The 288,358-nt window shown below is 38.3% G+C and overlaps 2 protein-coding genes across 7 annotated transcripts; both read right to left on the reverse strand.

Annotated features, from left to right (window-relative positions):
- Nucleotides 1-14,764: 14,764 nt before the first annotated feature.
- LOC127449845 (chromobox protein homolog 2-like) lies at nt 14,765-31,291 on the reverse strand. Of its 2 annotated transcripts, XM_051713436.1 has the most exons (5): nt 31,161-31,291; nt 31,033-31,076; nt 26,672-26,737; nt 19,439-19,508; nt 14,765-18,666 (listed from the first exon to the last, which is right to left on the reverse strand). In XM_051713436.1, exons 1-5 carry the CDS (start codon nt 31,230-31,232, stop codon nt 17,293-17,295), a joined length of 1,626 nt encoding a protein of 541 aa, XP_051569396.1. In that variant the 5' UTR covers nt 31,233-31,291; the 3' UTR covers nt 14,765-17,292. The 2 variants fall into 2 exon arrangements, with proteins under 2 accessions (XP_051569396.1, XP_051569397.1); XM_051713437.1 differs by lacking the exons at nt 19,439-19,508; nt 31,161-31,291 and having other exon boundaries at nt 31,033-31,078.
- A 19,525-nt stretch (nt 31,292-50,816) lies between these two features.
- On the reverse strand, nt 50,817-232,385 carry LOC127449876 (RNA binding protein fox-1 homolog 3-like). 5 transcript variants are annotated; one of them, XM_051713491.1, is made up of 13 exons: nt 232,342-232,385; nt 172,905-172,982; nt 99,667-99,903; nt 91,176-91,313; nt 85,438-85,491; nt 81,538-81,630; nt 78,895-78,955; nt 78,679-78,732; nt 72,298-72,430; nt 71,182-71,221; nt 66,812-66,870; nt 64,236-64,314; nt 59,974-60,032 (listed from the first exon to the last, which is right to left on the reverse strand). In XM_051713491.1, the coding sequence occupies exons 3-13, from the start codon at nt 99,868-99,870 to the stop codon at nt 59,988-59,990; spliced, it is 960 nt and encodes a 319-aa protein (XP_051569451.1). In that variant the 5' UTR covers nt 99,871-99,903; nt 172,905-172,982; nt 232,342-232,385; the 3' UTR covers nt 59,974-59,987. The 5 variants fall into 5 exon arrangements, with proteins under 5 accessions (XP_051569448.1, XP_051569451.1, XP_051569449.1 ...); XM_051713488.1 differs by lacking the exons at nt 59,974-60,032; nt 172,905-172,982; nt 232,342-232,385 and adding exons at nt 50,817-51,639; nt 142,805-142,946; XM_051713489.1 differs by lacking the exons at nt 172,905-172,982; nt 232,342-232,385 and adding an exon at nt 162,026-162,149.
- Between the last annotated feature and the right edge of the window lie 55,973 nt (nt 232,386-288,358).

Raw genomic sequence — 288,358 nt, forward strand, 5'->3', positions numbered from 1 at the left:
CCTGAAGTTGACCCTTTTCAGATCAGCAGATTTAAAGCAAAACATGAGTTATGAACTTTTCAAATGGTGAAGATCATTTTAAAACCCAGTTTTCATTATGTTTTACCATATTAATAAGGAAGACCTACTGCATTTGTCAAAATGTGTAGTATACAGTTGTGCATACTGCGTTGAATACTGTATTCCACAATGCAATGTGCTCAACTAAATAATCGTAAAAAAATATAGACAGCTATTTTAATCTCTTTCTTGACTCGTTAGCTGTGTCCCAACAGAGCGCAACAGTCTCGTTCCAGAAGTAAAAATCCCATTCGTTCTCTTCAAAGGGGAATCGATTTTTTAACGATAACCTTTAAAGACTGACCTAACGTAAGCTCCAAGGTTGTTACTTGATGGTAAAGGCTTCTGCTGAAGCCACCAGTCCATGTTATTTCAACTTCATTTTGTGTTTAATGTTTAATAGCTTAATTTCAATCAGAGAATAGCAGCATACAAAGTGCACCAGAAGAGCTCTGCAGCGACCGCCCATGACGCACTGTAAATGACGCAAACAAGTCGCTCTCCCTATACTCTCGAGCTACTTGTATATTTTAAATATCTGAACTTACACTTGTAATGAACAATTTTTATCAATAGTTTACCCTGAAACAGGGGAAATATCTCATTATTAAATCAATATTTTTCTGCAAAACACATTGGCCACCCTTTTATTCAATACTTTGTGCAACCTCACTTTGCCAAGATAACAGCTCTGAGTCTTCTCCTATAATGCCTAATGAGGTTGGAGAACACATGGCAAGGGATCGGAGACCATTCCTCCATACAGAACCTCTACAGATCCTTCAAATTCAGAGGTCCATGTTGGTGGACTCTCCTCTTCATTGGTTCAGGTCAGGCGACTGGGATGGCCATGGCAGAACCTTGATTTTGTGGTCAGTGAACCATTTTTTGTGTTGATTTTGATGTTTGTTTTGGATCATTGTCCTGCTGGAAGATCCAACCAGGGCCCATTTTAAGCTTTCTGGCAGAGGCAGTCAGGTTTTTATTTTTGATCTGTTGGTATTTGATAGAGTCCATGATGCTATGTATCCGAACAAGATGTCCAGGAGCTCTGGCAGAGAAACAGCCCCACAACATTAAAGATCCACCACCATATTTAACTGTGGGCATTGGGCGCTTCTTCATCTCTGTGTGCGCCAAACCCATCTCTGGTGTTTGCTGCCAAAACTCTTTTTTTTGTTTCATCTGACCTTAGAACCCGTTCCATTTGAAGTTCCAATAGTGTCTGGCAAACTGAAGACCTTTGAGTTTGTTGTTGGATGAGAGCAGAGGCTTTTTTTTTAATGAAACCCTCCCAAACAACTTGTGGTGATGTAGGTGATGTCTGATATTTTTTTTTTTTGAGACTTTCTGACCCCAAGACCCAACTAATTTCTGCAATTCTCCAGCTGTGACCCTTGGAGATTCTTTGGGCACTTGAACCATCCTCCTCACTGTGCATGGAGACAATATAGACACACATCCTCTTCCAGGCTGATTTGTAACATCTCCATTTAATTGGAACTTGTTAATTATTGCTCTGATGGTGGAAATTGGCATTTTCAATGCTTTGGCTATTTTCTTATAGCCACTTCCCATTTTGTGAAGCTCAGCAACTTTTTGGCACACTTCAGAACTATATTCTTTAGTCTAACCCACTGTGATGGACGATTAAGGGAATTTGGCCTGTGTGTTACCTCATATTTATACCCCTGTGAAACAGGAAGTCATGGCTGAACAATTTCATGTTCCTAGTCACCCAGGTGCACTAAAAAAAAAAAAAAAAATTTAAAATATGAAGGGGAATATACTTCAGATATATTTTACTCATTAGAATTTCTAGGGGTGCCAATAATTGTGGCCAATGTGTTTTGGAGAAAAATGTTAATTTAATAATGAGATATTTCACCTCTTTCAATTGTTTTACTTCAATTAAATGTTTGATTTTTGTGAATTTTTTTAATGAAAGATCAAAAGGATAAACAATGCAGATTTTTTTTTTCCTTCTTTGCTCTATTTACCAAGGGTGCCAATATTTTTGGCCACCACTGTATGTATGTATATATATATATATATATATATATATATATATATATATATATATATATATATATATATATACCATTTTTGTGTTGATTTTGATGTTTGTTTTGGATCATTGTCCTGCTGGAAGATCCAACCAGGGCCCATTGTAAGCTTTCTGGCAGAGGCAGTCAGGTTTTTTTTTTTTATCTGTTGGTATTTGATAGAGTCCATGATGCTATGTATCCGAACAAGATGTCCAGGAGCTCTGGCAGAGAAACAGCCCCACAACATTAAAGATCCACCACCATATTTAACTGTAGGCATTGGGCGCTTCTTCATCTCTGTGTGCGCCAAACCCATCTCTGATGTTTGCTGCCAAAAAGCATATATAGTATATATATATATATATATATATATATATATATATATATATATATATATATATATATATATATATATATATATATATATATATCTTCTCTGATGAGTCCAATTTTCAGCTTTGCCCAACACCTGGTCATCTAATATTAGACAGAGACCTGGAGAGGCCTACAAGCCAAAGGTTCTCGCACCCATTGTGAAATTTAGTGGAGGATCGGTGATGATCTGGGGGTGCTTCAGCAAGGCTGGAATCGGGCAGATTCGTCTTTGTGAAGGATGCATGAATCAAGCCACGTACAAGGTTATCCTGGAAGAAAACTTGTTTCCTTCTGCTCTGACATTGTTCCCCAACTCTGAGGATTGGTTTTTCCAGCAGGACAATGCTCCATGCCACACATCCAGGTCAATCAATGTGTGGATGGAGGAGCACCAGATCAAGACCCTGTCATGGCTAGCCCAATTTTCAGACCTGAACCCCATTGAAAACCTCTGGAATGTGATCAAGAGGAAGATGGATGGCCACAAGCCATCAAACAAAGCCGAGCTGCTTGAACTTTTGTGCCAGGAGTGGCATAAAGTCACCCAACAGCAATGTGAACTCTTCCGAAGTTACAACATTATTATTGTGTTGTTTAAAAACTTGTTTTCTTTGCATTATCCGAGGTCTGAAAACACTGCATCTTTTTGTTATTTTGACCAGTTGTCATTTTCTTCAAATAAATGCTCTAAATGACAATATTTTAATTTGGAATTTGGAAGAAATGTTGTCAGTACTTTATAGAATAAAACAAAAATGTTCATTTTACTCAAACACATACCTATAAATAGTAAATCCAGAGAAACTGATAATTTTGCAGTGATCTCTTAATTTTTCCCAGAGCTGTATATATATATATATATATATATATATATATAGCCAATTTTATGATGTGCTAGAATGTCCCAATACTGGCGTACTGTGTTACTGCATACTCAGAAGTATGTACAGAAGTTTAATATGTATAAAAATGCTAATTGGGATGTAGAGTGAATTAGATTAGACTGCCAAGAGTTGAGCCATTTTTACACACATTTGGATTTTAAAGATGTAAAATAATTTATTTATAGAGGTGGTAACTTGATTTAATGGCAACAATTTACAAGACTGCTGTGGCGACCCCTAACGGGAGCAGCCGAAAGAAGAAGAAGAATATGCAGTATACAGTACAGGTACATTCTGTACCGCACGCAGTGAGCAGCATGCTATTATTCCATTTTGAACACTGCCAATGAGAGACAGAGAGAGCGTGTCACATTCTGTTTATGCATACCAGGTCAATGTGAGTAGTGGCATGTCTCTGTGGTATTTACACGAGTGTATTCTGGGTGAATTCCTGCTCCATTGCTATAAATTTCCCCGGTCAGTGTAAATGCTGTCAGTTCACACCAGACAGCGTTTACGAAATCACAATGTCGGTGTGTGAATGTTGTGAATGCAGGTAAGCATATAAGAAAAACAAATGAAGATGTGGTCAGACAGGCATATAGGAGAAAAATATTTCGAGAGAGGTTTGTGCTTTACATCTTTAAAGGGATACATTGGGTTACCCAAAAATGTATATTCTGTCATAATTTACTCAGACTTTTGTTGTTCTTCTGGGACATACTTTCTTCGGTGGAACAAAAAGGGAGATGTTAAGCACCACAAAAGTAATCCATACGAATTAAGAAACAATTTTCAAAGTTTTATAAAGTCATACAATAGCTTTTTGTGAGGAACAAATTTTATACAGAAAGTTGAAAATCGTCCTTTTCTCTGTAGCTCTGAAATATCATTCACAGTCATGATGTACATTCATATTTGACACGGTCACAGGTTTGACGTCAATGCCGATCAGTTTGTGAGAACCAATGACATTTAATGACACTGATGTAAGATCTGGCATTACACTCCAAAGAATATTTTTGTCCATTTTTAAAATGTACGCATTTCAGTTTCATAAAATTCCATCAAATTGAATTGTGTAATCTTTAACAAAATTAAATGTATACAAATTTTAATCCGTTAATCTTAGAAAAAGGCTGAAATATATATATATTTTTTTGAGTAATGTGTCATATTTGAATGTGAACAAACGATTTGGAACTATTCTCTTTTTTATTATTATTATCCCCTTTCCTCCCAATTTGGAATGCCCAATTCCCAATTCTTACTAGGTCCTCATGGTGGCGCGGTTACTCACCTCAATCCGGGTGGCAGAGGACAAGTCTCAGTTTCCTCCGCTTCTGAGATGGTCAATCCGCGCATCTTATCACATGGCTCATTGTGCATGACACTGCGGAGACTCACAGCGTGTGGAGGCTCATGCTACTCTCCGAGATCCACGCACAACTTACCACACGCCCCATTGAGAGCGAGAACCACTAATAGGGACCACGAGGAGGATACCCCATGTGACTCTAGCCTCCCTAGCAACCGGGCCAATTTGGTTCCTTAGGAGACCTGGCTGGAGTCACTCAGCACGCCCTGGATTCGAACCCGCGACTCCAGGGGTGATAGTCAGCGTCAATACTCACTGAGATACCCAGACCCCGGTGAAAAATTCTCTTAAACTTTAGAAAGAACTTGATAAATGTTTTATTAATCATGATGCAATAGCTGAATATACGGACATTTTTATTTTGCAAGCAACATATATTTCAGTATGTTAAAGTAAATGATTTGCGAGTACTTTTTTCTAATTTATTTATTTATTTGATTGGCTCATAAAATTGCGAAATAAACGTACATTGAAAACACTAATAAGTTGACTGTACTCAATTGACTGAGTTTACTCATTTCCTCAGTTGAATTGAGTAATGGTGTCTTCAAACTCCAGATCTACTTGTGTAATTAAGTCCACTTCACTAGGTAAAGTAACTAGATGCAAGTAGACTGAACTCAGATTTGCTATTTAAATACTGTTGCTTTTACTTAATAATTTTAGTTGAATCGACTCAAATTTAGATCATACAATAACACAGCTCAAATAATGAAGATTAAAACCGATTCTAGGTCAATCATTGAATATACTAAATTCTCCACAGAAATGCATATGTACCTGTAGTTCAGTTGCATATGAACAAGCAGTACTGAAAAAGGGTTAACAGGGTCCAACTTTTCAACAGGGACCAGAGAGAACGCACATCTCCCTAATGTTGTTATCGCACGAAACAACTATTTGCAACACAACAACATAAATCATTCAAAAAAAAGAGCTAAAACCTCAATGAATTCTTAATAACAACTATTTAAATGCCCCATAAGTTCCCTTTGACAAAGGGAAAATACATTTATAAATAAAGTGCAAGGGATTGTGGGTATACCCCATAGCCTCAACTTTGTACTCAATGGTTTGAGTTGTTGACACTTCATCTTAAGTCTATACAGTATATGTTTACGATTTATATTCAAGGAACTGCACTGCTTGTGAGGTTTGTTGAGCCACGGTGCACTTCAAGCTTGAACTGCTCACATGGTAGGAAAATACATACTTTTATTACCTGATTTGCGTAAACGTCAGGGGGCATGATTAATTGCGTTCCTTTTTTTAATGCATTATTTTTTTGCACTAAATTAACATGTTAAATCTACAGCCCTAATATACTGTATATGTACACGTATATATTGTTGCATTGTTTGATGTCATAGCTCAGAATAGTTGAAAGTGAAGGGTTGGGACTGTTTGCGTTCTTGTGGTGCAGTCAGCCAATCAGTGTCTTCATGGCGTCATTTTCCTGTGTCCAGAGTGATTAGTCACATGATACTTATGGCTTTGGTGACTTAGGCTTAGCCGAAGAGCTAACGATGAATGTGAATGCTAACGGATAGAGAACTCCAGGTATTTTAGACCTCCTTGACGCCAGGGAAACTAGAGTCTCTCTCTGTCTGTCTCTCTGGCGTCTGTAGGTCAAATGTCAGGAGTAGGTTAAGAGGGCCAGCACAGGTTAACAGATCAACTGAGAGATCATGAAAACAGAAAGACTGAGAGACACACTCATTCTGCACACACACTTTATATAAACGTAATACAATCCTCACTCCACACTCTCAAAACATTGAGTGTGTAGCGGATCAGTAGTGTGTAAGGTTTGCTCTGTGTGTCTGAGTAACTAGACTATATCAAGATATAATGAATTATACTGGACAGACACATACAAACTGTGATCAGACTTCAGCCTTTCATGAGTTTCTACAAAATTGTTCAAAGCAATAGCGCAATCTACTGGTTGATGGTTGTAACAACATCCTTAGACTATATATTTTTTGCTCATACCTAGATGTCAACAAACCCCTAATATTTAATACTTAGTATCAAAATCCAGCAGGTTCCTCATCCTGCTTTGGATGTGCAACAGACATGATGTCATTCTGAAATCTCTGACTTTTGATTGCAGACTCTGGTATATTAGTAAATCTGAGCACTTAAGATTTCTTCTGATACTCGAGAGGTGGCACATGAGATTACTGGGGTCTTTTTCTCAGGAGAAACATCTGAGAAGCAGGAGACACACTGGAGAGGAAAAGTCTCAATTTAACCTTACTGCTGTCTAGGAGAAACAGTTGAGATATTAAAGTGATCTCATTTGTGATTTTTCTTTCCTTGTGGGTAGTTTGAACACACTCATGGAATGCAGTCAGTGACCCCATTGTCCTAACTGTGACCCCGTGTTAACAGTGAAAAGCAAACAGTTACTGTCTGCCTTCATGAGGAGATAAAGATTGTACTGTCTGCAGAGAGAGATTACATAAAGAGAAAGAGAGAGATTGACATAGGACTGTTTTAACAAACACTCAAGAATAAAACGGTTACTTCAGTTGCATTCGATAGCTGTGACATTTCGATAAGGCATTTTAAGCAATATTTCAACTTATGAGCCATGAAACAATCCTGAGGGACGGTCCTAAACACTGAATGCACACTAAGTATCAATAAGTACCATTGTAATTCCATTGTTTGGTCATATTTCATGGCAATACCATGGATTTATTGGCATGTACCATGTCCATGGTAATACCATTGCATACTTTGATTTACCTTAAAATACCACATAAATTACAGCTTCATGAATATGGTAATCATTCAGTCCCTTTAAAATAAATACTGTGATGATAGTATGGTACACTGATGGCATGAAATTTAATGTAAAAAGTAATAATGACATATACCATTGTACTGGAATTCATGTACAAGTACCATGATGTGTATATGGTACCCCAAAGGGCTTTCACACTTAAAATTGTGTCATTATTAAATCATGGCCCTGATAGCACATATACATCACCCAGACATCTATTTGATGTGTGTTTACATCTGGAAGATGTATGTTTTGAGGTTATTTGCACATCTGCAATGCATCAATAAGACGTTTCCTCTTGGATGTCAATAAGACATTCAGCAGATGTCTTTGAGATGTTTATGATTCAGAATGTTTGTAAATCTGATCTTGTTAAGATGTTTAGTGGATGTAAATTACATCTTAATGCTTTCCAGATGAAAAGACCTAAAACAGACATCTCGGAGATGTATGTGTGCTATCAAGGTTACCTTGGGTTGGGGGTCTGGGTAGCTCAGCAAGTAAAGACACTGACTACCACACCTGGAGTCACAAGTTCAAATCCAGGGCATGCTGAGTGATTCCAGTCAGGCTTCCTAAGCAACCAAATTGGCCCAGTTGCTAGGGTGGGTAGAGTCATGTTGAGTTAACCTCATTCACATTTACCTTACATTTCCACTGGCACAGAAAAAATCCACTCAACACACTAGACTGCTACCACTTTGGGACATGTTTGTAATATGCAAAGCCAGTGCATTTTTCCTCATTGTTTTCAGTACACAAGCAATAATATAATTTTATATATACATGATTACAGTTGGAAAGATTCCAGCTTCATATCTGAATGCCCACAATGTAAAAACAGTGTTGATTTATTACACGTTTGCATACCCAGCCTCAATGTTGCCACAAAGAATGAGTGCAATCATCATTTGAAGTCTGTTTGAAGTCAGAAATATAAACGATGATATGATTAAAGCACTGAATCCAGCAGAAACTTTATCATTAAAGGCATATTTTAAAGTTGCACTCAGTAATTCTTTCCCCATTAAAACAAGGTTTTACTCCAAAAGAAATGAACTGTAATTTTGAAACATATGTATAAAATCATGACCACTCACACGAGATGAGGACTCTAGTCATATCAGTAACCTTATAAAAGCTGTTTTATTCTACATGGGGCAGGGGTGCCCTCATGGGGGCTGCCATTTTAGAATCACCAAACTTGAACTCCATCTAAAATCCACAAGGGGAAATTCTTCACCACCTGTAGTCCATAGCGAGAAATTCTCAATCGTGTGGATTTCCATTGAGATGACTGTATTTCTGCCATGGAATTTTGCTGCGTAAATGTGACTGTGCCTTTATGTGACCGATCCTGCTCGACTCGCTCCACGCGGGATTTGAACCGGCGTAAGCCAGCATGGGAGGCGGACATGCTAACGAGGAGGCTAAAGGCTACAGCCCCTAGTGTCAGTCGCTAGTGCGCCTCCTGAGTGAGGTTTACACATACCGCACAGCTATCACATATCGGAAGCAAACTACTTTCTTACGTATGCCACGGATTCAGCGTCCTGCTTCAGCGTAAGCCTTCGTTGCTAGCTCGAAACGGAGGATTGCACTGTTTTTATGCACTTATTGGTAGTGTCCCTGATAGCACATGTACGTCACCCAGACATCCATTTGATGTGTGTTTACATCTGGAAGACATAATTTTAATGTTGTTTGCTCATCTGCAATACGTCTATAAGACATTTCCTCTCGGATATCAATAAGACATTCAGCAGATGTGTTTGAGACATTTATGATTTAGAATCAGTACAGCCGCTCCCTATATGCATATTACACACTCTGCGTAGGACACCAACTCCCTAGGGGGGGTATCATTTTACCCTAGGGGTAGTAGTGTAGGCTAGGGCACATGCAGGCATTCGCCGTATGCCCACCTATCTTTCTTAGGATTTTGTGTATGCCCACCGTAAATAAGTGATGAAACGTATGGCCGCCAGAACAAAGAGTAGGCTTTTGACCCGGAACTTTTTCAATCTACTAACGCGATGCCACAGCACTGTTGAGTAAATTGTGTTGTTTTTTTTTGTTTTTTTAAGTGTACAGAGATTCTCTCTAAACGTGCACTGAGCTGCGGGAGGTGGGAGACAACTAATGGCACGGGCAAGACAGACAGTCTGACTAGGATGATCCACCAATCAGAACGTTCATTTAAGACGTGACTGGATATCTGCTAACCAATAATATTTTCTATTTCAGTAAGGAGCGGAAAATATTTAGCATCTTATGCTGATGCACACGCAGCCCGTTAGTAACCATAATTTACGCTGTAAATTTATTATTCCCTGCTAAACGTAAATACATATGTATGCGATATGGCCCTACATCAGCACTGCTGTGATTCGGACGTAGGTTGAGTGCCGTAGGTAATCACAGCTGTGCTGATTTAGGCCCATTCCTCCAGACAGAACTGCTGTAACTGAGTCAGGTTTGTAGGCCTCCTTGCTCACACACACTTTTTCAGTTCTGCCCACAAATTTTCTTTCAGACTGAGGTCAGGGATTTGTGATGGCCACTCCAATACCTTGACTTTGTTGTTCTTAAACCATTTTGCCACAGCTCTGGAGGTATACTTTGTGAAGTGCACCAGTCCCTCCTGCAGCAACGCACCCCCACAACATGATGCTGCCACCCACATGCTTCACGGTTGGGATGGTGTTCTTCGGCTTGCAAGACTAACCCTTTTTCTCCAAACATAACGATGGTCATTATTGCCAAACAGTTCAGTTTTTGTTTCATCAGACCAGAGGACATTTCTCCAAAAAGTAAGATATTTGTCCTCATGTGCACTTGTAAACTGTAGTCTGTTTTTTTTTATGGCGGTTTTGGAGCAGTGGCTTCTTCCTTGCTGAGCAGCTTTTCAGGTTATGTCGATATAGGACTTGTTTTACTGTGGATATAGATACTTGTCTACCTGTATCCTCCAGCATCTTCACAAGGTCCTTTGCTGTTGTTCTGGGATTGATTTGCACTTTTCAACCCAAATTACGTTCATCTCTAGGAGACAGAATGCGTCTCCTTCCTGAGCGGTGATGGCTGCGTGGTCCCATGGTGTTTATATTTGCATACTATTGTTTATACAGATGAACGTGGTACCTTCAGGTGTTTGAAAATTGCTCCCAAGGATGAACCAGACTTGTGGAGGTCCACAGTTTTTTTTTTTGGAACGCAAGTCTTTTGATTTTCCCATGATGTCAAGCAAAGAGGCAATCAGTTTGAAGGTATGCCTTAAAATACATCCACAAGTACACCTCCAATTCAATACACCTACTATCAGAAGTTAATTGGAATTGTGATAAAGTCAATGAATCTGTCTGTAAACAACTGTTGGAAAAATTAGTCATGTCATGCACAAAGTAGATGTCCTAAACGACTTGCCAAAACTATAGTTTGCTAATATGAAATCTGTGGAGTGGTTAAAAATTAGTTTTAATAACTTCAACCCAAGTGTATGTAAACTTCTGACTTCAACTATGTGTGTGTGTGTGTGTGTGTGTGTGTGAGAGAGAGAGAGAGAGAGAGACTGCAATTACCTGCCTCTGTTGCCTCCCAGGCAGAGATGCTGTAGTGTGTTAGTCAGATTTCTGAAGATAATGTAATTTTGGTCAAATGCATCCTATTTTCTCTGTGGAAAAATAGCCGTCCAAGCGGGGGTATTCCACCCTATTTCGAAGTAGTCGGTGCACAAGAGTCATTCACTATAGAGACCGCAAAGCCAGGTCTCCTAAGCAACCAAATTGGCCCGGTTGCTAGGGAGGGTAGAGTCACATGGGGTAACCTCCTCATGGTCACTATAATGTGGTTAGCTCTTGGTGGGGCGCGTGGTGAGTTGTGCGTGGATGCCGCGGTGGATGGTGTGAAGCCTCCACAAGCCACGTGATAAGATGTGCGGACTGACGGTCTCAGACGCGGAGGCAGCTGAGATTCATCCTCCGCCACCCGGAATGAGGTGAGTCGCTACACCACCACGAGGACTTAGAATGAATTGGGCATTCCAAATTGGGGAGAAAATAATAAAAAAATAAAAATAAAAAAAAGAATCTCTGATAAAATGCTTAATGAAATGAATGCTTATCTATGAAAATCTGTGGTTATGTCGTCATGGCGACAAATTTGAAAACTGGTTATAACTTTACACAGAAAAGGTCAGTACGCATACACATTTTGTCAGCCTATTAAGCATAATTGGTGATTAATCTTACATGTTAAATTCCTAAGTGATTGGCATGCATAGATTTTGCCCATTACCCCAATTTCACGTTGCATGTAAACACCTTTACCAGTCCGGTGTTCTTAGAGGTAGAAGGCGTCTAGAAGGTAACGCACCATTAGCCTAATTCTCGCAAGAGTCTCATTCACTGTTACTAAGGTTAGGTTTAATGGTAGGGTTACCCTTAGAAAAAAATTCTAGAGTTGCTGCAAACTAGCCGGAAATTTGCCACTCATTAATTTTCACATGCAAATGAGTTTTGCGGCAAACTCTTCATTGTTGCCAAAGGTTTGCTGCAGGTTCACCACTACCGGTGAAGAGCTGCAAACTTCTGGCAAACATTAGGGTTATGTTTTAGGGGTTGCTGTAGGATTCCAAATAAACACAAGTGCCTGAATGTCGTATGTGGCTCTCGTGAGACTTTAAGTAATCAGGCGGTCACCGCCTAGACACAACCGTGGTTTTACCAGCTAATCCAATGTGCGCAAGTGTTGTGTGCATGCCTGTTTACGTCTTGAGGTCAAAGATGTTTCAAATCTCATGTACAGGTTATCGCTCTTTAACACATTTTTATTTGATTAAGCTGTTTTATATATATATATATATATATATATATATATATTTATCAGCATATTTGGTGTGCAAATACATGTGTTTTTATAAATCTGGGGTATAGGCCTAACTGGCATTTACACACGTCTATTTTATTTCTGCGTACTATAACCAGTTTTATTTATTTCAAACATCTGTACTATGTAGGCCTAAATACTTAAAGGGTTTTGTGATTTGTCATCTTTTACAGTTGTCAGTAAAGCTCAACTTTGAATGAAAACAAACAGTGCTTTCAGTTGCGTTTTTATACTGCTCAAAGCCAAATTTCTTGCATGTTTGCAGCTTGGCTTTTTTTCCCTTCTCCCTTCTCCTTTTTGTTAGGTGCGGGTGGATTGTTGTTGATTGCAGGTTTCCTTCTCCACCCCTTCCACAACTGTTAATTTAAGGCTTAAGTTAAAGATGACTGTACACATGTATGATTTCACATACTGTATTATTCATAGAAAAGACCTGACAACAACATAATGAGGTCAAACCATTGAGTATTAATAACAAGTTAAAGAATAATAACGAGACAGTCTCGACACAGTTAAGTTGGAAAACTTGATAAGCTTGTGTGTCTGGACTGGTGTGTATGTGTGCGTGTCTTACCAGTTTCATTCATCCATGATAAGCCTTAAATCATTCTTTTGGAAGTAAGCAACAAGTGCTTTTAGGGCACTGAATAGGCCATAATGTTAATATGGAGAGTAAACCTGAGGATAAAATGTGTTTATGGTAGGTTAACGTAAAACTGTATTCTAATTCTTGTATAGTTATTAGTGGTGTTTGTTAATGCAAGGATCTCTATTACTTAGGCTTAATAATTTCCCATACAGAAATCTGATAAGGCAATATAAGCAAAATACATATATGAAATATATGTTCATAATATGATTTCATACAAAAATCCACATATTTACAGTACAGTGCAACTGTTTTAGGCACTTGTGAAAAATGTTGCATAGTGAGGATGTCTTTAAAAAATAATGACATAAATAGTTTTCATTTATCAATTAACATCACATTACAAAGTCCAGTAAACATACAAAGCTAAATGAATATTCGGTGTGACCACCTTTACCTTTAAAACAGTCCCAATTCTCCTAGGTACACCTGGACACAGTTTTTCTTAGTTGTTGGCAGATAGGAAGTTTCAAGCTTCTTGGAGAATTCACCACAGTTCTTCTATCTATTTCGGCTGTCTCAGTTACTTCTGTCTCTTTATGTAATCCCAGACTGACTCAATGATGTTGAGATCCGGGCTCTGTGAGGGCCATGACATCTGTTGAGTTCTATTCCTTATATCCTATTTATATAACCTTGTTCTACTTCTATTCAATTCTATTTGCAAAGGGAATACTGAAATCTAAAATTGATATTTCCTACTGATACACTAAAAGCAGAATATATAAAAGAACCATCTTAAGACAAAAAATGTTGTGAAAAATCTAATGTGCCTTAGACTTTTGCACAGTACTGTATATACAACATATATTTAAAAATAAAAAAATAAATAAATAAAAAAAGGCTGTTTAATTTAAGCCTCCCTTAAAATTTTCTGAATGTGAAAGTATCATCTACAGAGTACGGAGCCCCTTAGAGCACAGAGCAGCAATCTTTTTTTCTGAAAAAGTTTTGCGTTCCCTGGCAATAGTTTGCGTTCCCACACGATAAATTTAGCATTCCCTCACAATGGTCTGCGTGCCCTCGCAATAAGTTTTGCATTTACTTGCAATAGTTCCATTCCCTCGTAATACGTTTTGCATTCCATGGAAACAGTTGCCGTTTACTTGCAATAGTTTGCGTTCCCTAGCAATACGTTTTGCATTCCCTTGCAAAACGCTTTGCGTTACTTTGCAGTAGTTTGCGTTCCTTCGCAACAGAACTTGCAATATTTTGCATTCCCTCGCAATAAGTTCCGTGTTCCCTGGCAATAGATTGCATTCCCTTGCAATTAGGTTTGCGTTTCCTCATAATAAGTTTTGCATTCCCTGGCAATAGTTTGCGTACCCTCGCAATAAGAAAATTTTAAGGGATCCTTCGCAACAAAACTCTCATTAGTTTGTTACATCGCAATAAAATATGCGTTCCCTCGCAATAAGTTCCACCTTCCCTGGCAATATTTTGTGTTCCCTCGCAATAGGTTTTGCATTCCCTCTCAATAGTTTGCTTTTCTTGCAATAGTTCCCGTTCCCTTGCAGTAATTTGCGTTCCTTTGCAATAGTTAGCATTTCCTCGCAAAAAGTTATGCGTTCCCTAACAATAAGTTTTGCTTTCCTCACAATAGTTTGTGTTCCGTCGCAATATTTAGCATTTCTTCGCAATACATTTTGCGTTTCCTCGCAACAGTTTCCATTTCCTTGCAATAAGTTTTGAGTTCTTATATTATAACTATGGTTACTGTAGTAAAACCATGGTTCATTTTTTTGTGAGGGAACACATACTATTAAGAGGGAACGCAAAACCATTTCAGAAAAAAAAAAAAATCCTGCCCTGTCCTCTAAGGGGCTCCGTATTAATCTGTGCTCAAAAGCTGCTGGAGATTTTCTCAGCCAAGTGTAGATCAGCACATCAACTATGAACATGTTCCACTAACATTTCACAAACATAAGTATCACAATACTTTCTGTATATCTGTTTTATCATTTCAAACATAAGAATAACCTAACCCTAACTTCATTTTGTCAAATGTTTTGCTTGAAAAATGTGCTTATGTTAGCTTAATAAAATTAATGCCACTTGCATTCAAATTTTGTTATCTAATGCAATGACATTCAGTCATTTTTAAGTGTTGCTTAAGTGTTCAAATACTTTTTTGGGGGCCACTATATGCTACAAACATCAACATGCATTGAGAGTTACATGTGCACATGTTGAAATCCAAACCCTCCTGCGCAGTACATCAGGTCTGCAGTGTCTGGCAGTTGTGAGAGCAGCTTACATAAGTATGCTAAGAGGAACCTGGTGGTGAAATGCTGAGACAGACAGTAACCTCAGCACATGTATTTTCTTATCTCAGCCCTTATGCAGGAGAGAGAAAGATATAGACTATCTCATGCCTTCTGTTCATCTCGCAATTATCTTGCTCCAGTCAGGAATGAGCAAAGGCTGATAACACAAGCCCTGCGGTGACACGCAGACGTTCAAACTGCAGTAACTACAAGCGTGACAGCATGCCGTACATGCTTGGAAAACTCCCTACAGCCTATGAGCAAAAACTGGTGGGATCTTTACCAAGCTGAAACCAAGCATTTTTTTTTAATAATCTTGTCTATTTTACGCAGCATTTATGTCAACTAAGGCTGGGCATCAATACAAATTTCCCGATTTGATTAAACTCAGATACGATTTGATTAAATTCAGATTCATTTGGGTTTATTTCAGCCATAATGTCCATTTTGATCACTTTTGAAAAAGTTGAGAAACCATATGAGGATCGTTTAAATGAAGATCGAAATTAATCAGAAAATAAATATTTGTCAAACCAATTAGAAAGAACATAACTAATGATACTGTATCTCTTTCATTGTGGTTTCTTTTAAAAAGCAATGAGATTAAACGGAGTGCATATAAAGACCTTTGCTGAAACTAGTCTTAATATGAACACGAATAGTTATCAAATTCTTCCAAATTCACATGATCTGAACTATGCTTTCCGCATTAATTTGTAGAGCTCCACACTCTTACTCCAAGTCAGAAATTCACTTATTTGTGTTTCTTATTTCTCTTCAGGGATTTAAGAAGAAACATCTGAGAAAAAACAATCTCTTTAGCAACATACGGCTAAGTAAATGATTGGAACTGAATTTTCATTTTTGGGTAAATGACTCTTTAAAATGAAGAGTTGTGTTTTAGATGGACTCACGCTTCATTATCAGTGCACTTGATGTTAGAGACTAAAACATGACCTGAATCGTTCTGAAGGATAAATTGTGATATATTCACGAGTTCTGATTTAAAACAGATGATGATGAATTTAGTACAAAACAAATCTTTACTGTGTGTTTGAGCATATCACCAAAGAACAAAATCAGTAAGACATAATAAATAAACAGAAAATTGTTTTGTAGTATCAAAAGGACACCCACAATCATATCAGGAGGGAAAAAGACGATAGCTCTAAAAACGAGCATCTTTAAAATTGTGATTTGAGATTCAGCATTAAATGGACAGTTCACTCAGAAACAAATATTCTTGGATGAACTACCCCTTAAAACCACTTTGGATACATTCCTGATCTTGTTACTTTCTTTTTTCCGAATACCGTATTCAGAATTAACTTTAAGAGAACTAGAAACAATCTCTGCCGAGAAAACCAGGAAGAATAGCGAATCCCTCGTTTTAAGATTAATTGCATTCCTAAAGGCTTAAGTTTACTTTGGTTTTCCAAGTGATGGATCGTCTCACGCACAGTGTGCATGATGAAAATGTTGTCATCAGCACAGTATGCGAGGACTGTCCATGTGCAGCCTAGCTTTTCTAGACAGGCGGACAGTCCGCATCTTTGCACATCGTACGAACGCGTCCGATTGTGCTCGTGTTCAAAAGAGTATACTTTGAAAGGCTGAGCGCTCGACAGTGCGCGAGATGTTACGGCATGTGGAAAACCAAGTATACCTCTAAACTTAAGATATAGTACAGCAACTGTAACAGACAAACAGTTCTTCTTTTACTAAACATCAGGAAAGATTATACAAGTCATTAGGCATTGGTCTTCTTTCAAAACTTCAAAAGTAACCAAGACAATTCAGCGTTGAGTAAAAACAAGTGAGAGTAAAATCTATTAAGATCTCGACACCAAAATGCTCCTTTGACTTCTTTAAATCCTCTGAACTTCCATCATTTTCTCTTAGCTGTTCCAACTTTCCCAGAGTAGCTATGTGTCCAGTTGACGACATTCAATAGTTGCGGATGCTAAAGAACCCTACGCTGGTGGGCGACTCCTTTACTGTGACCGTGACAAGGTTTGCGGTGACGTCAGTGACAAACACGTGTTCGATCAAGCTCCGTGTTGGCCTCCAGTCCTGACCTGCATGCACAGAGATGGACAGATCCTGGTTGTTGATCTGGAACGAGGAATCATGGTCGGAATCCGAGCTGCTTCCTTCTTCTCCAGTGCTCAGTTCGCTCAGGGTCTTTCCTTGTTTCAAAACATCTTTAGCCGATGCTCTGTCTTGCACCAGTTGGGAATCTCGGCTCTCTTTCGTTGGAGTCTGGGGTGGAATCTTCTCCGTTTGACCTTGATTCTTCTTCCCGAGTCTCTCTGACAAATCCCTGGCTTCGTCTGCTTTGGATTTGTCTCGTTGTGGATTCTTGAGGACTTGCTGGGTGCTTGTGTACTCACTAGGAGTGTTTGGTGCAGAGCTGTGCTTGTGTCTTGTGTTAAATCCAGTGCTTTTCCTGCCAGGGTTGGTGGAACCCTTCATGTGAATACTATTGTTAGCGGCAGAGGTACCGTTGCCCTGTGTGGTTTTGTTGGCGCTTTGCAGGTTGAGAGCTTGGAGGCTGGAGGGAGTTTTCTGAGATGAAAAGGAGCTTGACGAGGATTTTGGAATAACTGCTCTCAGAGGTGGACTCTGATCTGAAGCCTCCTGTTTCCTCTGTATGTTAGGAGACACAGCTGGAGGTTGCAAACACACCTGTCTGTTGCCATTACTTGTTGAGTTGTGTAAATTCAACGCAGCTACTCCTGGAGATTTGCTTGTCATTGTTTTGGGTTCAGCTCCTCCGCTGGACATGTCCGAAACAGAGAGCTTAAAATCGGAAGCCGTTTTGGATTGCGACAGGCGACTTAGTGGTGAAGGCGAGGTGGATCCGACAGATCGACCAGCGGAACTTAGTGAACTCTTCACAGAGGTGCTCTGGGTAAAAGTTCCTCTGTTGTGTGGTGCGACTTGGTCTCGTCCAGAGGTTCTGTTTAACCCAGTATACATGAAGCTAGCAGGCATTAGCGGTTTCTTTATGCTACCTCGTAGCTCAGAGTCTTTTGGACCTTTGGCTTGACGCAGCGCCTTGAGTTCTGGAGGAAGAGCTTTCCTCCCTCGTTTCTTTGGAGGTTCCGTCTTGGCAACCACAATCTGCGCTTTCTTTTGAGGGACTGGGAGAAGCTCTCGCGGACGAGGGCTGGGATTTGGATTCCTGTTGTTAACGTCTTCATCGTCATCGTCTGAAGACGACGAAGATGACGAGGAAGAGGAGGATGAACCAGAGGATGAAGATGATGAGGACGAGCTGCTGGATTTTGACAATGTTGACATGGCTGGAATGCTTTCCTGTGAATGAAATATGTACAAAACGTTGAAGAACTTGAGTTACATTTGAGATTTTGATTAGGTTTTTCCGGAAAAAAAAGTCCCACCTGACTATAAGTCACATCGGGTCAAAATTGCATTGTTGAGAGAGAAAACAAAAACAGATAAGTCGCACTGATGGAGGTCGCATGTGGCAGGCACTATGACCCGGGAGCAGCCACCCGACCTCCCTTCACGGTTTAGATGTCAACGCGCTCTGTAAAGATTAGAGTACCTCAGAATCTACTCATCATATCACTGTGTTTTTGGGCTTGTTATAAACGGTTAAACAATTTTTAGTCTGTGAGACAACAATATGCATGTTGCATTCTATTAATTCATTAATGTAAGCGACTGTCTATCTGTGGATATTTCTGATATTTGCAACTCTCTTTGCAATGTCTTAATTATCCGGTTCACTGACTGAATGGTTTTACTACGTGTGTGATGAAATGTCATTTTATGGGCATTTGTGGAGTTGCATTTGACAGTGGTTTAGAGTTTGTTAGAACAATAATCTTATGATGGACAAAATATTTAAACCGGTTGCATAAAGAACTTTGTAAAGGCAAAATATTCTGAATTGGCAACGTTAAAACGCATGTGTTTTTGATGCGCGTGTTTGACCAGCCGACATCAGTTACGTATAAATTAAGAATATAAATCTCTTCGGACTATGAGTTGCAGGACCTTTCAGATGATGAAAAAAAAACTTATATTCCGGAAAATATGGTACTTTTTGAGGCATACTCACCAAAATTTTTCTGGGTCGTCCACGAGGCCTCTTACCCTTCTTATGGATCAAGAGTTCTTTCTCTTGCTCCCTAAACATAATTATAACATACACAAATGAAAAAGTCACATATAAATAGTCATCGACATATATGTCAGCCAGGGGATAAATCAGCCAAACAACCTAACCGTTTTTAGTGAATTTTATGTATATTTTGATTTTGGGGAAGCCTTCAAATGCATCTGGGAAGCTCCTACATCCGAGTCGGACATTCTTAATTATGACTTATTACATGTGTCTGTGGAATACTCGATTCTGATTGATCAATGGTGCCATCTAGCGGTGTGACATTTCTGAATAACAACAGCACATCTGGGGATTAAGTCATATCGGACCGGTCATCCGGGTATTGCGAGTCATCTTTCCTACTTCTCTGATCAATTTGCGATCTCTACAAAATGAGCTAATAAAACAATTTTAACTCAAATCAGTGTTTCATGGCCATTCATTTTTTTGGAAAGTAGTCTTGTAATATGCTGGATAATGAGGAGTCAGACAGTCATTTTCTCAAAATAAGCTTTCTTTCTTCTCACATAATTACATAATTTCAATGCAAATTAATAAAAAATAAAAAAATGTCTCCCCTTTTTGGAATGCCCAATTCCCAATGCGCTCTAGGTCCTCGTGGTGGCGTAGTGACTCGCCTCAATCCAGGTGGCGGAGGACGAATCTCAGTTGCCTCCGCGTCTGAGACCGTCAATCCGCGGATCTTATCATGTGGCTTGTTGAGCGCGTTACCGCGGAGACATAGCACGTGTGGAGGCTTCACGCTATTATCCGCGGCATCCACGCACAACTCACCACGCACCCCACCGAGAGCGAACCACATTATAGTGACCACGAGGAGGTTACCCCATGTGTCTCTACCCTCCCTAGCAACTGGGACAATTTGGTTGCTTAGGAGACCTGGCTGGAGTCACTCAGCATGCCCTGGGATTCGAACTCACGACTCCACGTGTGATAGTCAGCGTCAATACTCACTGAGCTACCCAGGCCCCCCGCAAATTAATATTTTATGTTTAATTGTTTATTTGGTTAGTAGCCAAGTAATAAGCAGGATAAGTTCAGTCAAACAGTTGTCATCAAAAAAATCAATCCCGCCAGGGGTTTATCCTGTATACTATGCCTTGCATGTCATGCATTCAAGTCAAACAGTTGTCATCAAAAAAATCAATCCCGCCAGGGGTTTATCCTGTATACTATGCCTTGCATGTCATGCATTCAAGTCTGAAACAAAATACGGAAGCAGCCAAACAACAACAAATGCACAATTATCAACATCAAAACCTCTGATGTACCGGTGATTAAGCATAAGTGAATACAACTGCATCAATTTTACATGACCTATATAATTTATTAATGCATTTTATCAGGCAAATTAGTAATTAATTTGCATAAAACAAATGCAAAGCCATAAGCTTTACATTATAAACTACAGCTCTGGAATAAAAATTAATAGACCACTCCAAATGTTCACTTTCTCTGGATTTACTATTTATAGGTATGTGTCTGATTAAAATTGTGTTTTATTCTATAAAGTACTGACAACATTTAGAGCATTTATTTGCAGAAAATGACAGCTGGTCAAAATAACAAAAAAAGATGCAGTGTTTTCAGGTCTCGAATAATGCAAAGAAAACAATTTTTTAATCAACACAATACTAGTGTTTTAACTCTGGAAGAATTCAGAAATCAATATTTGTTGGAATAACCCATATTTTCAATCACAGCTTTCATGCGTCTTGGCATGTTCTCTACCAGTCTTTCACATTGCTGTTGGGTGATTTCATGCTGCTCCTGGCACAAAAATTCAAGCAGGAATGCAACAGACACTGGAATGGAATAGCTGCCATACATGTAGAGATGTTGATTTAAGAAACATTTAGAGTGGTCTCTTAATGTTTTCCAGAGCTGTATATGATCTGTCATATATTACAAATTAATATTGTTTATGTAAAGCACTAAAATTGAAATAGTTTTGTAAAATCATCACTTTCCATAATTTTTCATGACGACACACCCCTTCTAGTGTCACAGCATCAGATTTCTGAGTTTTCCCATTGGTAAATATGACTTTGCTTGGTCATTCATATGCTTGGAATTCGTAATTACGATATTCCCGACTCCACTTGAAGGCTGTATTACTTACAGTTTTCTCTAAAGGGATAGTTGATCCAAAAACGAAAATTCTGTTATTTACACATCCTCATATTGTTCTGTGTGACTTTCTTTCTTGGAAAACAAAAAATAAATTACACTCAGTCACCAATCAATTTTGTTCCATCTTTTTTTCATAAAGTCTGAATAATATGTGCTTTGTGTTCCATGGAAGAAAGTAAGTCATACTTGGAGGGTGCTTGTGAGTAAATCATGGCAGAATTTTCATTTTGGGGTGAACTATCCCTTAAAGCTGGGATAGGAGAAGACATCATTCAAATTTTAACATCAAACAAATTATCTTATTGTCTTATTATGTCTTATTTTAACAAACAGTCTTGGGTTAAATTATAAGCATTTTAGCAACTTGACAAGCCCTCAGTAAAAAGTATTAAAGGAATATTCCGGGTTCAACACAAGTTAAGCTCAATCGACAGCATTTGTGGCATAATGTTGATTACCACAAAAATCAATTTAGACACATCCCTCTTTTTCTTTAACATCTTGAACCTGGATCATGAAAAAACAAATATTATGGTATTACTCAACAACCACTTGCTTGATCTGCACAAATTAGGTGTTGTTTCAAAGCATAGGCTCTTATCTTTACAATGAATATAGCTAATCTGACCAATTCTAAAATACTACTTTTAAATTTGCTGATAAATTGGAACTGTTCCATTAAAAAAATAACAATTTATAATATTTTTATAATATGTACAGTTAAAGTCAGAAGTTAACATACACTTAGGTTGAAGTCATTAATTTAACCACTCCACAGATTTAATATTAGCAAACTATAGTTTTGGCAAGTCATTTAGGACATCTGCTTTGTGCATGACACGAGTAATTTTTCCAACAATTGTTTACAGACAGATTGTTTCACTTTTAATTGACTATATCACAATTCCAGTGGGTCTGAAGTTTTCATACAGTAAGTTAACTGTGCCTTTAAGCAGCTTGGATAATTCCAGAAAATGATGTCAAGCCTTTAGAAAATTAGCCAATTAGCTTCTGATAGGAGGTGTACTGAATTGGAGGTGTACCTGTGGATGTATTTTAATGCCTACCTTCAAACTCAGTGCCTCTTTGCTTGACATCATGGGAAAATCAAAAGAAATCAGCCAAGACCTCAGAAAAAAACTGTGGACCTCCACAAGTCTGGTTCATCCTTGGGAGCAATTTCCAAATGCCTGAAGGTACCACGTTCATCTGTACAAACAATAGTACGCAAGTATAAACACCATGGGACCACGCAGCCATCACCGCTCAGGAAGGAGATGCATTCTGTCTCCTAGAGATGAACGTAGTTTGGTGCGAAAAGTGCAAATCAATCCCAGAACAACAGCAAAGGACCTTGTGAAGATGCTGGAGGTAACAGGTAGACAAGTATCTATATCCACAGTAAAACGAGTCCTATATCAACATAACCTGAAAGGCTGCTCAGCAAGAAAGAAGCCACTGCTCCAAAACCACCATAAAAAAGCCTGACTACAGTTTGCAAGTGCACATGGGAACAAAGATCTTACTTTTTGGAGAAATGTCCTCTGGTCTGATGAAACATAATTTTAACTGTTTGGCCATAATGACCATCGTTATGTTTGGAGGAAAAAGGGTGAGGCTTGTAAGCCGAAGAACACCATCCCAACCGTGAAGCATGGGGGTGGCAGCATCATGTTGTGGGGGTGCTTTGCAGCTGGAGGGACTGGTGCACTTCACAAAATAGATGGCATCATGAGGAAGGAAAAATTATGTGGATATATTGAAGCAATATCCCAAGACATCAGCCAGGTAGTTAAATCTCGGTCGCAAATGGGTCTTCCAAATGAACAATGACCCCAAGCATACCTCCAGAGTTGTGGCAAAATGGTTTAAGGACAACAAAGTCAAGGTATTGGAGTGACCATCACAAAGCCCTGATCTCAATCCGATAGAACATTTGTGGGCAGAACTGAAAAAGCATGTGTGAGCAAGGAGGCCTACAAACCTGACTCAGTTACACCAGTTCTGTCTGGAGGAATGGGACAAAATTCCAGCAACTTATTGTGAGAAGCTTGTGGAAGGATACCCAAAACATCTGACCCAAATTAAACAATTTAAAGGCAATGCTACTAAATACTAACAAAGTGTATGTAAACTTCTGACCCACTGGGAATGTGATGAAAGAAATAAAAGCTGAAATAAATCATTCTCTCTACTATTATTCTGATATTCACATTCTTAAAATAAACTAGTGATCCTAACTGACCTAAGACAGGGAATGTTTTCTACCATTAAATGTCAGGAATTGTGAAAAACTGAGTTTAAATGTATTTGGCTAAGGTGTATGTAAACTTCTGACTTCAATTGTACATCAATTCTTCTGTCAAAACTCATGTATTATTTGAGCTGTAAAGTTGTTTAAATTGTAATTTTTACAGTCATTTTAGGATTTTGAGGTTTGTTGACATTGTCATGGCAACAAAAGTAGTAAAATTGGCTATGATTTTACACAGAAAATGTTAGTAAGTGATTTTATCACACTAAAATCATGTTAACATGTCTTGTGGCTAAACTTTTGAAAAAGTATTTATTTTATTTTATCCCCTTTTCTCCCCAATTTTGAGTGCCCAATTCCCACTACTTAGTAGGTCCTCATGGTGGCGCGGTTACTCACCTCAATCTGGGTGGCGGAGGACAAGTCTTAGTTGCTTCCGCTTCTGAGACCGTCAATCTGCAGATCTTATCACATGTCTCGTTGTGCACAACACCACGGAGACTCACAGCACGTGGAGGCTCATGCTACTCTCCGCAATCCACGCACAACTTGCCACGCGCCCCATTGAGAGCGAGAACCACATTATAGCGACCACAAGGAGGTTACCCCATGTGACTCTACCCTCCCTAGCAACCGGGCCAATTTGGTTGCTTAGGAGACCTGGCTGGAGTCACTCAGCACGCCTTGGATTCGAACTCACAACTCCAGGGGTGATAGTCAGCGTCAATACTCGCTGAGCTACCCAGGCCCCCCCCCAAACAAGTGAGTATTTTAACGTTCAAAAACTGTCCCACGTTCACTTCCACTGTAAGTGTCTCACTGTAACCTCGATTTTTGCTTTTTTTCTTTTTAAAAGTCGAAATTTATTTTGTGCTAATCAATATAATGCCACAAATGCTGTCGATTGAGCTTAACTTGTATTGAACCCGGAATGCTCCTTTAAGTATTATGGCGGCACGATTATGACAAATCATAATTTTAAAAATATTTCCCTTGATATTTTAATTGCGGTTAATTACGATTAAAAGAATTTATATTAAAATACTTATTTTGGCTGTATCAGCTGCATGCTTTATTTTTTTATGTCGACTGCACATCATAACAACCACTAAATCAAGGTTAGTTGCCTAAATGGTCTCTGGAAGAAGCATAAAAATGAAAGCTGTTCTTCAAAATTTTTAATAAATGATACACAGAAGCAAGCAATGGACAAGCCTCTGATTGGTTAAAATGATTCACACACGTTAAATTGCAAATTTTGATGCAACATGAATAGACCCATATGGCCTGCTTTAATTGACACTTTTCACGATTAGTTAATTGTGGCAGCTGTGATTGTAATCTCAAATATTTGATTTAATTGTGCAGCCCTACTGGGTATGGCACATAACAGTAACCCAGTTGCGAAATCCAGTTCCTGTTTTTATGAATGAACACTCTCGCCTCTTCACTTCCTGTTCTCACTGCTCACTTCCCGTCACAACTCTTGTCAATCTGTTATTCTAATTTAAAAAACAAAACAAAACAAAAAAACATGGATTTTTGTATTTATTTATTTTTGTTCTTTGTTTTTAGTGGATGTGTTATAAGTTGTAAGCATCACTATTACTCAGACTTAAAGGGATAGTTCACCCAAAAATGAAAATTCTCTCATCATTTACTCACTCTCATGCCATCCCAGATGTATATGAATTTCTTTCTTCTGCAGAACACAAATAAAGATTTTTAGAAGAATATCTCAGCTCTGTTAGTCCATACAATGCAAGTGAATGGTGACCACAACTCAGAAGGTCCAAAAAGAACATAAAGGCAGCATAAAAGTAATCGATAAAACTCCAGTGGTTTAATCCATGTCTTCAGAAGTAATATGATAGGTGTGGGTGAGAAACAGATCAATATTTAAGTCTTTTTTACTATAAATCTCCACTATCACTTTCACGTTCTTTTTCTTTTGTTTTTGGCGATTCACATTCTCCAAGCATATCGCCACCTACTGGAAAGCGAGGAGAATTTATAGTAAAAAGGACTTAAATATTGATTTGTTTCTCACCTACACCTTTCATATCACTTAAGAAGACATGGATTTAACCACTGGGGTCATATAGTTTACTTTTATGCTGCCTTTATGTGCTTTTTTGGATTTCAAAGTTCTGGTCACCATTCACTTGCATTATATGGACCTACAGATAAAATTCTTCATTTGTGTTCTGTAAATTATAAAAGATGAAATAATTTTCATTTTTGAGTGAACTATCCCTTTAAGGGTGGACTTTAGCCAGTAAGCAGCCACCCTAAACACTCGCTAGCAACCACTCAGAACACCTTAGCAACCATATAACAATGCCCTGGCAACCATCCGGAATACCCAAAGATTGTAGCTTTCAGTTTTATATTGCCAAAGTTCTGCAGAAAAATCTAGTTGTAACTTAACAGTAGCACATAAGTTAAAGTCAACATGTGGTTTTTGTTACTCAAGTAATCCGAGTGTCATTTTCACATGGATCCTTCATAAACTGTGAAACCAAAAATGCATGGCTGACACGCAAATGTAAAGAAAAAAGAATAGCAGTCTGTGCTGAGGAGCTTAACGATGTTTGATTTTCAGACTACAGGGAGACTCGTGAGCCTGGACACGTCTGCAGCCTCTGAATGGCCCCGTAAATGGAGCCCCATTGACGCCCTCCCAAGCGTTTCAGCCCATATTGTTTGCACATGGGGATGGGAAGGGGGCGTCTGTCTCACAGAAAGGCCTGTTCGTCCAATGGGATGAAAAGTCTTACCTCTTGTTAAATGCAGCCAATAGTCTCGGGTCAAGAAGGTTTTCTTGAGGTTCCCAGCTGTTGTGCCTGAAAAAAAAAACAGACCAGGGCTTCTTTAACATTAGGGTAGTTTACATGTCACATGTTCACAAACTTTTCAACATCAAGACTTAAACGTTACATACACTACAAGTAAAAATTTTGGATACACTTGACTGAATTTATGATTTTTGATCTAAAGGCTTTTGCGTAAATCATTGACATTCGTTTTGTAGACAAACCTAAATTGATTAAAAAATAATTTGAAATGAATGAGTAGGTGTGTCCAAACTTGTAGCACTTGTAGTATATACAGTCTGAATAAAAGAAAGTGAACATCTAAGGTCCGGTAACTGGTCAAAATTTTGCAGCCTGATCTCGTGAAATTTACGTGACCACTGCAACATTTTTGCAAACCAAAATTACGTGCCGTATTACTCAGCTGCAGTTTCCCACTGAAATGTCCAGTGGGTGGCGCCAAAAGTGAGTGAAATTAAGTTGTAATCAAATGTGTTTAAGGTGAATTTTAAATGGAGGTTTCAATGAATAAAACGCACATCCCTAACCTTAAAATTTACCCTAAACCTAACCGAAAGTGTCCTAAAAGATAAACGAACAGGTGAGCAAAGCAGAAATCTTTAACCAACACTTTAACCTAACCGACAGTGTTCTTGTTGCAAATGCAACATAAAAAGCACATTTTATAAAGCACTGATGATGCTTCCGTCTCATGTGTCAGCTTCCGTGTTTGACTGGGTTTGAAACCATGAACGTCCGAGCCTAGAGTCCAACACTCTATCAAGCGAGCTACCGCAGAAGCTAATCACATTGGAATAAGTGCGTAAAAGTAGGTGAGTCTGTCATAGAAGTATTCAAACATGTATGAATGAATGAATGTTGCATTTATATAGCGCTTTTCTGACACTACACTCAAAGCACTTTACACAGTGAACAGGGGACTCTCCTCAACCACCACCAGTGTGCAGCATCAACCTGGATGATGCGACGGCAGCCATAGTGCACCAGTACGCTCACCACACACCAGCTATTGGTGGAGAGGAAAGAGTAGAGTTAAACAGCCAATTAATGAATGGGGATTATTAGGAGGCCATGATTGAGAAGGGCCAATGGGGGGAATTTAGCCAGGACACTGGGGTTACACCCCTAATTTTTACGAGAAGTGCCCTGGGATTTTTAATGACCACAAAGAGTCAGGACCTCGGTTTAACGTCACATCCAAATGACGTAGCTTTTTAAGTGATGCGCTAAAGTAAAAGTGTTTCAATAACATAACATAGCAGTGTGTGAGTAATAGAGTGAAAAATAAGTGTTTAAAGTGAATAAAACGCACAGTTGTTGTAGCGCCTCTAGTGTTCATTTCACCAGGAAACTGCAGCGAAACGTAGAATGTGGCACGAAAAACTCTGTTTGCAAAAATGTAGTTATATTAACGTTCATTCTGAGATAGGTTGCAACTTTGCTTTTCACCTTTTTTATCCTGTGGTAAAACATATGCTATTTAATTTAGTCTCTCAGTTATCATGAGGCCATAAAAACTGAATGCATAACGATAATTGTAGAAGCATAACTAATATTAAAAAGAACTAAAAAAATGTGTTTAAAAACATTACAGCATGTCACACTGCAGGACACTGCTGAAACGGTCTGAAATGTCATGTCAACCTGCCTTGTACAACATCATAATCAAGCATGCAAAACAGTGAAGCCATTTGTGTGCCACCCCTTGAATATCATTTGGATACCAATTTGCGTCAACTACTCTAAATGTAAACCGAAGAGCTGTAGAGTTGAACTGGACTTTAGACACGAGTCACATGACCCTGCTGGCTTTAAGTTGAGCCATATGAGTTTACATTAGTCTTAATTCTTGAACAAGGGGCTTATAGCACAGGGGAAAAAAGGGCGTTTCAAACAGTCTGGACCCTCTGGATTTCATTTAACGCATAAAAACATAGTTATCTATGACAACAGATCCGCTAAACCCAACATTACTTCTTAGAGTCAACATAAAACAGCATTCGCGCAACCCATTTTGCTTCTTCTGTGTGACATACTTCTGATTGTAACTGAAAATCCAATGAGGAAAAAAAACTTGATTTTATCTGTCAGATTTTATGGTGAAAAGTGTCTCTTTAAAAGGAGGATGTAAAGAAATGATGTTGATTTTACTGAAACTTTAGGAAGATACACATTTTTACTTTGGAATAATGCACAGTGACGAATCATTCAAAATAAGACCAGGAATGTGTTTTAAGAAAGTAAATATGAGCTTAATTTTATGTTGACTTTAAGAATATCGCACTCTTTTCACAGTATCTATTCACAGTGTTTAAATCCTGTTTTACTGCAGTATACACTTTAATGATTTAACATGAACTAAATTCAAGGTAATAAGTGCACATCTATAACACAACATCAGTTTAATCGCAATCTTGCAGAGCAGAACTAGAAAATGTTTATCCAGTACAGAAATGTACATGACTTTTAAGATTCCCTTTTTTTGTTTTTGTTTCCATGACTTTTCCAGGCCTTGAAACAATTGAAAAAAACTGCCTGATATTTCCAGGTTTTCCATGACTGTGGGAACCAGTGTGAGAAATTAACAGTGTTGGGTAAGTTATTCTAAAAAAGTAACTAATTACTAACTACTAAGTACATCTGTCTACAGATGTACTGTACTAATTACTCTGTGTGAAAAGTAATTGCATTACTTATTACTAATTACTTTCTAAAATCCTGATCAACCTCGACCAGATGAAAAATACAAGGATAGACATGAAACTGTTCGTTTAATTCTTTCAAATAAATCATATAAAATCAAATTAATTATTCATGAACCAGTAAAAGAATTTAAAGGGGCGGCGTTAAATTAGAAAACATATATTTTAACATTAGACATTCAATTTCGATTTTAAATTCACTTTTGTTTTATATAGAATTGTTCTAGAGTCTACACAGTATTTAACACAATTACATCAGAAGTAACTGAAAAATTAAGAGTAATCCCTTACTTTACTTTTTCAATGAAAAAGTAATTTAAATACAGTAATTAATTACTTAGTAATGCATTACACCCAACACTGGAAATTTACGTATTGTTTTGCTTTTTTACGGCATTATTTGCCCTCTGAAGTTGATCTTTTTTTTATCGACACTTTCTCCTTTATAAAGACGTATTTGTATAACATAGTAAAGCAATCAGCATGTTATCCAATTATGTCAAATACTTAAACTGAATCGGTTTATTGAACCGGTCATCATTACTGTTGCCCTAAACTCAAAACTAGAAATGCCAAACAGAACAATGTGATATAAAAACAATTTATTTATTGTTCGTTAACAGATCAAATAACGTAACGCCCAATTTTTGGAGGTTGAAAGTGCTGTCACCTATTAAAAAGTAAATCAACTGTAATGTATGATTCAGCACTAATATTACTTTATGATAATAGGTTTCAAATGTTTGGAAACCTGTATTAATGCATCATATCTTATAATATATCAGTAACAACGGAGAAATCCACTTTTCCCCTCTTATTTTCGTGCGAGCATTGTAATAAGTACTAATAAAGAGTCAAAACATATGTGGAAATGTAAATAATGAACGGCGCGCGCTGAAGAAGATGGAAGCTCGCGCGGGGGGGGGGTGTGGCGCGCGAGGCGACAGTGTAACAGAGTGTGAGTGGGGGCACTGGGGGGCATTAGTGGGGGCAGCTGGAGTTGTTTTAATGAAAAAATTAAATTCAAACAAATCACTCGCTGTTGTTTTACAGGCGGCGCGACATCAAAGTGTTTTGTTACAAAAAAGAACAAAGTGTTACAAAGTAACAGAACAGTGCAGAAAGTGATACAATGTTTCTCCAGAGCCATTGTAGCAGCTGTGACGATGTTGATCACTGTACAGTTGCATTAAAAACAATGCGCTTATGTTTTTCATTTTCGGTCCTTTCTACCTTTTTTCTTTGATACACCGCGAAGAAAAATACGAATAAAAAAAAAAATAAATAAAAAAAAAACAAGTTTCGACTTAAGATGCAACAGAGAGTATAATGGTTCAAAACTACCTTTGAACAAACCCAAACACATCTGACTCAGTGGGATCAAACAGAAAGCAGTGCATGCATTCATTCACGCGTGGACGTGGAAACACGCCGCTGCTGCTGCTGTTGTTTTCATTGTGTCTCTCGCTCCCTTTCTCAATAATCGCGTTCAAGGAAATGTACTGGCATAATGAAGTAAATATTCCGCATTTCGCCTATATATTCTGCATTTACAGAGAAATGTACACAATGAAGGCAGTGTGCAAATCAGTTCTCACTTACTTGGACGACCATCCTCTCCACTTCACCAGATACTCCAGTTTGCCCTGTGCAAATAAAACACGCGTTTAGAAACACTCACGGAGAGATTTCACGCACGCTAGATATGTGTGTGTGTGTGTGTTTGTTACCTTCTTCAGGCGTTTGTTGAGAATACACTCGGCATCAAAGACCTGTTCACCCACCGCGCTCAACTCCTCCATGACTAAACCCGATCTGTAGGAGCGAGTGTGTGTGTGTGTGAGAGAGAGAGAGAGAGAGAGAGAGAGAGAGAGAGAGAGAGAGAGAGAGAGAGTACAGAACAGATGGAACGGATTGACAAACGCGCAGAGCCCCAGTATGACTCTCGACGGACACCGTACCAGTGACGTCACACATATTTAAGAATGAAAGATAAATAATAAATTATTATATATAAGAGTATATGAGTAATTTTTAACAATATTACGTGAATATATAGGCCTATATATATATATATATATATATATATATAAATGTACAGATTTTGCTCTTATGGAAAGAAATTGGTACTTTTATTCACCAAAGTGGCATTCAACTGATCACAATGTATAGTCAGGACATTAATAACATGAAAAATTACTATTACAGTTTGAAAAAAAAATTATTTTAACTACTTCAAAGAGTTCTCATCAAAAAATCCTCCATGTGCAGATACTACACAGGTGACATTTCACCCCACACTTCCTGTAGCACTTGCCATAGATGTGGCTGTCTTGTCGGGCACTTCTCACGCACCTTACAGTCTAGCTGATCCCACAAAAGCTCAATGGGGTTAAGATCCAGAACACTCTTTTCCAATTATCTGTTGTCCAATGTCTGTGTTTCTTTTCTTTTTGTTTTTCTGTTTCAAAAGTGGCTTTTTCTTTGCAATTCTTCCCATAAGGCCTGCACCCCTGAGTCTTCTCTTTACTGTTGTACATGAAACTGGTGTTGAGCGGGTAGAATTCAATGAAGCTGTCAGCTGAGGACATGTGAGGCGTCTATTTCTCAAACTAGAGACTCTGATGTACTTATCCTCTTGTTTAGTTGTACATCTGGCCTTCCACATCTCGTTCTGTCCTTGTTAGGGCCAGTTGTCCTTTGTCTTTGAAGACTGTAGTGTACACACTTGTATGAAGTCTTCAGTTTTTTGGCAATTTCAAGCATTGTATAGCCTTCATTCCTCAAAACAATGATTGACTGACGAGTTTCTAGAGAAAGCTGTTTCTTTTTTGCCATTTTTGACCAAATATTGACCTTAAGACATGCCAGTCTATTGCATACTGTGGCAACTCAAAAACAAACACAAAGACAATGTTAAGCTTCATTTAATGATCCAAATATCTTTCAACTGTGTTTGATATAATGGCAAGTGATTTTCTAGTGCCAAATGATCAATTTATCATGATTACTCAAGGATAAGATGTTGGAGTGATGGCTGCTGTCTAGATTTGATCAAAAATGACTTTTTTCAAATAGTGATGGTGCTGTTTTTTACATCAGTAATGTCCTGACTATACTTTGTGATCAGTTGAATGCCACTTTGGTGAATTAAAGTACCAATTTCCTTCTGAAACAGCTAAATCTGTACATTATTCCAAACTTTTGGCCATCAGTGTATATGTATATATATATATATATATAGGCCTATATATATTCACATAATATTGTAAAAAAATGACTCAAAAGAGATGAAAAAGATTAAGTTAAAAATAGGCTAAAATCTTTTTTTGAGTGTTTGTCATCTGTTTTGGGATTGTGTCTAGTGTTAAGTGTTTTGGATTGGCTTTTCCAAAATGTTTAAAAGTTAACATCCTTCTTAATAAATACAATGTACACTTGTGAATTTTGAGTCATATTTACATACTCTAAAGATCTCTTTATATCTGATAGCAAGTTATGCTCTCTAATTCTGTTAATTAGACTGGTGTTTATGTGACCCGCTTGGAATATGTTGTGGTGCTTGATGTCTTTTTTTTTTTTTTGTAATTATTTTTATTTTTTATTATTATTATTGTTGATTTTAAAAGAATAATAATAATAAAAAAAATTGTTATCCTCTTTTGAAAGAGCCGGTTTTAACTTCATATGTATACATTTAATATACTGTATCTTTATAGAACTTTCTCTTTGTGTATTACATGAATTATTTAAAATTAAAATGGTAATTGAAATAAAACATAGTTTTATTATTTTGCTCATAGCTTACACACACACACACACACACACACACACACACACACACACACACACCAATCACTTTATTAGGAACACCTGTACACCTACATATTTATGTGATTAAGTACAGTATGTGTACAAGTGTACCTAATAAAGAGGTTGGTGGGTGTGTATGCTGTATATATTTTGTTTGTGTGTGTGTGTGTGTGTGTGTGTGTATGTATATATATATATATATACAGTATATATATATATTTCTTCAGCAGAACATAAATTATGATTTTAGAAGAAGCTCGAGCTCTGTCAGGTCCTTATAATGCAAGTAAACGGGTGCCAGCACTTTGACGGTCCAAAAGTCACATTTAGGCAGCATAAAAGTAATCCACACGACTCAACTAATGTCTTCTGAAATGAATCGATAGGTTTATGTAAGAAACTAATCGATAATTAAAAAGTTTTTCATTTTGAATTGGCGCTTCCGTCCAGTGCTCTGATGCTGGTCGAAATGGACGAACTCTCGCGTGACGTTTGTTCTTCTGTTGTAAATATTAGCGCTGCATCCGAACTCTCTTACGTCACGCGACAGCTACGTGATGCATCAACTGCTGGCAGGAAGCGCATTTTAAAAGTAAATATTTTACACAAACGTATCAGTTTGCTTCAGAAGACATTCATTGATCGACTGGAGTCGTGTGGATTACTTTTATGCTGCCTAAATGTGACTTTTGGACCGTCAAAGTGCTGGCACCCGTTTACTTGCATTATAAGAATCTGACAGAGCTCTATCTTCTAAAAATCTTCATTTGTGCTCTGCTGAAGAAAGACAGTCATACACATCTGGGATGGCATCAGGGTAAGTGAATAATGAGAGAATTTTCATTTTTTGGGTGAACTATCCCGTTATGTGGAAGTTCGGCTCCACTTTATATGCTACACCAGTAGGAAATTGGACAATACCACTTCGGTCTTTAAAGGAGGGGTTTCTCATTTATCTGTTCGTATCTTTGCAATAGTTTTGTTGATTAATGAGTGTATTTGTTTAGTTTTGGTTATTTGTGTTATATGTTAACCATATTGGTATCAAATTGTATTTATTTTGTTATTTAGTGTCATTAGTGCTGAATATTGTAATTTAGCACACATTCCTTTTGTGTTTGTGTTTGTGTGTTTAAACTAGACATGGCAATTATTTGTCCTGAAGTCGGAACAGACTTGAAAGTTGCAATGTGCCGTTTATTAAGAAAGCAGGGGCGGATCTACCGGGGTGGCATAGGGTGGCAAATGCCACCCTAAGAAAAAGCATTGCCACCCTAAAATAAGTATCTAAATGTATTAAATATAAATGTAAGTATATTATTGTTGATGTTGACATTGTGTAGGGGTTTATTCATGTCAAACTGCCTAAACTCTCACCGAACGCATAAATGACTACAGACCCAGCATGATTGATTACAGCAGCAACCAGTCCTGTGATTGTTTACAGCAGCTGCAGCGGCCAATCACATCACCGACCACTTGCCTACCTACTATTGCAGCACGTGTACGGTGTTGGGGCTCTCGTGGGTTGATGAGCTTATTTCCTCAACAACAATGACCACAATGATAGATACTTGGAAAAAAGATGTATTTCTCAGTTGTTTCCAAGTATTCACTGAATGATTATTAGATTCATCGCTGTCAGTTATGGGTTGAGACGGGTGGGACGTGTCCTCACCACTTTTTGAAATATCTTTCGTCAGGTATGTGTATAATCCACAGGAAACATCTCCACTTCTTGACTAGGAGTTTCTGTTTCATCTGTGTGTATTTTGACTAGCGATCCGGCGCTGGAATGTGTTATTTTGAATGTTATGAAAAGTGTTAGTTACGGCTGTTATCAGTGTCGTTTAGTGTCAGCAGTTTTTCTGCAGCTCGCGCTCTTTTCCACGTCTCCCACCGTGATGACCTGCCGTATTGAGTGTGTGTACTGTATGTAGAGTGTGTGTTGTCTTTTTCTCTTTCTCTCCCTTTCTCTTAATTGCCCTCAGGTGTGTGGTAACCAGGTGAGCTGATTGTTGATGGTGCGCACCGGTGCTCAGTGGACAGTAAATAAGTATTTTTACTTCGTTACCGTACTTAAGTAAATTTTTCAGGTATCTGTACTTTATCAGAGTATTTGTATTTTTGGAAACTTTTACTTTATTTCGCTACATTCAAAAGCATAATATCGTACTTTTTACTCCACTCCAATTTGCCGTTCCTCTCTACTTTGAAATTATTAAATGAATAAATAGCGTTAAATTAAAATAGACTAATAGGTCTTGTTCTTCTTGTTTCCGCAGAACAAGGGTTTTCATTCAGATATAGCGTTGCCCAATGCATTTGAGTGCCAAAAGCCATTTTTAAATGTCTTCTGTGCCTGCTTAGCAAAATACACGATGACGGTATCGGCTTTCAAGAACTTGCCATCAAACTTAAAAAACATAACAAGGTAAGTAATTTTTAATATTATATTAATAAAACTGCCACGAATGTTCTTACTTGCTAGCAGTAATTTTATAAATGCACGCTGGCCAATGCAAATTATTAGGGTAATATAGGCTATATATATATATATATATATATATATATATATACAGGTGCATCTCAATAAATTAGAATGTCGTGGAAAAGTTCATTTATTTCAGTAATTCAACTCAAATTGTGAAACTCGTGTATTAAATAAATTCAATGCACACAGACTGAAGTAGTTTAAGTCTTTGGTTCTTTTAATTGTGATGATTTTGGCTCACATTTAACAAAAACCCACCAATTCACTATCTCAAAAAATTAGAATACATCATAAGACCAATAAAAAAAAATATTTTTAGTGAATTGTTGGCCTTCTGGAAAGTATGTTCATTTACTGTATATGTACTCAATACTTGGTAGGGGCTCCTTTTGCTTTAATTACTGCCTCAATTCGGCGTGGCATGGAGGTGATCAGTTTGTGGCACTGCTGAGGTGGTATGGAAGCCCAGGTTTCTTTGACAGTGGCCTTCAGCTCATCTGCATTTTTTGGTCTCTTGTTTCTCATTTTCCTCTTGACAATACCCCATAGATTCTCTATGGGGTTCAGGTCTGGTGAGTTTGCTGGCCAGTCAAGCACACCAACACCATGGTCATTTAACCAACTTTTGGTGCTTTTGGCAGTGTGGGCAGGTGCCAAATCCTGCTGGAAAATGAAATCAGCATCTTTAAAAAGCTGGTCAGCAGAAGGAAGCATGAAGTGCTCCAAAATTTCTTGGTAAACGGGTGCAGTGACTTTGGTTTTCAAAAAACACAATGGACCAACACCAGCAGATGACATTGCACCCCAAATCATCACAGACTGTGGAAACTTAACACTGGACTTCAAGCAACTTGGGCTATGAGCTTCTCCACCCTTCCTCCAGACTCTAGGACCTTGGTTTCCAAATGAAATACAAAACTTGCTCTCATCTGAGAACACTGGGCAACAGTCCAGTTCTTCTTCTCCTTAGCCCAGGTAAGACACCTCTGACGTTGTCTGTGGTTCAGGAGTGGCTTAACAAGAGGAATACGACAACTGTAGCCAAATTCCTTGACATGTCTGTGTGTGGTGGCTCTTGATGCCTTGACCCCAGCCTCAGTCCATTCCTTGTGAAGTTCACCCAAATTCTTGAATCGATTTGCTTGACAATCATAAGGCTGCGGTTCTCTTGGTTGGTTGTGCATCTTTTTCTTCCACGCTTTTTCCTTCCACTCAACTTTCTGTTAACATGCTTGGATACAGCACTCTGTGAACAGCCAGCTTCTTTGGCAATGAATGTTTGTGGCTTACCCTCCTTGTGAAGGGTGTCAATGATTGTCTTCTGGACAACTGTCAGATCAGCAGTCTTCCCCATGATTGTGTAGCCTAGTGAACCAAACTGAGAGACCATTTTGAAGGCTCAGGAAACCTTTGCAGGTGTTTTGAGTTGATTAGCTGATTGGCATGTCACCATATTCTAATTTTTTGAGATAGTGAATTGGTGGGTTTTTGTTAAATGTGAGCCAAAATCATCACAATTAAAAGAACCAAAGACTTAAACTACTTCAGTCTGTGTGCATTGAATTTATTTAATACACGAGTTTCACAATTTGAGTTGAATTACTGAAATAAATGAACTTTTCCACGACATTCTAATTTATTGAGATGCACCTGTATATATAAATGTTTTAGTAATTATCAAATCATAAAATGAATAGCAAGGCTAAAGCATGAAACCAGATTTGTCTAGCTTTATTGCAGTCTACAATCTCATCTGTTTAGCGTCTTCGGTCATTACAATGATTCAGATTGTTAAACACAAGTTGACCTAGCGGGGTATGTTGTCCTACAATTATTTAAACAGTAAAACAATTATGAAGCACAAAATGATTGATAAAATAGCAAAGATGTACTAATTGGCCATTTACAAAGATAAAAACAAAAAATAAAATAAAAAATTTGTTTGGCCAACAGATATTGTAATAAATAATTCGTAAACAATTTAAAACACACAATCTGCACTGACCTGACATTTATGAAGAATACTCATCCCGAGAACACAGGTGAACCTTTTGGTTAATATCTTCATTATTGGTGACCCTTGCTTTAATGTATGGCAGTATGCTTTTATAATATGAATTATCATATAACTCAAATAAGCATACTGTACCAATACATTCACAAAGTTGCATTAGTTTAACCATACTTAACCATACTACTGTTGGATTGTGTAGTACGGTGCTGTCATTTTATAATTTAAATATGGAAAATGCATTCTACGTATGTTTGCAAAAAAGTTTAGTAGCAATTAAAGATCATTCAGTTTCAGGCCAGGACTACTTCATAGACCATCTGCAAGAAGAGATCACGTTCCAGTCACCAGATGATACCTCCAACACTTCTGATGAAAAGGAAGTGTCACACACACACACACACACACACACACATTGTTATTGTGAATGGCAGTTTTTCTTAATAAAAAGCTAAACTATCTGTGTGCCTGTGATATTAGACCACTCTCTCTTTAAATTTATATGAGCAGGAGGATAAAGCATATTGTATTGCAAAAAAAAAAAAAAAAATTACACAAAGGCCTTAAAAGGATAGATTAACCAAAACTGAAAATTATCTCTTCATTAACTCACCCTAATGCCATCCCAGATGTGTATGACTTTCTTTCTTCTACTGAACACAAATGAAGATTTTTAGAAGAATATTTCAGCTCTGTAGGTCCATACAATGCAAGTGAATGGTGGCCAGAACTGTGAAGCTCCAAAAAGCACATAAAGGCAGCTTAAAAGTAATTCATACGATTCCAGTGGTTTAATCCATGTCTTCAGCAGTGATATGATAGGTGTGGTAAGACACAGATCAGTATTCCTCAGTTATAAGTCCTCTTTTACTATAAATTCTCCAGAAGGTGGCAATATGCACAAAAAATGTCAATCGCCAAAAACAAAAGAAAAAGAAAGTGAAAGTGGAGATTTACTTGTCTCCGGCCTGCAGCTATACCTACTTGTATTTGTTGGGGCAGCATGAATTGAGTCAATGGCACTTTTTCACCACTAGATATCAGTAAAGTTCTACACTATTTGTTCATCTACTGACTAACAAAATCCCAAGACTGAAGTTACAGATGTAGAAATGAAATTACCATATAATGTGAAATATTTGGGTGCTTGATTCAGTCATTTAGAATGACTGTTGATCAAAACAGGTAATTTAAAAGAATATTTTACTGTGCATAGCATAATTAAATTTGTGAGTTTTGCAGCACTACAATTTTCTGTACAGTTTATTTTTATTTAGACCTAATTTTGTGTTAATTTTCACTTTCAAATGGCTTATTCCAGCTGTTACAAAGGTGATGGGCCTACAGGATATTATTAGCAGAATAACATGGGATATGCATGCATTTTTCATCCATGTGTACGCTTAACAAAATAAAAATTGGCCTGCATAAGGTGGTGATGTTTAGTCCAGATAGCCAGTTCTATATGTGAAGCTTAGGAACATTTAGAATTTGTAGATGTGTTTAATAGACAATGTCTTGGTGCTCTGTTGATATACATTTTGTTACTTACAATTTAAAAACAAGTTGTTTTCAGCTTTACAGGACGTTGTACAATGAAGCAACATGATCACACTCTTCATTGGATAACATCCTGTAAACCTGAAAACAACTTGCTTCACTACTAGCTTTTGGCGACCTCTCTTGGACATAAATGGAGCACACACATGCCCATATGCCCTACAACACTTACCGCTTTGGCCACTGGGGGCAGTGTTTTGTAATTTCGGTCAATGTATACCGATTTTGACGAAAGAAAAGTCGGTCTACTCTTTCCGATTTCACTGTGAGAGCAGAGTCTTCTGTCAGAAGGAGCTAGTCAGATCAAACGGATAAAAGTAAATGTTGTTTAAACACTGCCCTCTTCTGGACACAGTCAGAAAAGCACAGCAATGCGATGACAAATCATGCATTAATGACTGGAAAACTTCAAGAGGCAACATCCTGCACCTGAGAAACAGAAGGAAGGTGAGCAAATAGTTTTATTCTTCTGTCAGACTGTTGTGACTCAAGCATTCCTAAAGCCTAATTCGCACTGCCCACAAAACACCAACAAACTCCAACATTCTGAAGTTGTCTGTTAGATTAAAATGTTGAGAAGCACAACTGTTAGCATTTACTGGAGCAGTGTGACAAATGACAGTGTTAGCCGCACTCTTGTCCAACAACCGTATTTGTTGAGAAGGGTAATGCTGCAGGCGTTCCTCCAAAAAGGGGCGTTCGCTCCAAACCGCCATTGAAGATATAGGGAGCTTCTTGATCCTTTCCTTAACCTTAACCGTGACTGGAAGTAATGCCCTCTTTTGGAGTTGGCCCAACCCCCTTTTGGAATAACCATGCCCAATTTTGGAGTAAACCCGCCCTCTTTTGGAGACCCTGCCCCCATTTGGAGGTCTCCGGCCTGCAGATATATCTACTTGTATTTCTTGGGGCAGCATGAATTGAGTCAATGGCACTTTTTCACCACTAGATATCAGTAAAGTTCTACACTAAAGTCACAGGTACGCTAAATAAAAATGGTTAAATCACTGTACTGCTGGCTCATTGTTTTTAGCTTGAAGGTGAGTATTATAGGCGAGATTTTTTTTTTTAATTACATAAACAATATGTACATTTATGATAGCTAGTTGTAGTATTATGTTAAGTATTATGTTTATATACATTTATGTTCTTGGTAGATGCCTTCTTTAAGTCACTTTAGCAAGAAAGTGTGCTGAGAACATGAATATGCACAGCCTTCAGTGACTGCATGTTTTGTCCATAATACCCTATCAATGGTTAGCCTGAGATTTTTCCTGGTTTGCCATTATTATTATTTTTTTTTTAAATTATTGTTTTAACATGTTCGTGTCACTGGGACCCTGGTCATAGCTGGTTTTCCAAGCATGCACATGGCTTGAATAGTTAATGAGCTTGCTAGGATTCACAGTTTGCAAGTTTATTTACATAGTTTTTATTGTTAATTGTGCTGTTACATTTGATAATTTCTTGTTTTGTGAAGTCTGAAGTTCATTTTCTGCTTACAATTACCCATTTATGATCAAACAATTATCTATTGTTTGTCACCGCCATTGTGTGTGTTCAGGTCTGTGTGCAGCTCTGGATCTTGTTTCTATCATGATTAGTGCAAGCTGATGTTTAATAGATTACATTGCATTTATTAACCCTTCTGTGGCACTGAAAAATGGCACCTCTCTTTGTTAATCACAGTCATTTTTGCCCTGAAGGGTCAGATGTGTAACCCTTTTTTTTAAGATGATAATGATACCATGTCTTCTTCCCTGAAGTAAGAAAAATACAATAATGAATTTCTTTTGGGATTTTATGCTATATTGATCTAATTTACATGTAAAATTATAAAAGTTATCATTAATTTGCATATACAAAAAAGCACATTGTTGAATAAATAAATAAATAAACATGAAGCATGGAGGAAATATGAGAATGTGACATTAATTGGAGGCACATTGCTGCTCTCTGGTGAACAAAATATAAATAACATTAATTGAAAACCATGTCATGCCAGTAACAGCCAGTAGATGGCTGTAGCCACCTACTGTGTAGTCTGATGGCTTGTTGGAACCTAATTTAATATTTTATCACAAGATATGCCTTTGGATATATATTTAGACATTATCAAACTATTATTTGTCAAATTTTAATAATTTAAAATTGATTTGAAGTGTCAGTTTTTGCAGTTAACGTCATTATGCTTGCAATCAAACCTGACCATGGTGTTACAAAGAGAAGACACAGAATAAGCATTTTTCTACCAATCATTTATTTCAAACATAAAAAATTAATAACTCAAAGTAAATGCATGAAAATGAACATCAATAAACAGAAATGAACTGCAAAATTCTGAAAATTCCATTAGAGTATAAAACAGAAGAATCAGAGTAAACATTTTGCAATTTCAAACTTTCTATAGTAAAAATCTATTTTGAAAATGTACGTGTGTGTGTTTGTGTGAGATAGAGAGAGAGAGCGAGAGAGAGTCAGATTGCTGTCGTCAGCTGGAAAACAACAGATGACTTATAATGCCAACAATGACCAAAAGATGACTGTAGATCTCCACTTACTGATGCCCTGGTTCTGTGTGTGTATGTGTTCTGCATTGTTTGTGTGTTATCGTCTCACCCCTTCATTTCTGAGTGTGTGTTTAGCTTTGTGACTGATTTATTGTTAAAAAAAAAAAAAAAAAAAAAAAACTCTGATTAAAATTGACTGAAACATACACACCCACACAAACATGCTTACACAAACACAAAAATAAACTGGTGAGACTAGTACAACTAGAACCTGTTTGAGTAAGCATGTAAGTGTGGGTGTGCATGTTTTGCACTGAGGATGTTTTAGAGTCTCACCCTGTAATTTCTTTCTGTTTATTTCTGCATTGTGGCTGATTTATTGATTGTATTTAACAGATAAAAAAAATTATCTGTTTTTTGGTCTTTCCCATTCATTTTTAATGGTCGGTCAATTTTGACCGTGAATACCAAAGGTGTCACTTTTTTTTTTTTTTTTTTTTTTTTACGACTAAGCCTTATCGAATCATGTTTTCTTTTCTTTCTTTCTTTTTTTTTTTTTTTTGGATGTTCAGATGGTAAATGGAGACTAAATGTCACCAAGTCATGTACTTCTCAGATAAAAGAAACCATTTTATTAATTGAGGAAAAAAAGTATTCAGTCAAAAATGACCGAATACCATATAGAGGGTTAAGCTTCTCAGTTGAAGGCTTCCGTGTGTCATCTGGTACATGACTAAGAACGTTAAGAAAATATTAAAAGCTAGTGCATTTTTGAAAGCAAGGCTATATTCAGTGTTAAATTGCAATTTTTACTCAAGCAAAATACTGTAAACTTTACTTGTGGTTTTCAAATGAAAGCCAACACGAATTGTGTGTCAAATTTACAAGCAATTTCAGTGTGGAAATTGTTTCCTAGGTATTTATTTTTAGTAATCCTCAGTGATCACACCAGACTTTTTATTGTACTGTATATTATTTATATGTTTTGAATGTTTTGTATATACAACGTATAAATGTGTTGTGCTTTTATTTCTTTAATAAATATATTTCTATCTTTAATATTTCTTTAATTATATATTTTATTTTCAGATTGTCCATTTAAATTTAGCTCCATTTGACTAAATTTCTCTAGATTTGTTAGTTTCAGATTAATTTGCAGTGTAGGTTTATTTAGTTTTAATAAGTAGGAGGGTTTCTAAGGTGACTATAATTGAGATTTTTAATGCATTTCAAACCTTTTCATTCTGTTCTGTATGATAAAGACTAATTGGAAGAGTTCATGTTTAATGAAGGAAGTTTTAAAGGTTTCAGATTGTTTAATGTACTGTAGGCTATCCAAAACTGAAATTACACTGGTCAATTTTAGTTAATATCTGACTCAATTTAATTTGAGCTTAATTCAATTGTTATTTATTTATTTATGGAAAATATTTATATTCAGTTTAAATTTTCATTTAATAATCTCAAAAAAAAAAAAAAAAAAAAATTTCGCCTATTTTTAAGGTTTATGCATTTCAATTTTATAATAAAATTCCACCAAATTGAATTGAGTAATTCAATAATAATAATAAAATAAAATAATAATAATGTAATTTTGTTAAAGATTACTTCATTCAATTTTGGATTGAATTTTGTTATGAAATTGAAATGTGTAAATCTTAATTATTTAAGTGTAACACTAGTTCACCCATGACCCATAACTTGTATTTTTTATATAAGTGGAACTAAATGAATAAATGCATCACATGGTCATCAGGAAAGTGTTTATGTGATTTTTACCGGAGTGGTCATTTGTTCACTTCCAGTATATTTGTGTGTGTGTGTGTGTGTGTGTGTGTTTGTGTTAGATGTTTACAGTCATTGCACGCTGTTGGTTATTGTACATGATGGTCTAAAATTTCCTGTTGAGCAGGGGTGCGTGTAATGGCATGTGTGTATCCGGAGGGCCTAATTCATCGAAATCGATGCCGCTTCCTCCTCTCTAAGGTAAATGGTTACCTAGGAGACGGACAGGCGCTTTCCATCTTGTAATCCTGAGGGGATGCAGGAAGATAAATGTTCTCCTCCGCTGTCCTGTCGCCCTGGCAACGTTACAACCCTGAACCTGTCCTACAGGACGTCCCGCTTGACATCCGACACAGAGAAAGGCTGTGTCCCAATTCACATACTTCTTTTGCACATTAAAAGTAGCCTACATACTTCTGAACAAGTAGTAAAAAACTACCAGGTCTCAACAGTATGGCCTGATGGTGTAAGAGTTTCGGGTCACTACTGTATGTCTTATGTTTGTTGATTATGCAAATGGTTAAATTTCTTGTAAACATTTGTTTGTTTGTATTGAACGTTGTGAATTCTGCTGGTTAACAAAAGGAAGTTTTGTTAATTCCGAGAATGACTTGTGTGTGTGTGTGTTTGTGTGTGTGTGTGTGTGTGTATATATATATATACAACAGTTAGTTCCAGTCCTCGAATCTGATTGGACGAGAGACGTTCCATGAGCACTGATGGTCTGACACTATCAGCACTTGGACGCTTCACTGTATGTATCACTCCGCTTGTGTTCATGCTGTTCTAAACTAAAGTGTAAGAGCAGTGCAGATGTGTTAAGAGCCATCTGTCTTTTTACATTTAATTTTGTGACATTACATATTTTTGCCAGCAGGTGGAGGCAAAAGACCATTTTTGTGTGTAATATGAGCCAGTTAGGTGAAGTGAAGTGAGTCAGTGTCAGTCAGTGTTTTCATTCATCAGCACTACATGATCGTTCGTATTACTACTACACTACTAAAGCTAGGAAATAGCTTTAAACGGCTTTAAACGAACAACGTCAGCGTTAAGGCTCATCATAGCTGAGAGACACATCAGACTGATTAATTACACAAACTCAAAGAGCTCACTTCTTACTGGGGTTTCCACATTGGAGAGGACAAAATGGTTGAGGAGATTGCGGTTTCTATAGTGAAAGACTCTTGCACACTGGCTACCGTGGAATAGGGAGGAATACACCTGTTTGGACGGCTATTTTTCCACAGAGAAAATAGGATGCATTTGACCAAAATTACATTAACACACTACAGCATCATCAACAGGTGATCGCACACGCTCCACCTCTCTCTCTCTCTCATCATTTGGTTTGAACCAGCAATGGCAGATTCTGATCCGTCATGTAAGAAAGTAGTTCCATGCACAAATGCGTTTTTTGTGACTACTTAGATTTTCCTATTTTTTAAAAATTTACTTATTCATTGAACTGTTGTATATAAGCAATATCACATGAGCAAGAGTGCGATATGGCCCTAAATCAGCACTGCTGAGATTACCTACGGCACTCAACCTGCGGCCGAATCACAGCAGTGCTGATGTAGGGCCATATAGCACTCATGTGATATTGCTTATATATATATACATATATATCGTGCATATACTCAAAACTATCTAAGCCTATTTTTTAAGATTTACACATTTAAATTTCATAACAAATTTCAGACCCACTTTATATTAGGTGGCCTTAACTACTATGTATTTAACCATTTGATACAATGTACTTATTATGCACATACATGTTGTTGCATTGTAATTACATTTAAAGTAGTTGCATTTAATTATATTTGTAGTTACACTGTTAACTTTACCCCTAACCCAACCCTTACCCCAAAACCTAACTCTAACCCTAACCCTACCCTTACTCCTAAACCTACCCGCACCTCAACCTCAGTAGCAATAAATGTGGGAATTCTGCAGAACAACATGTAGTTACACAGTAAATACATAGTCTTTAATGTTAGTACATAATAGTTACGTCCACCTAATATAAAGTGTGACCATAAATTATGTTAATATCAACTAACAAAAATAAGTATTGCATGCTAATTTACAGTGTAAGTTAAAATGTATTTTGTATGCCTTCCTGTACAGAAATCTGATAAATGACAATTAACATATATATATTATAATATATATATTAGAGCTCTCCATAAAAATGCCCTGAGTACACCAGTATTCCTAACATGTCATAATATTGCATCTTGATACAGTACCTCTTTATTCATCACTACTCATAAATGTATTAATTTTATGTTCATAATGTTGTGGCAGCTTCCGATTTACAAAGTTAAAAGTGACCAATCACAAACTCAATGGATGAACACATCAAAAACCCGATGGAAATAGTATACCAAAGGGGAACAGTAGTGTACAGTATATGTTCAACCATGAGTAATATGATTTCAGAAATAAATCCTAATCTTGCATACTGTACAATATTTGGGCTGTAGCTGAACATCCTGTGAATGATGATATAATACAAACACCACACACTCAAACAAAACACTGTGCTGAAGTAGACAAGTTTATTTATCGTAGGCCTACTTATAATAATGATGGTCATATCAATGAGTAGTAATAAATATGATGTCGTAATACTCATAATAATGATGGTAATAACTTTAATGTCAGAATAACAGAAGTTTTCTTACAATATGAGGTTTGTAGTGATAGTAAAAGAGCAAACACAAACTGATACGCTTACAGAATGGGAGGGGTTCAGATATCTTTCAATATTTCCACTTTTATATCTTTTTTTAGATATAATATAACTTGAATTCTTACAAAAATGAGAAAGATTTAAATAGATAAAAATCCTTAGAAATGAACCTTATTGTTTTAGAACAAAATACTAGATTTTAGTGGGGTGGAGGAGAGAGGAGAGGGGGCTGATATTTACAGGACAGCCGAGATTGAAAAACAACTGTTTACCACAGTAAAACCAGTTTACTTCTCAAACACACACACATATATTTTTAACTTTCTTCACCTTCGATGACATCTTTTAAGAATAGCACGGGTATGAGGTGCATGTTTGATGTAAATTTGTGTATCATAATAATTATATATTAACTATGAAGAGGCTGTTGAATTGACTCGACACTGCTTATTTCAACAAAACCATTTACAAACATCTGCCATGATTAACACGTTAGAGTCTGAGCTACTGAAATAAAGACAGTTTGCATCTGTACAAAAGACATGATATAAAATTTTGTTACAGAAGAGTGTTTATGTTATATTAAACGCCTTTTACGTTATATCAAATAAATAAAACACCCAGAAGCTCTCAAGATCTGTATCACCTGAAATCTACATTGTGTTCAAAATATTTGAAGGTAGAGTTTACCGCATAATTACAATTTTGTCTTTATTTACTCACCTGACATTTTTTCTTCCATCACATGCAAAAGGAGATGGAAGAGTTTTTAAATATATCTTAAAAGGATTACTTACTAGTTACATTAACATTAAAGATATCTGAAATGTTAATTTCAAACTAGTGAAACATATAGATGGCCAAATTACCTTTTAATATTCCCAGCATTACTCATCATAATTGCATTTTTACAAGTAAGAATTACAATTAAAGAGCTCTATAATATAATTTCTACTAGTAAGAATTTCAATTGCAGATCTCTCTAAATGAATTTTTACTAGTAAGAATTTCAATTACAGATCTCTCTAAATGAATTTTTACTAGTAAGAATTTCAATTGCAGATCTCTCTAAATGAATTTTACTAGTAAGAATTTCAATTACAGATCTCTCTAAATGAATTTTTACTAGTAAGAATTTCAATTGCAGATCTCTCTAAATGAATTTTACTGGTAAGAATTTCAATTGCAGATCTCTCTAAATGAATTTTACTAGTAAGAATTTCAATTACAGATCTCTCTAAATGAATTTTACTAGTAAGAATTTCAATTGCAGATCTCTCTAAATGAATTTTACTGGTAAGAATTTCAATTGCAGATCTCTCTAAATGAATTGTACTAGTAAGAATTTCAATTGCAGATCTCTCTAAATGAATTTTACTGGTAAGAATTTCAATTGCAGATCTCTCTAAATGAATTTTACTGGTAAGAATTTCAATTGCAGATCTCTCTAAATGAATTTTACTGGTAAGAATTTCAATTGCAGATCTCTCTAAATGAATTTTACTGGTAAGAATTTCAATTGCAGATCTCTCTAAATGAATTTTACTGGTAAGAATTTCAATTGCAGATCTCTCTAAATGAATTTTACTAGTAAGAATTTCAATTGCAGATCTCTCTAAATGAATTTTACTAGTAAGAATTTCAATTGCAGATCTCTCTAAATGAATTTTACTAGTAAGAATTTCAATTGCAGATCTCTCTAAATGAATTTTACTAGTAAGAATTTCAATTACAGATCTCTCTAAATGAATTTTACTAGTAAGAATTTCAATTGCAGATCTCTCTAAATGAATTTTACTAGTAAGAATTTCAATTACAGAGCTTACAACTGAATATTTACATGCCATAAGTTTCCACTGACTCCCATTTATTTTTAATAACAGAGGTCTACAACTGATCTTTCCACTAGTAAGAATTCCATTTAAAGAGCTCTATAATATAATTTCTACCAGTAAGAATTCCAATTGCAGATCCCTCTAAATTATTTTTTACTAGTAAGAATTTCAATTGCAGATATCTCTAAATTCATTTTTACTAGTAAGAATTCCAGTTGCAGATTTCTATAATGTAATTTCTAAAAATCACATCAAAGATATGATTAATTGCAGAGCTCTTTGATTGGATTACAGAGCACTGCAATTGCATTCTTACTATAAAAAATCAATTGTAGATCTCTTTATTTGTAGTTTTTACTAGTAAAAATGCAATTGCAGAGCTCTGTATTTGTAATTCTTACAAATAAAAAATCAATTATAGAGCTCTGTAATCGGAATTCTTACAAGAAAAAGCTATTGTAAAGCTCTCTAACTGAAATATTACTAGTAAATATGCAATTAGATGCTGGTAGCATTAAAATCTAAATTGTCTTGCCATAGAAAACCAAATAAAGGTATCAAAAATGAGCATTGTTATTAGTTGTAATTCAATTATTGTTATCAGTAATATATATTTGTACTTGGAACTTTGTTAAATTGAAAATTTATATTTTTTACTAATAAGAAGTAAATAACTGACCTTTGACAACTAACATATCATTCAATAGTGACAATACAGTAAAATATATCGATAAATGTCTTTTAATAGTTGTTTTTTTTTTTTTTATTCCATTTTTTTATTCCATCAAGAATGGGTATTCCTGGGAGAAATTATGTCATTTTTACTAGTGTAAACCTAATTACTGATATAAAACATTCTGGGTCATAAGTCTTTTTTTCATAAGACTCAAATCTGTTTTGTTTCTTGTCAAAGATTTCAACATTTTTTGTAGATTTTTAATTGATCAGTTTTATCTTTCCTAAAGCCCCAATTTTAACCCAATCATAATTTAGCTTAGGGAAGAGGGTGGGTTATCTATAAATCCCACACATTTCTCTGTGACCTGAAGCAACACGGCACAGTTGAAGCTGAAAAAACAACCTAATAAAGGACTTAACAATGTCTTCATTAAAATTTTTTTAAAGTTTTAACGTTTTTTTTTAAGAGTTAAGTGTAGAGGTCAAGTTTAGGTTTAGGAGATAGAAAATTACACTAGCTTAATATAAAAACAATTGAAGTCAATGTAAAAGTGTATAAATGTGCCAGAGTACAAGCTAAATAATAAAGCATGATTTGCTTATGAGTGGAATAAATAGATTAAAAAGCAACACACGTACACACACACACACACACACACACACACACACACACACACACACACACACACACAGCCCCTTCTCTCACAGCCCAAGACCCCAATAATAGATTTGTGTTACGTATGTACAAATACAACTACTGTTACACTCTGATCATACAGTATATGAATACATTCTTGAAAACGTCTTTTTAAAAATTCAAGCCATTACCCCAAATAAAATTCTCTGTTCTTTACATCCCCTCCCCCATCAGATGTACTGTATCAAACCCCATAAATACTTCCTACAGCTGACAAATTTTCCAAAGTACAGGTTAACAGTCACTTTTTGTGTAAAACGTCATTTAAAGGAAGCATTTTATGTATGCGTAGTCAAACTTGTGGATATAGATGTCTTATAGCAATATGATAATTCAATGAACAATACTTTTCTTTTTTTTTCTAAGACTAGATGCATCCGTTTATTTCATTTTGGCTGGAAGTATGTCACCTGGTTTTAGAGTAAACATGTTGTGTTACACTAGAATCGAGAGACACGCCAGTGTAAATCACTGACCAGAGTCTCTCTTAGCACAATATTCAACAGGTGAGGATGTTTGTTCGGGCAAAGTGTAAATGGGCGGAGCTTCAGTTGGGCGGAGTTTGTGTTTCTATGGAAATTCATTTAATAGGAATCAGTGATGTAACTCGAGCAGAATTAATTTCTCTAAATCGTTTGTAAACACTGAAATATACTTACATATGAGTTTACGAATGGTACATACAGAATTGTGTTCAATTTACGTAAGAACGGTTTAGTTAACAATTTACAAAGAAACTCATTCAATTTACATAAGAATGGTTTACAAATTGTACGATTTAATTTACATAAACAATTTACACAAACTCGTTTGATATTGTGCAAAATTGGTTTAACAAACTGTTTACACAGAAACTCATTTAATTTACTTAAGAATGGTTTTACAAACTATTTACATGGTTAAACGAGCAATTTACACAAACATTTATAAAATTTACATATGATTGGTTTTACGAATGGTTTATAAAGAAATTTGTTAAATTTATGTAAGAACAGTTTTGTGAAGATTCACACACACTCGTGTGATTTGAATGGTTTGACGAACATTTATACGGAAATTAATTCAATTTGCATAAGAATTGTTTTACGAATGGTTTATACATAAATCTTTATAAATTATACTTACATTATTATTTTATAATTTGCTAAGTTTATGTAAACGCAGTTTTATACATGATTTACACAAACTCTTTCGATTGTTTACGGAACAATGGTTTTATGAATTATTTGCACAGAAACTTCTGTAACACGAACATAACTAATTTGGTGTAAATCGTCCATAAATAATCTTGCGTAAATCTTGAGATTTTGCTCCGCCCTCACTGAACATTTAGCACCAAACAAACATGCCCACCTTCACCTCTAACTTGACTGCTGAACAACACTGATCAGAAATTGACATCTTTAGTTTAATTATAGAAAAGTTGTAACCAGGAACACCACAGGAAGTTGGTCAATAGCGTGGCCAATCGCAGAGAGTTATGACATCAGCCACTGGAAGTTAACAAGTGGCTCCACCCACATCAGACAGGGATGAATCGGAAGCTGGAAGTGGGCCGATGATGCCTCTCCACAGGAAAGCGATCAAAGAACACCCAATGAGAACGTGAGTTGAAACACAGGAAGTGCCGCCCATGTGGCGTAAGTGACATCCTTTCCAGGAAGTGATGCACAAAGAGAGCACAAAGACTCCACCCACAGGAAACACATTTGTCATGCAGCTTTCAGCTTGTTTGTTTGACTCCTCCCCTTTCATATGTCCGCCTCTCATTGGTGGATAATGTTGTGGGCGGGGCTTTAGAGTATGGATCCCTGCATGTGGTCATATCAGCAATAGTTTACTGTCCATCTCCGAGTAACACATATTCGCATCTCTTCATGTACACAAACCGCTCTGCACCATCCGTAAATGCAAACATATAGAGCAAAAAATGTTTTTCAATGAGTTTTGTTGTTTTTTCTTCATATAGTCCTTAATAGTCGACCCCTAAGAACTCCGATTTGCATCTTACAGCCATAGATTTTCACGCACACAACATAAAAACTTTACTTTTTTTTTTTTTTCTGTCCTCATGATGATCCATGCTGTCCTGAAGTTCTTTCTCCTACAATTTCTTTCGCTGTATTTACTGGGATAAAGAAAAGGAAGCAAAAACAGAGAGGTGAAAATGCAGTTATGCTTGTATTTTCTGATTAAATAATTTCAGTTTTAGAGTGAAATATACAGCGGTCTCAAAACATGTTTAGTCACACTTACAAATGTCTGAATGTCGCTGCATTAGATAACTACAGCAGATATACCAAACTGACTATCTTCTGCAATGTCCTGGTCATATTTAACTCCAAAAAAGAATAAATTACATTTTGCATTAAGAAAATTAAGTCTACATTTAGGACTATTAAGCTTTTTTGCATTGTGACATTATCATTACATTAACACGTCTTCTTTTTACAATTCCCATTGATTTCAATGATTATTCTCATTACCGTAACAGTCATTTTTTTTTTTTTTACCATTTTACAGATAAAAAGATGCTGTTGTACAATCATTTTTAAAAATAAAAATCTGTGAAAATTAAAGGGGAGTATGACTAAAATATATGAATACTTTACAATTTAAAGAATGTGTCATTTTTCACATTGCGGCAAAAAGAATTAGGGGTTAAAATGTGCGTAACTGTAATGAAATTGATGATTTTGAGTAAAAAAATTAACATGACATTTGAATAAATAATAAATAAATAAACTTCAGCACAGTTCTGAAGTGTTTAAATGTCTCAAACATATGTGGTTTATTATCCAATTTTACATTTTCAATCACTTATACATGTGAAAGAAGTGGAACCAATTTTTTAAAACTCATTATTTTATGTAGATATATTCATGAAGTATTACGAACTTGTGTATATAAACATCAAATACTGTTTTCATGGCAAAAAAAAAAAAAAAATACAGTTTACTAGTTGAATGTACAGTATCAAACCAATGTACTTACAACTCTCAAAATATAAACAAAAGGTAAAATGAAACATTACATACAGTTTAAAGAATAAAACAGTTGGATTTCAGACACACAGAGAAAAAAACACTATATAGGTATATTTACGTAAATGCTTAGGAAGAGAATCACATAATGTATATACTGTACATGCAATTACAAATAATGTAACTTTTTTGCTTTTTGTCAAATCTTAGTGTTTATATATATATATATATATATATATATATATATATATATATATATATATATTTCCGCTTAATCAGTGTGGTAAACAAGGCAGTCTGAGCGAATTGAGACCTGAAGAGTTCATAGAAGTCAGTCTACAGGACTTTTCGTGAGTAATATTCATATCAACCCTTTGTGCTGATATGTTGATTTTATGATAGCTGCAGTTACATGATCTCTTGTACATGAAACTAATTACAGTAATAAAGAATTGAATAACATATAAAAACAATAAGCAATTAAGTGTCCATAAGTATAGTTTAAACCCATCTGCTGGTACTTTGTACAACATTGTGAGTCGACGGAGTGCAAATAAAAAAACAATTCAATGAGGACGTAAAGATTTCCACAACCTACAGAGGCTCTTTCTGGTTTTAAATCAGCAGCATTAACGTTTGACAGCAGGATAAGTATGCAGGAAATACTGAGAGATGAAAACAGGTTATAAGAGAGCAGCTGTCTGCTTTGAGAGATACTGCTGTACTGCTATTCAATGAAAAATGTGTTGTATTGGATTCTGAATTAGATTTTTACACCTTGATGCAATTTCCCCTCAGAAAAGATTAAATGGACCAACGGCAGAGCTTGTTATGTATCTACCGAAGTGTTTCACTTATAAAATGGAGTTTATAAGACCAGAACCAGAGCAGTGCGACTTATTTATAAAACTCATATGTTTCAGTCCTCTTTCTGAATCTGTTCACTTTTTTAATAAAGGCTCTTGGAAAGAATATTGGCAAAAATGTGGACCAGACTTTATGTTCACGAAACCTGTCAACAAAATGTCCTGGTCACAACACACACAAATATGAAATTATATTTTGCAAAAAGAAAATTACATTTTTATTGCTTTGTGAAATTATTTTCGAACACTTTAGCACATTTTACCCACCAGTTCTCATTACCGTAACCCATCTAGAAATTTTACCTGTACTATTTCCTTAATTTCAATGATGATTCTCATTACCATTTCCATATTAGAGTAAATAAAAAAGGTGTTAATTTTTTTTTTTTCAGCAAAATGAAAGGCAGCACCAACGTATTACTGCTATGATGTATAAATACTTTACGATTTAAATAACATGTACCTGTGTATATTTTTACATGTTGCAGTAATGGGAATTGGGGGTAAAATGTGCATTACATTTTCAGTCATGAAAGTATTGTCAATGCATAAAAATCTTAAAATATTAATTTTCTATGTGCAAAATGCAATTTATTTTTGTTTCTTTTGATTTTGGAGTAAAATAGGAGCAGTGATTTTAGTGAAGTGCACAGTTTCAGAAACACTCACACAGAATTGCAGACAGAGCATCTGTTCACTTGTTCACACTCTGAGCTTCGGCTGACACAAACAACTACAACTGATAAATGAATGCAACAGTGAGTTTAAGAGATGCCGTTCCTCCATCTGTGAGGGAACAGTGTCCAATAATCTGCTGTAAACGTTTGAAGCACTTGCATCTCTAGTGCCTCTCTCGAGCGTCTTATTTATGTGGATAATTTCACAGGATTTATTTGAAGAGAAACACTGAGTAAATATCTAAAAATAAATAGAAATAGAGTTCAAAGCCTCAGAAAAGGAAATTATTTTGTGGTTAAGTAAATATAGTAGAAAAGATTAAGTACTTTCTACATTGAGTACGTTATTTTAAGTGTGAATGTGAAAATATGAAGTAAATTCCACATTTGTTCTCAACATTAAGGCTCTACCTTCTAAGTAAATATTATTTATGATTGTTTGTTATCTTAACATCACACAATCATGTATCAGTCCTAAAGTAGACAACCATGTCATATTTATTCACTAATTTGACTGAATAAAATATGTTTTACTTTTACTTTTTCGAAGCTAGTGTTCTGAGCATGCATGGGCTTATTTGCAAGTTTATTTACACAGATTTTTATAGTTGATTTTGTTGTTATGTTTGGTAACTTCTTGTTTTGTGAAGTTTGAAGTTAATTTTCTACTCAAAATTACCTGTTCATGATCAAAAATTGATCTGTTGATTGTCACCGTCATCGTGTTTTTTGCACCAAGTGTTCAGGTCTGCACGCGCAGCTCTATATTTTGTTTCGATCACCATTAAAGCAAGGTGATGTTGTCTAATAACATACAGAGGATGCACGCAGCTTCCTGTGGAAGGTTTCTGAATGTCATGTGGTACATGATTAAATGTGTTAGTAAGGAAATTTCAAAATGAGAAATGTCCTAATAAGATATTCATTACATTTTTACTAAGTTTATTTAAGTACTGTGTACATCAGATTTGTAAGTAAAAGTTACTGTATTAACTGAACTGTTTAAGTTAAATTTACTCACACACTTTGACCAATATTATGTCATGAAATAAAGTAGATCTTTCTTAATTTGATATCTGTGACAAGGAGGAGGGCGGGGCTGGGCGTGCGTAGTCAATCGGGCTAATCAGCCGAGGAGAGGTATAAAGCCGAGCTGGATGCGGCAGTTCGACAGAGATAGAGAGAGCCACACGCAGCTGCCGTGTGTGTATTTGTGTTTGTGTAAATTAAATATTATTTTGACTGTTCAGCCAGTTCCCGCCTCCTCCTTTCCCATACTTAACCTTGTTACATTGGTGCCAAAGCCCGGGAGGGAGGAGGGATGCGCTGTCGTGGAGTCCTTGCCACTGCCGTCCGCCCAAAGGAGCAGCCATGGCCATCCCCCGGGGGACAGAGGAGTCGCTGTCAGCCGCCTGGACATGGAGGAACGGCCGCCGTCCGCGAGGAGAGGAGGGGCTCACTGCCGGCCGCCTGGAGCGGTGGAGCCTCTGCCAGGGACGGAGGGGCTCCCTACCGGCTGCCAGAATGCGGAAGGGTGTTCCATCTGCCAGGGGTCAGAAGACTTGCTCTGGTCCGCCCGGAGAGGTGTGGCTGTCGTCCACCAGAGGGTGGAGGAGTGATCGAGGAACAGAGGAGTGACAGCAAGGCGACGGCATCTCTGGGAACCGGCGAGCAAGTTTTTTTTCTCTCTCTTTCCTCTCTCTCTCTCACTGTCGCTCCGCCTTGCCCTTTCCCTCTCCTCTTTTTCTTTGTTTTTGTTTTCCCCTCCCCTTGTCCCCCTCCCCAGCTTTAGAGAGAAGGTGGAAAGCCTGCCGGCAGGCAGGGCCGGAAGGGGGGTGGGGGGGTGGATGGGGATGTAAGTCATGCCGGGGGTACCCCAGCCTGAGGCTAAGGAGTGTGACGAAGAGGAGGATGACATCAAGTGGCATGTAACTACACACGCCCGGCCCCCAATCGGGCTAATCAGCCGAGGAGAGGGATAGTGCAGCAAGATGCGGCAGTTTGAGAGAGAGAGAGCCACACGCAGCTGCCGTGTGTGCGTTAATGTTTTGTGTCTTTTTGTTTAAATTAAATATTATTTTTACTGTTCAGCCGGCACTCTGACCCCAGCTTAGCTGGGATATGTGAAAAAAAGAATTTCACTGTATATGTACAAATGTATAATGTGTGATAAATAAATACAATTATTATAAATGATTCCCGCCTCCTCCTTGCCCATTTTAACCTTGTTACAATATAATTTAAATTTAATTAGAAAAACTGTGTGCAAAAACTTGTGAAATAAAAATTACGTAAATCTTACCAGTAATTTTTTTTTCAGTGCATTTCGATGTATTGGGAAATGGCAAAACCATGAATCTGGGAAGTCGCCAAATATATTAAAGAGTTGGCCAGGGTGTGAAACTACCACCCGCCAAATGCGACAAGACTGATCCAGTTGGCGAGCTCCTCATCCAAATGTATTTCATGCGTGGGAAATTTTGCTCATATACCCGCAACAGGCGGGTGACCTGTAAGACGTCTCGGAGTGACACATGACAAGAAATGCTGTTAGTCACAAAGACATGCGCTTGAAGAAACACACTTTATTATATTTTTAAGAACAGACAAAAGAAAAGCCGTCAATGCCTGTGTCTGATTCGCTGATTGTTCAGAGGCATGCAGCACGAGCCTGTCTCGTGGAACAAGCGCATGTAAAGAGTTTTCACTCAGAGTTTTTTTTTCTCTGTTTCATTCGTCTGAAAACTGTTTGCAAGAATAATGTCATCTATGAGAATGTTGCAAATAATCCCCGATCATCTCGGGAGGTGCTGTGAATTTAGTTCGCTTTATTTCCACACGGTAAGCATGCATTGTGAATGCAACTCTGCAGGTTTAGTAATATGTATCTTTGCATTAAAGAAACAAAGACGAAAGTGATTAAATCATAAAGTAATTCAAGACACGTTCACCTTGAACCTAAAATTTAGTTTTATTTTATTTTCTTCAGGCAGCATTAACCGGATTACCAAAACGCAATACAAACACAAATTCGATAAGAACACACATTTGGCAGCATTATATTGGGAACACAAGGGAATTTATTACGCTTATTTATTATGATTATTATTGTATTTACATTTATAATTGTCTTTAGTTCTTAATCTGTAGGCTATTAGTAATTTTCCACCTGTTGTCGTTGATGGATGTGTGCGTGATTGCAAATGTCGTTGGAGTTGGGAATTGTTTGGATTTGAAGAGGTGGTTAAATAAGATTGTTTGATCACTTCATTATTTTATTGCTTTTTTCATTTAGTTTAAAGTACAGTTTGAATTTAGAAATGTCTTTTGTTTATGTTTTTGTGTTTCAATAAATGAATACAAATTTTATAGCAAAATCAATAAAGCAAAAAAATACACCAACCCTCGTACGGGGGTTGATGATATAATCGTATATTGTGATATTTTTAGGCGATTATCGATCAAATAATTTTTACATATCGGCCATCCCTACTTCTTATGATTGACAATCTGCGTGTGTTAGTTATCTGATGAATAAATAAAACTCTCTTTGTAAACAGCTGCTCTCCTTATACTTCCCTATGTCTATGGCCAGGTCAGGGGGCTGGGGGGGTATTACCCCCTAGATTTTCCTTGTACCTCCCCCTGACACTTCTTATGCCCCCTGGACCAATGCAGAAATACGATCCAGGGGGACCAACCTCAGCAAAATTAATCAAGGAGGAGCATCCCGGGTCTACAAAGAGGTAAACAGGATCAAAATGCCCCACTCCCCTCCCCAAAAATCACATCCTAGTACCACCCCTGCCTGTCTCTTTAAATCTCTCCTTATGCATCCTAGTGTCTCCTAAAATCTTTAAATGTCTCCTCATTGCTCCCCGTGTAGTCAGAAACCTGACTATTTCTCCTCATGTCTCCCTTAACATCTCCATGACTCCTTATTGCTCCTTATGTCTTACATTATCCAATGTCTCCTGATGTATATCTCCTGGGGTCAGCTAATAGGACATAATCTTTAATATATAAGGAATTAATGTTCATGTATACACACACACATACACATAAATAAATACATTACACTTAAAGACAATCTCAAGCAGCCCCATGTTTCTGAGGCAGATGTGTTAGTGTGAGTTAAACCTGTGTGCTGCTTACAGAGGTAAAACTGTTAGTGCAAACCTGAGAGGACCAAACACACAACGAGTCCTCTTACATATTATTCATGGAGACACCCTTAAAATAAAAACACTACAAAAATGCCAGCTTATGCATACACAAAAACCTTTTGCAGACCACTGAGGACTGATATGCTGGCGATATCTGATGAGATACACTACCTGGCCTCACAGAATCACGTTACTTTACCAAACATTTTAGCAAAATGATTTTTACGTGGCTCTTTGTACGTATCACGGCAGTTTCCTGCTGAAATGAGCACTAGAGGTGCTACAACAACTAGGACTTTTATTCACTTTCACACAAATCACGAGCAAAAGATAATCAGTTCATAAACACTTACTTTTTACCCTGTTCCTCACACAATGCTATCTTATGACATCTAATAAACTACATTTACAAGCTTGTTCAAGTGCGATCAAATTGCATGGTAGCTCAACTAATAGAGCGCTGCACTTGTAAAGGAGCGGGATACGAGTCCTGAAGAGCAACCGAGTTAACACGTGAGTCGAAAGTGTCATAGAAGCACCACAAAATGATGCTGTTGCGTTTTTCATCTCACATTTGCTTTCTCTGATGCTATCAGTTAGGTTTAGGTTTAAGGTTTAGGGTAGGAAGTCAGTTTTATTGATTTAAAACTCAACAGAGCATTAACCAAAACCTCATCTGTTTTGGAGAACATTTAACTCGCTTTTAGCGCCACCCAGTGGACATTTCAGCTCGAAATTGCCGCTATATGTGTAATGAACCACATTTTGAAAAAATGCCGCCACTGTCTCATAATTGAGATCAGGTTCAAGATACAATGAATCTGAACGTTTGCTAGGGTGGTTGTATGTTCAGGAAAACGTCGTAGAATGTCCTGAGAAATATTTTAGTCAGAATTTACACTAGCATCTATATACATAACACACCTTGTGAAATAATTACATATCAATAATGACAGTTACCTCAAACACAAAATCAAGTCAAATACAGTCTTGTCCAAAAGTCCACATTGAACATCTAGGACTCAAAATCTAATTTAAACCTGGAAAAAAAAGTGTTATGATTTTGAAAGATGTAAAACAGGACGTAATGGTGTAAAGACTATCCTGTTTCTAGGTCACTAATCAAATAAGCAAACTTCTTTGCTCAGACGGTCAAATTTCCAAGCTTACATTGAAGTGCACATTTGGAACGTTCTCAAATCATGCTGGATAACATGATCATCAGGCTTTGTTCGAGTGCATGCTGTCTTTAAAGCAAATGTATGCAATGTATGTCCATTTTTCAAGTAGACTTTTCACTCAAACTGTTATGCTAATAATATAATTTGTAATGAAAAAAGTATAAAACAATAGCAATTCAAAAGAGAAGCTTTTTCAGTAGTGGTCTCAGACTTCTGGACCCCACTGAGCCATAAAACAGGTTCTAGTCTTTACCTTTTAACAAGCATTTGAATGAACCATCCTTGCTTTTGTAGACATTTTCCCATACAAAATGTTTTTGCCATTTGAAATCGAAAAGTAAACAATCAAACTGCTCCATCTATGACAATTATGAAGTGCTCATCAGATTTTCCCATTGCCAGATGATAGTACGACATCTGCATACATGTTCTTCCAAAAAAGCAACGAATCGTGAAATCGCATTCCACAATTGTCATTGTTGTCGGCTTGAAAGGATCGCGGTCACCTGGAAGCATTTTAGTTTGAAATCGTACTCCATGTTGAACGTCTTTAGTAGTTTTGTTTGTTTGCGTTATTGTTCGTTTGATGGTGTTTAATGTCTTTAGTATGGCGTGAAGCGACTGTAGCCTCCTCTGTACAGGCTAGCCTGCAACATCAAAGATGACAAAGGACCAATCAGAGTGAAGGTGGTGGCAACGGGAACGGCGGTATTCCCATCAAATTTCCTTCCTTCCTTCAAAATTCCACTCAGACAGGGTGAGGTTGGAAACGGCATTGATTTCTTTAAAGGGATTGCTGTGTGTGAGTGTGTTCGCTAATACGCTGATGCAGCATTAAAATTTAGATTTCGAACTCTGAGAACTCAAAAAAACTTTTCCTGAACTTCAGTTTAATAATCGTAAGATCAAGGGGTCATGCCGCACATGCAGGAATCCCATGTATCTGTGTACTTTTTTCTGGCATATCTCATTACGAAGTCGCCAACCAGGACTTTCACTAACACTTCGTTGTGTTGTACAGAAATTGCATCGGCCCCCTTTGAAAGTACAACAGATAGATCAAATGAATGCCAATGCCGTCAGTGGCACTTCAAATTATTCTCTTTAATGTTGAGCAAGCAGAAAGCATCACATTGAGCAGCGGTCTTCGAACACACCCTGCAAAACTTGACATTAGCATGCACACTTTACTCCAGAATCTAAGCCTTGGACCTTCAAAGGATAATTCCTCCTAATTCAGGGGAATTCACTTGCTGGTACAAATCTCGTTTGGGGTGGAAGCCTTCTGCAATTTCATGACGCTGAGAAAACCAGCAAAGTGAATTTCATGCAACCTCAGAGGAACTAATTATTAAAGGATTTTTAAAAGCAAAAAGCTCCTCCATCCCGTTCAAAACATTAATTAGTTATGATTAAAGAGTCGAAAACCAGAGCGCTGTTTCTCTGACATGTGAGGGATGATTTGATCTCTATAATTCTGGAAGAGAACTCAGTTTCTTTTGCATCAGTCGCCTTACGAAACACACACACACACACACACACACACACAAATAGTGTGACATATATAAGTGACATATTGGCTCTGTTCCAAAACCAAGTGAGCTGTCTACGTAGGCCTTTCCCAACCTGAACGCAGTTCAAAAAATTTTTGGCCAATGCCTGAAATATACTCTACATCTTTACACTGTTAAAGAAGAACAAGGAAGGAAATTTTCAGGGAAGAGGGAATTAAAGAAATGCGTAGAGACTTTTTTTCTTTGATTTTCTCCCCTTTTCTCCCCAATTTGGAATGCCCAATTCCCAATGCGCTCTAAGTCCTCGTGGTGGCGTAGTGACACGCCTCAAGCTGGGTGGTGGAGGACGAATCTCAGTTGCCTCTGCATCTGAGACCATCAATCTGCGCATCTTATCATGTGGCTTGTTGATCGCGTTACCGCGGAGACGTAGTGCGTGTGGAGGCTTCACGCTATTCTCCGCGGCATCCATGCACAACTCACCACACGCCCCACCGAGAGCGAGAACCACATTATAGCGACCACGAGGAGGTTACCCCATGTGACTCTACCCACCCTAGCAACCGGGCCAATTTGGTTGCTTAGGAAGCCTGACTGGAGTCACTCAGCACACCCTGGATTTGAACTTGCGACTCCAGGTGTGGTAGTCAGCGTCTTTACTTGCTGAGCTACCCAGGTCCCCGTGTAGAGACAGTCTTAAAGGAATGTTCCGGCTTCAATACAAGTTACACTTTATTCACAACATTTATAGCATAATGTCGATTACAGCAAAAAAAATAAAAAATAAAAATTCAACTCGTCTTTTTAAAAAAAGCAAAAATTGTATTAACAGTAAGACACTTACAATAAAAGTACATGGTGTCATATCTATACATTAAATACACACTGTTTCAAAAGTATAGACTCAGTACGTGTTGGCATAGTATTATGATAAAATCGCTTACTGATCTTGTCTGTGTAAAGTTATAGCCTATACAATCTTTCAACTCCTGTCATGACTACGCAAAGTCAGTATCATTCGAATAATATGTACTTCAACTTCTATAAAGAAAGAAACGTCTCGTTAAAACATTTTTCACACTCACTAGTTTATTTAATTAGTCTATTAACAATGTCCAACAGTGTATGTACATGCATCACAGGAGATTTATGTCATTTTTGTGTTTAATCGAATTCTGTACTAGAAAACACGCAGGTGGAAATGATATTTTTAATGATTTAGAAATAAAATGGCCAACTCATTTGTGTCGCTAAGGCTAATTTCATAGCTAATGTTTCATATATCCTAACTACACACAATTAAATAATATTTTCACATTTAACACACAATTTGGCAAAATTATACAGTAGTTTAATTGGAAATGAAGCAATAAAAGTGTAGAATTTCCCTTTTCTTTGTTTTGTCTCATATTTCATCTCAAGCATGCTCTTCACTGACACTTTTGTCCACTTTGTTAACAAGTACACTGACTTTTGAAAAAGAAAACTTTATTAGGGGCAAAATAGTTTGGTGTGGTGGAAATGACGCCATAACTGTGGGACAGTCGTAATTTTTTGATAGAAATCGTTTTCACACAATACATGTTGAAATGGTTTGTTTATTTCACTCTTTGCTTAGAGTATCATAGTTTTAAACATATAATAATTTGTACTTTTGTAATGGATTTCCATAGTTTAATATTGAAAGTCTGGGTCTGGGACAAGAATAAAAGAGTTAAATCTATACATAAAGGCATTTGAAATGTACCACAAATAAATGACGAAGGCCTGGTTAAAAGTTTCCAATTCAGTTTTCAAGAGAAATCTGTTCATTTTAATATAAACAAACCCCTGGGAAATGAAAGTGCCTGACACTGAGGAAACTATCCATAAAGCACTGTTTGCATGAAGCAAACATCACCCACAGGAAATTAATCCACCTAGAAAAATAATCCCACCGAGAAAAAAACAGCAACCTATTTACACAACTTTAAAGGTCCAGTAATAAATTATTTTGACTGAAGAATTCATGTAAGTGCTTGCACAAAAATACGAGCTTCACATTTGTGCTGACTTCATACACTTTCATTGTGCATTACTGTAACTGTGATTTTTGCTTTCAAAAAACTGAGGGACGAGTCGATGTTCTTTTCTGTAGTAATCGACATTATGCCATAAATACTGCCGACACAGCTTAACTTGAACTGAACCCGAAACATTCCTTTCATTAAGTAAATGAAGAGAGTTTAAAATAAAACGTCTAAATTAATGAAAGCTTTTAGCTAGCAGCTGCACCGGGGAACTGTTTACGTTTGTTTTTTATTTTGTTCACAATTTATTTTGCTGCCGTACTTGTCGTTGAAAAACTGCATGCATGCCGGAGTGCCAAATCAGAGTCATGTTTCTGACTCTTAAGCAGAGGAGGTTGAAAATAACCCACGCCTCTGTTGTCTCCGTCCGTTACTCGAGTCTGTCCCACGGCACACTGCTGCATGCATTACGTGCTCGGAAATTTTTGGGAAATAGAGTTAGGAAACGCCGCAGCGGAGAAGAGAGACAAGCTCTCCTCGCTCTGATGGGCCCATTAGTGCTCTCATCTTTGATTTTAGCTGCAAACGCTAGCTAAAAACAGACATTAACCCACTGACTTCCTCTTGAGTCATCATGCTTGGAAAAACTTCTCATAGAATACACTTTAAACCAGTGGTTCTCAATTGGTTTGCATTATAGGGATAAGTCACAATGGTCGAGTAGTTAATTATTAATCCAACAGTTGATTAGTGTGGTTGCTAAATATATCAAGATGTAATCTTAATGCTTATTTTAGCTGTACTTTAAGTAGCTGTAAGACCGCTTGCACGGTAAAACACTCCGCTAAAGCCAATTCAGACTGACGTCTTTGGCCGTTGCGTCTCTATATGTACCTAACTTATAAATAATTAGGCTATATGCACCTAATTTGACTAGCCTCTACCAAGTGATGTTTGCGTTCTACAAAGAACATTTAACAGTTTAATTAAAAGCACAGCTTTTGACTTCAACAAAAGATACATCAAGAGAAATGATTTGCTCCACCTGTTTAAAAGCTATCCTAACTATACATGCTTATGTTGTTAGTTGCACTTTATTATTTACATTTAGCACTGCTTTTCCCCAGCTGTCTGACTCTATCAGAACAAACCTGCAAATTTTGGGTAACGACCCACCAGTTGAGAACCACTGCATGACTGTACGATACAATGTTTTCTTTCAGAAGCCACAAATTCCATAATCTCAGTTGTAAAGCTTCCAATAGTTCTTAAGAAAACAAACAAAGTTAACAGTAAATGTGTGCCTAACAAAAGAAAGTTATCTCACCATGGTTCCCACACTGTAGGTGGCCGCCGGGCTGATGGTGTGGTGATAGGGGTCAGTGGCTGCATAGAATCTCCCGTAACTACAGAAAGAGAGACACATAGATGCTTTAACACACAACAAGCCTGATCTCATGAAATAAAGTGACTGTGGAGACAATTTTTGCAAAATGATTGAAGAGAGAAAGCAGAAATAGGTGCTGTGAGGTTTGTGTTGTGTGCTGTCTGATGGGTTTACTGCGACTTCTGCTGGTTCCAGGTTAGAAGAAACAACAACATGTCATTTTCTTTCATTTGTATTTACACATATTCCACTCGGTCCTTCCCTCCACAGACTGATGCAAATGAAGTTCTGTATGGAGCAGATAAGACAACGCAAGCCCTCGGCCGCAAGAACACTTTTCTGTAAGAGATATATATGGTGTGTGTGCATATGCAGATTTGAAAATGGACGTTGAGCGAGTAGTGTGCTGACTAGGACTATATTAGCGAAGAGCTTGCTTTGAATTCACTTTTCCATTAAGCATATCTAAATATCCTTACCACAAGATACATTTTACTTCAGAAGCAAAGTTGTGCAAGATATTTAGACTTTAAAGATTATTGCCTGTTGTAAAGATGATTAGATATTTTGTATAATAATCGCGTCTTTATTTATTTGTAATTTTGTTATTTGTTTTCTCCCCAATTTGGAATGGCCAATTCCCAATGCGCTCTAGGTCCTCGTGGTGGCGTAGTGACTCGCCTCAATCCGTGTGGCGGAGGACGAATCTCAGTTGCCTCCGCGTCTGAGACCGTCAATCCGCGCATCTTATCACGTGGCTTGTTGAGCGCGTTACCACGGAGACATAGCGTGTGTGGAGGCTTCACGCTATTCACGTGCCCCACCGAGAGCGAGAACCACATTACGGCGACCACGAGGAGGTTACCCCATGTGACTCTACCCTCCCTAGCAACCGGGCCAATTTGGCTGCTCAGGAAGCCTGGCTGGAGTCACTCAGCACACCCTGGATTCGAACTCGCGACTCCAGGGGTGGAAGAATCACGAGTTGTCTTGATACTATGTTGAAAATACAGTAAGTAAAATCAAGATTCCTTCTAACAACGAGGAATAATTCATACAAGATGGCGAAATCGTAAGATCTCATACGTCTTCGCTTGTACAGTATATAACGATATCTTTGCCATCTCATTCGAATGAGTTGTCATGAAACTGCTGAAAATACAGTGACAAATGTAACAGCGCAATATAATTAATAAAACATGTCAAAATCGTAAGATATTGCATGACTTGGCTGTTACTATAGTTTAGGATTTCACCATCTCGTACAAATTATTAAGAGTTATCATAAAACTATGTTGAAAATACAATGATTAAAATCGAGATTCCTAGTGATGACACGTGAAAAAGTGCGGGGGATGAACTTTGGTTTTATTGAAAGTGAGCGGGACACGTCCCCCGCATCCCCCGCGTATTCTACGCCATGGGCGAAATCGTAAGATATCGTACGACTTGGCTTGCAGAACTATATCTTCACCATCTCACCAAGTTGTTATAAGACTATGTTGAAAATACAGTAATTAATATCCAGATTCCTGGTGAAAACTCGTAATAATTAGTACATGATGCGAAATCGTTATACAATATCGTAGATATTGACTTGGTTCATCCAATATCTTACAATATCTCGTACGAATTATCACGAGATTCCTGGTGATAACATGATAGAATTTATAAAAGATGGTGAAATCGTTAGATATCGTACGACTTGGCAAAATGCGCAGAATCTGATTGCTGATCCGAAAACATGAAGCGTACATTCATAAACAGAAACAAACAGAGAGACAAAAAAAAAAACAGTTCAGTTTGGGAATTTCAAATGATTCTTGCAGGGGGTGCTGGATCTATTTTTAGGTTTTAATTTGTGTCCAACAGGTCTCTTGCTGCTGCAGATTGGCGAGTGGGTAAGAGCCAATAAATCTTTTATCACTGATATGATCAGAGGTGGAGGGCAGGTGTGTGTTATCTGAGAGACATGCTCAATCCTTCACAGATTAGATACTGAAGCCATCAGCAAAAGAGCTGACAGCCACTCTGAGGGGCTTGGATGAATGAGGGTCTCTTCCTTACAAACAAACCACCGTACCAGTAAACACTTGTTTAACTATTCATCACTGTGTCTCTCAGTCCATCATTCATTCTCTGCTTCTCTCTCTGTCTGTCGGCCCTCTGGCCATTCCTAAACACAGAGGAAAGAGAGATTCTGCATGCTTGCTCCCGCTGAATGCGGTTACCGTTCAGTGTTACTCGCCCAGAGGAACATTGTTCTTTTGCTCAGATGTTGCTCAGGAGACTTAATGGAGCTTTAAGTTATGTTTCATTTAACTATCAACTTTTTCTCAGATGTTTCTCCAAAAATAGACAGTTGTTCTACATTACGACAAGACCTTGAAAATAGTTGTGTTCCTGATCCAAATAAGTCAGATTAGGCCTGAATTTGTCGAAGTAGGTCTGTGTTCTGGTTTAAGGTGTTTTTTGCTGTCATAGTGCTGCATGTATGTGCGTGTTTGAACACATACCTGTCGCTGTATGCCGTAGCCGTTGCAGGCTGAGCATATCTGTATGCTGCATAACCTCCCTGCAAACACACAACAACAACATCAACACAAAACAGACAAACAACAAAAAGATTTGTCTCTCTCGCATAATTATTCATCAGCTAGGTCAAAAAGGACACAGAGAGTTGGTTCAAAAACCTAGCGAGCTGACTTAGACTACAAAGGCTGCCAACTTCTGAGGCAACATCCTCAAAAGTGACTAATTTGGAAAGCTCTACAACGGCAGCAACCACAAAAATGTTGCTTTTTACAAAGAGTGTACGGGAGACTCCACTCAAAATTATTTCAATAGAATTTTTAATTAGCATGTTGCTATTCTATCCTCTAATACTAAATAGAGGCCACATTCAGTCTTCATTTGAAAACTCAGTTTTTAGTTTTCTAATGTCATTGTTTTATTGCAAGTATGCGGTGATGGAGAGCAATTTCGAAAGTCTCCATTTTCGGTGGAGAAAAACATTGTTCAGTGAGAAACGTAGGTGTAGGTCTATGAGTATGTCATGTAAGTTATATTCAATAGGAAAGTGTTCATGTTAATTTCCATCTGGTCCTGTGACATCAAATTGTGGAATTTTTCCAGGGTATTTGAGGGTTGTTTTTCTTTGTCTTTTCTGGTCTGAAAAAGAGCCTTGTGACTCGAAACATCACCAAGGTGGGATTACATTAAACTGTGTATTCCTTGGAGCTGTGGTGTACCGACTTTCTTTTTAAAAACTTTTTGTTTTCCCATTTTGATCGCACACCTACACTTTTGTAGGCTTTTGTATTTTTTACAGAACTGAATACGTTTCTCTTGGCACATCCACCATTTTGGGTCAAGTCTTATACTGAGCTTGTTGCAATGCATTAAGATTGTCTTCTCCGCCAAGGATTTGTGTGATGTTGACTAGAAGATGCTTTAGAAAAAGTAGTCTGTCTTTCTTCGGGAGCATGCCAGTGATACCTTCATAAATGCTGTCTACACTGGCAGCTCACTAGGTTTTTGAATAGAGCCGTTCTCGAAAGACATGTCCTTTTGGTGTCTCTTGAAACCGAAGTGTGCTCTCTTCATTAAGTGTTTGTATCGTAATCTGGAGAGAGTTTCAGTCGGGAACATGTAAGGTGGAGTGCAGATCATTTGTCTACAGGCAGACTGCTAATAACAGATATTAATCAGACCGTCAGAGAGAGAACAGACACTGTTTTATGTTCTTAGGCCCAGCAAAGACAGATTGGCCATGCATGGTCAGGACAAACCACTAGGGGGCACTCCATCACACACAAACCCTGATGATGCCTCTATTGACGGGATGCTCGGTGAATAAGGTGTGCATTGATAACGTTTGTGCCACATCTAAATTTGGTGCAAAAAAAAAAAAAAAAAAGTATGCTTAAGTAAAATGTTGCTTTGTCATCACTCAGGTGACTAAAGAAGTACCAAAGCATCAACTTTGTCTCAGATGTTTCTCCTAAAATTTCTTAGAAGAACTAAAAGAGGCACAAACGAGTCAATTCTTGACATTGAGTAAGAGTACAGTGCTATAAAATGAATGTGGATAGCATAGCTCAGATAATTTATACTAGGAAGAATTTGTTTCATGTGTTTCAAAACTGTTTCAAAAGTTCACACTGAGATCTTTTGATTGCAGACTTTAATATTTATGTAAATCTGAGCACAGTTTGAGACCTATTAAACAGATCTCATTTGTATTTTTGTTGCGGGAACACCCACAGAATGAAAGCTGCACACCCTTAATTCATCATATCAGGTTTGGGAGTGTAGCTAAATCACACATTTGATAAGGAAGGTGAATTACAGAAAGTGTGAAATCAGGTTAGAGGTTGAGCGGGGAGTTCTGAGGTCGTGTGACCCCTCCCCTTTGTTCCCATGGGGACAGAAAGTGAGGAGGAGCAGCCGTGGTGAACTTCCTGTGGGACTGTGTCGATTGAAGCCCCCGCCTGCAAACGCATGCTGTAATAAATCAGACTGTCACCTCCTCTGCCCCAAAACACAGCACACGCCTTTATCAGGCCACTGCGAGCAAGAGCGGGGGAGTGTGCTTTATGATCCTAAATATGGTAACAAACTATACAGCTGAGAGTGGAGGAGAGGAGAGGAAAGAATGAGCAGAGAGAGAGGGACGAGTACTGTGATGGATGGAGGAATGCTTTTCTGCCCCTCTGTCGGGTCACTCAGGGTCCGTGTGGTCATTATCAGGTCCTCACACTGTGGTCTCAGGCAAGAGATGGGCCACAGATGTGCCTTTTATGTGCAAATGTGTGTGTGTGTGTGTGTGTGTGTTCATGTGTGTGTAAACAGCGGCACCAGAGGGAAGATTAATCCTTTTATCTAAACTGGCTTTGCCTTATCAGTGACTCACTGGTGGCCGAAAGAACACACAGCAACACGATGATAGAGAGAAGAAACTCCTCCCATCCACCTTATGATGATTACTATTGAGGAACACACTTTAAATCTGACACTTAAACACACACTACTGCTTTAAGCAAGACATTTGGTATTTAGGGACAAGCACCACTGCGTATCTGAAGAAAACAAAAACAATGAAGATTCCGCTTCATACACAAATATCTGTGCTATTCGCCCAGAGCAATTAACATTGTGCTACTACCGCCCGAGGAAAGCAGGCGGTAACCTTCATTTCATACAGTATATCAAGAGATGTTTGTGTACATTTTCTCTTGATCATGGCAGCAGTAATTCATCTGATAATGATCAAATGATGGAGAAGAGTGGGATAACATGGCATATATTCAGATGTACGGTGTGGTCAAGCGCACTTGCGGCATATTTCAGGAATCTGGATCACAGCAGTGATGATGCACAGTTTGTAAGGTTGCAGAGGTCTGCTGCATCCTCCACTATATAGCGCTCAGAACCAGCCTATAAGATTGGGATTGCACTGTGCAAATTGCATTCAGCACAGATTTTGTAGGTGTGTTTGCACCATGGCCTGATTGTTCTTAGTGAATTCACCCCTCAGTATTTTACCAAGACACCAATATTTAAAGTCGGCAGGAAGTTGCAACCGACATTACATCCGTATTGTGACGTATTTCCGAGTGTAACAGCTTATCGAACAAGAAAAAAATGTAGGGCGGGGATTTGAGTTTATCCACTGGTTGTTGATTGGATTGTGATCCCCCGCCTGCAAATATGGGCGCTGCATAGCGGAATGCCAGTTTGCAGCGGACACATACACCCCTACCACCGTGCTGCTAGAGTCAGAGCTGGTTATCGGTGAAACTGAGCAGCGATCTCAACACATTTATGATCAAACTGACAACATAAACGCACGAGCACATGGCGGTCTTTGCTTTGCTTTGCTAGAGGTTGTAGCCGTTGAAAAACGAGTCAGAAAAAGATAACCATATTTTAACATTTTGAATCACAATACAATAAGAAATTAAGAAAAAAAAACACTTACTCATGCTGTGCATCCCAAGATAACTAAATTCAAAAATATGAATAAATGCCAGAGGCATCCGAAGCATTGTGTTCATTAGTGATCACCACAGCAATTCAGGCGCGAAATGTCTCGAACACAACCGTGAATTTGCCGTTACTCCTCCTCATTCGAAATGTAAATTCAAGCCAGCTGACCCATAACCAGGGTTAAGTTTCGGTTCAGGAACGATAGCTTTGAAGGAATACAGATGAAAATACATCTTGCCATCTTCATCAACATGCGAATGATGCTTCGTTCAACTCTACGCAAGGTTGTGGTATTTTTAAGAAAGGGGCGGGTTTAAACTGACTAATTGATTGGGGAAGTCCTGCATACGTCATTTCATACGACGAAATCTGTCATTTCACCGGAAGATCGAGTTATGACAATTTTATTAAAGATTATGAGGTCAGAAATACAAATAAAAAAATAAATAAAACATATGCATGGATGAATCATTCACGATAAGATCAATAACATGCATTTAGAAAATAGATAGAGCGAATTTTCATTTCATGCCGACTGCAAACAGGTAGGCAATACCATTTTTATTGCTTGTTAAATGGCAAAAGAGAGACTGGCATCACATTTGGCACTTGTTTGGCATTTCATGATAATGTGTGTGTGTTCCCTGCAGTGTGACATGGAGATAGCTTTGTGCATTTGCCAAAATGTGAGTTTGTGGTGACTGAGGGGATCTAGAATTGACTCGTCAGGTTTCTTGGCATTACGAAGGCATCGGTTAATTGACGCCTAAAGGGAACAGAGAGGCAGGACTGCAATTACACTCCACTCTCACTGGAATTGCCTCCTCTCTCTCTCTCTCTGATGGTCTGATTTTGTCCACTAAAGTTTCAAACAGCAGAACACAAGGTTACTCACATAGATCTCTGCACCATAGAATCCGTCCTGATACACCACTCTGTGTTAAAGGACGAGAGATGAATAGAGAAGAGAAAATGAATATGTTTGATTATCACACTGCAGAATTTAACAAGCACACAGAGTATATTAGTGTGCCAGCTGCTATGCCTGCAGGTCTATTGTCAAAACAGAGGGGGAGGAGGAATAGTGAAGACATGAGGAGAAAGCGGAGGAGGAAGTAACGAAATAGAGAAGACATGGACGCTGAGGAGGGGGAGGAAGTGAAGGAAAAGAGAAGAAATGAGGAAGAAGAGGAGGAGGAGACATGAAGAAATAGAAAATAGAGAAGAATTGATCACTTGAGCAGAAGAAAGGAAGAAGAGGAGGAGGAAGTGGCACTGGAACAGAGAAGAAAAGGATGAAGTTAATTAATAGAGAAGACACAACGAGGAAGAGGGGGAACTAAAGGAATAGTTAAACATAAAGAGGATGATGAGGAAGTGAAAAAATGGAAAAGACATAATAAAGTAAAAGGAGGAAGTAAAGGAATAAAAAAATACATGAGGAGGAAGAGGAGGAGGAGGAAGTGAAGTAATAGAGAAAACATGAGGAGGAGGAAGAGGAGGAGAGAGTGAAGAAATAGAGAAAGCATAAAGAGGAAGAGGAAAATGAGGAAGCAAAGGAAAAGAGAAACGATGAGGAAAAGGAAGAGGAGGAATTAAAGGAATATAGATGGGAAGAGGAAGAGGAGGCAGAAGTAAAGGAACAGATGAATTGTGTGAGAAAAGGAGGAAGAGGAAGTGAAGAAACAGAGAAGACATGAGGAGGAAAATGAAGAAGTAAAGGAACAGAAGACATGAAGAGGAGGAAGTAAAGAAATAGAGAATGCATGAGGAGGAAGTGGAGAAGGAAGTGAAGGAATAGAGATGACATGTGGAGGAGGAGAAAGAAGAGGAAGAAGTAAAGGGATAGAAAAGACATGAGGAGGAAGTGGAGGAGAAGGAAGTGAAGGAATAGAGAAGAGGAGGAGGAAGAGGAGGAAATAAAGAAATAGAGAAGACATTAGGAGGAAGATGAGGAAGTGACGAAATAGAGAAGACATGAGGACGAGGAATTCTTCTTGGAGAGACTCACGCTCCATAGGCTGGGATGGGTGGGGGAGGAGGGGCCGTACGGAAGGTGTTGTAAACAGCACGACCTCTGCCCCTGAGGTGAGCCCCTCTGTATGCCACCGTCGCACCTGCTGTAGGGTACGGGAAACCTGTGACTGCAGAGACAGAGAGAAAACATTAGTGTGTCAAGCCTTTGTTCATCCTGACCTTGTTCTTTCGAATAATCCCACACTGAATTGGGATTCCATCACACCCCCTCTGGGTTCTTCTCTGTATCTACATCTGTATGCATCCTGTGGCGTGTGATATATGTACTGTAAATGTAAATGCTGCGGGCGATAGGCTACGCTGCCTAAATAAAAACACACGAATGCTCTCTCAATTCAGAGAAAAGATCAAATAAGGCTGTGATTGTGAGGTCAAACAGCAGAAATACAGTCAAACCTTACACTCAAAACCAGCTACCTGTGTTTCACCTGGTTGATCTGTTTTAACACTTCCTGTTGGAATGTGTGAGAATGAGAGTGAGTAATCGTCACACGGGGGAATAGACTGAGATTAATCAAATCAACGACCAGTACTCAATTACCTCCTTTACATGCAGAGCAACAATAAGAGAGCTCATCTACACTCATTAAGGCACTTAAAGACAAGATCTGACCGCTGTTAACACTGTCAGAGTGACTCTAATGGACACTTTCTACAACATGTAGAAAGTGGGAAGACAAGTAAATCATTGCATTCAATTTTCTCAATTTTTACTAGTGATGCACCGAAATGAAAATTCTTGGCTGGGCTAAAAAGTTTAAATCTGAAAATGATTATTTTAATGTGACTTTGCTTGGAATTCAACTAAAACTTACATTATATTGATAGCTCAATTTAGGCTAAATCTTTCCCCATTCTGGCATACTTTTTTTTAAAATTTAATAAATCTTATATTCATTTCAAGTTTCTTCTTAATTTAATATTTAGTAGTACAAAATAATGAAATCTCTCTAATCAGGGTTTTAAACTATTCAGACAGGTCCAATATTTTGGTAAAAGTGTGCATTGTATAAAATAAACAGCAAAATAAATATAGAACAAAACTTGATTGAGCTTAACATCTGCAATGCATCATGGCAGTAGGTGGTCGCTGTTGGGCTTTTCGCCCTCAGAATCATGGGTAGTGGACTTGTTAACCAGGAATTTCCCTATTGTGATATGAAGTTGAAATAATGCCGATTGATGTCTTTAAAGGTTTATAAGTTAAGTTATCTATTTGCTGTTGCACTCTATTGCGTTTCTTATGTAGCTGTCCATGGTGCTGAAACAATTCTCCCCTGTGGTGAGTGTAAATATTCTTTAATAAGAGTAATGTTGGCTGTTATCTGTAAAAGCACTGGCTTTTCATTATTTGTCAAAGTCATTTGAAAAGATATTCAGCATATACAGTTCCATCAACAGTGGCAAAACAAAAACTGATAATGAAAACGGAGTGAATAATGGACGGGAGAGCCGGGCTGATGCTCTCTGAGCACATTACATCAGACTTATCACTAGAGGCTCATGGGAAGGTTTGGGTTGCAAACAACAAAGAAGAGCGAATAATCTGGCGCATCAAAGACTTCCATCAGCACACACACCCACCTTCCAATATCCCTCACATACACTAACAAATACAACACATTTTTGTAATTATTCCTCAACTATTGTTTCTAAAGGTGTAAGAAAAGGTATGCTCTGTAGGAAGGTGATGACTCTGACTCAGAGAGCAGAACGGCAGCCGACTGCTAAACATACAATGAGGTTTAGTCCTGATATACAATAACAGCATCTGGAAAATCAGCAGTCTGTGATGGCGACGAGGGAACACCCCAACCCCCCCCCTCCCCCCTCCACCACTGACTTTTGAGATGATCTGAGAGGACGCCTCTGTGTGTGTGTGTGTGTGTGTGTGTGTGTGTTATTTAAAGGTTTTGAGTGTAATGGGCAGAGAGGAAGCTCTTACGCTGAGATGGGCCGTGAACTTCCTTCAGATGAAACAGTAGCAGCTGCTCTCATCAGAATGCACTGGCTTCATATAACACACTGCAATAAACCACGCAAGAAACCCCCTCGAGTATGAGTCTCAGTGCTCTATTACGCTCACAGCAGCCAGTGGTGTTCTTCACTCAATCTCAGAGATTCTGTTAGCCATGTGAAAGTTAATCTGCTGCTCTCAGAGAATCCATCAAAACCACAGCAGGCTTCACAATCTGATCAATGTGGCTGGACCCTTCTCTCACCACACACACAGTAGTTTACAGTTTACAGACCTACCAGTCAGAAACATGAATAGTATTACATATGTCTCTTGTTTACTTCATTTAAACTGTCCCTATTATCACGTACCATGTTAAAACCATGTTTTTGCAAATGTACCACTAGTACCATATAAATACCATTGCATATGAATCTAAAAATCTATCTATGTGTCCGTCCAGCCATTTATCTATCTATCTATCTATCTATTTATCTATCTATCTATCTATGTTTATCTGTCTGATTATTCATCCATCCATCCATCATCCATCCATCTATCTATCTGATTATCCATCCATCCACCCACCCACCCATCCATCATCCATCCGTCCGTCTATCTATCTATCTATCTATCTATCTATCTATCTATCTATCTATCTATCTCTCTGCCCGCCCGCTCACCCACTCATCCATCCATCCATCCATCCATCCATCCATCTACCTAACAACCCACCTGCCCACCCACCCACACACTCATCCATCCATCCATCCATCTATCTATCTATCTATCTATCTGATTATCCACCCACCCACCCATCCATCCATCCATCCATCCTCTATCTAACATCCCACCTGCCCACCCACACACTCATCTATCTGATTATCCAGCCACCCACCCACCTATCTATCTATCTATCTATCTATCTATCTATCTATCTATCTATCTATCTGTCTGATTATTCATCCATCAATCCATCATCCATCCATCCATCTGATTATCCATCCATAATCATCCATCCATCCGTCCGTTTATCTATCTATCTATCTATCTATCTGCCCACCCGCTCACCCACTCATCCATCCATCCATCCATCTAACAACCCACCTGCCCACCCACCCACACACTCATCCATCCATCCATCCATCCATCCATCTCTCTATCTATCTATCTATCTATCTATCTATCTACCTATCTACCTATCTATCTGATTATCCACCCACCCTCCCACCCATCCTCTATCTAACATCCCACCTGCCCACCCACACACTCATCCATCCATCCATCCATCTATCTATCTGATTATCCAGCCACCCACCCACCTATCTATCTATCTGCCCACCCGCCCACACACTCATCCATCCATCCATCCATATCTATCTATCTATCTATCATCTGCCCACCCGCCCGCCCACCCACTCATCCATCCATCCATCCATCCATCCATCCATCTAACATCCCACCTGCCCACCCACACACTCATCCATCCATCCATCTATCTGATTATCCACCCACCCACCCACCCACTCATCCATCCATCCATCTAACATCCCACCTGCCCACCCACACACTCATCCATTCATCCATCATCCATCTATCTATCTATCTATCAACCCACCCACCCACACACTCATCCATCCATCCATCCATCCGTCCATCCATCTAACAACCCACCCGCTCACCCACACACTCACTCACCCATCCATCCATCCATCCATCCGTCCATCCATCTAACAACCCACCCACCCACCCACCCATTTATTCATCTAGATTGTTTCATCTCTGATGTTATGTGGATCTGTTTCAGGAAACTCTCCTATCCTCATACATGTTTTGTTGAATTAGTTTGTCAGTGTTGTGTGTTTGCGTATGGCTCTGCTGAGTGCTAATGTCATTTCATTTTCCTTATGAAAGACTTTTAGAGTCATTGTGACTTGAGGGCAAATCAGAATGAACTGGAACTCATTTACCCAAACAGAGCTCGCTCAAAATGAACTAAAGCCAATTACTGTATTCTTAATTTACACAACTGAAGAGTTTTAAAGAAAATGTGATCTGTGACTGCTAATGAAACTGAGCCAAGAGCTAACTAGCAGCGCTAATGATACGGACACCATCTGCCTCCAATAAATTAACACACAGGTTATGATGTGTTCAATAGGGTGCATTTTATTGGTAATGGGAACCAACAGGGAATCTAGTCCTGCTAATAATATGTTAGCATGAGTAGTTTTACTGGGGTGATAGCAGCAAACTCATGGTTAAGGATGGCTAACACAGCAGTTTCAGGTTTAGTTCCATGAAATGGAAAATTACTGACATCAGCATTGTGTCTTTGAGCGAAAACACCCCGAACATTAATTGTAATATTTGAGGGTTTTCAAAAGCCTAACACTGTGTCCTAAACAGACGCAACATGATTTTTCAGCCAACACTGGATGGTACACGGCATTTAATGACTAATAAATTCAGAAAGGAGAACAGTCAGGCAGAACAGTCTGTTTATTCAATGTAAATCATCCTTTTCTCACTGAAGCAGCATATGGACATAAGCATTACACTACGGCAAGCTCCAAGGGGATAAATATACAGACACACACATACACAGGGCAAAGTAACTTTATAAATTTGATCCAAATTCCATCTATTACCGTTGTTTATGTTCATGCGGTACTACTGTTGTTATTTTGACGATCTCCAGGGAATCAGAGAGAAAGTCCAAAAGAAGGGAGCCGGTTTGTCTGTCACCTCTCCTTTATTCTGAACCAGTGTGTGCAACAGAGCTTGACTAAAGAGAGCATGTCCTCTACAAAACAGTCGGTGGGTGTGACACCCTCGGCTAAAACCGTGTTGTTTTGAACTGGCTAGCACAAGTTAGCCTGTTTTAATGTTCTGTCATGAAAATTATTTTGGAGCAATGAGAGTTCACAGCAGACGGGGCAACCCGGCGTGAGGCCGCAGAAATAGAAACGACTGGTTAGGACAAAAACTCTAACATGGAAAGACATCTTTTATCGCACGTCACATCTAGTTATGACATGATGCAATGCTTTGTATTAGACTTTGGTGCATAACTTGTCCCACACAGCTTGTGCTACAGGTATGATTGATACTTCAAAACTTGCAGCATGTTGGGGAGAGGTGTCGTAATAAATTTTTTAGGCAACCAGACTTATGATTTTTACCTTTGAGAAGGGACTTAAGCCATATCTAAGGACCAGAACATGGCCATAGACGTTTTGACTTTTGACCACCATGCAACTGTCTTGCAGTGAACCATTCAGAATACCATAGCAAACACATGGCAATGCCCAAGCAACCATCCACAACACCTTAATATGGTAGTGATGAGTTTTTCACAGGCAAGCATTACATAGTACAAAAATCTTCATGGAATCAAAATCACAACCATGACCTCATTAACATACTGTGTGACCGCCCACATTTGCATATTAATGCCTATTTAGAATTCAGCAGCTTGGTACATGTGAAGAGGTGAGCCAGTTCTAACGGAGGTAATTTACATATGGAAGTCCACAGCAGAAAAGGTGCATTAAAGGTACAGATGCACAAACAGCCAACTTAATTGTAACTGACTGAAAGAAAAAAATTACCACCGTTTTTGATGCATAAAAATCCTTGACTGACATTATAAGTGGACTTCAGGGAAAAAAATCAAATTATAAAAATGGTTTAGCATTCAATTTGAAATAATTTCAAATGCTAATTTATAACTATTTTAAATAAAAAAATACATGATTTTCAAGACATTTTCCAATGAAACTGCTCTTTGAAGACTTAAAGACATTTAAAATATTACAAACATTGCAAAATTATTTTCTTTAAAGGGGTCATGATATGAGGAATCAAATTTTCCTTGATCTTTTAACATACAAGAGGTTATTGTACTATAAAAACATACTGTAAGTTTCAGAACTCAAAACTTCCTTCTCACTGCAAAAAGAGCATTTGTTGAAACCAAGCTGCCAAAATGACTCGTCCTCTACTTCCTCCACATTGTGATGTCACACTGCGGTAGACATTTGCATATGACCGCCTCCACAACAACACATCATTGCCTACTTTACCTTATCACCTCCATAGCCCCGCCCAGTAGCGGTTAGCAGCGAAATGGCAATGAGAGAGCAGGTCAGTCAAGAGCAGAGAGCCAATCAGAACAGTGGGCATTTACTGTCAAGTCTTAAAGGAGAAGCAGCACCAAAACCTCAGAATGAGGGTGCAAAAATTATCATGTTTTACAGATATAGGACTGTTTTGATCCCGTGATTTGTTAAAAACACTACACAAATAAAAATGACTTGACTTGAGAAATTCATCTCACTTGGTGTAAAAGATGTTTGTGTGTGCAAAGTGAGGTTTTCCGGCATTCTTCCTCACCTGCGTAGAGTTCTGGTCCGTACAAAGCTCCTACAACTGGATTCATTTTCCAACCTGCACAGAAAAACAGGACAAATATACCCATCAAACACTTCAGCGTATGGTTTATTAGATCCCACTGTGGATAAAATAACATCTGTCAGTGGTAGTTAAAATCATTAACCAGCCTAATGCTGAGGCAGCAGAGAGGATTTACGAGAAGAAACGTGCTCTTACTGTTTGTATACGGGTTTACTACTTTCTTATTCGTCATGACTCTAGCTGTGGCGTTGTTGACCTGTGAGAGAGACAGAGAGATAGATAGATAGATAGATAGATAGAGAGAGAGAGAGAGAGAGAGAGAGAGAGAGAGAGAGAGAGAGAGAGAGAGAGAGATTTGAGAATGCTAGAGAAGTGTACATCGAAACTGCATGCATCAACATGCTCTGTTCATGCACAACATGCATTTGTGTCAGTAATGTCTCTCGGCTAGTACAGCAATAACTTACAAAACATCTTTCCAGACCATTCTGATTCAGAACAAGCACGCAACAACTTACATAATGTAATATAATATTCTGAAATGTCTGTGAATAGACCTTATTCACAGCAGTGCCATCTTTGATTGTTGATGGGAATGACCCACCAGCCCACCCGCCCACACACTCATCCATCCATCCATCTCTCTATCTATCTATCTATCTATCTATCTATCTATCTTCTATCTGTTTTTGTCTCTTCAATGGCATGCACTGTAAAAAGCTATATAAAGCTCCTAGATAACACCTGATTTTCCAGAACAAGTTTTTTTGTCTACTGAAACTTCTCGGAAATATATATACTGTATATATATCATATATATCAGTGGAACGATCCAAAAACACTTTATACAAATGTACAACCCACTGAAGAGACTTTAGAGACCTTGTTGTCAGTCTGGATTCTCCCTTAAAATATGGCCAGTGCTGATTGGATAATTTTGTGCATTATCCAATGAAAGAAGAGGATGATTAATATATTAAAGATTTAACGATTATACTCATCTCAAAGACCAATGAATGTAAAACTAATATTCTGTGCTGTTTTTAAAATTAAGATGTGTGGATAGAAAATTATTTTGACTTGTCCCTCAGTTTGTAAAAATGGCCAATGCGATTAGAGTAATCCACTTACAATGGAAGTATATAAACGTTTAAAATATACAATTATCACACTGTTTCAAAACCACAACCAGAACACATATATAGGGAGCACGTTTACACGCACACCAATACGATGATAACTACCAATATTCAGCGTATTCACATGAGATTTGAAATCATTTGGTTATTCTTTGCTTTTGACATAACAATTTAAACAGTAATACGCACAACACTTGCACACATTGGATAAGCTGGTAAGAATGCAGGTAAAGGTGGTTACATGTAACACGAAATCAGGGTAATGGGTGAAAATCTATGTGTGGATTTTAATCTATGTGCCGACTGATTTTTGCTTAAACCGTTATGACCTTATACTGATAACAGGAATCTGTTGAAGGCATTTACTGTACATGACCACACAAGCTTACGGGTTATTTAAGCATAAAAGGTGTACTATAGTGCATGTAAACACGCTCATTACATGTGTTAGCATGAGACTAGTGTTATAGAATTACTTACCATCTCTCTGTGTACAGAATTATAATCCAATATTTGCCATATCATGACCAGGAAAAAGTAAAACCTGGCTATATATATTTAAGGACCCATAACCAGCTCAAATAACGTGTACTGAAGAATTCATTTATATGCATGAGCTTTATCAAAAACACAAGCACCACATTTCTGCTTTTAAACCCTTTGATTCACTTGCCCCATAGACTTCCATTGTAGAGGTCAACCGATAGTGGATTTTGCCGATATGATAACCAAGCTGGTGGAAAAGTCAGAAAACTGATTAATAAGCCGATAGTTTTTTTAAATCGATTTATTGAATGTTAAAAAAATAAATAAAAAAATCTTAGTTTTTCTTTACAGTGACAAGCAGAGGCTACAAGAGTCCAAAATGAAACCATTCCCAGATGGAGAATTTATTTATTTATTTATTTTTGCAATTAAAATCCCAATAATAACCATAAAACAAAAGATCTGGTCCATAATTCAGGACTTTTCACTGCAAACAAGCCCGAAATACACCAGGGACTCTTTTAATATGTTTTATGTTTTTGCTCCCAGCTCACACAAACACGGAAGAGAAACAAAACATGCACTCTTCCTATCATCTATTATGTATTACAATATAAACACTATCAAGTCAACATTGTCATATAGGCTAATAAATACTGTATAAGCAGTAATTCATCAACAGATCATCATTTATCAGTAGTAAAACAGACCTTTTCCCTTTTCTTCAGGGACACCGCCAGACAAAATCAACATCCACATGAACATAAACGTATGATTACCATATACTATATATACTTAACCACAAAACCTCTTCGGAGAGTTAATCTATAATAGCCTTATAAAAATGAATAATAAAAAAATAAACCATCGTAACAGATTTACCGATAACAGATAGTTCCATAAAAACAACTATTTGCGCCAATATATCTGTAAAACCGATATATCGGCCGACCTCTATTCCATTGTGAGCGTGCTACTCTAGGCCTCTATGTTGATACAAACTGAGGGACAAGTCCACATTATTTCCTGTAGTAATCAACAGTCAGAGCTTCAGTTGTATTTAACCCGACATATTCTTTGAAAATGTCTCACGGTAATACACACAAGCACACACACTCAGGCAGGTAGCGTGCAGATGCGCAGGAATCTCAGTACAGGAATTGGTGTGAGCAGGCATGAATGTGGTGAGGACAGAAGGGGAAAAGGAAAGCACCTCGATTTTCCGTCCCTCTACGATTGTACCATTTAGTTTCTCCCGCGCACGATCTGCATCTGCGCTCGTTTCAAACGTTACAAAGCCAAAGCCCTGGGGAGGAGAGCGTTAGAACCCCACGAAAGGAGGAAGATGATAATGAAGGGTTGCAGAGAGAGAAAAACACAGACAGAACAGTAAAAGGCCAGCAGAGAACAGCAGCAAAAGCAGGAAACAGAACCTGTATGTAAAGATGTTCATTCAGGTTATTTTAGTAACACAGATGAGACAGAAATCAGACACAACTCCTCTGATCCAAAACAAAGTGTGCTTTACAGACATGTAACACTGGACTAGTTAAAGTAAAGAAAATAGTAACCACATTCATTTTCTTCATTGAGGAACTGATTTAACAATAACTTATAAACCTTTAAAAGACAGGCCCACTGTGAGCTCCGAGGTTGTTAATCAATGGTATATTGATTCAGTTAAAAACAAAATAAAAATAAAAATGAAATAAGGTTTAATAGAGTAATTTCTGGTGAAGAACTACACTACCCATGATTCTGAATAGATATCCACCAATCAGAGAATCGAAGTGAACAAAGCGCACCAAAAGAGCTCTGCAGTGACCACCCACTCCCATAATGCACTGTGAATGATACAATTGAGTCGCTCTCCCTACACTCTCAAACTACTTAAACATTTGTACATATCTGAATATTTTTATGCATTGTTTCTATACTTAAAATCAACAACTGAAAATCAGTAGTTGAATTCCTGGTTAAGAACTACACTACCCATAATCCCGAAGAGCGATCGACCAATCAGGGAATTGCAGTGGACAAAATTCACCAAAAGAGCTCTGCAGCGACCAACCACCCCCATAATGCACACTCGATGCAATCGAGTTGCTCTCCCTACACTCTCAAACTTATATGTTTGCATATTTCTAAATATTTTGCAAAACAATTAAAATATATTGTTTTTATACTTATAATCAAGTTTAAATCAACAGATTTATATATTTCCATAATTTTTCATTTGATTACGTCATTCGCAATGCTTCTTGGGATTGTAGTTTATTGCCTCATTAAAGATGTTAAGTGCACAGTCTTGTACCTTTGTCTTTTTGTTCGATTTTCACACACTTTTTTTTTGCTTCAAATCAAAGTTTATAATTTTGTGATTCACCTCGTAGCTGGTTGGATTGGTTCATGCCTTAGAACTCTTTTATAAAGGAATTTCTGAAATTCCTATGGAAACAATTAATGGGAAAAATAATTCCGGAACCAAGACAGCTGTTACCACAAGGATTCTGACTGGCTAGGGTTGCGTCACATAGCTCCTCCCTTCAGGGGGCAGGGCCAGTGAAAGTATAGAGGGGGCGGGGCTGTGGGTGATGGAGTATCATGTCGTTTGGATAATAAAGGTCGAGTTAATACCAACCAGAGGGGTCGGGAAATATAAGACATGAAGGGTTTTACTGCGCTCAAAAACTTCAGGGCTTCCTGCTCTGGAGTCCAATTCTCTTGAGGGAGTCCAAGAGAGAGAAATAGAGATAAAGAAATGAATTCAGGAGAAAACTGAGGGCAAAATTAATCCTTTTGACATTTCACACAGCTGTATCTTTTCTCTTCTCTCCTGTTTTTCATCATGCAATAATTAGCTTGCACTGAGGGGTAAAAGACACCCCATTTTTCAAAAGGGACAAACATATTGAATGCAAATGGGTGCCTCTTAGAAAAGAGATTGTTTATTAATGGGCCGGTCGATTCATTATACATCGACGCAGGTGGTGAGGACAGCAAGGCATCATTTGTAATGGACTTTGTAGGGTGTTGCTTGAGCAGAGCGGGCTGTTGTTTTCATCTTATATCGCTGTGGGGGACAGAGGACTGGTCTGAACACGAGTACTCACTATCAACAGCTGAAATATTCAAGAATAAACAGTGCTGGTGAAGGACCTGATGTGTTTTAAACACTTCCGCAACATGTTGTTTTAACTTTTGGTATTTAATCCTCAAAAAAAAAAAAAAAAAAAAAAATACTATGCCATTCCAAACCTGTACGACTTTCTTCTTGAACACAAAAGGAGAGTACTCATGCTGATATTTTGCATACATTGAATGCATACATTGATAAGGGGCTGTCGAGCTCCATAAACGGGCAAAAAAGCACCATAAAAGTATTGCAAAAGTAGTCTATACCAGGGGTTTGTCAAACTGGGTCCAGTATTTAAAAAAAAAAAAAAAAAAAAAGTAAATAAATAAACTGGTAAAAAGTACAATAAATAAATAAATAAATACATTTTTGACATTATTTTAAATTATTTCCAATTTATTCTTATTACTATTTTTCTCACACAGGCGGATCATCGTATTTGGGGGTCCTTAGCATAACAGAGTCTAAAAAGTCCTGCCCTATACAGCTCATGCTCAATATTTCTTGTCGTCTGAAGTCATACAATAGCTTTGTTTGATGAAGACACCAACATTTTTGACGTTATTTGCAGAAAACCTTGACCTGTGCCGTAGATCTTAAATCTGATTTACATTTGGGCAAATTAAAAAACAGTGCAACAAAAACTGTCGCTTCAGGATTGATGATGCCAAATAGAATTAATTCTTTCTGGTCTCTTAAACATACGATAGCTTTGTATGAAGAACACACAGGAAATTTTAGTCATTATTCGCAGAAACTTTTTGTAGAAAATCTTGCCTTCCGCCGTATCTCTCAAATCTGATTTGCATTTGTGTATATTCCAAAACGGTGATATAAAAAGTGTCGTGGCATGTTTGAAGTCAATGATGGCAAACAGAGGGGCCTGGGTAGCTCAGAGAGTATTGACGCTGACTACCACCCTGGAGTCGCAAGTTTGAAACCAACGTGTGCTGAGTGACTCCAGCCAGGTCTCCTAAGCAACCAAATTGGCCTGGTTGCTAGGGAGGGTAGAGTCACATGGGGTAACCTCCTCGTGGTCGCAATTAGTGGTTCTTGCTCTCAATGGGGTGCGTGGTAAGTTGTGCGTGGATCGCGGAGAGTAGCATGAGCCTTCAAAAGTTTGAATTAACAGAAGCATGGATGATATTTGAGTTACGGAAAATTGTATGGACTGTTTTTATGATACTTATATAATTATTTTTGTAGGTTTTGGAGCTCGACAGCCTTTGTTCACCATCTATTTTCACTGTATGGAAAAAAGAAGCGTGAAAATTCTGCTAAACATGAATAAATGAAGATCTCATGAACATTATGTGACTGTGGCAGCATTTCTGCAAATTGAAATTACGTGCTTCATTACACGTTTGGCTGCAGTTTCCAGTAAAATGTTCAGCAGGGGGCGCCAAAAGCGAGTGATAAAGTGCAGTAATCAGATAAGGTTTTTATGGGGAATATTAGATGGTACAACGTACCTCCCTAACCTAAAACATTTACCTAAACTTGTAATGATCCAAAATGAAATGAGAGGTGAACAAAACAGATATCCTTACTCTAAACCAGCACATAAACCTAACTGATAGTGTCCTAAACAGACACCCTTTTGCTTAACCAACATCTAAACCTGACCGTTAGTGTGGAAAAAGCAAATGTGACATCAAAAGCAAATTTTCTAAAGCAACCACTTCATTTCATTTCACTTTTATGACACGTTCGTCTCACGGTTCAGCATGTGTGTTGGAATGAGCCCCAAATATTACACATCCTGGGAACAGAGTGTAGGGGTTGACTTCTGCTACTGAGCTATCTCAATGCTTATGTACACTTTCATGGCTGTTTTGTTCCTCCACTTTATAGTCTTTAGTCTGACTGGAGGAAGATCAAACCAGTGTCTCCGAGCCAATAAAAAGTTCAGAAAATACAGAGAAAGATCATCATTACACAAACAGAGAAGGAGAAGAAAGCGAACATCATTCATACCTTTGATCCTCTTTCATTAAAGATAATCTCCACGTCTAAAATCTTCCCAAATTGCTGCAGACAAACATAGAAAGAGAAAAAGGGAGAAAAGACAGATGAAGACGGGAATCAGAGAGAGATAAATCGATTAGGAATCTCTTGTTGCGTGCATGAGAAAGTAGGCCTTGAATCCTGGGACGAAATTATAACATCACACTGCAAAAATGGAAATTCACAAAGCATTTTTGCAATCCTATTGCTACACATTAATTCTTTAGCATAATTATAGGGATGGTTCACTCAAAAATGAAACTTCTGTCATCATTTAAATCATTTACTCAAGACTTCCTGTTAGAACAGCGCTCTTTAAAACACTGAAATAAAGAATTGTATGTGAGCATCTGTCTTTCTCTCCATCTCTCTCTCATCTTTGTTGTGTACCATTACTCCCTGGGGAGACATTTACCGATCTTCGTTTTTAGCTTCTGTGCTGTTCAAATCGTTAGAAAATAGAAGGATGAGAGACGAACGCAAACCCGTCTAATGAGCGCAGATTGAGGGTGGCTTTTAATTGGTGCCTGCAATGGTCGTATTAATTCATTAAAAGTAATTACCCTGTCAAGTATTTGGCCACTGCGGGTAAGGATGAAGAGAGATTGTAAGATGCTAGAATCCCTAATAGGTTAGAAAGTGGACTCTGTCATTTATACAGGCCGTTACAAAAAGTGAGAAGAGAACAGATGATGACCGGACCATGGTAACAGGTTCAACGTTATCGGGGAGTCAGCATCATCACACAAATGACAAAGCTTTCTGAAAATACTGTAGTTTTAAAAGCTTAAAGTTTGATGGTTATACAGACATTACGGTAAGACAAAAAGCCAGCTAGATAGTTAGAAAGACTGTCAGATAACAAGACAAAAATAAAGAATGTAGGAGAGAGAAAGAGAGAGAGACTTGTTTACATTTAAAATTTTGGCATTTTAAACATTCCATCAATGCAAGTCTATGGGATTTTTTTTAATTTATTTTTTTATTGATTTTTTCATCGTCCACTGTGTGAAAAGTCATAGTAATCCTAATCAGTGGAGTCTAAAGGTCTGTGCCAAGTTTGGTGGATGTAGCTTGAAAACTCTAAGAGGAGTTAGAGTTGATCATTTTGGTCTTGGTTTAGAGATTAAACCCTAAACCTAGTCTGTAGAATAGCAGTATGTTGACTTTGTCAAGCGCTTTCCTGATGAATATTACTGAATCGTCCAATCAAGTATCGCTTTCCTCACATAAGTGTCTCTTCCCCTGTCATCCTACGTTTTGGAAATTCGCTCATCAACCACTCCCCAGTCTGCCATTATTAAGACAAAAACAGACGTCCCACCGCAAACTCATGCAATTGGTTGAGCTAATGTTGCCGTGTCAGGTCGCTCAAACAAAAAGAGAAATGTTGAAAGCGGAACATTGCCACAATGTTTACACATTTCGCGGAAATCAACCTACCAATGGCTTAGTTCCAGTAGTCTCTGCATACTGCACTGGGATACAAGAAAATATTTTAACATCCAAAAACGAACACAATTCACTTTTGAATAAAACACAACTGAGAACTGTGAAAAAGCAACCTCTTAGCAATAACAGATGCCTTTGGGGAGTGTTTTATTGTCGCTTTTTCGTTTGTGCTGGAGCTGACAATGCTTAATGCTATTGCTCATCCAATCAGCCAATGAAACTGTAGGCTGAAATTTATCAAATTCTTCAAATGAATGCACATGTTGCTAAGAGCTCAATCAGAGACAGCCGCACAAACACATTAACTCCCCAGCGGGAGCTCTGTGCTGTATGGAGGGGTTTTCTCTAGCTAGTTTGCGGCAGATGCTAACTGTTTTAACCAGGCATAAAGGGACCTGTGATGGAGATTAATTAGTTTGTTGTGAAAGTTGCATATGGTATGTAAAGGAATCACTTCCCTCTGAGCATGCTCAGTTATTCCCTAACTGAGCTAATTTTGCTCAATCAATAGAGTAAGCTTGGAGCAGGACTATCTGTTTGTGCAATCAAACATTGGCTTAACATTTATCAAGCTATGTTAAATTAAAAATATAATATAGTAATAAAGGTAGCTTATAATCAAAATACTTTAAAAAAATGAATAATACTAATTTACCTTTTTGATTAATTATAAATGCATTTAAAACTGACCCGAAACCGGCCCGAGACCCGACAGATTGTCAGGTTCCGTAAGGCTCGGGTTGGGTAACTTTCCTCTACGACATTGTCACATTATTACACTTTTAGTTGAAATCAGCATACGAATGGCTTACCTAAAAGTTGACTCTTATTAAGGTGGAATTAACATCGAAAGTATTACACAGTTACAGTATTCAAGTAGCTGAAGATATTTCGTGGAACATAGTAGCTGGTTTGTTGCTGGCCAAGGTGGCCCTACCAACTTGATGAAGAAAGTCTATCCAGTCAAAACCAGATACAATGTCTGGTACTCTGCTGAAAAGGCCAGCATATGTTGTGTTTTCCCCAGCAATCTTTTTGACTAACTTCACAAACAAGAATTCACTGGTCAACCAGCTTCACCAGAAAGACTATTGTAGTCGACCAACTTCATCAGACATGTTTTACTGGTCGACAGCATGCATATGCTGGTAGACCAGCACTAAACCAGCAAAACCCAGCCTGGACCAGCATGGAAATTCATGACAATCATCCACATCATGTTAATTTGTATCTCGAGATCCCTGTACTCTATTCCATTCCGTTGCACTTCGTCTATGCAAGAATGTGACAGATCAGAGTCAGGTAAACACAAAACCTAATTATACAGGACCAATTATATGACTAGTCATTCAGACAACTCATTGACTAGTCAATTTTAAAAACAGGAAGTTTTGAATATTCCTATCATTGACCAGCTTGGACCAACTAGGAGCTTAAAACCAGCTACCCTCAGAAGCTGGTTTAGCTGGATTTACCAATTGGTAATTGGGATGTATCTTACCAAAAACTTAATGTTGCATTCTGCAAACCAAAGCAGTATTGAAGGCTGTTTCCGCACTGACTGGGAGAGCTGTGTTTCTCATAAAGTCCTCTGATTAGAGGGTTTTAAGTGTGCAAGTGTACATCTCCATACTGATCCAAGACTTCGAGGAGTCTAAACACTCTGAGGAATCGGATTTAAGCAGATTCTTTAATTCTGTCTCACTGGTCTCTCTTATCAGAGCACAGCCGTAGGTGGAATGCTAACATAGTGTCTGCACAGCAGGAACGCCTGTGATGAAGGCAAGACCCCCAAGAGAGAGAGACTCCCAGCAGCCCTCAAGGCATAGAAAGCAGAAGCGGCCCTGAAGCCGACACAAAGTCGAGGGTTTTACTTACAGGAATGTTTTCCGCCACACATTTCCATACGGACTTCCTCTGTAATAACCTACTCGGCTTGATGCTACTCTCGGATAATGAGCTCCTCACTTTGAGTCTCATTAGCAACTCTGTACTTTAGCCTGGTGACGCTAACCTGACGCCCCACTCATTTCGTTCTGACTTGCTGCTAGCCAATCAGCTAATTAGCTTCAATAGCTTGGCTACAGAAACCTTCAGCATAACTTGCTGTGGGCTAAATCTCTATTAGCTGTGAGGCTAATCAACACCGCCAAGCTTTGTTAGCATGGTCATTAGCACAAGGCTTCCTTTAGTCTGTGTGGGCAGATGGAGCTCATAAAGTGTGATTACTATCTTATGCGGGCCATGAAGGCAAGTGTATGGCCATATTGCATTTGTTTACAGTCCCTCTGGCTAAGAAGGTCTTAGCTGGTTTAAGATGGTCTCCCAGCCTGGACAAACTGGTTTAAGCTGGGCTCCCAGCTTGGCAAAGCAAGTCTTAGCTGGTTTAAAATGGTCTCCCAGCCTGGCCAAAATGGTTCAAGCTGGGCTCCCAGCTTGGCAAAGCAAGTCTTAGCTGGTTTAAAATGGTCTCCCAGCCTGGCCAAAATGGTTCAAGCTGGGCTCCCAGCTTGGCAAAGCAAGTCTTAGCTGGTTTAAGATGGTCTCCCAGACTGAGCAGCTGAAAAGTGGCCAAAACCCCTATAAAACCATCAAAATAGACCAGCTTGACCTGGCTGAGAGACCAGCTAAGACCAGCAAAACAGCTGGTTAAAGCAATTTTTTTTTTTTTTTGGTCAGCAGTGAGGACACAGTATAGCTATATTGCCTTTGTTTACCTTCATAACTGATAGTCAAATTCTAGTGCAGCTACACGTACACAGTACACAAAGCCCTGTGGCGTTTTGGAGCAATTAGTGTTTGGCTCTAATTCCCGACATAAGCCCTTCGGAGAGTGGAACGGGGTCGGATATACATCCTCAGTGCGGCTACTGATGCCAGCTTGGTTGGTAATGATTACACAAACATCCCTAGCCATCCATATTGTGTGTGTATATATGTGTGGCAACTCCTTAGAAAAGCTCCCATCTGAGTTTGCAAAATATATCTCCGGACCACCTATACACAATGCCTGTGAGTTAATTACTAAGTTTATTTGGCCCGTACAGGCCAGGCAGCCTCAGAGAGCAATAACCAGACTATCAGAGAACATGATGGGAAAGAGAGGGAGGGCACAGACCATGTTCTATATAATTTATATGGCTACACGGCGGTCTGCGCGGTAATTAACCTCATCTTTCTGACAGAGCTTGTAGCCGATACCAACCCAAACTAATGAGAGATGTTTAAAGCAGCTATGCTGGCCAACCTGCAGTGACGGGCCATTAAGATGATGGAAATTATTTTTTAGAAAACAAGGGGGAAACAGCGGACAATGTGTGTCTGTTTGTGTGTGTGTGTGTGTGCTGTAGAACTGATTTAGCGAATCTGTTGTCATCTTCTTTACCCTACAGGTGAGTTGTGCCACATCATGTGCAGAACGGTAAATGTAATTTGGACATTCAATATGTTTACATGCACTTTAAAGGAGCAATATGTAATATTTTTACTGTACTAAAGCATAAAATTATCATGTTATCAGAGATTTAGGAAACATGCTAAGTTGAAATACTGGCTTCTCTGAAAACAATGCCAGTATATTCTACTTTGAAATGTCCGTTCCGGGCCGGAATTTCTGTTTGTGTTTTGGCCTGTGTGGTCCCGCCCACTGCCCATTTCCCAATAGTATTTCAACACCCCGGGTTGCCAGATATGAAACAAGTTAGTGGGCAAACACAGCGCTTTAGCCATGGAAGCCAGCAATACATCTAGCTAACATTGACAGAGTTATAAAAAATCCACATGAGCTCGTTTATAATTTGCAAACAATAAAAACATTGCAAACGTATACATTAGCTGATCAATTTACAGTGTAAGGCTCGTCGCTTGCCATTGTCAGTTTTTTCGTTCCTGTTGTGTGCCCTCAACCTGGCAACCCACGGGAGCTTCGGGTCTGGGGATGAGGGGGCGGGGGCGGGGGAGACAACTCTCTCCAATATTTTGAATTTGTACCCATTTTAAACGCTTGATGTCAATGTTACATATTGCTCCTTTAAAGTTTGATTTGGCATTGCGGGTCATTTTGACAATTTTTTACAAATGGTTTGAAATGGGTCTGAAAGTTCCACAAGACCAAAGAAGATGCAACCATTAGAACTTATAACCTCTCCCTCTTTAAAAATGTACACATTGCAATTTTTGTGAAATAATAATTGTGTTTTTAATAATAAAAAAATAGGTAGACAGCGTGTGTTGGGGCAACAGGTAAGTGGACTCACCCCAAACATTTGCCGCAAATCGGGGTCTCGGAACCGGAAAGGGATGTTGGAGACGTGTAACCGCTTCGGCTGCTGTTTTTCCGTGGATTCTGAATGCTGCACCTGCTGCGAAACTTCCGTTTGCGTCACGTGTTCCGTCTGTGACAAAAACAAAAGAGCCGTCTGATCATTAGTGCATACTGTAGCTGCAGGTTAGACTCGCAAAGAAGAAAAAACTGAATAAATGAAGGATAGTAACTTAGCCTACTTATCCCCGGCGATCATTTTTCACTGCAGAGCTACACCGTTAAACAGACACTGAGTTATGGAGGCCTACCTGAGGTCATGCATCTACAATATGATTATTAATCTCCACCTGTTAGTGACTGAGGAGCACAAACACACGAGATATACTGACAAATATCCACACACACACTCGGGCGTTCTCGGGTGGAGGGGGCAAGGCGTTTGGGTCGCAGTTTCCATCATTATGTTGATGATCCACCACAAATGAAACTTCAGACAGCTGTGACAGATGCTTGCACTCAGTGCTAGCTCACTCGAGCAGAACTACACACACACAGCCATTTTCTTGTACTCGCTTACAGCAGCATGTCATCAGAATGTCATCACTGGGGTAAAATATGTTCACATTCATTCAAACACACACATGTGTGTACACACAACACAACAACATCAACACATCTCCCCAGAGCATCACTGGTTTCATCAAAACGTCAACACAGAGCAACAGCATTATTGCATCAGTTCAGAACTGAGAGAGAGTGAGAGAGAGGCTTTCACAAACACATGCAGTAAATTGTAAAAGTAAATTGGTGAATCTCAGGAAATATGTCCGGGTCACATTTCACCACAAAATTAAAACATTATTTTTTTTTGCATGAATAAAATGACGTTTATTTCAGGACCATTAAGAATTCTTCCACTGTGACAATATTTTCATGACAATTAAACCACCTCAAATTTGAATTATTGTTATGCGTTCTCTTTAATGTATTCTCATTATTCTCAGTGGTGATTCTCAATACTACTATTGTACTGTAACACAGTATTTCTTTTAAGAATCAGTATTCATTAAACACAGTCCAATCAATAATAGTATTATTTTATTTTTTTATTTTTTTGTAACATAACAGTAATGAGTAGTTTTTGTTAACATTAGCAAATGCATTCCGTATTAACTTTTAAATGTATTATCTTGATTAATGTTAATTTATGAAAATACCATGAACTATAATGAACATTTATTATGCATTAAAGCAGTTGTTCTCAACCTTTTTGACTCCAAGGCCCCCCACTGTCCAGGACAATATCTGAAGGCCCCCTCGCCCGAAACTAGACGTGTCTGATTAAAATAATTAGTCATGGATCATTTTTGATTCTAGAAGTTTCAGAAAGAGTCTGTTTATAATTTGTAGGCATACATCTTTGAAGTATTTTTTAGTATTTTAATTAAGTTGAATTGTTTTAATATTTCTTATTTTAAAGGGTTTAAAGGCAGAAATGTGAAGCTTATAATTTTATAAAAGCACAAACATTAATTCTTATTTAAAACTCATGTGTTATTTGAGCTGTAAAGTTGTTAAAAATCATAATTTTTAGGGTTTGTTGACATGACATTACATTGTCATAGTTACAAAGTTGTCAAATTGGCTATACCTTTACACAGAAAAGGTTAATAAGTGATTTTATCAACCTAAAATCATGTTTACACACATATCCTTTATGTCTTGTGGTTATACTTTTGAAACAGTGAGTACTTTAATGTTTACAGATTGGCCCTCATTGACTTCCATTGTAAGTGTCTCACTGTAACCTCCATTTTTGCTTTTTTTTGTTATGAAAAGGAGGGAGGAGTCAAAATAAATTTTGTGGTAATCAACATTATGCCACAAATACTGTCGATTGAGCTTAACTTGTATTGAACTTGGAATATTCCTTTAACTAATGTTAACGTATACGACTTTTAATTAAAACAATTAATTAGTTGACGTTTAAATAAACAAACCAGGATGAATAAATACTAAAAAGTACTGTTCATTGTTAGTTCATGTTAATTACCTAATTGTAAAGTGTTTCCAAAGTCAATATGACCTTAAAATTGACCATTTCTTTTCTTAATACGCATTCTTATGGTCGTGAGAACCATCAGTGTGCATTATTGAATTTTTTTTTTTCACTTTTGTCAAAATGTAATAACTTGCTCCACCTTTGAAACGACTTTTCATTTTTAGCTGATATCACCAATCCCTCTTAAATATCCTTGCACTCTTTCTCTCTTATACATGCAAAACACTCACTCGTGCTCCTAGAGTGTTGAACTAAGCAGTCCATGTTTTATCTCTCTCTCTCTCACACACACACACACACACACACATACACACACACACACACACACACATACACACACACACACACACACACACACACACACACACACACACACACACACACACACACACGTGTATGTAGAAACATGCAGCACATAATTCATTTTTACACACACACACACACACATGATTGGCTGTTGTGCTGTAGGGAGGAGTGTGAAACATCGTTGTCATTTACATCTCTGCATTAATCACTCCGCATCATTGCCATTATCATCACCATAACGACCATGGGCTTTATTGTGTCATTATCATAATCACTGTCCCCGCAGTAACGACGCTCGTTTGTGCTCTTTTATGGCTCTCGCGTGCACGCTGAGACACAGTGTTCTCACATACAGCTGTTTGATTCACTCGCTCTCCAAGTGTATTTCACAGGTCCCAGGTCTGTCCATCCGTCCGTCCATCCATCTGTCATTTCCAATCAAACTCTTTATCATCCTATACAAAAAGTGTGAGAATATTATTTCATCGAGTGTATTTAGGATACATACAATGAAATTAGTTGTAGGAATTTACCAAGCCATTTTATGTGTAATTTTCACTACAGAATGTTATCAAATCAAAACACTTAATTTGAGATATAGCCTAGTGAACATTAAATGTGTTGGTTCAGAAAAAAAGGACTTAAATAACAGAATTATCCTGTGATACATGATTGTTCACGGGGCCAAAAGTGACCAAAACACCTAGAAAGAAAGAGCGATAGGTTCTGCCGTTAGCGTACAGAGGAGAGAAATCCACCAAACCAAACTAGATTAACCGGCGAGCATGTCCACCTTTCTGCTGCGCTAAATCATTCATGCTACACCATGTACACGCTCTTCTGAAGACATAAATAAAACAGGCCAGGAGGAAGAGAAAGAGAGGAAATCCAAAAAACACCTTTCATTCTTTCTCATTACTGGAATGAAAGCTGAGGAGATTACTGGGGCCAGACACTATCAAAGCCTCCAAACACGTGTCCTCTCTCACAAGATGACTTATAAGAAATATCACAAAGTGGCGACTAAGAGAGCTAGCGGAGATGTTGCATGCTAAGCTAGGCCTCAAAAATGAAACACAAAATACAAGAAACACATTTCAACTAGTCCTGCTAGCTCAACTAGATGAAAATTCAGAGACTGCTCGGATGATCAATAATAACTCATATCATATGTAAACATAAAATGGAAGTAGGTAATAATTAAATGTAATTTTATAATTAAATAAAATAATAATTTAATTTAATTACATTTATTAACTCATAATTAATCAAGTTATATTCCTCATTTGTAATCACAAAAATCTGATGCATGTAACTTTTTCTGTGTTCAAATACTTCCTCCTGTCCAAACTTAATATGCAGAAACAACTATTAGTAAGCCATTCATAAGTACATTTTCTAAAAACTGTAAGCACTGTCTGTCTGTGGCGCTTTGAATATGTATTTGTTTGTTTTGAGCTACCCGCTTAGACCCGCACTAACAACGTTCCTCAACCAATGGTGTGAGTTGGGGACAGGACTATCTCTTTGCTTGACCAACGGCAGATGGGGGTCATATTCAGAAAGCTAATTTGAAAGCAAAGTTTATTTTTGCAATGCCGTTTGGTGGAGCTAGTGGCGCAGGAATTACATACTTCAGCTTTAAAGGTTAAAATCAATACATGTAAATGAACTAATTAATTGCACTTCTGTAATGTAACTTGTTTTAAAAGCATTTTAAACCTAGGAAAAATCATGATGTTGATGCGATAAAGAAAGCATTTTAAATAAAATAAAATAAAATAAAATTAAATATAAAATTAAATTAGTTGGATTATGTTAATCACATTAATTAACTTCAATACATGTAAAATCAATACATGTTAATGTATTAATTATTTGCATTTCTGTAATTTAACTTTTTTTTAAAAGCATTTTAAACCCAGGAAAAATCATGATGTTGATGTGATACAGAAAGCATTTTAAATAAAATAAAATAAAATAAAATATTAAATTAAATTAGTTGGATTATGTTAATCACATTAACTTTAATACATGTAAAATCAATACATTTAAATGAACTAATTCATTGCACTTCTGTATTTAACTTTTTTAAAAAGCATTTTAAACCCAGGAAAAATCATGATGTTGATGTGATAAAGAAAGCATTTTAAATAAAATAAAATAAAATAAAATAAAATAAAATAAAATATTTAGATTTTGTTAATCACATTACTTAACTTTAATACATGTAAAATCAATACATGTAAATGGACTAATTAATTGCACTTCTATAATTTAACATTTTTTAAAAGCATTTTAAACCCAAGAAAAATCATGATGTTGATGCGATAAAGAAAGCATTTTAAATAAAATAAAATTAAATTAAATTAAATACATTAAAATAAAATAAAATAAAATAAAATAAAATTAAATTAAATATTAAATATAAAATTAAATTATTTGGATTATGTTAATCACATTAATTAACTTTAATACATGTAAAATCAATACATGTAAATGAACTAATTAATTGCACTTCTATAATTTAAATTTTTTTTAAAAGCATTTTAAACCCAGGAAAAATCATGATGTTGATGCGATAAAGAAAGCATTTTAAATAAAATAAAATAAAATAAAATAAAATTAAATTAAATTAAATTAAATTAAATTAAATTAAATTAAATTAAATTAAATACATTAAAATAAAATTAAATTAAATTAAATTAAATTAAATTAAATTAAATTAAATTAAATTAAAATAAAATAAAATTAAATAAAATTAAATTAAATTAAATTAAATTAAATTAAATTATTTGGATTATGTTAATCACATTAATTAACTTCAATACATGTAAAATCAATACATGTTAATGTATTAACTAGTTGCATTTCTGTAATTTAACTTAAAAAAAAAAAAAGCATTTTAAACCCAGGAAAAATCATGATGTTGATGTGATACAGAAACCATTTTAAATAAAATAATATAAAATAAAATAAAATAAAATAAAATATTTAGATTTTGTTAATCACATTACTTAACTTTAATACATGTAAAATAAATACATGTAAATGAACTAATTAATTGCACTTCTATAATTTAACATTTTTTAAAAGCATTTTAAACCCAAGAAAAATCATGATGTTGATGCGATAAAGAAAGCATTTTAAATAAAATAAAATAAAATAAAATAAAATTAAATTAAATTAAATTAAATTAAATTAAATTAAATTAAATTAAATTAAATTAAATTAAATACATTAAAATAAAATTAAATTAAATTAAATTAAATTAAATTAAATTAAATTAAATTAAAATAAAATAAAATTAAATAAAATTAAATTAAATTAAATTAAATTAAATTAAATTATTTGGATTATGTTAATCACATTAATTAACTTCAATACATGTAAAATCAATACATGTTAATGTATTAACTAGTTGCATTTCTGTAATTTAACTTAAAAAAAAAAAAAGCATTTTAAACCCAGGAAAAATCATGATGTTGATGTGATACAGAAACCATTTTAAATAAAATAATATAAAATAAAATAAAATAAAATAAAATATTTAGATTTTGTTAATCACATTACTTAACTTTAATACATGTAAAATAAATACATGTAAATGAACTAATTAATTGCATTTCTATAATTTAACATTTTTTAAAAGCATTTTAAACCCAAGAAAAATCATGATGTTGATCCGATAAAGAAAGCATTTTAAATAAAATAAAATACAATAAATTAAATTAAATTAAATTAAATTAAATTAGTTGGATTATGTTAATCACATTAATTAATTCAATACATGTAAATTATTTAATAATTGCATTAATGTAATCAAACTTTGTTCTAATGATTGTATATGTACATTTTCACCAAGAAGCATTTTTGACCCAGGAAAAATCATGATGTAACATGTTAATATAGAAAGCATTTTCAGTGCAATAACTTCAGTTAAAGTTCCGATTTTATGCAGTTGGAATGATGCAAACAGACGTTATTTGTGTCAGTCTGTCTCTGAGTGAGAGAGACTAATATTGAGGTAAACATGACACCCAATGACAGTGATTATATCATTATAACAGCACATAGTCTGACACATCATTAGAATTGTGTCAAATGAGCTCTCGGCTCATTATTTGGGACAGAGGAGCGTGTATTCCCAAAGCACAGTCAAATTTCACTATTCACACACCTGGTACACACTGTGGCTTCATACACACGTTTCTGCATGGCACACATTTAATAACTGGCAGTGGTTATTAAGCAGTGATTCTCAACTGGTTGGTCTCGATCCAAAAACTGGTCACAGGTCTGTTCTGAGTCTGTTATAGACTGCAGGTAAAAACAATGCTAAATGCAAATAATAAAGTGAAACTAACCATATAATCATGCATAGTTAGGATAGCAAAATAAAACGGCTTAACTTTCAAAAGCCTCCCACATCTTTTGTTGTTGACTCAATAACTCTACGGTATTTTGGCATAAATTCACCCGTCATTTGGTAGAAGCTTGTCAGAGTAGACAGATGTCAGCATGGACATGTTCTTATCCTCAAAAACTATGAACAAAACTACAAAAGGTAAAAGAAAATACCACCCAGACTACATCACTGGTTCACTTGCAACAGGCAAACTTTTGAAAGTAACATTTCTCCTAATAAAAGTTGGTCCAGTGAAAACTAATGACTATATATAAAAAAAAAGATAAACATAAAAAATATGCTTTTTTATGTGAAAAAGCGATTCTCGTATGATGCCAGTTTGTTTACATAATGCCACTGTTGTTGTTTTTTTTTGTATGAAATTAAAAACACAAAAAAATGATTTATTTTCCACATACTAAATGCTAAGGGGATTATTTTTATTTTTATTTTATTTTATTTTTTTGGATTATCACTGTCTGGGATATGTCAATGATTAGCAACAACATTGATTTTGATGCATTATTATTTTTTGTGCAGTGTCAGATAAAAAAAAAGAAAAAAACTCACATTCAGGACCTTAGAGGACAAAAATGTCCGTGTCAAAAAAACTGCCATAATAATATTATACTGTATATTAATATTATTTTCCACTTTCATTGAGTTAGATTTTTTAACCAACATCAGTCCTGATCATAACTACCAAATATTCATTCATTTTCAGGATTTTAACCCTTTAAATGCCAGTTTGTTTATATAATGTCACTGTTGTTTTTTACACACACACACACACACACACACACACACACACACACACACACACACACACACACACACACACACACACACACACAAACACACACTTTTAGCTGCATCATTTATTCATTTGGCCTGCATTGCTCTATAATACAGCAAACAGAAAATAAGGGAAAAGCATGTATTTGCTCCATAGGCTAAACATGAGAAAAAATGGCGCCATCTGGTGGAAAATATTAATTAAAATTTTGAAGCCAGGGCTCAGTAATGAAAGCATAATATCATAGAATTCATGATTTTATGCTTTAATGGCACTGGGATCAAATATTGCAGTTTTAATGGGTTTCAATGGGGACATTTTTGTCCTGAAGGTCCTGAGTGTAACTATTTTGTGTACACAGTGTATTATAGATGTATTATAGGAACTGAGGTTGAAATATCAAAATTCCCCCCAAAATACACACCTTTGGCAAAATGTATGCTGTTGGCATTAACGCAACCAAAATGATTGAAAAAACAAAAATGAAAAAGACAAAAATGTCCCGAAGGCCGCACAAGGTTAACTTGCTTTTAGCACCACATAGTGGACATTTCACCTCAGAACTGCTGTAATGAATTACGTAATATCATTTTGCAAAATGTCGCCACTGTCAAGTAAATTTCATGAGATCAAGCAGCTTTTATACAAAGCGAGGAAAAACACAAGCAAATTCTCAACAATGTTAGCCATACCGCAATACGAAATTTCAAGGGTAAACAAGAGTTGTTCAAAATTAGTGGTTGAGATTTTGGAAAGTTATTTGTTACTTTACTTGCTATTTCCATAAAGTATGTTTTTTTGTTACAAGTAAAAATATGCTATTTGTAACACACCTGGTGTTATGTTGTGATGCTGATTGGCTGCATGTGTCCAGCATGTCTGTTGTGTGTTTGTTTAGTCGTTATACGCACCGTTGCCGTGTTGATACTGCTGGAGATGGTTGGCGTGTTGCTGTCGCTGTGCGTATGTGCCGCTGTGTAGAGCGTCAAAGAGTGATCGGGGACGCGGTTCTGGCCTGTGTAGTCTTGCGTGGGAAGAGCGTGTGTTGTGGTGAAGTCAGTGGGGAGTCCATTCTGCGGAGGATGGGCGTACTGCGGGGGGTAACTCTGGGCCATCGCATCCGCCGGATTGGTGGGCTCCTGATTACCCTGGAAACATCAATGCAAATGAAACAATACATTAAACCCCTGCAGCGCTCACATATATAACTGTACGTCAAATCGAACAGCTCATATCAGACTGCAGTGCAATTTTATAATTTCAAACGTGCCTCAGAGGATCTGATAAGGGAATGTGGCTGCCCGGCGCTTTAAATAGGTCATGGAAATAACCATCACATCTCACAGTTGATTAGAGACACACTTGATCAGAACTAATGAACAGACTGTCGATGTAGAATGCTGCACAGAGGACTAGCGGGTTTGAAGCCAATGGGAGTTTCACCACCACAGAATAAAGGAAATCAATCTCATGATGTTTTGAATGAAAGTTTTGAGTGTTCTGACAGGTCGATGATGTTAACAGCGATCATATCTCAGTTTAACATGATTCAAACAATGTCTTCACATAAAACACTTTGAAACTTGCCAAAAAGCTTCTCATAGTTTAAAATAGTTCAACTACAGTCAAGCTACTTTTTCAGTAAAGTAGTTAGCTACACTTTGAGATGCTAATAAACAAGCACTGAAAGGTGAATTAAGGTTATCAGGTACATTTTGTTTGTCATGTTTGCCTTCTAAGTTTACGGTGATTGTCATCCCAACATTTCAAACTAACAAATTAGACTTCATCATATTTGAGCTGGGTTGTCATGAGATAATGTTTTCAAAGACTTGCTTGTGATTAAGCAAGATATAGTCTTGACTAAAAAAAAAGCTATTGACATTTTCTAATGTTAATGCCCAGGAAAACAGATACGGATCACTGAACACATACTGACATTTTGTGAAAAGACCCATTTTATATTAGGTGTTTTCAGCTACTAAGTACTTAAGCATTTGATACAATGTATTTATTATGTACATATGTGTTATTGCACTGCACTATGTACATTTAAAGTTACTGCATTTCATTACATCTGTAGTTACACTGTTAACCTTACCCCAAAACATAACCCTAACCTTAACCTCAAACCCAACTGCTAAGCCCTAAACCAATCCAACAACTAACCCCTAAACCTAACCCTATCCCAACCGCTAAACCCTAACCCTATCCCAACTACAAACCCCTAACCCTAACCCTATCCCAACCGCTAAACCCTAACCCTATCCCAACCACAAAACCCTAAGCCTATCCCAACTGCTAACCCCTTAACCTATCCAACCACTAACCCCTAAACCTAACCCTATCCCAACCGCTAAACCCTAACCCTATCCCAACTACAAACCCCTAACCCTATCCCAACTGCTAACCCCTTAACCTATCCAACCACTAACCCCTAAACCTAACCCTATCCCAACCACTAAACCCTAACCCTATCCCAACCACAAACCCCTAACCCTATCCCAACCACTAAAGTGAAACCTAGCCCTATCCCAACCGTTAACCCCTAACCTAACCTTATCCCAACCACTAACCCCTAAACCTAGCCTTGTCCCAACCGCTAAACCCAAACCCTATCGCAACTGCAAACCCCTAACCCTATCCCAACCCCTAAACCTAACCCAACCGATAACCCCTAACCCTAACCCCTATTCCTAAACCTACCTTTACCTCAACCTCAGTAGCAGCAAATGTGAATCTTATGAGAATTTTGCAGAACAACATGTAGTTACACAATAAATACATTGTATTGCATGTAATTTAATGTTAGTACATAGTAGTTAAAGACACCTAATATACTTTAAACTGGTACCTAAATAATTGCCTCAAAAACAGGGCATGTTGTCACATGATGAGTGTGTGTGTGTGTGTGGGGGGACGGGACGTGACCCCCCGTCATAACTACAAAAACAAAATTTATGTCTCTCTTTGTAAATCTATGCCTGCATAGACAGCATATTAAATGCTTTTTAGCTGAATTTAAAAATAAACATGATGAAGCACAAAACATTTCATGAAACAACACAAATGGAGAAGGTAACACAAAAATATCAAAACTTGTATTGTAATTGTGTAGACATTTAAAACACATATGATACAAACGTGACAACAATCTCCAATCTGACTTTCAGGAAACATACCAATCTAACCGCCAATAAAATGGGTGCACATCTAATTGCAAATCTAAATACAAAGTCTAATTACACATTTTCTGCCAATTTATTGCCGTTTGCTGTACAGTCATCACCTGACACTCAGTGTTGGGTAACTTGCTAAAAAAAAAGTAACCCACTACAAATGACTATTTACATCGCTTACAGATGTATTAACATAGTTCACGTTTTAAATTTGTTCTAAATAAATACGATTATTTTAGACATATGTAACCCAAGCACTGTACTTAAAAGTAATTATCTTGTATTTTTTCACTTTGCACTTTGAATTGCCATTGTGTAAATAAACTTGCCATGCATTGCCTTGATTAACCAGTGTTTAAAATGTAATGCGTTACACTACTTATCGACTAAACGGCATGTAAACCTTTTGTAAAAAGAAAATAAAGTCTGTGGTTGTTTTATATGTCAGTCAGACGATCCTTTCCTGTCAAAGTGGACGGTTCTTTGCTAGGATTAGCTGCAATGTGGACCAGACTTTATGACGATAGTCAAAAGTCAGACTGCCACAAGTTACTCCTCAACACAGCTTTTGTTTCATGCCTCCGTTCACACACACAATATATATATTTCTAATCTAAGTATCTGTATTTAACAGTTAAAGCGGGTGGAAACTCTCCACACACTGGAGCAAGATAATTGCACTCGATTTTTTTCCGTTTCCTCCTTTGGTCACGCTTATTTTGTGACGGTCTCTGAGATTTTTCCCAGGTCTTAATGAGCAGAGAGTCGACAGCTGCTGCAAATGGACCGGAATGAAAGCTACACGTGTTTTTATACAAACCGCAGGTCCCATTTAAAGCGGCGTTTGTTCTGTAGTACCATAACAAGAAATGAACCTGAGCTCAGGGCAAAAATGGCAACACAACTAACAAAACTGCCCCAGATTTTTCAAATGTTCATTTTTGTGCTGATATCTAACATTTGCTTTCAAATGACTCTATTCTAAGCCTATGCAGTTATGGGTTTAGTGTATTTAAAAACAACATACCCCGATTATGTTGTGATGTGAGAAGAGAGCGGCTGAAGTGATACGGGAGACGTGAAATCGGTTGCATTTTAGCATTTATTATATACCAATACTTAACCGCAGAATACCGCCACTGACAAATCATGGTTAAGTATTCCAGACAGACAGACGTGTAACAATATGTTACAATATCTTGTTTATATTTACAGCTCCTTTTGGAATTAATGTTGTAACAGCCACTTTTTCACAAAATGTGTTTCATTTAATTGATTCGACTCAAGTAACTGACACCACGCTACGTGTTTATATAGTCAGACAACAAATTTACGCCTAATAAAGGGTAAAAAATGGCACTGAATATCAACTCCAGAAGAAAAATGTATAATACATCTTAAAGGAATGTTCCGAATCATGCTGTTTACCACAAGCGTCCCTCGTATCGAAGCAAAAATCGTGATTACAGTAAGGCACTTACAATGGAAGTGAATGGGGCCAGTCCATAAACATTATAATTCACACTCTTTAGCCACAAGATGTAAATATTATACATGTTAACATGATTTAAGTGTGATTTTTACACACCAGCATAATGCCAACGAAGTTATAATATTGGATATAGCTTTACACACATAAGGTTAGTAAGCAATTTTAGTGTTTATGGATTCTCTTTTATTCTCTCCATCTCTTTCTCCGTATTTTCAGTTTTAATGTGCTTTACTGGCATGACAAATATTTGTGGATTTGCATTGCCAAAGTATTTACAGCACAGCTGTGTATAATGGCAATAGCACAAAACTAAATATTTAAATTAGAGAAAGTACTTGAGAAAGACAGATAAACTGGATTGCATTACAGAATAAAAACAAAGTAAGATATACTCTCTCAGTCTCTCTCTCTCTCTCTCTCTCTCTCCTCGGCTGTCCCCGTTACCCAATTTGCTTCTCAGATTAATTATTCCTGAGGAAACTTCATAAAATCCCTTGAACTGTCTTTGCTTTAGTTTTGTGTTTGTGTGTGATCCCGGTTCGTTTCAGACCAAACCCATAACAGAGAAGCCGTACGGCATGAACACATTAACTGTATTTACATCTGAGATGACAGCTGAGCTCCACACACAATTATTGACATTAAAAAGTGTGTTTTCTTACTAGCTCACCATTGAAAGTAGGGTACAATGGGGCTAAAGCCCCCCTTTAATTAAATCAGATCGCAGTAGTGTAATAAAGTGGTCCATTTTTCCTCCATTTACCCTATGTAGTGTGCAGAAATCAGTACGCTAGTATTTCATCTTGAACATAGCCAGACAACAATCAAACATGCAAAACTTACCTACCCAACAACAACAACAACAACACAATACAGTGTGGCCTACACCTCTGTAAACACACTTTAATGACGCAATGCAGAACACAGCACAAAGCACAGCTGAGTTTCACACGAACACACACACAAACACACACTTTAAAAGGGCAGCGTTCTGAGTCAGAAGAAGGAGCTTATTAACGAAACACAAAGCCATGCTCGCCTCCGTGTGATCTTTGCTGCTGCTCTGAAGTGTGTGACAAACACACTTTCTAAAGGGGAGACGAACCAGACAAGAAAAAAAGACGGCAGTAAATCAGAGGAGACGCAGCAGCAGTCCTGGGGAGACCCTCGACATCACCCTCAGAGTCCAGCATCAATGCCCGCTCAACCCACACAATCACACACACACATATCAATTACTGGTGTGAAAGTACAGACAACTTTAGAGCGACAAAACGAGAAACCAAAAGACAGTAGAGAGCATTCAAGGTGACTCGAGGTCTCGTCTAGATCTCAGAGGAGACAAACTTCTGCATATTCTTGTAATTGATTGTGTATTTTTATTCATTCATGACCTGAAAGAAAGCACACGCAAATATGAGAGCGCTTTATGAATCAGGGAGTTATATTCCTTATTACAATGAAAATACTGTCATCATTTACTGGCCCTCATGTCGTCTGACTTTCTTTCTGCGGAACACAAAATGAGCTGTTTAGATGTTTAGTTAGTCTTTCATTTTATGAAAAAGAGTCAAGGATGTTCAGCAAAATGGATCTTTTCCTGTTCCACAGAAGAAACAAAATGTCTTTTATTTGTAAATGTCCGAGAGACGGTGGGAAATGGTCACAAAAACTAAATTACGAAAAACTTTTTTGTTGCAAGAAATCTTAACATGTTTGCACGTTCTTAAGAGCAGCGATGTTTAATGATTGATACGAGCAGCACTGCGGTTTTAACAAGTATGTTAAGATAGATAGATAGATAGATAGACAGATAGATAGACAGACAGACAGACAGACAGACAGACAGATAGATAGACAGATAGATAGATAGATAAACAGACAGATATACAGACAGACGATAGATAGACAGACAGACAGACAGACAGACAGATAGACAGACAGACAGACAGACAGACAGACAGACTAAAAAAACATCACACAGACAGACAGACATATAGATAGATAGATAGATAGATAGATAGATAGATAGATAAAACAGACAGACAGACAGAAAAAGAACATCACACAGACAGACATATAGATAGATAGATAGATAGATAGACAGAAAGACAGACAGACAGATAGATAGAACAGACAGACAAAAAGAATGTCACACAGACAGACAGACATATTGACAGATAGATAGATAGACAGACAGATAGATAGAACAGACAGACAGACAGACATATAGATTGATAGATAGACAGACAGACAGACAGACAGACAGACAGACAGACAGATAGAACAGACAGACAGACAGACAGACAGACAAAAAGAACATCACACAGACAGACAGACATATAGATAGACAGACAGACAGACACATAGATAGATAAACAGACAGACAGACAGACAGACAGATAGATAGATAGATAGACAGACAGACATATAGATAGACAGACAGACAGACAGACAGACAGATAAACAGACAGAAAGACAGACAGATAGACAGATAGATATATAGATAAACAGACAGACAGACAGACAGACAGACATATAGATAGATAAACAGACAGACAGACAGACAGACACAGATAGATAAACAGACAGAAAGACAGACAGACAGATATATAGATAAACAGACAGACAGACAGACATAGATAGATAGATAGATAGATAGATAGATAGATAGATAGATAGATAGATAGATAGATAGATAGATAGATAGACAGACAGACAGATAGATAGACAGACAAACAGACAGACAGACAGATAGATAGAACAGACAGACAGAAAGACAAAAAGAACATCACACAGACAGACAGACATATAGATAGATAAACAGACAGACAGAAAGACAGACAGACAGACAGATATATAGATAAACAGACAGACAGACAGACATATAGATAGATAGATAGACAGAAAGACAGACAGATAGATAGACAGACAAACAGACAGACAGACAGATAGATAGAAGAGACAGACAGAAAGACAAAAAGAACATCACACAGACAGACAGACATATAGATAGACAGACAGACAGACAGACAGACACATAGATAGATAAACAGACAGACAGACAGATAGATAGATAGATAGACAGACAGACATATAGATAGATAGACAGACAGACAGATAAACAGACAGAAAGACAGACAGACAGATAGATATATAGATAAACAGACAGACAGACATATAGATAGATAAACAGACAGAAAGACAGACAGACAGACAGACAGATAGATATATAGATAGACAGACAGACAGACACAGATAGATAAACAGACAGAAAGACAGACAGACAGACAGACAGACAGATATATAGATAAACAGACAGACAGACATATAGATAGATAGATAGACAGACAAACAGACAGACAGACAGACAGATAGATAGAACAGACAGACAGAAAGACAAAAAGAACATCACACAGACAGACAGATAGATATATAGATAAACAGACAGACAGACAGACATATAGATAGATAGATAGACAGACAGACAGACAGATAGATAGACAGACAAACAGACAGACAGACAGACAGACAGATAGAACAGACAGACAGAAAGACAAAAAGAACATCACACAGACAGACAGACAGACAGACAGACAGACAGACAGATAGATAGATAGATAGATAGATAGATAGATAGATAGATAGATAGATAAACAGACAGACAGACAGACATAGATAGATAGACAGACAGACAGACAGATAGATAGACAGACAAACAGACAGACAGAAAGACAGACAGACAGACAGATAGATAGATAGAACAGACAGACAGAAAGACAAAAAGAACATCACACAGACAGACAGACAGACAGATAGATAGATAGATAAACAGACAGACAGACAGACATATAGATAGATAGATAGACAGACAGACAGACAGACAGACAGATAGACAGACAAACAGACAGACAGACAGACAGATAGATAGATAGATAGATAGAACAGACAGACAGAAAGACAAAAAGAACATCACACAGACAGACAGACAGACAGACAGACAGATAGATAGATCTGCAGACAGACAGACAAAAAGAACGTCACACAGACAGACAGACATATAGACAGACAGACAGACAGATAGATAGTAAGCTAACAATAGCAAACATTAGTGATGGGCTTTTTCAAAACACTGCTTCATACCTGTCCAAATAATTTGTCTGGAACCAAAGATTCGGATTGCGTATCAAACTGGCGCAATGTCAGAAGTCATGTGATTTCAGCAAACGAGGCTTCGTTACGTCATACTGTTTCGAAACAGTTTCGAAACGTTTTCAAAATGTTTTGCGGTTAGGCTAGGAGGTGTTGATCCCACAGTGAAACCGTGAATCAGTGTTAAATGTAGGCTGTAACTGAGCACGCGCCTTTTTATTTAGTACACCTAATTTCCAAATGCTAGTAATGCTGTATATTGTAGTGGTTCACTCACTCGTCAAACACTTTCAAGCACTTGATGTATAAGTTTGAGTCCCACACTGATTCAATCTTATCACCATAACGTTTCGTTTTAATGTCAATTGCATCTGTCAAAGCAGAAATAAAAAAAAGAAATATAAGTGTTGTTTTAGAATAAAAGAATATACATTGGCATTTAAAATAATTCAAAACAGTAATCATAAAAAGACCAACTTATATAAGAAGGTCTACATATTCTCCAAAAATTCAGATCTGTTAATTCCTGGATATTGTGGAGTACCATGAAATATAAATGACAAATACAAGGCAGTAAATAATTTCCAATGCATTGTGTCATTGTAGCTGCTTTTGCCTTGAGTCTTCTCATTGCATTTACATGCCTATTACCAGCAGTCAAATGTTCGAGTGCTCCGAAACAGTGGACCATTTTCCAAAGCAATTTGTTCAATTGATTCAAAGTTTCGGAAAGCTTCATTTCTGCCATCACAAGCATACATTAGCAAGTAGAAGCTGCTCATCGAGTAAAGCAAAATATAGCATGTTCTTTGAGTACCCATCCTGAAACTAAGCAAAAGCTCCGCTTTTCACCACAATGGTAACCCAGCGTAACAGAATTGGTTCTAAATCCCAAAATAACAACATTAAGCACTATTATGTCTTCCCCTTTTCTCATCTTGCTCAAAATGCATAAAATAAATTTCTACTATCTGCATCAAGTCCCATTGAAAGCATGCTGGGAACTACAAATTTCCTGTCCAAATCTCCTTGGCCATGTTGTTGAACATATTTGATTGGTTCATCCAACATAATGCAATCTAGTAGAGTGCACATTTTAGAGAATACATTAATATGAAAGCAAAGAAAACACAATTGTGTTGTGCACATCACAAATAATATGATTTAGTGAATCGAACAAGCTGCATTTTCCCGTTTTTTTTTTTTTTAGTGTAGAAGCTTAAATATATATTGTGTTTAAATTTAAATGGTTTGACAGCTGGAGTTTGAAATCACACATTTTATTTTGGCCTGTTTGAACATTCCATCCAAGTAAGTCTATGGGATTTTTTTGGATTTTTGTTAATCCGTTACAGGAAAATCATATGTCAAATCAATTAGAAAAGTCAAAGCAATCTGATTCAGAACAGTCTGAAGGTCTGTGCCAAATTTGCTGGATGTAGCTTGAAAGCTGTAGGAGGAGTTACAATTGGAGATTTTGGTCTTGGTTTAGGGATTTACAGCTTAACAGCTAAAAGCCAACATTATAATGTTAGTAAATGTTAATAATAGTTATTATAAATGGACATCTATGGCATATGGAAAAGATATACATGCTTATGTAGCTTCTTTCCAAACTATCGATAAAACCAGTTTTAACTTGAATTAATAAACCTGTATGGTTTAGTCGTAAATGCAACAGGTTGATGAAAATGCTTAACACACTTCTAAAGCTTGACAAAAATACCAGTGGTAACACTTTATTTTGATGGTCCCAAGTAGATATTTAACTGACTATAAGTGACTTATCAACTGGCTTGCTATAGCTAGTAAACAGTGTTTCAACAAACATTCAGTAGACTTTCAGTAGCCTGTATGTAGATCTCTACTTACATTATTGTTGAGAACATCATTTCATTAAAAGGTCATTAATAAAGATCTATATACAGGCTACTGAAAGTCTAATGAATGTTTGTTGAAACACTGTTTACTACCTATAGCAAGTCAGTCGATAAGGCACTTATAGTCAGTTAAATATCTACTTGGACCATCAAAATAAAGTGTTACCACCATTTTTGGCAGGCGATAAGCTGTTATTTTGTTGCTGTTATACAGGCTATTGATAGTCTACTGAATGTTTGTTGAAACACTGTTTACTAGCTATAGCCAGCCAGTTGATAAGTCACTTATAGTCAGTTAAATATCTACTTGGGACCATCAAAATAAAGTGTTACCAAAATGGCATATAAAAATCAAAACTACCTTCAGACATGCAATATGTGAGATCATTGTTAGATCATATCTGGCCTTATATCTGTCACTTTAGACATTTCAATGGTTTAGAATCAGAGTTTGTGCGATTCCTTCTTGAAAAGTTGAAGCTGCGGGGCAAATGGGTCTTAATATAGCGATTACAGTGACGGTGATATGTGAAATATAACCAATCATGTCAAATCCTGTGTTTCTCCTGACTGACCGATCCTGATGGAAATTTAAAGAAGCACAAATCTCCAATAATCTATTTGAAATGGGGTGTTTCAACTCCACAAACAGCGCTTTTGGGGCATTTTCAGGGTGCCAAAAAAACCCAGAAGTGCCACCACTGAGTATTTGTTAGTAAACAGTAACTTCATCTATTCAAACTTCAGGGGGAAAATGCTTTAATATAAACACACACACTTGCTAGACTTGTAAACCAGAGCGGGTGGCAGTCAGCACTATTCCACAGAGTCATGGATGTTTACCGGTCTGTGTACTCAATACCACCCGAGAGTCCACTAACATAAACCAACTACAACAACCGCATGGCGCCAACATAAACAGAGTGATCCGTTTGTCCTGATGAGGAGATTTCCCGTCATTCTGACCAATTACAGCTGCGAGAGAGAGAGAGAGAGAGAGAGAGAGAGAGAGAGAGAGAGAGAGAGAGAGAGACATGAGGCGGCAGTCCAATTTATGACAGATTTGGGCAGCCAGAGTCTCTCTCTGTTTCGGTCGAGCAGCAGTTATTAGTCTTCATTGTGCGCAGTTAAAAGCTCCGCTGTGTTGTTTTAACACCTCATTTGTGGCAGAATAAATTTGCCAAAACAAATAGCGAGTCTGTCCTCAGTCCCAGTGGTTCGGATTTCCCTCTATCTGAGTACTTCTCCATGTTCGAATATAAAAAAATCCCTGCTGCACAGAATGCAAACGTTTATGGAGAATGTTAAATGAGTTAGTTGGATGTCTGGAAACTCTAGTCGAAAAATACCCAGAGAGCTGTATCCGCCGGGATTCTGAAGTGTGCAACCAGTGGACACTTCACTAATAGGAGACGTCAGATTCAGAACGCAAATTATTATGGTGGAGAAATGCGAGTCAAGTCACTGACACCTAGTGGCCTGGATACTGCATCATTCAAACACAGTAGTTTTCAGTTAAAAACAATGCCTTTGTAGAAATTCACTATGCACATGAAGCCAGGATTCATTTAATCCATGCATGAAAGTGGCAATAAAAGTACAGTTACTGAGATTAAGCGTGTAGTATTCATCTGGTCATGTGATGCTAACATGGGAGCCCCTATGAGGCACCCCTGCCCCATGTAGAATAAAAGAGCTTTAATAAGATTACTGATATGACTGAACTCTTTTTCTCACATGAGTGGTCATGATTTTATACATATATTTCAAAATTACAATTCATTTCTTTAAAATTAAATCTTTTTAAATGAGGAAATATATTACTGAGTGCACCTTTAACGTCCGATTATACGCAGACTTACACAATCATGCACTGAGTGATGTACAGTACATACGTAATTTGAAAGTGAATAGCACGAGAGATTTTTTCTTTCTTTTTTTCAAGCTACATCCACCAAACTTGGCACAGACCTTCAGGCTGTTCTGAAATAATGTGCTATGTCTTTTCAAACTAATCGGACGTAAGGTTTTCACATAGCAGATTATCAAAAATCTAAAAAATCCCATAGATTTAGAATGCTCGTTAATTCAAACTCCAACCTTCAAAAATTCAAATGTAAACAAACCCACACAAGGCCTTTGATCTACTTTAAGTTGCTCTCTCTTTCTCTTTCTCTCTCTCTCTCTCTCTCTCTCTCTCTGTCAGAGATAACAGAGAGGCTCAGGACCCAAATGCAAAAAACAAAGGAAAAAACTCAAACTACCCCATAGGGGAAAAAGCACTAAGTCCAGGACAGAGCTAACTGAAGAGGGACTGGGGCAGACAGACTGTATGCAGGACTGACCAGACAGAGCAGGGAAGAAACAGGACCGACATGGGACAAGACATAAAAACTAGCACTAGACAGCACACATGAGGAGACTAAAATAGGCAAGGAAATCAAACAGGTTAATGCAGGGCAGGTGATAAAGGTTAACTAATAATGGGCACACAAGGAGGCGGGGTATGACACAAGACAGAGAGACACGTGGCGATACAGAAACAAAACGAAGCCACGTGCTCTCACAAGACAACAAAACACCCGAATAGCATGATCGCACATCGCCAAGACAATAAGGCAATATACGCTCATTAACCGACAGACAAGAGAATGCGTAGCAACACCAAACAAAGCAATGCCACGCATTCCCACACTAAACAAAGCCTGAGCAAATGCCACGTGATGCATGCAACAGGCGACAAAACGAGACCGGACACCTGTGCGAGAGTTCTGCCACACACAAACCCGACAGCTCAGACCAAAATTAACCAAACCTCAGCACAACGCGAAGACAGCTCGCGACTTGGGCGCACAGCGCAAAGGGAGCGCAACGCATGTCCGCGGTCGCGAGAGACAGACACAGATTATTGACGCGAATGCATCCCGCCAAGGTGACATAAGCGCAGTGCACTCGTGCCAGTACAAGACAAGACGTGGAACATGAGTGTCCGGATACCGACACCAAAACTGAAACCAGGATCCAGACACCATGCTCCGGACATGAGACTGACCGAAGAGCGCACGGCAGGTAAATCAAACCCGAAGCCATGCACTCACACAAAGACAGACAAAACATGGAACATGAGTGTCCGGATCCTGACACCAAAACCGAAACCAAACCAGACAGAAAGGTCAGGATCCAGACGTGAGCGTATCTATGTTCCCAGGGTCCTATGTCCCCCAGATTTATATGGTACATACTGAACAAATGAAAAAGGGTCCAACACAGACCCGTATTGATGCATAACTTGGCCGAACGAGGTTGGATTGGCCCCAAAATCGGGTTGATGGTAGTCCTGGTGGTCCCTAAGCGAATGATGGTGGTACATTCGGCTGGGCAGCCGCAGACGTGGCCCTCCGTGGCCGAACATCCAACACGGACACATATAGATGCATAACTCGGCCAAGCAAAGTCGGATCGACCTCAATCTAGGGTCGATGGTAGTTCTGGTGGTACCCTAGCGGTAACCCCAACTCACCGCCGAATGTTCAACATGGACCCATACAGATGCCATATAAATCTGGGGAACATAGGATCCTCATGCTCCGGACATGAGACACGAGACCAACCGAAGAGTGCACGGCAGGGAAATCAAACCCAAAGCCGTGTGCTCACACAATGACAGACAGAACGTGGAGCATGAGTGTCCGGATCCCAACACCGAACCAGATAGGGAAAGTCAGGATCCAGACACCATGCTCCGGACATGAGACACGAGACCGACCAAAGAGCGCACGGCAGGGAAATCAACCGAAACTGTGCGCTCACACAAAGACAGACAACGAAACACATGACAGACATGGGACGATGATGTCACGGTCCTGTCACACAAAAATCCAGATTGACAGAGTGACAGGACCGTGACACACTCACGGTTTTAATTTGTCGATTGCTTTCAATTGTTTATTGAAGTTTAAACTAGGCTTGTGATCGCTGATCAAATCAGAAAATGCATTAATCTGATGTTATATTAAAACTATCAGTCACTCAGAGTCAACAACAGCAAATTCAACCTGATATCAACATTTACTGATTTCAGTAGCCTTCAGAATTTCCACAGAATCTTTGAACGATACAAAATAAATAGCAGATTTATGAGACCATCAAACCACACATCTTATCACGTGGCTTGTTGAGCGTGTTGCCACGGAGACATAGCATGTGTGGAGGCTTCACACCATCCACCGCGGCATCCGCGCTCAACTCACCACACGCCCCACTGAGAAGGAACCACATTATAGTGACCATGAGGAGGTTACCACATGTGACTCTACCTTCCCTAGCAACCGGGCCAATTTGGCTGCTTAGGAGACCTGGCTGGAGTTACTCAGCAAGCCCTGGGATTCGAACTAGCGAACTCCAGGGGTGGTAGCCAACGTCTTTACCACTGAGCTACACAGGCCCCTGTTGTTAAATGCTTTTTTGCATTAAATCTAGTTTATTAAAGTTTAAACTAGGCTGGCGATCATTCGTTAAATCCGAAAATGCGTTAATATGATATTACATTAAAACATACATTTTTGCTTTTCTAGGAACATCAGAGTCACTCAGTGTCAACAAGAGCAAAATCATCCTTATGTCAACACTGATTAATATCAGCATAATAGCTATATTTCAATGTATTGTTTTAATAATAGTCCATGTTTCAGGCGTTTTTCTTGGTTTATAATTTCCTGCAATAATCGATATGCATTAATACTGTAATAACAGTCCATGTTCATTGACCTAGATTAAGCTACGTTACAATATCCTATTCATTGTGAAACAGTGCTTTCCTAATGACACGAATCACGTTGAAGGAACACGCACATGCCACCAACTAAAAAAGACACTTCATTAACTGGTGAGAAGTAAGTTCTTCATCAAATTCACTACATACTGCGAAAATAAAGGGAAGTATTTAAGAAGCACAGCAGCAACCTATACTGGTGATCAAAAACGCTGGAGTGACAAACTGTGTTAAAGCACAAACAAAAACGATAAAGTAATATATTTTCACACAAAGAGCAAGTCTTGGTGTGTGTGTGTTTTGGGACCAAGCAGCACTGTTGTAATCGTGTGTAGGACGAATCCATGGCCTGTCTTTCCTCCGAGACCAAACCCAAAGTGTTTTAATAACGCAAAAAGACAGAAGATCATTTTAAACTGTTATGACACACAACAAACCTGCCTGTAAGCTCTCACAGGACCATAGTGAAACCATAAGACAGCACACAAACACTCACAGCACTAATAAACCAACTAATCTCTCCACTGGATTTTAAACTCTTTCCTAGGCGATCTTCTGAGTGCATCAATAAAACAAACACTTAGAAAACTGCCAACGAGAATTAATTATGTACTCTGACTTGGCAGCCTGAAAACAAATATGTAATATTTCAGCAAATTCAATTAAGACAAAGAGAGGGTTGTTAGGACATGTCGAGGAGGGGAAGCCTTTTGAAAACCTCTCTTGAAGCCATCTTTATTTTTACAGTTCTGTTTGGATTACACTCAGCAACTTCAATATTACTTATTATACTTAATTTTATTGTACACTGCTCTGTTGCAAATGCTGTGGCGATACAAATGCGTATCATGCCAATAAAGCACACACAGAGAAAACTTTTTTTTTTCATTCAGAACAGAGGGATCATTTTAACATTGTTCTGTCATCTAATTCTCTCACTTTTTGCAGAGTTCCAGCTAACACTGGAGTTCTCCTGCCCTAGAGCAAGAGAGAGAGAGAGAGAGATAGATAGAGAAAGGCAGAGAGAGAGAGGATATGAGCATTAATGATGCATGTTCATCATCTTGTTAATTGGGATGGTTATTAGGAGTAATTATCTCTGATAAAGTTGAGATAACTCCTTAAAGCTTGAGAAAATCTGGCCAGATGATCTGCATGATCCACAAAAAAATAAAAAACAAAGTAGCCCTGAAAAAGTATTTGAACACTTAAGTAACAAAATGTCTGAATGTCATTGCATTTATCGCAAATCCTTTCGACATTTATTTTCACTAGTTAAAATGCTAATTCTTGTTATTAGCGATGGAACAACTACTATCAGTAATTAGGTTTGCACTCAGGGGCCCCCATGTTCAAGCAAAATCTACGCTACGCCCTTGTTTGCATAAGTCTCAGTTGCCTCCACTTCTGAGACAGTCAACTTCTGCGCATCTTATCATGTGGCTTGTTATACATGACACCGTAGAGACTCACAGCAAGTGGAGGCTCATGCTACTCTCTGCGATCCACGCACAACTTACCACACGCCCCATTGAGAGCGAGAACCACTAATCATGACCACGAGGAGGTTACCCCATGTGACTCTACCCTCCCTAGCAACCAGGCCAATTTGGTTGCTTAGGAGACCTGGCTGGAGTCACTCAGCATGCCCTGGATACATGTTTCATCATTTCAAACCCATACACTTCTTTGCTACTGTGAAATAATTGCTTATAAAGTGTGTTTGTGCTATTTATCTATCAAACAAAATGCACTTTGATATTTTGTTATCTAATGCAATGACATTCAGACATTTTTAAGTGTCGCTTCAGTATCCAAATACTTTATGGGGCCGCTGCATTCATGTATGTGACAAAAGCTCATGTCCCACTGTTTTCACCTGGTCTGGGCCATCAGCATCTCTCTGGACACTTTCCAAACTGAAACTTTTGAATTTATATATATATATATATATATATACAGTATATAATAAAAGAGTGTCCACTGCATCTTGAGCACTTGAAATCTAGCAGTCAAGTGCCCTAATGAGACAGTTAATAAGTAAAGAAACATGATGCAAACTGACAAAACCTCCTACACCTACACCTCATTACTAACCCTTAGAGAGAGAGAGGAAATCCTAGTGTATATTAGACTGAACAAACCTCATAGAAAGACACTTCTCACAGAGATATGTGGAAGGACTAAAAGAGAGAGAGACGAGGCACAGAGAGGTGACACACTTCATTCCCTTTGTCCAATTAAATGTCTTAATTCGGATTGAGAGTTGGTGACCATGCAGTTTCCAATAAATGATGCCAGAACCACTGTGTGTGTGTGTGTCTCTTCCCACGCTGCAATTTCACTCAGATCAATTTATCAATGTACGCTCTCTCTCTCTGCCTACCTGGTCTCATAGAATGAAGTTACTATACCAACATTTTTAACAATAGAGACGGCTTTTATTCACTTTCATGAATATCACGAGTAAATGGGAGTGTTTCAGTTCATAAACAATGACTTTTCATCCTGTTCCTCACACAGTGCTGTTTAACAGTGTGACTCTCTATTTTTTGAGTTTGAGATTCTTTTGAATCAACAGCACGAAACACACAGCACAACCAGTATAGTATGATTCCCAAACAAATTACTCTTTTGAGCAGGTTCTTTTGAATCAATACGATGAAACATACAGCATGACCAGTGTAGACTGACTCCCAAACAAATGACTCTAATGAGCTGGATCTTTTGAATCAGCAGCGAAACAGTGTAACACTGCTTCTTTTTGAAAAAGTTTGTTACTGGAAAGCTAGAGAGAAAATCGATGGGTCGGTTGGCGTGATTGATCTGAGGACTTTGAGAGTTGCATGAGGAATCTGTGCTAAACAGACGAAAATCTCAGCTGTGGGCGTAAGGTGGCATTTGGGTTAGAGGGAGGGGAGATTGATGCAGATATTACCATCTTCAAACCTGAATGAACCTACATAACTGTCTGCAAGCACCCCGGCACACAGCCAGATGTTCCAACCTCAAAACTTTCACCAAACTCCACAACTGAGCCAATTACAGCGCTGCTGATGTGTGGAGAAGCCGTGGCTCGTGAGATGAGGTGGCTGTTTGTTTTCTGGACTGTGAGGAGAGTTTAGATGCTGGTCTCTAGACGGCCATGGTGCTGTGTCGAGTTCAGGTGGGAACTCTCGAGGGTGAGGAGTTTTATGAGGAGGAAAATGAATCAATCACAACTCGAGATCATCCAGGAATCAATGGAGCTCGCCGTCTTCTGCTGGGGGTTGGAGCAGATGTGCATCTATAAGCCAGATCTCCTCACAATTTCCTTGAAAAGGCTTTTAGAGATTAAGGAGCGAAGCGCTTCAGTCCTCGGGGCTTCATCGAGACTGCGACAGAAATGCATAAAATGGCCAAACGGATGCACTTCTCGCTCTGCGTGGGAAATATCAGCATGCCCAGCTGTGATACCAGAGGGAAAGAGAAAGATTTAGAGAGAAATAACAAAATGCTGAGGTGGCAAAAAAGCCAGAAAGGCTTGAAATCCAACATTAGAGGAAGCAAAGACTGAGAAACCTTGCAGGATATACTGTGTGTGGATTTTCTAGTGCAAAAGTTCAGACACACATGAATACACTATCAGAAATTCACCACGGTTATGGTTTTACAATGGTAAAATGCACCATAATATTGATCAGTTTGGCCCCTCTCTGCACTACGGTTCCACTTCCTGTTAACGAATCCATTAACGATTCTTTAAGTACCTTGGAGGGAGAATTATTTGGAAATAAGAAATTCAATTCTTACTCGGTTGTTCTTATATCATTTACAGTTGGACATGATGATTGTCATCATTACTTGCGCATGAGTTAGATTAATTCACTAACCACTCTGACTGATGTAAAAGTGTTTTTGATTCACTAAAAAGAGAGCCAGCTCATATGAGTCATTCATTCGGGAATCAGACTACAGTGTTCGTGCTGTGATTTGCGCTGTACATTTGAAAGAACTGGTTCATAACTGGTTCATACACTGGTCATGCTGTGTGTGTTTCATTTGATCAGGAATCAGATTAAATCGGTCGCACTGTCTGTTTCGCTCTGTAGATTCAAAAGAATTGGTTCATGAGAATTATTTATTAGTGAATCGAACCACACTGGTCGTGCCGTGTGTTTTTCGCGGTGTAGATTCAAAAGAACCGTTCAAAAGGGTAATTTGATCAGGAATCAGATTAAATTGGTCGCACTGTCTGTTTCGCTCTGTAGATTTAAAAGAACTGGCTCATAACAGTCACTTGTTAGGGAATCGGACAACACTGGTCATGCTGTGTTTTGCGCTGTAGATTCAAAAGAATCGTTCACAAGAGTTACTTGTTTGGGAATCGGACAACACTGGTCATGCTGTATTTTGCGCTGTAGATTCAAAAGAATCGTTCACAAGAGTTACTTGTTTGGGAATCAGACAACACTGGTTGTGATGTGTGTTTCACCTTGTAGGTTTAAAAGAATCAGCTCATAAGAGTCATTTGTTCAGAAATCGGACTACACTGGTCATGCTGTGTTTTGCGCTTTAGATTCAAAAGAATCGTTCACAAGATTTAATTGTTTGGGAACCAGACAACACTGGTTGTGATGTGTGTTTCACCTTGTAGGTTTAAAAGAATCAGCTCATAAGAGTCATTTGTTCGGGAATCGGACTACACTGGTCATGCTGTGTTTTGTGCTGTAGATTCAAATGAATCATTCACAAGAGTCATTTGTTAGTGAATTGAATCTCACTGGTGGTGCCGTGTGTCCTGCGCTGTAGATTCAAAAGAACCGTTCATAAGAGTCATTTGTTCGGGAATCAGATTAAATTGGTCGCAATGTCTGTTTTGCTCTGTAGATTCAAAAGAACTGGTTTATGAGAGTCATTTGTTCCAGAATCGGACTACAGTGGTCATGCTGTATGTTTCAACCTGTACATTTAAAATAATCAGCTCATAAGCGTAATTTTTTCGGGAATCGGACTACACTGGTCATGCTGTGTTTTGTGCTGTAGATTCAAAAGAATCATTCACAAGAGTCATTTGTTCGTAAATCGAACTACACTGTTCGCACTGTGTGCTTCGAGCTATGTGAGTATTTTAGTTCGTTTTGTTCCATCCGCATTGGCAGAAAATGACATGTTTGGGAACTGTTAATGGAATCGAAAGTCATGAAAATAATACAGTTCTGGTAAAGAAAAAAAAAAGAATGAAACCGATTCCTAGAAAAAAACTGCTGACTTGGTATTAGCATGCACTGATATAAAAGAGAAGAAAAAAATCACAAGGACTCTGAAAACTTTTTACACTTTGAGACTGAGATCCTGTATTAATTGAATATGATTTTACATAGTAGTACCAATAATGGCTGTACTTGTGGTATTTTGGCAGAAACTGTTATTATCATGATAAACTTGTGTAATGGTAATGTCTATCCTGTTCTGTGTTCAGATTAATTAGTCTCTGAGGTGATGTTACTACATACACTTCTTGACATTTACTGTAATCCACATTTTACCCACTTAACAAATGTGCAACAAAACACAGTGCTTGATTCCAACAGCTCAGACAGATTCATCCGGAATCTGGACTGAATTTATGAATGAGTGTCAGATGGGACAGACTGAAATGTCACTGCGTAGAGGAAACACAAATGATTTGTTGATGAAGTGCCATTTAAAGACAGAGGAGGTTTTTAACCAAACACTATAAATGTGTGCATTGTTATGTGTGCATGGATAAAAGTGTCACATGCATAAACGTCCATGTTAATGAAACAGGGTTAATGATTGCTGAAACTTGTTCATACGTCTGTGACCTGAATGAATCACTTCTGATGGCATTTTATCAGGCAACAATCCTCATCTATCGAGAGTGATATTAAACGTGAAGATGAACTACATTTCACTGGTGAGGTAATTACAGCACCGCCGGTGTGTGTGTGTGGCTTGAGAAGACATTACTTTGAACTGCTCTGTACACTTTCTCCTCCTGACATACCATGAATGTGTCAGCGCCGTTTCCTCTAGCTCGTGTTAATAGCACTCTAATGCGTGTAATAAGAGATGGAGAGTGCTTTTGTGGACATTACGACCACAGTAACAGCGCTTAAAGTCAATGTGAAATCAAAATGACCCCATTTAATCTCTTAATACATATTAATGATCTTCTGGCGCACAATGCACGTTATTGATGATTTCAAAGATTCAATGAAAGGGAATCAATCCCATGAAGCATTGTGAATGACGTAATCGAATTACAAATGAAAGTTGATTATAAGTATAAAAAACACTATATTTTAATTGTTTTGCAAAATATACAGATATATGCAAACATAAGTTTGAGAGTGTAGGGAGAGCAACTCCTAGGTTGGTGGTCGCGGCAGAGCTCTTTTGGCGCATTTAGTTTGCTGCAATTCCCTGATTGGTGGATCTCTCTTTGGGATTATGGGTAGTGTAGTTCTTCACCAGGAAGTCAACTATTAAACAAAGTTATTTTGAAATAACATGGACTGATGGCTTCAACACAAACATATGCCATCGATTATCAACCTCGAGCTCACTGTAGCTCTGCATTTAAAGGTTTATGTGTTATCGTCAAACATCCGTACCCCTATGGAGAAAATGACTGGGTCTTTTACTTCCGGAACCAGACTGTTGCACTGTATAGCAAGTCATCCTCATCCTTGAACACTATAATGGGTGCAGTGATGTCCTGAAAAGCATGCTATGGGGTCCTGGAGAAAAAAGGTGGGCAACCTGGTGGGGCTGACTTAAATGATGATACTATTGTGTTCAGAAGGAATCAATCAGTGCTTTTCAATGTAATTCGATTCTATTCACAAAGGAGGAGGGATTCAATCTGAAAATGGAAATGCTACTTTGCTCAGGAGAGAGAGAGGGTAGAGACTGGACAGGCGCGGTGGAGTCATGGTCACAATCGCAGTGTGGCACTGCCAACAAAATCATCAATCTTTGTTTGAGCCGCAACGAGACTTGGGGTGAATTCGGTTAATGGTCACAGGATAGTCATATAATATTTGAGACATAAGAGAAGCACCCTCACTGTCTAGTTCTGTTCACAAAAATGTATTTTACCGTACAATGGAAGTGAATGGGGCATAACCATTTAAATACACACTGTTTCAAAAGTATAACCACAAGACGTAAACATTATACGTGTTAACATGATCTTTGTGTGATTTTTGTGTAAATGCCTTAATGTAACTGCAAATTTTGCTTCTTCTTTTATAAACAAAGGATGAGTCAGAATGTATTTTTGTGCTAATCAACATTATGCAACAAATGCTGTTGATTGAGCTTCACTTGTATTGAACCCGGAACTTTCCTTTAATTGTGTAGTAAGTAATCCAACTGTAATACTTATTTTGTACTGTATGTGGGTAACTGCATGCCATATTCTTTATGTACACATTCAAAACACACTAAGAACGGCATTACTGAAATACTTTACTGCTATATACTTTATATTTGGCATTTGCATTACATCATTTAGCAGCAGAGTGATTTACAAAAGAGGAACATTAGCAATTTTACTGAATTAATTTACTGAAATACTTTACTGAAATAATTTACTGCAACAGCAAAAGCTTCTGTTTTGAAGATTCAGAAGAGAAATGCTTTATTTTTTTTATATAGTTGTATTAAAAAAACTACATTTTATAAAATTATATTCACTATATTTGTATTATTACAGTTATATATTACAGTTTTATATATATATATATATATATATATATATATACAGTTTATAACATATGTATTTCATTATAGCATACATCAACAGTACAATTTACATATACTATATAACAATATTATTATAATAATAAAATATAGTATTTTTAATAATTTAAACAAATAACATGAGACAAAGATAATTAAATAGTACAATTTTATCATAATAAAAACTGTATATTTTTTTAAACAATTGTATAAAATTGTAATATTTTATTACAATAAAATACTTGATATATACATATATACACTATGTGTGTGTGTGTGTATATATATATATATATATGAGAGAGAGAGAGAGAGAGAGAGAGAGAGAGAGAGTATAATTTTTTTAAATAATAAAACATTTTATTTTTATTATAATAAAAACAAACAATAAGAGACAAATATAATTAAAAAGAATAATTTTATCATAATAAAAGTATGTATTAAATATGTTTATTATTATAATACAATACAATGAACACTTAATAATTTGATTATTAGTATAATTTAAATATACTGTTTTTATAATAGAAAATGGAAACATTTCATTACATACAAAGCCCTCATTTCAAGACTGTCATCAAAACTTGAAGTAATTACCAGCTATTGCAGAAGACTTAAAAGGTGATCCCCCCCCCCACCCCCCCCCCAAAACAGAGAAATGCAATTCTCCAACGGCCTGCGTTTCAATTTGCAGATCAAAGTGTGTTTGTGACATTTACTAGTGAGAGGATTATGGCTCGTGAGAAAGGCCATTTCTCTGTACTATGTGTTAGTGTGAAACTGTGATTTGAGGTAAAGTGATCTGATTCTAATGCTCTTCTCTCCCTCAAGCATTTATAAAAGCCTGCGATTTCCCAGCGGAGGAAGAACCCTTCCTACCAGAGCATTCTGGGGTTGGCAGAGTGCAGTAATGACTCTCTCTCTCTCTCTCTCTCTCTCTCTCTCTCTCTCTCTCTCTCTCTCTCTCTCTCTCTGTCTTTAATGACACCGCAGAGAGAGCGCCAGGGGAGAACCGGATAATCAGGTCACACCGTATCACACATACTCAAGTGAGGGTTGAAGATCCGGTCAGCTTTTTTAACTGCTATTTGCCGCACTCTTTCTAACTCGCTTAAGATATCAACCTGCCTGCTAGTCTGGTTAAGATTAGAAATGGGAATTTTCTGAGTTTTAATGATTCAATTCCAATCCCACTTAACCATTTAGATTAACTATCCTTGTAGTCGTCAGCCTCTAAATAAGAGTTCTTAACTAGATACTGAAAAAAAAAAAAACTATTTTAATTTTTTTGATATTCTTTTTTATTAGTAAAGTACTATCACAATACAACTCTGTTGTGAAAATCTTTAAATTAACGTTGTCAAATGAACAACTAGTCACTAATTGCACTCTTTTATGTTTTTTTGCTGCATGCAACCAGAGAGGATGTCGCAATAGAAAGATGTGTCTTATTTGTTTTTTATGGTATTATTTTGTGTCTTCACCCTCTCATCAATTCTGACTGCAAACTCAAGCTAAAGCATCATCTCTGTTGCCATAGATTTAGTAAGGCATCATCCACTGCAAGGTGTGCGCTAACTGATTTTAATGCATGACATGGAGGCGAAGAACCACCCACTGCGAAGCATGCCACTATTTCAGGAGCTCGGTTTTCAGGACAGTTTCCCATGTTGTTTAATCGTACATATTTGTATTAATCTTTATACATGTTGAAATAATTTCAAGTAGTTTATACATTTTTCAAAAAATGTAAATATTTAAATATGAAATGGTTAAATTTTGGTCGGTTACGGTTACATAAATGTTTTATTTTTCATTTGAACATGATATGCCATGAAATTGCATGGCATAAAAACTGACTAAAATAAATGAATATGACATGATGAAATGTTGACTAAACTTATAGAAAATTTTCGACAAAAGGCAAAAAAAAAAAGAAAGAAAAAAAAACATAAAAAAATTAAAGGTTTCAAAATGAACACTGTCATAGTATTTAAATTCGAAGTTCCAGAAATTAAATAATATGTTTACAGTATTCTTAGAAAATACAAATAAAAAAAGCAAACCATTCTTCTGAATAAAAATCAGTTATTGATTCACAACCTTAGTCGAGACCATGTGGAAGGTGTTTTGCCACTGACTCTGGATCTAATTGGCATGAGGGGCCCCACTGATGAAGCTGAGGTAAAGGGGCTCACTGAATCATTGATAGACCTGTTTGCCAGTCGCCCCTTGAGGTCCGTTTTTTATGCGCTGGTGCATCTTTGCCTCAGCCTGGTGGGGTAATGGAGTAAAGCTACACCCACACAGGGGCCGTGGAAAGAGCTCAAAATCGTTGCGAGCAGAGACAGGGAAAGCTCGCATGTCAGACCGCATCTCACCTCTAAAGTAATTAGGAAACCAAAAGCGAGCTGGAGAATTACAGATACTGCAATGGACATTTTCTTGGGTGGCTTTGCTTTTAACGAGTCTTGGGCAGGTAGCCCCCCCCCCCCCAAAAAAAAACAACCTCACCCTTATTTCGTTTCAAATTCGTGTTACTTTCTTCCCTGGAACCAAAAAGGGCATAGGCATAGTTTGGGTAAACTATTCTTTAAAAGCTTGCGGCAAGGAGGGGGGCGGGGCTGGGCCGTAATGACACGCCTGGCCCCTAATCAAGCTAATCAAGCTGACGAGAGGGATAAAGGTGGCCAGAGGTGACAGTTTGGGGGAGAGAGAGCTACAGGCAGCTGCCCTGTATGTGTGTATGACTTTTGTCTTTTGTCTTTATGGTTTAATTTATCATTAAATGATTATTTATTGTCAAGCCAGTTCTCACCTCCTCCTTTCCCTTTTACCCCGCATTACAAAGCTTTAGATATTTATCACAAACACCTGTCTAAATGTGTTTTTTATTTAATTTTTTTCTCCCCAATTTGGAATGCCCAATTCCCATTGCACTCTAGGTCCTCGTAATGGCGTAGTGACTCGCCTCAATCCGGATGGCGGAGGACGAATCTCCGTCTGAGACTGTCAATCCACGCATCTTATCACGTGGCTTGTTGAGCGCATTACCTTGGAGACCTAGCGCATGTGGAGGCTTCACGCTATTCTCCACGGCATCCACGCACAACTCACAATGCGCCCCAGTGAACCACATTATAGCGACCACGAGGAGGTTACCCCATGTGACTCTACCCTCCCTAGCAACTGGGCCAATTTGGTTGCTTAGGAGACCTGGCTGGAGTCACTCAGCATGCCCTGGATTCGAACTCGCGACTCAGTACTGTCTCTTTAAGAACAGCAGCAGTTCAGTAAGTGTCCCACAGAAGTGTTTTGGTTGAGCGCACATTAACAAGAGTGGAATTGCGTGGCGTCTTAACTGCATCCGTGCTATGTGTGATTAGAATTTACATTTACTTTTGCTGTTTTTGATCAACAACTGACTGTAAAGAAATGAAAAGGGTATTAAAAAGATTATGTGGATCTTGTCTTTGGACACACATTACACTGAATGAGTCAAATCAAACTTTTACTCTCAACACGCAGTGAAGTTTAGCAATTAGCACAAAAAAAAATTAATAAGTTCAACTTTAATTAGCATTCAAAACAAGACCCACTTTTGTCAGCGAATAAAATGGCTGTTTATGGAATATGTTTGTCCACTCTGACTCAAACACTGCTATAGTTTCAGTTTTTATCTCCCGGTGAATTGCAGATGCCTGTCAGCACCGGTGACATGTGATCAAAGCATCGCCATTCCCAAAGGAATAAACTCACTCTTACAAAAAATCGTAACTAGCTGCAAACTTGCTGCAAATTTGCAGCTTGTTATTTTCACATACAAATGAGCTTTTGATTCGCCGCAAATGTTTGCCAGAAGTTTGCAGCTCTTCGCCAGTAGTTCTGAACCTGCAGCAAACCTTTGGCAACAATGGACAGTTTGCCGCAAAGCTCATTTGCATGTTAAAATGTTCCGTTTCGATTTACGGCAAGTTTCTGTCAAATTGCGTTGTAAGGGCACTCACTCGCACCTCTCTATCTGAGCTTCCCACGCCACATAAGACATAATTACTTGTACAGTGACATGCACAGGGAACGAGAACAGAGGTGCGGAGAGCTCTTTACTGTCAATCTGAGTAGATGAGAAAAGGCCAGACGCTCGCAGAGTTCAGTATGTTCATGTCAGGCCACAGGGCAAGGGCATAGACCTGGCTTGAACACAGCGTGAAGCATTTACATATATCCATTGATCATGGTATAAATAATGTGTGGGGGCAGGGGGAGTTGTTGTACTTGCTTGTTTTGATTATTTGGGGGGGGGGGGGATCTAAGACCACATCAAAGGCCACAGGGACATAAAAACACACTCAAAAGAAATTGCTCATTTAAGTGGAAGTAAAAGCAATGAAGGTAGGAAGCCATTCCTCTCAAGCTAAAGGGGGTCCCACACCAGACAACAAGTGAAACGCCGCATTGGTATCATACACGGAAGGCATCAGACAGTATATCTGAGTTTAAATTGAACTCCTGATGAGATTCGAGATGACCGAGTTTTAACTTTATACACTCTCTCTAATAAAGATAAATCAAATCGTTATTGAATGTTAACCAATGAGTTTATCACAAACTGGTAAATCTGGTAATGTTTTATAAGTCTCTGGATGTGTCTCACCTCACTCCCTGACAAAAAATGTAGAGTTCTGGCAAACTTGCCGCAAATTCGCCACTCATTAATTTTCCCATGCAAATGAGTTCTGCGGCAAACCCTTCATTGTTGCCAAAGGTTTGCTGCAGGTTCACCACGACCGGTGAAGAGCTGCAAACTTCTGACAAATATTTGCAGCGAATCACAAGCTCATTTGCATGTGAAAATAATGAGTGGCAAATTTGCAGCAAATTTGTGGCAAGTTTGTGGCTAGTTTGCCAGAAACACAGATTTGTTTTTGTAAGGGATATAAAAGATTGTTTTCTTTTCATGCACATTATGGCTGGAAGGCAATTCTCTTTTAAAGAGAAAATAAGGCTTTGACATCATATAATTATGCTTGCATTCATCCATTAATGACTTGAGAGACTTCAGGAGACCTGACGACATTTCCGGTAAGGGAACATAGCAAGCAACGATGCTCCCTGGTTTTTATGGTGCACTGTGGGACTTTTTAGGGAGCGGAAGTTTCAGTGCAATGGAACGATTTTGCGAATGGGACAGCCCTAGAAATGGCCGACTCCCTAACCAGTGCACAGACTACAGAGCTAGGGAACTGTCTGAGATGCACCTTTTGATTTTAGCAAGCTATGAAGCAGTTGAAGTACAAACTCCATAGTTACAATCTATTTAGTATGCTAACATTAGCCAGCTAGCCTGAATAGCCCGAGGGCTATTTAATATGTACAGTATGTATCTAAATGCCATTTTTTGCGGTCAGATTTAATGAAAAACTACAGCGCTCAATAGAGTGGAAGAATTTTGTGCAGTTCACGAAGTCGTAGCGGGGTGCCCTCGATTGACGCCGAACAGCAGTGCGGTGTTTCCTGTTTATTTTAGTCATACATGTTATCTTTTGATGGAAATGTCATTTGAATTCAGTCAATATTTCTTCACATTCATTAATTTTAGTAAATTTTACTCTAACTAAATGGGCATATAATTTTAGTTGACAAAAATAACATATTTTAGTTGATAATGTGCAAAATGGAAAAAAAAATGTATCTAACTTCAACAGACTGAACTTTAATGAAATATTTTGAAAAAAGTGTAAACTACTTACAATTATTTAAACGTATCGAACATATTAAACATTAATATGTTGATAATCATATAATAATTTTATTGAAGTATTAGCTGGATTTTAGAAGGTTCTCTGTTGTGAATTCCTCATGTTTAGACTGTTATATTGGATATCGCATTACCTGTTGCGCGTTTAAGAAAACGGTGCATTCGCAACTCAAGTTACGCATTCTGACCAGCGTGTCACTACGTTCATGTTCACCTGTTTATTCTCTTCATTGTATGTGAAGATGTTAGTTGTAGTTTAACATTTATGTTGTGGACATGATGATTAATGTCACAAAGGATGTGCATCATAATTTTTTATCATTTTTATCAAAATTGAATTAATCAAATTTTAAATATATATATAAATGTATGTAAATAAATTGAAATACATAAATCCTTCAAAAATAGTTTCGATTTTTTTAAAAATTAAATAAATAAAAACAGTGTTAGTGGATTGTTATTATCTTGTATTATTATTTTTTCTCATCATATTATTGGCATTTTTACACCAAATATAGTCTGACTGGTGTCACTGGCTACTTTCACATTTCATGAAATATAAATTATTATTTATATGAATTATTTACCATATTTAATTGTGTCTGCTATATCCATCCATATGTAAAGTTTACCACACACACACACACACACACACACACACACACACACACACACACACACACAAAAAGACCCATCCCTCGGCTTATAAAAACAAACAAAACATGTTAACAAGTGTACAATGGTTTAATGGGCTTTCTTCAAATAGCTAACCCTACGATAGTAATATTGACGCTTGCCTCAGCAAAAACCATAAGTACCTGACAAACTGGGACAATGTCATTGACATTATCGGTGTTGTATATCACTTCAATACTCAAGCAGGGCTGTGAGCAGTGTCAGAAAGCAGGAAGGCACCACAAAACGATTTCTGAGCTACAAGAACTAACAGAGAGAGAGAGAAAGAGAGAGAGAGAGAGAGAAAGGCCAGTTAAATTGCTCTGATTTGCACAGCAGGACACTGTATAAAATATTCATTCACTAAGTGCAGTAGAATTCTCTCCTTTGAGAGCTGCACGTGTTGTTCAGGCCATGAAGAGAGAACCAGAGAGACACACATTTCATACGCATTTACCACTATGTGCTATTTGTACCACTTTGTACCGTCATGTGTTTTTACTCATCCGATAGCTATCAGATCATGACAAGACCATGTGTAAATACCCTCCAAGAGGCATTTGTGATGGATAGCAATCCGATCACTCAAACCTCACAAACGACTTGACCAAGTGTAAATACATCTGGTTGTTCAGGCCACATATGCAACTTTACATTATGTAAGTTTGGGAGCCCCACAATCCACAACCTGACCCAACACTTTTCACCATCCAATCAGATCCCAATGGATAAAAGCAAGTCCCGCGCTACATTATCATTCTCATTGAATATCCGGAAGTAATGTTGACTGCAAATCTTGTTTGACTTCATGTCTCCTGGGCTATGAAAGAGCAATAACAGGACAATGAACATTTGGGGCAAAATGTTTGAATGTGTAATCTTGATATTCTATTTTAGGCCTATTTTTGCATTTTAGCACATCAAATATGTGTGTTGACCAAATATGTTGACCTCATGTTGACACCTCATCCACAAAGAAAGACAATTACTGGAGCAGAACAAGTGTTTTAACTTACTCTAAAGCTAAAAGCTTAGTTAAAGCAATCCCATGCTTCATAAAGGGGATGCGTGTCAGTGCATGGATTCGTTCACTTAAAAGATTCATTCCAAAAAGAGTCATTCATGACCGAAACTGGACTAGATGAGTGAAGACTTCTGCCTGAATACACACACTGTGATACACACACTGTGATACACACACTGTGATACACCTCCAGTATCTCAGAGGAGGAGAGTGAGTGAGGGCTACTTACACTCATTCTCTCCCTCCCCCCTCTCTCTCTCTCTCTCGCTCTCGCTCTCGCTCTCTCTCTCCTTCTCCCTCTCTTTCAGATTAGACGGGTTTGAAAATGTTGAGTGCTATACAGTCCATTGGGTTTCTTTGCCTTATCAAATTACACCTCAACAACCAACACACATTCACTGCACACAGACACACACATACACAATTAGACCAGACACATCAGAGCAGAGTAAAGTGTGTGTGTGTGTGTGTGTGTGTGTGTGTGTGTGTGTGTGTGTGTGTGTGTGTGTGTGTGTGTGTGTGTGCAGTCAATACAGTGCTGTCCAGATGGTGTGTTTGCTTTCTGGATATTTAGGGGTGATCTGTTTGAGTGTGTTGTGTGTCTATGGACAGTCATGCTATTCCACTGAGACTTGAATTCTATTGTTTTTATACTGAGCTAATGATATTTTCTAACCCTGAACTTTGAGAAAAATTTAATAAAGACTTTTCTCATGGGAACCGTTGGCCGCTCCCCACAATGAAGGTTCTGATTTCAGGTTTTACTGCAATTACATTTGTGGCATAATGACTGTGGCATTCCATACAATGGAAGTGAATGGGGGCCAATCTGTAAATCTGTAAACATTCAGTTTCAAAAGTATAGAAACAAGATGTAAACAATATGTGTGTAAACAAGATTTTAGTGTGATAAAATCACTTACTAACCTTTTCTGTGTAAAGTTAAAACCAATTTTACAACGATGTAATGCACAAACCCTAAAATGACAGCAAAAACCACAATTTACTCAACTTTACAGCTCAAATAATACACGAGTTTAAATCAACGTTATGTAACAAATGCTGTAGATTGTGCTTAACTTGTACTGAACCCAGAATTGTCCTTTTACATCAGAAAAACCACACACTTTCACTTAAAAAAAAAAAAAAAACCTTGCTGCCTTATCTTGAGTAAATCTAGTTTAGTCCATTAAACACTATTTAGATTTAGCTAGTGTAAGTATCTGCTTTTGTGTATATGTGTTATAGTTTCAATAATGTGTGCTGTTTACTCTAAAAAGGTCTGTGACACACACGTTAGACTCCACCTCCCAGACACTAATTATCTCCAGCACTCATTGATTCATTTAAACCTCAGAAATAATAATCTAAACAAACAACTGGCCAATTAACAAATGGAAATGAGCTTTAAGGTTACACATACAAGCAAAACTCATGCGTGTGCACACACACCTGTTTTTCTCCAGCGGCAGGAATTAGCATCAATATTTACTTTCTCCTCTCATTTCAACTCATGATAATTTACGTGTTAATTGCTGCAATTTGCATAGAGCTGCTATGACTACCTGCTGAAGAAGACACAGTGGAACACACGTATGGTGTTGGTGAGCAGCTAACTAAAAGTAGCAGCACAACTAACTTCACTACATTTTTTCAGAAGTGTGACAGTTGCTCAACTGTTTTCACAATAGTTAAGCTACTCCGGTAACAAGCAACTTTTTCCAACAAGCAACTGTGTAGCTACATCATTGTGCTTTATGTCACATTGTATCATACTCACAGCATAAAAGCCACACTATAGCAATATTCAACCGTGCTCTAACTCGCATCATTTGAATATGTTTAATTAATTCAAATAGTGACTCACTGAACAGTTCACATTAGAGGTCTGCTACCTGACCCAAACAGTTTTTCAAGTATTCGACTTCAGGTTTGGGTTTCTAATTAATTAAATATAAATCATTATTATTATTATATATATTTTATTAACACACACACACACACACATACACACATATATATATATATATATATATATATATATATATATATATATATATATATATATATAATTTATTTTATTTATATATAGGCAACATTTATTATAGTTTTAAATATATTTATTATTACTGATCATATAATATTATATATTAAATTAATATAGGCAACATTTATTACAGTTTTTTCACGTGCTGGACCGATTTCTTTGACCATTGCGGCGCGTCTTGCTGTGTTTTCAGCATCTCCTGCAGGGCTGCTAAATTTTTATACATTTTAGTGAAAGGGTTAGTTTAAAGGTTTACATTAGCTGCTTCATAGTAGATGTCTGCTACCCGACCCGAGTCCAACGGGGGCACACAAACCATCTCAGGCCGTGTATGGGTCAGTTTTTATATAACTTCGAAGTATAACTTCAGGTTTAGGCCATGTTTAGGTTTGTAATGAAAAAATATATATTTTTGTGATTATTATTAGAGGTCGACTGATAGTGGACTTTGCCGATAACGATAACTGAGGTGGTGTAAAAGGCCGATAGTTTTTTTAAAAATCGATTTATATAATATTTCCTTACAATGAAGATCACAGACATTGAGGCTCCAAAATTATTAATGCCAGTAATAACCAGACAAATTCAGATTTGGTGTATAACGACTTTTAATTATAAATAAGCCCAGAAAAACCGCTGGGGACTCCTATTTTGAAATGACAGAGACTTTGCTCCACTACAATGCTCTATATATGTAAGCATGTACTAAATTAAGCCTTTTGCACAGTAGCTTATATAAACATTACACCAAATGAGGTTTATTGATGAGTTATACATTTTTTTTAATAAAAACTATTGGCAAAAATCGGCATAGATTTTTGCAGATAACCAATTGTTCCAAAAAGCAACTATCGGCACCGATTAATCGGTAAAACCGATATATCAGTCTACCTCTAGTTATTATGAAAATAATTTTGCCGGTTTGTTTGAACGGTTCATGTTAGCTACTTCATAGTAAAGGTCTGCTATCCGACCAGAGCCCGGTTTTGGGTCAGGTGCTGGTCAGAACTTTGGATTTGATCGGGTTTGTTATTAATGAAAAATAATTGATTATTGTTATTTTTATTGCATATGTATTTTTAATAATATAATATTGGGCACTACATCTCAACAACACTAAACACAACAAGGTGCACATGTATTTTTTACACACAACTCAACAGGGCCACGGAAAGGGAAAGCAAGCGGAAAATCGCAGAGAAAAGAGAAAGAGACGGAGCGTAAACTTGCTTATTGTGTCTGCTGTGTCTTTGTTGTATGTAATTGACTGACTTCAAAAACACAAAAGCAATAATATCAGCCGTGCATTCAGATCAATATACACACACACAAACTCAATCCCGCCAGCGTCAGAACTATTGAAGCCGACATGCGTTTACCTGGATAAAGAAACATAACCTGATCTCAGTTACATTAGATTCCAGCTCCGCTGACAGCAGCCTGTCTCATCCAATTCTCATTCTTGTCTTGCCTGTTTAGCTCTGACAATAAATGTTAAGATACAAGTGAATTATGGAGTGGGGATTCTTATTAAGACATCCAGCAGTAAAACTCACAGATCTGGACATGACCCAAAGCCCTTTGTTGTGTAGACACGTCCCTTCTTGTATTTGAACAATTATTTTTACTCTATGAAGTTCATCTTCAACCAGAGGAGAATGGAGACACTGGCATTGACTCAAAGACTTTGTTGAGAAAAAAGAACCAAAACTGCACAAATCCACTTTTACAAACTCAATCCAAACCACATCTATCTGTGGTTAGAAATCCGATTAAAACTGATTTGTTTTTAAATTTCATTTTTATATATGTTTCAGTCTGAACGGTCAGATGAGATGGGACACAACAACTATATACTGACCACTCTCATTTGCACTCAAAAAACAGCATACACTCTACGCAGTGATTAGTGAATGAGTGCATGAGTTAGAGGTTTCAAACACAGCATTTTAGTAGACATGAAATATGTTTAGAAAGTTGACTTGTTCTGCAGTGACCTAACAATATTTTAAACAGCATTTTGGCTAATTTTGCATGCAGCCTTTATGACCTCATTAAATATCTGTACCTTTAAAAGTCAATTTGTTAATTTTGGTGACAATTAAAGGGACAGTTCACCCAAAAATGAAAATTCCGTCATCATACTTCACTCTCATATCATTCCAAGCCTGTTTGACTTTCTTTATTCCGTGGAACACCAGAATGTTCGAGCTGCTTTCTTCATACAGCTCTGGAAAAAAAATTAAGAGACCACTGCAAAATTGAAGCACCCCCAGATCATCACCGATCTTCCACCTGGTCGTCTAATGGTTAGACGGGGACCTGGAGAGGCCTACAAACCACAGTGTCTTGCACACACTGTGAAATTTGGAGGAGGATCGGTGATGATCTGGGTGCTTCAGCAAGACTGGAATCGGGCAGATTTGTCTTTGTGAAGGATGAATGAATCAAGCCACGTACAAGGTTATCCTGGAAGAAAACTTGCGTCCTTCTGCTCTGACAATGTTCCTCAACATTGGTTTTTCCAGCAGGACAATGCTCCATGCCACACAGCCAGATCAATCAAGGTGTGGATGGAGGACCACCGACTCAAGACCCTGTCATGGCCAGCCCAATCTCCAGATCTGAACCCCATTGAAAACCTCTGGAATGTGATCAAGAGGAAGATGGACGGCCACAAGCCATTAAACTAAGCCGAGCTGCTTGAATTTTTGTGCCAGGAGTGGCATAAAGTCACCCAACAGTAATGTGAAAGACTGGTAGAGAGCATGCCAAGACACATGAAAGCTGTAATTGGAAATCAGGATTATTCCACCAAATATTGATTTCTGAACTCTTCCTAAGTTAAAATGTTAGTATTGTGTTGATTAAAAAAACTTGTTTTCTTTGCATTATCCGAGGTCTGAAAACATTTTTTGTTATTTTGACCACTTGTCATTTTCTGTAAATAAATGCTCTAAATGACAATATTTTTATTTGGAATTTAATTGAAATGTTGTCAGTACTTTATAGAATAAAACAAAAATGTTCATTTTACTCAAACACATACCTATAAATAGTAAATCCAGAAAAACTAATGATTTTGCAGTGATCTCTTAATTTTTTACAGAGCTGTATAATAAAAAAAAATCAATTTCTTATAGCAAATTTTTATTTTATTTTCTGGTAAAAATATCTAAACATCTTTAAAACTGAATCAAGATTTTTTTTTTCTTAGCTAATTGCCAAATAGTCTTTTCTTGTATTAAGCTTGAATGGTTAGATATTGTTATGCATAGATGTGTTTAGATATTTTTACAGGAAAACAAGACACAAATACTCAGTAAGAAATTTTTTTTTGCAATGTGTTGAGCTCCAAAATAACCATAAAAGCATCATAAAAGTATTGTAAAATAGTCCGTACGACTCGTGTACTACATCATATTCAAAATCTTCAGATTTGTGAAAAAGGCACCCAACTGAGGACTGAAATGTACACCATTATTCACCGTGAACCTTAAAAATCTTCACCATTCGCTTTGAATGAATGTAAAAGAGCAGTCTGGATATTCTGCAATAAATAACTCTTCTTGTATTCCATAAAAAACATTTAAAAAATGAAAGTCATATGGGGTTTGGAACGAAATAGGGGTGAGTAAATGCTGACAGAAGATTCATGTCATTACTATGGCAAACAATGACATACCAGATATATACAACACTGTCCGAACACTTGCAAAATAAAAAACAATCAAACAAATCAGAATTAGGTGTAGTCTGAAAATCCTTGGCACATCGAGATGTTCTGTCCTGAAATGGCCCGTGGCAGCGCAGATATTGATGTGCATTTGTTGACTGTGATTTTGCAGTGAATAATGGATCTTTAGCAGGACGTGTCTGTGGTTAAAGAATGATCTTTTAAAGACACTTGCTGCTCCTGTCTGGATCAGATGAAAATGAAATTAAACCTCAGAACGCAGGACAAGCCGATCACACGATCATTAATAAAGCTAAGAGCCCGCGTGGACGGACTGAGGAGCTGAAGACAGATCTGGTGTCTTCACACGCTTCTCATAAATTACCGCGAGTGCCTCACAATTTATGAGCACATGCCTCTCGGTGGTGTCTATCATTTTCACTTCCCTGTCAGCGTAATTCAGCCCTAAACTGTCCAAAGAGATGAAAAATACAGAGAGAGAGAGCCAGTGAGAGAAACACATGAAGACACTCCGGAAGTCCCGATGGTGTACCACTGATAAAACAAGAACTGTATTTCTTGCCCAGACCTATCGCACTGTGAATTTGGCAACAGACAGTAGAGCGAAAGTTTTTCAGCTGAAATCTGTGCTTACCAAAATTCGAATCACTGCCCCCGGTGGCCAAAACTGAAAGTGTTGTTGAACGTATGGGCACGTGTGAGCTCCAGTTCAGAGTGAAATGTCCACAGAGTGGCACCAAATGCGAGTTGTTTTTAGAGGTAAATGATGTAATACAGTGGAGAGGAATGCATATTTTACTAACCATAGGCCATAAACCAAATCCCAACCCTAAACCTAACCGTCAGTGGAGTAAAAAGTACTCTTAGAGGGAAATTCGCAGTTATCATTGATTACGGGAACGTGATTACTTCCTGGTTTCCATGGGACCAGACCCCATGTCTCAGAGGTTGTGGTAGCGCTACAGAAATTGGTGAACACATTTGAATTGATGCAAAAATGTCAGATGGGAGATGGCGCTTGACAGTATTTCGGCAGGATGGGGCTGATTCTAGGATAAATGAACCTTTGGAAGCAACATGTCGAGTTTCTGTGGAGTTATATTGTCTCGTCTGAACCTGTAAGCTCTTTGTGGATCTTGTGACTTTAATCTCAAGGATTATAGCTGCTAGCATGAAGGTTTCAGGTTCAATATGTGTAGAAGGGGACCCGTCAACATCAAATAAGGGCAAGTTTTGTTCAAGTGGACATAGTAAGTGCCTAAAAAGAAACTGTCTTTGTATCTTTCACAGATTTGATGGTACTAACCTGTAAAATGTTGTCAAATCCAGCAACTAGTTCTGAAATCGTAAGGGGGGTTGCATACCAGATGCGTCTACCCATTTTCGAGAATGTATGTGAAACCTACATTTGCGCCCCTCTTTCGCCTTCGGGGGGTGGAGGTCCCCCATTATGGGGGGTTGTGATTTCCCTTGAACGATTTCACCTTCCGGGTGCCGGCGGCACAGTAGCCCTGTTAATATTGTGCCCCTATGTGTTGCACATGTCACCTGTCCTACTCGACCGGCCCCGAGCGAGATTCGAACTGGTGATCCCCGTCATGGGAGCCGGATGTGCTAGCAAGGACGCTATAAAAGCCATGGCCTCTAGCCTCGGTCGTTAGTGCGTCTCTTAAGGCCAGGAGAGTGAAGTTTACACACTGCACAGCTATCACGTACCAGCTGGCTACCGTTACACTCACCCCTCTAAACCTCACTCCCATCTGGGTCACTGCACCAGTGTCACCGGTCCTACTCGACCCGCCCCGAGCGTTCTTGGCGTCTGGCATTCTTGGGGATGTGACATAAATTTTAACATAAATGAAACCTATTTAAGGCTACATACAGAGAAATTGCATAATAAACATTGCCATTTCTAATAATTCAGTTTGCGCAGTTGCACCAGTTTCATACACTAACCTGAAAACCCATCAACGCCACTTTGTTCATTCTTGAAGAAGTACAAAAACCTTCGTAACATTTGTGTGTATGGTGACTCAATTCACAACTTTGGACTGCCACCTGCACCACATCGTAGCATCCTGTGTGTGATACCTGTGCCTTGTCCTACCAGTGGCATGACACTTCTCGTCCGGTGTGCGACCGACTTAAGAAATCATATGGGGTGGCTTCTACAAAAACGTGCAACTTTTACTCCCATAGAAAAAAACTTATGAACCAACTAATATTGTTATTACGATTTTTCCTAAGTTTAACCCCCAACCCAAACCTTAAACCAAACCATGATTTTAACAGAAAATTACTTTTGTGTACCACAGAAGAAAGAAAACATTGTGGTTGAATCAAATTCATACTTTTCGTACGAGTCTTCGTTTCTTGCAATTTTGCTGTATCTAGGAATATTTCCGAGTTGTCATGCCATTTGAGGCTGAGATTACACGAGGATAGACAGTAAGTCAGTCTGGAAGAAAGCATTTTCTACACTGTGAGGAAAAAAACGGTATGTAAACACAAACCTCTTCGTACACACACACGCTGTACCCCATGAGATTTTCACCCATGAAATTTAAGCGCATCAGACAAATCTGCTGCAGTAGCCTCCGATTAACACAGTGGTTTTCTATCTGTTTGTGACACACACACACACACACACACACATACACATACACACACACACACGGTTAATTAGAGCCAGTAGTACAGAGAGAGCAATCAGCGACAGAAAAAGATGATTGAGTGTAGAGGAATCTGTTACAGTGAATTACTGATGAACAACAGTCTCTCTCACACACACACACCAAATTTATAGCAATGAAACAGCTGTGCAGTTAAATCAGACCGATGTTACTGTGAAATCGGAAACAGTAGGTTGACTTTTCTTTAGCTAAAATCGTTCTTTGCTTACCGAAATGCGAAACACTGCCCCCAGTGGCCAAAGCGGTAACTAGAAAATAGTTTCTATATGTATAATAAACAACTATAAATCGATAGTTTTATATTTTTGTATACTTCTTAATTCAATTACGTCATTCGCAATGCTTCATGGGATTGTAGTTCATTCCCTCATTAAAGATGTTAAGTACCTTTGCCTTTTTGTACCATTTTAAAATAATGTTTTGCTTTGAATCAAAGCTTGCAGTGTTGTGATTCGCCTAAGAGCTGGTTGGTTTGGTTCATGGCACACAACTCTTTTATGAAGGATTTTATGACATCTGTGTGGAAAAAATGAATGGATAAAACACGTCCTGAACCAAGATGGCTGAAAATGTTTCAGCATGTGTCATCAGTATGGTAACACGTAATATCATCTCCATCTCGAGTTAACAGCGTTTGGTGAGAAGAGCTGGATTCAGGAGGTCAGGAGTTCAGTCAGCTCCTCCAGAGACTCTGAGCATTAGACTGCTGATATGTCTTGAGTATGCACCATTTATATACCTGCCGTTACATATTGCGTACCAATTGTGCATACAGATCTGCACAATTAATATGTAGCGGCAAACAGAAACTCAAAGAATACTCTCGACTTTCGTCTCTTCTGAGAGAAGCGTTCACTTTATCTGAGACTAATGTGTCCAAAGACAGATGTTGTGGACCAAAAGTATTTTGAAGCTACACTGAAACTATAGTTTGTCAAACTATAAGATACTCACAATTTAAAGTAGTTCAGCTGAAGTTATGTCACGTTTTGGATTAACTGTTTGCTATGTTCCAAGAAACAAACAAAAAGTAGCTACATAAGTAGAATGTATTAAGATTATATGATTTTTTTTTTCTTTTAAGTGACAGCATCAAAACTTAAACAGATAAATTTACACTAAATACAAATAAAAATAGCCTTATTTATAAAACTGGGAATAAACTAAGATTAGATCATTTCTTTAAAATTATAGCATCAAACTTAACTTAAACACAAACATTTCCAGTAAACATAACTAAAAATACCCTGATTTATAAAACTGAGGGTACGTTTACACGAAAACGATGTACTAAAAACGGAAACGTTTTTCCTTTGCGTTTTTGAAAAGTTTTGCATACAGACGACAACGTTGTCAAAACGATCCCCGTTCACATGGATCCGCGAAAACAACTAACTGTATTATGCATGCCAGGCCAGTAGTTGGCGATGTCACTTTGTGAAGAAACACTACGCGCCTGCGCACATAAGCATTCTTCCACAGAGCGGTGAATACAAACAATGAAGATGGCGATCGCTGGTTGTAGTAGTGATACAGTAAATCTACACTTTGCTGGAAAAGCGTCAATAAACTCAAAATCTTGAGCAGCAGAGTCCTGTAGTCCGCCACTGTAGTTTTGAATGTCTCGCACGTTGTTTTGAAATACTTGCGTGCATGTCTATAGACTGAACACGTAATACGCGTGCGCATGACGTCATCGTTTTCACAAATTCGCATTTTTGTATGTTTACACGGAGACGATAACGGCATTGTTTTCAAAAACTTGCACTTTGAAACCCATTTTCAAAAGTTTGCGTTTTCAGGCCCCAAAACACCGTTGTCATGTAAACGAACAGCCAAAACTCATACGTTTTTCGTTTTTAGTTGAAAACGTTGTCGTGTAAACGGGCCCTGAGTATAAACTGTAAGATTATATTTATTTTTAAGTGACAGCATCAAAACTTAAACACATAAATGTCCAGTAAACATACCTAAAAATACCATAAATTATGAAACTGATTATAAACTTTTAGATTAGAATATTTCTTTAAAAGCAGCAGTATCAAAACTTACATTTAACATAAATTTACACCAAATTAAAAAAATAAAAAAATAAAATCCCTTGATCTATAAAACTGTGTATAAACTATTCGATTAGGTCATTTCTTTGAAAGAGACAGCATCAAAACTTAACTTAAACACAAACATTTCCAGTAAATATATATATATATATATATATATATATAAGAAAAGATTGATAAAAATGAGTATAAGGTGTAAGATCAGATACTTTTTTGGTAAGTGACAGCGTCAAAACATAATAAACTTATTTTATTATGAAACACAAATTTACACTAAATTCAACAAATAAAACCGAGTATAAACTTCGCTGTATTAGACCAGATTAGATTAATTCTTTAAAAGTGACAGCTTGAAAATGTATACTAAACACATAAATAAAAGAAACCTGATTAATAAAACTGACAAGAAACTATTAAATTAGATCATTTATTTTAAAGTGACAGCGTTAAACCGTAAACAAGTAAATTTCCTCCAAATACAACTAGAAAATCTCTGATTTATGAAACTGCGTATACATCAGATTAGATGTCTTTGAAAGCGACAGCATCAAAAATGAAACGCATAAATTTCACTAAATAAAATAAATAAATAAATAATTAAAAAAAAAAACTGCGTATAAACTATTAGATAAGATCATTTCTTTGAAATCGACAGCATCAAAACTTGACTTAAACACATAAATGTACAGGAAGTACAATGAAAAATACCCCAATGTATAAAACTGAGTCAAAAATGTAGTAATAAACTCCAACAGTATAGTAATGTAAAATGCCGTGTAGAGAGGGACTTGAATGATGTTATGTTTTGTGTAATGACTTGAATCGTATTTGTCCAAGCAAACCCATCCACTAAATCAAATCAAACTCCTCAGAGCTATTTAAGAGAGAGTTTGTCAGCACAGATACATTTCTCTTGCTCGTTCCAGTACGTGACGAGAAATAAAAAGACAGAGACAGAGAGAGAAAGAAGTTGGGTTTGTGTGCGAATGAACGCGTGGTATAATTCAGGTTTGTCTGTGTTTCTTTTTCTTCCTGATTAAAATCACGTTGCACATGAAATGTCTAAATTATTCAGAGATACATACTGCAGCAAACAGGGCTGTGTGTTTGAATATGAAATCAATTAAGAGCACGACACACACTCACTCATAAACCAAGACTCATGAATAATATCTGCTGCTCTCGCGAGGACTGTTTGCCCTGATTCTTCATACAGCGACACAATGCTGCATAGCCACAGTGTGTGTGTGTGTGTGTGGACAGATGGAGGGAGGATAAAGGACTGTTCTCCTGGTGTGTAAGAGTGACTTAAGAGGAGAAAACAGAATGCACTCATCTCGTTTATGGCTCACTGGTGTCTCAGTGCTATATCACTCACTCACATTTCCCAAAATACAGAAAAACCTAGGGGTGCACAGGTGTTTTGGCCAAATATATATATATATATATATATATATATATATATACATAACATATAACGGACATACATAACATATATATATATATATATATATATATATGTTATGTATGTCCGTTAACTGATAAGATGTCTGATATTATAAATCTATTTAGTTTTGCTTTTAAGAAATGGTGATAAATCAGGTATCATAACATTGTTATGTACAGCAGTGCTTTCTGAAAACTTGGCACAGGAAAGACTATACTGTTTGAAATAATAATAATAATAATAATAATAATAATAATAATAATAATAATAAACTTTCAACAATGGCCAATTCAGAAATAAACTGATCATAAAAAAAAACCAAAAAAAAAAACAAAAAAACATTTGGCATTTCAAGCATAGCGCATAAAAAACAAAGCATTTCAATTTAGAATTGTATGACTAATTCTATAAACTAATTCATTGTACCTATACTCAAACCCAAGCAAAAAGTCACAGCAACACTGAATAATTTATGAGCATATCTGGATATGCTAATGAGCATAATGACCTAAAACGAGTAACACATTTCTGTCAAACTTGACATGCCAACATGCTGCAAACGAAATACTGGATACAAACGACTAATTAACACCAATGATAATTTAAATATGAATCAAAGAGGCATCAAAACATTATAATGCACTGAGAAATAAGTGTTTAGTTTTTTTATAATATCTGCTTCAGTTATCAGTCAATTCAGACCAATAAGATATCATGAAAAAAAAGTGAATATGTATGGTAGTACTGATAATCCCCATACCAATATATCGGTAAAACACTTTTTTTTTTTTTTTAAAGAATATAGGGTTCACAGGGTTAACTGTTTAGTACTTCTAAAGAACGGCATAAAAATAGTTCCTGATATTATCTTCTTACAAAATCAGCCATATTGACCGATACCGATACGGTTACCGATATATCGAGGAAAACACTTTAAAAATAACACAGTGTTCACTTTAACAGCCCATTTAGAATCTAATAATGATTAATAATAAGTAAATCAAGCCAATTAAGGACATGCTTCCAGTTATCTAGCACAATACAAAAAGTCATGGAACACTGAATAATTCATGAGCGTTTCTGCATATGCTAACATAAATGATAATGACCTAAAATGTGACAGATATGAACATTTTAAACATATCTTTCATTATGTAAATATAAGGACATGACATGCCAACATATCACAACCAACTACATTATAAAACTACATGCGATCATCCAAATATGTTTGGCAGAGTTTTACAGCCCTCGAGTTGGAGTGAATGAATAAAAGCATGAAAGAGTGGAATAAAAGATGAGTGCTGACCCCAGACAGAAGAGGGGTCACAGGTCAGGGGTCAGACGACACGAGGATTCACTCGCAGTGAATGAAACAAGAGAATAAAGATTAAAAGAGAAGAGAGATGGATGTAGTCTCACCCCGGACAGGTAGAGGAACGCCGGCGGACAGTGTAAGGAATGAGGGAGCATCCCAGATCCGGACAGCAGCACACACGCTGAGTTTGCCATGGAGCTGAGAGAGGAAGACTTCCACATTTAACCACGATACTGTCTTTCTCTCTGTCTGTCTCTCTCTTCTGCTGTAGACACAATGCAGCTCGCTGCTCTGCACTTGATACGGGATCTCCTCTCCCTCCTCTCTCTTTCTCCCTGTTTATTCTGCCAGCAATAAAGATCACTTAAACATTCACATGCAGGAGTGGGAGGTGCTTTGAGAGCGGAGGAGAGACTCGTGTGTGTGTGTATGCGTGTTGATGCTATAACAGCACTGCCTGTGTGCTTTTAATTGCCCACGACCCCCTTTAGAGTCCAACACTGGCAAAGAGCCTTTAAAAACACACTCAAGGACACACACATACACACACACACACACACACTGTGATGTGCACGCATGGCATAAATAGTCTCAATTCAAAGCTTGATGCACACAGTTATACTGACCTCTGCTCATTGGCACAATTAAACTTGGTTGAAATGTACATGCTGTGTTTTCTATTATAGTGGTGTTGTTAAGTCAAGCATCACTATTACTATTGCTCATTTTTAGGTTAGTGAGTTGAACAAACCCCTGATACTAAGTATTAAACTTAGTATTAACATGAAAATTCTCTCTCATTTACTCACCCTCATGCCATCCCAGATGTGTATGACTTTCTTTCTTCTGCAGAACACAAATGAAGATGTTTAGAAGAATATCTCAGCTTTATAGGTCCATACAATGCAAGTGAATGGTGACCAGAACTTTGAAGCTCCGAAAAGCACATAAAGACAGCATAAAAGTAATCCATGAGACTCCAGTGGTTAAATCCATGTCTTCAGAAGTGATATGATAGGTGTAGGTGAGAAACAAATCAATATTTAAATTTTTTTTTACTATAAATTCTCCTCCCTGACCAGTTGGTGACGATATGCGTGAAGAATGCGAATCGCCAAATACAAAAGAAGAAGAATGTGAAAGTGAAAGTGAAAGTGGAGATTTATGGTATAAAAAAAGGACTTAAATATTGATCTGTTTCTCACCCACACCTATCATATCACTTCTGAAGACATGGATTAAACCACTGGAGTGTGCTTTTGAAAAAAACAAAAACATTGGTCACCATTCACTCGCATTGCATAGTACTTAAGAACTAAAATAGTCTTCTAAAAATCTTTATTTGTGTTTGGCAAAAGAAATAAATTGACACATCTGAGATGGCATGGGGGTGAGTAAATGATGAGAGAATATTAATTTTTAGGTGAACTGTCCCTTTAATAAAGTTTGAAAACAAGCAGCTTTGTCATCAAAGGAAATACCTCAGCCTTCTGATATCTTGGGTGAAAAAGGTTGAGAACGTCTGATGTGGTATGTTTATTGAGCTGGCATTTCTACGTGGAGACATTCGCAAAATACAGCTGATTTCAGGTTTGCAGTCCCTCAGTAGAGCTCAAGTGTTCTGCTCAGTGTAAACACAGACACACAGCTGACAACTCGTGTACTGAGTCGCAGCCGTGACACATTTCACCAGTGACTGTTTAGACAGACCTAATTCACACAGGACTGACTGTACAGAGACATCACTCACATGAGACAGAAAGAGAGGGAGAGACAGACAGCTGGTGAGAGGTGCTGCACTGCAGGTGCTGTAGGGCAAAACCACAAACATGCTCCACCATTTATCACTCGCAGAGAGAGAAAGAGAGCGAGAGTGGAGAAATAGAGACGGAAAATGGGAGGAAAAAAGATAACGGAAAGGAGCACAAAAAATAGCGTTTTGATTAGACTTTTTTTTAAGGTTAGTGGCCATACAAAATCAATGTATATCTTTATATTATGAATTAAACCTACTTCTTTTTAGTTTTTCAATACACATATTAGGCCAGTGTTAATCTCGTCAACAAAATTACTGATGAAAATGTTCACTGATGAAGGTTTTTGATTCTGTCAATGACAAAGAAGATGAAAGGAATATGATGCATCATTATGATAATTAAACGATTTAATTAAAACATACTGTTGACGAGAAAAAAATAATAATACTGCAAGATATTAACAGTGCACAAACAGGAGAAACATCTAAAAAAAAAAAAAAACATCTGTTTTTAGAAGAAGAAACATCCAATAACCCAGTGTTATATGATGACAGAATTTGTATTTTTGGGTGAACTATCCCTTTAAGTCATATTAAATTTGAGAGCGGTCGAATAACACATGAGCTATAAGCCTTTATAAAGATCTCATTTACTGTGTTTGGACCACAGAAACCATGACATGCACCATCTAATGCGATTATTGCATGTTTGAATAAAAAGCAAAACCCACTGTACAGTGTCACACTACAGGGTGTTGATTACAGCAAAGAGCGAGAGACACCACAAAATACCTGGAGAGAGAGTGATTTAATTTCCATAGTGTCAATAATACCATGTCAGTCAAAGGAATGACATGTCAAGCCCTTCATCTGTGAGAAAGCCTTCTTGAAAACTGATCGACAAACTTCAGAAACATCTTCTCAAATACACAGACACTGCACAAATGCATTCAGCTTTGCCATGCTGAAAGGTCCCAAAATGGGAACAAAGCAGAGAGTGATTGGTTTAAAAAGAACCAAATCATGCCAGAGAAACCAAAGTCACAGTAAGGAAAATATAGGGCTAGTGTTACAGTGAGACACTTTCAATGGAAGTGAATGGGGGCCAATCAGTAAACATTGAAATACTCACAATTTCAAAAGTATAGCCACAATATGTAAACAATATGTGTGTTAACATGATTTTAGAGCGATAAAATCACTTACTAACATGTTCTGTGTAAAGTTATAGCCAATTTTACAACTTTGTTGCCATGACAACGTAATGCCATGAACCCTCAAACCTTAAAACGACAGTAAAAACGAGGATTTAAACAATTTTACAGCTCTAATTATGTATGCGTTTTAACAAAAGAAATAATGTAAGTTTTTTTTAAAGAATTATAAGCTTCAAACCCTCAAAAAATTGTCCCCATTCACTTCCATTGTAAAAAAAAATATCACTCAAAAAAATCTGAAATGTTTCAGAATAGAAGAGCCGCATTGCTTATCCTCAGAATATCTGCATTTTCGAGAGCCGTATAAAGACATCCAGCTCTCAGGTCCAAATGAGTCTGTCCGTGTGGATATTTAGTGCTTTAATAAACGGGCTGCGGCGCTCGGTCTCCCTGAAGAAGGTTTTTAAACTAGATACCGCTGAGATGTAAAAACTCTTCACACCTTCTCACACACTGGCTGCTAATTAGAGCCGAGCGATGCTCACTTCCTAACGAAGGGGATATTGAGGGTGTTCTGCCCGCACAGTTATTATTTTGTGGAGTTGAGTATTTAGTGAAGGAACTGGAGATTTACAAGCCCCAAAATAGAGCGAGATCTCCATTAACTGAATTGTGTGCTCTATTTATAACTATTTTACGCCTTCAAACTGGGTTAACAACACCATGACCAAACACACACAGACAGAAAGAGGATCTGATAAGGCAATACTACAGTAACGAGTTAGTTGCTTTACATAATCAGATGAACTTTTTGGAAACAACAATGAATTTACATGTTTGGAATTTGCATCATTATACCCGAGTTACTTTTTCAAATAAATAACACCATCTCCAAGCAGACTGAGCCCACTGTGAATTTGGTGACAGTTGGTCGAAAGTTCTTCCAAACTTTCCAGTTTCAGGGTTAAATGTTCTCAGAGTGGCGCCAAAAGCGAGTTGTATTTTTAGTTGTAAATGAGACCATACAGTCAACAGAAAGGCATATTTTATTAACCGTATGGCCTAAGCCAAACCCCAACTTCATACCTAACCATCAGTGGAGTAAAAAAAGTAAAAATGCAACCTTTGAACTGCGCTTACTATTGTTTTTGTGAACGTGATTACTTCCTGGTTTGCGTGGGAAGAGACCACTATAAGTAGCGCCAGGGGAAAATTTGTCAATCAATTCACGTTTGAATTGATGCAAAATGTCTGATGGGACCTGTGGCTTATCAGTAATTTGGTAAAATGGTGTAGATTTCAGTGTGCATGAACTTTCGGAAGCAGCATGTCGATTTCTCACGTGATCATGTTGCCCCAAACGTATTAACAAATTAAACAAATAAACAAAACAAGCACAACAAAAGTGGAAGCAGTCATGTTAGAGAAAAAGTCTAACAGAATGTTTTTAAAGCAAGCACTAAATGAATGTCAAACGATTACTATCTAGACTCATTCGTCCTTGGTATTGTTATATTATATACTTTAATTGAAATTAAAGTTTTGGCAGGGAAAATAATGGTCGCTACCATAAAAAGCCGTCCCTCCATTTCTTTAAAAAATCGAGATTACAGTGAGGCACCTGCAACGGATGTGACTTTTTGGAGGTTTTAAAGACAGAAATGTGAAGCTTATAATTTTTTAAAAGCACTTACATTGAGTGACTCCAGCCAGGTCTCCTAAGCAACCAAATTGGCCCGGTTGCTAGGGAGGGTAGAGTCACATGGGGTATCCTCCTCGTGGTCGCTATAATGTGGTTCGCTCTCTGTGGGGCGCGTGGTGAGTTGTGCTTGGATGCCGTGGAGAATAGCGTGAAGCCTCCACACGTGCTAGGTCTCTGCGGTAATGCGCCCAACAAGCCACGTGATTAGATGCGCAGACTGATGGTCTCAGATGCGGAGGCAACTGAGATCCATCCTCCACCACCCGGATTGAGGCAAATCACTATGCCACCACGGGGACTTAAAGCACATTGGGAATTGGGCATTCCAAATTGGGGAGAAAAGGGGAGAAAAAAATAAATAAATAAAAGCACTTACACTAATTCTTCTGTTAATTGAGCTGTAAAGTTGTTGACTTCATAATTTTTACGGTCATTTTAAGATTTCAGCATTTATGGCGGTACATCATCATGGCAACAAAATTGGTAATAACACAGAAAAGGTGATAGATATGTTATGCCATGTAAACACGCATATTATTTATGTCTTGTGGCTATACTTTTGAAACAGTACATTAACATTTACGGATTGGCCCCATTGACTTCCATTGTGTTAACCAGATTTTTGCTTTTTTTAAAGAAAAGGAGGGACGAGTCTAAATTAATTTTGTGCTTTAAAGATGTTGCAAATGAAGCACAAAACAATTAATTCTTGATATTCATTCCTATTTTGAAATTTAGAGCATTTTCAGTCACTTTCGGTGGCATTTTTGACATGAGCCCCTGTTAATTGCTGACGCTGGTACAAACAACAGTAGTGTCCTGGCAATAGGATACCATGCAACACTACGGTGAAGTACATGTTCTTGAAGTACATTTCATCGGTGTAAAACACCATAACATACACTAGATCAAAAACAAAGTGTGTGTAAATAATAACACCCTCCCTTTGTGAGCTTCTGCTCTCTGATACACATCACTTATTAATCTCTGCCTCAGACACACACTTGATTAGTACCATAAACTCTCCAAAAACTGGTCAATATCCCATAACACTAATGTCACTCTGTGCTCACATTTTACAGCCCTTTTACACACACAACACAGAGTGCATCATCGCAGGGCGTTACTAGCCCCTGGCATGACCATATAAACCAAATTAACCAACTTTATGACCCCTAATGGTGAAGCGATTTTGAAGGAAAACACAAGCAGTGAGAGGGACACGGTGCACATATGACATCATACTGCATGTGTAGAATTAGTTATGAAAATAAATCATGAAAAATCTGTCCTCTTTTCCCTAAACGGTGGAGATAAAACAGTTTATTGTACTATGAAATCATACTTTAAAACATGGTCTAAAAAGAGTCAATTTATTGAACATGTCATACACACTGACAGAGCTGTGCAGATTGTAGTCATAAAACCTGTTCCTCACACATTACATAACCAACTACATTTACAAGTTTGTTCGAGTATTATCAAATTGTGCGATAGCTCAACTGATTGAGCATTGCACTTGTGATGTAAAGGAGCGGGATACGAGTCCTGAAGAGCACGCAAGTCGACTCGTGAGCCGAAAGTGTCATGGAAGCACCACAAAATGATGCTGTAGCATTTTTCATCTGACATTTGCTTTTTCTGACACTATTGGTTAGGTTTAAGGTTTAGGGTAGGGAGGTCGGTTTTGTTGATTTAAAACTCTACAGAGCATTATCCTTAAAAACTGAAAATATGACTCGATTTTACAGCCACTCAGTGGACATTTCACTTCAGAACTGTCGCGATACGTGTAATGAACAAATGTAATGGCATTTTGCAAAAATGTTGTTACAGTGATGTAATTTTCATGAGATCAGGTTGTAAATTTAGGTCTTTTCGTTCCGCAAAGCTATCGTTTCACTATGTCCTGTGGATAACTTTTACAATACTGTTTTTTTTATTTTTGTTGTTATTTTAGAACTTGAAAGCCCCAGACCCCTTTCACTTTCATTATAGGGTAAGAGTGGCCAGAATATTTGTCAAAAAAATTCACCTTTTGTTACATGGAAGTAAGAAAGTCATAAATGTATAGAAAAAATGTGCGTGTGTAAATAATGACAAAATTGTCATTTTTTTGTGTGTACTTTTCCTTATAGATTGGTTTTGTCCAGTGTGGTTTGCTGTAGAGAATCTATACACAGCAGGTGTGATGGTTGTGAATTTCTGCACACAACTCGATGCTCTCAGACTGTGATTTCCCCTGAGCGGGTCTCTCTCTCTCTCTCTCTCTCTCTCTCTGTGGACATGTAAATGAAAATCTCACGGTAAAAAACTGCTGTGAGTGGTTAATCAATATGAGGCAGGTGTTGTTAAGATGTGGGCGCAGCTTTTGGCCAGAACACAATCACTCTATAATCTCATTCAACTCACATCCTGAAGGGAGGAATTATGGAATTCCACAAACAACAAAACATATGCTAAAGATCTGGTTTTCAACCCTGCTGCCACTAACTATGAATGATTCTGAGGGCCTCATTCAAAAAGGGTTGGGAACTGATAACTGGTTCTTATTCAGAACTGGTTCAATTTAAAAAAAAAAAATAATAATAATACCTGGACCATATGATTTTCATGACTTTCGGTTCCATAAACGATCCTTGCAATTTTCTGCCGATGCGGCTGGAGCACTGTACTAAAACATTCTGAAAGTGTGTCCAGTGTACTCCTATATATGATTAAATTACTTTTATGAGCCGGTTCTTTTGAATCTACAGAATGGAACATACGGTAGCATATACAGTAGCTCTCTCTGTTCATCAGGGTTACATGCGATCTCATGTTTTGTCTCAGTAATTTCTCGCTTACCTGAGTGTTTTCTCCTCATCAGATGTTCATTCAGAGAGATTAATGCTGCTGCACCACTGTCCCTGTGTGTGTGTGTGTGTGTGTGTGTGTGTGTGTGTGTGTGTGTAAACAGCGAGGGACAGAGAGCTCAAGGTGTCACCCTGAAAGTGAACATCTGTTTCCTGAATAAACATTCTAATGAAGAGAGAACATACACTGAATTCCCATACTGCACTGCAGCGCTGCCCTCCCTCCCGACAGACAGACAGACAAACAGACAGAGAGACAGACAGACATCCTCCACTGCAGCTCTTTAATATTGTAGATCAGTGATTCTCAAAGTGTGAAGATATTGTAATGGGGGAGCGGAAAACAGCCCCGTTCTCAAATCTCATTCACTTTCACACATAATTATTATTATTATTTTTTAAATGACAATACACGCAAGAACCGATGTGCGTAATTTTCACAGATGAAAAAGGTTATACTGGTTTTGAAATGAGGGTGAGCAAATGATGGCAGAAATGAAACTTTTTTAGTGAGCAAGAGTATTATATATTAACATTACTTCTGCAGCAGTCTCACTTATTAATTATTATATTTAGGATATTTTAAAAGTATAGGTATAATTAAAAATGTTTTATGTACAGTATTTTTGTGAGACAAAGTATACAGAAAATAACAGAACAATGCAAGCCTAGTGACGAAAAGTTCATTCAGATTATTTTTTTTTAATAATCAGAACAATGAAAACAGAAAGAATTATTTTTTTAATAAATATACATATACATATATATATATATATATATATATATATATATATATATATATATATATATATATATATATATGTATATATGTTTATATTTTTTGGTCACACCACCTTTAAAACAAGAATATATATACACTATATTGCCAAAAGTATTCGCTCATCTGCCTTTAGACGCATATGAACTTAAGTGACATCCCATTCTTAATCCATAGGGTTTAATATGACGTCGGCCCACCCTTTGCAGCTATAACAGCTTCAACTCTTCTGGGAAGGCTTTCCACAAGGTTTAGGAGTGTGTTTATGGGAATTTTTGACCATTCTTCCAGAAGCGCATTTGTGAGGTCAGACACTGATGTTGGACGAGAAGGCCTGGCTCGCAGTCTTCGCTCTAATTCATCCCAAAGGTGCTCTGTCGGGTTGAGGTCAGGACTCTGTGCAGGCCAGTCAAGTTCTTCCACACCAAACTCGCTCATCCATGTCTTTATGGACCTTGCTTTGTGCACTGGTGCGCAGTCATGTTGGAACAGGAAGGGGCCATCCCCAAACTGTTCCCACAAAGTTGGGAGCATGGAATTGTCCAAAATCTCTTGGTATGCTGAAGCATTCAGAGTTCCTTTCACTGGAACTAAGGGGCCAAGACCAGCTCCTGAAAAACAACCCCACACCATAATCCCCACTCCACCAAACTTCACAGTTGGCACAATGCAGTCAGACAAGTACCGTTCTCCTGGCAACTGCCAACCCAGACTCGTCCATCAGATTGCCAGATGGAGAAGCGTGATTCGTCACTCCAGAGAACGCGTCTCCACTGCTCTAGAGTCCAGTGGCAGCGTGCTTTACACCACTGCATCCGACGCTTTGCATTGCACTTGGTGATGTATGGCTTGGATGCAGCTGCTCGGCCATGGAAACCCATTCCATGAAGCTCTCTACGCACTGTTTTTGAGCTAATCTGAAGGCCACATGAACTTTGGAGGTCTGTAGCGATTGACTCTGCAGAAAGTTGGCGACCTCTGCGCACTATGCGCCTCAGCATCTGCTGACCCCGCTCTGTCATTTTACGTGGCCTACCACTTCGTGGCTGAGTTGCTGTCATTCCCAATCACTTCCACTTTGTTATAATACCACTGACAGTTGACTGTGGAATATTTAGTAGCGAGGAAATTTCACGACTGGACTTGTTGCACAAGTGGCATCCTATCACAGTACCACGCTGGAATTCACTGAGCTCCTGAGAGCGGCTCATTCTTTCACAAATGTTTGTAGAAGCAGTCTGCATGCCTAGGTGCTTCATTTTATACACCTGTGGCCATGGAAGTGATTGGAACACCTGAATTCAATTATTTGGATGGGTGAGCGAATACTTTTGGCAATATAGTGTATATATATATATATATATATATATATATATATATATATATATATATATATATATATATATATATATATTCTTGTTTTAAAGGTGGTGTGACCAAAAAATTTAATAAAACAAAAATACACTAATTAATTAATTTTGAACGATTGCTGTTGGTCATTCCATGTCAACAAAACATCTCGGTTACATATGAAACCTCGGTTCCCTGAGATGACGCATATGGGGAAATTCCTTTTCCGTTGACTTAGTTGAAACCCTTCTACAATAACGGCAATTTTAAGATTGGCCATGGTGTTTAAGCCCCGCCATTTTAGGTGCAAACCTGTCCGGTATATAAGCAAGTGCGAAAACACCATTTCTCAGAATTTTCTGACTGATGGACAAAGAGCGCATCGCTCACACCTCATAAAACTCTGAGTCTGTAGTGCAGCCAGCTTACGCAATATCTTGTTCCCTTCATCTCAGGGAACCGAGGTTACATACATAACCGAGACGTTCCCTTACGATTACAGTTCACTCGATATTGTGTCATGCTGACGCATATGGGAAACGGAGTCCCATCACTCTGCACTACACAACATAACCCTCCCAGAGAGGGATATGAAAGCATAATACTCGAAAGCAGATGACGCCACAGTCCTGCGGGACAGTGACCGACATGAGTAAGCCACAAGTGAATAACCCTCATGGTGGGTAGGTAGGAGGGGAGCACTTAGAATGGATATATGAACTATAGTCATATAGTATGAATTAATCCCTTCATGAACCCTGTTGTGAAGGAAGTTTTATTTACAATGAAAGTGCTTGTGACTTTATGGGAAATTACAACAGCCTGAATGCAGGCGGTTGTGTAAAATGATGGGGGAGCCCATACTTAAAAAGGGGCACAAGTTTATGTTTGGCCACCGAAATAGCAAGCGCTCTAGATAGAGAGGACTTGCGAAGAGAGAGACGTTACGTCTAGGTTTTAAAACCTTGCGAAAGTGTTTTGAGAAGAACAACCTGCTGCAAAACATATGTCTTGTAAGGACACACAGTTTGTCCATGCCCATGAAGAGGCCATGCCTCTAGTTGAGTGTGCTTTAACACCAACTGGGCAATTTGCACCCTGTGACTCATAAGCCAGGGTGATCGCATCAACGATCTAGTGAGAAAGTCTTTGCTTGGAGACGGACATTCCTTTTGTGCATCCTCCATAGCATACAAAGAGCTGGTCAGACAGTCTGAACTGGTGGGTGTGTTCAACGTATATGTGTAGCACTCACACAGGGCATAACAAATGCAAGGACTTTTCCTCATCCGAATTAAATGGAGGCGGGTAAACGGCTTGAAGGTGAATCACCTGTGCTCTAAATGATGTGGATAAAACCTTAGGCACATAGCCTTTTCTGGGTTTGATGGTGGCTTTTGAAAGAACCGGACCAAACTCCAGACATGAATTGTTGACTGACAAATCACCGACCCATTTTACTTAGGCCAGAGCCAGTAGTACTGCAGTCTTAAGAGAAAGCACATGCAATTCAACAGAGTCCAGAGGCTCGAAGGGGGCCCCACAAGCACTTTTAGGACCAAAGTAAGGTCCTAAGTCGGAACTGTAGGTGAGGGGGATTTAGCCACCTCGCTCCCCTATGGAACTTTATGATTAAATCATGTTTGCCTATAGAGGTGCAGGCTTCAGGTGTGTGATACACAGAGATAGTCGCTACATAAACTTTGTGCGTTGACGGAGTGAGTTCTGCATCCAATCGCTCTTGAAGAAATGTACGAATTTCAGGTATGGGGCAGTTCACTGGGTCTTTGCCGCGTGAAAACACTATTTAGTGAACACATTCCATTTCAGTGCGTAGAGGCGTCTCGTAGACAGACTCTAGCCTGTAACATGGTGTTCATGACCGACTGAGTCAGTTCTGGCACATTTAGCACGCTCCATTCAGGGGCCACACATGCAAGTTCCACAGCTTGGGCTGGGGATGCCAGATTGTGCCCTGCACTTGAGAGAGGAAATCCCTCCTCAGCGGTATTTCCCATAGAGGGCCGTCCAGAATCTCTATCATTTCTGGAAACCAGGACTGATTGCCCAGCACTTTGGCACAACCAATAGAATAGTTTCCTTGTCCTCTCGGACTTTGAAGGAGGCACACAGGGATAAATGCATATTTGCTTTTTTTCAGGCCATTTGTGGGCCATTGCGTCCACTCATAGCGGAGCTTGGGACTTGGAGTACCAGAGGGTACAGTGGGCATTCTCTGCAGAGGCAAATAGATCAATCTCCGCTTTGCCAAATATTTCCCAAATTCTCAGGATGAAGTCTCCATTTGCCCGGCATCACTCCTTGGTGTGACAACAGATCCACACCGTAATTCAGATGGCCTGGGACACATGTCACCCGCAGGGAGAGGAGATGGCGCTCTCTACACAGGAGGTGAAACATCAGTCTCATCATTAGCAGAGAAGGAATTCCACCTTGGGTGATTATGTATGCCACAACTGTTGTGTTGTCCGAGCGAATCAGAACATGATAATTTGCTATTTCGGATTGAAAAGTCTTCAAGGCTATGAAAAAGCTGACAGCTCCAGGCGGTTGATATGCCACGCCCTCCTTGCATCTTTCCAGTTGCCGAAGGCTGGGCATCCGTCGCACAATGCATCCCAACCTGCTTTGGACGCATCTGTGGTCACCACTTTCCACCTGAAAACCTGCCCCAGCATGACACCTCAGTGGTAGAAAGCAGGAACTGTCCAAGGTGCTATAGCAGCTAGACAGCTGCGAGATATAGCGATGTGCATGCGTCCTTGGCGCCAAGCATGCTGTGGCACATGGTGCTTGAGCCAGTGCTGAAGAGGTCTCATGTGTAAAAGACCTAATGGAATGATGGCGGATGCTGTCACCATAAGCCCCAATGCTTTTTTAAACAGCTTCAGTGAAAGTGTTCTCCCCAGTTTGAACTGAGGCAGACACTGGAGAATGGCCTGTACTCACTCGCTCATGAGATGCACACGCAGTCATGGAGTCAAGACGGACTTCCAGAAAGGAGATCTATTGGCTGGGGCGTACTCTTTGCCCAGTTGACATTGAGGCCCAGGCTGTTCAGATGTTGGAGCAATAAGTCCCTGTGCTGGCACACTTATTGGGCCAGTAATAGCCAATCATCAAGGTAGATCAAAATGCGCACACCACTCAGTTTCAGAGGGGCAAGTACAGCATTTATGCACTTTGTGAACGTGCGAGGAGCCAGGGACAAACTGAAGGGCAGGACATTGAATTGATACGCGGTTCCCTCAGACATGAATCTCAAAAACATCCTGTGATGTGGTATAATTTCTACATTAAAGTACACATCTTTCAGATCTATCAGAACCAATCGCTTGGGCGGATGTGCAATAATATCCGTTTCTGAGTAATAATTTTGAACGGGCACTTTGCAAGTGTGCGATTCAAATGTTTCAGATCTAAGATCGTCCAAAGCCCGCTGTCTTTCTTTGGGAAGAAAAAAGCAGCTGTAAAACCCTTTGTGGGCTTAAAAATCTGGAACAACCTCTATCGTGTTTGGACGGAACCATGAAGACAGAATAATATTGAAATGGGGCAGCTGATGTGCAAATTGGATCATATAACAATGTTCGATCATCGGAAATGCCTGTAAGAGCTCGCCATGCATCCGTTGTGCATAATGTGTGGGTTTTTCAAGTGGAAAAGAGCTCTTTATTGAGAAAGTGCAAGCGCCTCACATGTGCAATGAGCGCTGTACTCTTTTTTCCATTCTTTATTTGAATGTGAAACACAGAAGCAACATTTTGAACAACACTTTTAACTACGATATTCCTTTCCTGACAAACAGCAGTGGGGAAGAGGGGAACAGCATCGTATGCCTCTAATCGAGCTTACTTCGGGATCATAGCCTGTGAGTGTTTCTGAGCCGTAATGTAGCGCTTAGCAAAACCATCCACAGAGCTGCCGAATAGGACACCGGAGCAACAAAGAGGGCATCTTTTTCTGCATCACGCATTTCTGTGAGGGTGTCACTCCCAAGGGAAATACACAGTGGAACCACACCCCGCCCAGAGAGGGGGGGTGGAGGGTATTTTGAGTGGAAATACGTCACATGGTCTTGCCGAGCCTTGTCGGAAGTATGTCATGTGGAGAAGTCCATGGTAGGTCCTACTCAACAGGGGAGTAGTTTCTACAAACATGGTGACTGGGGCAGAGGGGCCTCTCCCCAAGGAAGATGCAGTTTACCAACAAGGAAATGATTTAGCAGAAGATATAGGTCACATGGGGTCACCTATGGGGAACCAACACATGCGGAGCACCTACCCCAGTACAGGGCTTAATTAGCACATGTACTGAGCCGGCAGCAAGTTTCTCCGCAAACTCGTCAGCCACAGGGCTAGGAGGAAGTCATCCAGGGAACACACTTTGTGAACACTACTGGGAGTCAACAGTGCACGTCTTCAGCTCAGGGGAGGTGAAAGGTGCTATGCGCAAGCGATACACCCGGCCAGCTGTCCCGGACTTAGGAGGAGACTTGTCTCAATGAGCGTGAGGTCCGAGAACCACGTCTTGGTGGGCCAGTAGGGTGCTACTAGGACAACCTGCTCCTCGTCCTCCCTGACCTTGAACAGGGTCTGTGCAAGTAGGCTTACTGGGGGAAACGCATATTTGCGTAGTCCAGGGGGCCAGCTGTGTGCCAGCGCATCTATACCGAGGGCTGCCTCGGTCAGGGCGTACCAGAGTGGGCAGTGGGAGGATTCTCAGGAAGCGAACAGGTCTACCTGTGCCTGCCCAAATCGACTCTAAATCAGCTGGACCACCTGAGGGTGGAGTCTCCACTCTCCCCTGAGCGTAAACTGTCATGACAGCACGTCCGCTGCAGTGTTGAGGTCGCCCGGGATGTGAGTGCCTCGCAGCGACTTGAGCGCCTTGACGGTTGATGTATGCCACCGTTGCCATGTTGGCTGTCCGAACTAACACATGCTTGCCCTGGATCAATGGCCGGAACCTCTGCAGGACGAGCAGAATTGCCAAAAACTTGAGGCAGTTGTTGTGCCAATGTAGCCGTGGGCCCGTCCAGGAGCCGGTGGCTGCGTGCCCGTTGCATACAGCGCCCCAGCCCATTTTGGAGGCGTCTGTCGTAACTACAATGCGCCTGGAGACCTGCTCTAGGAGAACGCCTGTTCGTAGAAATGTGAGGTCGGTCCAAGGGCTGAAGAGGCGGAGACAGACTGGCGTGATGGCCACGCGATTTGTCCCGCGGTGCCATGCCCATCTCAGGACTCGAGTCTGGAGCCAGTGCTGAAGCGGTCTCATATGCATCAACCTGAGCGGTGTGGCCACCGCTGAGGATGCCATATGCCCCAGGAACAGCTGACTTCTTTCTGAACGCCTTCAAACAGGTCAGCACCGACTGTAAGCGCTCGTTTGTGAAGCGCGCCGTCATCGAGACCAAGAAAAGAGATGCTCTGAACTGGGAGGAGCTTGCTCTTTTCCCAGTTGACCCGAAGCCCTAGTCAGCTGAGGTGCATGAGCACCAGGTCCCTGTGCGCACACAACATATCCCGAGAGTGAGCTAGGATTAGCCATTCATCGAGATAGTTGATGATGCGAATGCCCACTTCCCTTAATGGGGCAAGGGCTGCCTCTGCGACCTTCGTGAAGACACAAGGGAACAAGGACAGGCTGAAAGGGAGGACCTTGTACTGATACACCCGACCCTCGAACGCAAACCGCAGGAAGGGTCTGTGTCGAGGTAAAATCAAGACGTGGAAGTATGTGTCCTTCGGGTCTACCGCCGCGAACCAATCTTGATGCCGGACGCTCGCTAGAATGTGTTTTTGCAACAGCATCTTGAACGGGAGTCTGTGTAAAGCCCTATTCAGTACTCACAGGTCCAAGATTTGCCGCAACCCACCGCCTTTCTTCGGAACCCCTTCTTCATCTCGGCCGGAGGGACAGGCTCTATCGCACCCTTCCGTAGGAGGGTAGCGATTTCCGAGCGCAAGGTAGCAGCGTTCTCGCCCTTCACCGAGGTGAAGTGGACGCCGCTGAACCTGGCCGGACGCCTGGCGAACTGAATCGCGTAGCCAAGTCGGACGGTCCGGATCAGCCATCACGACGGGTTGGAAAGTGCGAGTTCAGGGACATCGAAGCACTTACCTGGCTCCTTGTGACCACTCCCGGAACAGCATGGGACAGGGGAGGAAGAGGTTTGTCCTCGTGACCCTTGGAGACCGTCACATCGGGGGCGGATTTGTGCCACAGCTTGGTGTGCAGGGGCAGGGGGGAGCGCCAAACCTGCCGAAATGGAATGGTGGACGGTGGTCGTGATGACGGCCATGCGCACCGGGTATGTGACCCAGGGAACAAGGAAACCGCTCTTTTGGGTACCGCAGCCACTTGGGCATGTGGCGGAATTAAATGAAAAGGTAACAAAAGATTCTCCTCCCGGCCCTCCACCGGGGGATGGAGTGATCTGATTACCAGCTCCAGACCAGCAGGTATCCTCGCCCCTGTGTCGCCCATCTCAGGGGCGCATCGAATCTTTTCTCGGGTTCTTGGCGGCCGGCCGTGAGATGGGTGGCGTCTGCTTCCTGCGGTGGGCTCCACGCCCACGGGGCAGGCTGCAGCAGAGCCGGTGCAGTCAAAGCAGGAGGACACCCTTGGCGATGAGCAGACAGGGTGCGGGATCTTGAGCTGTGCCGGGGCAGGATGTGTTGGATAGCTTCCGTCTGCTGCTTCACTGCAGAGAACTGCTGGGCAAAGTCCTCAACGGTGTTGCTGAACAGGCCAACCTGGGAAATGGGGGCAGCAAGGAACCGTGCCTTGTCGGCCTCTCTCATCTCGACCAGGTTGAGCCAAAAGTGGCGCTCCTGGACCACCAAGGTGGACATCGCCCTCCCGAGAGACCACGCCATGACCTTCGTCGCCCGGAGGGTGAGCTCGGTTGCTGGGTGCAGTTCCTGCATCAATCCTGGGGCGGAACTACCCTCATGCAGTTCTTTTAGCGCCTTGGCTTGGTGGACTTGCAGGAGAGCCATGGCGTGCAGGGCGGAGGTGGCTTGTCCAGCGGCACTGTAGGCCTTGGCCGTCAGGGACAATGTAAACCTACAGGCCCTGGACGGGAACTTCGGGCGCCTGCACCAGGTGGTGGTGCTCTGTGGGCATAGGTGCACCGTGAGCGCCTTATCCACCGGAGGGATCATCGAATACCCCTTGGCCACCCCATCATTGAGGGTAGTGAGGGCAGAGAGCTGAAAGATCGGGACCGGGCAGTAAAAGATGCCTCCCACGACCTTGTCAGCTCCTCGTACACTTCTGGGAAGAAAGGAACTGGGGCGGGGCGTGGCTGTAAGTGGCGCCACGGGCCCAGGAACCAATCATCGAGCCGCAAGGGTTCAGGGGAGAACAAAGGGTTCCACTCTAGCCTGACGCTCACGGCTGCCCAGGAAAGCATGTCCATCATCTCCATGTCAGCCTGTGACTGGGCGACCGTACCCGAGGGAGGAAGACCAGCTGAGGCTTCTGCGTCCGACTGGACGAGCCCGATCTCCAATGCTGCGCTCGAGAGCTCATCACCTTCGCGGGCTCCGAACAAGAGGTCGAACTCCCCCTGAGACGAGCCGGCGGACTCATCCGGAAGCCCGATCGGGGCAAACGAGCGTGCTGGGGAATGGGAGGTCCGTGGGGGGATACCCGGAAGAGGTGGTCCCATTGAGGTCCCCAAATCGCCCCCAGTGCTAGCCATGCTAGCCTCATACCCATAGGTAGAAGGACCGAGGCGGGGAGACGCTGGGGTGGCTTGCTTTCTTATGAAGGCAAGCTGCGACCACAACGTTGCCATGGTCATGTTCTCGCAATGAGGACATGACCCATCCACGAACGATGTCTCCGCGTGGGCAGCGCCCAGACACGAAAGACAGCGATCGTGGCCGTCAGAAGGCGAGAGATAACGGCCGCATCCAGCAATAACACACAAATGGAAAGGCATCTTTAAAAAGACGTTCCGTGTGTGCCGCTCTTTTAGAAAAATATACTGTTTTTAGAATATACTCTTTTATTTCTGCCGAAGTGCCCAGGGGCATTCTCTGCAGTGCACCAGTGCAGAGGAGGAGAAGCCGCTGAAATGCGCTGTCAGATCCAGCAGAAGCGAATGAAAAGCCATGGGAATTCAGCTCAGTGAGCATTGACCATTAGGCTCCGAAGAGAAAATCTGAATGAGTGGTTGCATACCAGCTCCTTTTATACCCGTATGTTCGGGGGAGTGGTATGCAAATACCACTCGCCAATTCCCATTGGCCTATTTTCAAAGATCAGTGGTGTTTTGGGCTCCCAAGAGTGACCCCTAGTGTCACTACATCGACACAACGTCGAGTGAGTGACAGATAGGGAACTAGTTTTATGATATTTAAGGGTGTTTCTAATTGTTTTTAGTCATTTTTAGGTTTAATACATTTGTTTTCCTCTGAAAACATATCAGCATATGGGTTTGGAACAGCATGAGGGGGAGTAAATAATGACAGTTTTTTGTGGGTTTTCATTTGTGGATTAAGTGTTATAAATTGTAGTGGAGTACAGAATAACATATGTGAGAATAAAAAGAATAAAAGCTGACACACACACACACACACAGCACAATTCTGCTGATTCTACACACACACAAGCATTACGGCAGCGAGTTTACAGTAGAATTCCATCATTTAAAAAGCTCTCACATGAAAAAAAAAAAAACAAACAAACAAAAAACAGATAGAGAGACAAGACACTCCAGCGATCAACACTCAGAGCCTGAATCATCAGTGATTGTCTCTCACGGTCTGGGACAACGTAACTCAGTCACAAAAATCTCTCCAGAAACCACTGATTCCAGCGAAACACAAGAACTCGTTTAAAACTCACCGTCTGAGACGTAACTAAACAAATCTGAGAAAAAAAATTATGCTTTTATTCAAGCCAGGGAGGATACTCTCGGAACATTCTCAGTTTTACCATCCTAACATAGAAACATTCTCCTCTAGGGCACAAAACTCACAAATGAGATTCAATCGAGAGCAAATGGAGACGTTTGCTGAAGTCTCCTGCTTTTTGGATGTTTCTCCCAAGTAAAAGACTCCAGTAATCTTATATGTGTTTCTTCGAGAGTTTCACAAGTGATCTCAACAGTGTCTGGAACTGTGCTCAGATTTGTCAAGATACCAAAGTCTGCAGAGTTTTCAATATGAACTCAAATATGTCTCGTTAAATTCTCCAAAGAGCAAATTATTTGAGCTATGATAGCTTTATACTCTTACTGAATGTCAACAATTCACTCATTTGTGTCTATTTGTGTTTCTCCTTAGGAATTTTAGGAGAAACATCTGAGACAAAGTTGATACTTTACTAAAATCACAACCGTGAACTCCATTAATTCTCGTGAGCTATTAAAGGGTAACATCTGAGCAATAAACTGGGCTTATTTACCCATATGCAAAGAAAAAAACTCACAAGAGATCTCAACGGTAGCTCAGACTGTGCTCAGATTTACCAAAGTCTGCAATTAAAAGTATAAGTTCTCAATATAAACTCCTTCAATGAGAAATCTCCATGAAATCTCCTGAGGGCTGAACGAGCAACCACTGAGCAATATCCTGTCCCTCTGCGCTCTACTGTAATAAACTCCCTGTGCAGAGCAGTACATTCCTGAAGTAAGCAAATACATGCATCTCGCATTCATGCGGTACATGCGATCATTCTTCATACTCACCCAGAAGTACATCATCATTTTACCCCACAAAAACACCCTCTACAGCACTACTTTCTCCCTGATTCTCAGAGTTCAGAACGGCTTGATTCTTCGCTCCTCCTCACTCCTCTCCTCTCATCTCCTCCCTGATGCTTTTTCTTACTTTCTGGATGTTTGATGCTCTTAAAGTGAGTTGTTTCTCAACTGAAGGGTGGACGAAGGTACATAACACACAAAGAATCCCTATCAGTCCTTTTTCTCCTCCTAAAACTCTTGTATTCCTTTGTTGTTGTCTCTTCTTACAGGAGCCTTACTTTACACTGTGTCTGTCCGTTTCAGAGTCTGAACCGGAATATCAGCAGCACAGAAAGAGAGAGAGAGAGAGAGAGGGGGGGGGGGGGAGCTCTGATGACAGTATTGATGGCGGATGTGAGTGAGTGAACAGACGCTACCCACAATCCTCTCAAGATACTCCATCTGAAACCCGATGGCAACCACAAAAAAAAAAAAAAAATGCATACAGAACACTGAGAATATAAAGGTGGAGGGCAGCCATGCAGTGAGTGTATGTCATTAAAAGAATGTTGCATGTTCAATACAAGTTAAGCTCAATGTGGCATAATGTTGATTACCAAAAAGACAATTTAGATTTGTCCCTCATTTATTTAGAGAAAACAGTGAGGCACTTACAACAGAAGTGAATGGGGCATGTCCATAAACATTAAAATACACACTGTTTAAAAAGAATAGCCACAAAACATGAACAATATACTGTACATGTTAACATGACTTTTGAGTGATAAAATCAGTGATTAACTGGCGTTATGGTGTCATGGGTTGTCAGGGAGAGGTAGTACCTCTGGCGTGGGGCTGGTGGGGGGCTTGTCATTCTCCAACTGCGTTTGGGGTAGTCTGACCACTTTTGGTCCTCCCCTGATACCCAGCTCTCACATGTGGCACCAAGAAGCTGTAGCATGCGCAGTGGCCACACCCTGGGCAACGGCTTTGACAGGCTGTCTAAACCAGGTGGGGGTAGCCAACAGGGAATTGCTCATCCCAAGCATGTGAAGACTGGCTCATCGGATCAAGTGGAGGGAATTTTTGTAGATTCGATGGCTGAGAAGGAGTTCCAGCATTGCATTGTGGAGTGTGTAAGGCGTATTGGAGCACCTAAGTAGATACGGCCATTCAATGCAGCCAAAGTAGCCTCCGGACATAACGATCATTTGTGCCACCGGATCAAGGCTTTTGCGGACGAGAGAGTGGGACTGCCGAGTTGTGTCGATGTAGTGACACTAGGGGTCACTCTTGGGAGCCCGAGACACCTCTGCTCTTTCATAAAAGGCCAATGAAAATAGGCGAGTGGTATTTGCATGCCACTCCCCCGGACATTTCTACTGTTCATTCACCTCTGCTGGATCTGACAGCGCATTTCAGTGGCTTCTCCCTCCTCTGCACTGGTGCACTGCAGAGAACGCCCCTGGGCGCTTTGGCAGAAAACAAGAGAGTATATTTTCTGAAAGAGCTTTTTTCCTCTAAAAGAGTATATATTTCTCTAAAAGAGCGGCACACACGGAACATTTTTTTAAAGACGCGTCTTTTTAAAGATGCCTTTCCGATTGTGTGTTATTCCTGGTTGCGGTCGTTATCTCTCAACTTCGGATGGTCATGATCGCTGTCTTTCGTGTCTGGGCGCGACCCACATGGAGGCAGCATTTGTGGATGGTTCATGTTCTCATTGCAAGAACATGACCATGGCAACGTTGCGGTCACCCCAGCGGCTCCCCGCTTCGGTCCTTCTACCTATGGGTATGAGGCCAGCACGTCTAACACTGGGGGAAATTTGGGGACCCCAATGGTATCGCCTCCACCGGGTGTCCCCCCGTGGACCTCCCATTCCCCAGCACGCTCGTCTGCCCCAGTCGGGCATCCGGATGAGTTCGCCGGCTCGTCTCACGGCTCGTCTGGCTTCTTTTTCGGAGCCCGCAAAGATGATGAGCTCTCGAGCGCAGCATCAGAGAGCGGGCTTGTCCAGTTGGACGCAGAAGCCTCAGCTGGGCTTCCCCCCTTGGGGACGATTGCCCAGTCACAGGCTGATGCTGAAATGATGGACATGCTTTCCCAGGCGGCCACGAGCGTCGGGTTAGAGTGGAACCCTCCACTCTCCCCTGAACCGTCGCGGATTGATGATTGGTTCCTGGGCTCGCGGCGCCGCTCAAAGCAGCCACGCCCCGCTCCAGTGCCATTCTTCCCGGAAGTGCACGAGGAGCTGACGAAATCGTGGGAGGCACCTTTCACTGCCTGGCCCCGATTCCGCAGTTCCCCCGCTCTCACTACCCTCGATGGCGGGGCGGCCAGGGGCCTCCTGCAGTGGTAGACATGATCACTTAGGCTAGGGCCCCCTCTACGAGGCGCCTGTATGCCTTTAAGTGGCGTCTGTTCCCTAAGTGGTGTTCTTCCCGACGGGAAGACCCCCAGAGATGTGCAGTCGGATCAGTGCTTTCCTTCCTGCAGGAGAGGTTGGAAGGGAGACTGTCCCCTTCCACCTTGAAGGTGTACATTGCCGCCATAGCAGCACACCACGACGAAGTCCACTTAAATATCGCCCCCTCTCTTTGGGCGAGGTGTGGTCTCCGCGGTGTCTTCCCCTTGGGAGGGACACCCCCCCAACTAGACCTAGCAGCCCAGTCGGATAATCCCCCTTCTTTTTAGGGAGTGGAAAAAAGAGAAGGGAGAAAAGAGGCCATGACTGGGTTAAGCCTGTCTCTATCTCTTGGGTAGTTAACACTCATAACTATGTTGGGGGAGGTTACGTGTCAACCTGGTGTGCTGGCTATGAGGCACACAGTAGTCTGCCCACCACACACCGCCAGCTCACGTAACACAGTTCAGCCAATTGTGGCGTTTCGTATAAGGAACCCTAGTGTCACTACATCGACACACGGTCGAGTGAGTGACAGATAGGGAACGTCATGGTTACTTGTGTAACCTCCATTCCCTGATGGAGGCAATGAGATGTTGTGTCCATCCTGCCACAACGCTGAACTACCCGCTGAAATGGCCGGACCTTATATCGGCTCCTCAGCATAAAACCTGAATGAGTGGTTGCATACCAGCTCCTTTTATACCCGTATGTCTGGGGGAGTGGCATGCAAATACCGCTCGCCAATTTTCATTGGCCTTTTATCAAAGACCAGAGGTGTCTCGGGCTCCCAAGAGTGACCCCTAGTGTCACTACATCGACACAATGTCTCATTCCCTCCATCAGGGAACGGAGGTTGCACAAGTAACCATGACGTTTTCCCACTTTAATATCCTTCACACACAGGTTTGTTTTTGTTGCACATGCTTACCATCCACACTTCAATAGTCCTGCGGTGATGGGAGAGTGGCAAAGCAACAGGTGGAGATAACCATTGGCAGTTGAAGTCACGAACCTGCATGCAAGCGGCCCTCAGACCAACGGTCAATCTGCTCTATACCTGGGGCAGAGGGGTAGTTTGGCAGCATCCAGGGCGACTGAGCAGACCAATTTAGGAGAGCGCTGCTCACCCTTTAAAAGGGAGGGGTCTAGAAAAGGTGGCCCAAACAATAGCCTGCCCCTTACACTTCTGGCCAGCTTACCATGGCTGAGAGTTCATCCTTTAATGCGGTCACAAAAACAATAAGAAAAATACAAGGAACCTCCTTACTGGAGCATGGAATGTAAGAACACTCCTGGACAAGGAAAGTTCATCCAGACCACACAGGAGAACAGCCCTAGTTGCAAAAGAGCTCTTGTGCATTAACATCGATATTGCAGCACTCAGTGCGACCAGACTGGCAGATGAAGGATCTTTCGTGGAGATTTCAAGTGGATACACATTCTTCTGGAAAGAAAAGGCCCTTAATGAAGAGAGGATCCATGGTATCAGCCTCACCATCAAATCCAGTTTGATGAAACAACTCCCAGACCTACCTGTTGGGATCACTGAAAGGCTAATGAAACTACACTTACCCATCTGCAACGATTGATACACCACCATTATCAGTGCATATACCCCTACCCTTACTAGCACAGAGGAGACAATAGAACAATTTTATGCTGACTTCAATGCCATCTTGTGCTCAGTTCCTGCCAACAACAAGAATAATCTTGCTGGGTGATTTCAAAGCCCGAGTCGGCCAAGACTACAGTCATTGGGAGGGAGTTATTGGTAAACATGGAATGGGAAAAATGAACAGCAATGGCCTACTTCTATTAAGCAAATACCCAAAACATGAGCTCATTATAACAAACACCAGTTTGGAATGGAACAAGTTCAAAGCAATGCTGTTAGACAAAGAAAAGGCTGAGCTTGGACCTAAAAAACTGATCCATCAAGATTGGTTTGCTGAAAATTACAGCGCCAACCAAGAGTTGCTAATTAAGAAGAACAAGGCATTTTTAGAATGGCAAAACAATCCTGGTTCACCAACCAAGAAAGACAGGTTTACATTTTACCAAGCTGATACCCAGAATAAAATTTGTAAAATACAAGACGTATGGTGGGACAAAAAGGCTGAAGAATTACAAAGCTTTGCTGACTCTAACAACTCTAACAAAAGCAATTCTTCAGCTCCATAAAATCGGTCTTTGGTCCCCCAAAATCAAGCTCTGCGCCCTTGATGGCTGCAGATGGAGAAACCTTGATCAAGGATAAGGGAAGTATAAATAACAGATGGAAAGGACATTTTAGCCAACTGCTGAACCTCCCATCAACAGTTGATCAATCAGTACTGGGACAGATTCCTCAGAGAGCAATTATTGACGAACTTCATGATCCTCCCACTTGACGAAGTCAAACTAGCCATTAAATAGATGAACTTCAGCAAGGTACCTGGCAAAGACAGGATTCCAGCAGAGGTCTACAAGTCTCTTAGCAAGGATTCAATCACAGCCTTTCACAACATCCTGAACAGCAACTGGAATGAAGAAGCAATGCCTCCTGACTTTTGTGACGCCACAATCATTGCCCTGTACAAGAACAAAGGGTCAAGATCAGACTGTGGAAACTACGAAGGGATCTCTTTGCTCTCCATTGCTGGCAAAACCCTAACCTGCACCATCCTGAACAGACTTATCTCAAATATTTCAAAGGAAAACCTCCCAGAATCACAAAAGCGGTTTCTGACCTGATCGCAGCACTACTGACATGATATTCGTTGTAAGACAAGTACAAGAGACGTGCCTTGAGCAGAATATGAACCTCGACCTTGTCGTTATCGATTTGACCAAAGCATTGAACACAGTAAATAGAGAAGGGCCATCCTTATTTGGAACATCCTTAAGAAGCTTGGTTGCCCTGCAAAGATAACCGGGCTCATTCAATTGTTCCACGATGATATGACTGGGTAAGTTCTCTCTGGCGGTGAACCTTCAGAGAAATTCAGCATATCCAATGGTGTGAAACAAGGATGTGTCCTCACCCAGTGCTTTTCAATTTGTTCTTTACTCAGGTGTTGCTGCATGCTGTGAAGGACCTTGACCTAGGCACATTAAATACCACCTAGATGGCTCACTGTTCAACTTGCACCACTTCCTGGAAAAAAACAAGACTCAGGAGAGGCTGATCAGAGAGGCGCTATTTGCTGATGACTGTGCTCTCACGGACCACCAAGAGAACCACTTATAGACCATGGTTGATATGTTCTCTGAAGTTTCCAAGCTATTTGGTCTGACAGTCAGCATTGGCAAGATTGAAGTCCACTTCCAGCCCTCACGAACAATTCCTTCCCACAGCCCTGCATCACTGTAGATAGCATGCAGCTGAAGACTGTGGACTGGTTCAAGTATCTGGGCAGTGCTACATTCTGCGATAGAACCTTAGACCAAGAAATCACCATAAAGATTAAAAAATTCAGCCAGGCACTTGGGAGGCTGCGAATCAAGGTCCTGAAACACAGGAGTGCATGCATAGCCACCAAAATCAAGGTGTATAATGCAGTAGTCATCACCTCCTTGTTGTATGGATGTGAAACCTGGACACCATATCTCAGGCATCTCAAACAACTGGAGCAATTCCACACCTGCTCCTTGAGGTAGTTCGTGTCCATTCGCTGGCAAGACCGCATTACAAATAAAAAGGTCCTTGACAGAGTCAATACAACAAGTACTGAAGCCAAGATTCTTAAAGCTCAGCTTCGATGGATTGGCCATGTCATTCGCATGGATACCAGAATTCCCCGGCAGCTGTTCTATGGCAAACTCAGACAAGGCAGCCACAGTCTGGGTCGCCCTAGAATGAGGTATAAGGACACCCTTAAGGCCAACCTCAAGTGGGCAGACCTCCAGCCCCACCAGCTTGAGACAGCCGGATCGGACAGGACAACCTGGCGTGCACAGAAAAAACAGACAGCAACCCACTTTGAAGACCAACGTCATCAGCATGTAGCTGCAGTAAGAGAGAGATGCCAAAGAGCTGCAACAAAGCCTGGTCAAGTGCTGTCATCATGCATTCCATGTCTAACCTGTGGTCGGCAATGTGTCTCTGAGTTCGGACTTCGGAGTTACATGAGAGCCCACAAAAACAGATGAATGTCATTCTCGGCATCCGAGAGGCTACTAAGAAGGCGTCATGACAACAAAGTTGTAATATTGCATATACCTTCACACAGATAAGGTTTGTAAGTGATTTATTTTTTAGGCTAAAATCATGCTAACACATATAATGTTTAGGTCTTGTGGCTGTGCTTTTGAAAAAAGCCCCATTCACTTCTATTGTAAGTTTCTTACTGTAAATGCAACTTTTCAGGTCACATTTCCCCTCAAAATCAAAAGAAAGAAATAATAAATCATATTTTGCTTAAAAGAAAATAAAGCCTAATTTTAGAACCATAAAGATTTTTTGCACCATTACATTATTTTCATGACAATTAAGCACGTTTCCCCACCAAATTACCATTATTGTTATCCAAAAATAAAATAATATTATTTAAACGGAAAAGTATTTATACATCATGGTATTTGTAAAGCATTTATTTATCTATTTATTTACAGTATTTATTGCTTTTTTAATGATTTTAAAATTAAATCTTTATATTACAGTTTTATTTATTTATTTATTTATTTTTTTTTGTATTGTAATAGAGAAAAAAAACGATACAGTCTAGATACTTAAAAAAAGAAATAAAAAAAAACAGTTTTTCCATAAAAATAGAATAATAGTAAATGATAGAATAAAAATTACATTTAATTACATTAAAATCACCAATGAGAAAAATTAGAACTATAAAAAAAAAAAAAAAAAAAAAAAAAAGATAAAATATAAAAATAAAATGTCTTTTAAAAATATTTTAAAAAGATAAACTGAAGGAATTTGGGAGGGAAATGTTCTTACAGTAATTGTCATAACAATAATACCACAGTGCAAGAAATAATAATAGTCTTAGAATAAGCTTCATTTTATTTGAGCAAAAATGTATTTCTTATTCATTCTTCTGATTTCGGGGCATGTGTTTGTGAGATTTACACCTGAAGTCAATTCAAACTATTTTTTCATCAGGATTAATAATGAGAAAGAGAGATAGAGAGAGAATGTGAGAAGTAGACAAGACGCTATAGTAACATCACTCCTGCGTCAGCACATTTGAAAAACATGTCAGCAGGCCACAGTTTCAAAAATTATCCCTACAAACCACATAGAGAGAGAGAGAGAGAGAGAGAGAGAGAGAGAGAGAGAGAGAGAGAGAGAGAGAGAGAGAGAATCATTTGGGAGAAGATAAATGTTGCATGTCTCCTCATATAGACATTGTGGTATTTTACAAACCCGATGTGGTGTAGTATTATCTAGTTTACTGCTGCTTGTGTGTGTTGTTAACCCATAGTGTGATTGTTAAATTGGATTTCTATCTTTGGCCATATTTCTCTAGTATCTCTAAGAAAAATACAATTGTAGTAATATACTGTACAAGTAGCCTAACCCATCTGATTTTCCCTACAGGACGTGTTTGATCCAAAATGAATTCTGAAATGTGTTTATTTTGCATTTGTTGAAACCAAACATTAAAAGAGATCTAACACTGATTGCATGAACAGTAACTGTCAAGAATGTACCAATGTGGCAAGTGATAATCTATTCATGTTTAAATGCTGAAACTCTATGCATCACGCCTGTTGTTTCTCAGACTATTTTATTAAATGAAAACTACATTTGTTCAATCTATCTTTTTCTGTTTTTTTTTTTTTTATTTGTATTTTTTATTTTTTTGCTTGATTCTGTTAAACAGGTGCAGTCTGAATATTTTGCATCAGCAAATGTAATCACCTAAATATATTAACAAATCATCAAACACACACACACACACACACACACACACACACACACACACACACACACACACACACACACCTGTCTCAGCTCTGCAGTTTAATGAATGTACTGACTGTAGATTTATGCGGGAAGTGATGTCATCAGCAATGCAAATCCACCTGTTCACACCAATCATGATGCACAAACAAATCACAGTAAACCATTAATAATCCATTATTTATAAATACACACACATACACAGAGAGAGACTGCAGAAAGCTGCTTTATGTACACCAGATTTATTTGACGCTCATTTTTATTATATATTGTTTTAGTCCAGATCAATACAGTTATTCAAAAATGCATTAAAAATGCAACTCACACAGAACAATGACTTGAATAATCCTTTACTATCATGAACATGTTTTCAATTACTGCAATCAAAGTCATTTAAATAAAAAAATGTCTAAGTGGTTTAACCATCTGCAGAGGGTAAAAGAAATAAAAGTCTCATTAAAAGCTGAAATAATACATTTTGGCATAAGTAATTTGGAATAATATTTTATTACAATTTTATTTTATTTTTTTAAAAAGCAGTGAAACAATTTTGTTTTAAAATATGATTAATATATATATATATATATATATATATATATATATATATATATATATATATATATATATATATATATATAAACATTTTCTCCAAGCAGATTTCTGCAGTATATATATATATATATATATATATATATATATATATATATATATATATATATATATATATATATATATAAACATTTTCTCCTCCAAATCAAAGTTAGGTGGAATAACCAACATGCAGAAGAGTTAATTTTTTTTTAGGAAAAGGCAAATTTTGTTCAGGTCAAATAGAATAACCCTGAGAAAACGTATTAATATTTGCAACTCAAAATGATATTTCATGATATTTGTAAATTAATGTTTTTAAATTTTTTGAAATAAAATATTTAGTTGTGTACACGTATTCAAGGTGCAAAGAAAGTATTTTACAACACTTGACATTTTAAGGTTTTTTTTTTTTTTTATCCCCTTTTCTCCCAATTTGGAATGCCCAATTCCCACTACTTAGTAGGTCCTCGTCATTGCGCAGTTACTCACCTCAAATTGGGTGGTGGAGGACAAGTCTCAGTTGCCTCCGCTTCTGAGACAGTCAATCCGCACATCTTATCACGTGGCTCATTGTGTATGACACTGCGGAGACTCACAGCATGTGGAGGCTCATACTACTCTCCGTGATCCGCACACAACTTACCACGTGCCCCATTGAGAGCAAGAACCACTAATCGCGACCACAAGGTTACCCCATGTGACTCTACCCTCCCTAGCAACCGGGCCAATTTGTTTGCTAAGGAGACTTGGCTGGAATCACTCAGCACGCCCTGGATTCAAACTCGTGACTCCAGGGGTGATAGTCAGCGTCAATACTCGCTGAGACACCCAGGCCCCCTTTTTTATGTCATTTAATCAATTTGAAAAAAATGCTATAACTGTTTTTCAAAAATATATAACACCAACATGGACACAAATATTATTTTGTTTGTGCGCTTTTCCAGGATTTAGCTCATACTTCGATATACCGATTAAAATGATTTAATTATTAAAAGCGTGTCAACTAGTACAACTTTTAGAGTATCGTTTATGTCACGGTTATGCAAAACGGTGCAGCATGGTACCGAATGCGCATTCCAATCAGAGTTTGCGCTACAAATAAACACTGTCCATCACTCGGATGGTTACGAGTTTTAAACTTTCCGTCATGGTTGGCTTCATTAGTTACTTTTGCCTTAAACTTGCTGACCTACAGATTTCTTTTCCAAAGATCCATCAGGTATGCTTGTGGTAATCATGTGGATATTGGTTAGTTCACTGGTCAGCTGGGTTTCTTATCACAAGCAAACCGCTCTAGAGTTCATTTGAAATCAGCCTTCGGATTGTTTTGGTGCAGAACTGAGTGTAATTCACATGTTCACATATGCCTAAATGAACCGGACTAAGAAATAAATTGCAAAACAAATTGCAAAGTCCAAAACAAATGCTCCAAGCGAGCCAGGTGTGAAAACGCCCTTAAAGGTGCACTCAGTAATTTTTTCAGCATTTAAAAAGTTTAACTTCTAAAGACATGATTTGTAATTTTGCAATAGATGTAGTAAATCATGAGCAGTCACATTATAATGAAGACTCCAATCATATCAGTAACCTTATAAAAGCTGTTTTATTCTACATGGAGAGGGTCCACACATGGGGGCTGCCATGTTATGATCACATGACCAGCCGAATACTACTCACTTAATCTCAGTAACCGTCCTGTTATTTGACACTTTCACTCACTGATTAAAATAATCATGGCTGACCGTGAATACTACATTTCTGCAATGGCATCTGAAACTGTAAACTATTGATTTTAAATGATGCTGCATCCAAGCCACTAGGTGTCAGTGTAAGTCCAAGATGACACAAAGACAAAAGTTACTGAGTGCACCTTTAAACTAGATATTTGCATGATTTCTCATTTGAATCACCTTAGACAACCCTTTTTGTCAATGACCCAAATATGAACCAGAAGTTGAGAATAACAGTCATATGTCTCTCACCAGTGTGAAGAAAAGTGGAAGTACCCCCACACACCACGCTCCCAAACGCAGATACGCCGCCAGACTTACACAGATCACCTGCCGACAAAACACAAAGATACAGTTTCAGTGAAATTCTAATTTGGGCATGTCTACTTTTACATTTATAACAATAAAAACACATTGCTTTCCAGAATGTTGCAACTGGTCTATACACACACAGAAACACTGCCTGCGCTGACAGCACATGTATTATTTAAAAGCAAAATGCCCATTATAGAGGTGCTGGTTCCATTTGCAAAAAATGCCTACTACACTCACACACTCAAATGCATGCACACACACACACACACACACACACACACATTATTCAGTGGATCTTACAAGCTCCACTCTTTATCAAATATATGTCAAATGCCGCATGATCAGTATCTGCCCCTGTCTGTTATTACTCAACATATGAAATTATCATAGCACAGCATCATCAAAATAATTACAACACCATGTTTAGATCTACTTGTTCTTCAAGAATACTTAACTGCGTATAAATGCATAAAAAATGAATCTGAAGACAGAAACAAAACATGATGTACAGTACAGACATAAAACAGCATTGAAACACCAGTACAGACTGAAATCAGTTTTGGGTTTTTCTATCTTGAAGCTACGTATCAGAGGATATTTAGTTTTGTTCATGAGGCTTTCAGGGCAGTTTTGTGTTGATTTTTTTAGGCATTTTGTAGGTTTTTGTAGTTTGTGTTGTTTTTACCTTTCTTGGCGGCAGCTTTGTGTTACTGAAATTTTTGGAGGCAGTTTTGTATTGTTGAGGCTTTCAGTGCAGTTTTGCATAGATTTTTGGGGCATTGTAGAGGTGGTTTTGTGTTGTTAATGCTTTTGGGGGCAGTTTTGCATTGTAGTCATGTGTTGATTTTTAGGCTTTCTGGAGGCAGTTTTGTGTTGTTATTAACGCTTCTAGAGCCATTTTTGTATTGTAGAGGCTTTCAGTGCAGTTTGTGTTGATTTTTAGACTTTTTTAGGCAGTTTCGTGTTTATTAATGCTTTTAAGGCAGTTTTGTTTTGTAGAGGCTGTCAGGGCAGTTCTGTGTTGATTCTGAAGTAATTCTATGTTGTTTTTAGGTTATGCTGAGTTGTGTGTCTGTTGTTTTTCAGCACCATTTCTGATCTCTTTCAGCAGTCTCGACAGCTCCTGCACTGACAGCATTAAATATTAACACTGCAATTAAATGCTACAGAGAGAGAGAGAGAGAGAGAGAGAGAGAGAGAGAGAGAGAGAGAGAGAGAGAGAGAGGGATGAGTGGAGGTGTCAATGCTTGTTGTGTGGTATAGCTATTTTGCTGCAATGTGTGTGTGGTAAAGTGAAGGTCCCTAATCACTTAGGGCCATACTGATCTTTAGAGCTGTCACACATACACAAACGTACACACACACACACATCTGATCTGGTCTGATCTCACATGCAGTGAGGGTCTAACAGAGATTATATTGCTCTTTGGGTGTCCTGAAAAAAAAGACAAAAGATATAATGTAAAAATACTAACAAAAAGAAAAAGGATAATTTAATGCCATTCACATGTAATATGTAATTCAATAAGTCAATAAAGAAGAAAAAGAAAATGTCTCTAGGCATGGATTTGGTCTCTCCTTCAATGAGTTTGTGTACTACAGAATGGTTCGTTTACTCTGCTACATGCGTTATTGAAGCTGTAGTGAACCTCTTCTGCTTCTGTCGTCCTTCACTGTCTGTCTGTCTTTCACACTGTTGTTCACCAGGGAGGGTAAAGTTGCTGAAAAGTACACAGGTGTTGTAAGAGTTGCTTTTGCAGTTTAGCTTCAGGAAATTTTCTTGTTGGACTGAAGAGGAAGGTTTGAGTTTTGAAAGTCACAGTATATAGTACATCAAACTGTTTTATTTCAAAAGAGCAAGAAAAATATTGTTTTTATCAATATTAATCTAAACACTGCAAAGAAACCAAGACAAACTCACTGCGTGAGAGTTTGTGTGTGTTTGTTGTGTGCTTGGTCTAAAGTGATGATTAACTGATCAGGCCTTTAAACAGACAAGGTTGTTTACCTATTTCAAACTCCTAATCAATTACCTCCAGCCAGATTAATTGAGATGCTTCACATTGATTTTCCTCTCGAGCTCTCTCTTGATGACCAGAAGAGTGGGTGCTGTTGCCAGAGTAATATGCAGGGTCAGGGGTTTCACTGAACAGACTGAGTGCACACACACTACAGGGTTTCCCTTTATTTACATTCTTCACTAATATAGAAAGAAAAAAAGAAAGAAAGAAAAAAGAAAGAAAAGTATGGAAGGAAGGAAGGAAAGAGAACAGGCATGATGGTAGAAAGAATAATGAAAAGGAAGACAGACAGACAGACAGACAGGAATGAAGGAAGACAGACAGACAGGAAGGAAGGAAGGAAGGAAGGAACAAAGACAGACAGGAAGGAAATAAGGAAGGAAAGAAAGAGAACAGGCATGATGGTAAAAAGAAAAGAAGAATGGTAAGGAAGACAAACAGACAGACAAACAGGAATGAAGGAAGACAGACAGACAGGAAGGAAGGAAGGAAGGAAGGAAGGAAGGAAGGAAAATGAAGGAAAGGAGGAGGGAAATGAGAAAAGGAAGGAAGGAAGGAAAGGAGGAAGGAAATGATTAAAATGAAGGAAGGAAGGAAAATGAAGGAAAGAAGGAAGGAAATGAGAAAAGGAAGGAAGGAAAAATGAAGGAAAGGAGGAAGGAAAGGAGTAAGGAAATGAGAAAAGGTAGGAAGGAAGGAAGGAAGGAAGGAAAATGAAGGAAAGGAGGAAGGAAATGAGAAAATGAAGGAAAATGAAGGAAAGGAGGAAGGAAATGAGAAAAGGAAGGAAGGAAGGAAAATGAAGGAAAGGAGGAAGGAAATGAGAAAAGGAAGGAAGGAAGGAAAAATGAAGGAAAGAGGAAGGAAATGATAAAATTAAGGAAAATGAAGGAAAGTAGGAAGGAAATGAGAAAAGGAAGGAAGGAAGGAAAATGAAGGAAAGGAGGAAGGAAATGAGAAAAGGAAGGAAGGAAGGAAGGAAGGAAGGAAAATGAAGGAAAGGAGGAAGGAAGGAAAGGAGAAAGGAAATTAGAAAAGGAAGGAAGGAAGAAAGGAAGGAAAATGAAGGAAAGAAGGAAGGAAATTAGAAAAGGAAGGAAGGAAGGAAGGAAATGAGAAAATGAAGGAAGGAAGGAAGGAAGGAAGATGAAGGGAAGGAGGAAGGAAATGAGAAAAGGAAGGAAGGAAGACCTGGAACGTTAAGGGAGCCGATTCGGTAACAGAATGCAGTTGTGACATTCATCAATGAACTGTGTGAGAACGTGACAGTATTCAGTACTCTAAACAGGACTGACACGTGTTTTCTGCTGCTGTGTGAATGTAGCAGAAGAGAAAGAGTTTAGTTCTTACTCTGAGCATTTCTCTTCAGCTGGTGTTTTTGTCAAAGGCAGAGCCCACACTTAATTAGAGAAAGGACAGACCTCACCACATGTCTTGGGAGATACAGTATGAAGCACCCACACATTATTACAAAAACACAAGTGGAAATGAAGTCTTGTGCCCTGCAGCTGATGTGCTCTGTTTGAGTCTTGTCTAAGACACGTCTCTTTTTTTATAAACATGTTTGTCAGAGTTCGGCTTCATCCGTCAGAGTGGTGAATCATTAAAACTCATCACACCCGTCGGGCAAACACACAGTTGCACACATGCACATGCTTGACAACCAATAAACTCAAGTGGCAACAAAAGATTGAAAACAAGAATCTAAGGAATGGCTTTGGGCGATCTGCAGACGTTTACAGATGGAGAGGCAGATTTATCAAGCTCTGCGCGACTGCTCTACTTTAGTTGACAAGCCATACAAAGTCATTTTCTAACCACACAATTCAAAACCATTATTTTGGAGTTAAGAAAAATGCTCTGATCCTGGTGGCATGATGATTATTGAAGTGCACTTGTAATTATAAGTGTAATCATGACATGAGTTTATTCTGTCAGGCTGTGGTGCTTTAAAACCAGTCAATGCTACAAGGTCATGAGGTTTTTAGTGAAATGGTTGCATTCAAAGACATTGAGAGTTTACTTTGATACACACTGTCCCTGATTTAAGAGAGAAACTGCATACTGCATCTGATACAGTATTTGTCTTACAATCCCTTTCTTCTTTGTTATTTCTTCTTTTCTTTCTTCCCTTCTTTTTATTCTTGTCTGTCTTTATTTCCTTCCATCCTGTCTTCTTTCCTTCCTTCCTATATGTCTTCTTTTCTTTCATTCCTTCATTCCTTTCCTTTCGTCTTCATTTCCTTCCTTCTTTTCTTTCATCCTTTCTGTCTGTAATTTTTTCTTTCTTCTCTCCTCCTTTCTGTCTGTCTACTTTCTATTTATTTCCTTCCTGTCTGTCTTCCTTCCTTTCTGTCTTCATTTCCTTCCTTCCTTCCTGTATGTGTTCTTTTAATTTCTGTCTTCTTTCCTTCTGTTCTTTCTTCCTTCCTGTATGTCCTCTTTCCTTTCTTCTTTTCCTCATGTCTGCCTTCCCTCCATTCTGTCTATCTGTTTTCTGTTTATTTATTTCCTTCCTTCCTTCCCTTCCCTATCCTTTATTTCCTGTCTTCATTTCCTTTCTTCTTTTCTTTCTTTCTTCCTTCCTTCCTGTCTGTCTCCTTTCTGTCTTCATTTCCTTCCTTCCTGTCTGTCTCCTTTCTGTCTTCATTTCCTTCCTTCCTGTATGTGTTCCTTTCCTTTCTGTCTTTCTTATTTTCTTTCTTTCTTCCTTCCTGTATGTCCTCTTTCCTTTCTTCTTTCCTTCCTGTCTGTCTTCATTCCTTCCTTCCTAACTTCCTTTCATCCTTCCTGTTTGTCTTCCTTTCCATTTTGTCTGTTGTTCCTTCCCTCCTTCCTTTCTTTCTTTCTTTCTTTCTTTCTTTCTTTCTTTCTTTCTTTCTTTCTTTCTCTCCCTCCCTCCTTCCTTCCTTCCCACCCTCCCTCCTTCCTTCTTTCCTTCCTGTATGTGTTCCTTTCTGTCTTCCTTTACTTCTTTTCTTTCTTCCTTCCAGTATGTCCTCTTTCCTTTCTTCTTTTCTTCATGTCTGTCTTCCCTCTGTTCTTTCTATCTGTTTTCTATTTTTTCCTTCCTGTCTGTCTTCATTCCTTTCTTCCTAACTTCATTTCATCCTTCCTGTTTGTCTTCCTTTCCTTTTTGTCTGTTGTTCCTTCCCTCCCTCCTTTCTTTCTTTCTTTCTTTCTTTCTTTCTTTCTTTCTTTCTTCCTTCCCTCCCTCCCTCCTTCCTTCCTTCCTGTTGTCCTTTCCTATCTGTCTTTTTTCTTATTTTCTTTCTACCTTCCTGTCTGTCCTCTTTCCTTTCTTCTTTCCTTCCTGTCTGTCTTCCCTCCTTTATGTTTGGCTATTTTCTATTCCTTTCCTTCCTGTCTGTCTTCATTTGTTTCTTTCTTCTTTACTTCTTTTCATCCTTTGTGTCTGTCTCTCTCTCTCTTCCTTCCTTCCTTCCTGTATGTGTTCCTTTCCTTTCTGTCTTTCTTATTTTCTTTCTTTCTTCCTTCCTGTATGTCCTCTTTCCTTTCTTCTTTTCTTCATGTCTGTCTTCCCTCCATTCTTTCAATCTGTTTTCTGTTTATTTCCTTCCTGTCTTCATTCCTTCCTTCCTAACTTCTAATTTCCTTTCATCCTTCCTGTTTGTCTTCCTTTCCTTTTTGTCTGTTGTTCCTTCCCTCCCTCCTTCCTTCCTTTCTTTCTTTCTTTCTTTCTTCCCTCCCTCCTTCCTTCCTTCCTTCCCACCCTCCCTCCCTCCTTCCTTCCTTCCTTCCTTCCTGTTGTCTTTTCCTATCTGTCTTTTTTCTTTATTTTCTTTCTACCTTCCTGTCTGTCCTCTTTCCTTTCTTCTTTCCTTCCTGTCTGTCTTCCCTCATTTATGTTTGTCTGTTTTCTATTCCTTTCCTTCCTGTCTGTCTTCATTCGTTTCTTTCTTCTTTACTTCTTTTCATCCTTTGTGTCTGTCTCTCTCTCTCTCTCTTCCTTACTTCCTGTATGTCCTCTTTCCTTTCTTCTTTTCCACATGTCTGTCTTCCCTCCATTCTTTCTTTCTGTTTTCTATTTACTTCCTTCATTTCATCCTTCCTGTATGTCTTCCTTTCCTTTTTGTCTGTTGTTCCTTCCTTTCTTCCTTCCTTCCTTCCTTCCTGTTGTCCTTTCCTATCTGCCTTTTTTCTTTCTTTTCTTTCTACCTTCCCGTCTGTCCTCTCTCCTTTTTTCTTTCCTTCCTGTCTGTCTTCGTTTGTTTCTTTCTTCCTTCTTTTCATCCTTCACGTCTGTCTCTCTCGTTCTTCCTTCCTTCCTGGTCTTACAGCCTAACCAGCTGTAATATAACCCAAAAGCCGCTAAAACCACCAAACCAGACCAGCCTGACCAGCATGTTAGACAGTTAAGCCAAGAAAAATACCAGAATGCATTTTAATTAGGTGTGACATTGTAAGTTCCCTGTGACAAATGATTGACAAAATGTTCTGTACTAAGTATACCTGTAATAATTGCCCATAACATCAAATATAGACGTTTTCCTGATGAATTCCTTATTAATTCACTTCTGTAGCAGTTTTCTAGCTGTTGACGTAGATTTTTCAGTGACTTATGTAAACACATAAGAATCTTGATTTCCCCGGCGATGGGTGCAGGTGTGTACTTAAGGTACTAAGAGGAGACGTGCTTTAATTCGTTCTTCCTTCTGTCACTCACACTAATTTGATTACTGACTGATTAAACCATCACTAATGCAGTCAGAGCTGCTGCGTGCTAATGTAATAAAATCACTTGCAGCTAAAACTGGTTAGCTTAATTGGCAGGAGGAGTGATGCTCAAGATTTGCATTAAATCATTTATTTGTGTGGCAGACACCCTTATGCGCCTCAACACACAATTCCATTACTCATATTAGCCATTTGCACAGCTAATTTAAGCGGAGAGACTCGTTGAAGGGTAGCGCATTGAAATGTTAGCATGCTACTTCACTCTTCAACTTGTTAGCTAGCTCCAAGGTTCCTTGGATGTGTTTGCAAAAGCATACCAACACACTACTCATACTATTTATGCAGCAGGTATCCAGTATATCCAAATCAGTTTATCCAAAAGGTGCACAGTATACACATTTTCTATATACATGGTATTCCCTAATTATCCACTGCTTTTGTAAAAATGTTCTATACAACAGAGCACTCCACGGGAGATACTGTATCCCCACATGCAATGTGCTGAATTTCACTTTCCATTTCTAATTCCATGCATTCAGAAAATGTGCATTCTTTGTACACATACTGCACAAAATTCAAACTATATAGTGTAGAATTAGTAACCGTCCTATACTAGAATGTTATTCTGAACATAGCCACCTTCTTTCTTGACTCATTTTTGGATCAGACCAGCAAATATCAAGACCTTTTTTTTTTTATTGGATTAAAAATGCAAAATAACAAACAAGATTATAACTAGATGCCACTTGCTGAATTAAACATGCAACATGATGAGGTCATGTGACTACTGTAGTGAAGTCATGTGACAACAATGTAGGATAATACTGTCTGAAACATTATCGTTGCATAATGCGTTCAGCTTCTCATGCTTTTCCATTCTGAACAGCTATAATCTTTGGTCACTAACATTTTTGTGTCAAGCCAATGTTGTCTACAGGCAGCGTTCACAACCATTAACCTTGGCAGAATCCACAGTATGAGCGTTGTGTCTTCATACTTCAACTGCCTGGGTCTTGTTGCGTTGCTGTTGATCGTTAAAACTAATAGGCAACATCTACCTGTAAACACATCCAACCGCCACAGCTAATGTTTAGTGACATTAGCATTAGCTGCTTGTCCTGCTTGTCCACTGAAAGTCAAGTGTAATTGCTCAGGTCCATTAGTGTTTGCATCAGCCAGATGGTGCCCTAACCTGCTAATTCCCAAACAAGCTAACTCAATGCATACACTCATTCCTACATACGGGAAAGGAGGCTATGAGGTCATGGAAATTTCATGAGGTGTGGTCGTGAAAAACACAGCTTCCAAGGGACTACAGGTCTCTCTCACATCAATAAAGGTCACTGTCAGAAAGACACTGGCCAAAAATGGCATCCATGGAAGAGTGGCAAGGCAAAAACCACTGCTAACCCAGAAGAACATTAAGGCTTATCTGAATTTTTCCAAAACACACCTTGATGATCCTCAAACCTTTTGGGAGAATGTTCTGTGATGAGTTGAAAGTGGAACTGTTTGGAAGACAGGGGTCCTGTTACATCTGGTGTAAATCAAACACAGAATTCCACAAAAATAACATCATACCTATGGTCAAGCATGGTGGTGGTAGTGTGATGGTGTGCGGATGCTTTGCTGCTTCAGGGCGACTTGCAATAATTGAAGGAAACATCTGCTCTCTACCAGAAAATCCTAAAGGAGAACATCCGGTCATCACTCCATGAGTTGAAGTTTAAGCTCAACTGGATTATGCAGCAAGACAATGATCCAAAGCACAGGAGTAAGTCCACCTCTGAATGACTCATAAGAAGCAAAATTAAAGTTTTGGAGTGGCCTAGACAAAGTCCTGACTTGAACCTGATTGAGATGCTGTGGCAGGACCTTAAACGGGCAGTTCATGCTCGAAAACCCTCCAATGTGGCTGAACTAAAGCAGTTCTGCAAAGAAGAGTGGGCCAAAATTCCCCCACAGCGTTGTTAAAAACTGATCTCCAGTTATCGGAAGTGTTTGGTTGCAGCTGTTGCTGCTGAAGGTGGCACAACCAGCTATTAAGTTTAAGGGGGCAGTTAGTTTTTCACATGGGTGATAAAGGTGTTAGATAACTTTTTTGCTTATATATAAGCATTTTTTGTGTTTACTCAGGTTGCCTTTGTTTTATGTTATATCTTGTTTGAAGATCTAAAACAACTTAGTATGAAAAATACACAAAAACATTATATATTCACAGCGCTGATAGAGTAAGGGGGTGAATCTTATGAAAGGGGGTGAATCTTGTGAAACCTATACACGAATCCTATATACACTACTGGTTAAATCTTTTGAAAAACTTGCCTGAAATGTTTCTCATGATCTTAAAAATCTTTTGATCTGAAGGCGTATGTTTAAATGTTTGAAATTAGTTTTGAAATTGATGACTTGGACCAAATAATAAAGAAAAGCAGCCAATAAGTGCCCAACATAGATGGGAACTCCTTCAATACTGTTTAAAAAGCATCCCAGTGTGATACCTCAAGAAGTTGGTTGAGAAAATGTCAAGAGTACATGTCTGCAAATTCTAGGCAAAGGGTGACTACTTTAAAGATGCTAAAATATAACACAGTTTTGATCTATTTTGGATTTTGTTTAGTCACAGCATAATTCCCATTGTTCCATTTGTTTTTCCATAGTTTTGATGACTTTTCTATTATTCTAAAATGTGAAGAAAAATAATAATAATAATAATAATAATAATAATAGTATATATATATATATATATATATATATATATATATATATATATATATATATATATATTAAAGAATGAGTAAGTGACCCTAAACATTTGAACAGTAGTGTATATATGTATATATATATATATATATATATATATATATATATATATATATATATATATATATATATATATATCACACACACACACACAGTACACACACACAAGGATTTTATTGAAATCAGAACTAAGGCAGTACAACAAATACTACTATGATGTATAAATATTAAACAATTTAAATAAGATTTTATTACTTGTTTTGCATTATGAAAATAATGCAATTGTCATGAAAATAATGGCACAATAAAAAAAATTGTAACAAAATAATATGTAATTAAAATAGGCTTATTTTAGAATTAATAACATATATTTTAAATAATTTTATATAATATTTATTTACAGTTTATTTACATATATAAATTTACAATATTTGTAATTACATATTTTTTACATTTCTTTGTTGAAGAAAATTTAAAAACAAAAAAAAATAATAAAATAATGGGTCCTTTTTAAAAATAAAAATAATTTAAAATAGTTACATAATGCTATATATATAGATAGACAGACAGACAGACAGACAGACAGACAGATAGATAGATAGATAGATAGATAGATAAACAGACAGACAGATAGATAGACAGACAGACAGACAGACAGACAGACAGACAGACAGACAGATAGACAGATAGATAGATAAATAGATTTTTTTTCACATTTTAGAATAATAGTAAAGTCATCAAAACTATGGAATAATAAAAATGGAAATATGGGAATTCTGCTGTGACTAAACAAAATCCAAAATAAATCAAAACTGTGTTATATTTTAGCATCTTTAAAGTAGTCACCCTTTGCCTAGATTTTGCAGACATGTACTCTTGACATTTTCTCAACCAACTTCTTGAGGTATCACACTGGGATGCTTTTTAAACAGTATTGAAGGAGTTCCCATCTATGTTGGGCACTTATTGGCTGCTTTTCTTTATTATTTGGTCCAAGTCATCAATTTCAAAACTAATTTCAAACATTTAAACATACGCCTTCAGATCAAAAGATTTTTAAGATCATGAGAAACATTTCAGGCAAGTTTTTCAAAAGATTTAACCAGTAGTGTATATAGGATTCGTGTATAGATTTCATAAGATTCACCCCCTTACTCTATTGATGCAAGAGGAAGAACCTACTTTACTAGTCTTACACAGATTCATTTGTTTGGAAGCTTGAAAACTTTAGTTCATTATATCATATGCAAGGACTGCAGTTTCCAATATTCCACAGCACTCTGTGGTTTCACTGGCTCTCTGCCACTAAAGCTTTTGATTGGATTTCAGCTTAAGAACATTTGCTTAAAGATAAATCAATATTTTCTTTAAGCCCCTCTGTCAGATAAGTGATGTTAGCCACTACTTTATGGATTTCAAACACTTGAGACGCCCGGAGCTGGCACCGATTTATATGCTCACGTCCACTGTAGCCCCAAGAATTTACCTTAGATTTATGCAAATGTGATTGCATTAAACCACCAGGTAGGACATTTAAAAATGATTCAGTGGTCTATTCCAGGGTTTCAAATGTGGATACAAGCAGTGGCTAATTCATAACGGATGAGAATCGCTATCCGCGTAGCCTCAGGGCCTCTTAGAGTAGCTTTCAAAACAAACTAGTTACAAAAATTACCATGTTTCAGACTCCAGAACATAGCGAATGTTTTTTTGTTTGTTTTCTTTTCTCTAGCTCTGAACAGCAGTCCTGTTTGCATTAAGGGGCAAGCGGGGTAAATGGAACTGTTTTCAATTAGTATCCAAAGTGCTTATGCCATTAAAGATAACGACTTATTGATTTAATGACAGTGGAGCGTTTGGTGTGAAGCTCATTGCTGTTATGACTTAACTTTTTTTTCCCCCTAGCATTGTCTCCTTCTCTCTATCTAATCTGAGGTTAAAGTTTTATGGTCATCCTGTGGAAGCTGGTTTGCCTTTATCATGATTTTGGTGGCAGTTTGTGGTTCAGTACACTGTAATAAAACACTCTGACCTTGTTTCTTGCAGCATGATTTAGTAGCAGTGCTGGTTCTTTTGAATCTACAACACCAAACATGCGTGACCACTGCAGTTCGATTACCGAACAAACGGTTCTTTTGAGTCGGTATTTTTGAATCTACAACATCAAACATGTGTGACCTCTGCAGTCTGATTACTAAACAAATGGTTCTTTTGAGTCGGTTCTTTTGAATCTACAACATCAAACATGTGACCACTGCAGTCCGATATCCGAACACTGCAGTCCGATATCCGAACAAATGGTTCTTTTGAGTCTGTTCTTTTGAATCTACAACATCAAACATGTGTGACCACTGCAGTCTGATTACCGAACAAATGGTTCTTTTGAGTCGGTTCTTTTGAATCTACAACAACAAACATGTGTGACCACTGCAGTCCGATATCCGAACAAATGGTTCTTTTGAGTCTGTTCTTTTGAATCTACAACATCAAACATGTGTGACCACTGCAGTCTGATTACCGAACAAATGGTTCTTTTGAGTCGGTTCTTTTGAATCTACAACATCAAACATGTGTGACCACTGCAGTCCGATTATCCGAACAAATGGTTCTTTTGAGTCTGTTCTTTTGAATCTACAACATCAAACATGTGTGACCACTGCAGTATGATTACCGAACAAATGGTTCTTTTGAGTCGGTTCTTTTGAATCTACAACAACAAACATGTGTGACCACTGCAGTCCGATATCCGAACAAATGGTTCTTTTGAGTCTGTTCTTTTGAATCTACAACATCAAACATGTGTGACCACTGCAGTATGATTACCGAACAAATGGTTCTTTTGAGTCGGTTCTTTTGAATCTACAACAACAAACATGTGTGACCACTGCAGTCCGATATCCGAACAAATGGTTCTTTTGAGTCTGTTCTTTTGAATCTACAACATCAAACATGTGTGACCACTGCAGTCTGATTACCGAACAAATGGTTCTTTTGAGTCGGTTCTTTTGAATCTACAACATCAAACATGTGACCACTGCAGTCCGATATCCGAACAAATGGTTCTTTTGAGTCTGTTCTTTTGAATCTACAACATCAAACATGTGTGACCACTGCAGTATGATTACCGAACAAATGGTTCTTTTGAGTCGGTTCTTTTGAATCTACAACAACAAACATGTGTGACCACTGCAGTCCGATATCCGAACAAATGGTTCTTTTGAGTAACGTGTGACCACTGCAGTCTGATAACCAAACAAATGGTTCTTTTGAGTCTGTTCTTTTGAATCTACAACATCAAACATGTGTGACCACTGCAGTCTGATTACCGAACAAATGGTTCTTTTGAGTCGGTTCTTTTGAATCTACAACAACAAACATGTGTGACCACTGCAGTCCGATATCCGAACAAATGGTTCTTTTGAGTCTGTTCTTTTGAATCTACAACATCAAACATGTGTGACCACTGCAGTATGATTACCGAACAAATGGTTCTTTTGAGTCGGTTCTTTTGAAGCTACAACACCAAACATGTGTGAACAGTGCAGTCTGATTCTGAACGCAGTCTGATAACTAAACAAATGATTCTTTTGAGTCAGTTCTTTTGAATCTACAACATCAAACATGCGTGACCACTGCAGTCTGATTACCGAACAAATGATTCTTTTGAGTCGGTTCTTTTGAATCTACAACACCAAACATGTCGTGAACAGTGCAGTCCGATATACCGAACAAATGATTCTTTTGAGTCGGTTCTTTTGAATCTACACCACCAAACATGTGACCACTGCAGTCTGATTACCGAACAAATTATTCTTTTGAGTCGGTTCTTTTGAATCTACAACACCAAACATGTGTAACCACTGCAGTCCGATTACCGAATAAATGATTCTTTTGAGTTGGTTCTTTTGAATCTACAACATCAAACATGTGTGACCACTGCAGTCTGATTACCGAACAAATGGTTCTTTTGAGTCGGTTCTTTTGAATCTACAACACCAAACATGTGTGACAAGTGCAGCCGATTACTGAATTAATGACTCTTATGAGTCTGTTCTTTTGAATCTTCAGTATGAAACAAGCTGAGTGACCAGTGAAGTCCGATTTCTGAACAATTGACTCTTATTAGTTGGTTCTTTTTAATATACAGTGCTAAACACACAGCGTAACCATTGCAGTATGATTCCAGAATGAATGACTCTTACGAGTCAGTTCTTTTGAATCTAAAACACCAAACATGCACTAACAGCACAGTCTGATTTCTGAATGAATCAATCTTGAGTCTGTTCTATTAAATCTACAACACCAAACATATGTGAACAGTGCAGTCCGATTCCTGAACAAATGACTCTTATGAGCCAGTTCTTTTGAATCTACAACACCAAACATGTGTGAACAGTGCAATCTGATTCCTGAACAAATGATTCTTATGAGCAAGTTCTTTTGAAGCTACAACACCAAACATGCGTGAATAGTGCAATCTGATTCCTGAACAAATGATTCTTATGAGCAAGTTCTTTTGAAGCTACAACACCAAACATGTGTGAACAGTGCAGTCTGATTACTGAACAAATGATTCTTTTGAGTCAGTTCTTTTGAATCTACAACATCAAAAATGCGTGACCACTGCAGTCTGATTACCGAACAAATGATTCTTTTGAGTCGGTTCTTTTGGATCTACAACACCAAACATTCGTGAACAGTGCAGTCCGATTACCGAACAAATTATTCTTTTGAGTCGGTTCTTTTGAATCTACACCACCAAACATGTGACCACTGCAGTCTGATTACCGAACAAATTATTCTTTTGAGTCGGTTCTTTTGAATCTACAACACCAAACATGTGTAACCACTGCAGTCCGATTACCGAATAAATGATTCTTTTGAGTTGGTTCTTTTGAATCTACAACACCAAACATGTGTGACCACTGCAGTCCAATTTCTGAACAAATGACTCTTATGAGCAAGTTCTTTTCAATCTACAACACCAAACATGTGTGACCACTGCAGTCCGATTACCGAACAAATGATTCTTTTGAGTCGGTTCTTTTGAATCTACTTTTTTGTGTAATTACTAATTACACTTGAGAGTTGATCATACAATAAAAAGTGCAAGTGGGATTCATTTACCAATATTTTAGGGTGATTTGGGACTGAAAGGCTTGTGAACTTGAGTTAGACAAAGAGAAACAGAGAGGAAGAGATCATTTCTTACACCATTGAGTTGCAAAATATGTTTTAGAAAATCTTCCATCTTTAGAGGGGTTTAAGGGGGCTGGCAAGCCCTGCAGTTCTGATCTTTCAAAGAGGCCCGTTTTATGTTAGATATGTGAAAATTTCCTCAGGCAACAACATGCACTGTACAATGAACAACTCAGGTGCCTTTGAAAATCTCCTTCACTGTTTTCTGCATCCTACAGTGCCTCTATCTACTCTCTGATCCATCTGTTTACTGTCAGTTCAGCCTTTTCTCATCTCTTGCTCCTCTTGTAGATGTTTTGCTGGGAGACTGTGCTTCCAGTTGGAGCGGAATTTCCTCGTGTAACATCTTAGCGCTGGGAATCATTTAGAAATGAGTTGTGTAATCGTTTGTACATCAGAGCAACTCGAGCCGGATGGCCTCAAGAGTCATAGTTTATTCTTTCTCCTTAAAGTTTTACGAAAGAGTGAGATACAGATTGCAACATTCAGGATCTTGCCAGACGCAGCAGTTTTGACTTTAGCAGGTGTTTCCATCAAAGCACCACAAAGCATATCAGTACAGAACACAAAATACTAACTAACCTGAACAACATGAGGGTGAGTAAATGATGACTGAATTGTCAATTTGCCCTTTAATATTTTACCTCATACCTGCTCCAAAACCTCTTCTACCCCTCTGATGGAACCAGATCCATTTCACTTGCTTGTTTCACTTCCATTCCTCATGTCTTTTTTTCCCTGTCACCCTCCATCCCTTCTCTCTCTTCCACTCAATTTTCCCTGTTTTTCTGAAGCAATGCGGCAGAGTAATGAGCAAAGACGCGTCTCATTTTCTCCTCACTCTCAAAGGGCCAATAAAATCCCTCTGCTGCTCAGGAAGGTGTGTGAATAACGGTAAACATTGTTTACATATTATAAATTATTGTTGCTTGTCCTGCCCAGAAAAGAACAGAAATGCTGACTAACAGCAGAACAGACTTTTCTTTATGTAAGTGAGAAATGTAGCAGAAATCGCTAATAACAGTCTTTATTAACAGATCTGTCTTACACGTATGTGTGCACAGTGAATATACACACTTCCTGATTGGAATTAGAGTATCCGAATTTAGGATCCAGAGTCAGAAACCAAAAAAACGTTGACTTTGGCGCCTGACATTCAGATCATAATTCTAGACTCAAATTTGGATATTGGAGTCTGATTTGAGATTCTGATTTCAGAGCCCAGATTTTGGATCCTTTCTAAATTCTCATGTGAAAATCTTATTCTGGATCCAGATTTGAGGATTACAGTTTAGGATACTGAAATAAAAAAACAGACTCCAAAATCAGGATCCATATTCAGAATCCTGAATCTGACTTCAGACAATTTGATTTTGCAAAATTAGAATTTAGGATTCAGAAAAAACAAAAACCAGACTCTTAAAAAAATCTGAATTGAGGATCCAGCTTGAAAAATCATAAGAGCAAACTCTGAAAATTAAGTCTTCAAGATCCTCATATGATAATCTCAAATCAGGATCCAGAACTGGAAATTTAACACAGGATATCAGAAGGATAAAAAATCTGAACTCAAATCAGAATCTTAAATCAGATTACAAAAACGAATTCAAGTCCAGAATCATGGTCCAAATATCAGACTTCAAAATCGGGTTTCATATTTAGAATAGGCTTTCTTGCTGCTTTATTTGGCTTGAGTTTGCAGGTGATGAAGTTGATCATAGTAGGCAGCGTCTGGAGTAAGATTAGGCCCATGAAGTATTTTGTCCATTGGACTTTGGAGTTTCCTGCCAAGCTGGAGTTCTGCTGGGGATAGTCCAGTGGTCTCTTGAATGGCTGAATTCAGGGCGAATCGGAATTCTGGTAAGAACTGGTCCCACCTTCGGTTGTTGTCGTCCACATAGGCTGCCATCATGTTCTTGAGAGTTCGATTCACTCTTTCAGTCATGTTGGTTTGTGGGTGGTAAGCTGTAGTTAATTTGGGGGTGATACTCCAGTTCTCATATAATTCTCTGAATACAGATGAGACAAACTGATGAAGTCTGGCACACCCCATCATGTCAGGATTTCTTTTCTGAAGATAGAGGCAACATTCAGGGCAGTGGCGTTACAAATGGGGAACAACTCAACCCATCGGGAATAATAATCAACAAAAATAAGCAGGTACTCATTTCGGCTTGAACTTCGTGGTAACGGGCCCATGATGTCGACTCCCAGCATTTGGTTTGGGCGGGTGGTAGTGATTTGCTGTAGTTTTCCAGCAAGTTTTGATTATCATTTTTTAATGTTTGACATTTTACACAAGTTCTCACATGCTGTTTCACATCGGACTACATGCCTGGCCAAAATGCTACTTCTTGAAGTCGCTTATATGTTTTGTAGATTCCTCCATGGCCACTCATAGGAGTGGAGTGATAGTGTTGCAGAAGGGAGGATCTGAGACTGCTGGGAATGTAGACTCGGTACTGCAGTTGGTTATTTGCCAGGTATGTCTTCTGATACAGTTTGTCCTCAACAATTTCATACTGGTCCATCAGACTGGAACAATTATCTGGAACTGCTTGCAATAGTTTTGTAACTTCGGGGTCTTTGTGCTGTTCTTCCCACAGGGCAACATCTGATACAGGCAGTTCTGGATCTTTTTCATTGGTGTACAGGTTACATCTTGAGGTAACAAAAGACCTGGATAGAGCATCTGGAGCTACATTTAGCTTCCCTTTTCGGTACTCAATGACAAAATCGAATTTCTGCAATCGCAGGACCCAACGGTTGAGGCGGCTTGTGGTTTTAGTGGCAGCTCATTGCAGTGCAGAATGGTCAGTGACAACTGTAAAAAGCTTGTGCTCCAAGTAATGTTGCCATTTTTCCAGGGCCCAGATGACTGCAAGACATTCTTTCTCTGTTGCAGTGTAGTTGAGTTTGGCCCCAGTTAAGGTTCTGCTTGCATAGGCGATAACCTCCTCTCTACCAGCATCCCTCCATTGTGCCATAATGGCACCCAAACTGGTGTCACTGGCATCGGTAAATACAGTGAATGGGCGCTGAAGATCAGGATGGCCAAGAATGGGTGGTGAGGTGAGGCAAGACTTTAATTGATCAAAAGCTTGCTGACACTGAGTTGTCCATTGAAACCGATGTCCCTTCTTTTTCAGTGTGTTGAGGGGTTCGGCTAACCTTGAAAAGTTCGGGACAAACCAATGATACCACCCAGCCAATCCGAGGAACCTCTGAACTTCTTTTAATTTTCTAGGCACAGGGTAGGCATGAATGGCTTGAGTTTTACTTGGGTCGGCTGAAATGCCTTGAACACTTACAACATGTCCTAGGAAGGTGAGTTCTTGAGACAGAATTTGCTTTTCTTCAAGTTAATGGTCAGACCAGCAGTTTCTAATCGATGGAGGACAGTCTAGAGGTCATGGAAATGCTGGATTATTGAAGGCGAATAAACGATGATGTCGTCTATATACACAAAGCATATTTTTTCCTTAGTTCTCCCGGAACTGTCTCCATGAGCCTCTGAAAAGTTGCAGGAGCATTTTTGAGCCCAAACAGCATAACATTAAATTGATAGAGACCTGCAGGAGTGATGAAGGCAGTCTTGGCCTTGCTGCCGGGGTCCATTGTCACCTGCCAGTATCCACGGTTAAGATCAATGGTAGAGAAGAAGGCTGCCCCAGAGAGTGATTCTAGGATTTCTGTGATGTTGGGAAGGGGGTAAGCATCACTTTCTGTTACAGAATTAACCTATCTGTAATCCACACAGAATCTAAATTTGCCATCTTTTTTAGGTACCAAGACCACCGGTGAGGCCCAACCAGAGTGGGATGGTTCAACTATTCCTTATGCCTCAACATCTCATCAAGTTGCTCTTCCATGGCAAGTTGTTTAATAGGGGACAAGCGATAGGGTCTTTGTCTTATGGGTACCTGACAGGTGGTCTAGAGGTAAATGAGCTTCTTCCACAGCATTTCTGATGAATGTATTTTCATCTAAACTGTCATGTTGCTGTAGGGTCAGCAGAGGGGCTGGAGAAGGAACAGAAGTTAACAGGGAAAGGCTTTGTTTGGTTTTCTTGAGTTGTTGACTCTCTTTTTGTGGACTTACAATTGGCACACTTGAATTCCTGGTTAAAAGGGGTACTCTTTTGTAGGGTCAAGCTTGAAAGAATATTTCTGATCAATGACAATGAGTTGCAGCCCACTGAAAAAAATAAAGTCCAACCCCAAGACTACAGCATATGCTATGGCTTGGGAAGAAATTACAGCAGCAGGTAAAGTAAAGGATTGGTCATGTAGATGTATGGTGGTATCCCTCCATCCTAATGGAACCTCTGCTTCTCCATTTGCCAGATAAAGAGGACCACATAACCATGGTTGGAATTGGTCTGGCGATGTAAGCTGCCTCATGAGATACTCATGGATGAGTGTGTAGCTTGCACCAGTATCCACAATGGCCTTACCCGTCCAAGCATCAATACGGATGGGGACAACTAGTTGTTGAGGTACTGCCACATGTTCATTAGAGGAGGAGGAGGTTTTCTTGGTGGCTTATTGTGACTTGTGCATTCTTGAGTTGTTGGAAGGTTGACCACTTGTCTTGGGGTGATAAGGATGCTTGCCACTGGTGGAATACTGTGGACCAGATGTCTGAGGTGACTGTGGAGAGGTATAGTGTGGACATTTGTCTGGTGGATGATGTCCCCTACATCTCCAACACTGAACTGGGATTTTATCAGCAGGTCGGTTTGAGGATGGTCTTTGTGCTGTGGATGGATGTTTAGGGCCCATTCGACCACCTTCATAACGAAGCTGTTGTTCATAATACTTTTCCAGGTTTATGTCCTAGTTTGACCAGCTCTTCCACAGTATTCACCCAGCTACACAATTGGATGGCAAGGTACGGCTTGATATTCTTGAGTATCATTTTACAATCTCACCCTCTGCTAAATCTGCCTTCCATCTTTTACAGAGAGCTCTGTAGGAAAATGCGAAGTCTCTAATAGTTTCTGTGTCTCTTTGAATTCTAGTACAGACACGTTCAGCCAGTTCATCCTCATAATCCTTAGAAAGGAAAGCAGATAAGAATGCAGCCTCAAACTCATTCCAGGTGGTTATGTCAGACCGTCTGACTTCCCACCAGTCACGTGCTGTTCCGTATAAGACAGTACGGAAGGTAGCCAGGATGTCTGCATCTGTCAGGAGATGTAGAGCCAAAAAATCCTGACATTTGGTTAGGTACAGCAGGGGGGTCTGCATCGTCTGAAGGCCTTCCAAATGTGGGGAAAGTTAATTTGATATGGTCACTTTTAACCACAGATGTTAAAAAAGGGGTTGAAGAAGTTGGAGTTGCTGGAGTAGAATCGGATGGCAGGGATGTAGTAATGGTGGTGCTGGGAACTGGTGGTGCCAATACACTTAACTTTTGTTGATCCGCACTTTGTCACTTTCTTGACACTTTGAAATCCTTTCTCCACTTCACTTTTCAACTCTTTTAAACTGGTGAGAAATTTGTCACTTTGGGTGACATATTGTTGGAGTTTTGAAGTTATCTGATCATGGCTTGTTTGGAATATGTGCTGAACAGCTTTGATGTCCTGCTGAAACTCTGACTGGAGCTGATCAACCATGAAACATACTTCAGACATCAAGGTAGATTCCACCTTTTGGAGTTCCCCTACAATCATTAATTTCATTGCTTTAGTCAGCTTATCTGCTTCAGACTCCTCTTGTTACTTAGCGGTTGTAAACAGGGTGAAAACTTGTCTTTTGTTATCCTCCAGTTTTGCAGCAAGATCAGCAATCTGGCTCTTGTGGTGAGAAGAAGTATCTTTCACTTCCTGGGTAAGTTCATTCACTCTTTTTTCTTGTTTTTTTTCATTAAGTAAAACAAGGTATCCCAGTTCCCTTGTACCTGAATAGTGAATTGTTGTATTTCCCTTCCAAGAGTTGGTAAAATGCTGGGCAGGGTATGTTGTGCCACTGAAGAAGGAGTTTCACCTTCAAATGAAGTGCAAAGTTGCATGTTATCCACTTGTGGTGCCCAGGTGGGAGTTTGCACAGGAGTGCTGCCAGCCAGAGCAGGAGAGGACATGTGCACAGGGGTTCCGGGATGAACAGGGCTAAGTGGAGTGGGGGTATTGTAGAAGACAGGAGCACATGGAGGAGGTGGTACCGGAGGCATCAGAGGTCACAGTACAGGTGGCCATACTGGAGTTGAGATGTCACTCCACCCATTCACGCCAAGTGAAAGTGAAAGTAAAACAGAAACACTGATTGTGGCACAGATTTTCTGCACTGCCACAATGGAATGGGAAAAAGTAAAAAGTAAAATCAGAGTTCAGGATCCATAATCAGAATTTGACTTCAAAATAAGGATTTGGAATTACATTGTGGGAAACAGGAAAAAATAAAATCAGAGTTCAGGATCCAGAATCAAAACTTCACTTTAAAATATGGAATTAAAATTACATTATGGGAAAAGGGAAAAAATAAAATCAGAGTTCAGGATCCAGAATCAAAATTTGACTTCAAAATATGGAATTGGAATTACATTGTGGGAAAAAGGAAAATAATAATAATTCAGAGTTCAGGATCCAGAATCAGAATTTCAAATCAGAATATTATAAAGATCCAAAATCTGAACTTAAATTAGAACTTCACATCTGACTCCAAAATCAGGATCCATATTCAGAATCTAAAATATTTTGATTCTAATATTGAATCATAGTTTGATTCTGTAAAATTGGAGTTTAAAGTCAGAATTTAGGATTCAGAATCAGAAAACAAAAACCAGAGTCAAAATCAGAATGCAGGATGCAGATTGAGAATTCATAAGAAACAACTCTGAAAATTAAGTCTTCAAGATCCATCATCAGAATCTCACATGATAATCTCAAATCAGGATCCAGAATTGGAAGTTTAAGATAGGATATCAGAAGGATTAAAAATCTGAACTCAAATCACAATCTCAAATCAGATTCCAAAATCTGGATCAATACTCAGAATCCAGAATGAATCAGAATTTAATTCGGTAAACTTTTGACCTAAACTAACATTTGACTTCATATACTTAAAAGTTATTTTTGTGAACTAGGAACAGTAGCAAATAGCATCCCGTTTTTATAAGGGTCAGAGAGAGGGTGGAAGATGATCATGAAAAACTAAATAACAATGTATAGGGGCCTCTGTTCCAAAACCTAGTTAGCTGCCCACCTAGAGAACATTTCAAGGTATCATTTGTGTGCTTCCAAGGTGAAGGCTGGTCCAAAGACCCTGAATGCAATGCGACAAATGTTTGAAAAGAGCAGGGAATACTGCACATCCCATAGCTCCTCTTTTGGAAAATGCTCAAGTGAAGCAAGTGGAAGAAAGGAATTATTTGTGGAAAAACAGAGGAAATATGAAAGAGCCGGACAGGAAGCGCCGCAGTATATCAGATGCTCGCAGGGGGAGTTTAGTGTATGATTCTGTATGCTCTAAATCTGTCCTGTGTGTTGAATTACCTGCGTCTGCAGCTTTCTCTCTTTCATCCATCTCATATGCACATCACTCACAAGCACGGTCCTACGGAAGCCTGGATATATAAATAATAGAATCCAGCTGTACCTGTGCATCTGGGAAACACGTTACAAACACACACATTCAAACGGCCAGTCGATCGCAAGACAACCACTGGTTGATCCAGTTAACAGGTCAAAAGGAAAAGAGAGCAAAGACAGAAACTACACCAATAACGCTAATCTTAAAGATCACTTTATTTCCTCATTTTGGCTCCCGTGCACCGTTTGACTGACTGACAGTTGGCTTATGTGTGTGCGGTTTATGTGCGTGTGTGATCTGAGAGTGCTCACGGAGTTGCGGATCCACGGCTAAACTGTAAAATACACTTCAAAACTCTTTGAAAGTGCCTGTCTTGGTGAGGTATTAATGTAAACGCAGTCAGATAAATCTAATATGAATGTAAATCAGTAGGATAAAAAAGTGGATTTGTATGAAAATATTGGACTTGCAGTCTAAATGTAAATGGCCTATTAGATGTAAATGTTACCTAACAGACCTGCTGCTGTCTAGTATGTCATAAATATAAATCAAACAACAATCACAAGTAAACAAGAAAACAAGAAAAGCACTCACTGCTCTTGGCTGGACAATTTTAATATCTTTAAAAAGTATTTATGCTGACTACCACCCCTGGAGTCGCGAGTTTGAATCCAGGGCGTGCTGAGTGACTCCAGCCAGGTCTCCTAAGCAACCAAATTAGCCCGGTTGCTAGGGAGGGTAGAGTCACTTGGGGTAACCTCCTTGTGGTCGCTATAATGTTGTTCTCGCTCTCAGTGGGGCGCGTGGTGAGTTGTGTGTGGATGCTGCGGAGAATAGCGTGAAGCCTCCACACACGCTCCACGGTAATGCTCAACAAGCCACATGATAAGATGTGCGGATTGACGGTCTCAGACGCGGAGGCAACTGAGATTCGTCCTCCGCCACCCAGATTGAGGCATTACGCCACCACGAGGACTTAGAGCACATTGGGTATTGGGCATTCCAAATTGGAGAGAAAATGGGAGAAAAAAGAAAGAAAGAAAAAAAAAACTCAAAACAGACACCAAACCTGTGCTGGGTATTGAAACACATTTCCAGATTCTATTCTGATTCACCCGCTCACAATTCGATTTTGATTCCAATTAATTTGGGCACATTTCAGTTCTAAAGGCGTATGAAAACAATTTGCCAGTTTTTACAACTAATTTCGATACCACAACAAAATAGTAATTCGAGTAAACATTGGTTCAATTTCTCAAGAAAATATTCACAACAAGTAAACAGTCAGTAATAAAATAAGAACAAAGAAACAATTTACAAATTAAAAATTAACCCTTGTGCATCAATTTAAAAAAGTTACACAGAGGTCCTTAGAGGACAAAAATGTCCGCGTCAAAAAACTGCCATAATAATATTACATATTAGTATTATTTTCCACTTTCAGTGAGTAAATTTTTTTAACCAACATCAGTCCTGATCAAAACTACCAAATATTCATTCATTTTCGGGATTTTAACCCTTTAAATGCCAGTTTGATTATATAATGCCACTGTTGTTTTTTATGAAAAAAAATAAAAACACAAAAATGAATTATTTCCCATGTACTAAATGCCGAGGGGATATATATTTATTTATTTAGATTATCACAGTCTGGGATATGTCAATGATTAGCAACAACGTTGATTTTGATGCATTGTTATTTTTTGTGCAGTGTCAGATAAAAAAATAAAAAAACACACTCAGGGCCTTAGAGGACAAAAATGTCTGCATCAGAAAACTATATATTAATATTATTTTCCACTTTCAGTGACACACACACACACACACACACACATTTCTCAATACACACATACAAAACACACTCTGACATCCGTACCAACACACCCACACAATTTTATCTGCATCATTTATTCAGTTGGCCTGCAGTGCTCTATAATACAGCAAACAGAAAATAGGGGAAAAGCATGTATTTGCTCCATAGGCTAAACATAAGAGAAATGGCTCCATCTGGTGGAAAATATTAAAAATGTAAATTTTGAAGCCAGGGCTCTGGAATGAAAGCATGATATCATAGAATTCATGATTTTATGCTTTAATGGCACTGGGATCAAATATCGCAGTTTTAATGGGTTTCAATGGAGACAATTTTGTCCTGAAGGTCCTGAGTGTACACAGTGTATTATAGATGTATTATAGGAACTGAGGCTGAAATATCAAAATTCCCCAAAAAATACACACCTTTGGCAAAATGTATACCATTGGCATTAACACAAAAATGAAAAAGACAAAAATGTCCCGAAGGTCACACAAGGGTTAATCTTCGTACTAGGGCTGTCAATAAAGTAAAAATTTTAAATCAAATTAATTACATGATATGACGATTAATTAACCAAATTAATCGCAATGTATCGCATATAGAAATATTGACTGAGAAAGACCCTCAAATAACAATAATAATATATTATACAAATAGTAATTCAGATAATTAAAATGCATTAAATTAATATGGCAGACCAGAAAAACACTGATAAGACAAAAAGTGGCTTTAGACGGCAATGCATTTATTTCCATACTACTGAACATAAGCCTACAGTATCTTTGGCCTACAGTTCACCGAAATCCATTTTGCAATTGAATTTGTCAATCTGTCAGAGATATATTTATTAGAAGGGCTTTACTAAGGACCCGTCAATGTACACATACATCAGACAAATGCTTTTAAAGCATCTCACTTTGGTTGCATCACGTCATAAAGCATTTTTAGGTCACTCGTCAAGTTAAATGTAGTTTGAAACTTAGAAAAACACATCTAAAGGTCCCTGCATTCGGAATTGCACAAGAAGAAGAACGTGTCCTCTTCTTGTGCTGTCTGGTGTCAAGCAATTCTGAGTGTGGTTTGTTCTCTGTACAGCTGTGCGTTGCTTAAACAGCTGGAGTTTCACTTACCGCCCCCTGCTGAAAACAGGTGGTACTTCAAGCTTGAATTGTGCAGATGGACAGAATATTTCACATTAAGGTCCGGGGACATGATTAATTGAATTCATTTGTTGAATTAATACATCCTGTGCAAGAACATAATGTTTTTTTTTGTTTTTTTTTTTTTAGGAAATGTCCCTCTGTATACAACTGACTGTGTGGTATTGACTAGGAATGCGCAAAACAACCAATTTTCATAATCGACTAGTTGGTCAGTTGTTTGAACGAGTAGTCTGTGTTAAGGAAAATAATGTATAATTAGGCTCTATTGTGTTCACGTAACACTGATCAGACACCTTTCAGAGGGACTTATGGAGGCAAAGCTCAGCACTTCAACACGATAACTAGCAGATATTCAACAAAAAATAAAAAATAAATAACTATAACATATTTTTGCACAAAACTATCAATGTAAGAGAAGTAAGAATTAAGAAAGGCTCCAATACAAACCCCTTATGCACATCCTGAACGCAGAATGATGTGCTTCAATGTAACTGGAGCACTTGGGAGTCTCAGTGTGATCCTCGCTGCACATTCAAAAGCGCAGAAGTGCACGATAATGATGTGGGCACACATTAGTTCATGACATCAAGCCGTTTAAACCTTTTTACTGCAACTAGTTATTTAAGCAGTGCCAGACAGATTTAGCAAAATACTTTCTCTCCAATGCACCTCACAAATACGGGAACATTACTCACAGCAGAGGATTTAACATCCGATAGTGAGTGTCTTTTGGTGATGCACCGTTTTGGACCACATTTAAAGCATTAAAGAGACAAAACTTCTTCCAGAAGATTTTACTGTGCTGGCTACTATTCACTTTTAAGCACAGCAAGATATAATCAAGCAAAAACACTCTCTAAGAAGTTGCGCCTCTCAGTTAATTTGGGAGTTGCATCTCCCTTTAAAACCATAACCACTAAAAATATCAATGGTAGTAATCGACATTACTACTTGTCAAGTCAGTTGTTGCAAGAGTAGTCGATTAGTCAACCACTGTTGCACATCACTGTTTTTGACTGACGTCAGCTGAAACCTGCAAACTCTGTACTATAGACATCAAAGTGGTAAACATACACACACACACACACACACACACACACACACAGACACACACACACACACACACACACACATTTACAGCAGTATTCCCCAAGCTGATGACCTGTTTTCTCCTGTTGATGTAGGTTTGAGCTTCAGGCAGATTCTAGTCCTCTGTAATCCCCATCAAACTAGTTTACCCACTGTGTTCACACACACACACACACACACACACACACACACACACACACACACACTCAGCATCTGTTTGTGTCTCTAAAAGATATACATTTCTGTCTTTCTCTTGCTCGCACACATGATATTGTTTGATCTGTGCCAAAACTCCAGACCTGAATTCGCAACCAGTTACAGGAGGCCTGAAATTACAAGCAGTCACATTAATTGTAATGAAGGCTTGAAGTTACAAACATTGGACAGCAAATGCTGTCAGCCAATAACTGTATCCTACAAGAAACAATGGTGTTGTCCTCTACAGGGCGGTTACTGACCTGACAAGCCAGATCTTCCATTAGGCCACATTTTTTTGTCTTACTGGAGACATGTGTGTATGCAAAAAAAAAAAAAAAAGAAAAAAACGAATGTTCATTTAAATCTGTTATTCCAAAGATTAATCTCAAATAATGTATAACATGATTAATGGTAACTATAAAATAGTTGAATCAGTATATTTTTAATTAACTCTAATTATCTCTGAGACAGAACACATCTCTTGTGTTTAACACTGTAGATCACTTGAATAAATCTAAGATTTACACAAACAATGTGGTAAGTACATAATATCAAATGTTATGACATTAAAGTTCAATTTAAAGTCTCGGTTGACAGTGAACACTCACAGGACTTTGTTTCTTGAGTAATCACACCATTGCACCATTAGATGTTTATCATTAATAATAGACATAATTATAATATATGATAACCTTTACAGGATATACAGTGTATGATTATTGCTGGGCAGTCCAGTGGAGTCATTAAGATCTTGTGACTAATTACAGTCATTAAACATGTTTGTGTGTTTATGAACAGAGAGAGAGAATCTAGTTTCATACCTGCAACGGCATTCTACAAAGAACACATGGAATGAAATATGTGCCATTAGGACTTGAACTTGAATTTTAGGACTTGAATTTAAACATGTTTAATTGGAATTCAATTTGCAGTTTTGAACTTGTGGCACGAATTCAGATCTTTGGTACTCAGAAAGAGCAATCGAGCCTGAATGCAGTGTTGTTTAAAGTATCCATTTGTCATACTTGAGTAAAAGTAAAGATACCTTCATGGAAATTGGCTCAAGTAAAAGTTAAAGTAGCTCATGAGAAAACGACTTAAGTAAAAGTATTAAAGTAACTGATATTCAATTTACTTAAGTATCAAAAGTACAGGTAAATTGCATAAATTATGGAACAGTTCATTAAACCCATGGTAACTTATTTGATTGGTGGTGTTAATCATTTACTCACCCTTATGCCATCCCAAATGTGAATGACTTTCTTTCATCTGCAGAACACAAACAAAGATTTTAGAAGAATATTTCAGCTCTATAAGTTAATTCAATGCAAGTGAATGGTGGCCAGATATTTCAAGATACAAAAAGCACATTAAGGGAGCATAAAGTTATCCATACTACTACAGTGGTTAAATCCATGTCCTCTGAAGTGATACAGTTGGTTTTGGGTGAAAACAAACCAAACTGTAACTCATTTTCACTGTATATCTTGCCATTGCAATCTCTTGGCACGATCATTATTTCAAGCTTGATTTCACTTTCTAGTGCTTGATGCATGCGCAGTGTCCTAGGTGGCGCTAAAGGAAGTGTAATCAAACTTGAAATCCTGATCGCCAAGAAGACTGCTAATGTCAAAATTTATAGTCGAAAAAGGAGTTATATTTTGGTCTATTCTCACCCAAAAACCAATTTGATCCGTTCAGAAGTCATTGATGAAACCACTGGAGTCTAATGGACTCTTATGCTGCATTTATGTGCTTTTTGGAGCTTCAAAGGTCTGGCCACCATTTACTTATGTTGAATTGACCTAAATAACAGTGATATTCTTCTGAAAATCTTTTTTTTGTTTGTGTTCTGCAGAAAAAAAAAAAAAAAAATCAGACACATCTTGGATCAAATAAGGGTGAGAAAATTATGAGAGAATTTTCATTTTTAAACGAACTATCCCTTTAATGGCACATTCAAGTCACATATAAGCAACCACCCAGCAACCACCCAGAACACCCTGGCAACAGCATAGCAATGTGCTGAAACACAGTTAAAACAAATTAACAGCATAGCAACAGCATAGCAACAACCTGACAACCACCTAGAACACCCTGTCAACTGCAAAGCAATGTGCTGAAACACAGTTAAAACAACTTAACAGCATAGCAACAACCAGACAACCACCTAGAACACCCTGTCAACTGCAAAGTAATGTGCTGAAACACAGTTACAACAACTTAACAGCATAGCAACAACCTGACAACCACCCAGAGCACCCTAGCAACTGCAAAGCAATGTGCTGAAACACAGTTAAAACAACTTAACAGCATAGCAACAACCTGACAACCACCTAGAACAACCTGTCAACTGCAAAGCAATGTGCTGAAACACAGTTAAAACAACTTAACAGCATAACAACAACCTGACAACCAGGCAACTGCATAGCAATGTGCTTAAACACAGTTAAAACAACTTAACAGCATAGCAACAACCTGACAACCACCTAGAACACCCTGTCAAGTGCAAAGCAATGTGCAAAAAACACAGAAAACAACTTAGCAACAGCATAGTAACAGCCTGGCAACCACATACTGTAGCAATGCGCCAAAACACACAGCAGCAATCACCTTGATAACTGCATAGCATGCCCTAGCAACCATCCAGAAAACATCTCGGTTACTGTTGTAACCTCCGTTCCCTGATGGAGGGAACGAGACATTATGTCGATGTAGTGACACTAGGGGTTGCTCCTGGGAGCCCAAAACACCTCCAATCTTTGAGAAAAGGCCAATGAGAATTGGCAAGTGGAATTTGCATGCCACTCCCCTGGACATACAGGTATAAAAGGAGCTGGCTCCCAACCACTCATACAGGTTTTGTGCTGAGGAGCCGAGACAAGGTCCCGGCCATTTCAGCGGATAGTACAGCATTGTGGCAAGAGGGACACACTGTCTCGCTCCCTCCATCAGGGAACGGAGGTTACAATAGTAACCGAGATGTTCCTCTTCTGTCACTCACTTGACGTTCTGTCTATGTAGTGACACTAGGGGTCCCTATAGAAAAACGCCACAACAGCTGGACCGTGTTACGTGAACTGCCGATGCAGGTGCAAGCAAGCTGCTGTGTGCATAATAGCAGGTGCATCAGTCCGCACGTAACCTCCCCCAACGCCCCACAAGACGTCATGTAGTTGATGGATTTCGTGAGCGCAGTCAGGAGGGCTGTCTTCAAAGAGAGGGCTTTCAGCTCGACTGACTCTAGTGGCTCAAGTGGGGCTCTCCAAAGGCCCAGAAGGACCACAGAGAGATTCTGAGGGAAAGAGGCAAAGTCTAGGAGGATTCAGCCTCCTGGCACCTTTCAGGAACCTGATAATCAGGTCGTGCTTCCCCAAGGACTTACCGTCCACCGCGTTGTGGTGCGCTGCTATGGCGGCCACATACACCTTCAAGGTGGAGGGGGACAGCTGCCCCTCCAGCCTCTCCTGCAGGGAGGGACGCACTGACCGACTGCACATCTCTAGGGGCCTTCGCCTCAGGAAGAACACCAATTTTCGAATGAACGCCACTTCAGGGCAAATAGCTGCGTCATATATACGGAGCCATGGCCTGAGTGACCGTGTCTACCACTGCCAGTGGTAAGCCACTTAAAGTCTTACACGTTCCGTCCAGGGCTTTCCAGACATGGAGATTCCAGAGGTCTGGGCGTGGGTGCCAGACGGTGCCCCATCCCTGAGAGAGGAGGTCCTGCCTCATGAGAATATGCCAGGGAGGGGCTGTCATGAGGAGCATGAGATCCAAGAACCAAGTCTGAGTGGGCCAGTACAGTGCTTCCTCGTCCTCCCTGACCTTGCACAAAGTCTGTGCAAGCCAGCACAATGGGGGAGAGCACATTTGCGCAGCCCCCGGGGCCAGCTGTGTGCCAGTGGGTCTGTGCCGAGGGGAGCCCCCGTCGGAGAGTACCAGAATGGGCAGTGGGAGGATTTCCGGGAAGCGAACAGGTCTACCTGTGCTTCACCGAATTGACTCCAAAACAGCTGGCCCACCTGGGGGTGGAGTCTCGACTCTCCCCTGAGCGTCACCCTCTGCGACAGCGCATCCACTGTACGGTTCGGGCCGCTTAGGATGTGAGTGGTCTGCAGCGACCTCAGTTGCTGCTGACTCCGGAGGAGGAGACGGTGGGCGAGTTGTGGCATGCGACTCGGACGTAAGCTGCCTTGGCGGTTTATATACGCCCCCGTTGCCGTGTTGTCTGGTCAGACTAACAAGCGCTTGCTCTGGATCAATGGCAAAAGCCTCCGCAGGGCGAGCAGTACCGCCAACAACATGAGGCTGTTGATATGCCAACACAGTCACGGTCCTGTCCAGGAGCCAGCGGCTGTGTGTCCGTGTGCCCATTGTTTAAAATAGCACACATTTAAAAGAGCTTTAAAGTCTGAAGGTTTTACAGGTCAGGACGAAGAGCATCAGAAGGATAGATATGATATTATGTAGATTTTTTTGGAAATCTATAAATCAGATTTTTTTCTTATAAACACTTACATTTAGCATCTCTCCCATACCCTCACACACATTTTTTTGTCTCTCACTGGGAATGCATCTTTTAAAAAAACAATTTTTTATCCCCTTTTCTCCTAATTTGGAATGCCCAATTCCCACTACTTACGAGGTCCTCGTGGTGGCGTGGTTACTCACCTCAAAGGAAGGTTAAAAGTCTTTTTTTATTTATTTATTCATTTTTATTTTTATTTTTTATTTTTTTATTTTTTTATATATATAGTATGTGGTACTAAATTTTTTTTCGAAAGGGTCAGATTTCAGTGGAGGAAAATGCTGTTCTAGTGTGGATGAGAGATGTAAACGAAGCAAAAAAAATGCATTTACAAATGAAAACATGGATGTGGTCTTAAAAATAAAATTTGAAACTTTGTTTTCAGTTTCTTTATGTTATGGTGTTTCAAAGTATATGGTAATGGAGAGCATTTTCAAAATGTTCGGTTTTTGGTGGAAAAAAACCCCAGATGCATTAGATGTAGAAAAATAAATGCATTTTATTGAGCTGATTTATAGTTCTTTGGAGATTAACAACGTTCTGGATGTTTCCTTATACTGTAGGGTCTTCAGATCAGTGTTTTTTGTAGGACTTTAAAAAACTGTCAAACCCTTTTTGGTACTAATCAGAGCGTTTATTTTAAAGAGGTATGTTTACAAATCTTCCTTTTAAAATGAATGTCTTAGCTTGTTTTTACATTTATCAAACTATTTAACAGACTGCATCTCAAATGGCTCATATTTTACCATGGAGCCAAACACATCATGAGGCATTCTGTAACATCAATATCACGGCTGCAATGCATTATGGGTAATGATGGTGTTAGACAGACTTTGCGAGATTGTGTTTTTCCAGTAATCGTCTCTAGCTGTCAATACGCCCGACAGACAGTAAACAATCCATTTCATCATTTAAAACACAGCCGTGTGGCAGCACTCGTTCATTCGCCGAACCACGACAGCTCCTCAATGTCTAATCTCTGCTAATAGCCGAGCCGCAAAATATTGAAAACAGAGATGCATTAAGAGGACATTTCCTCATTGTTTCTTTTTCCCACAGACCATAGCCAAACACCAATGTGTCGCCCAAACTACATGATGAGGAAGTTAAATGATCAGAGATTGATCTTGAAGAGGGAAAAAACCGGAAGTGTAATTAGATGCATGGAATCCTCGCACTAATCGAATCACAGTTTGTTCTGGGGGTGTTTAAAACCAAGTTAGCTTGCTTCATATAGTGGTCGACTACATCCCTGAGTGGAAGGTTTTCTTTCCTTTGGAAAAGTGTTGTTGGAATTGAAATCCCTGTAGACTTGATCGGAATCTGATTAGGAGTTATCAGTATGACTCTAACTCTCTCTCACAAACCCAAAGATTTCTGTTCGCCTTTTGCTGCAAGATACACCGATCAGCCACAACATTAAAACCACCTGCCTAATATTGTGTAGGTCCCCCTCATGCCGCACAAAACAGCGCCAACCCGCATCTCAGAATAGCAGAGATGATATTCTTCTCAGTACAATTGTACAGAGCGGTTATCTGAGTTACCGTAGACTTTGTCAGTTCAAACCAGTCTGGCCATTCTCTGTTGACCTCTCTCATCAACGAGGCATTTACATCTGCAGAACTGCCCCTCACTGGATGTTTTTAAAAAGTTGGGTCCTAGCCGGAGTCATGATTGGTAAAAAAATCAGTCAGCTGGGGTACCCTGATTTAGGGAATGGTGCGGGGAGATGGGCGAGGTGGCGGCATTTGAGGAGATGTTTTTTAGAAGGCTGGGGAAATGGGATTTGTTCATCAGGAAGTGGGGGGGTTATTTGGGTTTTTTGGATGGTTCTCAGGGAATGGCTGTGGAGAGGGATTTGTAGTTTAGTTGGGTATGTGTTTTATTGATTTTGTTTGAATGTATATCTTGTTTTTTTTAATGTATTTTTTGTATTTATTTTAATTTGATGATCTAATTGTTGGTGACCACAATACTGCATGTTTGTTGGGGGGGGGGGGGGGGATAATGTGAATAATTGATTCCATTTTGTATGTTGTGTTTGTATGTTTTATTTTTGGAATCAATAAAACTGTTAATATCAAAAGTTTTAAAAGTTATATTTTATAATCAATTACTCTATGGAATAAAATGGATGGGATGAAAACATTTATTTTTACCTTCTGAACCAGACTGTTGCACTCTATTCTGGTCTCTAGATATGGCTCTGGTCCTTCGTTCAATGTAAGTATATGTGATTTTTACGTATCTGTTTTTTTTTTAAGCCATGTGTTTTAATGTGTACATACAGATATTACTGTATGTAAAAAATGTCTCATTTGAGCCTTCTTAAAGGAATATTACAGGTTCAATACAAGTTAAGCAGCAAATGTGGCATTATATTGATTACCACAACATTTGACTCATCTCTTCTTTTCTTTAAAAAAAAAAAAAAAAAAGCTAAAATCTAGGTTACAGAGAGGCACTTACAATGGAAGTGAATGGGGGCCAAACTGTAAACATTAAAACACTCACTTTTTCAAAAGTATAGCCACAAGACATAAACAATATGTGTGTTAATATGATTTTAGTGTGATAACATTTCTTAATAACCTTTCCTGTGTAAAATTATATCCAATTTTGCAACTTCGTTGCCACGACGACATAATGCTGTAAACCCTAAAACCTTAAAATGACCGTAAAAACAATGATTTAAACAACTTTACAGCTCAAATAATACGCACATTTTAACAGAATAATTAACGTAAGTGCTTTTATAAAATGATAAGCTTCACATTTCTGCCTTTAAACCCTCCAAAAATTGGCCTCATTCACTTCCACTGTACTTGCCTCGTGTTTTGCACTTTTTAAAGAAAAGGTGGGACGAGTTGAAATTATCTAAGGAAAAACACCAAAGACAAAGTTAATACTTAATCGATTCATAACTGAAAACTCCATCATGTCTCATGAGCTATGAAAGATCAACCTCTGAGCAACAAATTACAATAATACAGTCTCTTGTCTCAGAACGAGCGAGAAGCATAGAGATGCAGTGAGAGTGAATGGGAGCGGACACACTGTGATCGTGTGTGTTGCTCTGTTGCTCAGCGTGTGGTGTAGTGCGGTACATCGCTGAATCAGCAGCTGAGAGCCATGGTGCAGTGATAATCTCTCTCTCTCTCTCTCTCTCGGCCATATGTTGTGCATACATCAGTCCGCGGTCGCTCGGCCCAACGCTGTGCACATTAATTATGAACATCACAGGCAGAGCACAGTGCTCATAAATCAAAGGAGAGTAAAATAATCCAGGGGAGTCATATTCATGTTGGAGTATCAGTGAGAACTCTGCAGGGTTTCTGTTAGATCAAAACTGTTACAAAACTCTCGCTCACGCACACATAAACAGGGTTGTGCAGTGTTCACAAGTGAATTGAATTCCTGAATTTGAACTGATAGCAGACAGTATGCGGTGCGGTATGTTACCGTCCCACCCACCTCACAGTGATGTGGGTAAAGTTGAATTTCTACTGGGGCTGCATGATTATGACGAGAATCAGACTTGTCACTCTGACATTACTTGAATCCAAAACAACTCCAAATTACCAACGGTGCTTTTTTGCTTTGGTCCTAAAGCTTCTTTTTAGGCCACGTCCACACGAATACATTTTCGATAGAAAACGCAAATATTTCAACATGTACGCTTGTCTGTCTCTCACAATGGGACACCATTTCCCTCCACCAAAAGCAGACACTTTCGAAGGCGCTCTCTAGTACTACATACTTGACAAACAATAAAGTAAAAAAAAATAAAATAAAAAAAAAATAATATACAGGTGCATCTCAATAAATTAGAATGTCGTGGAAAAGTTCATTTATTTCAGTAATTCAACTCAAATTGTGAAACTCGTGTATTAAATAAATTCAATGCACACAGACTGAAGTAGTTTATGTCTTTGGTTCTTTTAATTGTGATGATTTTGGCTCACATTTAACAAAAACCCACCAATTCACTATCTCAAAAAAATTAGAATATGGTGGCATGTCAATCAGCTAATCAACTCAAAACACCTGCAAAGGTTTCCTGAGCCTTCAAAATGGTCTCTCAGTTTGGTTCACTAGGCTACACCATCATGGGGAAGACTGCTGATCTGACAGTTGTCCAGAAGACAATCATTGATACCCTTCACAAGGAGGGTAAGCCACAAACATTCATTGCCAAAGAAGCTGGCTGTTCACAGAGTGCTGTATCCAAGCATGTTAACAGAAAGTTGAGTGGAAGGAAAAAGCGTGGAAGAAAAAGATGCACAACCAACCGAGAGAACCGCAGCCTTATGATTGTCAAGCAAAATCGAGTTGGGTGAACTTCAAGGAATGGACTGAGGCTGGGGTCAAGGCATCAAGAGCCACCACACACAGACATGTCAAGGAATTTGGCTACAGTTGTCGTATTCCTCTTGTTAAGCCACTCCTGAACCACAGACAACGTCAGAGGCGTCTTACCTGGGCTAAGGAGAAGAAGAACTGGACTGTTGCCCAGTGGTCCAAAGTCCTCTTTTCAGATGAGAGCAAGTTTTGTATTTCATTTGGAAACCAAGGTCCTAGTAATTAAAGCAAAAGGAGCCCCTACCAAGTATTGAGTACATATACAGTAAATGAACATACTTTCCAGAAGGCCAACAATTCACTAAAAATGGTTTTTTTATTGGTCTTATGATGTATTCTAATTTTTTGAGATAGTGAATTGGTGGGTTTTTGTTAAATGTGAGCCAAAATCATCACAATTAAAAGAACCAAAGACTTAAACTACTTCAGTCTGTGTGTACTGAATTTATTTAATACACAAGTTTCACAATTTGAGTTGAATTACTGAAATAAATGAACTTTTCCACGACATTCTAATTTGATTGAGATGCACCTGTATATATAAGTTTTGAATAGGTTTATTTTTTTAAACCTAGAAATAAACAGTGCGTTTTAAAATTCAGGAAAAAAAAAGAAAAAAAAGAAAACAAAGAGTAGCACTATTTCTAGGTCACTAATAAAATAAAAGCAATACGGTAAATAAATTAATAATAAATATATGGTTCTTTTGCACTAAATAGTATGAAAAATGCCTGGAGTCTGACTTTATTTACATACTTTCCTCTATCTCAAATTAGATCATCTTGGGGTTGTTGTTCAATATAATTTTTTTTCTTCTTTAAATTGGTACAGAATCCAAAAAACACTCATTTCCTGATGGTTTAATTGGTCTGTGGGGCATTTGTTTCTCCATCTGTTGTAATAGAGAAACCCACAGGACGCGAGGAATGAAACGCATTGAATTTATGACAACATAGTAATTCACAGACACAATTCAGAATATATTTACGTATTAACAGCTCTGTTTAACGAAGCTGAAATATCCTCTGAAATGGTTTCAGAGGAAGTGTTACAGTAGGGAAAATGTGATGCAAGACTGAACTGAACCTGACATCAGCTAGTTAACACTGACCTGAGGACCTGACACCTGTCCCAGCAGTCTCATAAGTGCCAGACCCCTTATGAGAAATAAAAATAGACACAAATGAGTCAATAGTTGACACTGAGTATGGTATAGAGCTATAAAATTAATGCAGAAAGCATAGCTCAGGTCATTGCTCTTGGGAGAATTGAATGAGAAATGTTTGAGTTCATATTGAGATTTCTGACATAGGAATCTTGAAAATTCTGAGCACAGTTTGAGACATTGTTGAGATCACTTATGAAACTCTAGAGGAGTCGCTGTGTATGTGTTGATGACATACTGCACTGTTTGAGGTTCGATTTAGACTCAATTTCAAAAAAACATACAGGGCTAGTATACTTGAGGAGCAACATGATAAAATATTTTAGGTCTTGATTTTCGAGAGAAATAAAAAATAAAATATTAGGTGGGTTTTATGCTGTAAACAAAACAACAAAAAATAAATAAATAATATTTGCCATGCTGTAAAAAAAATATATATATATATTTTCCCTTAAAAAATATATATATATATATATATTTTATTATTATTTTTTTTATTATTTCTTTTTTTACCCCATTTGCAAATATTTGTTTCTCATTATAAGCTGTGGAAACAAGGCAAAATATTTATTTTGCTTCTCAAGTAAATTTATCTTGTTTTGAAAATGTTTCGATATTTTTACTTGGGCCATTGATTTAATGCGTTAATTCAGTGCGATTAATTATATAAAAAATAATGCGTTAAAAACATTAACAATACAAATTTTGCAATTAATAATGTCCTGGGACCGTAATAAGGAATATACAATAGGAGCCATTCAAGCTTGAAGTACCACCTGTTTTCAGTGGGGGGCAGTAAGCGAAACTCCAGCTGTGTAGGCGAAACACCGCTGAACAGAGAACAAACCTCACTCCCTCACTTACTTGACACTAGAGATAGCACAAGATGTGAATGCACTCTTGTGTTCAATCAGCTGGATGAAGCGCAATTCCAAATGCAGGGATCTCGAGTTACAAACAACATTTAACTGACATTTGACTGAGTGACCTAAAAACTGTGTTAATGACGTGACGCAACCAAAGTGAGATGCTCCAAAAGTTTCCATCTGATGCCTGTGTACATTAGAAAAGCCCTTATTATAAATCTATTTCGAACAGATTGACAAATTAAGTTGCATGTAATATTTGTGCAATAAATAATATACTGACTTATTTTTAATTTCTACATATTTTAAATGTGTCATTGTGACCCTTCTTATAAAAGTTAAGCTGTACTGCCCATGTAGTTTTAAAGCAAATGCCACTGGACCACTGAATGTAAATATTAGACAACAAACAAGCTCACTAGGTTTTAAAACGGTGCCCATGTTTATCTCTGACAACAAAACACAGCATTTTCCTCTGACAAAAAAGACATGACAACACACACACTCATCCGTCTACTCTACAATAATGCAGTCAGCACACTCGTTTCACAGCAAATAGCAAGCCACTCTGTAGAGAATAACTCTCTCTCACACACATATGCTTACGTCAGTTAGATGTGTCCAGTCTGATTAATAAAGCTGAGTGTTATAGTGTGCTGTGGATCTATAGAGAGAGAGAGAGAGAGAGAGAGAGAGAGAGAGAGAGAGAGACAGCGCTGCATTAGTCAGAATGGACATTACAGAGGAGTCGATGTCTGTAAAGCAGACCACAGACACATGATCATTCACATCAATATAAAGAACAGTCAATCTCTCTCTTGCAGGTGGAACATGTTTCAGTCTGTATCTTTTATTAGTGCTCAAGTCAAGCATCACTATTATTGTTGTTCATATTTAGAGTTAGTGATCTGAACAAACCTCTAATATATTAGGCTAAGTGTTAAACGTCAGATCTGACTTCTACCTGGTGGAAAATAAAACAAATCCAATAGACTTACATTGAAGGAGAGACCCGAGTCATATCTGGAGATCAGAATATCATAGAGTCTTGAACTCTTTTGACTTGGACAAGTAAGCAACTTTTATAAGCATTCACAACACCCTAGCAACCACTTAAAACACCCTGGCAACAACCCACGACACTCTAGCAATGTGTAATCTAGTTTTTCGCAGGCAAGCACCACTAAGATATATTTTAGTTAACTATTATAGATGGCAACACAAGGCCTGAACTTTTGTCACATTGTGATTTAAATACAGACACAATTACACTAAATAAAATATATTTAAAAAAAAACTTCTGAGGGCAATTTTAAGGAATTGTGACACAAAAAATAAATAGGACCAACAAACACACAGAATGCATCATTCTTACTACACTACTACAAATAATAATAATAATTATTATTATTAGTTTTTATATTATTATTATTAGGGTTGCACCAATACAAAATTTATGTGCCGAAACCAATTTTAGATTATTTAGAAAAACATCCACTGATGCCGATACCATAGTCTGGTAATAATAATAATAATAATAATAATTATCTGTCATTATTATTATTATTATTATTATAAATATTATTATTATTATTATTATTATTATTATTATTATTGTTGTTGTTAATATTATTCATTTTTATATTATTATTAGGGTTGTACCAATACAAAATTGATGTGCCAAAACCAATTTTTGATTATTTAGAAAAACATCCACTAATACTGATACTATAATAATAATAATAATAATAATAATAATAATAATAATAATAATAATAATAATAATTTTATTAGTAGGTACATATGTACAAATGCAAAATGTATGTGCTGAAACTGATATTTGATTATTTAGAAAAACATCTGGTGATACCCATAACATAGTCTGATAAAAAAAAATAAATAAAAAAAATTAGTAATAATAATAATAATAATAATAATTGTATTATTAGAGATGCACCAATACAAAATTTGTGAGCTGATACTGATATCGGATTATTAGAAAAACATCTGCTGACACACTACTCTATTTTCATAATAATAATAATAATAATAATAATAATAATAATAATATTAATAATAACATTAATAACAATAATACATTTTCATTATCAGAGATGCACCAAAACAAAATGGATGAGCCATTACCGATATCTGATTATTAAAAAAAAAAAACATCTGCTGATCCTAATGATATAGTCTGGTAATAATAATAATAATAATAATAACAATAATTTTATTATTAGAGATGCACCAATACAAAATGTGTGTGCCGATACTGATTTTCGATTATTAGAAAACTTTCTGCTGATATGATACTAGAGTTTGATTATAATAATATAATAATAATGATAATAATAAAAGTAATAATAATGATCATATATTAAAATAAAATATATTATTATTATTATTATTATTATTATTATTATTATTATTATTATTATTAGGGATGCACCAATATAAATTTAGTTTTTATGTTTGTAAAGAAAAATTTGAACTCTCTGCATGCATGAGAACTGGCAATATAACCCCTGAAACCCCTTTAATGTTCTCACTCTCTTTGCCTCTATAGCTCTTGTTTGACATCAGCCCAAGAGTCTGTAACATGAGGATATTTATGTTTTTCTTGTATGTGACACGGCACTGATGTTTAAAGCACTTTCCACACACAGGATCTGTGTGCTCTGAGGTCTCTGTCATGTGTTGAGCATGAGAGAGAATCCAATCATTCATGACACACTGTGAAATGAGATCCACGTCACTCATTTGACACTGACAATAACAACACACTCACATAGAGAGAGAGAGAGAGAGAGAGAGAGAGAGACTTCAGGGTCTAGCTATTAAATCTTTTAAAACATTTTGTAACTTTTGGGACAAACCCAAAATCAAAGTTGTTCTTGACAAGCTCCAACAATGGTCATGCAGCATTAAACCAGACAAAAAGAAACAATACAATCTTCAAAAGGAAGATATATAGAGACATACGTACACCATCTGGAATACAAAATGAAACAAAACAACCATCTTTTATCGCTGGCAATTGCTTCCTATTTGTTCAAAACGTTGCGAGCAGACTATTCAAGAAATAATCAAACTGAAGTTTACACTTATTGTTGATATGAAGCTCATGAGTGATTTTCTGGTGCTGTATTTTTAAGCGCAGCGTCATAAATCACAGCTGATTCATCGTGGAGGTATGCAGACAGCTCACAGTAAATCAAAACGCATCTGCCTGGAGGACGCCAATCGCACCCGACGCACCGAGTCATCTGTCATGTCAACGGTGCCGCCGATTTACATTTATTTACATTTAGCGCACAGTGCCTCATTACACACAGGAAGTAGAGGGGAAAACGGTGTGAGGAGAGAACACAAATACTCGTTTTATAAACAACACACTTTTGAAGGAGAAATCAGGCATCAGCATTTATCTGCATGCACAATAAACAAAGATACATAACAGAAATCACTGCTAAACCTGATACAAATATCTGTTGGGTGTTCCTTTAATGTTCCAAATGACCCTTTCTATATACATATATACATATATATATATATATATATATATATATATATAACAGGCAATTATATATCATCTAATATAGTGGTTCCGGTTCAAATGCAATTCAAATGCAATCACAAGTCCTGTTTTTGACATCCATGAGACCATTAACATACTGTATGTCCGCAAAATGTACATTTCAACACCTGGAATCAAGATTCAGTAACTTGACCCATCCTGATGAACCCCAGTGTGAACAACATACGTACATACGATCATAAGTCAACTGCATATAGAAGTCTTTAAAGTGCAGTAGCCAAAACAGCCTGTTTAATGGTAAAAGTCAGAGAGAGGGTAGAAAATGGTAAAGAAAAACTTAAGTATTGATTGTTTTGGTGCAAGAAACCTTGACTAACATTCTAAGCAAAATTCAGGGAAACTGTTTGGTTTTACATACCCACTCTGAAAGTTAGTTTCCAAACTACACAAGCATACAGAAGTTAGAATACTTGTTCAAAGTCATCTCTTTAAACAGGTGTGCGTTCAAACTTTGATATTACACACAGATGTTTAGATGCCGCTTTATTCGAGAGTGTAAATCAACAGCAATGTCTATAATAGATACAGGTTGGTAATTCTGCACAGCAGATGTTTGGCATCGGCCTTTTAATGGAGGACTGAGCAATTTCTAGTTCAACAAATCGAAATGGTCTTTGAGTGGAGAGGAAATGCCATGAATTCTGCTCTTTTCAGCCAAAAATGAATCATTTAGTCTCCCTGTTGTTCTAAACCCATATGACTTTCTGTCTTCAGTGGAATACAAAAGGAGATGTTTAGCAGAATTTTTAAATTGTGCTTTTCCATACACTGAAAGCACAGCGATCAGGGGCTGTCAAGCTCTAAAAAGCACCATGTGACTTGTGTGCCATATTCCAAGTCTTCTGAAGCCATACGATAGCTTTGTCAGAAATTCATGTTGAAAATCTCATTCGCAAATATGCATATTCAAACCAGCGTGTCGTGATTTAAAAAAAAGGCACAATCATTAATATCAATCCTTTCGTGAAGTGTCTTTATGCACCATATTTCAATGTATGTAACCAAAAAAAAATAAAAATTATAATAATTTTGAGAGCCAAAAAAGGTAAGCAATTTAAATGTTAGTCTGTTCTTCACAAATGCTGTTCATACAATATGTCTCATACGCCTTCAAAACATTTATAAAATAGTGTCGAAAAGTCATTTGGACTACTTTCAATGTTTATTCTTTTTTTTTATGATACAATGAGAACATTCTGCTTTTCAACTATTCAAACTTCACTTGCATTGTATGGACCTACAGAGTTGAGATATTCTTCTAAAAACCTTCGTTTGTGTTCAGCAGATGAAATAAAGTCATGCACGTGTTCTGACTGGTAGCTAGACATTGCTAAGGTGTTCCGACTGAATTCTAGGGTATTCTGGATGGTTGCTAGGGTGTTCTGACTGGTTGCTAGACATTGCTACAGTGTTCTGACTGAATTCTAGGGTATTCTGGATGGTTGCTAGGGTGTTCTGACTGGTTGCTAGACATTGCTACAGTGTTCTGACTGAATTCTAGGGTATTCTGGATGGTTCCTAGGGTGTTCTGATTGGTTGCTAGGCATTGTTCTGGCAAGTTATTAGAGTGTCGTTAGTTAGAACATTCTATCAATTTAAGTCAATGGGATTTTTTGGGAATTTTGATTGTTCGTTACAAGAAAACCGCAAGTCCGATCAGTTAGTAAAGTCAAAGCAGCCTGAGTCAGATTTGGCTGAAGGTCTGTGCCAAATTTTATGGATGTAGCTTAAAAGCTGTAGGAGGAGCGATAACTGACAACTTTGGTATAAAACTTTGTCAAGCCAACATAATAAAATACAGCAAATCAAATTGGCTTATTTTATACGATAAATTGATTAAATTGTTCTGCTCTATCTGTTACAGTTGGATTCACTTTGATTTGTCGCACATAATAAAACCGACAAAAAGATTGCCAGACGTTTACGGTGATTAGTGTGTAAATAAAACATGTTTGCGCGTTTGTTCGATTGTTTTCAGTACACGTATGAAGCCCTTTCACATGAAATCTCTTGAAAATGCCTCTCTGAAGTTACACAAATAAACATCTTCACGTTGTAAACTTCTATCACACGTACACAGTTTACTCAGGAAAAGCTGACTGCACTATATTTCCGTGAGGCAGAAAGTAGCCGGTGTCAAAGTGATTAATGTGCGTTCACAACGAGAGCATGAAAACAGGACTCATGGTCGAGCAAAGACACACACACAGTCTTATGGATTACTTCTATGTAGAAGAAGAACCTATTTTTGACCCTTAAACCCCTGCAGCCTGACTGACAGCAGCCTGCCCGACCTCAAGAAGCTTTACAGCAGAAGAAACTTTCAGTAATGAGATCAGAACAATCTGTCGACACTGTGCTGGCCATGTTGAGTTTAATAGCGTCAACAGATTGTGCAAGTGAAGCGTTACTCTAAAACAATGATGCTGACACAGACAGATGCCAAACGATGATAGTTACGAGTCTCTCTCCATACATGCAGATAAAACACAGTCCCCGCGTTTAATGTCAGCGACCCCATCGTTAAACCGATCAACTGAAGGCCATTGATGAATAATTTGAGGATGGTAAAATTGATAAATGGCTGGAAAGAAGAAAGATGGAGAGAGAGTTCTACGACAGATCATATTTGAGTTAAACTGAGTTTCATGTGGTCAGACATTTGACAACAAGTATAAAGTCTGGTCCACACTGCAGCTTATTCTGGACAAGAACTGCCCACTTAGACAGGAGGAGACTGCATGATTGACATGCAATGTGACCAATAACAGGTCACTTGTTTTGATGTGACGTTTAGGGGTGGGTAAATCTGAAATCGAGCAGTGCATAGTAGCACCCTAAAATAAAATAAATAATGAAATACATAAAACTTATATTCTGCTTAAAAAGAAAAAGAAAAATCCTATATTTGGGAACATTATGATTTTTTGCATTGTGTGTTTATTTCATGACAATTATGATAGCATTTCATTTATACAGATTTAATTAAACAAATATATATATATATATATATATATATATATATATATATATATATATATATATATATATATATACTTGTAAATCAAGAATATATATGTAGTTATAAATCAAGTTATATCTGTATACATAGTTATAAATACTGATTATATAGTTATAAATCTGTATATAAAGTTATAAATCTGAATGTATACTTCTAAATTAGAATTAACTGTTATTAATCTGTATATAAAGTTTATAAAGTTATAAATCTGAATGTATAGTTCTAAATTCAAATGTATTGTAAAAAATCTGAGAATTTTTTAGTAAATCTGAATATATAGTTATAAATCAAGTTATAAATCTGATTATATATTTATAATATATAGGTTTAAATCCAAATATATTATTATAAACCCAAATAATTAGTTGCATATCCTGAATATATAGTTACAAATGTCATTATAAAGCTATATATATATATATATATATATACATATATAGTTCTAAATTTGAGTATATTGTTATAAATCAGAGTTGTAAATCAGAATATATATTTATAAATATGAATATAGTTACAAATCCAAATATATGTTATAAATATGAGTATATAATAGTAAATCTTAATATTTAATTTTAAATATAAATATACAATTAAAATGTTAACTATATAGTAATAAATCTGAATATACTCATTATCATTATTACTATCATTATTTTCTGTATTTATTCAGGTTTGCAGGTGAAGTTGCAGGTGAAAAACCCCATCCCTCTGTCTGAAGGATTAATCACACTGAAGACTGACGCAGTGATTGAGTAAATGATAAAAATCAAATGCATGCAGCAGTCTACACAGGACTCGAGATGCAAAAGCAGCACATATTAAAGCAGCTCGGCTTATTACATGTTCAGTTCCACACAGAAACCAATTTATTTTCCATTGATCGCTTTTCAGGCAATTAGATTTCCAGCGACAGTAAAGTGAGCGAGCGCCGTGGGTCAGCCACGCTGTTCATGCGTCAAACTTCAAACCGTTTCACTGAACACTCGCCTCTCTGCTTCATGATAACAAATAACTCTATACACTTGAAAAAGTCCCACAGCCTCAGATTATGTATCCATCTTTATTTCCGACACGAGCTCTTTTATTTTCTGCAAACTTGGCTGATTTTCTAAATTGCGTGTTATCGACTGATCCAGGGCCTTTCCAGGCAGGGGCAGACGATACGGCACGTGGATCAGAGCCTTGTAACCATTAGTCTGTTTGAAAGCCCGGGCATGAATCCACCATGGCCCTTACCGTGGGCTCTGTAACACTGAAAACGGAAACCCAGATATCCCAGTACAGCACAGGAGACCACGACCAGAGCCCAACTCAAAGATACGACAGATTGGATCGTCAGTTCGGAGTCAGTCAAGGTCGGATGGGGAAAAACAGGACACACAAGTGAGTAAAACTCATATCCCAACTGAGAGCACTTTAACCACAGCCACAAAACTATCCGAGCTGCTCTTGAGGATTGTAGCTTTTGTGATATCAGGGTATCCGTTTCCAACAAGTGCCATTTCACGAGTCGAGGGGAAAGCCGTGATCTAAGAGAGCTCATCCGATCCTTCAAACTCAAGTTTCACATTTGGAACACTAGAATAAGTCTAGTAAGCTACCCAGAGGTAAATGTAATTGATAGAAGTTGCTGTTTCAGAGCTCAGGAGACTAAATGGTATGAACTTCGCCTTAGAAGTTCCTCCTGACAAATACTTGGCAATTGTTGACATTTAGCAAGAATATAGAGCTAAAAAAAAATGTGGATAGTATAGGTCAGATCTAGTCTTCCAAGATTTAGTCTTGGAAGAATTTCAAATATGAATACAGCTGCAAAAAGCAGCTAAAAAGACAAAGTTTGACGTTGGCTTGACAAAATCTTGTCTGAAAGTTTAACACTAATAATAAAAAAAAAAAACATGATTACAAGGTTAGAAGAAAGAAAGAAAGAAAGAAAGAAAGAAAGAAAGAAAGTTAAAGCAGATTAAAGGCCTCATTTAAATTTTAACTGTTACATTTTTTGACAGTTCAATTCTGAACTTGACACATTTGAACATTCCGTTAAAGTAAACATATGGAATTTTTTGATTACCCACAATGCAATAACCACGATTCTGATAAGTTCTAAAAGTCATAGAAACCTGAGTCAGAGAAAAAGCCAAATTTGGTGGATGTAGCTTGAAAGTTCTAGGAGTTACAGTCAGAAATATTGATCTTGGTTTAGGGATTTAAAAAAAAAAAAAAACAGAATAACAGTATTTTGGCTTTATCAGACCAACATAATAATGGGGCCAAGCATGACTTTGTCAGATCTGTTGCAAGTATGCTCCATTTTGCGTATTATCTTTTGAGACTAATTTAGGACAAACAGTTTAAAACAGTAGAGAAGTACTTGTAACAATACAAATGCATATACGTTTTGACCAATAGGTGGCACTTTCACAAAATTTCAAGGTACCTTTAGAACATAGTGCTGATGACACATACCAATTTTTGTAATGATAAGCCAATGTGTTTGTAAACTGCACCATTTTACGACAAAATTCAAAATGGTAGACGCCCAAAATGGCTGGCATATAACCAGTGTGTATCAATTGACACTGTATGCCCTGAGGAATCTAAAGAGACCAATTGCATGATTTTAGGCCAAACTATTCAAAAGTTATAAGCAAAAATATCCTCTTTTTTACCAGTAGGTGGCACTCTACCCAAAATGCTTAAGTACCATCAGGGCATGATAGCTATGACATATATCAAGTTTAGTTTCAATATGCCAAAGCATTGACAAAATATGGCTTCACAACCTCTTTGGTGTGCTTGCCACTGAATTTGTCTTAAGAGGATTTAGAAAAAGTTGTTTTTTCAAAAAATTCTAAATGACGGAAAACCTAGTTATGTGGAAAGTATAACCATGGTGTTCATGCAAATCGGCATGAGCAAAGAATTTTGTTTGTGGGCCATCTGGTTTCAAAGTTATAAGCATAAATATAAGTGCAAATTTGAACTGTTGGTGGTGCTAGAGGGTTTGAGATAAAGACTCCAAATTTACCACAAGGAATGTTCTAACTCTTCTCTACCAGTGTGCCAAATTTCAAAAACATTTACCATACAGATCTGAGGACTGCCACTGAATCACAATCATATACAGCAGGGGCTTGCACCTGCGGGGCTTGGCCCCTTATTACTGATTACTATGGACTTTTTCTCAATAGAAACACCTGAGAAACAGGAGACTTAATAAGTATTCATTTGCTCTAAATTATTTCTCATAGCTTTCAAGAAAAAAAAAAGAAAAAAAAGAAATCTGATTTCAAATTTTTCTTTCAAATAGGTAACCCTTGTGTCTCTGAAACATGAATGATCCATGTTTCTCAGCAAACAGTTTTGATTAAGAGTGCTTGTTGAGCAGTTGGATTCAGGCAGGTGTTTAAATGCCGTTATAAATCACAATACCTGAACCATGTGTGGAATGGCAGGATCTACGTTCACACGCAGGAGTTTCAACTTTACCATAACCGCAGTGGATTTTGACAAATGCCTCTCCAGCCTTCAGACAAATGTAACACTTAAACCCCAATGCTTAATTTCCGCCTCTGTTGACTGTGGGCAGCAGCCATTAATCAGCACGGCATTTGGGGCACGGTGGTTTAGCTGCTATCCCGCAGATGCTGGCAGCCGTCGGCTCAATCTATCAGCTGTGATTGGAGAACGAACAGGTTCAGGAGTTTTGAGTCGCGCCAACATGGCCAGAGTAATTGCCCGCTGCGATGGCCGTTGTGGCGTAGACACCAACTCTCTGCTTTGCATTCGGGGTAATATTCAAAAATGTCTCAACATCAAATGACAGATTATAGGGGTCACCCTCCGCCCCTTTATAAAAAGGCGGGGCTTATAGTGAGGTAATGAGTGAACTCTCATGATGTTAGCATCTCAGCCAGGTCAGTTAGCTTTAACAATAACCATGGCTCAACTGGCAATGTTTTGCTGTGCTGTCCAATCATATCCTGGCCTTTAATGTAAAGTGATCTGATAAACTGGTACCTAAAGGTGGCAGCATCCAACAGCAAAATGTGCCATTAATTTGTGCTTGCGAGGCATTTTACTCCAAAACGGAAATCGTTAAAACAGGCCAATGTGAACAATTAAACTAATGAGTTTTGCACCAACTCTAGAGAACATGAAACATCTGTCTGGCTCTCTATGCAATATTAACATCCTCTTGTTCTGCTAGTATGGGCTTAAAACTCAGTCTTGAATATGTGGGAAGTCAAATAGGCAGTTGTTTGAGCATGGGAAGTAGAAAGGACTGATCCAACAGGGGGTGCTGTAAATGAACTGTTGTGATTTGTGTGAAAGAGTATAAAAGTAATTGTTGTTGTAGTGCCTGTAGTGTTTATTTCATCAGGAAACTGCAGTGATATGTACAACGAGTCACATAGAAATCATTTTGAAAAAATGTAGGTATAGTTATGTGTTTCTATGAAACCAGGTATGAGTAAAACTTTCAAAGCAGCCTAAGCTGGTTAGCTCCCTTAAGACAATCAGACAAGTACCCAAAACCCCATTAAAACCAGCAAAACATACCAGGCTGGGATGCCAGCTAGAACAGCTAAGCATTTTTGACCCGTTTAAGCTGTATTTTGCTCAACAGTGTGCTGTAATAGTGATATAAATTTTGTGATATAAGATTTTGGTCATACCGCCCACTCCTGTACAATACAACAGAACTACTGTATTTCTTGTCGCATGCGCCAAACAGAGGTTTCACCTTCTGCCCGTCTGACTGTTTGCCTTGGTGTGTGTGGATAGAGAGAGCACTTGTTACCGGTCACCTCGGTCTGTAGCGGGTCATTAGGTCAGTGTGCAGTAGGCCGGGGTGAACATGCTCAAATGCGTGGTGTGACCAGAGAGCGCTAATGTCTGCTCGTGGCTTTCATGTTTATGAGTCTGTCCCTCTGCCTGCTGGCCGTGCCAAGAATACCAACACAGATCTACTGCCACATGTGTCCCAGAGACTAACACTGGAACTAACACTGAAACTACACTACGATTACAGCTAGTAGTTTTTTTATTATTAGCATTTAGCATTTTCTCCCCTGCTGTCCGTGACACTATCAGAGCAGATCTTTGACCCATTTCTGGGTCATGACCCACCAGGATAACATAACAAAATTGCCATTCAAACTCACTGTTAGCCCCAAAGTGGTAAATGGATTACTGTGAAACCTTTGAGAGATAAATGCGCTAAAAACAATAAAGCAATGCAGACAAATTGCATATTTTTTCTCTCCATTTGGCACATTGACTTGACTTGACTTGATGGCTAAAGCAGTACAAATGTACACCATCTAACGACTAAATGAACGTATAAGAGGAGACAGCCAAACAGGAAGTTCGTCTGTCACATTTAGAGCACTTAAATCCAATAATCTCTCCATCACTGGGAACATGATACCATGATGAATTCTGTCCATTCTAGACCATGTTAATGGTGCTGAGGCTGAACCAGAGTGAGAGAGATCTACTCAAATGCAAACGCCACAGACGTACATGCACTAATCTATCTGCTCTCGCACAAAGGCCTGATTACAGTGCAGAAATGTGCAGACATTTGAGAGCCTCTGGTTCACCAGTTAACAGCCATATCAGCACAAACTTCTTTAGACATTAATATCTGCCTCTATGTTTTAATTAAGTTGCATATTCATGTGCATGACTGTAGGCCTCTCTAGTACATGGAGCTACCAAAAGTCTATTTAATGTAAAATTCAAAACATTCTCTTCAGTTCTCCCAGAACAATTCTTGAAACTAAACTGTGAAAACAGCTAGTTCAGAAATTACGACATCACAGCCATGAGCTCATTAACATATGACCACCCACATTTGCATATGAACAACTATTCAATATTCATGAACCACCGTAAAGAAATACAGTTTGAGCTACGCCTGTACGTATAGGTTAGAGGTAGAGGTACAGTTGCAAAATCCCACAACATATTCTACGAAAATAAGCAAATGCAAACGGTTCTAGCTAAATAAGCTTAATTTTGAGCTTTGTTGTGTAAGCGCACTGCAAGTACGTGTTTCATTCTCAATGTCGCCACAAGGGGCACTATAGACCATTTCAAGAATGTAAACAAAAATGAATAAGAACGGTCCAAACGTATTTCCGGATCCTTTCAACAAAATCTCTTTTTCAAGGTAAGTCAGTCCACTCGGCGGCCATTTTTGGAACGTTTTTGGGCAGTTTGGGTAGCTATTTTTCTATGCAAACATGCGTCATGACGGTGCAGCTCCTATCTACTTGAATGGGGAAAGACCGAAATCTCCAAAATGGTTGTTCAAGATTACGATAAAAGCACATATTTCAAATAAGCAGTAAAATTGTGTTGGTTTGAAGCGTGTGTGGCGTCGGCTTCACTCGAGTGGCACGGATGTGCAGGTTCGGCAACACATCTATATCACAATGGACCCTTACCACTCCGTTTCTGGACACACGAAGACACCAGCAGGTAGAGACCGGTCTCCCGAGGAGAGGCGCGCTTGGTGTTTAAAGGCAGTGATGATGAGGCTGTATTTTTTCCGTTGACCGCTGGCTGCTGTTGGGTGTTCCAATTTCTTCCATTCATTTTAATAGAAGTGGCCCATCTCTGCTAAATGGTCTCTGTTTTGACAAGCAGGAAATGGAACAGTGACATCACTTGACGTCACCAACGAACAGACCTTGAAATGGTCTATAGTGATCATTAGCACAAACTGTCTTCTTCTACAGACAGTTTTCTTTTTCATGTCAACTACTGTCATGACATAGTTTGAAGAGAGTCTTGCAGAGCAAGTTAGTTATAGTTAGTTAAACTTTATTTAATCATGTTTATAGCTAGCTACCTTTAAAATAATAACATACAGTTTAATGACACAGACATTTTATGGAAACTCTATCGGCCCCTTGAGTACAGAGGTTTGTTATCACCATAGAACACAAGGTCGTACGATAAGTATGTACAACGGGAAGACCACCATTACAAAAAAAAATCTAGGGTTTCCGCAAACTTGCAGCAAATTCGCCACTCATTAATTTTCCCATGCTTTGTGGCAAACTCTTCATTTTCGCCAAAGGTTTACTGCAGGTTCTCCACTACCGGTGAAGAACTGCAAACTTCTAGCAAATATTTGCGGCGAATCACAAGCTCATTTGCATGTGAAAATAATAGCCACTGTCGGGCCAAATTAGGCAGTGCTTGTGCTTGCTTGGGCCTGTTGCGTTCCCACTGTCACTTCCGGGGCTTAATCGTGCCTCCTTTGGGCTTCCTTGGGGCCAATGGCCAATGGACTTTGGCCTGCCAATTACCCTTGAAACAAACAAGACCAACTGGGGATTGAGACGGGGTCAATGTCAGAGGCGGAGTTTAGCGAGACACTCATGCTTCGTTCCATTCAATCGGATGTGGGATATTCTTACTTGAATTCTCAGTTCTCCAACCATAAAGGAATTCCATTGCCAGATGCTCAGAAAATGACGTTTAAACAACCAAAACTGCAATGCTCCCGTTAGCTTAATAGTGGTTTGCTGTCACCAGAGATGTCTCCTAGCAACCCAATTGATAAAAAATGCTGCTACACTATCATTTGTGCTACAGGTGTATGATCATAAGAAGAGTTTAATTTACTGTTTTGTACACCTGTCTCTGCAAACATTTGTTAAACAAGCTTTAATATCTTGTAATGTAGAAACTTTGACTCACTGATCAATATCATTTGATAAAGGTGAATGTTTATCACTAATTTAGTACATCTCTCTTGTTACAACATGTTTGTGTGACATCATGCACCTGCATCTCAACAAAAAAAACTGCAGACACATTACAAATCCATTAAGATGCACGATGGACAAAGCGGAGCTAAAAGGAAGAACTTTCCATGGTTCGAGATAATGGACGGTGTGCTGGGACATCATCCCGCTGTTAGTGCACCATGGCAGTTACAGTCGGTGGGTTGTCAACATTAGCTTTTTTGTTAGCTAGCTAATGTTTACATTGCACCAGGGTGGCATATTAAGGGCAGGTTTTAGGGCAACGCTGTGGGGCTTTTGGCCTGATGGTGGGAATGTAGAGTGATTTCGGTCTCGCGGCTCGAGGTCCAAGGCAATAGTTCCCAGCTGACCAGTTTATGGCCCTGGCTCACACTGGCTCGATAGTAGAAAAGTGGCTAATGAGTGGTGAATTTGCAGCAAGTCTGCAGCAAGTTTGCCAGAACATTATAATTTTAGTAAGGTAAGTCACAGAGTTTGTTTCTAGCATTATGGACAGAATGAGGGGGCAAAATTATCACGATAAACAAATTTACAACGTTTTAAGTGTAATACACCTTGACTAACATTACAAAAGTCAAATAAAATGAGAGTTTAACAGATTTTTCTTGTGCAGGTGTGAGTATATACAGTACTTAACAGCTCCAGTAGCATTTCCACTTGAACACGGTTTGGAACGTTGCGATTACAAACTGTTCCCGGCCCGGATTTCTCAGCAATTTTAGCTAACTGTATTCGGGATAAAGAACCATTCTTGTGGAATGGCTTTAGTGATGTGGTGGCTCATAATTGGTCACTTGCTCAGTCGGTACATTTTAATCCTGATTTTTCAGCACCACTGTGGAAAAAGACACCAGAACCATGCCAACTAGCCTGGATCGGTACGAAACAACACTGTTACGTAACAAGAATTGTTCGGCCCAAATAGTGGCTATTGTATCAATAACAACACTTGTGCACAATAGATAGGCTGGTAAGAACATTGGTAAAGGTGTTTACATGCAACGCAAAATCGGGGTAATGGGCAAAAATCTATGTGTGCCAATCGGTTTTTGCTCAAATCATTTTTGACCATACCCCAAAAAAGTAATACCCTTAATAAAAAAATCTAAAGTTCTGACAAACTTGCCACAAATTTGCTGCAAACTTTCAAGCAAGTTTTCCAGAACTCTCAAATTTGGTGCCTTTAAAGGTGTTTACATGACCATACATGTAGTCGGCTTAACAAGCATGATAGGTGTAAGAACATGCAAGTGTTTTTACTGGTGAGTTTGAGAGTATGTGGAAAAACAACTCCAGGGGTTTCCCTCTCCTCTGAGTTTAGAAGAGAGAAAGCTTTCAGAAGAATGAGGCAGGATGAAAAATCTCTCTCTCTCTGTGTGTCAGCGGTGCAGTGCTTGTGGAGACCAGGAGTAGATTTATGGAGCCCTCTAATGGGCTCTACAGAAAAACACCCCCGTCAGCACCTCTATCTCACTCAATCTGTCTATTCCTCCTCCACACGGAGCGAGAGCGATAGAACGAGGGAAAGAAATACAGGCCGAGACTTGAGAAAAAAAAGAGAGAGATTTGTTGAAAGCTTAAATAGAAAGCATCATGTCGAGTCATTGACTTTGTGAATCTTTTTCATATTTTCTGCACCAATTTTGGAGGGAAATATACAGAATTCTGCTTTTATGTGCCACTAGCATCACCAAACAGAATTGCAAAACAGTTTCCTGAACACACCCCCTCATCATCCACTGGTCAAACAGATATTCCCGCCCAAATCTCACTCCATTGGTTGCTATGGTGGGCCACTCAAACAAACAGAGCAATGCATTGAAAATGCCACAGTATTAAGCTGAGATTTTATTCGATTTTAACATGCCAAAAAATGACACACTTCAGCATTAAAGGAATAATATATAGTCTCTTGAGCTATGATAGAACAACCTCTGCATGCATGTGTATAAGTGAACACAGCTTGGGTAAGTGAATAAACGCTGGAGTTTCCTTATAAACACAACAGTCAATACAACACGGGAAAATAAATCAACCTCTGCTGCCTGGCGACAGATATTCAACACCAAGAGTCATTAGAAACACTCCACACACACACACACACACACACACACATGCACACCCACACAATAAACTCTGACTTTGAGTGAGTGCATAGCCTATATATGTTTGGCCAGAGACACAAATGCAGATGCAAATATCTCAAAATTAAATAAGTAAATAAATTGTTAAATATTTAAATAAATAATTTAAAATGATTAAATCACTAAATAACTCAATAAATGTGTTTCATGTATTTCATTCTACTCACTGGCATCCATTCCCCATTAGCTTTGGGTTGATTTTCATATATGCATAAGCTTTGCTCTTTTCTTTTTCTAAATTTGATGAACAAAGGGTCGGTTCATTCAAAACGCATTATTGCATTAAAAAAGCTAAATACATTACGACAAATGGCACAGCATGCAGGTGTCTCAAGATGCCTTTTAAAAAAGCTGAAATTCTTTGAACGTGACACGGCGTCTTAAAAACACTGGGCTCATGGCGTGAGATGCTGAAAAAACAGTGAGACACATTACAACGGACATCATGCTCCTCTTACGCATGTTTACATAGTACAACAATTCCAATACAGTGCAGACGGATGGAAAACATGATCTGTGTGAATGCCCCTTAGAGATCGATTTTGAAAAGTGACTCCCACTTGTGTTGAGTGACGTGCCGATAACTGTAACCTGAAAAACTGAAAAGTCTCAAAGCTTGTGCTGAAAAACAACCCAAAGCCACAGGTAAAATAATAATAATAATGGATTAAGTTTGGGAACATTTCTAATTAGGTATACAACAATTTACTTGAAATATTTAACTATTTATTTAATTTTGAGGAATCTGGCTCTCCATAAATACTTGCCCAATGCATTTCAAATGCAAAGTTCAGTCGTACATAACATATGCTTATCGTACTTTGGCGGTAACAAAACTCAGTACTCAAGAGGGCAATAGAATTTCCTTTAAATGCCTGTACCGTTTAACTAAATGTGTTGTTACTCAGGTAGCTAGCTATAAACATGTTAACGGTTAAACGACCTTTAAGCTGAAGATCTGTTTGGTATGATCTATATGGGCCGTATTCAGTGATGGCCAGTAGCTTCGCTACAAATACCAAAGCTATTAGCTTAACTACATTTATCAGTAGTGAGGTCGAAGCTTCGCTAGTTTTTAAATCAAGTAGCTTTTCAGTAGCGAAGCCATGTTTTTAATTAAGAAGTGGCATAGTGTTGACAAAAGATAGACCGCTACATCATGCCGTGTACCTGTTGTTTACTATGGCCAGTTTTGAATCAGAACTAAAGATGTCCGATTCACAAATGAATCGCTCATTTGAGTCTGTTCTTTACAATAAATCGGTTGCACGTGATAGCAAAGTGGTCTGAATCAGTTCGCGATTCAATCCGAATCCTCACAAAAAATCGAGAGTTTTGACAAACTCCGCAATTTTTTCATTCATTAATTTCACAAGCAAATGAGCTTGTTTGCGAGACGTTTGCAGCTCTTCGCCGATAGTGGTGAACCTGCAGCAAACCTTTGGTGACAATGAAGAGTTTGCCATAATTTTGCAAGTTTGCTGCAAGTTTGCCAGAACTCACTATTTTTGTAAGGGAATGACTCAGAAAACTCACAAGCACTGCTGAATCATTTGGAGTGTTTTCTCACTGACCAACATGATAACGGAATATTTTAAAACACAGAAAATAAAGATAACACTGGTTGCAGTAGATATTTAACTACAATCAATGGGAACCAAACCTACAAATGCGTTGCCAGTGATGAAGAAAGTCTTTATTAAGTTCAACACTAAGTAGCATTTTCCACCCTAAAGAGTAGCAAAACACTTAAGAGCCTGCACAAAAACACATAAAAAAGTGTCATGGCATTACCATGTTTTTTGCACATGTACAGTTGTTATATCTGAATCAGAATAAGCTTTACTGCCAAGTATGCTTACACATACAAGGAATTTGTCTTTGTGACAGAAGCTTCCAGTGCACAAACAATACAACAAGACAGAGATAATAATAATAATTTAAAAAAAAAGCCAATAGAAAATATAAGTATATATAGAAATACACAATAAGACTATATATATATATATATATATATATATATATATATATATATATATATATATATATATATATATATATACGTACAGTATGTACAAATACAAATCTGTTTTATACAGTGCAAGTGAATGTAATGCAGAAGAGGTAGGATATGTTAAATAAATACAACTGACTAAGCTGTGTATTGCATGTAATTATTGCACAATGGGGCAGTTTTAACTGTTCATGAGATGGATAGCCTGAGGGAAAAAACTGTTCCTGTGCCTGACGGTTCTGATGCTCAGTGCTCTGTAGCGCCGGCCAGAATGCAACAGTTCAAAAAGGTAGTGGGCAGGGTGATTGGGGTCCAGAGTGATTTTTTTTAAGCCCTTTTCCTCACTCTGGAAGTGTATAGTTCTTGAAGGGAGGGCAGGGGGCAACCAATAATCCTCTCAGCAGTCCGAACTGTCCTTTGTATTCTTATGATGTCCAATTTCGTAGCTGAAACAAACCAGACAGTTATTGGAAGTGCAGAGGACAGACTCAATGACTGCACCAGTGAGCCAGCCATTCAACCTCCCTTGTGTATAAGGACTCATCGTCATCTTGTGTGAGGCCAATGACAGTGGTGTCATCTGCAAACTTCAGGAGCTTGACAGAAGGGTCCTTGGCGGTGCAGTCATTGGTATACAGGGAGAAGTGTAGTGGGGAGAGCACACATCCCTGGAGGGCACCAGTGCTAATCGCACATGTGCTGGAAGTGAATTTCCCCAGTCTCGCTAGCTGCTGCCTGTCCGTCAGAAAGCTGGTGATCCACTGACAGATAGATGTGGGAAAAGAGAGCTGGGTTATTTTATTCCATAGGAGAGCTGGGATGATTGTGTTGAAAGCCGAACTGAAGTCCACAAAAAGGATCCTTGCATATGTCCCTGGTCTGTCCAGATGTTGCAGGATATGATGCAATCCCATGTTGACTGCATCCTCCACAGATCTTTTTACTCTATAAGCAAATTTAAGGGGATCCAGAAAGGGTCCAGTGATGTCCTTCAGGTGGGCCAACACCAGTCTCTCAAATGATTTCATGACCACAAACATCAGAGCGACGGGTCTGTAGTCATTAATTCCTTTGATATTGAGTTTCTTTGGGACAGGGATGATAGTGGAGCATTTGAAGCAGCAGGGAACTTCACACTGCTCCAGTGCTCTGTTGAAGATCTGTGTGAAGATGGGGGCCAGCTGGTCAGCACAGGATTTTAGACAAGTGGGTGAAAAATCACGTCTGGACCCTGTGCTTTCCTTGTCTTTTGTTTCCAGAAGACCGACACACATCCTCTTCACAGATCATAAGTGCATGTTGAGTATCAGGGGGTGTTACATGTAAAACACATTCAGTGTTGTGGGATGGTGTCTTGAAATTAGTCATGTCTTTCAGGCCTCTCCACACTGATGCATGGTCGTTAGCTAAAAACTTGTTTTTCAGCTTCTCAGCCACATTAATTTCCTTAGTCACTGTGTTTTTGGCCTGATTATACAAGATTTTATCCACGCTTCTGTAAGTTCTGCTGTAAACCATGGTTTGTCATTGTTGTATGTTAAATAAGTCCTAGTAGGGATGCACATATCCTCACAGAAACTGATATATGATGTCACAGTATCTGTGAGCTCGTCCAAATTGGTGTCTGCAGTTTAAAAAATACTCCAATCAGTGCAGTCAAAGCAAGCTTGTAGTTCCAGCCCTGCTTTGTTGGTCCATCTTTTACAGTCCTTACTACAGGTTTAGCTGATTTTAGTTTCTGCCTATAGGTTGGAAGAAGATGAACCAGACAGTGATCGGAGAGTCCCAAAGCTGCTCTAGGGACAGAGCGATATGCATCCTTTACTGTTGTGTAGCAATGATCCAATGTATTTCTGTCTCTGGTGGGGCATGTAATGTGCTGTCTGTATTTTGGCAGTTCATGGGTGAGGTTAGCTTTATTAAAATCTCCCAGAATAATAATAAGTGAGTCCGGGTATTGTTGCTCCGTGTCTGTGATCTGATCAGCCAGCTGTTGCAGCGCTGCATTCACACACATGTGTAGAGGAATATAAACACTCACCAGAATAAACGAGGAAAACACCTGTGGCGATTAAAAAGGCTTACAGTTAATAAAGAGTGCTTCCAAATTAGGACTGCACATCTCCTTTAACGTTGTTAAATCTGTACACCAACTTTGATTGATGTAAAAGCATGTTCCACCACCTCTCACTTTCCCCGTTAACTCCGCAATGCGATCCGCTCTGAACAGCTGAAAGCCCGGCAGATGTAACGTGCTGTCCATAATGGCTTCACTCAGCCAGGTTTCTGTGAAGCACAAGGCAGCAGAGGTTGAAAAGTCCTTGTTTGTATGGGTGAGGAGATGTAGTTCGTCCATTTTGTTAGGAAGAGAGTGGAGATTCGCTAGATGAATACTCGCTAGATGAATACTTAAATTGAGTAAAGTTTATTATATAAATTGAAATGCATAGATCTTAAAATAATTTTTGGAGTGCAGAGTCATCCTTAAAGGATTGTGTTTTGACAAAAAACCTTGTTATGCAAAAAGCTTGCTAGATTAAACAGTATAGAAATGTTGCACATGTCTCTCACGAGACTTTTCATAAAATTAGAGTTACTATTTTGATAAAACCACTCAAAAGAGAAAACTGAACGTAGAAGAAGACGTTTAAAGCATATGCATGCTTTAGCGCCACTTGTGGCGACATGGAGAATGCAACGTATACTTGCATTGCATTAAGAATTGGAATCTGACACATTTCTGTTGCGTTTAATTTACTGTACAAGCAACGAGTTGCATGTTTAGGTCCTTACTCTGTAAAGATAATACTTTACAGATTTTTTTATTACAAAAAAAAAAAAAAAAAGAAATAATCTAATAAACACAGTTTATGAAATGAAGGAAAACAGATTTTTCACACTTATTTATTCAAGGTTAGAAATAGAATGTCTGTTGTGTGTGCATAACAGAGAGAGAGAGAGAGTGAGTACAAAACTTAGTTTAATTGGGTTTCATGGCCAAGTAATAACCACTTAAGTTTGCAAATAAGCTCCTGGTATTTTGATGAATGTGCTTAATTTTAAAATAACCTTGTTACTTCAACTTAAGCAAAGAAAAGTGGGTTATTTGGTGCCTGTTTACAGTTATTTAACAGCCGACATGGGCAACAAAATGAAGCCCATCCAGATATTCACCACAATTCATCAATTACTCAAACACACAGAAGCATTTAGAAATATCCAGCACATTTCCCTGCGAGCTGAAACACACCGCAGGGATTAACAGAATATTAGCTGATCTGTCTTAAGACCCCAGCAGACAGAAACCTCACAACAACTAAACGACAACAAAACCGAAATAAGTTTTCATGCAAATGCAATAGCGCAGGTGAGAATTTGTTCTCAAACTCACCTGTCCAGCGGGAAATCTCCATGTACAGACGACCACACTTATGAAGAAGGTTTCTTTGTCCACACGCAAACACACGGTTCTTTGTCCTGGAACACACACACAACACAATCAATTGTAATTGTAAATATGTTTGGCATGATCTTCAGGGGCCTTCAAACCGAATGCATTTTAAACTCCATCTGCAATATTTTTCAATTGTTTTTCGATGTAAACATGCACTAGATGGATGTTTTGACTGTTGTGCCACATTTTTAGACAATGTGTCAATTTAAAAGAATTGAAACTTTTAAAAATGAGAGACACATGCATTCTGTTCTGTTTGTTGTGCTGCGTCTAGCTTTTTTTTTTTTTTTAGCACAAGAGCGGGTTCGGTCTTAACAGCCCCTTTGTCTGCAATTAAATTTTATTTTTTAGTAACCTTTCAGTAAGGATTTATCTATGGTCTGTTTCACTTGTCAGATCTTAACTTAAGACTTAAAGGGATAGTTAATAAAAATTAAAAAAAAGAAACATAACAACGTTGAATCCTTTTTTACTATTAATCTCCACTCCACTTGTTTTTTTGTTTTTTTTTTTGTTTTTGGCGATTCACATTCTTCATGCATATCACCACCTATTGGTCGGAGCTGATCAAAGGTGGAGATTTAAAGTAAAAAAGGACATACATTTTTATGTTTCTCACCCACACCTATCATATCACTTCAGAAGATATGGATTTAACCACTGCAGTCTTATGGATTACTTATATGCTGGTTTATGTGATTTTTTTTAAGATGAAAGTTCTGGTCACCATTCACTTGCATTGTGAGGTCCTACAGAGCTGAAATATTCTTCTAAAAATCTTCATTTGTGTTCTGCAGAAGAAAGAAAGTCGTACACATCTGGGATGGCATGAGCGTGAGTAAATGATGAAAGAATTTTAATTTTTCTGTGAACTGTTCCTTTTAGACAGGAAGTTTCTGTAATATGAACCCAGAGATATTTTTGTTGGTCATTGTCAAAAAAAGGTCAGAGGTGATAAAAATTAGAAATCTTTAGATATCTAGTTTACAACACACATGTCAAGTTCATAGACATGTAATCTTTTTCTCAGTGTTGGTTTCATGAATTCTTGAAAAACATTTATAGCATTTACTACAAAAAACCTTTGTCATGTGGTGCAACCATCAAGTAAAAGGTATTAAAATACTTTTCTTGCACCTTTAATACATGTGAGTGTACACAACCTATTCATTACTTTCAAACAAGTTTTCAAACATATAGTACTGTGCAAAGGTTTTAGGCATTTGTGAAAAATGTTGCATAGAGAGGATGTCTTCAAAAATAATGACATAAATAGTTTTCATTTATCACTTAATGTCATACAAAGTCCAGTAAACATAAAAAAGCTAAATCAATATTCGTTGTGACCACCTTTGCCTTTAAAACAGCCCCAATTTTCCAATGTACACCTGGACACAGTTTTTCTTGGTTGTTAGCAGATAGGATGCACCAAGCTTCTTGGAGAATTCACCACAGTTCTTCTATCTATTTAGACTGTCTCAATTGCTTCTGTCTCTTCATGTAATCCCAGACTGACTCAGTGTTCAGTGGAGGGCTTTGTGGGGCCATGAAATCTGTTGCAGGGCTCCCTGTTCTTCTATTCTAATCTTTTCTATTTGCAAAAGTAATGTTTGGGAGTCTAACACTTATATTTCATATTGACACACTAAAGCTGTAGATATATATACCTATCTTAAGACAAATGCTTTTGTGAAACATATATTGTGCCTAAAACTTTTGCACAGTACTGAATTTTTCAAGGTAACAAAATATCAAGAGTCAAGAAGAATACCAATATTCCAGTTGCAACCTAGTTTCATAAAATTGACCGTTACTATAACTACATTTTTACAAACTTACTTTTACGTGCCGAATTCCATGTTTCGCCGCAGTTTCCTGGTAAAACTAACATAAAATCGTTTCATAAAAATTTACAAATATCTAATTTATTTATTTATATATTTTTTACATGTTTTTTGCACCATCTGACATTGATTTGATGGACAAAATTGTTTCACAGTTATTTTTTTAAAATAATAATAAAAGGTTTTAACTACTTATACCAATCTTTTTTATTTTTCCTTTTTTTTTTTTTTTTTTTTTTTTTATAATTTCAGCTAATGAGGCTTTTATTATTTATTTTACTGTGTCCGGATATTTACACAACTTTGATTTCAACTCCTAGAAAAAAATATAAGGACCCAATTTATGTTAGGTGTCTTTAACTACTGGTGCAATGTATTTATGATGTTAATATGTTTTGTTGCATTGTACTTACATTTAAAGTACCTGCATTTAAGTGCTTCTGTTGTTACACTGTTAACCTTACCCTTAAACCTAAACCATAACCCTACCCCAGCCCTAACACCTAACCCCTAACCCTAACACCTAACCCTAAACCTAGCTCAACCTCAGCAAATGTGAATCTTGTGAGAATTTTTTGTATTTTAGGTTTTTTTTTTTTTTTTTTTTTTTTAATTTTTTTTATGTTAGCACATAGTAGTTAAAGACACCCAATATAAAGTGGGAACAAATATCAAAATGACTTTGAAATAAAAATGTTCTTCATAGAAGAGGTGTATTCAAGGCATTGTTTTGGGTGACCTGCATTTTTAATGTATTTTAGAATAAATTAACAGATCTGTACAAAAACAAAAACAAAAACAAAAAAATGAGCATCAAGTCATAGTCTGAACTGTATTAGATCATATTCTTTATCTGCCACTGAAAAATAAACCCACATCGGTCGAGCACCATAAAGTGTATTCACTTCATAATCACTTGCACACATCACTCCACAAACAAACAATCTCTCCATGCTAATCTGTGTGTACTTTAGTTTCAATCACAAGTGTGACTGTGAAATGAGAACACGTTGGCATGATATCGCCACACAGGTCTCCTGCTCTTAACCCATTAATGTGAGTCATTAATCTGAGCAACTGTCATTCATGAATGAACAGAAGAAGAAGAAGACAAGAGAGAGAGAGAGGAAGAGCATCATCAGCCGCTGCAGGACTGAATTCAGCCCTGCGTGATATATATTTCATACAAATGACAGGCCGTTAACACTGCTGATAAAACACACATGGAATATGTATGCATATAATGACACATGTGTGTATTTATGTGTGTATATATATATATATATATATATATACAGGTTACCCTCAGGGGAGACCTGCGGTGGTAGAGACGATCACTCAGGCTAGGGCCCCCTCTATGAGGCGCCTGTATGCCTTTAAGTGGCGTCTGTTCACTAAGTGGTGTTCTTCCCGTCAGGAAGACCCCCAGAGATGCGCAGTCGGATCAGTGCTTTCCTTCCTGCAGGAGAGGTTGGAAGGGAGGCTGTCCCCTTCCACCTTGAAGGTGTACGTTGCCACCATAGCAGCACACCACGATGCAGTCGACGGTAAGTCCTTAGGGAAGCACGACCTGATCATCAGGTTCCTAAGAGGCACCAGGAGGCTGAATCCCTCCAGGCCATGCCTCGTTCCCTCATCGGACCTCTCTGTAGTTCTTCAGGATCTACAGAGAGCCCCCTTTGAGCCTTTGCAGTCAGCCGAGCTTAAGGCACTCTCCTTGAAGACTGCCCTCCTGACTGCGCTCACTTCCATTATGAGGGTAGGTGACCTGCAAGTGTTCTCTGTCAGCGAAACATGCCTGGAGTTCGGTCCAGGTTACTCTCATGTGATCCTGAGACCCTGACCGGGCTATGTGCCCAAGGTTCCCACCACCCCTTTGGGACCAGGTGGTGAACCTGCAAGCACTGCCCCAGGAGGAGGCAGACCCAGCCCTGTCATCGCTGTGTCCAGTGCGCGCTTTATGCATCTATTTGGACCGCATGCAGAGCTTTAGAATCTCTGAGCAGCTCTTTGTCTGCGTTGGTGCACAGTGGAAAGGAAGTGCTGTCTCCAAGCAGAGGATCGCCCACTGGCTCATTGACACCATAACCATGGCATATGTCGCCTAGGACATGCTCCCCCGGTAGGGCTATGCGCCCATTTTACCAGGGATGTAGCGGCTCCCTTAGCCCTGGCCAGGGGTGCCTCTCTAACAGACATTTGCAGAGCAGCGAGCTGGGCAACACCCAAAACCTGTGCAAGGTTCTACAACCTTCTACAACCGGTTTCATCCCAGGTAGTGGCACGCAACACAAGCGGATAAGCCCGGGATAGCTGGCCGGGTGTATCGCTTGCACATAGCGCTTTTCACCTCCCTTGGAGCTGAAGACGTGCACCATTAATTCCCAGTAGTGTTCACAAACTTTGTTCCCTGGTTGACTTTGTCCGAGCCCTGTGACAGTCGAGTGTTCGGAGAGACTCGCTGCCGGCCCAGAACACATGCTAACTAAGAGCCCTGTTCTGGGGTAGGTGCTCCGCATGTGGCGGTTCCCTGTAAGGCTAACCCCATGTGATTATATATCTTCCGCTAATTCATTTCCCTGTTGGCAAACTGCGTCTTCCTTGGGCAGAGCCCCTCTGCCCCAGTCTCACTGTTTGTAGTAACTCCTCCCCCGTTGGGTAGGATCTACCTTGAAGACTCTCCACATGGTCGGCAAGACCATGTGACGTATTTTCCCATGTAAATATCCCCCCTCTCTTTGGGCGAGGTGTGGTCTCTGCGGTGTCCTACCCTTGGGAGGGACACCCCCCGACTAGACCTGGCGGCCCAGTCGGATAGTCCCCTTTCTTTTTTAGGGAGTGGAAAAAAAGAGGGGGAAAAGAGGCCACGACTGGGTTAGCCTTTCTCTATCTTTTGGGTAGTCGACTTGTCCCCAAAGGGCCGTTTGACACTCATAACTATGTTGGGGGAGGTTGCATGTCGACCTGGTGTGCTGGCTACGAGGCACACAGTGGTCTGCCCGTCGCACACCGCCAGTTCATGTAACACAGTTCAGCCAGTTGTGGCATTTCGTATAGGGACCCCTAGTGTCACTACATCAACAAAACTTTGAGTGAGTGACAGATAGGAAAGTCATGGTTACTTGCGTAACCTCCGTTCCCTGATGGAGGGAACGAGACGTTGTGTCCCTCCTGCCACAACGCTGAACTACCCGCTGAAAGGCCGGACCTTGTCTCAGCTCCTCAGCATAAAACCTGAATGAGTGGTTGCATACCAGCTCCTTTTATACCCGTATGTCCGGGGGAGTGGCATGCAAATACCACTCGCCAATTATCATTGGCCTTTTATCAAACCCTAGTGTCACTACATCGACACAACGTCTCGTTCTCTCCATCAGGGAACGGAGGTTACGCAAGTAACCATGATGTTATTTATGTCACACAAACACACAGATCTGCCCTTCTGGAAAGATGCAACAGGTCAGAAGTTCATCACAGGTGACATATTTACAGTCTGATCTTATGAAATTTACATCACCAGTGCAAAGCTCAATCAGTTGAGCTACCACGCAATTAGATCGCACTTGAACAAACTTGTAAATATAGTTAGTTATGTAATGTAAACGTTAACTATAGTAAAAGTGTTTAGATGTCATAACATAGCATTGTATGAGGAACAGAGTGAAAAGTAAGTGTTCATGAACTGATAATCTGCCGTTTCACTCTTGATTTGTGTGAAAGTGAATTAAAGTCATTGTTGTTGTCTCTAATGCTCATTTAACTTGGAAACTGGCACGATATGAACAATAAGCCACATAAAAATCATTTGGCAAAGATGTTGGTGATTCTATGAGGCCAGGAAGTAAATTCCAGAGTTGATTCGTTTTGGCATTATGGAAAAGTGTTTAATCGATGAGAATCATATTACTGTGATAAAGGGCAGATTCACGGCGGGGACGCATCGATTCTGTCCACACACACAAACACACTCTCTGTGTTAATGAATCAGTCACTGCAGTGTCAGCATGTGTCATACATGACGTTTGGAGGCTCATATAGACACTATACGTTGAGACTGAAACACATCTGGCCCACTTTACTGCTTATTTTCTGGAAGAACTGCCAAATTAGACAGGAAGAGACCATTTGATAGACATATAAAGTGACCAATCACAGCTCATTTAGTTTTTACATGACATTAACACAGTAACGAAAAAATACTGGAAAAGACTTTGTGACCAGAAGTTCTGATTCTTCTCATAAATATCTAGTTGACTTGTGTCTCAACCTAAACTCTGAATATCATTGACAGATTTGATGTGATGAACATCACAAATGTGCAAAAACATTCATGTAAAGTTTTTTGACTGGTTTCAAGAATGTTGAGTTGTATGCGAAAATGAACACTTCTTTAAATGTTTCATTTATTCATTTTGTTCTGCATATTTTCCTCATGTACACATGTTCAAAGATTCCTGATGGTTTGCACACAATAACACTGACACTGGCTGTGAGGGGCATTGATTTAATGTGTGTGTGTGTGTGTGTGTGTTCAGCAATTTCACATTTTAATGGCTGCAGTATTGACGTGCGGGCCAAGTGTCTATACTAAACACACACCAGCGTACAGAGCAGACGGGTGAGCTCTTTAAAAACAAAAACAGTAGCTTGACGCTGCCAAACAATGGCCAAGATGGTTATCATGATTGACTGTTCTGATTAACGACTGATCACTGCAGAAAACTGATCAATACAGCCACGGATCAAAAACAGCACCAATAATAACACTATAACACTTGAATGTGAACTGACTCACAAACATGCAATACCAGCAGAAATCAATCTTAACACAGTCTTAAAGTGATAGCTCACACAAAAATATTCTACATTGGAAAGTCATGGAAAGGGACAGACATAGTGGAGTTGTTATTTTGCTGTTGAGCAAATAAAAAAAAAAAATTAAAAAAAATTAAATGGTGTCCCATTCACCGCTATAGCAGTTAAACCTGCTATAGTTTACTTACGCATTACAAACCCGGAAATGTGAAAAGAGTTCATGGGGAAACCATTTCATGTATTGGGGGGATACATGAAATGTATTGGATAGAATTACAACTGGATAGAATTCAGTTCAATACAGCACACACACACACACACACACACTTACTATGTTTTTATATCATTGTGGGGACTTTCCATAGACTTCCATGCATTTTTTGGATTTTATACAGATCTAACGATCATTTCTATCCCCTAACCCTAACCCTAACCCTACCCCTAAACCTAACCCTCACAGAAACCTTTTTGTATTTTTACATTTTCAAAAAAACTTCATTTAGTATGTTTAATAAGCCATTTCCCTCGTGCGGACCACTGGCTGGGCCCCACAATGTAGGTGATCTCAGGTTTTACTATTTTATACTATTTTTAATGTAGTATAAACATGTACATACACACACACACACAGACACACACAAACACACACACAGACACACACACACACACATACACACACACACATACACAGACACACACACCACACATATATACGCGCGCACACACACACACACACACACACACACACACACACACACACACACCTCATGCTGCTTCTAACTGAATCACTGCCAGTCCTTCTGGATTTCATTTATCTGCTGTGTATGGGATACTCACAGGATTTGTTCCAAAACTAGGGTTGGCTTCTTATTCTGAACCAGTTACATATTTTAAGAAAGGGCGGAACAGAATGATTGTCATGACTTTTGGTTCCATTTACGATTCTTGAATGTGCATTCTTCCGCCTTTACGGACGAAACACCGTAATAAAATACTGACGATGTTTTCTGAGCTTACATTCAGCGGCACTGCTCCACAGCGTGACCAGTTTAGTCTGATTCCCAAACAAATGACTCTTATAAGTCGGTTCATTTAAATCTACAGTGTAAAACATACAGTGTAACCAGTGTAGTCCGATTTCCAAACAAATGACTCTTATGAGCCGGTTCTTTTGAATCTACAGCACGAAACACACAGCGCGACCAGTGTAGTAAGCTTCCCGAACAAATGACTCTTTTGAGCCGGTTCTTTTGAATCTACAGTTCGAAACAAAAGCACGACCAGTGTAGTAAGCTTCCCGAACAAATGACTCTCATTATCAGGTTCATTTGAATCTACAATGGCAGTTCTCTTCTAAGGCAGCATCCTAACCGCACAGGAAAATCCCATTTTGGAATTGCTTTCTCCACCAAAAAATACATGCAATGCTGTCTTAGAATATGACTAAAGCAAGGCATCTTTAGTCTGCATGTCGTGAATGCACCTATGATGCCTTAAAATGCTGTCTAGGTAGGCAGCTCACTGTGTTGAGTAACAGAGCAACACACACACATACTGACTGTAGTGCCAAATTAGTCCTAATGCAGTGGCACTGAATGTGTGAACTGGTTTAAACACACACATACACACACACACAGCGGGGCTGTTCTCAGCTGTTTAGTAACAGTGTGTATCCCCCCTCAGGAGGTGGTTCAGAAAATGCTGTTGTGCCCTTATCAGTGTCCTGAGATGCGATTAGCAGTCGCTGCATCCTGCGGGTGCACTTGAGCTGCAGATAATTGAAGATAATAAAGAATATTCACCTCTGCTAACTGAACGCCACAAACACAAGAGAATAAAGAGCTCAGCACAGGATTAAAAGAGCCTAAACTGAGGCTTTTTCTGTCGTGTATACGTTCTGATGATGTTTTTATTAATGTATGTGTGAGAGAGAGATAGACTGAGAGAGAACTCTAGAGCCATCTACCGGCAGTGTGACAGTAAAGGAGAGAAATTGGAGGGGTTTTATTTTAAAGAAAGTCACAAAATATCACTAAGTACAAAGTCAGAATTATAAAAGAAAAAAAATTCTCTCATCATTTATTCATCCTTTTGTAGTTCCAAACGTATAAGACTTGCAAAGGTTAGTTCACCCAAAAATGATAATTCTCTCATCATTTACTCACCCTCATGCCATCCCAGATGTGTATGACTTTCTTTCTTCTGCAGAAAAAAATGAAGATTTTTAGAAGAATATTTCAGCTCTGTAGGTCCATACAATGCAAGTGAATGGTGACCAGAATTTTGAAGCTCCAAAAAGCACATAAAGGCAGCATAACAAATTATATAAATGACTCCAGTGGTTTAATCCATGTCTTCAGAAGTCATATGAGAAACAGATCAATAATTAAGTAATTTTACTATAAATCCCCACTTTCACTTTTACATTCTTCTTCTTGTGTTTTTGGTGATTCTGATTCTTTGTGCATATTGCCACCTACTGGGCAGGCAGGATAATTTATAGTAAAAAAATACTGAACATTCTGCAAAACATCTCCTTTTGTGTTCATACAGAAGAAAGAAAGTCATACAGGTTTGGAACAACAGGAAGCTGAGTAAATAATGATGGCAAAGTATCCCATTCATTTCTAATTCCTTTTCTGTTTTTGGACTATGATGGTTATTCTATACTGTATATACAGGATATATATTTTATGGAGTGTCATGCAGTGTAAAGATCATGGTATATGAATATAGTTAATCATTTAGTACTACGGTGCATATTCATAGTAACATGGTATTTCTATCCGATACCATAACTGTACCATGCTACTTTTTTGGGTTATACAGACACTGTAAAGTTAAGTGTGACCCTTTTGTGTTTTTATAAGTGAAAAAGAATATGATGCATCTATCAATCAAGATGGGGTCTTGAAGGGTCCCAGGACAAGCACCACAAGATCTGGACTAAAGAAGCTCTATAACTCCAGACTTGTGTTTGACTGTGTAGTGTGACCATATCAGATTCATTTCAGTGTTGATTCAAACTGCAGTTGTTGTGTTATTCCAGTAGATGGCTCTACTATGATAAAAATCTTGCTGCAACATCTAAATGTGTCCCCCAGTATATATGTATATTTTAGTGCACAAGTCGTATCGTGGTTTTATTGTGTTATGTATTTATTTGTAATGTATCTTGACAGATTAAGTCACTATTCACTTTCATCATGTGGCAAAAAGATGTGTGGAATTTTTTTTTTTTTTTTTTTTTTAAACCACTACAATTCTGTTTTTAGAAATACATTCTTCACTCATTGCCATGGTGACAACAATTGTAACAGTTATAAATATGTAGGTGTATATGCATACACTGTATGTAGATATCACAAACATTTCATTCGGCCATCTGTGAGGGTTATTAATGGCTCACTCATTAATTATTCAACAGGAAATTCCCTGATGAGTGTCTGTTTTGAGAGGTCATTAACAATGTTCTTGTTCATCTATCTATATATCAATCTATCTATTGTCTGTCTGTCTGTCTGTCTGTCTGTCTATCATCTATCTATCTATCATCTGTCTGTCTATTTAAAAGTTTACATACCCTGGCAGACTGTCTTTTATTTAAGGATAGTGATCATATGAAGCCATTTATTATCACATAGTTGTCTGGCTCCTTTTTAAATCATAATGGTAACAGAAATCACCCAAATGGCCCTGATCAAAAGTTTACACACCCTTGAACGTTTGGCCTTGTTACAGACACACAAGGTGACACACACAGGTTTAAATGGCAATTAAAGGTTAATTTCCCACACTTGTGGCTTTTTAAATTACAGTTAGTGTCTGTGTATAAATAGTCAATGAGTTTGTTAGCTCTCACGTGGATGCACTGAGCAGGCTAGATACTGAGCCATGGGGAGCAGAAAAGAACTGTCAAAAGACCTGCGTAACAAGGTAATGGAACTTTATAAAGATGGAAAAGGATATAAAAATATATCCAAAAATTCAGGGATCTCTTGGTACCAAGCCAAGGTCAGGTAGATCAGGAAAGATTTCAGCCACAACTGCCAGAAGAATTGTTTGCAATACAAAGAAAAACCCCACAGGTAACCTCAGGAGAAATACAGGCTGCTCTGGAAAAAGACGGCGTGGTTGTCTGTCTGGCTGTCTGTCTGTCTGTCTGTCTGTCTGTCTATCTATCTATCTATCTATCTATCTATCTATCTGTCTGTCTGTCTGTCTGTCTGCCTGCCTGTCATCTATCTATCTATCTATCTATCTGTCTGTCTGTCTGTCTGCCTGTCATCTATCTATCTATCTATCTATCTATCTATCTGTCTGTCTGTCTGTCTGTCTGCCTGTCATCTATCTATCTATCTATCTATCTATCTATCTATCTATCTATTGTCTGTCTGTCTGTCTGTCTGTCTATCTCTCTGTCTATCTATCTATCTATCTATCTATCTATCTATTGTCTGTCTGTCTGTCTGTCTATCTCTCTGTCTATCTATCTATCTATCTATCTATCTATCTATCTATCTATTGTCTGTCTGTCTGTCTATCTCTCTGTCTATCTATCTATCTGTCTGTCTGTCATCTATCTATCTATCTATCTATCTATTGTCTGTCTGTCTGTCTGTCTATCTCTCTGTCTATCTATCTATCTGTCTGTCTGTCTGTCTGTCTGTCATCTATCTATCTATCTATCTATCTATCTATCTATCTATCTATCGGCTGTCTGTCTGTCTGTCTGTCTGTCTGTCTGTCTGTCTGTCTGTCTTTCTGTCTGTCTGTCATCCATCTATCTATCTATCTATTGTCTGTCTGTCTGTCTGTCATTCTATCTATCTGTCTCTCTCTGTCTATCTATCTATCATCTGTCTGTCTGTCTATCTATCATCTATTTGTTTGTCTGTCTGTCTGTCTATCTATCATCTATTTGTTTGTCTGTCTGTATGTCTGTCTGTCTATCTATAGTCTGTCCGTCCTTCCGTCTCTATATACTGTTTGTAAAACTATATTCAGGACCATAAAGATTTGTTATTTTATTTTTGATTTTTTTTGCACTGTGACATTATTTTCAGGACACTTTAGCACATTTTACCTCCTAATTCTCATTTGCGTAACACATCTGGACATTTTACTTTTACTAGTCCCATTGTTTTCACTGATGATTCTCATTACTGTACCAGTCATTTTTTTACTGTATTACTTTAGATTTTTCTTATTATTTTATTTTAAAATAATTGAAAATGAAAGGCAGTTCCAATGGTGTAGCTACTTTTCAATTTAAATAATATATTTAAAAAAATTCATATTGCTGTAACGAGAAAATCATAATGACCTCTTTAGCGTTGCGGTAATGAGAGGGGTGGGGGGTGGGTGATTGCATAACTGTCATGAAAATAATGTCACAATGTAAAAAATCCTAATGGTCCAGAAAATAGGCTTTATTTTCTATATGCAAAAAAAAAAAAAAAAAAAAATGGCTGTATATAGCCATGTGTACATATGTATGACACATGCAAATGTGTGCATATGTGTGCGTGCATGTCATTATGAGTGTGTATAGTTGTCATATTCAGATCTAGATGTTGTGGAGCACTTGATGCGAGGTGAACCCCTGTAACCTGTGCAGGAAGCAAGCATGCGATGCAATCTGCCACCCACAGCTCTTACACACACACACACACGTCTTTCTGTCCCTCATCCAGCTAATGAGATGAATTAGCTGAATGCAATAGATGTATGTGGCACAATCTAATGCTGTACATATGTCAGTCATAGCACACACAAACCCACTATAGATCACTCATTTGTTTTAAGTAGATGTTGTCTTTTTTCCCCACGTTCCCGCTGGGTCCTATGCAATAATGTTTAAATTAAACAAACAGGGGGCCTGGGTAGCTCAGCGAGTAAAGACGCTGACTACCACCCCTGGAGTTGTGAGTTCGAATCCAGGGCACGCTGAGTGATTCCAGTCAGGTCTCCTGAACAACCAAATTGGCCCGGTGGGTAGGTGGTCGCTATGATGTTGTCCGCTCTCGGTGGGGTGCGTGGTGAGTTGTGCGTGGATGCCACGGTAAATGGCGTGAAGCCTCCACACATGTTATGTCTCCGTGGTAACGCGCTCAACAAGCCACATGATAAGATGACGGTCTCAGACGCGGAGGCAACTGAGATTCATCCTCCACCACCCGGATTGAGGCGAGTCACTACGCCACCACGAGGACTTAGAGTGCATTAGGTATTGGGCATTCCAAATTGGGGAGAAAAAGGGGAGAAAAAAAAAAAAAGATTAAACAAACAGTTTATCAGGACATATTCCAGGTCAAGGTTATTACTAGTCAGTTAAACTAAAATGAAAAAAACTAAAAAAAGAAATAATTTTTCAGTAATTGGAAAATCATGGCTCCAAAAACATCTAAAATAAAATAAAAATAACCATGAATTATTTTTACATTACATTAAGAGTGAAAATGCCGCAAGATTACAAAAAAAGAAAGATTTACTGCGTTTAAAAATCAACATGGTGAAAATATTTAAACAGTCTCAGTTAATACAGCCCTTAAAAATTATAAAACTACTATAAAAACAAAATATAGTGGAAAAAATAACATAAACTTGAAGAACTAAAAATACACTAAAACTAACATTGACAACAACTAAAAACTAAAACTAACAAATAAAAAATTCAAAACTATAATAATCTTGTTCCAGGTATATTGTAAAAATGACTTTGATGTTGATAGTTGTATCAAGGTTTAGGTTTCCATTGTTGTCACTGAATCATCTTGTTTTAAAGTTAAGTAAACAAGCTTACTTGCCATCTCAACCTTAAAAAAATTAGGGATGTCCCGATACCGGTATCTGTATCGGGTCCGATACCGCACTCATGTACTGGTACTTATACTCATAAAAATGCTCCGATACCAAAAACCGATACCATCTGACGTACGAATGTCATTACGTAAACATTCAGCGCACAAATTAAAATCACGTTATGTCCTAGTGAGATTATTTAACTGCAAAAGCTGTGATTTAATGAGATAAATATATAGTTTGCATGTAATTCAAACGTGAGCGCTTGTGAATGTGTGGAGACAGTGCTGTTCTGACGCCGGCTGCTGAAACCTTTTAATGCTCCTCCAAGTCTCATACAGAGAAAACACCGTCATGAGCATCGCACGCTCTGTTTGTAGCAGATTACAGTAAACAGAGTGCAAATTCACATACAGAGTACATACTTATTTCATTAAATAGCAGCCTTTTGCTGTTCAATAATCACTCTGAATCACGTAGCTACCGGCTTTTTCAGAGTGGGAATCTGCCGTCATAACGTCAGTGCTCCTTGGTCAAAACAACACGGAAACACTTCAAAATAAAAGCTCTGTCAAAATAAAATTCTATCAAAATAAAACATCTGTCAAAATAAAAGCTAAATTTATAGGAAAAAAGTATAACAGAAATATATTGCTACTGTAAAGTTATGTAATATTCACAGTTGTACTACTACTAATAATAATAATAATAATAATAAATCAGTAGTAATTGTATTATACTTAAGCAGTATTTAACATATCTGATGCTCTGTAATGCTTCACTTTATTTTACTCCAATGTTGTATTTTGATGCTTGTATCGAGGGAAATAACACCGCCCTCGCGGAGTGACCTCTCGCGGCCGAAGCTACAGAGGTTAGTTCACTCTCCGTCTCTGTAGCGGATGTAACCCGATTCTTCCGACGGGTGAATATCCGTAAAGCCGCGGGTCCAGATGGTATTCCTTGCTACGTCATCAGAGCGTGCGCGAACCAACTGGCTGGTGTTTTTACGGACATTTTCAACCTTTCCCTCTCCTTGTCTGTAGTCCCCACATGCTTTAAAACATCCACCATTGTGCCTGTACCAAAGCAATCCAAAATCACTTGCTTAAATGACTGGCGTCCTGTTGCTCTGACTCCCATCATCAGCAAATGTTTTGAGAGGCTAATCAGAGATTACATCTGCTCTGTGCTGCCTGCCTCACTGGACATACAGGTGCATCTCAATAAATTAGAATGTTGTGGAAAAGTTCATTTATTTCAGTAATTCAACTCAAATTGTGAAACTCGTGTATTAAATAAATTCAATGCATACAGACTGAAGTAGTTTAAGTCTTTGGTTCTTTTAATTGTGATGATTTTGGCTCACATTTAACAAAAACCCACCAATTCACTATCTCAAAAAATTAGAATACATCATAAGACCAATAAAAAAAAACATTTTTAGTGAATTGTTGGCCTTCTGGAAAGTATGTTCATTTACTATATATGTACTCAATACTTGGTAGGGGCTCCTTTTGCTTTAATTACTGCCTCAATTCGGCGTGGCATGGAGGTGATCAGTTTGTGGCACTGCTGAGGTGGTATGGAAGCCCAGGTTTCTTTGACAGTGGCCTTCAGCTCATCTGCATTTTTTGGTCTCTTGTTTCTCATTTTCCTCTTGACAATACCCCATAGATTCTCTATGGGGTTCAGGTCTGGTGAGTTTGCTGGCCAGTCAAGCACACCAACACCATGGTCATTTAACCAACTTTTAGTGCTTTTGGCAGAGTGGGCAGGTGCCAAATCCTGCTGGAAAATGAAATCAGCATCTTTAAAAAGCTGGTCAGCAGAAGGAAGCATGAAGTGCTCCAAAATTTCTTGGTAAATGGGTGCAGTGACTTTGGTTTTCAAAAAGCACAATGGACCAACACCAGCAGATGACATTGCACCCCAAATCATCACAGACTGTGGAAACTTAACACTGGACTTCAAGCAACTTGGGCTATGAGCTTCTCCACCCTTCCTCCAGATTCTAGGACCTTGGTTTTCAAATGAAATACAAAACTTGCTCTCATCTGAAAAGAGGACTTTGGACCACTGGGCAACAGTCCAGTTCTTCTTCTCCTTAGCCCAGGTAAGACGCCTCTGATGTTGTCTGTGGTTCAGGAGTGGCTTAACAAGAGGAATACGACAACTGTAGCCAAATTCCTTGACACGTCTGTGTGTGGTGGCTCTTGATGCCTTGACCCCAGCCTCAGTCCATTCCTTGTGAAGTTCACCCAAATTCTTGAATCGATTTTGCTTGACAATCATAAGGCTGCAGTTCTCTTGGTTGGTTGTGCATCTTTTTCTTCCACACTTTTTCCTTCCACTCAACTTTCTGTTAACATGCTTGGATACAGTACTCTGTGAACAGCCAGCTTCTTTGGCAATGAATGTTTGTGGCTTACCCTCCTTGTGAAGGGTGTCAATGATTGTCATCTGGACAACTGTCAGATCAGCAGTCTTCCCCATGATTGTGTAACTTAGTGAACCAAACTGAGAGACCATTTTGAAGGCTCAGGAAACCTTTGCAGGTGTTTTGAGTTGATTAGCTGATTGGCATGTCACCATATTCTAATTTTTTGAGATAGTGAATTGGTGGGTTTTTGTTAAATGTGAGCCAAAATCATCACAATTAAAAGAACCAAAGACTTAAACTACTTCAGTCTGTGTGCATTGAATTTATTTAATACACGAGTTTCACAATTTGAGTTGAATTACTGAAATAAATGAACTTTTCCACGACATTCTAATTTATTAAGATGCACCTGTACAGCAACAACTGCTCCACTGAAGATGCCATTGCATCTACACTACACACTGCTCTCTCCCACCTGGAAAAAAAGAACACTTATGTGAGAATGCTGTTTGTAGACTACAGCTCAGCATTCAACACCATAGTGCCCTCCAAGCTTGATGAGAAACTCCGGGCTCTGGGCTTAAAGAGGTTGCTGTGCAGCTGGATCCTGGACTTCCTGTCAAGCAGACGCCAGGTGGTTAGAATAGGTAGCAACATCTCCTCATCACTGACCCTCAACACTGGAGCCCCACAGGGCTGTGTTCTCAGCCCACTCCTTTATTCTCTGTACACACATGACTGTGTGGCAACACATAGCTCCAATGCCATCATTAAGTTTGCTGATGATACGACGGTGGTAGGTCTGATCACTGACAATGAGGAAACAGCCTACAGAGAGGAGGTGCACACTCTGACACGCTGGTGTCAGGAGCACAACCTCTCCCTCAATGTCAGTAAGACAAAGGAGCTTGTGGTGGACTTCAGAAGAAAAGACAGAGAACACAGTCCCATCACCATCAATGGAGCACCAGTGGAGGGAGTCAGCAGCTTCAAGTTCCTGGGTGTCCACATCACTGAGGAACTCACATGGTCCGTCCACACTGAGGCCATTGTGAAGAAGGCTCACCAGCTCCTCTTCTTCCTGAGACGGCTGAGGAAGTTTGGAATGAACCACCATATCCTAACACGGTTCTACACCTGCACTGTAGAGAGCATCCTGACTGGCTGCATCACTGCCTGGTACGGCAACAGCACCACCCACAACCACAAAGCACTGCAAAGTATGGTCAAAGTGCTGCAAAGCATCCTTCCCTCCAGGACATCTATACAGGCGGTGTGTGAAAAAAGCTCGGAGGATCATCAGAGACTCCAGTCACCCGAGCCATGGGCTGTTCTCACTGCTACCATCAGGCAGGCGGTATCGCAGCATCAGGACCCGCACCAGCCGACTCCATGATAGCTTCTTCCCCCAAGCAATCAGACTTTTGAACTCTTGATCTCTCACGATCAATATACATCAGCACTGCACTTTATTAATCTTATTATCTCACACTGGACTGTCATAAATTATATTCTCTCTTAACAACACACTGGAACTTACTATCAACCGACAGCCTGAATGTCAATACAGTACAAAACAACCTACTGTATATTTTATATATACTATTTGTATTGTATACTGTGTATTCTATATTGTGTGTGTTGTATAATGTACATTGTATGTTATTATTTGTATATTGTGTTATGTGTAATTATGTGTATATTAGATATGTAAATTGTGATGTGTAAATCTGATGTTTATTGTAAATTGGTATATGTCTCATCACTGTCCCGACTGCTATGTTGCTCGGAACTGCACCCAAGAATTTCACTCACTATTGCACTTGTGTATATGGTTGTGTGACAATAAAAGTAATTTGATTTTGGATTGTGCTGTGAGGTTTTGTATATAAGCAGTTCCTTTGACAAAAAAGAATACAATATTATGCTAAAAAATTAATTGACATATTTTCATTTGATTAAAGTTTTAATGAATTCATTTATTTAAAGCTACACTATGTAACTTTTGGCCATCTAGCGGTTAAAAAATAAAACTGCTTGCATCTTGCGGAAGAACATTGTTTTGGTTGTGGTTTGGCTCCTCTGTGTGGATGAATGTGGTTCCAGGCATGTACACATGAATACAGGACATCTTATCAGAGCGAATGGACAAATAAATAACAAAAGAAAGGAAAAGACGTATATCTGAAAGCATGTCATCTAAGCAGGTAAGTGCCATATCTTCTGCTGTTGTTTTGACTTATTGGAAACATTGATGTTTTGAAATAAATTACGCTACAATAGTTAGACAACGTTCGTTAACATTAGACATAACGATCGCTAGTCTGATAAGTAAAGTTTTTATAATGCAGGATATTCTGGCTAAATAGACCACGGTAGTAACTCATTTATAGATTGTCATTATACCAACCAGTGGTCAAGATCATTTCAAGACTCACATGTCTTTGGCAAGCCTAGGACTAAAGGATTTATTTATATAAATTTTTGCCATTATAAAGAAAAATACACACGTGTGCTAGCAAGTGAAACGTTCTGCACCGATTACAGATAGACGTGTGTGTGTGTAATTACACAACTATACATAAACCATATCAATAAAATGTCTTACCTGTTGAGTAAGAAGAAAGCCATCTCTGGGTCACTTTTAAATCCTTTCAGATCTCAGAGTTGTCGCCACCTCTGAAAATCCAAGCCGATGTTGATTCGGGCTTTATTACGGACTCTGTCGCTTTCCCTTTTTGCTTGTAGACTCTGCTCTGTTCAGGGTTTCTTTGTTTTTATAACCGGTGATTCCCCGGAGGTTTGCCATTTTGAATGATCAATGGTACATTTTTCTCGTTCGTTGTAACAACAAACTTTCAGGTTCATCTACTCCCACACACATGCGCGCTACAGAAGCCGGATCTTATTTTCTCTGTGTATGGATATGACGTCAACACGCACGGGCGAATGACGTTTGTATGCAATTTCCCGTGAAATCCGTCCCGACAGCTCTAAAATACAAATCATTATTATAAGTTGATCAAAGTGTATTTGGGTAAAGACCAAACAATAATGTGATTGTTGTTGCACTCTCACATTATTAACATTTTGTTATTTTTTAAACAAAAAAAGCTACATAGTGTAGCTTTAAACACCATTTTGATTTTAGAGTAAAAAAAAAAAAAAAACAGGTATCGGACACGGTATCGGCGAGTACCAAAAATGAAGTATCGATACTCGTACTCATTCTCAAAAAGACAAACTAAATGATCAAACTAAGTTGATCCCTCACATAAGATCACCTTTAATCCCTCACTGAGCAGTGGCTAAATTTAGCTCTTTATTTACTTCATTTTCTTGCCATTGTTTAAATAACTTTATATAAATATAGTTACAATTAATACATTTGAGTTCATATTTTAAAAGTCTCAATCCACAGTCCAAAAGTTACTGCATAAAAATAAAAAAAAACTTTGTGTAGCTGTTCACATCAGTAAAGACCAGAAAATCCCATCAAAGCTCAGAGGTTCAGCCAAACACGAGTTCTGATTCACTTCTGTGCTGGATTCAAACTGAAAACAGGTGTAAACAAGGTTAATGTATAATCCAGTACACAGGAGGGATTGAGTTTCAGTGGCGAATGAAATGAGAACATGCTGGTAATGAACCGCCGGCCGTGTGTTCATGTCCCCGCTGACTCTGAGCGTTTGACAGCATTACAGTGTGAATGAAAAGAGGTCGACGGGGGGCAGAAACATATTTGAATGACAGAAAACAGCCCTCAGCAGGAGACAAACACACTCGCTTTCAGACGTATAGTGTGGCCAAGAACCGACACGCAGTGAAACGGCTCTGTGAACAGCAGGACTTCATTACTGCTGCATGAAAACAGAGCGGAGATGAGATTGAGTGGAGGAAAAAAAGTGAAAACTGCGGAGGAAAGATCGTTTGCCATCTTTGTCTGCAGGTGTTATGATACTTAACGTCTGAAATGTAGTCTGCTCAAATGGAGCTGTGATTTGGCAAGCTTTTCGTTTTTTTATAAATGAAGCACTCAAATTCCCACCAACGCACCTGATGGCATCCAACACTGACCAGATCAGTGTTTCTCACACTATTAACAGCTCATGAGTTGTTTGTTACACACACATATGGCCTGACAATCTGCCACCACAAACATGAGCAATATTTGCGTGACTCTCCTTTCTGTGGCTGAATATCTACTGACAGTCTACAAACACTGACCGGATGGATGGATGAATAGATGAAGTGCACATATAACAGTGTATGTACATGCATCAAGGGAGATGAATGTCATTTTTGCCCCCCAAAATAGTGATATTTCCCCTGATTTTCATATTTCATCTCAAGCATGCTCTTCACTGACACTTTTGTCCACTTGGTTAACAAGCACACTAACTTTTGAAAAAACTTTATTTAGTTGGTGTCGCGGAAATGACACCACAACTGTGGGATAGTCGTAATTTTTGAAAAATTAATAGAAATCATTTTCACACAATAAACATTGAAATGGTTTATGTTTATTTCACTCTTTGTTTAGATTCTAAACACGATGATTGTTTTTTTTTTAAAGCCACACCTCGCTTTGACCAGCCTGACCTCACATAAAAATCGGCAAGCGTGTGCCAATTTTTCTTTAGCCGAAATCGGTATACGTTGACCGAATTTGAAAACACTGCCTCCAGAGGCTTAAGCGGTAAGTGTTTCAGAGCATATAAACAAGTGTGACATCCATTTATGTCCAGGAGAGGTCACCAGAAGCCAGTTGTGATAAGAAATGTTTTCAGCTGAACAGGGTGTAAAACAGTGAAGAGAAATGCTTATTTTATTAAATCTACCACCCAGCCAAAACCCAAATCTAACCCTAACCATTAGTAGAGACAAAATGCAATGTTAGGGATAAAAATGCAACCTCCTTATCATGCTCGTGATTGTTTATACAAACAAGATTACTTCCTCGTTTGAATGGAGATTGAACTGTGGTCTCCCTTGCAACTGACGCAATGCGCTAACAGTTGTGCCACGAGGGAAAGTAATTGTTGTTGAGCTGTTCTAAATATGTCCAATGGGAGATAGGGCATGTCAGTGAGTCGACATACTGCTGCTCATCCTAGGGTGCCGGAACTTTCGAAAACAGCATGCTTTCCCGTGTGATCATTACAAAATGACTGCATGTTAGGCAATTCAGGACAGTTTTTAATGGCATTTACACTACAAATGCGATGTGGCCACATGCGTTTCTGACCACCTCTGAACATGTTTTGAGTGATCCGATCACAAAACATTGTGAACCCCATTTAAACCTACAGATCAATTGTGATCAGATCACCCGAAATAGATGTTAATATCAGGGCTGGGTATTGATACAGATTTTGCAATTTGATTAAATTCTAAATCACATGCTATCGATTCGGTTCTGATTCATTTGGGTATATTTATAGTTTAGTTCCTATTTATTTATCAGATATAACTGGATAAGTTAAGTTTGTCAACTTAAAATTTGACATTGGCGCGTGCAGAGCAAAATGGGAGTTTACTGTCAGCAGGACATGAGCGACGCAACTTACACTTCCAGTGTATACAGCATCATTGATTATAATGGCCGTACAAAAGTGTGAGTTCTGACACTCGGGAGCTCATGAACCCCAGCACACATTATGTGTCAGTTTACCTGATAAGTGTACAAGATGCAGTGGTAGATGACTTTACAACCTGGAGAAGTCCGAAGCCATCGCATGGATTTCAGTGCTATTTATCAACATAAAATTTTAAGCCAGAGAAGGAGATTGCTTTAATTCCTTGTGGCAGTAACAGAAATGGCCAGGCGCTGCGTTAACTAAAATATAATTTTATAATAGTTTTTTTTTTTTTTGATAATTATTCCAAAAGCTGTCTGACATGACATTTAACAGATTCAGATTTTTAGGAGAGGCTGTCTGATTTCTTTTTTTTTCTCCCCAATTTGGAATGTCCAATTCCCAATGCGCTCTAAGTCCTTGCGGTGGCTTAGTGACTCGCCTCAATCCAGGTGGCGGAGGACGAATCTCAGTTGCCTCCGCGTCTGAGACCGTCAATCCGCGCATCTTATCACGTGGCCTGTTGTGCGTGTTACCGCGGAGACCTAGTGCGTGTGGAGGCTTACGCTGCTCTCCACGGCATCCACGCACAACTCACCACGCGCCCCACCGAGAGCGAGAACCACAATATAGCGACCACGAGGAGGTTACCCCAACGTGACTCTACCCACCCTAGCAACTGGGCCAATTTGGTTGCTTAGGAAGCCTGACTGGAGTCACTCAGCACACCCTGGATTCGATCTTGCGACTCCAGGTGTGGTAGTCAGTGTTTTTACTTGCTGAGCTACCTAGGCCCCCTGCTGTCTGATTTCTTGACTGTATACTGTACACCAATCATTACGTCAATGTGTCACTGCCAGTTACAGCATGATAATAAAGCGCACAAAATGTACAAGGTTAAAAAGAAAGTGTGCACCGATTCTGCCGGTTGAACTAGGATTTAATCTAAGAGCAAACATGACGTTTAGAGCAGAATTCTGAATTATTTTAGCAGCATGCCTGAATAATTGTGCTTCAGATGTGCTTTCTTTTCATCTCTGTCACTGCCTGATTATATCAGACATACTGAAGAAGGTCTTGAGCTCCATGAGGTCTTGTCTATGTGAATGCACTTTAAAGCCGCACATATTTTAGCGCAGCGGTTGATTGACAGGTATACTTTCACCATAGAAGTCCTTGGGTTTCACCAGATTTTCGCACTATCGTGTGTATATACAATTATAATAGATGCTACATACCCCTGAATGTATCCATAGAAATGAAACTAGACCATGACGGAAATTTTACAACGCCGTCTGTCCAGTGATAAAAAAATTTTTTTTTCTAGCACAACCCGTATGGCAAAGAATGTGTTTGAAGTGCAGAGAACAGCATGATCTTTCTGTAGAATCCTTCTCAGTGATGTGGTCATGAATAATTTGGGGAAAACACAGTTGGAACAAGCTCTATATGTTGTGTCTAAAGAGTTGTGATGCCTTCTCATGATTGGTCAACTTCTGGTAGATCGCCAAATCGGCTCGTTCAACCGCACACACCTCTTGAATTCAAGACAACAGCGCCCAAATATTTTCGACAATTTAAAAAATGATCGGGAGGTCATAAGCTGCTCGTAAGCCGCTCAGCTCCATTCTTAATTCCTCTCACATGATGCGAGCCATGACTACACGAGCAAGGATTCCCACGCAATTTCCCCCAACAGGAAAAAAATGGTCGGAAGCTTGCATGACAGCTGAAAATCGCACCGTGTACGCCCGGCCTAATGGATCTGGGGGATTTTTGATCCCCCAAATGACCTTCGTCCTCAAAGTAAGCGTTTTGTATCTCGGATACAAGCATTGATTTATTGTTGAACAACCTTCCAAATCTCGTAAGAGAGAGACAGGACCACACTGTCAGCTCACCGCACAGGTCTCAAATGAGAACATTCTGTACACATTCCTCGCTGAAACCTGATACTTACTGTCACAAACTGCGAACAGCCAAGCGCTATATGCTACGATGCCAGTTATCATCACTGGTACACCCACACTGTTCCCACCTGATAACTTCAAACTCTCTCTCTCTCTCTCTCTCTCTCACACACACTCTCATTTCTCAAAGACAAATAAAACGCAGTAGATTTATCGGCATACAGCAGCTCAGAGGGATCAAATCACCTGTGACTAGGATAATGTAGCTTTCATTTGTGTCTTTACTCTCCACATTCTGGAAGGCCGTTTTAACATCAAGAGTTTACAATACGTGAAGCATACACCAGTGGTTTAGTCAAACCCCAAATGTTAAAACACGACAAAGTGCAATATATGGTTTTGTTCACAGAAAAATCCATTAGATACAACAGCTGAGGGAACTACAACAACACCATACCGTAACTATCAGCATGGCAAAGTATAACCGCTCAGAGCGGGATTTGAACCGGTGTCAGCTGGTATGGGAGGCGGGTGCCATCGAGGAGGCTAAAGGCTACAGCCTCTAGTGTCAGTCGCTAGTGCGCCAGGGGAGTGAGGTTTACACATACCACACAGCTATCACGTACCAGCTGGATACCATTACAAAAGCTTTTGACTGATGAAAAAAACAAGTGTTCAAGCCAAAGAAGCATCAAAACATGAGAAAACCAAATGTGAAAACGTCTCACGGAAGATTGCAAACCATCTCACAAAAGCATGTCCAGGTCAAATTTCAAAGATTAAACAATAAAATAAAATAGAAATAAATTCTGAATAAAATAATGTAACCTTACATTAGGGTTGTATTTGTTCACATTAGTTAACACCTGTTGTGTTAAAGGTGCACTCAGTAATTGTTTTGAATGTTGTCTAGGACTTACACTGACACCTAGGGGCGTGGATGTAACATCATTCAGATGCAGTAGATTTCAGTTATCAGTGCCATTGTAGAAATTTACTATTCAGAGTTGTCCATGAATAATTTAATCCCTGAGTGTCCAATAACTGGATAGTTACTGAGACTGAGCAAGTAGTATTCAACTATTCATGTGAGTCTAACATGGCAGCCCCCATGAGGGGAACCTCTCCATGTAGAATAAAACAGCTTTTATAAGGTTGCTGATACGACTCGAGTCGTTATGAGTATATGTATCAAAATTACAATTCGTTTTTTTAGGAGTAAAACTTTTTTAATGTGCAAAAAATTACTGAGTGCACCTTTAATGTGATCTAACTTTTTTTTTCCATTAAAAGTTAACATTAGTTAATGCAATATGAACCAACATGAACAAATAATGAATTTATCAATGAACCAAGATTAATAAATGCTGTAAAAAATAAATAAATAATTAAATAAATAAAACATGAATCATTGTTAATTCATACTTCAGACATTTACTAATGTTAATAAATAGAAACTTGTTTTAAAGTGTTACAAATATAATAGAAAATAAAATAAAAACATTTAACAATTAGGTCATATATGTTTAACTTTAGTTAAACTTTACTTAGATATAAAATGACCTTTTATGATACTCTATTAGTGCTTTTATGTGGAAAAGAGAGGCCAGGACATTAACAAACATATCATAAAACATTATAAATCCAATATAAGACATGAACATCATGACAAAACTAGCTCAACTATGTGATCAGAAAGAAAGCCTGTTGATATATTTTACATCCCCTGAAGTTTTGTTTTGTTATGTGTCTGAAACGGCACATGCAAACAAACCTGGCGAACCAACAAGTATGAATAAATCCTTTCTAGAGAAAGAGCTGCTGTCAGCGTTGAGTCAAACTCCAGCTGCTAAACTATGAGATAAAAACTCAGTTTAAAGTGCCCAGGGGAGCATCCTGCTCATGAACTACTGACCACAACACACAAACACACACACACACACATCCATCAAACACTCCTCAAACCAGCACTCCTAATCATCATTATCTCTCTCTCTCAACTATGGTTGAGCTACTCATCTTCTCTCAGCCCCTGAGACATGAACGCTCTCTCTATCTCTCATTCTATCTCTATTATTTTGCCTTCACTGTACATTTACATGCAGTTCTCAGCAGATGCTTTTGCATCAAATCAACTAACAGTGCACTACTCATTCTCTCTTCTCAATCTCAGTTCCAAAGAACTTCACTGACGTAATTGTTTAACAAACAATACACACACAACAGTGACAGAAACAAATAAGAAAAACAGTACTGGTAATAGACACAATAACAATAGCCCCTTTCACACATACAGCCTTTTCCAGAAATTTACCTGCAAATTTCAAGTTAGAGGTCATGTGTGAACACAACCTTTTTTAAAATACTGGTAAATTTTAATTGATGGAATGTGTGAACAGCACATGTGTTACATTTACCAGTAAAGGCAGCCCAGTGGTTTTCCTGTAATTTACCTGGTTGCATGTGTGATCGGGGCTAATACAGAATAGAATAGAATAGAATAGAATAGAATAGAATAGAATAGAATAGAATAGAACAGAACAGAATTGAACAGTCCAGCATAGAATAGGTAGTTTAGAATAGAACAAAATAGAACTGATGGTAACAGAACAAAATAATATGGAAGATAACAAAATAGAATGCAATAGAACAGAACCGAATAGAATAGAACTGTTTAAAATAGAGCAGGATAGAACAAAATAGAATAAAACCATGCATAATAACACAGTACAGAATAGAATAGAATAAAAATTGAATGCAATAGAACACAACAGAATAGAATTGTTTAGGTTAGAACAAAATTGAATAGAACTAAATAGAATAGAATAGAACAGAATTGAACAGTCCAGCATAGAATAGAATAGTTTAGAATAGAACAAAATAGAACTGATGGTAACAGAACAAAATAATATGGAAGATAACAAGACAGAATGCAATAGAACAGAACCGAATAGAATAGAATTGTTTAAAATATAGCAGAACAGAACAAAATAGAATAAAACCAAGCAGAATAACACAGTACAGAATAGAATAGAATATGAATAGAATGCAACAGAACACAACAGAATAGAATTGTTTAGGTTAGAACAAAATATAATAGAACCAAATAGAATAGAATAGAATGCAATTGAACAGAATAGAATAGTTTAGAATAGAACAAAACAAAATAGAATAGAACCATAAAGAATAGAACATTATGAAATAGAATAGGGCATGATAGAGTAGAACAGTATGGATGATAACAAAATAGAAGGCAATAGAACAGAACATAAATGTTTAGAATAGAGCAGAATAGAACAAAAAATTATTAAACCATACATAATGAAACAGTGCAAAATAGAATATAACAGAACCGTATGGATGGTAACAAAGAAAGAATACAAAACAGCAAAATAGAAAATAACTGTGCAGAATAGAACAGTACAGAATAGAAAAGAACAGAACAAAACAGTATGGAAGACAGCAACATAGACTGCAATAGAACAGAATTAAACAGAGTAGAAATGGGGAGAAAATAATATTCTAAACATTATGAATGAACATTTAAAATACTCTGTTTGAAAAGCAACTCTCTTTCACACACACACTCGCTCACACACACACACACACACACACACACACTGTTGTTCCTTTACACTGTTCATGTGTTCAGCTGTACACACACACACACACACACACACAGATGTGAAGACTCACAGACTGCTGCTTCAGTGTGTCAGTGGTTCCTCTGAACAATCCAATCAGCTCACAACAGCAGCTGAACAACAGCATAAACTGAGACACAATCAACTTGCTCTTGATACACATACAGTCAGAGCAATCCGTGAGGGAGTGAAAGAGAAAATGAGCACACTGGAGAGAATGAGAGAAGAGTGGAGAGAGAGTGGGAGGAGAATACACACACACGCTCAGCTCCATCTGATGGCACTGAGACGAGGTCCGCCTACCTGCTTATCACACACGCACACACACACACACAATTTCATTTGGGAAGATGTCAATTCCAATAGTACTTATCACTTCAATAATATGAGTTAAACACTGGTGAACAATTAAACAGGTGAAGAAATCCAATAGAATCAAAGAAAAGGCGCCAGACAAATATAAAGACCAGAATATCACAGAGACTTGATGTAAACACTCTGAACACCTTATCAACACCCTACAAACCTCAGAACACCTTGGCAACACCCTAACAACTACCCAGAACACCTCAACAAAAACCCTACGAATCACTCAGAACACCTTGGCAACACCCCAACAGCCACTCAGAACACCCAGAAGAGCTTTGCAATGCCCTCATAACCACGCAGAACACCCCAACAACACCCTAGACATCTCAGAACACCTTGGCAACACCCTAACAACAGTCCATAACACCCCAGCAACCACTTCACACTACCACAACACTCTAAAAGCTACCCAAAAAAAAAAAAAAAAAAAACAGGGAATCACTTAGAACAGCTCAGCAACGTGATAACAACCACCTAGATCACCCCAGCAAAACCCCAGAAATCACTCAGAACAGCTTAACAATGCCCTGACAACCACCCAGAACACCCCAGGCACCACTTCAAACACCCTATAAACCTCAGAACTCCTTGGCAACACCCTAACAACAGCCTAGAACACCCCAGCAACACCCTAGAAACCACTCAGAACAGCTTTGCAATCATCCTGAACACCCCAGGCACAACTTCAAAAACCTTAGCGACACCCCAACAACACCCTAGAAACTTCGAAAGACCTTGGAAACACCCTAACAACTCCCAAAAACACACTAGCAACACCCTAGAAACCACTTTGTAATGCACTACCACCCAGGAACCCCCACATAACCACTTAGAAAACCTTAGCAACACCTAAACAACACCCTAGAAACCTCAGAACTCAGTGGCAACATCCTAATAACCACACAGAACACCCCAGGAACTACTTCAAGCACCTTTGCAACATCATAAAAACCACCCATAACACCCCATTAACCACTTCAAACACCTTAGCAACACCCTAACAACCATGCTGAACACCCCCAACAACACTATACAAACCTCAGAACACCTTAGCAACACCCTAAAAACCATGTAGAACACACTGGGAACCAATTCAAGCACCTTAGCAACACCATAGCTACCACCCATAAAACCCAAGTAACCACTTAAAACACCTTAGCAATAACCTAACAATCATGCAGAACACCTCAACAACACTCTACAAACCTCAGAACACATTGGGCAACACCATAACAACCACCCAGAACACCCCGGAAACCACTTCAAATACTTAGCGACACCATGACAACCACCCAGAAAACCCCAGCAACGCCCAAGAAACCACTCTGAACACCTTGGCAACACTCTAACAACCACCTAGAAAACTCAAGCAACACACTAGAAAGAAACTACTCAGAACATCTCAGCAACGGATTAGCAAACACTGCACAAGTTGTCCGGCCAACTTGGAAAGTTTTTCACTCAAATTTTCTTTAACATAAAAATAAAGCTGAATTTTTATTTGTAGTGTATATGTGTAAATGATTGTGTGTATATAATGTTTAATGCTTGTAAAGCAATGTAAAGCTGTTGTTTTAACCATACCAAAAAAGCTTCATACTGTATCTTGAATCTAGAGATTTTTCCCTCTGGCATTCAGGCAATTAATGTTGCTGGCATATTTCAACACTGTCCCCACTCTATCTCTCTCTCTCTCTCTCTCTCTCTCTCTCTCTCTCTCTCTCTCTGAAACATCAAGGAAGAAAAATTAAATGAGCAATTAGCAGATGATGTAATGTTTGTGTTCCTGTTTAACAGTATGGGGGAGGAAGTTTGTGCAGTGTTTAAGAGACAGAAACTGTGTTCCGCTCTTTCTATTCACAAGGACAGAGGAGTGAATTTCACAAAACCTGTCAAGAACATGTCATGGTCATATTTCACACCAAAAGAAAGAACTTTAAATATGAAACTTATACAGGAAAAGACTGTCTGAGCGACATGTAAAGTGACCAATTACAGTTTGTAAATTACATTTACTGTGACATTAACAGAGGGGTGAATCTAAAATCAATCAGAATGTTCACGCTGCTCTTTTCCATTCAGTGAAAGCATACAGTGATGGCGCTGTCAAGCTCAAAAAAAGGTCAAAAAAGCACCATAAAACTCTTATAAAAGTGGTCAATTCACTATATTAAAACTCTTCTAAAGCCATATGACAGTTTTGTGTGAGGAACAGGTAAAAATGTATTCACTAAAAATCTTCCCCTTCAATACTTGGAGCCTCGCTATAGAAGAGCATTTACACAGTAGCGATCTGCTCCCTGGTGTCACTCATTAGCTGTATGGCACAGTGAAATCACAAGAGCCGAATAAAAGAAGTGGAAGTTGTGAGCGGCTTTAAGAAGCTCCAGCGTTCAGTGTTCACATGAAAATCCCTCAGGAATGATAGAATTCTCTTTCATCCCGAGAATATCTGTTTCTGTGAGAAAACACACACAGTTCTCATGCACTGTTTTATAGCAGACTCATTAAGCACCACGGACAGCACCAGTACCTCCAAAAACATCTCTCTCCTTCATGGGCACACAGTGGCCCCAAAAAGAACAGACACTTTAGTCACACTTCAGAATAAGAACATTTCAAAGCAAGTGTGATCTGCATGTCTCAAATGCTGCTGGAGCTTTTCTCAGAACTAACTTCACAGTCATTTTTACTGAGTGGCCTTTAATCAGCTGGTGTCTTGGTGATTTTTAGTGGATGTATGAATTCAGTTCCCCTCAAGTTCACACAGGTGTCATAGCAGAGTGACTAACTATCAACATTTAACATTTGTCTCGAGATACAGCTCGGCCGGTTCTCTCAACTTGGTTGCAGACGAAGAAAGAAATAGGTCGAGCAGTTCGTATTAACTGATCCGGTGATTATTATCCCGACTGATTCGGCATGGGTACATGCCAGATTGTAGGGATGCAGGACAGGTCCCATGCGCACCGCTGCTATCGATATTTGCTATAGTTTTATATAGGTATCGTAAAGGGGAACTTGAAAGAAAGTTCTCGGGGGAGGGTGTATGCTCGGTATGGATGCTGCATATGGTCACATAGCATAAAAAACCTAGCAGTACTATTTTAAAATAGTGTTCATTGAAAAGGAAAAAGAGAAAGCTAATAAAGCTTTTGTTCTAATAAGTTAATGCGTATTGATCTAACTGTGCATTTACTGACTGAACACTGTGCTGCACTTACTGACTGCAATGCAATTCATTTCTGAATTATTTTTCCTTTTTCAATTTTCCTTTTTCTAATTTATTTCCTTTTTATTATTATTTTTTTTATTGTTCTTAATTGGTTTAAAAAAAAAAAAAAAAAAATATATATATATATATATATATATATATATATATATATATATATATATATATATATATATATATATCTTGTGTTTTCTTTATAATTTTTTATGTAAAGCACTTTGAATGCCATTGTGTATGAAATGTGTTATATACTGTAAATAAACTTGCCTTTGCCTTGACAAAGTGTCACAATACTTTTTGTCATCATTTTCAATGCACAATCAATCACAACAGATCAAACTCCTCTGACCAGAGTTAAATCAGATCACATTTAAGATTAAACCCAGTCTGTCGGAGTCATGGCTAAGTAGCAGTTAGCACACAGGCTCCAGACATATTGAACTTTGGTGCAAATGCAACAGATCGAGGTTTGAATCCAGACTGTGTCATGCTCTGATCCCATTCTCTCCTCTCTCTCGGCAAATATTTTCCTGTTTTCTCTCAACAGTTCTGTCACTGAAGAGTGGCTAAAATACTATAAGAGGCAAAAACAGTGATTGCTGGCAAATAAATAGTGACAAAAAACTATGAATAGTGGCAAAAAATTATTAGTAGCAAAAATAGCAACAAAAAAATATAGTGTCAAAATAAATATTAGCAACAACTATAAATAGTGACAAAAATTATTTGCAAATACATAGCGGCTAAAACTAAAAATAGTCGAAAAAAAGTGGATCAAATAAATATTAATATTTATATGATAATATTCAAATTAATAATATTAATAATATTAATAAATATATAAAAAATTAATCATGACAAAAACAATTAGTAAATAAATAGCAGCAACCACTATAAATAGTAGAAAAAACTATAATAAGTGGGAAAAAATTATTAGTAGCAAATGAATACAGGCAAAAATTGATTAGTAGCAAATACTTAGCGGCAAAAATAGTGGCCAAAAAATTATTTGGATCAAATAAATAGTGGCAAACAAATGGTTACTAAGTATCATACTAATCTAGTGTCAAAAACTATAAATAATGGCAAAAAATATTAGTAGCAAATAAATGGTGGTAAAACTATAAATAATTGTCAAAAATTATTTGGATTAAATAAACAGTAGCAAAAAATAAATTGTGTAAACAATGATTGGTATAAAATAATTAGCGGCAAAAATTGATTAGTTGCAAATACATAGCGGCAAAAACTAGTGACAAAAATGATTTAGATCAAATAAATTGAGGCAAAAAACAAAAAAGTGGCAAAAAAAATTATTTGTAAAAAATAGTGTCAAAAAATATATAGTGGCAAAAATGATTAGTAAATAAATAGCAGCTAAAACAATAAATAGTAGCAAGAAACTGTAAATAGTGGCAACAAATATTATTAGCAAATAAATAGCAGCAACAACTATAAATAGTCACAAAAATGATTTGTGACAAAAAATATACTATACATTTCAACATTTGCATTACATAACCAACTACATTTGCAAGCTTTTTCACAACGACCAAATTGTGCGATAACTCAGCTGAAAGAGATGTAAAGAACGAGTCCTGAAGAGCACGCTGGTCGACATGTCAGCTGAAAGTGTGGCTGCTTCAGCTACTGTGTTTCTCATCTCACATTTGCTTTTATGACTCTATCGGTTAGGTTTAGGTTGAAGGTTTAGGGTCGGTTTTGTTGATTTAAAACTCAATAGAGTATTACTGTAACCTTAAAAACCTCATGTTTTTGGGAGAACATTTAACTCTCTTTCAGTGCCACTCAGTGGACATTTCCTTATGTGAGATGTAAAATCAGTTGTCAGAAATTTAGCCACAGTCACATACCATAATTTTCAAGAGATCCGCCTGTAAAGTTCCCTTAGGAGTGCCACGAAGATGGAGTTTTAGAGAGAATGTGTTGAGATGGAAAGAATGGATAATTTTACAATGAAAGCGCTCTCAGAAACAAGAGAGCGATCCGTCCACTCTGACACATCACTACTGCACACACACACATCCACTGCGGTGGCGGCGTCTTTCAGGAAATTAAATAACGAGGGGTTTCCATAGTGATGGGAGATTGGCGGGAATGTGACTCGTGTGAAAGATGAAGCCTGTTCTCCAGGGGTCACCGGGGAGCCCAGATCATTACATCTTTCTCTTTCATACTCTTTCTCCGTCTTCTTTTGTCTATCCATCTGGAGGATCTGCTTCTTTAGCGTGCCAGGGGTAAGTCTCTGTGTTCAAAGTGTCAACTCAAACTCGTAGAGCATACGCCATCATTACAGTTCCGCCGAAACGAGCGAGCCGAGGTTAATTGACTGTGTTTTTGAACATTGGTCATGCTGTCTGTTTCACGTTAGATTTCGGCCGATAGTGGATTTTGCAGATACCGATAACTAAGGTGGTAGAAAAGACCAATACCTGATTATTAAAATCGATTTATAGAACGATAAAAAAAATAAAACATTAGTCTTTCCTCATATGAGGGCACAGACTTTGAGGCTACAACAATCCAAAATAAATAAAATCCCAAAAGCAGTTTATTGCGTAACAAAGTCCCAATAATAACCAGAACAATTTAGATTTGGTGCATAATGCGAGACTTTTAACTATAAACAAGCCTGTAATAAACCGGGGACTCTCACTTTGAAATGACAGAGACTTGGCTCCATAATAATTCTCTGTAAGTAAGCATTTATCAAATTAAGCTTTTTATTGCGTATGTTAATAGATGAAGAGTTTTATATATTGTTCATCAGAAGAGATTTATTGATGAGGATAAAAAAAAGGAAATAATAATAATTAAAAAAAAGCGATCAACGAATAGCGGCACAAATTTTTGTCGATAATCGATTGTTCCAAAAGCAACCATCGGTGCAGATTAATCGGTAAAACCGATATATCGGTCTACCTCTATTTCGCGCTGTAGATTAGAAGAACCAACACATTAGAATCATTTGGGAATCAGACTACACTGGTTGCACTCTGTGTTTCACACTGTAGATTCAGTAGCGGGGCAGCGCTGCCGTTGAATTATGCTGCAGGAAACGCTGTCCGAGTGTTTTAGTACAATGTTCCATCCGCATTGGCAGGAAATGAGATGTTCGGGAACCATTAATGGAACTGAAAGTCATGAAAACCATCCGGTTTCATTGTTTTTTGTTTGTTTGTTTTTTTTTATTTTTTTTTGGTACAGGTGTGTTTTTTGTGTGTGTGTTCTTAGTCCCCAACACTATCTGTATTTTCATGTTGCTGGCTTAGATAAAAGCAGCTCTGTAGTTTTGTTTTTTTTTTCTTTCTGCTGCAGCTGATGATATCTTCACACATGTGACAGTCTATCTCTCTCCCTTCATTACCTTTCATATTTCTCAAGCTTTACTGTGTTTCCTGCCACAGATCACCACAGGTGACCAGTTCATTGATCACGACACACACGAAGTAATCCATAATTTTGTAGAGGGTCAAAATAACCATTTTCGCCCATGATATTTTTTTAGCAAAACTAAGGGTCAAAAAATACCCTTAAAAAGGTGTCAGCGTAATTATTTTATTTGTACACAGAGATAGGTAGGTCTATTACTAAAATCAGTTGAGTTCAGCACCCCTTGTTGCATTATATGCCAATGGTGTGAGCCCAAAAATGAGGATAAGGGGGGCCTGGGTAGCTCAGTGAGTATTTATGCTGACTGTCACCCCTGGAGTCGTGAGTTCGAATCCAGGGCGTGCTGAGTGACTCCAGCCAGGTCTCCTAAGCAACCAAACTGGCCTGGTAGCTAGGGAGGGTAGAGTCATATAGGGTAACCTCCTCATGGTCGCTATAATGTGGGGTATAATGTGGGGCACGTGGTGAGTTGTGCATGGATCGCGGAGAATAGCGTGAAGCCTCCACATGCTGTGAGTCTCCGCGGTGTCATGCATAGCGAGCCTCGTGATAAGATGCGCGGATTGACAGTCTCAGATGCGGAGGCAACTGAGACTTGTCTTCCGCCACCCAGATTGAGGCGAGTCACTACGCCACCACGAGGACTTAGAGCACATTGGGAATTGGGCATTCCAAATTGGGGGGGAAAAATATGGGGATAAAACACTTTTTGTGTTGTTTTTCCAAAGTTGGAGTACCTATAACTGCTGAAGTACTAAAGATTTCTTATTATCCTTCTAGATTCTGGTTCAGAACAAATGTTCATCATTGTATCTTTATTTTTAAGGCCATATATGGTTAAATTCCAGAGATATGGGGCTCTCAGTTTGGCTTTATGCATAAATTGTTGAACTGTGACCATTTTAAATGGTCGAAAAGCAAATGTGGGTCTCTGGGATTGAACCATATGGGGCCGTAAAAGAAGATACCAAAAGAAAAGTTAGTTTTGAACCAGGATCTAAAAAGATATTACGATATTTTATAAGCGTCTGGAGTTACAGGAACAACAACTTTGGAAAAACTGCATTTTACCCCCAATATTTGGACATATAATGCAACGAGGGGTGCTGAAGTCAACTGATTTTAGTGAAAGAAATACCTTCCTCTGTGGCTACCTGTAGCTTTGCTCCAAAATCATAAGCAAAAAACGTCATTTTGACCCCCCTTTATAAAATAATGGATTACTTAGTAAATACTGATCCATGACATTTAATATGTTGCATTTCATTATCATTTATGTTTATCTTTCACCACTAAAATATTAATAAACCAATTAAGTTTCTGAAGTTTGACATGGAATAACTCAGCTGTATTTAGGTCAATCTCTCATACTTCAAGACAAAATCAAAAGAAAAATCTAATTGTCATTACTGTTATACAGTAAATATAATCATCCTGTTGGGACACAATGATTGCTTGATAGTATAAAAATTAAGTACAACAAATACTACCATTACATTTACCAAAAAATTGTACTTGCACTTTACAAATGGAAATAATATAGCATTGTTTATTTCACATTATAGTACTTAATTGTCATGAAATTCATGTATCTTAATGGTTCTAAAAAAGGCTTCATTTTCGTAATGCAAGACGTTTTGTGACACTAAACACACGAACAAATTAAATGTTGCGTCTCTTTATCAGAGACATAACTGCAGTGAAGTATTTGAGACCTGCATGTTTTGTGTTAGCTGATCGACAGAAACATTAGCGCATCTATTGACCTGAACACACACACATTATCAGTCATTATGAATAATTTGGGGGCACCAGAGCGTAAACTCATCTTATATTTGTTTCTGTATTCTCTCTGTCTCTCCCTCTTTCACTTAATCGTTGCTCATTTACATCATATGAGATGACATAGCATTGTAAACACAATAGGCACACAGATCTTCTAGCACAAACGTATTCACTGTTTACGTGAAATAAATTTGTCTATGTACTGTTCTCACAACACCATATGCTCTTCACAGTGACTACTACTATACGTATTTCATAGTTAAATGTTAGTTCACCCAAAAATGTCATCATTTACTCACCTGCATGGTGTTCCAAAACTTTATCACATACATTGTTTTGATAGAGGTTAAAAACAATAGTTTTTTGATAAATTTAAACTGCTCTTTTCAATACAATGAAAGTATACATCGCAGAGATGTGAAAACTAATTCCACTGCTTATAGTCATGTGACAAACAATAAAGATTTTTGGACCCACTTTACATTATGTGTATTTAACAACTATTTACTTAAGCATTTGATACAATGTACTTATTATGTACAAATGTGTTGTTGCATTGTACTTACATTTATAGTACCTGTATTTCATTACATTTGTAATAACACTGTTAACCCCTAATCCAACCCTCACCTTAAAATTCTTAACCTCCTGAGACCCCCGTGTGACTGTTGTGTGCATTTTCCATTTCCCTTTTTGATTTGTAACTAGTAGCACCTTATAAACAAGCAAACAGAAATGTAAAAATAAATTCTAGGGCAAATAGTTTCCCCTAAAAATGTATGTCCACATATGTGGACAGCGGGACTAAGTTGTGAAATTTTAAGTAATACCAAGTTGTAGAAAGTCAGATTTTTTTAATCAGATAGTTTATTATGTTTGCAGGAGTGTTGATTATTCATGTTTTTGAGATGTTACAGACATTACAGATGATTTTCTATAAAGCTGAATTATTAATTGTTATTCAAAGTAATGGCCAGCATCATTAATTCACAGCCTGCCATGTTAAAATGTACTGATTATCATTGTCCCATGTCTGTCAAACATGTTGAGTGGTCCAAACATCATCTGCAGCCTGAAACTGAACACTTTGTCAGATTTTAGGAGTGAATGCACTTAACTGCTTAGAGAGCTATAGGATGCACCCTTGCTCCCTATTTAGTGAATGACTTAACCTCCAGTGTTCTGTCTGTCTGCACTGGTCTCAGAACAGTTAGAAATGCACCTTATTTTCATCCTAACTCCATATAAAGCCTCTGAAAGCACATTTATCATCTTCTGCATGAATACATTGATTCTCAATGTGAAAATACACAGTAAATATATAGGAATGCATTTACTAATGTTAATGATAGAACTGTATTGTACAGTGATAACAAAATAACCATAACAAAATGTATATTAAAATGAAGCGAATTGACTATTGACAGATGTGTTAATGTTGAAAATTATTCAAAATAACTAACATGTTTTTTTCAGCTTTTGAGGGAATGCGGTCCTAATTTCCACATATGTGGACGTCATCTTAATCAGCGCGCTGACGCGTGAAAAATGAATGGATTTTTTTAAAGCGGCATATCAAACGAAACTACAGACACTACTCTTTACAACCAAACAGGTTTCAGTCAAAAAACATAAAGAGGTTTCTTACCAGAGGCACTTTTGTTGGCGCTGCGCCAGTAGCAGCACTTCCTGGAAATCGACATCATGCTGTTGTGTCACGTGATGCGGTGCGCCAGAAGTTTAACCCTTAAATGACAGTGTAGAGTCTTGTGAACAGTATTCAGCTGGTTTTAATTCATTTAAATTAAGCACTGCATATAGCGAAGCCAAAATACAACGACGCAGGGTCACACGAGGATAAAGATCCAGAATCATGAACAGTCCCATCAGAGATTCCCTGTGGTAGACCAGTTGTCTCTGATTGTGGTTCAGAATCTTACAGAGTTGGAGAATATATCGATATTTATTTAAACCCAGTGTCTCAGCACTCCAGTTTCAGTAAGCCTACATACGAAATTCGTGGATAGGTTGAGAAACATCCGAGGTACCTGACAGCACGTTCATCTTTACAAAAGACATTGATGGTTTATATACTAATATTGATAATTCTTTGGGCCTTAGGGAAGTTAAAGAGATTTGTTGTCAACCGGAAGAAACACTTCTTTCATTGCTGGAGTTAGGATTAACCAGAAACGATTTTGAGTTAAATTCTCAGTTTTATTTGTAGATCCATGGAACAGCCATTGGTGAGAAGTTCGCTCCGGCTTATGCCAATATTTATATGGCAGAGTGGGAGGAAACTGCTTTTGCTAAGTGCTCTATCTCACCTTTCTTGTATCTAAGGTAGCTGGATGACATCTTTGGCCTTTGGCAAGAAACCAGAGAGGAATTTATGGAGTTTATTAATATACTGAACTCACACCATCCTAGTATTAAAGTTAAATATCATTTACAAGTGAATAAAATTGATTTTTTGATGCAGAAATTGGGGAAGGAGTTAAGATGTTGGCAACAAGAATTTTATTTAAGACAACTGACACTCATGCGTTTTTGCATAAGTCTAGCTTCCACCCGAAACACACGTATAGGGGCCTCATTAAATCACAATTGATTAAATTTATAGAATCTGCACTTTACTAGAACATGTGCTAGAGGCTACCCAAATATTGTTTTCTGCTTTAAAACCAAGAGGGTATTCAAAATGCTTCCTTAGATATATAAAGTCACAAGTGCAAAGGGAGTTTGGAGATGGTAGACCACAAACAATGTCAGAGGAACGTAAAACTTTGATTCCTTTCATTTCTAGATATTCAACTAAAGCTAAACAAGTAAACTCACTGGTTAAGATTCATTTCCAGCAAACTCAGGAAAGGTGCCCACAATTAAAAGATTTTAAAATGATAGCGGCCTATCAACGAAATAAAAATCTAAGAGATCTTTTGGTTCACTCAGCACTGAATGGGGTACGACCAGTCAAAAATATGAAATTTAGGAATATAAATTATGTGTTTAACAAAGATACAAAACTGGGGGATCGTATTGGGCAATATTTTAATGAAATGACTAAAAATATCGTTTTTTTTGCATTGAAAGTTCACAATGTGCAAAACTCTATATTGGGGAAACTAAGAATAGTCAAGCAGCTCGTCTTAAACAGCACTTATATAGTATTGGGAGAGAACATTTTAAAATGGTATTGTATTAACATTTTAGAATCCACTCAGTAGAAGGTTTTAACCCTTGTGCGACCTTCGGGACATTTTTGTCTTTTTCATTGTTTCTATCATTTTGGCTGTTAATGCCATTGGCATACATTTTGTCAAAGGTGTGTATTTTTGGGGGAATTTTGATATTTCAACCTCAGTTCCACACAAAATAGTTACACTCATGACCTTCAGGACAAAAATGTCCCCATTGAAACCCATTAAAACTGCAGTATTTGATCCCAGTGCCATTAAAGCATAAAATCATGAATTCTATGATATTATGCTTTCGTTCCGGAGTCCTGGCTTCAAAATTTACATTTTTATATATTTTCCACCAGGTGGCACCATTTTTCTCATTTTTAGCCTATGGAGCAAATACAAGCTTTTCCCCTGTTTTCTGTTTGCTGTATTATAGAGCACTGCAGAACAATTGAATAAATGATGCAGATAAAATTGTGTGGGTGTGTTGGTATGGATGTCAGAGTGTGTTTTGTATGTGTGTATTGAGAAATGTGTGTGTGTGTGTGTAAAAAACAACAGTGGCATCATGTAAATAAACTTGCATTTAAAGGGTTAAAATCCTGAAAATGAATGAATATTTGGTAGTTATGATCAGGACTGATGTCGGTTAAAAAAATTAACTTATTAAAAGTGGAAAATAATATTAATATATAATATTATTAAGGCAGTTTTTTGATGTGGACATTTTTGTCCTCTAAGGACCTCTGAGTAACTTTTTTCAATTGATGCATAAGGGTAAAATATCAGGTATTGAGTCAGACAGTCAATGAACACAGACACAACGTGAAATATGAGAATGGTACTGGATCCAAAAGTTAAAAAAAGTACATCCTTTTGGTTTGAACCAGATAGGTTAAATAATTTGAAATAGATATCATTACTTTTATTTAAAACTGTACAATGTGCAGAGCACTTATAATTATATTTTTTTTTATCACACATTTGCAGTGAAATTCTTTTTTTCCCACATATCCCAGCTAAGCTGGGGACAGAGTGCAGGATCAGCCATGATATGGCACCCCTGGAGCAGATAGGGTCAAGGGCCCTGCTCAAGGGCCCAACAGTGGCATCTTGGCAGCGCTGGGGCTTGAACCCCCAACCTTCTGATCAGTAACCCAGAGCCTTAACCGCTGAGCCACCACTGCCCCAAATATTTTTATTAATGTGCTTTATCCTTTACGGTTTATTATATTTAACCTCTCCCCTTACCCCAATTCTAATCCTAAACTTCTTTCCTGAATCCTTATTTTAATTTTTCCTTTGTCATAACCCTACTAATTTAAACCTGTTTCTTTTCTTAACCAAAATTTTATATAACCCCCTCGCCCCCTACCCCAACTCTAATCCTAACCCTCTTCTTTTCCTAACCTTCATTTCTACCTTCTCTTTGTCCCTAACCCTATTAATCCTTACCCCCAACCTTATTATCAATTCCCCCTCTTTTTGATTTAATTTACCCCTTCATTTTTAGTTATTCTTATTTTGAAACATACATATATATTTAGGTTGTTTTTGGGGTTTCATTATACTTATTACATTCTCTACTTTGTTTTTCATATATTTTGCTTAGTGTTTCCTGAAACGGATTGCTGTTTTATATCCCTCACAATGTCCTTTTTATGTTTTTATGGTTGTATCATTTTGATGTTTGTTGACTCTTTACTTGTCAACAAGTAAAGAGAAAGACTTTTTCCTTTGTTTATAATTATTAGGTTAAAGACACCTAATATAATGTGGGACCGATTGTTCTAAAAATAATAAAGATTAGACACTTTGAGTTGTCAGTCCAAATCCTTGATTCCACCACATCTACAGCCTTCAGCACAGGCACATCCAGGACCAACGTCACATCGTCATGAAACCGTCAGGAATCGTTCTGAGATGTGTGTGAATTCACAGGTTGATTTTCGAAGGTGGCGAAACTTTAACACCTTCGTGCCTTCAGTCTGTCAGCTGTCAACACCTGAACGCCAAATGACAACATATGATATCAGACTCTTCCCACGTACACATAATTACTAGAATGTGTGAGAGGACACCCTTTCACTATCGGCTGCATTCGTAAAGGAATACTACCCCACTATGTACACTGCACTGTGCAGTATACAATATGTTGTATACTTTTTTACTATTTAAAAAAAGAATATGTAAAATGGTATACTAAAACGATGTCACACTTTAGTAATATTGGCTTCACGGACTCATCATTTGGTTTTAATTTTGCATGTTTATTTAAATGTTTATTTAAAATATCCCTGTATCCTTGTGCTTCTTGGATAATCAGTCAAACTTATATTTTTTCTATTATTCAGATTCTTTATTTGATTTGAAGTCATTCATGCCTTTCTGCATATGGTATCCCTAGCAGGCAATATACAGTTTATACAGTGCAGCATGCAATGTTTTAGTATTCCAATCCGAACCATGTTGTAACATAGCCAATGAGTAAAGAAGAAGATGTAATGTAAAGGGATGAAAGTAGTAAGCTAGTATGCTATTCTAAGCAAAGCCACTCTGTGTCTGTCTGTCTGTCTGTAGCAGAGAGTGGGTTTCAGCTGAATCAAGACAACCAGAAAGAGAAATAATCTGGATTCATGGGGTAGGTGTTTTGTGTTTGTTTGTGTGCCTGTGTTTTTGCGACTTAAAAGCATAACTTTATCTCTGACTGCCACCGATTTCATGTTTCTGGACTTATCTGGTTCTAAACACAAATATTCAGCATCTGTGGCCGACCTACAGCCAAAGATTCAGATCCACCTGAGCTGAAATAACATCAGTCAAATAAATACACTGGTTACCTTACAGCTTTGTCTGTTCAGAGGATGAAGACAGATACCAGTAAACGTATTTACACTTTCCCAAACACATTTGTGCTAATCTTCACATTCAAGTTTGAATATACAGTAAATTGCTGCTTCTGCCACTAATAAGACAAACTGTGGGCATATTAAGAGAAACATTGATTGTAAATATACTAAAATTCCATTCAGTAAATAAAAGTATTGGTAAATTACAGAGCCCTTTAGTGGAGAAGGAGGGATTTTTTGCTGAATTAGTTTTCAATTCAGTTAAATTCTCTCGCAGTATCTTTATCAATCCCTTACCAAAATTAAAATGTTATTTGTAGTAAAACCATAGAAACTACAAAATTGACCAAAGTTTAACTGCTGTGACTATAAGTCAACTATGGGATTAGTGGTAAAAATGTATTATGGTTTTACTACAGCTACTTCAATGCAACTATGGTATTTTCAGTTAAATTTACCTATTTGTAGTAAGACTTACCATGCATTTACTACAGTAACTATAGTTCAACTATGGTATTTGTAGTCAAACTTATCATTGTTTTCCTACAGTAACAATAGTTCAACTATGGTATTAGTTGTAATGTTTACATTGGTTTTACTATAGTAAGTATAGTTTAACTATGGTATTAGTAGTAAAATAAACCATTGGATTTACCACATTAACTATTGCTTAACTATGGTGTTTGTAGTTACATTTACCATGGTTTTACAACAGTTACTATAGTTCAACTGTGGTATTTGTGGTAAAATTTACCATGGTTTTACTACAATAACTTTAGTTCAACTATGGTATTTGTGATATAATTTACCATGGTTTTACTACAGTAACTTTAGTTCAGCTATGGTATTTGTGGTAAAATTTACCATGGTTTTACTACAGTTACTATAGTTCAACTATGGTATTTGTGATCAAATTTACCATGGTTTTACTACAGTAAATTTAGTTAAACTTTGGTATTTGTAGTCAAAATTTACCATGGTTTTACTACAGTAACTTTAGTTCAACTATGGTATTTGTGATAAAATTTACCATGGTTTTACTACAGTTACTATAGTTCAACTATGGTATTTGTGATAAAATTTACCATGGTTTTACTACAGTGAATTTAGTTAAACTTTGGTATTTGTAGTAAAAATTTACCATGGTTTTACTACAGTAACTTTAGTTCAGCTATGGTATTTGTGGTAAAATTTACCATGGTTTTACTACAGTTACTATAGTTCAACTATGGTATTTGTGATCAAATTTACCATGGTTTTACTACAGTGAATTTAGTTAAACTTTGGTATTTGTAGTCAAAATTTACCATGGTTTTACTACAGTAACTTTAGTTCAGCTATGGTATTTGTTGTAAAATTTACCATGGTTTTACTACAGTAACTTTAGTTCAGCTATGGTATTTGTTGTAAAATTTACCATGGTTTTACTACAGTAACTTTAGTTCAACTATGGTATTTGTGATAAAATTTACCATGGTTTTACTACAGTTACTATAGTTCAACTATGGTATTTGTGGTAAAATTTACCATGGTTTTACTACAGTAACTTTAGTTCAACTATGGTATTTGTGATAAAATTTACCATGGTTTTACTACAGTAACTTTAGTTCAACTATGGTATTTGTGATAAAATTTACCATGGTTTTACTACAATAACTTTAGTTCAGCTATGGTATTTGTGATAAAATTTACCATGGTTTTACTACAGTAACTTTAGTTCAACTATGGTATTTGTGATAAAATTTACCATGGTTTTACTACAGTAACTTTAGTTAAACTTTGGTATTTGTAGTAAAAATTTACCATGGTTTTACAACAGTTACTATAGTTCAGCTATGGTATTTGTGGTAAAATTTACCATGGTTTTACAACAGTGAATTTAGTTAAACTTTGGTATTTGTAGTAAAAATTTACCATGGTTTTACTACAGTAAATTTAGTTCAGCTATGGTATTTGTGGTCAAATTTACCATGGTTTTACTACAGTAAATGTAGTTAAACTTTGGTATTTGTAGTAAAAATGTACCATGGTTTTACTACAGTAACTTTAGTTCAGCTATGGTATTTGTAGTAAAACTTCCCATGCATTTACAACCAGGGACTAAAAGTTAAATGTTTTTCATTTCGGTTTGTTCTGAGCAAAAACAGTATTTTTTCGTTGTGGTTTATTAGGTCCATCTCCTTTCTAAAAGGTCACCAGTAAAAACAAAGTAAAAGAAAATGACAGTACTCTGCGCTAATGGATGGGTGAAATACCAATTGAAGTGTTGCCAGATCTCACAAGAGAAACAAGCAACATGGTCTGGAAAAACAAGCCCAAAATAATCCACTTACCTCACCAAAATAAGTGAAAATAAGAAATTAGTTTTTTCCTGTGTGGTGGATTTATCATAAGCAGTTAATTTACAGTTAAGTATCATTTTAATTACAGATCTGCTTCTCAGTCAAAACCCGGCAGCATCAAATCTGTATTAATGCATCACATCTAACAATAATGCAGTGAAGACTTGAAACAACTGAGAAAAATGTAGTTTTTACCTCTAATACTGTTTTCTTTGTATCTGGATTAACCGTGCATGTATAGCCTACTGTATGTTGTAATTATACATAAAAAGGTCTTCTTTCAGAGAATGCCACATCCACAACGGGCAGTTAGGCAAAGAAATATGTGTTGCACCAGTTTCATTTTTTTTGGGCAACATCAAGGGCTGTAGTGGCCTTTGGTTTCATGAAAAAATTATCAGAACAAAATGAATCGGTTACCAGCATTTAAAAATAATGTTTTCACTCCGGAACAATTGAAAATCACTTTGTTCCAGTTTTCAGTTACGTTCTGCTAAAATTTAGTTCGTTTTCGTTCCTTGAACCATTTTTAGTCATTGTTTACAACATTAACTATAATTCAAATATGGTATTTATAGTCAAATTTACCATAGTTTTAACTACAGTAACCATACTTTAACCATGATATTCGTAGTAAATTCATAGTCATAATACAGAAAACCAAAACTATGTTAATAAAAATCATAATCATTCTGCCAAAAACAACAACAACAACAACAACAAAAAACATGGTTACTACCGTTTTACTACAGTAACACCATGATTAATTTGTGGTACAAGTATGGTTTTAAAAACATGGTTTCCACCAAAAACATGCCCTTGCCGAAATGAACCAAGGTTTCACTATAGTGAACCTGCAGTAACGATGTAACGATTGTTTGAGAACCATGGCATTAAAAAACATGGTACATGTACACAAATTAACTATGGTGTTACTATAGTTAAACTAACCATTTTTTTTTTTTCCGCAGAATAATTATACATTTTTTTGTTTTTGTTTCACCATATTATTACAACGCTTTTTACACAAATATCATTATTAAATTATGGTTACTGTAGAAAGAATGAATTGTGGCAAGTAAATGTGCTATTTATTAGCATGCGCTCTCTGCGCTGGTTTAGTGCCTGATTCACTAAAGGAATTATGCAGATCAGGCAACACCACATACGAGCCAACAAAATCTTTGCTGAACACAATTAGCATGCACAATTTCGATCTTTAGGGCCTATTCTGATCGCTATACAGTGGAGGATGCAGCAGACTGCCGTGACCAGACACACTCTGCTGGGACTGTAGTGTGTCACTGTACTACTGTGATGCAGACACCTCAATCATTTCTTTAATATGTACATTTAACAGGTTATAATGCTCTTCTTATCATTTTATCATAAATTGAAGAATTACTGCTGCCGTGACAGAGACAGGACAAATGTTCGAAAGCAACTCTTCTGAACGGAATTTGCTTTACCTCCTGGTTTCAACACTCTAAATTGCGGTGGACAAATAGCACAGATTTATGTGAACAGCCCGCTATATATTGAGTAAATCACTCGCATATATGACTACATTTTGAGCTATTTGCCAATGGCGAGTAAATATTAAGATGTCACTCGTCAATTATTGAGTTGTGTAGTGGCGAAGCACCGAAATCCATTTATTGAATAAGATGCTGGCGATTATGAAGCTGGATTCAGCCTCATCTTTTACAGCGTGTTGTGTCTTGTGAGCGTGCACTCTGAAGTAAGTTGACCTTATTTGGCTGAACTTTTCCATGGACTGCCTGTACACAAACCAGAAATGCACCTGCCCTGTTAAATGGCTGTTGGAAGGTAAAAGTGTCGCAAAACTCAAGAGCTTGTAGATGTAAATTTGATAACTTTGTACAATAAATATTTGTACTAGCAAGCATGGGCGTAGAATACGTGGGGGATACGGGGGACGTGTCCCTCTCACTTTCAATAAAACCAAAGTTCGTCCCCTGCACTTTTTCCCGTGGCAAATGTGTTTACGCTGTGTCTTTCATACAGCAAATGTCTAAATGTGTAAATGCAAAAGTTAAAATTCACTGGTCAATCATTTAATTAATTCAGTAAAAAATCGTAATCGATGGAGAGTCTTAAAAAGGTATCTTATATATTTATGTTCATCTTGCGCTAATCGTTCTGTCCCCCTCACTTTTGAAATGATTGCTACACCCCTGCTAGCAAATCAGTGCTTATTATGCACGTAAACGTTTTCATTTGGCTCATTCTGTGTATTTTGTAACCAAAGACGAGATCCACGCGCCCCATTTTTATTTCATGTCTCTTTTAATATCCCTTCGGTTATTTACAGTCAATTGGTGATCAAAAAGTAATAATAAACATTAATTCTAATAACACATTGCACAGATGAGGTACAAACAACTGCAACCTCACTCTCGTTAATGTGCACTGCGCTCATTCAACTGTAAACACTTGCTCACGGAGCAGCTATTCTCTTATAGAGAGAGTACCAATTTAGTGCTTGTTATTCATGTCAATGTAAATCATACAAGTGCATAAAAAACATTCAACAAAATGTAGTAATGTAGTAAGTGTATCATACATTATGAAATATACTTCAGAAAGCACTATAAATATTTAAGAATTTAACAAATAGGCTCATGCTGTATCAATGCAAGGGTTTGGTAAAACTTTTTTTTTTTATATAGGAGCACTTATATAAATTATATAATTCTTATCATGTAATTAAAAATTTTAATTATACAATTATAGCCTAATTGTTATGTGTGCAATTCTGTTAATTGTTAGGTTCAAACCTGTGAAAATGTGTATGAAATTTCAATTAGAGGCAACAGCTTGTATCATTATTTAAATTGCAATTTAATGACATTGTTTAAATTGACAGAATGTGAAATTTGTCAATTTTGAAAAAAGCTAAAATGTGATTATAATGGTGAAAAGTGAAATACAAAATAAAATGTACAATCCTGCATACTATGTTGTGTGAAGTCATATGTATGAAGTAAAAACTAAAATGTACTGCCAATGGCGATTCTTTCTCCAACATGTCCGTAGAGGGTTGGTGAATGAAATGCAATATATAATATGCCTCATTTACATAGAAAGGAGGCGTGTTTGAGTGGAATGGAATGACAATTACTTAATTAAAATACCGAAGATGCAGTGCAATTTCAGCATTGATTACTCCTGCTTAAACAGGATTGGGCATAACTGTTTAATGAGTTTGCTCAGAGTACGTTTTTTGGTTATGGTTTTATTACAGTAACCGTAGTTGAACTATAGTTACTGTAGTAAAACCATGGTTCATTTTAATAAGGCATGGATGAAGGTATAGTGAGGGAACGCAAAACTATTTCAGGAAATAAATTCCCTCTCTGTCCTCTGTGTAATAAACCATATAAATGCACGGCAATGTTTGTGGAGTGACCATTCAAACTTCCCCATGACCACAATGATAAATCACAAGACTGTCAGTCAACAAACAGTGAACAAACCGTTTGGAGGTCTTACAGTACAAACAAGTTTGGAGTTAGCTGCTTTTTGTTAGTAGCTAAACTACTTTTTCAGAAGGGTCCCTTGACTGCAGTTTAACTTCTTTAAAACATGACTAGCTTGTAACTTGAAAAAGTACAGTTTCAATGTAGCTTCAACAACAATGGTATTTGAGTTAAAGTATCTCTGTACCACTAGAGCAAACAAATGCTAAAAACCATTACTCTACTCTTAGCGTTGACATTAACACCGCTTAGTTCACAGACACCAGCCCCACAGCCATGACAACATCACCACGGTTACTGTTACTGCACGCCAGTGGCAGTTAGCGTGCCAAATGACAGCCTTTTAAAGCATAATTTGAACGGGGTGGACGAAAGCCTTGAAAAGGTGTGTGTGTGAGAGTAGGAGATGGATTTGATCTAATTATTCTAATGGCTGAAAATAGCATATGTGAATCTAAAGCTGACAGAATGAGAGACGCGCTCAGAGAACAGCATTCAGAGGACGATAATTATCGCCAGGAGAGCTCTCCCCCACCGATTTATCAAGCTACTGACAATATGAAGATCAAACATTACAACACGCTAGAGGAACATATAATCAGACAGGTGATCGGCCATTTTTTTCAAGCAAACATATATGGAAAATTACAAATAGTTTGGATTAAAAGTGTTTGATGTTCTATGTGACATCTTGCAACTTTCAGAACTCAAAACTTCTTCTCCAGTTCTCTCAGAACATTTATTGAAACTAAACAGAAATATTCATGAACTCATTGGCCTATGACCGCCTACATTTACATACTAGAAGTCCAGAAACACCCATCTGCCATTGGTCAAACAAACAGATACTCCTGCCCCCCAACTCACGCCACCAGTTGAGTCAGAGGAATTTTTATAGCGCCACAGTTTTCCTGTAAACTAAACTACAAATGGCGTACTTATAGTTGCCTCAGCCTACTAAGTTTGGCGAAAGTATTTTAACACACTTCAGCTTTAACATGTGTACTTGCATTATTGTGTCAGTAACAAACCTCAGTACTCAAGGAGGCAAAATGGTAGACTTACCATAAAATATCTGCGCCATTAAACCATATGTGTTAGACGGCCACTTTGAGTGCCTCACTTTGGTTATAAACACAGCGTTTCTGTGTCATGGTAAACATACTGTAGTTTGAAACTTCTGGAGATCCTGGTATGCAGAGTTGCACTCCGAGCTGTGTTGTTTTGTTGCCTGTACAGCTGGTGTTGCGCTTACTGCCCCCTATTGTCTTGGACTCATAAAACATGAAGGTGTACTTCAAGTGTTAATAATTGCTCAGATGATAGGAACGCTCCTACATACGGTCCGAGGAATGATTAATCACGTTATTTTTTATAAAATGACTTCCACTGAATTAATGCACTAAATGGTCAGCCCTACTTTTTATACATAAAATATACAGTACAGCTGCCTGAAGAGGATCCAGCAAGGGGATCGAACTTTTATGAGGTCCTTGGTATCAAAAAGTTTGAAAACCCCTGACATAGAGAATTTTTTCAGGCCTTTAATGTAGTAGAACAGACAGCCTGATGAAGGGTCAGAACTGTTATGTATAAAGATGACAATGGACACAGTGATGCCTTTCACTTTTAATCTCACAGTTTTATTCCACACAAACACTCTCAAGACCAAAGCAACCGAACGTTAAACACTCTTAGGCATAACACAGTGAACACAGAACAATCTATTAACACATACTAAGTGATTTTGTGTTGAAAGAGAACATTATAAATGGACTTCACGGATAAAAACACAATTGTATTCATATGCACTCTTATGGCCCCATAACATTTCTATTTTTCTTTTAAATTGTTCCTCATTTTACAGTTTTACAAACCAAAAGTTGTGCACATTCATGTAATCCCCTCCAACAATTTCTACATCCCCTCTCCTTTTTTAAATTATATTCTCTCTCTCTCTCTCTCTCTCTCTCTCTCTCTCTCTCTCTCTCTCTCTCTCTCTCTCTCTCTCTCTCTCCTTCATTCTTTTACTGTTTAATACTTTAGAGAAGCATCAAAGGAGGAGTGTATGGATGGAAAAAAGAGAGAAAGATATCATTCTCCCAACCCCAGTCTTAACAAGCTAATTAAATCTGTTTTTTAACAACTCTCCTCACTTGTTTATTTGTGTACCACCGAAAAAGCTGAAATTAAACACACCAAAGACTCGCGTGAACGTGCAATCAGCCTGCTTCCTGCACGAGTCCTGCTGTTGTTGGACACGGTGTGGGGGTCTTAATGAGTACGACCCATGGTGATGTGCATTGTGGAGGGTAGATGAAGAGGAGGTTGGCCGTTCCAGGCAAGTAATGCGTTTAGAGGTTAACGGGCAGATCTAAAGTGCTATGAAAAATCTACTACACAAACACTGTTTATTAGTGTGACTCTAGGGTGGCCAGGCAGTCCCGTATTTAAGCACTTTTTCTAGTGTCCCGACTTATTCTGAAAACATTGTGTTTTAGGGTTCAACGGTTCAACGTTTCAGTGATCCTTGCACTAAACTTTGGATTGGCTTCGCACTCAAGCAAACAGCCACTTTTAACCGTGCACTGGAGATAGTAGAGCAAGACCACATATTAGCCACAGAAGTGGCTTTGCACATTCATGACCTGAGAAAAGTCTTGCAGGCCAGGCTGGAGGAATCATTCACTCTGACATTAAAAAGCAGTTGGATGCCCTGGTTGAAGCTGCTGACATGTGAGCGGATGATTTCTTTTGTGCAGTGAGAATCTTTTATTCAGGCATCAGTGGATTACCTCCAAAATTGGATTCGCTCATTGGAGAACACAGAAAATCTTGAATGGGCCCTACTGAGAGACATCCCAGAGTGGAAAGACATTCAGAGCAGCCTCAAACACTTCTACTCCAGAATCCCCGCTCTCAGATTGATTGACGAAACCACGCTCTTTGATGAGTGGGCTTGCGTGAAAAACATGGTCACTTGTCGCATCACTGAGTGGAACATGAACAAGACGGTCGTGTCTGAGAGATAGACAGACGTTTTTTCTTGAGATGGAGAGCAAGACCATCAACTTCGGAGTCTTAGCCAAGGTCGTGGAGTTTGTTTTATGCCTGCCTGGGACATCTGCATCTGTGGAGCGTGTGTTCTCATTAATGAATGCAGCATGGACACCAGATAAATCTCGACTCAGTGTAACAGTCATGAAAGCAATGCTTTTTGTACGTCTTTATTTTGGACTAGACTGCTCTGCATTTTACGATAAACACTCGCTGGGAGGGGACTATCCCGTTTTCCACAAGCCGGAATCTGGTCACTCTATGTGACTCACTCCTGAATGAAACAATTCGATGAAAATACTGAACACCTCTGAAATACATTTAATCGTATTTTCCATGATTTGACCCTTTTTCTCAATGCCTTTAATCCAAACATGTCCCCAGATAATTCCACCAGCATTATTTAGTCACGTCATCCTCAAACAAGTAATGAAATGATCTAGTCGAGTGAATCTATTTCCTCAAAATTCTCGTTTTATCTTTTTCAGGCCAAACGAACCCCCGCATTCAAATCTGTAATTTGGGGAGTTTTGAGTTGCAGCCTGTGCTGTCCCACTAAGCGTTTGCATTATTCATGAATGTACTCATTATTCATGTCTGTATTTATTATCACTCTGAGGTACAATTAGACAGCCTCTGATTTGAATGAGTTTTTCTGTGAGAGAACTGTGAAACTTTTCACATAAATAAAAAAAAAAACCGCATGAACAATTAAAAGAGTGAAACATCCAATACCACAAAACACAGAGCAGAAACACATAATTTTTATGCTTTTTAAAAAACTGTAGGATAAATAGACAGATTAAGGAATTTTGCTTTTATATCGATATTCATGTAAATACGGGTCTAAGGTCGGTTTTAAAGAAATGTTCCAGGTTCAATACAAGTTAAAGGAATATTCCAGGTTTAATACAAATTAAAGGAATATTCTGGGTTTAATACAAATGAAAGGAATATCCCTGGTTCAATACAAATTAAAGGAATATTCCGGGTGCAATACAAATTAAAGAAATATTCCGGGTTCAACACAAAATAAAGGATTGTATTGAACCCAAATATTCCGGGTTCAATACAAATTAAAGGAATATTCTGGGTTTAATACAAATGAAAGGAATATCCCTGGTTCAATACAAATTAAAGGAATATTCCGGGTGCAATACAAATTAAAGAAATATTCCGGGTTCAATACAAAATAAAGGATTGTATTGAACCCAAATATTCCGGGTTCAATACAAATTAAAGGAATATTCTGGGTTTAATACAAATGAAAGGAATATCCCTGGTTCAATACAAATTAAAGGAATATTCCGGGTTTAATACAAATGAAAGGAATATCCCTGGTTCAATACAAATTAAAGGAATATTCCGGGTGCAATACAAATTAAAGAAATATTCCGGGTTCAATACAAAATAAAGGATTGTATTGAACCCAAATATTCCGGGTTCAATACAAATTAAAGGAATATTCTGGGTTTAATACAAATGAAAGGAATATCCCTGGTTCAATACAAATTAAAGGAATATTCCGGGTTTAATACAAATTAAAGAAATATTCCGGGTTCAATACAGATTAAAGGAATATTCCGGGTGCAATACAAATTAAAGGAATATTCCAGGTTCAACACAAATTTAAGGAATATTCTGGGAGCAATACAAGTTAAAGGAATATTCCATGTTCAAAACAAGTTAAATGAATATTCCGGTTCAATACAAGTTAAAGGAAAATGATTGGTTCATAACAAGTTAAAGGGAAGTTCTGAGTTCAATATAAGTTAATATTCCGTGTTCAATACAAGTTAAAGGAATATTCCGGGTTCAGTACAAGTGAAAGGAAAATTCTGGGTTCAACAAAAGTTAAAGGAATGATCTGGGTTCAATATAAATTAATATTCAGGGTTCAATAAAAGTTAAAGGAATATTACAGGTTCAATACAAGCTAAAGGAATACTACATATTCAGTTCAAGTTAAAGGAATAATCCAGGTAAAAAAAAAAAGAAGAAGAAGATTAAATTAAAATAAATAGAATTAGCTTACCACCCACATACATTTTTGCACTTTCTGTGGGCATTTATTCAAGTCATTTCTATTTGTATTGCACTTCACAACAGACGTCGTTTCAAAGCAGCTGTTCAGGAAATTATGCAATAACAGAAAATAAAGCTGTAATGTCTGTCATCCTTGTGCTATTTGATGAAAATGTGATTGTAGATTGTGCCTTAATAAGTAAATAATAATTGTGTTTAGACCCCCAGTGAGCAAGCCAAAGGCGACTGTGGCAAGGAACAAAAACTCCATAAGATGATGATTAATGGAGAAAAAATTACCTTGGGAGAATTAAGGCTCACAGTAATAATGCAACATTAATTGGCAGATAGCATTGTTTTTTGTGAATAAGGTGCTATCAATAATAAGCATCATTAACATAGAAAAGAAATGTGTTTGTGCAGATACTGCCTACTTAAACTGTTTTGAGGGAGGATAGCAAATACGACGCAGGTTTTTGCACTGTATAACGGTATAATGAATTCACTCCTGGATGTTCATGCCTCTACAACCTTCATGTTTTCTGGTGCTTGTTTCTAGTTTTAAAGGAATACAAGTTAAGCTCAATCAATATTAATTAATTATTACGCGTCCCTACTTTTCTTACATTTGTTTCAAAAAAAGCAAAAAACGAGGTTACAGTGTGACACTTACAGTGGAAGTTAATGGGGCCAATTTTTGGAGGGTTTAAAGGCAGAAATGTGAAGCTTATAATTTTATAAAAGCACTTACATTAATATTTCTGTTTAAACCTATGTATTATTTGAGTTGTATAAAAATCATAATTTTTACAGTCATTTTAAGGTTTTAGGGTTGTTGACATTACATCGTCATGGCAATGAAGTTGTAAAATTGGCTATAACTTTACACAGAAAATGTTAGTAAGTGATTTTATCACACTGGAATCATTTTTACACGCATATTGTTTACGTCTTGTGACTATACTTTAAAAAAAAAAAATGGCCCCCATTCACTTCCATTGCCTCACTGGGACCAAGAATTTTGCTTTTTTTTTTTTTTTTTTAAGAAAAGGAGGGACGAGTCAAAATACATTTTTGTGGTAATCAACATTATGCCACAAGTGCTGTCGATTGACCTGAACAGGGTTGGGAGGGTTACTTTTGAAATGTTTACAGAGTTTACAGAGCACATGCTGTAAAATGTAATTTGTAACATATTCCATTAGTTTACTCTAGGTCAGTAATGTATTCTAAATACTTTGGATTACTTCTTCAGTACTTGCACATTTTTCACTTGTTTTGACTATAAACAAGTAAATAAAATTCACTTAAATTTATCTTGCTTTAAGGATTTTTTGATATTTTTACAGAAAAACAATATTTAAATTATCATTAAGAATAAGATTTTTGCAGTACATCTTTGCTCTAATATCAAAGGTCTTACTAGAGAAAAAAAAGTGATGCTCTTATGTGCATTTTCATCATAGATATATTGGTTGTAGCTTTCTATACGATGTTAAAGGCTACATTGGTTAGCATTTCTTGTAAAAATACCCTAACCTCATAAAAAACATTGACGAGGTGTGTAATCGTGTATTTATTGGATTTATGTTTCATCTGTCAAAGCGTTTCTAACTGTTTTCTTGTTAAGCTGAAGAAACGTGATGTTGCTCCTCTATTAAGCTCCCAAGGGAAAATTCCTCAATGACATCATATCCACCTTTTTACTCACAACAGTATGAAACTGTATGAATGTAACACATCATAAGAAAGTGTTTCACCACTGTCCGAAAGCTCCTCAGATCGCATCATTTACATGTATAAATGTTTTCCATCTGAAAGGACTAACTATTAAATTAAACAAATGACAATAAAATGCAAAGTAATCTCTTCAGTAATCAAAATACTTTTTGAATGTAACTATATTCTAATTATCAATGATTTAAATTGTAACTGTAGTGGAATACAGTTACTTATATTTTGTATTTTTAAATACGTAATCCCGTTACATGTATTCCGTTACTCCCCAACCCTGAACCTGAACTTGATTGAACCTGGAATATTTTAAGGATCCATGTGACATGGCATGACTGCTAACATACTAAACCAGCAGCACCTGAAGGTAATTAGACATGTCAGTTTTACATACAGTTAAAGAAGCACGCTCTCTCTTTCACCTCTTCTTGTTTATTTTTTTATTTTATTTATTTGTATTTATTTTTTGTCAGACACAGACCCATTCCATTTCTAACCCATAAACTCATTTTAAACTTTATCTTAAATATCCTCTCTCTTTTTCTCACACAACTGTTTTTGAACATTACCTCAGGTTGTTGCGTAATTCTGTCGCCTTGAGGGAAAGAAATGTTCTTTTAGTGACTCGTTCGCATTGTGGCTGCCAATTGTCAATTAAAACTGCATATCCGTCCAGGGAGCGCAACTCATTAGTTTGTGAGAAAAAAATTTAAAAAAAAAATGGCTTTGTCTAAATTAGACCTACAGATCATTAGATGAACTTCAATAACTTTTGAGTTTGTCTGAGAATAAACGAAACTTTGCAATAGGGACAGAGACAAGAAGATACAAGGTTTGTTTCAAAACCTAGTGAGCTGTCTTGCTGTCTACTGTCTACATAGGCAGCTACCTATGGAGGGAGCATCCTAAACAGCCTGTTTAATAGTAAGTGTCAGAGTGAAGGTGGAAAATGGTAATGACAAACTCAATTATGACCGTTTTTAGTGCAAAAAACATTGACACATTATAAGTGGACTTCAGGGAAAACTTGTTAAATTCACTTTGATGTAAGTGTCTATTCCCTCTGTCTATAACTGAAACTCGGTGGGAGATTCTCACTATATCACACCAGCTTGTGTGTGTGAGAATGGCACAGCATGAGTGTGAAACCGGGTTCTTCTGCTGGGAAACACATTTACACAGTGATTTCTCTATTAATTGAACTCACATCATCATATGTGTGTGTGTGTGTGAATATATATATATATATATATATATATATATATATATATATATATATATATATATATATATACACAGTTGAAGTCAGAAGTTCACACAAACTTATGTTGAAGTCATTAAAACTAATTTTTTAACCACTCCACAGATTTAATATTAGCAAACTATAGATTTGGCAAGTCGTTTAGGACATCTACTTTGTGCATGACACGAGTAATTTTTCCAACAATTGTTTAAAGACAGATTGTTTCACTTTTAATTG

This window comes from Myxocyprinus asiaticus, chromosome 13 (assembly GCF_019703515.2).
Source record: "Myxocyprinus asiaticus isolate MX2 ecotype Aquarium Trade chromosome 13, UBuf_Myxa_2, whole genome shotgun sequence".
Classification (NCBI taxonomy): Eukaryota; Metazoa; Chordata; class Actinopteri; order Cypriniformes; family Catostomidae; genus Myxocyprinus; species Myxocyprinus asiaticus.

Coding starts and splice junctions, on each gene's coding strand:
- LOC127449845 (XM_051713436.1), bottom strand. CDS start 31,232: ATGGAGGAGTTGAGCGCGGTGGGTGAACAGGTCTTTGATGCCGAGTGT. Junction 31,077..31,160: donor TCAACAAACGCCTGAAGAAG/GTAACAAACACA, acceptor TTATTTGCACAG/GGCAAACTGGAGTATCTGGT. Junction 26,738..31,032: donor TGGAGAGGATGGTCGTCCAA/GTAAGTGAGAAC, acceptor TTTTTTTTTCAG/GCACAACAGCTGGGAACCTC.
- LOC127449876 (XM_051713487.1), bottom strand. CDS start 142,921: ATGTGGAAGTCTTCCTCTCTCAGCTCCATGGCAAACTCAGCGTGTGTG. Junction 85,492..91,175: donor ATTTGCGGCAAATGTTTGGG/GTGAGTCCACTT, acceptor GTTTGTCTGCAG/CAATTTGGGAAGATTTTAGA. Junction 72,431..78,678: donor CGGACCAGAACTCTACGCAG/GTGAGGAAGAAT, acceptor CTGTCTCTGCAG/TCACAGGTTTCCCGTACCCT.